Here is a 288,358-nt window from a genome sequence, read left to right as displayed (position 1 = left end):
TTGCCACCTTTGAAAAGTGTTCTGATGTTGCCTGGCCGGGGAATCGAATCCACGACCTTATGTGTGCAAGGCGGATGTGCATACCATTGCACCACGGTGGCACCCGAATACTAATACTAAGATCTTCTATGGGTCTTCTATGGACGGAAGAACTTCATTGGGATTCTGTAGACCGAAGATCTTATTTAGGTCTTTTGTGGAAAGAATACATTCATTAGGTCATCTGTGGACAGAACACTTTCTTCAGCTCTTCTATGGGCAAATGACCTTCTTTAGGTTTTTTTATGAACAGAAGAACTTCATAAAGTCTTCTATAAACGGATAACCTCTTAAGGTCTTCTATGAACAGAATACCCTAATTAGGAAATTCATTAGATCTTCTGTCGACTGAAGACCTTTATAGATTTTTGTGTGGACTGAAGGCCTTCTTTAGGTCTTCTGTGGACGCACGACAACTTTCTTAAGGTCTTTTATGACGGAAGAATTTTTTAGGTCTTCTAATGTAACGTGACAGATTGATCACGTACATAAAACCAACAACAGCGACGCAACTCTACCACAACAACAGTACAAACGATCGACGGAGAGCAGCAAGGCCCCACAGCCAGGGTTGTGTCACAAGCTGTCAATCCATACACACTGTTGGGTTCGCTGCATTTCTGTTGGATATGTGTGTGCAATTTCAGGCAAGTGGCATCATAACATCTGCAGAGTAATTCTCAATTGCTCTGTGCGATTGTACACATTAATATTCCAGTTTCGTTGGGGAAAGACAGTCTTCCTACTGCAGAGAGCCAGCCATACGGGTTTGAGTACAGTTGTGTGTTCGTGGTCCACCAATCGACAAGGGAGTGTAGAGAGGTTGGGAAGTATTTTTGAGAGCTACCCCTTTGCGCGGTGGCTAATACATTCACTCCACCTTCGGGTGTTGTTCCACTCCACCTCCGGGTTTTGTTCCACTAAGAACTAACACTAACTAACGACGACCCGAACAACCGAGCCGAGTGCTGAATCACCGAATGGCCGAACCCCTACAACACGAGCGCCGAGGACCCGACCTACCATACGAACACCGAGTGGCCGAACATCTGCAACATGAATCACAAAGTGGCCAAACACATACGAACCTCGAGTAGCCGAGCATCTACAACACGAATCACCGAATACCTGATCATCATCAAATCATTTACTACGAATCCCGAAGCTGGTCGTACTTCCGTCAATTACTGAACACCGAGTCATCCAGCTCCAGGGCATCTGCGAATCGCCGCATCCGAACCTAATACCGAGTCGTTGGGCCCTACCACTCCGCCAGCCACATACCTCGCACAAAGCTTCCAACCACAAATACTGAATCCAAATTACTGACCCCCCCCCAGTAAATTACCCGATCTACCAGTTGCTATCTAAACCCTTCTTATCGTATTTAAACATCAGTAGATTATAAATTAGTTTTACATCAATAAATATCCGATTTAACCCGCAGGAAAGGGAGAATACTCGTCTTATTATTCCGTAAGTTTTAGTGGGCTCTTAATTCAACCCCAGCCTACAACAAAATCACGTTACACCATGGATAGAAAAACTTTTTTAGGTCTTCTTCATATGTCTTATAATGACGTATGACCTTCTTTAGGTCTTCTGTGGACCGGATTGGCTTTACGTCTTCCTTGGATAGAAGCCCCTCTATGGGTATTCTATGAACAGAATGACTTCTTAAGGTTTTCTGTGGACAAAGGTCCATCTTTAGGTCTTCTATGGGCATGAGACCTTCTTTACGTCTTCTATAGACCCAAAACCTTCTTTAGGTCTTCTGTGGACAGACGGCATTCATTAGAAAGCTTATTTTTAGGTCTTTTATGGACAGAATATCTTGTTTAGTTCTTCTGTGGATAGAAGACCTCCTTGTGTGGACCGGAGACCTTCTTTAGGTCTTCTGTGGACAGAAGAACTTCGGTAGGTCTTCTGTTGACACAAGAAATTGTGGACAGAAGATCTTCTTTAGGCCTTCTATGGACAGAAGACCTTGTTTAGCTCTTTTATGGACAGGTGACCTTCTTGAGGTCTTCTATTGACAGAAAAAAATCTTTAGGTCTTCTATGATCAGAAGAACTTCTTTAGGTCGTCTATGGACAGAAGACCGTATTTAAGTATTCTACAGAAATCAGACCTTGTTTAGGTCTTTTATGGACAGATGAACTTCTTTAGGTCTTTTATGTGTAGGTGACTTCTGGAGTTTTTTTTTTAACAGAAGAGAGTCTTTTAATCTCCTTTGGATTCAAAACGTGTCTCCTTCTGAACTTACCTTTAACTTAAGAACATTTTTTACCTCTGCCAACCTGAGGTGTTAATTGGTTGGAGTGATTCCGCAGGATTTTATCAATAACCAGATTATTTGTCGTAGAACTTCTTAAAAAGTGAAAAAACTTTTTCAAATTTTTATTAAATTACGGCAACGAATTCCATTCCAACTCCTGTGACAAACAATAAAATTATGACCCCCTCCGGTGGACTATCATTTCAAGGCCAGTCGTAAAAAAGATTTGCATTAAAGATACCCACGTCCCACGTGAGTAAATAAAAGATTCCCTTGCGGCAGGCAAATGGGTTGACTTCCTTTTCACAGTCAATTGTCTATGGCCATTGCCAATTTGTAGTTGCACATAACCACCGCCACCACCACCACCCGCACCACAATAGTGTCCATGGGTACTTTGTAATCATTTGAGCGACAAGCGACGAGCAACCAGCGATAAGTAGATTAGAAGTAAAAAACATTATCTGTTTCGATTTTTTTATAGTTCCGGTAGATGATATTCTCGGCAGCAACAGAATGGTCATGATTTCTTTTTGGATAGTTAGGGGGGAAATAATCATATCATGGATTTGTGTGTGTTATCCAAGACATGTGTGTGTGTTTTTTATTGATGGACAAGACAATAAATGAATGGACATCATCATCCTTATTTTTTGTGCCATATCTATCTCTTTGGACTCTTTTTGGCATTTCTTTTCTTTTGTCCAGCCAAAGGCTATTGCTTCCGTATTTCTTCCGTAATGTATCTCATGGGTCATTTGTTGAAAGCTTGATTTGGTTTTTTATTACGGCCAGAGTTCCTTTTTTGGACGTTGAACGGAATGCGTTCATAAAACTTACGGCATTTAACATAATTTCCGTAATGACCAAATTCACTTCATAAAAAATGGTAACGGACAAAATGTTGCGTATTGGATTGGTTTGGTTGGTAGGGCGGGGGTGGCGAATTTGCCATGCTATTGATTTGGTTCGTTTTGGTTTTTCTTGTGCTCTGTGTCTGATTGTGTTTTCCTATCTGGTTATGGCTGCATATGTTTATGAGCCTGCTTTGTATTCGGCCATCCGTCCATCTTTCATCATCCCTTTTTGGCCGGTCGGCTGGCCATTGTGGAGCACTAGTTTTAGTGTCCTGGCATTTAAAAGTGAACTCTTATCATAATAAATTAAATCGAACTTCATTGTCTGCAGATAATTTAATGGTCGCCTCAAAAGATGGCCATAAATATTGTCGGCTATTGTTTTTTTTGTAATTCATTATCTTTGGGCTATTTCGAAGTGAAATTTGCAGTTATGTGTCCGTGTGAGATATTGAGGACGAATTCAAATACTAATAGATTGGTAAAAATTAGTAGATTCTTGCAGTTCTGGAGCAGAGATTTAGTTGTCGAGTTCTTGTCATACTGTAGAAGCGCTATTCGATAATACGACAATTTGACAGAACGAAGTAGGCAACTGCTAGCACTTTTGGATAAGAATCTGACTCTGAGACGGAGCCATGACAGCTCTAACGTCAATAACATCGACTACTTATCCCAAGAAATGGACGGGACTGTTATTCAGTCGCCATCAGATGAGCTTTAGTTGTCGAAAAGTAAAGGCGTGACTTCTGAGCTCATTAGTCCTGGATGTGGTCGAGACAGGAAGGCCAGCGGGCAATACATCCAACAGCCATCCCACAGCGTCCACCGCACGGTAGGAGCAAAAAAAGCAGTTGTAGGAGGACATTGAATTTCCTTATGAAGTTTGTACGCAGGGAAATCTCGTCATTATCGGAAAAAGAAGGAAAAAGAAAGAAAAAGAAGGGAAATTGATAAGGCTGAACCACCCTCAATTACCCAAGAAGTCCAGCAGTATTGAAGGACTCTCTCCCTCTTTCGATGTCTTCCTTGGGTGAGAGACCAAAGATAGAAGTATCACTCACTCACACCAATCCTAACTGCCGCCGTATGTTGGAAGAACGTATGTCTAAATAGAAGACCTCTGTAGGAGCCTTCTATAGAATAGAAGACCTCCGTTGGAGGCTTCTATGGAATAGAAGACCTCCGTTGGAGGCTTCTATAGAATAGAAGACCTCCGTTGGAGGCTTCTATAGAATAGAAGACCTCCGTTGGAGGCTTCTATAGAATAGAAGACCTCCGTTGGAGGCTTCTATAGAATAGAAGACCTCCGTTGGAGGCTTCTATAGAATAGAAGACCTCCGTTGGAGGCTTCTATAGAATAGAAGACCTCCGTTGGAGGCTTCTATAGAATAGAAGACCTCCGTTGGAGGCTTCTATAGAATAGAAGACCTCCGTAGGAGGCTTCTATAGAATAGAAGACCTCCGTAGGAGGCTTCTATAGAATAGAAGACCTCCGTAGGAGGCTTCTATAGAATAGAAGACCTCCGTAGGAGGCTTCTATAGAATAGAAGACCTCCGTAGGAGGCTTCTATAGAATAGAAGACCTCCGTAGGAGGCTTCTATAGAATAGAAGACCTCCGTAGGAGGCTTCTATAGAATAGAAGACCTCCGTAGGAGGCTTCTATAGAATAGAAGACCTCCGTAGGAGGCTTCTATAGAATAGAAGACCTCCGTAGGAGGCTTCTATAGAATAGAAGACCTCCGTAGGAGGCTTCTATAGAATAGAAGACCTCCGTAGGAGGCTTCTATAGAATAGAAGACCTCCGTAGGAGGCTTCTATAGAATAGAAGACCTCCGTAGGAGGCTTCTATAGAATAGAAGACCTCCGTAGGAGGCTTCTATAGAATAGAAGACCTCCGTAGGAGGCTTCTATAGAATAGAAGACCTCCGTAGGAGGCTTCTATAGAATAGAAGACCTCCGTAGGAGGCTTCTATAGAATAGAAGACCTCCGTAGGAGGCTTCTATAGAATAGAAGACCTCCGTAGGAGGCTTCTATAGAATAGAAGACCTCCGTAGGAGGCTTCTATAGAATAGAAGACCTCCGTAGGAGGCTTCTATAGAATAGAAGACCTCCGTAGGAGGCTTCTATAGAATAGAAGACCTCCGTAGGAGGCTTCTATAGAATAGAAGACCTCCGTAGGAGGCTTCTATAGAATAGAAGACCTCCGTAGGAATGTGGTATCGAAGTATATCTCACACGCTCCACCACCACCTACTTCGTCAAAGGGTGTTACATCAAGGAACCACCTCCTTCTACGAAGAAATCATCGAAGAGTCAGGAAATCGAACGCTCTACTTACTCCATCTGCGCAGCAGAGCAAGTTAAGAGGGCTAGATCAACTCTAACAACATTATCCAGGACTCGGGAAATCAAATCCTCTACTTCTTCCGTCTGCGCAACAGATCGAGCTGTCGATTCGGCTGAGTTAAAACTGAGGAAAATTCAGCAAAAGAAGCTCCCCAGGAAGCAAAGGTGGAGATCTCACACCCTCCACCACTTCTTTCGGTTAAGAGGACTAGATCAAATGAGAACCCGCATCATTCCTCGAAGAAACAATCTAGGAGTCAGGAAGTTGAACCCTTCAATTTCTGCGTCTGCGCAGCATAGCGAACAGTCGTCTCGGCTGAGTCCAGTTTTAAAGGAAGCCAACTATTAGTCGATCTGACTCAAACCGAAGGAGATCTCACACCCTCCATTACTTACATCGGCTAGATCAAGTGAGAAACCACATCCTTCCTCGAATAAACCATTTAGGAGCAGGAAGTTGAACCCTCTAATTCCACCGTCTGCACAGCAGAGCGAACAGTCGATTTGGATGACTCTACAAGTGAGGAAACAGGGAGAATCCAACTTGGTATCTACCAGTATCTACCACATCATTCCTCGAAGAAACCATTTATGAGTAAGGAAGTGCGCAGCAGAACAATACTGAGGAGAACCCAGCAAAAGAACTAACGGTTAGTCGATCAGATTTAAAGGTGGTTTCTACAGGTAAGACTGTGCAACTGAAGGAGATCTTACAACCACCAACCTACTTCGGCTAAGAGGGCTAGATTAACTGAGGAACCACACACTTCTAAGAGTCGGGAAGTGGGCCCCTCTACTACTAAAAATCGAAACTGAAGAAAAACACCATAGCCAATACCAGATCTCCGAATACTCGCACGAATTCGCTGGAATTCCACTCGCGAGTGAAACTCTTTCCGAATTCGAGCAAGTTGAGGGGCATAACTTGCCCCGTACACACCGCCAAACAAAAACTTACCCCACCCCCAAATAAACCAGCCCCACTCCCACCAAAACAATCGGACCCACAAAAAAACTACCACCTCCCTCAAAATTTTCACTCGCGAGTAAATCGGAGCTCTGGCCAATACAGCCGAAAATGCTGGTTGTGTTAGCACAATGTGCCTTCCAAAGCTTTGAAAATCAGTAGAAAGGACATTAAATCGACCTCAACACGAACATAGACCCCTGACAGTCTCTGTGTGGCAGTCATTGACAGAGCTGCCCCTAAGAGGCAAATCTGAGAAAATCGTTGGCGGCTATTCGAAGAACATCTGAGAACATCAGTTCGGGAGCGCCACTCTTTAGAATGGTATTTAGGTGATTTGCTGTAAAAACATGGAATCATTGGCTGTCTTTGGGAAAGTTGTTAGCTCGATTCTCAGCAAGCAAAATCCCAATCTCCTTAAAGAAATGCGGAACACAAGCCTTATCGTCATGGGAGGTGATGCCAATGCTCATCATTTCCACTGGGGCAGCAGCGACATGTGAATCTTTATTTCCGAATAGGAACAGAGGGAGGAAGTCATTGACATCATCCTTATTAACAAAGAATGGTTAATCGATCATTGGCGACTGCAGAATATTCAACGAGTGCTCCTTCTTCTTCTTGGGTGAAGTAGGGGATGAACGATATCAAGGAACGGTCCTGACCCGCTTTAAAATGGCAAAGTCCAGGATTTATCTTGGTCCCTCTTTCATCTCAAGTGGACACTGACCTCCCCGTGATGTCACCTGGGGTAGCTGCCTTTAACACCCCTTAAAGGTAGTGAGCTAAAATGTGCCGCGCGTTCACCCACAAGAACGTTAAAAGCTTGGGTTTTGGGCACAGGGTTAGTAACCCTCCCCTAGAAAAAGAAGCCTACTATGAAAAAATCAAAAGAAAAGAAAAACAAATCCCTCTAAAGTAGACGAAAAAAAAAATCTGCACCTGGAATGTTCGCACACTTTATAGAGAAGGTGCAGTTTACGCACTGGCAGATGTACTTGAAAAGTACAAGGCCGACATTACTGCCATACAGGAAATACGATGGAATGGAAAAGGCGTCACAACAACACCTAAAGGTGACGCACTATATTATAGCTGGCATGACATAAAGCATGAGTTTGGTTGCGGATTTGTAGTTGGTCGGAGGTTAAAACACCTGGTCTCCAGCTTCACCCCAGTGAATGAAAGACTCGCTGCAATTCGATTAAAAGCAAAATTCTTCAACATCTGCTTTATTTGCGCTCATGCTCCCACTGAAGACAAGGACGAACTGACCAAAGATATATTTTACGAGCTCTTAGAAGAAACTTATGACCGTTGCCCTGCCCATGACATTAAAATTATTCTATGCGATTTTAATGCCAAATTGGAAAGGAAAATATCTTTGGCCCAACAGTCGGAAAATTTAGTCTCCACAGTGAAACATCTGACAATGGTAAGAGGCTGATAGACTTCGCAGAGGCAAAACCAAATTTCAACATCTCGGCATCCATAAGGGCACCTGGCTGTCTCCAGATCAGAAAACAAGAAATCAAATTGATCACGTTGTGATAGATGGACGACATTCATCGAGCGTGTTGGATGTGCGTTCGTTCCGAGGAGCAAACATAGACTCGGACCACTACCTTGTTGCAGCAAAGGTACGCACCCGGTTAAACGTAGCAAACAAAGTACTAACAGACACAACACGAAAGTTAGACATCGGTAAGATGCAATCACAACAGATAGCCACAGCATATTCCATTCAACTAGCCCAATTGCTTAATCAAAGCGCTCCTCATCCTCATCAGCGCAATGGCAAAGTATTGCCCACTCCATGCAAACAGCCGCAAATCCATACTTGCATACCAGAGACCTCCACCAAGGAATCCATGTATGATCAGGAGTGTGGTGCTGCTACCGACGAGAAAAATGCGGCATATAGGGCAACTTTACAATCAGTAGCAACTCGTAGCTATGGAAAGAACATTTTGCAAAACTGTTGGTATCCAATAGCAGCGAAGAGGACGAAGATACCACAGACCCAATCCCAGAAGATAGTACTGAATGTATACTGCCCAGCCAAGATGAGGTAAAGACAACAACAAATCGGCTGAAGAATAATAAGGCAGCAGGGTCCGATGGCTTACCAGCCGAGCTGTTCGAAACCGGACACGCTGATAAGGTGCATTCATCAACTAGTTAGCACCATCTGCGAAGGACAACTACCCGACGATTGAAACCTGAGTATCCTGTGTCCCATCCACAAGAAAGGGGCATAAATCTACTCCCTATTGCCTACAAGATCGTGTCAGGGATATTGTGCGAACGACTAAAGCCTATGGTCAACGAGATAATTGGACCATGCCAATGCGGCTTTAGACCTGGCAAGTCCACAATTGACCAGATATTTACCCTGCGACTAATCCTGCAGAAGACCCAATAGATGCAGATCGACACCTACCACCTTTTGTCGATTATAAAGCAGCCTTCGACAGCCCGCTACGTTCAAAGGTATTCCAAGCCATGTCTGAATTTGGTATCCCCGCAAAGCTCATTCGGCTTTGTAAAATGACTCTAACTGACATAAGATCTTCAGTTAACATAGGAAAGAACCTCTCCTAAGAGTTTTGTATCAAAAGAGGTTTCAGGCAAGGAGACAGCCTTTCGTGTGATCTCTTCAACGTCCTGCTAGAAAAAGTTATACGAGAGGCAAACGTCAAAAGAAGTGGCACAATCTACACCAACAGCCACATGTTACTTGCTTATGCTCTACGAAACACTGATACTACCCGTGCTGATGTATGGCTCCGAAGCCTGGGTAATTGCGCAAGCAGACATGGCAATGCTTGGTGTGTTTGAGAGAAAAATTCTTTGAAAGATCTACGGACCAATCTGCGTTGACGGTGAATATCGACGTCGCATGAACCACGAGCTGTATCTGCTATACAACGACATCAATATTGTTAAACGTATCGAGATGCAGCGATTGCGTTGGCTAGGCCATATCATAAGAATGGGCGAAGATTAACCCGCTAAAAAGGCGTATAAATACGAACCGCTTGGCGGTGCATGCAGAGTTGGCAGGCCAAGGAATAGATGGCGGAAACAAGTTGATGATGAGATGAAAAGTCGCGGTATTCCAGAGTGCGAAGCAACAAATAGAGAGGAATGGAGATCTTTTCTTAGTTCGGCCTATGGAACAAATGTTCTGTAATGGGCCAGCTAAGTAAGTAAATTAGCTTCTTCTTATTGGAAGTTGCTATTGCAAGTCTCAACTGCCACATAGGAATCCCCAGAATACTAACACTGTCATAGAGCGATGAAATCCATCTCTTCAGCCAAGAAAATCGAAAACGCAGTAATAGCCCAGTCAAAATAGATATTGAAATAGCAAAAATTCCCACATAGCTGAATTTTGGTGGTACAAGATCAAACTTGTAGATATTTTTCTGTTTACAATATTTACTTTAGTCACTTTTTGATTAGATCAACCGTTTTCAAAAAATAGATCCGAAAACCTAAAAACCCTTAAAATTTGACCTTTGACCGAATAATTTGTTTTGCACACATGGGATCGATGGGGGCTTTTAGGACGTTGCTTCTGAACCCTAGCTCTCCACCAAAATTCAGCTCTGTGGGAATTTTTGCTATTTCCCCCTTATACGCATGTCTATTTTGACTGGGCTATAAATCATGCGACAAGAATTCTGCTGGACAGCTATGAGGTCTCATGCCCAGTCACATATCTCCGAACAAGAGATGTCAATCATTATGTTGGACAAAGGACCTAATATAACGAGGACTAGCAGGAGACTATATAAGGGCAACCACAAACTAATCTTTCTATTGATTGGGATGAATAAAAGGAGGCATTCAATAAATACAACAGCGAAATCAAGAAGGCCAAGAGGAAATCATCGTTAAAAATCTATAGATCCTTTCTGAAGGAAAGGGTGCTTCTATAGACCCTTTCTAAAAGAAAGGGTGCTATAGACTCTTTCTGACCACTTTTTTCAATCCAACTTTATTTTAAAACCATTTATGCAAATCTTTTCATTCATCTTGATGGTTTACATACATACATTTGTATACATACACACATACATACATATACATACATGTCATATGTATGTGTGACTTATAAAAACTTACTGAAATTCAAAACATCCTCTTTGGATTCTGGGCAAAGATTTTTCAAATTATGTTTTTAAACAAAACCAAAATATGAATAAAAATAATCAGGGAGAAAACTTCTTCTCTTTCAAATTGTTTGCGGATGTTATGTTTGTTTTTGTTTTGTTCTTTTGGTTTTATTTCTTGTTCTAAGAAATATTGTAAATATAAACAATGCTATTCGAAAAAAAATGTTGGCTTTGTGACCAAACACTCATCTAAGCTTACACTGATCATAATGTTTTGGTCCCCTTTTGTAAATCAATTTGAATTGAGGTTATGTCGAAACTTATAGGAATGAGGAAAGAGACAATGAGTAGTAGAGTAGAATGGAATAAGGTGTGGAAAATTCTAAATCTAAAAACTAACGTCGCAAAATCGGATATTTTTATAGACTAGAAATGAGCGCGTGTGACAACAACAACCAAAGTGTTTAGTACCTAGTGTCACGATCGTGACAAGCGCCCTTCTCTATTATAGGCCAAGAATATGAACTTTATAACAAATGTTCTTTATAACGTAATAATTTTTCATCACCAGTACCCACTTTACCGTGAAGTTGGACTGTTTATATTTTCGCGACCCACTCCAATATTTGTCCCCAGTTCTCGCTTAAGCATATTAAACAAATGGAAGTGGAAAACATAAAAAATAAACAATTGACTGTTTTGAGTGCGATATTCAAAACATTAAAGTGATGGCTAACTGGCTGACCCCCACGCTGTACAACATTGTAGCCAAAAGTAAACTTTTGCTCACTCTCAGCAACTGTGGATCAATTCGATTGCCACGGAGTCCAATCTGTAAATACAGTGGCGGTGTTTTTGTATGTGTTACATGATACTTCGATTGCAATAATCTGATGGTGGACACTAAAAAAATGTCGCCTGCCTGCCTTCCTGTAGTGCACAACCTTCTTATAAACACTAACAAAACAAAGCGTGTTTTAATGATGTTGTCCACCACACATCACGCCTGGACCACCCAGAGTAGATTCCTTATTTGATTGATTGTTTATGAATCTGTGTTTAGTTTCGATTTTAATTTTGATTTCAAAAGACCAGTAGTTATTGAGTTGTGTTTACAAACTTTAGAGGGAGCGAGAGTGGGAGAGGGAGGGAGGTTTGTAATCACAACTCTTTAAGGGTTCTTGGAATAACAATGAATTTTCAATAAGTTCGAAGACATTTTTGTAGAGAATGTAAATCAAAAGTCAACCAATACGTTGTCTTCTAGAAGACAACTCCAATGCTTTCAAAAGCACCCTTTCTTTCAGAAAGAGTCAATAGAAGCACTCTGAAAGAAAGGGTCTATAGAAGCACCCTTTCTGAAAGAAAGGTTACTGAAGCACACTTTCTGAAAGAAAGGGTCTATAGAAGCATCCTTTCTGAAAGAAAGGGTCTATTGAAGCACCCTTTCTGAAAGAAAGGGTCTTTTGTAGCACAGTTTCTGAAAGTAAGGGTCTATTGAAGCACCCTTTCTGAAAGAAAGGGTCTATTGAAGCACACTTTCTCAAAGAAAGGGTCTATAGAAGCACACTTTCTGAAAGAAAGGGTCTATTGAAACACCCTTTCTGAAAGTAAGGGTCTATTGAAACACCCTTTCTGAAAGAAAGGGTCTATTGAAGCACACTTTCTGAAAGTAAGGGTCTATTGAAGCACCCTTTCTGAAAGAAAGGGGTATTGAAGCACAGTTTCTGAAAGAAAGGGTCTTTTGAAGCACCCTTTCTGAAAGGAAGAGTCCATAGAAGCACCCTTTCTTAAAGAAAGGGTCTATAAGAACACCCTTTCTGAAAGAAAGTGTCTATAGAAGCAACCTTTCTGAAAGTAAGGGTCCATAGAAGCACCCTTTCTGAAAGGAAAGGTCTATTGAAGCACACTTTCTCAAAGAAAGGGTCTATAGAAGCACACTTTCTGAAAGAAAGGGTCTATTGAAACACCCTTTCTGAAAGTAAGGGTCTATTGAAACACCCTTTCTGAAAGAAAGGGTCTTTTGTAGCACAGTTTCTGAAAGTAAGGGTCTATTGAAGCACCCTTTCTGAAAGAAAGGGTCTTTTGTAGCACAGTTTCTGAAAGTAAGGGTCTATTGAAACACCCTTTCTGAAAGAAAGGGTCTATTGAAGCACACCTTCTGAAAGAAAGGGTCTATTGAAGCACACTTTCTGAAAGTAAGGGTCTATTGAAGCACCCTTTCTGAAAGAAAGGGGTATTGAAGCACAGTTTCTGAAAGAAAGGGTCTTTTGAAGCACCCTTTCTGAAAGGAAGAGTCCATAGAAGCACCCTTTCTTAAAGAAAGGGTCTATAAGAACACCCTTTCTGAAAGAAAGTGTCTATAGAAGCAACCTTTCTGAAAGTAAGGGTCCATAGAAGCACCCTTTCTGAAAGGAAAGGTCTATAGAACGACCCTTTCTGCAAGCAAGGGTCTATAGAAGCACCTTTTCTGAATGAAGTCTCTAAAGTAGCACCCTTTCTGAAAGTAATTATCAATTGAAGCACCCTTCTGAAAGAAGGGGCCTATTGAAGAACCTTACTGAAAGAATGGGTGTATTGAACCACCCTTTCTGAAAGGAAGGGTCTATTGAAGCACTCTTTCTGAAGGAAAGCGACTATTGAAGCACCCTTCTGAAAGAAGGGGTCTATTGAAGAAGTTTACTGAAAGAATGGGTGTATTGAACTACCCTTTCTGAAACTAAGGGTCTATAGAATCACCCTTTCTAAAAGGAAGGGTTTATTGAAGCACCCTTTCTGAAATGAAGGGTCTATAGAATCACCCTTTCTGAGAGGAAGGGTCCATAGAAGCACCATTTCTGAAAGTAAGGGGTCTACAGAAGCATCCTTTCTGAAAGTAAGGGTCTGTAGAAGCATCCTTTCTGAAAGTAAGGGTCTACAGAAGCACACTTTCTGAAAGGAAGGGTCCATAGAAGCGCCATTTCTGAAAGTAGGGGTCTATAGAAGCACCCTTTCTGAAATTAAGGGTCTATAGAAGCACCCTTTCTGAAATTAAGGGTCTATAGAAGCACCCTTTCTGAAAGTAAGGGTCTACAGAAGCACACTTTCTAAAAGGAAGGGTCCATAGAAGCGCCATTTCCGAAAGTAGGGGTCTATAGAAGCACCCTTTCTGAAATGAAGGGTCTATAGAGGCACCCTTTCTGAGAGGAAGGGTCTATATAGAGGCACCCTTTCTGAGAGGAAGGGTCTATATAGGCACCCTTTCTGAGAGGAAGGGTCTATAGAGGCACCCTTTCTGAGAGGAAGGGTCTTTTAAAGCACCCTTTCTGAAATTAAGGGTCTATAGAAGCACCCTTTCTGAAATTAAGGGTCTATAGAAGCACCCTTTCTGAAATTAAGGGTCTATAGAAGCACCATTTCTGAAATTAAGGGTCTATAGAAGCACCCTTTCTGAAAGGAATGGTCTATAGATGCACCCTTTCTGAAAGTAAGGGTCTATAGAAGCACCCTTTCTGAAAGGAAGGGTCTATTGAAGCACCCATTCTGAAAGTATGGGTCTATAGAAGCACCCTTTCTGAAAGTAAGGGTCTAAAGAAGCACCCTCTCTGAAAGTAAGGGTCTATAGAAGAACCCTTTCTGAAAGTAAGGGTCTATAGAAGCACCCTTTCTGAAAGTAAGGGTCTATAGAAGCACCCTTTCTGAAAGTAAGGGTCTATAGAAGCACCCTTTCTGAAAGTAAGGGTCTATAGAAGCACCCTTTCTGAAAGTAAGGGTCTATAGAAGCACCCTTTCTGAAAGTAAGGGTCTATAGAAGCACCCTTTCTGAAAGTAAGGGTCTATAGAAGCACCCTTTCTGAAAGTAAGGGTCTATAGAAGCACCCTTTCTGAAAGTAAGGGTCTATAGAAGCACCCTTTCTGAAAGTAAGGGTCTATAGAAGCACCCTTTCTGAAAGTAAGGGTCTATAGAAGCACCCTTTCTGAAAGTAAGGGTCTATAGAAGCACCCTTTCTGAAAGTAAGGGTCTATAGAAGCACCCTTTCTGAAAGTAAGGGTCTATAGAAGCACCCTTTCTGAAAGTAAGGGTCTATAGAAGCACCCTTTCTGAAAGTAAGGGTCAATAGAAGCACCCTTTCTGAAAGTAAGGGTCTATAGAAGCACCCTTTCTGAAAGTAAGGGTCTATAGAAGCACCCTTTCTGAAAGTAAGGGTCTATAGAAGCACCCTTTCTGAAAGTAAGGGTCTATAGAAGCACCCTTTCTGAAAGTAAGGGTCTATAGAAGCACCCTTTCTGAAAGTAAGGGTCTATAGAAGCACCCTTTCTGAAAGTAAGGGTCTATAGAAGCACCCTTTCTGAAAGTAAGGGTCTATAGAAGCACCCTTTCTGAAAGTAAGGGTCTATAGAAGAACCCCTTTCTGAAAGTAAGGGTCTATAGAAGCACCCTTTCTGAAAGTAAGGGTCTATAGAAGCACCCTTTCTGAAAGTAAGGGTCTATAGAAGAACCCCTTTCTGAAAGTAAGGGTCTATAGAAGCACCCTTTCTGAAAGTAAGGGTCTATAGAAGCACCCTTTCTGAAAGTAAGGGTCTATAGAAGCACCCTTTCTGAAAGTAAGGGTCTATTGAAGCACCCTTTCTGTAAGAAAGAGTCTATAGAAGCACCCTTTCTGAAAGTAAGGGTCTATAGAAGCACCCTTTCTGAAAGTAAGGGTCTATAGAAGCACCGTTTCTGAAAGTAAGGGTCTATAGAAGCACCCTTTGAGAAAGATGGGACCTATTGAAGCACCCTTTCTGAAAGGAAGGGTCTGTAGAAGCACCCATTCTGAAAGAAATGGTCTATTGAAGCGCCCTTTCTGAAAGCAAGGGTCTATAGAAAGTTTCTTAAAGGTGACCACTACTGCTTCTTATTGAAGACCAAATTAATTTCTTATAGTAGACCTACTGGGCTTCTTTTAGAGGACAAATTTTACTACTTGTAGAAGGCCATTAGGCCTTCTTATATATAATATGACCAAAAGGGCTTCTTAAGAAGACCAAAAGGATTTCTTAGAGAAGTTTAATTGGACTTCTTATAGAGGACCAAAAGGGCTTCTTAAAGAAGACCAATAGACCCTCTTATAGAAGACCAATAATAATTTCTTTACAATACCAATTGAGCTTCTTTTAAAATACCACATTTTCCTGCGTTTTAATAAAATCACATCGGGTCAAGTTTTTTTACAAAATATCTTTATAAGTAACAAATGTATAAAAGCTAATTTTTAAGCTGATCTGATAGCTGGAACAAATCGCGATTTTTCCTTCACTTCTTCTGGCGATGTCCTGCACCAAATTTTACCTTGCGCATAGATTCACTTGATGTCACCGATTGACGTGATCCCCGCTTAGAACGTCTACCCTTCCGACCAAGCTTCAAAATTGCCTTTGTCAGACCATGAAAATGTGGAGTCAGGACAATGCACAGGAACAGCAGCATATAGAAAATGGTAAACAATCCGCAGAAGAGACAACGTTTTTGGGTGAAGAAGACATTCCAGAAAAATATGGTAATAACAATCAGACCAATGTGGGCATGAATTCCTGAATGACATGCCTGTTCATCAGGACTGCGACCACGCCGGAACACCACCAAATGTAAAGCAATCAGGCATTGTAGGGTTAGTGGTATCCAAATGGCCATGTTGTAGAATGACATCAACTGAAACGCATTCCGCAATAGAAAAACCACCAAAACTCCAATGTGAATAAATGAATGCAGGATAATTGTTAACCACCAGACGCCAAAGAGACGATAGAGTAGCACCGCATTTGTTATCAAATAGAACAAGACAAGATTAAGTTCTGGTGTAAACCAGAAGTCGCCCACCATCAAACCCAGCGAGGCCAAGAATGTGATCCACAATAGGGCGTAGAGAGTTCTTTTGCCCATGTTGCGTTATTTATTATCCGTTAATCCGTCGACAAAGAAATTGAGGTAAATATCGATTTTCAAATAAAATGTCAATAAGTAAATTGAACAAAAAATTCAAGGAGTTTTGGATAATTTCAAAAAATTTAAACACTCTGTTATGGTACGTTTAGATTAAGCTAGATTTACCGCCTGTTTTTGTTACTTATTTTTGTTCGTTCGTCTAAATTCGTAATAATTTAGGCATCCATAGTTCAGCCCACAAATGACATAAAGACTTACTTTTACGTAGATGAGTTCCATATATAGTTTAGAATTCCTCATTTAAAAATCAGCGCTCAACATTTGCGCTTAGGCGTGTAAATCGATCTACAAAATTTGACAATTCGTGTGAGAATAATAATTTTTTTACAAAAACAGGGGGTTAGTAAATCCAAGGGATGTCACAGGGCCATCTTCCCCTCCAAATATAACCCATTTTTCCTTCTCAAACAACAATCATCCTAGAGAATCCCTAAAAAATAATACATTTTTTTAATTTTCATATTTTTTTATTTATACATTTGCGGAAAATTGTCATCAATTTTTGGCTTAAAAACTAATTGCCTGCACACACAAATTGTGCAGCATCTCTTTTTCATTCGTTTTTATTTTTATCTTATATTAAATACAATTCTTCTCTCTATATACATTTTACAATTAATTTTTCAGTTATTAAACATTTCACCTTAAATTTAAAATTACTTTGTTTTTATTATTAATTTAATTATATAACAATAGGATTATTTTGTTTATTTTTATTCATTTAATAAAGAGCTTTATTATTTATTAAAGAGCTATAATTATTATTGACGATTGTAGTTTGCTTTTAAAGACTTACGTGGCTAAGCTCATACGCAGTTTATCCTTGTTTGGAGGTTTCCTTTTTTTAGTTTTTTTCTTATTGTTTTTTCTTAAGAGTTTCAACATTTTTATTATTAAATTTACAAAGTATTTTTTTATTTTAAATAAAGATAATTAACGAATAATATAAACATTTCATGTTAAGTGAAAAAAAATAGTCAAAACATAACCTTAAAAAAAGTAATAATAATTATAATTGGTATTTTGTTCGTTATATAAATAAATTTTAAGTTGAACTTAACACAACCATACATACATACATGTGTGTGTCTGAGAATATGTATTATTTTTTTACTGTGGCTTATGTATAATATGTTTAATTACAAATTTTGGCAAATGAGTTCAAAATAAGCACTATCTAGGTGGAAAATAATTTCCGGATGTTTAATAGTAAAATTTATGCCGTAAATTTTTATAGTTTTCTACAAAAACAAAGCCTCCAATCACTGTTTTATCCAAACTCGAGATTGAAAGAAATTATCAACATAAATTACACTCCGAAAAGAGCTCTTTTTTGCATACGAATAAACCAACGCGCAACGCGTCGCTCAACGGACCGTATGTATTTGGCCCATTAGAGCGCGCTCTATTCTCTCAGGGAACACCTGTAGTGGGATTCTCTAACTCATTTTTTGAGTTACCGACACATATCGTTAAAATTAAAATGCTTTTCTTTTCGGTAATTAACACGTTTTCCGGTAAATTAGCGACAAATAGAAAGTAGCCGTAAAGTTCTACCGATATTAAGAGTGCTGTCAACTTTAATTTGAGCTTTTCATTCATAATTTTGCGTTTTAATTTTACCGATATTTGTCGGTATTTCGAAAAATGAGTTATGGGCCAAATATGTACGGTCCGTTGTGCGACGTGTTGAAAACAACAACCAAAAATGTGAAAATGAGCTTGTTCTTGTAGTTTTCATGAGGTTGTTGTAACGCAACGCTCAACGCACCGTATGTGCAGCGGCCTTTTAGGGAATCACACTACAGGAATAATAGAAAAAATCATAAACTGTATGTAAAATGTCAATCTTGTTGTACATATGAATTTACATGTGAATATATAAGATACATAACATACTTATTCCATATTTACATTAGGCAATTTTCAATGCGGCAATTGTCAGTTTGTCGGTGAGATGAGGTGTTGAGAGGCAAAGGGTTACCACATGCCTCACCTCTCCTTCAAACTGACAATTGCCGCAAGGAAAATTGCCCAATGTAAATATGGACTTTAAAAAGGAGATGGTCTGATGGCAACTTAACCCTGCGTTTACAAATGACTGGACAGTTGACTTCATGTATTGATTGTCAAAAACCCACAACTTGCCTGTGTGACGTAGGCGTCCAGACAACTGCGATCATCGATTCCTTTTTGTTTTCCCTTCACATATGTATTTGGTTTTTGTTCATGTTCTTTTGTTTTTTAACACATTTCAATTATTATCTCACACATTTTTACAAAAAATTTCAAAAATTTGTTAACCCTACTGTCTGTGAGAAACTGATGGGAGACAGCCGACAAATGTATGTATGTGTTAGTAAACCTCAGCTGTATTTGAAGACAAATTGTATGGTGTAACTAGGCGTTTACCCCAGATAGTTTGTCTTCAAATACAACTCTGATTTACTAACACATACATACATTTGTCGTTTGTCTCCCAGCTGTCCATCATTTTTTCACAGACAGTCGGGTAAACAAATTGTTGACATTTTTGTGTAAAAGAAGTGAGATAATAGCTGTTTTTTTACGTGATAATTTGTAATAATTATTACAAATGTTCGAATTTTGACAGTTGTATAAAGGAAAAGTTGCTGGAAAAATTGTTTCAGCAACATTTAGTAAGTAAAAAGACACACCAAATAATTCAAATGTACTGAAAACAAAAGAATATGTACAAAAACAAAATATGTGAACGGAAAACGAAATGGAATCGATGATTTTCATTCATAATTTTACAACTGTTTTTGAAGTTGTCTGGAAGCCTACGTCACACAGGCAAGTTTTGGGTTTTTGACAATCAATACATGAACTCAACTGTCCTGTCATTTGTAAACGCAGGGTAAACGCCTAGTAAGGGAAATCTGAATTAAAAGGTTTGTTCATTTACTTTTTAATGGTATAATTGGTGAAAGAGTGAACCATGATGCAATTAATAAGGTGAACCAGAAACTACAACAAGACTATTTTGCTTGAAAGTCAAAATGTTTTTTCACCTTTTTATATTATTCAATCATAATAACAATGAATTAAACATGGTTATGCCATGTTCATACCAGCATTTGAATAACGTCGTTCGTTCTCATAATTACATACACGAATTAACCCGTTCATACGACATGGTACATCATTCATAGCAACAAGATTCATATTTTCATAGTTTTTGTTTACAGATTTTAAAGAAAGTTTCAGCCAAAAGACGAGTAAAGTTAATTGATATGAACTGAAAAAATATTTATCCTTCTTTCAGTTATCTATTTAATATTAAATTATATTAGTTTCATTCATGTTTTCTATTTTTTCTCACAATTTTCGTGTTTTCAGTATATTTTCAAAATTTTCTATTTTAAAAATTAACGAGAGAGAGACCTGCCAAAATATCTTTTTGGTATACAGACTTTCCGGCAGGCATTTGATTTTTGTTTCTTAATTTGTACGCGAATTTGAAACGATATACAAGAAATGTAAATGCAATGAAAGAGAAGACAAAATTTGCTATGATTTGAATGTATACTAGTCGTTAAACCGTTTACTTTTCATTCATATTTTGCAGTTTTTCTAAAAATGTTTGGGTTTTTAATAAATTTTTAAATTTTGTATTTTTCCTGTCATAATTAATTTATTTCGATAAATTCTCTCATTTGTTAGAGATGGGACACATTTTATCGTCGTTCTGAGAGTAATTTAAATTGAACAATGTACACAAATCATTGTTCGTTCTCAATATTTTGTATGGGAAATGAAGTAATTACATCGTAATTTGGTGTCGAACAACGAATAGAGAGCGAAACATCGTCAGTCTGAACAAGACATTACTAGCATGTCACATTTATCAAGGTAGATGGATCTGCCCAGTTGATCGAATGTAAAATGTTAAAATAGATTGGCCACTCGCCATCAAAAACCCAAAACAAATACTCAAACGTCAAAACAAAAACCATATGCCTGTTCTAGAACCTGCAAGAATCTATAACTTTTTACTACCATTGGTATGGTAGTTTATGTTATCGAAAAAATAGTAAAAATTAGTCGATTTTTGCAGGTCTTGGTATAGGAACTCCGAGCAAAAAAAAAAAATAATATCAGTGGAAACAGTGTGAAATATATTTTAAGACGGGAAGACGATAACCAGGATACGAGCGTAAACGCAATGTTGGGAGCTACAAAGACAGTCACCAAAGCACTTAACCCAATAAACAATTTTTGCCTAGCGCTCTGATGTTAGAATTTTTTTTCGAAGTATTCTTAAGCTGTTCTAGAAAATTTACCGGATTTTCTAAATTTGCCTTTGGAAGTGTTTAGCTCTTCTGATAGATTTCTCTGAGTATAATCTGCACATGTTCTAGTTCTTATGGCCGAAAATCTGAATAAAATCTAAACATACTCTATCTTCTTCATACTTCTGGCCGAATTTCGGGCAAATATCAGAATTTACTTTCGAATTTCCTTAAATTGTTCTAAAGTAAATCGTCAAGAAACTCCAATAAGCATTTTGAATTTCCTCCGACAAAACGTTCCGAATTCTGCGAACCGCTTCACACAAATTCGGACCTGTTTTGCATGCGATTACTGCATCAGAAATAGTAACTTGTGCAGAAAATACATCCGAAATCGGTACGATCTCGGCAAAAATTGTTTAGTGGGTAAGGACCCTTTGCTTATGTAATTTCTTATGAAATAATAAGTGGCTCGGTACGTAAGCTTCTGGCTTTCTTGCTTATGTTATTTCTGGTAAAAGACTAAAAGGCAAAGGGCAACCTAGCTCTGCCGTTGATTAATATGCCATGGTTTGCATACATGTCACAAAAAATAGGTGATTTATTTGAGATGTACAAACACAATATTGTGATTAGATCACAGTACAAAAAGTAAACAAAAATGGAAGACATCAAGGCGCACTTAACAGGTGATTGAGTGAATCATGTGGCCTGTTCCCGTACTTTATAAAGTGGTAAAAGTCGTAAAAATTGTAAAAGTCGTAAACGAATTTCATATAAATTTTGTGTAAGGGAACGCAAAATGTGTAAAAGTAGTAAAAATTGTAAAAACTTTTTTGTTCTGGAACAGAGCTATGGTGTAGATTCACTTAATCACATGTAATTCGAATAATTTCAGTTGTAATTCGAAACATTTCACTTGTAAATTGAGAAGTCCAATTGAATTTCGAATTATTTTATTTGTAATTTGAGAATTCCATTTGAAATTCGAATTATTTAATTTTTAATTCGAATTATTTCATTTGTAATTCGAATTTTTCCATTTGTAATTTAAATTTTTTTCATTTGAAATTCCAAATGAAAAACTTCGATTTACAAATAGAAAAATTCAATTTACAAATGGAAAAATTCGAATTACAAATGAAATAATTCGAATTTCAAATGGAATTCTCAAATTACAAATGAAATAATTCGAAATTCAATAGGAATTCTCAAATTACATGTGAAATGTTTCGAATTTCAAATGAAATAATCAAATTACAACTGAAATTCTTCGAATTATATGTGAAAATGGTGTAGCTGAAATATACTTGTACTTTGAATTTTACCAATAATACGTCAATGAGTTATTATTTACTTGGTTCATACCTTAATTCAAAAATTATTGACATCAAGAGGACCCGAAGTCGCCCTCTGTGTAAACTTATTGAAACCTAATTACCAATTGCACTTAAAATGTATTTTACACCTGCATTTAAAACAGGTGTTTTGGGAATTTAAGTCATTTATTTGACAGATATTCAATGAAAATTGACAACTTAATGACTCATGTTTTTGAAACTTGTTAGATGTAAATATGGCTTAATGATCTGCTCAGGCTCTGGAACAAGAAGCAGCAATTTTTAAATTTATAAAGGAACAATTTTAAAAGTATCGAAATAGTAGATTATTTTAGGTCCTGCCAAAGACCAAAAAATAAGGTCTGTACGATAACCCAAATAGACAATTGCCGTAAAGAAAATTGGATAATACATATAAACAACAAGACTTTGAAATGACACTCTCTATCTGTTCCTTGGTAAAACTAGCAAAAGTCGTAAAAGTAGAAAAAACTTCTCAGATAAATGCTCTGTTCCAGAACCTGCAAGTGTCTACTATTTTAGATATTTTTAACATTTGTTGTTTTATAAATTTGTCAAAAAATTAAAAAAATAGATTCTGGCTGGAGGTTCTGGCACAGAGCAAAAATGTGATACTTCTTGGGTTTACAATTAGCAGGCCTATCTCGCTTACCTGTTCAGTGCGCCTTGAGAACAGAGAAAATGTGTATTGATTAGGAAGCCGATTTTAATCGTTTTTGATATGTCAGACAAAATTCCTAAATGGATTTTAAAACAAATTTTCAAAATTTAAAGATCTAAAGACGACATTATGTTAGCATATTTAAATACGCTTTTGTTTCCCATTATGTATTACCCGAAAAGAGTGATAACTGTGTAATGTGGATGCATTTTTCCAAGTTCATTAGAAAAGGCACCTGCAAAAAATCGTTTGTATGTAAATATTTTATTACAAAAAACAATAGCTTATTGAACGTCACACAAAACGTGCCTCCTTTCAAAATGACATGTAAAGCGTACAATGAACTCGGTAACCCCTGTAATCATAGTGGACCCCGGTTTTTAACACTTCCCTCATCCTCCTCTTTGGCTTTCATACCCTAGTGTATGAGTGGCGTTGTTGTTTTATATTGATTGGGCATTTGATGCGATTTGTTACACGAGTAACGATTTACATTTAATATGAATTGATTTCAATTTCGCTTTCGGAAAAACATTTACATACATTGTTTGAAATCGATCAACTGTGGAACTTATCAACAAATTATGTGTGTGTTTATTGCAAATTGTTTATGCATACATTGTAATGCGAAATTATGATAAGGTGAGACATACGCTACAGCCAAACAAATTGAAGATTTTTATTAACGTTAATACTCTACATACACAATAACGCTGTGCAACACTTTAAAACAATAAACAACTCCAAATAGGCATATTCGGAAAATATATATCGAGACTAAAAATCCCCATTTCTGTTTTTGCAAGATCACATTATACACTCTTTCGCATACTTTTGACAGAAGATGTTGTCTAGACTGTGTATGGAACCAGTAATTCGGAGCGCAAGGCTGACATGCTAACCATTGTCTTGTCATGTACTTTACAAAATTTTCCAGTAGAATTTGACATTCTTGTTTCTAAAGGCCGCTGCACGTACGGCGCGTTAAGCGTTGCGTTACAACAACCACATGGGCCAAAGGAGCCAAATACATACGGTCCGTTGTGTGACGCTTTGCGTGTTGAAAACAACAACCACATGAAAAATGTGTAAGTGGTGCTAAGTTTGTTCTTGAAGTTTTCCTGTGGTTGCAGCTAATGTGTGTAGTCATTGAAGTAAATTCATGAAATTTTGCGTTTCTAGAACGAGTTCCATCCCAGCAAAATTTGAAGGAAGGGGTTCCATGCGATGACGTGATTTCATGGCATCTTTTCCATTGGTTCAAACGAAGTCGTGAAAGATCCCATCTTTTCATTAGGATTTGAACCAATGCAAAGGAAGTCGTGAAAGATCCGATATTTTCATCAGCATTTGAACCCATTCCATCTATCCAATAGAGATGAATTTTGTGTTTTTATTTATACAATTTTTTCTAAATGTATAAGATTAATACTTGGTTTACATTTACGAAATCCACTCGATTTCAACTGTCAAATCCATACGTTAAACGTCAAATGAAATACATATGAGATTTCATTTGACGTTTGAGCTATGGAATTGACAGTTGAAATCGAGTGGATTTCGTAAATGTTAACTTAGCATAATGGTCGGAGACTCTTGATGTTGTCGGAGGCTCGAAATAACAACCAACGTTGTTAAAACTCTCGTCGTAATGATAATGTCATTGCAAAGGATTGGTGGAAATGACATGCCAAAGCATTGGTGAAAATGACATGTCAAAGCATTAGTGTAAATGACATGCTTTGGATCCAAAAAAGAATAGCATCTTTTGGGATCCACGCTCATATAAAATTCATCGATGATAATGCTAAAAATATGACATGCCAGCTCACTTGCACCCATGATTGAATGGCATCGAAAATTTTGCTGCGATAGTACAGTAAAATCATGAAATTGCTGGGGAATTCGATCTAAGAACGCCTAATTTCATGAATTTTTTTTAATGAAATTCACTAAGTTCGAGTAGAATTGAATCGATGCAGTTCATTACACAGTCTGCTTTATCAAATAATTTAATTCTTGTATATTTCCTACTACCACTTAGTAATTTTCCATACCTCCAACTTTAACTTGAGAGCAAAGTTACCGTAATTAGGTCAATGATACTACAAGCTTAAAGCAAACTAGAGAAAAAACACAGAAGAAGTCTTCAACATGAAATTCAGATCAAGGTAAGAATGAAAATATTTCCGCAAACAAAGAATAGACAATCAAAAGAGAAAACAGAAATAGTGTCATCGGAACTGAGCAATGGAATAGCTATAAGCTATGTCGAGACAAAATTAACTGAAAACTTAATACAACAGACAATATTAACTGAAATTTGAATTTGGTACCAATCAGAGCAAATTGAACGGGGGTTTTTCTTTATGTTGTTGGGGAAATTACAACAAAAATAATTTTGTTATAAGGGGATTTGACACTACATATTCGAACAGCTGGTGTGACACTACTACCTGTGCATTTTTTCTTGGTACCAATAATGGTGGAATAAGAAGGTGTTACATCAAATCATGTCAAACGTCAAATTTGCTCACAACAATGCATTACTGTGAATTGCTTGTTTACATTTTGTATGTGATTTTATTCACAATACCTCATTTTGACAACTGGTATGAAGATCAGCTGTTTTTGGCGTTACATCTTATTAGTCCACAATGGTACCAATAAAACCGTAAATGTGAATAATTTTGACAAAATAGGAGGTTTGTAATCCTATTTCCAATTTATAGGCGTTTACACTAGACAATTTTTTCACTATTACATTTATACTTTTGGCAAATGCCTAGGGACTGTCATTGAATTTTTACAGGCAGTAACACGGTAGTGGTATCGAGCCCGCTGTTTGAATATGAAAAGTATTGTTGTAATTTCTCTAACAACATAAAGAAACTTGTTGACATAACATATCGTATATCGTAATTTCCACAGTTTATAGATGAGATCCAGATGAGATTTCATTTGACGTTTGAGCTATGGAATTGACAGTTGAAATCGAGTGGATTTCGTAAATGTAAACTTAGCATAAGCCCACCTGATTGTTATGTTTGTTGTCAAAACCATTATTGTGACTTAAAATACAAAGAAAATCAAATCACAATAATAAAAAATCTATTATGTTTGTTGTCAAAAGTTGTTAATGTCATGTTCACACGAGCGTTTTAATTACGTTGTTCGCCTGCCGAACGACGTACACGAATTAACCCGTTTCCACGACACCATTCGTAATTAACAGAAACATAAACAAAATTTCCTTCATTTTTGTTTCCTTGTTTTCACTAAAATTTTAACCGAAAACACATAAAATATACATTAAATGAACAGGAAAAGCAATAGACTTTCCTTCAAAACAATCTTCTATATTTAACTACACACATTTCATTAATTTGTTTCCATAAATTCTGAATAATTTTGTATTTTCAATATATTTTATGTTTCTATTTTCAAAATTAAGGGGAGAGAGACATGTCAAAACAATGTTTGTGTATAGACTTTCGGTTATTTGTTTCCTTTTTGTTTCTGATTTTTACGCGATTTTAAACTAATGGACAAGAAATGAATGTGGAATTAAGAAGGAAACACAACCATCTTCCTTCTACATCTATATAAAATGTTTAGTTCATTAATTTTCATTCATCAAATTTTTCAATTTTGAATTTAGACATGTCATAATTTTTTTTTCGATAAATTCTCTCATTTGTTAGGGATAGGACATACTTATTCATCGTTCAGAGAGTATTTCTAATCGAACAACGTAGAAAAATCGTCGTTCGGTCATAGAATTTTGTGTGGGGAAATAAGTAATTTATTCGTAGTTATGGGTCGAACAACGAATAGAAAACGAACGACGTACCGTGGAAACGGGCTATAACAGAACTCTGAATGGCCTTGGTAATTTCGTAATCAGGAACATTTTTGAAAAAAAACTAACAAAAAATTCAAAAATATTTCAAATAAAAAAGAACTGAATGTGTCCGGACGTCTACGTTACAAAAACTATTTTTAATTTTTTGAAATCAATACATGAAGTCAACTGTCTTTTCATGTGCTGCCGTGTGTAATGCCAGAGTTAATAGAGTTACAATGATCCATTGTCGGTTGCAATCTTTCAGAAAGAGGAGTTGTAATACGTATACATTTACGAAATCCACTCGATTTCAACTGTCAATTCCATTGCTTAAATATCAAATGAAATGCAATAAATTTCAGTTCAGTTTTCATTTGCGTATACGCAAAAGAATTCAGAGTTGGAATCCACTCGATATTGTAAATGTAAATGTTCTGTTAGAGCCCATTTACATCAAATGTGATTTAGCAAAGCTTGGAACGCACTTTTATGGAGATGCCAAACAGATACACTATTTGTTTTTTTTTTTTTTTTCTGAAAAATTTATAAAGAATAAAAAAACGTCAAGATTTCAGAAATAGTGGACTCTTGCAGTTTCTGGAACTGAGCATATATATAAAACACATGTACGTTTATAATTGCACCTACAATGCCTGTGTAACCCTGCGTCTACACATGACAGGACAGTTTAGTTCATGTATTGATTGTCAAAAACCAAAAACATGCTTTTGTGACGTAGGCCTCTTATGAATGAAAATCATCGATTTCTTTTTGTATTCTCTTCCTCATATTTGTTATTGTTCATGTTCCTTGTTTTCAATACATCTCAATTATTATCCCACTTAAAAAAAAAAAAACATTCAAAAATTTTTTACCTCTACTGTCTGTGAAAAAATGATGGACAGCTATGTGACAAATGTTTATGTATGTGTTAGTGAATCCGGGTTGTAGTTTAAGACAAATTATCTTGTGTAAACGCCAAGTAAATCATAGTACAAAGTTTTTATTTGCCAGTAGTGAAATTCTGTAACCCATTTTTTGACTTACCGGCAAAAATCGGTAAAATAAAAATGCTTATAATTTCGGTAATTAACGAAATTTGTTGGTTATGCTAAGTTTACATTTACGAAATCCACTAGATTTCAACTGTCAATTCCATAGCACAAACGTCAAATGATATCTCATCTGAAATCCATTGGATTTCATTTGACGTTTAACCTATGGATTTGACAATTGAAATCGAGTGGATTTCGTAAATGTAAACCAAGCATAAGTTAACATCCAAAATCAAGCTGACGCTAAAGGTAGAAACACAATAACTTTTGTTGCTAGGTTCATGCTCAATTTCAAGTTAGTGAATAAAGGCCAGGTACTACCTAATTCAAAAGCGATTTTGGATTTCTTTATTCCTTATGCCCGTAATTTCTAGCCGTAGGTAACCGGGTAGGTAGCTACCTATTAGTTATCTTTACCTACGCGTTTGGTAATTTCTACGTGCCATTTACCGAGGCGTGTAAATTTTGAAAACATGTGGTTACATTGGTGATTTTCATTCATGATTTCGTAAAAACATTGCCACATATAAGTGTTTTACAATTGTTAACACATTGGCAACGATCAACCAGGCAAAATCCTTGGTGTAAGTAACACGGCCGTTTTCGACCCGATAACGTTACCTATGGATTGAAATTATGAAATTTTGCCTACACGGGGGATATCTATGAACTCATAGACAACTATGCGTAGAAATTACGGGCATTATTCCTAGGAGTCTACACCAGACAGTTTGTCTTCAAATAGAACTCTGATTTACTAACACATACATACATTTGTCGGTTGTCTTCCAGCTGTCCATCACTTTCCACAGACAGTCGGGTTAACAAATTTTTGAAATTTTTTGTAAAACTAAGTGAGATAATAATTGAAATGTGTTGAAAACAAAAGAACTTGAACAAAAACAGAATAAATGGACGAAAAACAAAAAGAAATCGACGATTTTCATACATAATTTTACAACTGTTTTTGCAGTTGTCTGGACGCTTACGTCACACAGGCAAGTTTTGGGTTTTTGACAATCAATACATACATATATTCAACTGTCCTGTCATGTGTAAACGCAGGGTAAAAGTCTATCAAAACAGATAGTGTGTACCAAAAGAACAAAAATGTATTTTGACAGCAAGACTAGATGTCAGATTGGCTTAGCGCTTCGGCACAATCGATCCTTTGAGTGCCAGATTACGCGTTAAAAACAGCAACCACGTGACAACTTCAAAAGAAAACATGATTTACATTTAACGCGGCACTCAACGGACCGACTGTTCCGTGCCCTAATGCATTAAAGTTGTGTTCCAGAACTTAAAAGTTTTTAAAAATTTTAGCCACTTTTGAACATTATATTGTTCCAGTATTATCATTTACATGATGAAATCGTGTCCGATTGTTTGGAGTCTTTGCTAAGTGTAATTCCAAAATGTTCCTAAATATGTGGCGTTTCCAATATTATCATTTAAATTATATCTTGTGGAATCCTGCAACTTTTTTGTCACTTCTGACAAAAATCGTAAAGATTTCGACGCAAATTTTTGAGAGAAATTTTAAGAAAACGTTGGCAACAATGTTTTTTCGCTAAACGTATGTTTAGAGTGGATACTTATGCGGAGTACATGGATTAGTTTTGCATTATAATTTGTATCGATTTCGGACTGTTCAAGAACCAATATGTGGGTGAACGACTGACAAACATGAATGGTCGCATTGTCTAGCATGCAAAATTGGAGCACAAGTATGACATGTTTGTCACTACTTTGTCAGGCCTATGTTTACATAAATTTACTACGCTGTTTGATATTATATATTATAATCATCAAATAAACATGTCCCACGTTGGGCGCCAGTTTATTATATTGTGTATTATTTATGAGAATCTTGACAAGGGTCATAACGGAGGCTTATTAAAGCAAATTAATAAAAAAGAACTCATTTAACTCAGCAATTTCATTTAACAACTCTTTATAGATTCACGATTAGGAAATCCGATTTTTAAAAATCGATCACGTTATGTCTTAAACGTAAACTTGTATTTATAGTGGAAGATCAGTGTCAAAATATCCAAAAAGTCAGCGTTTGTATCCTCAGCACATAAGCGGCTGGTCCTGGTAAAATACAAAAAGGCAAAGGACAATCTAAATCGAATTTGGTTTGGCTGTTATTCATTTACCAGAAATGACTTAAGCGAGCAGGCCATGCTGCTTATGTATCGAGGCCCTTAGTAGCTCTGCGATTTAATCTGAATTTGGAAACAAGTAATTTTGAACGGGTTCTTTGCCTTAAAAATTCTTCAATTATACAATTGTTTGTTTTGAATTTCTCGTGTCAAAGTTTCTACTTCGGACAATTTTTTTTTTTTTTTGAAGTGCCACAGTCCCTAATGTACAGACCAGGGGCTGGATTCTTGTTCTATGAAAATTTGAAATGAAAAATATTTCCTTTATAATTTTTTTCATTTGACAGTTTTCTCCTTTATAAAAGTTTTCATTTCACATTTTCATAGGAACAGAATTGAGCCCCAGTAGTGCGATTCTCTAACTCATTTTTTGAGTTACCGACAAAAATCGGTAACATTAAAACGAAAAATTATGAATGAAATGTTCAAATAAAAGTTGACAACACTGTTGCTACCAGTAGAACTTTGCGACTACTTTCCATTGGTCGCAAACTTACCGATTAATATCGCTAATTACCGAAATTATAAGCATTTTAATTCTACCGATTTTTTGTCTGTAACTCCAAAAATGTGTTAGAGAATCGCACTACTGACCTTTAACTTTTCCACCTTTGCCAATATTTGCAACATATTTTAAATAAGTAAAACTTTAACAAAAACTGATTCTGTATTCAACAAATTGTATCCTCTTAAATGTTTGTTTTGGGGGAACTGATACAACTCTTCCCTACATACCTCTGAACGTATACTTATGTGTGTGTCTCTGTATCATTTTGAACCTGATGATGAGATGATGATTTTCTTGAACAGCTGGATCCTCTAATTAATTTACAACTGCTGCTGTTGGTGGTGCTGGTTGTTGTTGCAGAATATTTTGCGGCGTCTGTGATTGATGAAGCGGTCCATGAAGCGCGTTGGCGGCGGCAGCGGCATTGGATTGTTGTTGCATCATATGTTGCTGTTGATATCTGGCCGATGAAGTCCATTGATGGGCCTGATGTGAATGGGAATTTTGTGCCGAATGATGGTGCTGATGATGATCACGGACTGCAACAGCTGCTGCAGCAGCAGCGGCAGCCACAACATTAGAATGGTGCTGATGATGATGATGAGGGTGGTGAGGATGGTGACCATTGGCAGCTGCTGCTAATTGCCGTCAGAGATAGAATTCGGGAGAGCTCTGATTTTCGCTAGACAATTGTTGTTGGGAACTTGGGCCGCCACCACTCGCCCCGGGGCCACCACCTCCGGCACAATTTGCCGTCGCTGAATTTGGTGGTGAGGAACTAGGACCACTGCGTGATTGCAGACGTTGTTTCAGTTGATCGCGTTCCTGACACACTCGAGTATATTCCAATTTTAATCGATGTAGGTCTTGATTTAGCTGGCGATTTGTTTTTTCCAGCTCATGACGCTGCATCAGCCTTTTTGAGCGACAATTTTGTGCATAGCCACGATTTTTCAGAGTTCTGCGCTTTTGTTTTAGTCTCACGACTTCTTCTCGAGGACATCCGTGCAGGCGTTTGTTAAGTTCCCGTACCGACAGAGTGGTGAGAAGATCATCATCTATGCAATCATCCAAGCCCAGTTGGCTGGATGTGGAATAGTGTCCCGAAACGGTGCGCGGGGAATTTGTCGATGAGCGTGTGGAACATACCGAGGTTGGTCTATTCGTAGAGTGTTGATGCCCGTTGGAAGTGGTATTGTGTAAACCAGCAGAGGAGGAGGCGCTTGTTGGTGGACAGTTGGTTATGTTGTGATAGGGTGAAGGATGCATGTTAATGGGGGCCAAGTGTTCCAAATGCTGAAAATGATGATGGTGGTGGGGATGTTGTGCTTGCTGCAAATGCAGATGGTGGCTGTGATGATGATTGGCAGCTGCCACAGATTGCATGTATTCACGATGCCTTTCCCATTCTTCCTCCTGGCTGGGTCCTGCCAGTGGCCTCAAATCCAAAGGCTGGGGATCAGTACGCATGGAATTGGGCAGCCACATCATTTCTTGGGTCAAGCCGGCACTAGTGGGAGTGGGCCGATGATGTGTGGCATAGTGCGAAGCTGGCACTCCAGCATAGGCCTGGGCACAGGTACTTCCCGTTGGTGAACCAATAACAGGTGGTGTTTCGGGTGGTGTCGATGGTACTCCTCCAGGCACTGAGGTATTCACTAATATCGCCTGGCCCGTCATTGGTCCATGGGTATAGATTTCTGGTGGTGGTGATAGGGGCTGTAGGCGTCTCTCATCCATGTGTGGCCAATTTGTGGAAAAAGCTCTCATCTTGATCAAAGGTTCAACGGCGGTTTCCTCATCCTCAGGGCCAATGGTGGCCGGTTCAGCAGTCCAGGTTATCTTGGCCACCGCTGAGGTGGGACTGTGATCTTCGCGTTTTACACCAACCGGCGCCGAGGTACCATCCTCCAGATGCTCAAGCACAAACTCCTGCACATACTGGTCAGCGAGGTTTGGATCCTCCATTTTCATTGAAGAGAATTTTATGGTGGGTAATTCGATATCACAAAGAAAAGGTAGGTCGGTCCCCCGATCGGTTCGTAGGTCACGTTGCAGTTTCACAACTTTTTAAGCAAGAGACAACGAATTCATGCACTCGATCAAATTTTTTCAAATTTTGTTTTGAAAATTTCACTTTGGAACATTCGATTCAGATACCGTTACGTTGGGGTTTCAATTTCACTTGACTTCTTTTTTGGATTTTTAAAATTTATTGCTTAATTTTCAAAAAACAGAACAAATTAACGGAAACTCAATATTTGGTTTGGATTTCAAAATTATTTCTTTTTTCTTTTCCTTATTTTTTCAAAACTCAGCGTTTTTTCTTTTTTCTTCTTCAGTTTGTTTGTTGTTTCTGTTTTTCTTTTTTTTCAAAACCCGTCGACGTTGCCAGTTTTTATTTTAGACTATCATTATTTCTGCTGCAGCTAACCGTTTGTAAAGAGTTGACGATAACGACTAACGGGATACGGATAGGTTTTTTGCTTATTTGCAACAGTGGGGTGTCCGTCTGTCTGCCCAAGAATGGCCGAGTCAAGCACTTTTTCCAGGTATATATTGGTCAAATAGCTGAGCTTCGCGATTTGTCGATTTCGTTTTTCGCCGTCTTCTTCTTCTTTTTCGTCTTCTTCGCGCGTTGTTGTTCCTCGTCGACGTCTCGTCTTCGTTTCGTTGTTGTCGTTGGTCGTCGTTACGCGTTGCGGTATCAATTCTTACTGGAATTCTTATTTTGGCACCAGTCTCCGCTGTCTGATGCCGGTTAACATAGAACAGAGCACTCCAATCCCTTACTTTGTTGTGTGGCTGGCATTGGTTCGACCACCACCACCAATACTCTGACAAGTGGATGACATTTGAGCATGCCCGAAAAAATGTTGTATTGTTGCTTTTCCATGGCTTGACAATTTCGTTGATGGGGAGCTAGCGGAAGAAGCAACACCCCATACCGATAGATGGGTGAACGGATGGCTGGCTGGATGGTTATTTGTTCTCTTTGCGAATGCATATTTTTGTTAAGGGCTGAAAGCTCTCGCAAAATCTCGCAAGTTTGTTGGGTGACAAGAAAGAGAGAATCTGTCCAATTTGACTTTGCGACAGTGGGCTGTTCAGCAAAAAAACTAAACTGTTTTCCTTGGGTTCACGTTTTAAGAATTGAAAGGTATTCGGGAATTTAAAAGTATATGGGTCCAAGTTGTGAGAATTTATAGGTTTTTGGTGGATGTTGTGAGAATTTAGAGGTATTTAGGTCCATATTTTGAGAATTTAACGGTATTTGAGGACAATTTTTTAGATTGTAGGGGAATATAGGTCCAAGTTTGGAAAATTTAGAGTTATATAATTTTTAGAGCTTTTTTCGGATCAATTTTTATGAATGTTGGGGAATTAGGTCCATCTTTTGAGAATTTAGAGCTTTTTTGGGCCAATTGCAGGGGCATATAGGTTATTGTTTTGAGAATTTAGAGCTATTCTGGTCCACGTTTTGAGCATTTAAATTCTATATACGTCCACCGTTTGAGAGTATAGAGCTTTTTTGGGACAATTGTTGAGCCTGTGGGGATATTAATGTCCACGTTTTGATCATTTAAGGGTATATAGGTCCACATTGTGAGAATTTAGAGCTTTTTTGGTCCTATTATTGAGATTGTAGGGGCAAATAAGTCCAAATTTTGAGAATTTAGAGCTATATTGGTTCACAGTTTGAAAAGACAGAGGTATATAGGCGTACATTTTGAGAATTTTTAACTTCTTCGGGACAATTTTTGAGATTTTAATGGTATATAGGTCCAAGTTTTGAGAATATTAAAGATATTTGACCTCTGATCCAAGATTATTGACCCCTGGTTTAAGGCTAGTGGCCAATGACTATAGATTGCTGGTTAATAACTATTGACCCCTGGTCAATGACTTTCGACCTTTGATCAATGACCTCTATTGATGACTGACCTCAGTTGATGATATAATGGATGACTATTGCCATCTGAGTAAAGAATATTGACTCCTGTTCAATGAATATTAACCCCTGGCCAGTTATTACTGACTTCTAATCAATGATTATGCACCTCTGCAGAATGACTATTGACGCCTGGTCAATGACCATTGACTCCTGGTCAATGACCTCTGGTCAATTATTATTTATTGATTGAACTCTGGTAAATCAATATCAACCTCTAGTCAATTTCTATTCACCTCTGGTCAATGAATATTGAAAACTTGCCAATCAGTACTGATCTCTGGTGAATCAAAATATCGATCTCTGGTCTTTTAACATTGACCTCTGGTCTATCCATTTTGACCACTGGTCAATGACTATTAACCTCTGGTTAATGACTATTGACATCTAGTCGATCAACATTGACCTCTGATCAGTGACTACTGACCTCCTCTCAATGATTTCTGACCTCCGGTGAATGACTATTCACCTTTAGTCGATGAAAGTGGACCACTTGTCAATCAATATTGATGTCTGTTCCACCAATATTGACCCCTCGTAAATCAATTTTGACCTCCCTTCAATAACGACTGAGCTCTGATGATTATTGACAGACTGATGACTATTGATCTCTGGTCAATGACTATTGACCCCTTGTCAATGACTAGTGACAACTAGTCGATCAATATTGACCTCGGTCTAATGACTATTGACCTCTGGTCAATGTCTATTGTCTGGTCAATGTCTATTGACCTCTGGTCAATGTCTATTGACCTCTGGTCAATGTCTATTGACCCCTGGTCAATGTCTATTGACCTCTGGTCAATGTCTATTGGCCTTTGGTCAATGACTATTGACCTCTGGTCAATGTCTATTGATACCTGGTCAAACACTATTGACCCCTGGTCAATGTCTATTAACCTCTGGTCAATGTCTATTGACCCCTGGTCAATCTCTATTGGACTCTGGTCAATGTCTATTGACCTCTGGTCAATGTCTATTGACCTCTGGTCAATGTCTATTGTCTGGTCAATGTCTATTGACACCTGGTCAAACACTATTGACCCCTGGTCAATGTCTATTAACCTCTGGTCAATGTCTATTGACCGCTGGTCAATCTCTATTAGACTCTGGTCAATGTCTATTGACCTCTGGTCATGTCTATTGACCTCTCGTCAATGTCTATTGACCTCTCGTCAATGTCTATTGGACTCTGGTCAATGTCTATTGACCTCTAGTCAATGTATTTTGATCTCTGGTCAATGTCTTTTGACCTCTGGTCAATGTCTATTGGACTCTGGTCAATGTCTATTGGACTCTGGTCAATGTCTATTGACCTCTGGTCAATGCCTATTGACCTCTGGTCAATGTCTATTGACCTCTGGTCAATGTCTATTGACCTCTGGTCAATGTCTATTGACCTCTGGTCAATGTCTATTGACCTCTGGTCAATGTCTATTGTCTGGTCAATGTCTATTGACCTCTGGTCAATGTCTATTGACCTCTGGTCAATGTCTATTGACCTCTGGTCAATGTCTATTGACCTCTGGTCAATGTCTATTGACCTCTGGTCAATGTCTATTGACCTTTGGTCAATGATTATTGACCTTTGGTCAATGATTATTGACCTCTGGTCAATGATTATTGACCTCTGGTCAATGACTATTGATATATGGCCAATAACTTTTGACCTCTGCTCAATGATTATTGACTTCTGGTCAATGACTATTGAGTTCTGGTCAATGTCTATTGACCTCTGGTCAATGTCTTTTGACCTCTGGTCAATGTCTTTTGACCTCTGGTCAATGTCTTTTGACCTCTGGTCAATGTTTTTTGACCTCTGGTCAATGTCTTTTGACCTCTGGTCAATGTCTTTTGACCTCTTGTCAATGTTTATTGACCTCTGGTCAATGTCTATTGACTTCTGGTCAATGTTTATTGATTTCTGGTCAATGTCTATTGACCTCTGGTCAATGTCTATTGACCTCTGGTCAATGTCTAGTGACCTCTGGTCAATATCTATTGACCTATGGTCAATGTATATTGGACTCTGGTCAATCTCTATTGGACTCTGGTCAATGTCTATTGACCTCTGGTCAATAACTATTGACCTCTGGTCAATGTCTATTGACCTCTGGTCAATGTCTATTGACCTCTGGTCAATGTCTATTGTCTGGTCAATGTCTATTGACACCTGGTCAAACACTATTGACCCCTGGTCAATGTCTATTAACCTCTGGTCAATGTCTATTGACCGCTGGTCAATCTCTATTAGACTCTGGTCAATGTCTATTGACCTCTGGTCATGTCTATTGACCTCTCGTCAATGTCTATTGACCCCTGGTCAATGTCTATTAACCTCTGGTCAATGTCTATTGACCTCTGGTCAATATCTATTGACCTATGGTCAATGTCTATTGGACTCTGGTCAATCTCTATTGGACTCTGGTCAATGTCTATTGACCTCTGGTCAATAACTATTGACCTCTGGTCAATGTCTATTGACCTCTGGTCAATGTCTATTGACCTCTGGTCAATGTCTATTGTCTGGTCAATGTCTATTGACACCTGGTCAAACACTATTGACCCCTGGTCAATGTCTATTAACCTCTGGTCAATGTCTATTGACCGCTGGTCAATCTCTATTAGACTCTGGTCAATGTCTATTGACCTCTGGTCATGTCTATTGACCTCTCGTCAATGTCTATTGACCTCTCGTCAATGTCTATTGGACTCTGGTCAATGTCTATTGACCTCTAGTCAATGTATTTTGATCTCTGGTCAATGTCTTTTGACCTCTGGTCAATGTCTATTGGACTCTGGTCAATGTCTATTGGACTCTGGTCAATGTCTATTGACCTCTGGTCAATGCCTATTGACCTCTGGTCAATGTCTATTGACCTCTGGTCAATGTCTATTGACCTCTGGTCAATGTCTATTGACCTCTGGTCAATGTCTATTGTCTGGTCAATGTCTATTGACCTCTGGTCAATGTCTATTGACCTCTGGTCAATGTCTATTGACCTCTGGTCAATGTCTATTGACCTCTGGTCAATGTCTATTGACCTCTGGTCAATGTCTATTGACCTCTGGTCAATGTCTATTGACCTCTGGTCAATGTCTATTGACCTCTGGTCAATGTCTATTGACCTTTGGTCAATGATTATTGACCTTTGGTCAATGTCTATTGACCTTTGGTCAATGATTATTGACCTTTGGTCAATGACTATTGATATCTGGCCAATAACTTTTGACCTCTGCTCAATGATTATTGACTTCTGGTCAATGACTATTGAGTTCTGGTCAATGTCTATTGACCTCTGGTCAATGTCTTTTGACCTCTGGTCAATGTCTTTTGACCTCTGGTCAATGTCTTTTGACCTCTGGTCAATGTTTTTTGACCTCTGGTCAATGTCTTTTGACCTCTGGTCAATGTCTTTTGACCTCTTGTCAATGTCTATTGACCTTTGGTCAATGTCTATTGACCTCCGGTCAATGTCTATTGACCCCTGGTCAATATCTATTGACATCTGATCAAAGTCTATTGATCTCTGGTCAATGCCTATTGACCTCTGGTCAGTGCCTATTGACCTCTGGTCAATGTTTATTGACCTCTGGTCAATGTTTATTGACCTCTGGTCAATGTTTATTGACCTCTGGTCAATGTTTATTGACCTCTGGTCAATGTTTATTGACCTCTGGTCAATGTCTATTGACTTCTGGTCAATGTTTATTGATTTCTGGTCAATGTCTATTGACCTCTGGTCAATGTCTATTGACCTCTGGTCAATGTCTAGTGACCTCTGGTCAATATCTATTGACCTATGGTCAATGTCTATTGGACTCTGGTCAATCTCTATTGGACTCTGGTCAATGTCTATTGACCTCTGGTCAATAACTATTGACCTCTGGTCAATGTCTATTGACCTCTGGTCAATGTCTATTGACCTCTGGTCAATGTCTATTGACCTCTGGTCAATGTCTATTGACCTCTGGTCAATGTATATTGACCTCTCGTCAATGTCTATTGACCTCTGGTCAATGTCTTTTGACCTCTGGTCAATGTTTTTGACCTCTGGTCAATGTCTATAGACCTCTGGTCAATGTCTTTTGAACTCTGGTCAATGTCTATTGACATCTGGTCAATGTCTTTTGACCTCTGGTCAATATCTTTTGACCTCTGGTCAATGTCTTTTGACCTCTGGTCAATGTCTTTTGACCTCTGGTCAATGTCTATTGACCTTTGGTCAATGTCTATTGACCTCCGGTCAATGTCTATTGACCCCTGGTCAATGTCTATTGACATTTGGTCAATTTCTATTGACCTGTGGTCAATGTGTATTGATCTCTGGTCAATGTGTATTGACCTCTGGTCAATGTCTATTGACCTTTGTTCAATGTCTATTGACCTCTGGTCAATGTCTATTGGACTCTGGTCATTCTCTATTGGACTCTGGTCAATGTCTATTGACCTCTGGTCAATGTCTATTGGCCTTTGGTCAATGACTATTGACCTTATCAATGAGTATTGAATATGTCAATGACTACTAACCTCTAGTCAATTCTTATTGACCTCTGGTCAATGTTTTTTGGACTCTGGTCATTCTCTATTGGACTCTGGTCAATGTCTATAGACCTCAGGTCAATGTCTATAGACCTCAGGTCAATGTCTATTGACCTCTGGTCAATGTCTATTGACCTCTGGTCAATGTCTATTGACCTCTGGTCAATGTCTATTGACCTCTGGTCAATGTCTATTGACCTCTGGTCAATGTCTATTGACCTCTGGTCAATGTCTATTGACCTCTAGTCAATGTCTATTGACCTCTTCTCAATGCCTATTGTCTTCTGGTCTGGTGCCATTGAGCTCTGTCCAATGAATATTGTCCTCTGACCAATAACTATTGCCTTCTTTGACCTCTGGTCTCTGACTATTAACTTCCGGTCAATTACTATTTATCTCTGGCCAATGATTATTGACCTCTTGTCAAGAACTAATGACTAATGACCTCTGATCAATGACAATTGACCTTCAACCAGAAATGTCTAGAGACTCCTGATCAATGAATGACTATGTACCTCTGATGTCTCTTTGACCTCTGGTCAATGTCTTTTGACCTCTGGTCAATGTCTATTGACCTTTGGTCAATGTCTATTGACCTCTGGTCAATGTCTATTGACCTTTGTTCAATGTCTATTGACCTCTGGTCAATGTCTATTGGACTCTGGTCATTCTCTATTGGACTCTGGTCAATGTCTATTGACCTCTGGTCAATGTCTATTGGCCTTTGGTCAATGACTATTGACCTTATCAATGAGTATTGAATATGTCAATGACTACTATCCTCTAGTCAATTCTTATTGACCTCTGGTCAATGTTTTTTGGACTCTGGTCATTCTCTATTGGACTCTGGTCAATGTCTATAGACCTCGGGTCAATGACTATTGACCTCTGGTCAATGTCTATTGACCTCTGGTCAATGTCTATTGACCTCTGGTCAATCTCTATTGACCTCTGGTCAATCTCTATTGACCTCTGGTCAATCTCTATTGACCTCTGGTCAATGTCTATTGACCTCTGGTCAATCTCTATTGACCTCTGGTCAATGTCTATTGACCTCTGGTCAATGTCTATTGACCTCTGGTCAATGTCTATTGACCTCTGGTCAATGTCTATTGACCTCTGGTCAATGTCTATTGACCTCTGGTCAATGTCTATTGACCTCTGGTCAATGTCTATTGACCTCTGGTCAATGTCTATTGACCTCTGGTCAATGTCTATTGACCTCTGGTCAATATCTATTGACCTCTGGTCTATGCGAATTGATCTCTAGTCAATGCCTATTGACCTCTGGTCTTTGCCAATTGGCTATTGATCTCTGGTCTATGCCAATTGCCTATTGATCTCTAGTCAATGTCTATTGACCTCTAGTCAATGTCTATTGACCTCTTCTCAATGCCTATTGTCTTCTGGTCTGGTGCCATTGAGCTCTGTCCAATGAATATTGTCCTCTGACCAATAACTATTGCCTTCTTTGACCTCTGGTCTCTGACTATTAACTTCCGGTCAATTACTATTTATCTCTGGCCAATGATTATTGACCTCTTGTCAAGAACTAATGACTAATGACCTCTGATCAATGACAATTGACCTTCAACCAGAAATGTCTAGAGACTCCTGATCAATGAATGACTATGTACCTCTGATTAACGACTGCGACCCCTGATTAATTGTCAATGACTATTAACCTCTGGAGGAAGTTTAGACTATAATTTGAGAATTCCACGATTTTGAATATGTTAAATGTTTCCATGTCCCTTCTTTTTATTTTGAAGTAACTAACTATGGAGAAGACTCCTGTACCCGGAAGTGTTTTGTGGAAAAGGTCATGTCATAAAATAGACGTTTAGTCATTTATGGTAGATGTTTGGCTTCAATAGATCAACGATTGACCTGAACAACATTGTGGAAAGTTTAACCTCTGTGGGTTCATAGGCTTTCTTGACTTAGTTGAAAGAAGTTTGGCCTATTTGGGTTCACGTTTGACTTGACCTTTTTTGGTGGAGTTTTGTTTCTAAAAATCCAAATTTTAATCGGAGTCAGTTTTAAATTTTTAATCTGACAGTTGGAAACTTCGGATTTTGGATTAAACTAATTTGGAAAAAAATTTGGCTTCCATATAAAGGCTATAAAGATGATTTTTAGCCAATCCTGGAAGAATCGAAGACTATGTATTTGAATTTTTTCGAACCTGATTTCTTTCATGAACGGCAGAAGAATTTCAGATAAATCTTAGTAAACCTACGAATTTGGTGCAATAATTCGCTTGCCCACTGTATTTTCAATAGACGAAAAAGAGCCTTTCTCTTTTGATTCTCTAATCCCGTATATTTGAGAAACTCTACACGGCCAGGAGAACAATGAAATTCTCTACACAACACAGATTGTTCTTATGGAATTTGCGGTATTATTTGCCTTATCTACGCTGATGGTGGTTGATAACTTTACTCTCAGTTCCGCTCATACAGACTATGATTTGTCTTGTTGTTGTAATAATTGTCGAGCCGTTGCTGGCGGCGGCGGCATTCGAAACAAGAAAAAGGGGCGTCATTTATTTTGAATTACCGGCAATAAAGCGATGAAAGCAATGCAGATCTTAACTCGGTCGTTGGTTTTGTTGGGTTTTATAATTTGTAACAGCTCCGCCCATTTGTTGTTTGTTGTTGGTGTTTTATGGGGTATTTTGAATGACTTGTTGTTGTAGTTGTTGTCGTTATTAAAGGAAAGAAGTAGTCCCATTGACTTCTGTGTTGACTTCCATTTACCCTCAACTCTTGTTGGGTGAAGTGAATGATACGAAAGCAAGACGCATTGGAAAACCAACCCCTGTTTTACTTGAGGAAGGCTTAAAATCGATGAAATATTTTTTAAATGATTCTACGGTTGTATAGCAAAGGTACATAAGTTTAGCAGTCGGTGTTGTTGTGTTTAAAACGGAATGTCAAATAGATTTTTCCGATTCTTCCGTTTGTTGTATGCCTTGTGAGCCTTCATTTGGATTGGCTGTAATAGAATGTGTGCGCATAATCCGCTGGAAAGGAACCGCTTTTTTGTTTGTTTTGGGAATCTATAGAAGATGTAATGGCGTAGGTACCTAGTTTCTCCGTTTGTTGTAATTTATGTAATCGTGATAATTTACATATGTGTGAATGTGTGTATATAAAGAGTATGTGCTATTATTTACAAGAATGTCTAGTGTTGTGCACTTGTGTGTGTTTGTGTGTGGGAGCAATGAAAAATAAACTGACACCCAGGTGATGTATTACAGAATATCGGTTCAAAATAAATGTTATCAATCAAATCTTTTTCAATTGATTCGAATTTGGTTTTTTTAATCGAAACCAAGGAGTGTAATTAATAGCGATTTTTAAAGGTTTTGAATGTAATATTTTTTATATGCCTGTGGTTTTTGAACGACTATAGCCTTGGCTCACTAAAAGATTTAAAAAATTCCATAACCAAGACTATAGAAGCCTCCAACGGAGGTCTTCTATTCTATAGAAGCCTCATATACGGAGGTCTTCTATTCTATAGAAGCCTCCTATACGGAGGTCTTCTATTCTATAGAAGCCTCCTATACGGGGGTCTTCTATTCTATAAAAGCCTCCTACGGAGGTCTTCTATTCTATAGAAGCCTCTTACGGAGGTCTCCGATTCTATAGAATCCTCCTACGGAGGTCTCCGATTTTATAGAATCCTCCTACGGAGGTCTCCGATTTTATAGAATCCTCCTACGGAGGTCTTCTATTCTATAGAATCCTCCTACGGAGGTCTTCTATTCTATAGAAGCCTCCTATACGGAGGTCTTCTATTCTATAGAAGCCTCCTATACGGAGGTCTTCTATTCTATAGAAGCCTCCTATACGGAGGTCTTCTATTCTATAGAAGCCTCCTATACGGAGGTCTTCTATTCTATAGAAGCCTCCTATACGGAGGTCTTCTATTCTATAGAAGCCTCCTATACGGAGGTCTTCTATTCTATAGAAGCCTCCTATACGGAGGTCTTCTATTCTATAGAAGCCTCCTATACGGAGGTCTTCTATTCTATAGAAGCCTCCTATACGGAGGTCTTCTATTCTATAGAAGCCTCCTATACGGAGGTCTTCTATTCTATAGAAGCCTCCTATACGGAGGTCTTCTATTCTATAGAAGCCTCCTATACGGAGGTCTTCTATTCTATAGAAGCCTCCTATACGGAGGTCTTCTATTCTATAGAAGCCTCCTATACGGAGGTCTTCTATTCTATAGAAGCCTCCTATACGGAGGTCTTCTATTCTATAGAAGCCTCCTATACGGAGGTCTTCTATTCTATAGAAGACTCCTACGGAGGTTCTCTATTCTATAGAAGCCTCCTATACGGAGGTCTTCTATTCTATAGAAGCCTCCAACGGAGCTCTTCTATTCTATAGAAGCCTCCTATACGGAGGTCTTCTATTCTATAGAAGCCTCCTATACGGAGGTCTTCTATTCTATAGAAGCCTCCTATACGGAGGTCTTCTATTCTATAGAAGCCTCCTACGAGGGTCTTCTATTCTACAAAAGCCTCCTACGAGGGTCTTCTGTTCTATAGAAGCCTCCTACGAAGGTCTTTTATTCTATAGAAGCCTCCTACGGAAGCCTTTTATTCTATAGAAGCCTCCTACGGAGGTCTTCTATTCTACAGAAGCCTCCTACGGAGGTCTTTTATTCTATAGAAGCCTCCTATACGGAGGTCTTTTATTCTATAGAAGCCTCCTATACGGAGGTCTTCTATTCTTTAGAAGCCTCCTATACGGAGGTCTTCTATTCTATAGAAGCCTCCTATACGGAGGTCTTCTATTCTATAGAAGCCTCCTATACGGAGGTCTTCTATTCTATAGAAGCCTCCTATACGGAGGTCTTCTATTCTATAGAAGCCTCCTATACGGAGGTCTTCTATTCTATAGAAGCATCCTATACGGAGGTCTTATATTCTATAAAGGCCTCCTATACGGAGGTCTTCTATTCTATAGAGGCCTCCTATACGGAGGTCTTCTATTCTATAGAAGCCTCCTATACGGAGGTCTTCTATTCAATAGAAGCCTGCTATACGGAGGTCTTCTATTCTATAGAAGCCTCCTACGGAGGTCTTTTATTCTATAGAAGCCCCCTACGGAGGTCTTCTATTCTATAGAAGTCTCCAATGGAGGTATTCTATTCCATAGAAGCCTCCAATGGAGGTCTTCGATTCTATAGGAGCCTCCTATACGGAGGTCTTCTATTCTATAGAAGCCTCCTATACGGAGGTCTTCCATTCTATAGAAGCCTCCTATACGGAGGTCTTCCATTCTATAGAAACCTCCTAAGGAGGTCTTCTATTCTATAGAAACCTCCTACGGAGATCTTCTATTCTATACAAAGCTCCTACGGATTTCTTCTATTTTATGGAAGCCTCCTACGGAGGTCTTCTATTCAATAGAAGCCTCCTACGGGGGTGGAGGTCTATGGAGGTCTTCTATTATATAGATGCCTCCTATGGAGGTCTTCTATTCTATAGAAGCCTCCTACGGAGGTGTTCTATTCTATAGGATCCTCCTACGGAGGTGTTCTATTCCATTGGATCCTCCTACGGAGGTCTTCTTTTCTATAGAATAGTCTTTTCTATTCTATAGAAGCCTCCTATACGGAGGTCTTCTATTCTATAGAAGCCAACGGAGGTCTTCTATTCTATAGAAGCCTCCTACGGAGGTCTTCTATTCTATAGAAGCCTCCTAAGGAGGTCTTCTATTCTATAGAAGCCTCCTAAGGAGGTCTTCTATTCTATAGAAGCCTCCTACGAGGGTCTTCTGTTCTACAGAAGCCTCCTACGAAGGTCTTTTATTCTATAGAAGCCTCCTACGGAAGCCTTTTATTCTATAGAAGCCTCCTACGGAGGTCTTCTATTCTACAGAAGCCTCCTACGGAGGTCTCCTATTCTACAGAAGCCTCCAACGGAGGTCTTCTGTTCTAAAGAAGCCTCCTACGGAGGTCTCCTATTCTACAGAAGCCTCCTACGTAGGCCTTCTATTCTATAGAAGCCTCCTACGGAGGTCCTTTATTCTATAGAAGCCTCCAACGGAGGTCTTCTATTCTATAGAAGCCTCCTATACGGAGGTCTTCTATTCTATTGAAGTATCCTATACGGAGGTCTTCTATTCTATTGAAGTATCCTATACGGAGGTCTTCTATTCTATAGAAGCCTCCTATACGGAGGTCTTCTATTCTATAGAAGCCTCCTATACGGAGGTCTTCTATTCTATAGAAGCCTCCTATACGGAGGTCTTCTATTCTATAGAAGCCTCCTATACGGAGGTCTTCTATTCTATAGAAGCCTCCTATACGGAGGTCTTCTATTCTATAGAAGCCTCCTATACGAAAGACTTCTATTCTATAGAAGCCTCCTACGGAGGTCTTCTATTCTATAGAAGCCTCCTACGGAGGTCTTCTATTCTATAGAAGCCTCCTACGGAGGTCTTCTATTCTATAGAAGCCTCCTACTGAGGTCTTCTATTCTATAGAAGCCTCCTACGGAGGACTTCTATTCTATAGAAACCTCCTACGGAGGTCTTCTATTCTATAGAAGCCTCCTACGGAGGTCGTCTATTCTATAGAAGCCTCCAACGGAGGTCTTCTATTCTATAGAAGCCTCCAACGGAAGTCTTCTATACTATAGAAACCTCCTACGAAGATGTTCTTTTCTATAGAAGCCTCCTACGGAGGTCTTCTATACTATAGAAACCTCCTACGAAGATGTTCTTTTCTATACAAGCCTCCTACGGAGGTCTTCTATACTATAGAAACCTCCTACGAAGATGTTCTTTTCTATAGAAGCTTCCTAAGAAGGTTTTCTTTTCTGTAGAAACCTACTACGGAGGTCTTCTATTCTATATTCCATTCCCATAGCAATCTCGCTTAAGACAGGTTCTGAAGACCGGTAGCTGAAGCAGTCAATTGTGGATTTGCCAAAGTAGAGGTGTTTAACGTAACATCCTGTCAATTAATATCGTTACTTAAGGTTATAGAGTAAACATTAGCAACATCGTCTCCATCAGCAGACCGCCCAGCTTCATCACCTCTGAACGCCCCACTTTCATCAATCATGGAATAGCTAATTGGCCCAGTTTCAGAACGATTAAAACACGCTCGAATCCGTAAAGAAGCTGTTACTTTTAACGGCGTGGCAGTGACAGATCCGAAGAGGTGCGCACCTCTTTATTTAGCCGGCAATTTTGTGCAGTTTTTTCATTTGAGGAATATGAAAATATCCGCCGCTAAAACCACTGCCACACTGTTCACCACTTGGACGGTTGAAATGAGGCTCCCACTGAACATATTGATCGATGGTATCCTGATTACCACCACTAACTACAACAAAATATTGGATGTAACGTTCGATAGAACGCGCAAGCCACAGCTATTTGCGATAATATCAGAAGTAAGAATAAGGTCCTCAAGTCGGGTACTGACACAGAAATTTTATTGACATCTTACAAAGCAGTATGCCTGTCTTTGGTAAGCTAGGCGATGCCAGCGTGATATGCAAATGCGAGCGTTACGCAGTGGAATAATATTCAAACCTGCCAGAATGCCGCCTTAAGGACTGCAACAGGGTGCCTCCTCATGACACCAGTAGAACATCTTCATGAGAATACGAAGGTTTTACCGGTGCATCAGCACAACAGGATATTGTCGATGCAGTAACAGCTTGGGTGTTATCGTATTGAGCATCCCTGTCACGATTTAGTGGACAGGCTTCCTCCACCCAGGCACATGAAGGGAGAGGTTCAAAGGTACAAACGAGAACCTCTAGACCAAGGAGCCTATCAGGCAGGCTTGGATAGCATTCACACTGATACAGTCGCCCAGGCAGTACAGAGATTCCGTTTAATGTCGTACTCGGAGACCACCCTCCATCCATCGTCAGCTGCCGAAGCAAACATGAATGTTTTTAGCGCAGTTAAGATCCGGACGATATAGCCCGCTTAAATTCATAATGGACCCGAATTGATGTTACGATACCGAACACATCCATTTGGATTGGAACCACATGACACTCAGCATTTGTTTAACTGCCCAGCTAACCCCACTCATCTGTTTCCTGATTCTTTATGGACTCAGCCAGCCCAGGTTTTTGAGTCTGGATGCACAACATATATAAATTTGAACATTTTTTCCCAAACGTACATCAAGTTCAAAGATGCTCTATATCTGACAACTTCTTCGAGTTATCGTGCGCTTCAGCCAGCCAAACAGATAGGCTAAATCTATTCCAATGGTCTGAAACGGATTTCGTCGAAACCTATGTGAAGTCCAAAACTATTATCTCGATGAGTGGCATTGTTATTGTATCAAAGTGTTACCATAAAGTCTGAGGGTATAAATAGTTGTGTCTACCGAAAATATTTTCATATCTAACCTCAAACACGCTCTAAGCCCCAATCCAAATACATAACCGTCCACCATTTGAATTATTTCAACATTTATTTCTCCACGAATTTCGCTATTAGTGGCATGTTAATATTTCAGATAATGACTGATTAAAACCCCATAAATTTCCACCAGCAGACAGACATGCCGACATAAATACATATTCATGCATATCCAATAAGAGAATTTTCCAATTTCCCAGATTTTCCTAAATAACAATCAAATTAAGTTAATGCGATTTAAGGGAAAATCGAATGAAAATACAAATGAATTGGAACAAAAGAAACGTTTAACGAAAGGTTTTGATTGTGTTAGTGAGTGTGTGTGTGTGTGGTATTTTTGCCAATGTTCAATCAAATTGCCAAAGTGGTACAATAACAAGAACAACAGCAGGCAGAACAAACCAACAACCAATAAGTATACTTATTGGTTGTTGGTTTGTTAGTTATAACTAAAGCCCAGCAGTAGCAGCAGCCACAGCATTAGACATAAGAACAAAAACCTCAAAATCTGACCTCATAAGTAGTGTCGAGGGAATTTTTATTGTTATTGTAACGAAAAGCCATAACTAATGTTTTGACTACACCAAATAAAGTAGAACATCTTGATATGGTTGAGAGACATGTGTGTGCGTGAGGGATTGACGTGTGTCTTTGTGTGTGTGTGTTTCGGCCAGATATAATCTAAACAAAAACCAAAACAAAAAAAGATTTCTACACCACAATTGCCCAGCGTATCCACAATGTCTACAAGTTTGCCTTTAAAGAGCTAACCGAACTATCGAACGAAACAAATCCGAAACAAAATACCTACACTTTGAATTGTTCTCAATATTGGTGTTCCCCACCTCCCCCACACAAAAACCTATCGATGCTGTTCAATCGTCAATGCAAAAATGACAAAATTCTTAAAGTAAACTTGGAAATAAACAAAACATCCGAATGGGCAGCCGCCTATGGTGGTGGTGGTATCATCAATGGAATTGTGTAAGGGTGGAGGAGAGGATGGCCGAATGAATGCATGGACAGACAAACGGATGAATGAATGGATGGATGGATTTTTGCTCATAGAGACCACCACAAACCCATTCATACAACTTTAACGTCCTTGAATGAATTGTTGTGGGGTATGGGAGTGGGGGATATAGGGAGAAGGGCTTGAGGGGTAGACCACACTATTTGTCGTCAATTATTTAATGTTATTATTATAGGAACAATTAACAATTTGAATTTCCGGTAATTTACCATTGATTTTATGGTCCGTTCACTTCCAAGACCCTTAGCTTTTCATTGCAGTATTGTTATTGCAATTGGAAACTTTTTTAAAATTTGAATACACAATTTTATTGAAATTTGGACATCTTTTGGATTTGTGGTTTTGTTGTGATTTGTAAGCAAAATTCCAAACACAAATTTCAGTGAAATCCAACTCTCTGAAGAAAATGTTCATGGTCACCAAGAAATGGAAATGGAATGGAATGATCATTTGGGATAGGTCGCTCAAATGGAGATTGCTTTAAGAAATCGAATACAGGCTACATAAGCGAAATCCTTTTTGTTCCAAATTATTTTATTAAGGGGTTTTAAGAATTTTGTTCCGAAAAAATATAGGGATATAGGGAACTTTGCCAATGAATTTGATAGGAATATTTAGTTTTCTGCCTGATCCCGATATTCCAAATTACAGGTAATTCGGTTCAAAAATATGCCCAAAATCTTTGAATAACCAGAACCGCTAGATACACTAATATACATATGTAGGTGGTTTTGCTAAAACATGGACCTTACTTACTTAGCTCGCCCATTACAGAACATTTGTTCTATAGGCCGAACTAAGAAAAGATCTCCAATTCTCTGTATTTGTTGCTTCGCTTTCTGGAATACCCCGCTTTTTCATCTCATCATCCACATGTTTGCGCCATCTATTCCTTGGCCTGCCAATTCTGCATGCACCGCCAAGCGGTCCGTGTTTATACACCTTTTTAGCGGGGTTATCATCGCCCATTCTTATGATATGGACTAGCCAACGCAATCGCTGCATCTCGATACGTTTAAAAATATTGATGTCGTAGTGGTTCATGCGACGTCGATATTCACCGTCAACGCAGATTGGTCCGTAGATCTTTCGAAGAATTTTTCTCTCAAACACACCAAGCACTGCCATGTCTGATTGCGCAAGTACCTAGGCTTCGGAGCCATACATCAGCACGGGTAGTATCAGTGTTTTGTAGAACGTTATTTAAACTGCTTACTTAAACCAAAGTAGCATCTGTTGGCCAATACAATTTTTCTTTTTATTTCACAGCTGATGTCGTTTGTTGTGTTTACGGAGGTGCCGAGGTAGACGAAGTCTTTTACTACCTCAATATTATAGAAACCAACTTCCACAGTCGGTCCCAGCTCAATGGACGCATTGCGCGTAGACACCATCAACTTGGTCTTCTCACCGTTTACCGCCACACCCACTTTAGCAGATTCTCCTTCGACCTTCATAAAGGTATCGGTTACTTCTTTTACTGATCGGCCTATGATGTCTATATCATCAGCATAAGCAAGTAACATGTGGCTATTGGTGTAGATTGTGCCACTTCTTTTGACGTTTGCCTCTCGTATAACCTTTTCCAGCAGGATGTTAAAGAGATCACACGAAAGGCTGTCTCCTTGTCTGAAACCTCTTTTGGTACCAAACTCTTCGGAGAGGTTCTTTCCTATTTTAACTGAGGACCTCGTGTCAGTTTAAGTCATTTTGCAACGCCGGATGAGCTTTGCGGGGATACCAAATTCAGACATGGCTTGGAATACCTTTGAACGCAGCGGGTTATCGAAGGCTGCTTTATAATCGACAAAATGGTGATAGGTGTCGATCTGCATCTCTTGGGTCTTCTCCAGGATTTGCCGCAGGGTAAATATCTGGATAGTGGACTTGCCAGGTCTAAACCGCATTGGTATGGTCCAATTATCTCGTTGACCATAGGCTTTAGTCGTTCGCACAATATCCCTGACACGATCTTGTAGGCAATACGGAGTAGACTTATGCCCGTATAGTTAGAGCATACAGTCTTATCTCCCTTCTTGTGGACGGGGCACAGGATACTCAGGTTCCAATCGTCGGGTACTCGTTCTTCCTGCCAGATGGCGCTAACTAGCTGATGAATACACCTTATCAGCGTGCCGCTTCCGGTTTTGAACAGCTCGGCTGGTAAGCCATCGGCTCCTGCTGCCTTACTATTCTTCAGCCGATTTATTGCTGTATTTACCTCATCATGGCTGGGCGGTATACATTCAATACCATCTTCTGGGATTGGGACTGTGGTATCTTCGTCGTCTTCGCTGCTATTGGATACCAACAGTTTTGAAAAATGTTCTTTCCATATCCTGAGTACACTATCTGTATCAGTTACCAAATTACCTTGCTGGTCTCTACATGAGGATGTGCCTGTACCAAAGCCATCAGTTTGATGCTTGACTCTTTGGAAGAATTTTCGGACTTCATTCTGGCTCCTGTACATCTCGATTTTTTCATACTTCCGCTTTTCCATCTCTCTCTTTTTCCTCCGGAAAAGACGTTTCTCCTCTTTCCTTTTTTCCCTGTCTCTCTCTCTCATGCGCTACGCGTTGCTACGGATTGTAAAGTTGCCCTACATGCCGCATTTTTCTCTTCGGTAGCAGCACGACACTCCTGATCATACCGTGGATTCCTTGGTGGAGGCCTCTGGTATCCAAGTATGGATTTTGCGGCTGTTTGCATGGAGTGGGCAATGCTTTGCCATTGCGCTGTTATGTTATCGGGATGAGGAGTGCTTTGATTAAGCAATTGGGCTAGTTGAGTGGAATATGCTGTGGCCATCTGTTGTGATTGCAGCTTTCCGATGTCTAACTTTCGTGTTGTGTCTGTTCGTACTTTGTTTGCTACGTTTAAGCGGGTGCGTACCTTTGCTGCAACAAGGTAGTGGTCCGAATTAAATGTTTGCGCCTCGGAACGATCGTACATCCAACACGCTCGTTTAATGTCTTCCATCTATCACAACATGATCAATTTGATTTCTTGTTTTCAGATCTGGAGACAGTCAGGTGCCCTTATGAATATCGAGATGATTAAATCTGGTACTGCTAACTACCATGTTTTTTGCAGCTGCAAAGTCATACCATTGTCAGATGTTTCACTGTGGAGGCTGAATTTCCCGACTGTTGGGCCAAAGATATTCTACTTTCCAATTTTGGCATTAAAATCGCCTAGAATGATTTTAATGTTATGGGCAGGGCAACGGTCATATGTTTCTTCTACAGCGCTCGTAAAATATATCTTTGGTCTGTTCGTCCTTTTCTTCAGTGGGAGCATGAGCGCAAATAAAGCTGATGTTGAAGAATTTAGCTTTTATTCGTATTGCAGCAAGTCTTTCATTCACTGGAGTGAAGCTGGATACCAGATGTTTTAGTCTCCGACTAACTACAAATCCGCAACCAAACTCATGTTTTACGTAATGGCAGCTATAATTCAGTGCGTCACCTTTAGGTGTTGTTGTGACGCCTTTCCCAATCCATCGTATTTCGTGTATGGCAGTAATGTCGGCCTTGTACTTTTCAAGTACGTCTGCCAATGCGAAGACTGCACCTTCTCTATAAAGAGTGCGAACATTCCAGGTGCAGATTCGCAGGTCATGGTCCTTAAAACGTTTGCGGGGTTCGTCAATAAAACTAATATTTTGAAAGGAAATTTAGTGTCCACAGAGAACTTTAAAAGCTGAATTACAAAATACTCGAAATCAAAAGGTTATATAAGGTCTACACCAAAAATAGTGTCAATGGCAACAACTTTTGGCGCTGATGTTTCCTGTCCATAGAGAACTTGCAATGACACTTTACAACCAATACGGTTGGAATACGTGGCTAAAACCTTCAAAATACGTGAAATAGGCAGATACTCTTGACCCATGCCAAGTACTTTTGGTAAGTAACTTTGGAAAAAAAATTATCTGTGATCAAGTCTCTACCTGTACTTAAGGCAAGATATTTGTTCTTAAGGCAAATTTTGATTGATTGTATGCATATTTTGAAGAAATATTACGATGTGCAATGTTTGGACCAAATCGGGTATTTCCTTCAAGGTTTGTCTTGCGCAATAGCCATTTTAGTTGTTGAAGAAAGGCTGGATGTAAGGACTTGCCGTCGAAAAGATAATATCGTCGTAATAAGGGCTGCGATGAATATCTGCTGTAAAAATTCCAAGAGCTGGACCTGAAATTAACTTTTGCAAAATATTCTGAAGACGTTTAGAGCTTTCGGGCGATTATGTCAGGATGATGAACCTGCACAGGTATATAAAAACAATATATCGTTTAAATAGGTCTACAAGAAGGTTTAAACTTTAAAACTACCCTTGAAGTGAATTTAAACATCAAGTAAGCGAAAGTTTTGATTTTTGTGTGTGTGTCCGATACATTCCATTTTCAAAATTAATTTGAGTTCGAAAGGAATATTACGATGTTATCGTTCCCACCAGCCATTATGGTTGGTCACCGTAGGGTTTTAAGACCTTTCGAACCATTTTGTCAGGAAGAATGGAAATGTCCACAAAACAAATTATAAGGTGCCCAGCAAAAATTTGAAAGGCACATGAGCAGAATAATCATTACAAAGTTATGTAAACAAGCTACTTTTTGCATTATTAGTAGTTTTCAAGATTGGTGAAAATCAAAATAGTTCTGATTTCAAAATCAGTCTGAGTGAATTGTGTTTATTTTCAAATTGTCAATATACAATTTTTAAAAACAAATAATAATGTTTGTGAAGAAACAAACAAAAATTTAAAATTAATTAATTTTTGGAGGAAAATTTCAAGATTTCGAGAATTGACTGAAGGCTTTGCTACACACATGTCATGCACACACATACAAATAGGGTTCATCGGCCCGACAGCATCACTGATGGGCGAGTGGAGGCCTTATTGCCCGCTTGCGACGAAAATTCCAATTGTCACAATTCAAGTAGTCCTGAACTAGTTCTAATCAGTACTAGTACAAATATTGGCCCCTAAGTAATGCAAAGGGAACCAATTGTCACCTTTTTATCCCCAAGTAAACGAGGAGGCGCCAGTTGCGACTTAATTAACTTAACTTAAACGACAAGTTGTATAAATAATTCACATTTACATTTTCTTCATAACTTTAATATAAATGAAGCATCCAATAACAGAAGCTAGTGTTGATGGACTGAATATCTTCGTACATATTGTTCTGGTATAAAAAAGGAATACGAAGGAAATATGCAAATCGCCCTCTTCTTCTCTCTACCCGCTAGCAATTCCAATTGTCGCAATTTAAATAGTCCTATACTAGAGGTAAGTGGTACTAGTTCACAATTGACCTATAAGTAATGCGAAGGGAACCAATTGACACCTATACATATATCCCCAAGTAAACGACGAAGCGTCAGTTGTGACTATTTCCCACCACTTTTTTATAAATAAACTGGTATATGACTGTAAACCTGGAACTAGTACAATACCACCTACAGGTAATGCATAGAGTGTCAATTGGTTACCTCCTATGACATCCGCATGTTCAAGTTTACAGTTGATTGCACTGTGAGGGGTCAGAAGTGGAACTAGTTACTGTAACGCTGAGAATCGACGAGTTTCCGATGCCGATCTAGCCCATCGCCCAAGCGGGTGGCTTTTGGGTTGGTAATTATATTACATCTAAACAAATATTTGTTTGCACACAAACATACAGTCAGGGACAAAAGTTTACATACACCCCCTAAATCTCGGGTATTAGGGTTAGTAGTGATTTTTATGAAATTCCAAGTATGCAGTTTTATTTCGTCTCACTAATAAACAATATTTAATAGAACAAAAGTATATTCCATAATACAAATAACGGTAAATTTTACAAAAACCTAAAAATGATGGGGACAAAAGTTTACATACACCCCAAGGAAATATGCGTATTGCCGTGCAATTTATGGAATTAACAGCAAAATTTATACATTTATTTGTTTTGGTGAATGCCTCTGGGTGTTTGAGATATATTTTAGAGAAAAGAAAATAATTTTTGGGGGTCAAATGCCGTTATTTAAGGTCAAACTTCTTGTATAGCTTGTTAAAGCCGACCCTTGCTTAATTATTTGCGTTTTTAGGTAACGCACTTTAAAAAAACCACAAAATTAGTGTCAGATTACACATTTTGAGACCCTAGAAAGCTTTGGAGTTGTTCTTGTGCAAAATATTGCTGCTTGGACGTCGATAAATGCCCGATTTCTCAGGAAGTTAATAGATTCCGCGAAATTCTTGGTGCAAATTACATATAGAAGGCCTTGAATTGCCTTGTAATATGATCTGATACAATCCTCTGGCATCAATTGAATCAGAAATGTGAAATATTCTGTTACAAACCTGTTCCCGAAGCTTCCATAGCATCAAATGTAAGCACTACCAAAAAAGCATGAAATTTGTACTGTGAACAACGTCGTTGTCGTATTATGATCATTACCGTCACTATAGGGGCGAAAAGATTCGTATAATTGTACATTTCTGAGTTAATTGATGCCAGAGGATTGTATCAGATCATATTACAAGGCAATTCAAGGCCTTCTATATGTAATTTGCACCAAGAATTTCGCGGAATCTATTAACTTCCTGAGAAATCTGATGAAAAGCGGGCATTTATCGACGTCCAAGAAGTAATATTTTGCACAAGACCAACTCCAACGCTTTCTAGGGTCTCAAAATCTGTAATCTGACACTAATTTTGTGGTTTTTTAAAGTGCATTACCTAAAAACGCAAAGAATTAAGCAAGGTTCAGCTTTAACAAGCTATACAAGAAGTTTGACCTTAAATAACGGCATTTGACCCCCAAAAATTATTTTCTTTTCTCTAAAATATATCTCAGACACCCAGAGGCATTCGCCAAAACAATAAAATGTATACATTTTGCTGTTAATTCTATAAATTGCACGGCAATACTCATATTTCTTTGGGGTGTATGTAAACTTTTGTCCCCATCATTTTTAGTTTTTTGTAAAATGTACCGTTATTTGTATTATGGAATATACTTTTGTTCTATTAAATTGTAAATAGAGAGAGACGAAATAAAACTGCATACTTGGAATTTCAGAAAAATCACTACTAACCCTAATACCTGGGATTTAGGGGGTGTATGTAAACTTTTGTCCCTGACTGTATGTTTATTTGTTTGCAGAACCTAAACATATGTTATGTTAGCGGCTGTTGCAAACATATATATGTTTGCTGCAAAATATATTTGGGGCATATGATAGAGAGGCTTTTTTCCTTTGGGTAGAGACACAGATTATTCGTATTTTTTTTAATTTTTTATGGATCCATTTTTTCATTAGAATCGATCGATTGAAAACACCCTTCCCCCAACCAAAGCTGAGATATTACAATTCAAATCCAAACAATTAAAAAAAAATTCGTTCGGCCTGTTTATATTCTGCACCATAAAATATTCTGATACTAAATATGGAATATTATTTTCTTTCGATACTCCTCAAAAAAAAACTAAAATCGGGTAGTAACTTTATATGGGTCTATATCAAACAAGTAAAAAAGTGTCAGTCGGCTTTGCCGACAGATAGATACCCTCAGCCAATGTGAAGCGAAACTTTCACCTCCGGACAGATCGAATGTATTTAAGGTCTCTTTAGAATTTTCTGGCCCTTTTTGGACATTTGAACTTGCCGACAAAAATATGGATTAGGAATTAACTGCAATAAGACACAAATGTTGAACTTTTTTAAATATTGGGGAGAAGTACCGAAAGTTGTGGACCGGTATAGCCCATGAAACTAAGTTTGGATATAATATGACTAAGACCAAATGTTGGACCAAATCGGTTGAACAGTTCGAGAGTTATCGTGCTCTCCGACTGCCACATATGGCGACATAGGGGTTTTTTACACCTTTCGGGCTGTTTTCCCAAGAAATATGGACTTGCTCTTGAAAAAACTTTTACCGCCGTTATGGAGGTAGCGAATGCAAATAGCTTCAACAGAAATCAAAGTGATTCGAGAGCAGGTCTTAAAGTGAACTTATCCGAAATTTTGTGTGAGAGGTACCAGAAGGAGTAGACAAATAAAGTCCATATTCGAACCTGATCTATATCTGGTAGATTTATTAGGATGCGAAAGTATGGATTTCATCGGTCAATCCCTTCAAGAGTTATCGTGCGCAAAAATTTTCCGAACATTTTTGAAGTTTTGTTGGGGAGGTACCTGAAGGAGTGGACCGATATAGCCCATTTTCAAATTTAAACTATGTTTTGATAAAATATTACGAAGGCCAAATTTTGGACCGAATCGAGAGTTCCGTTGGGGGAGTTATCTTGCGCTCCAACCACTAAACAATGTGTCATAGGGGCTTTTTGCAACTTTCCGGCCATTTTCTCAGGAAGTATGGACCTGCACCTGATGAAAATTGTACCCTTGTATGGGGGAAGTGAATACAAAATCGAAGCGATTCGAGAGCAAGTCCTAAACTGAACTTATCCGAAATTTTGTGTGGGAGGTACCCGAAGCAGTGGGCCGATTAAGTCCATATTGGAACCTCATCTAATTCTGGTAGAATTTTCGCGATGTGCAAAGTATGGACCAAATCGGTTACTTCCTTCAAGAGTTATCGTGCCCACAAATTTTCCGAACATTTTGGAACTTTTGTGGGGGAGGTACCTGAAGGAGTGGACCTATGTGGCCCATCTTCGAACTTAAATCAAATCTGGACAAAATATTTCGATACCCAAAATTTGAACTGAATCGATTGATCCGTTCGAGAGTTATCGTGCGCACCAGCCAGCCAGACAGACTGGCGGACAGACAGACGGACGGACATTGCTAGATCTACTCAAAATTGTCTGAAACGGATATCGTACAAACATACTTGGGGTCTAAAACCATTATTTCGATGAGGCACATTTTTGGTCGTATCAAAGTGTAAATACCCTCTTTAGCCTAAAGGCTGAGGTTATAAACATGGACCAATATTGATAATTTTTGGTGGAGAAGTGCTGTGACCATTTGGAAGCTCAAACATTAAATTACAGATAGTTCGGTGAAAACATATAGTTGAAATTGTCAAAATATCGAAAATCGGAAAGTGGCGTTATTTAGAGCTATACAAAAGCATGGATCTATATTGAAAATTTTTGGTCAAACTACAGGTAGTTCGGTCAATAAATGTGGATAGAATCCCCAAAACACCTAATATTGGGAGGTACCTTTATATGGGGGCTTATGCCAAAAACATAGACCTGTACTGACAATTTTCAGTGAAAAGCTGTTATGACCGCTAGTTCGTTTAAAAATTGAAACTAAATTCTCAAAATGCAAAAAATTGGGAGATGCCGTTATATGGTGGCTATAACAAAACAGAGACCTATCGTGACCATTTTTGGTGGGGAACCTCAAATGTCAAATTATAGATAGTCATATGTTGTTTGGTGGAGATATTTTGTAGCCATTGCGAACATCAAATGTGACAGTATAGGTAATTCTGTCAAAAAGTGTAGCTAAAATCCTCCAAATAACGAAAATCGGGAGGTACATTTATATGGGGGCTATGCTAAAACATGGACATACATATATTGATTTTTTTTGGGAACCTCAAATGTAAAATTGCAGGTAGTTCGTTCAAAAAATGTAGCTAAAATCCCTAAAATACCGAAAATAGCTACTGTTATATGGGGGCTATACCAAAACGTTGGCCGATAAAAGATACTCGGGTGCAAAAATATAGCGCTCTATATATAGGGTCGCAAATGATTAATTCGATGTGTCACAAACAGAAAAACAAACTTAATGTACTCTCCATACTATGGTGGAGGGTATAAAAATGGAAAAATTGGGATGGATTAGCGACCATTGTGATGTCTCCATTGTTTGATCACCTATTCCAATTATTGCTTTTCTTTTGGAACACTCCTTATAGAAGCGGGGTTATTTATTCAAAGAAGAATAAAACGTTGACTTATTCCCCCCACTTATTTGTTCATTTCCACCCCTGAATATTATCTGATCATCAACAAAAGCAATAGGCTTCCTCGTCTCTGGGACCCACACCGATCAAAATTTCGTAGCGTGATTACAAGATGAAATAAAAGCAAAATAAAATTAGAAAATCTAACCTTTATAATGATGCAAAGTATTTGGCATAGTTGGCCAAACAATGGAGGATATGCAAGGTCTTTCACCTGTCGGTTTCGGATTACAGTTATATATCTATATATAATTTTTGTAGGTCCTTAATCTTCATAAGATTATTTATAGCTTCTTTATTAAACTACAATACTTCAATAGCTCGTCTATTCACTTTCCCGTACCACGAATAAAAATATTGTTCTTGTTGATACGGGTAGTATAATTTATTCCAACATGTTTTTGGTGGGATGTACATAGATACGTGTTTGGGGTTATGTGGGAAGTAACAAATGCTATCTGTGTACATACATGTAACTCGAATACAAATGTTTTATTACAGGGTATCCACAAAGGTAATCAACGATAACAAATTGATAACTTGTAAGAAGAAAGAAAGAAAGAAAGAAAGAAAGAAAGAAAGAAAGAAGAGGAAAAGTGAATCGAGAAGGGAGAAGAGAAAAAAAGGGAAGAGGGAAGTGGATAGAGCAGACAAGAATAGATGTATAAGAAATTAGTTGAGCATAAGAAGATATCCCGTTCCTACAGTATCCTAACAAGGCCACCAGTTTTATGGAAAAGAAATAATAGAGATACAATCTCATGGGCACCAAACAGCATGTACCTTTTGTTCATTAGCCTCGGACAACACCAGAAAAGGCCACAATCGGTTCAGAAACTTCCTCATCTTCGCAATCCTCAATGTTGTTTTCCTCCCACTTGCCTGTCATAGATCTTATACGACAGTGGAGAGTAATGACCCCTACAACAATTCTGATCTCTGACTTCCTACCTTAATGTAGAAAAAATTCAGTTCTACGTCCAGAAAGTATCGACCAGATTGACTTCGACTCGGTCTCTTCATACCATATCCTTAGTAGTTTCTCAAGCAGAGCGGAGGCTTGACATAATCCTCCACCTGTAGATCAGAAGTCTGAAACCCCGTCTTGCTACCTCATTTCCCTCAAATTTAATTTGGTAACGTAACTTTTGTCATCCCCCTTTATAAACCCGTACCTTATCCTGTGCTACAAATCGAATGTGACTCAATTAAAGTTGTGTGTTTTTTCTGTGTCTATGAATATGTATGCAAGGATGTATTTTGTGTGTGCGTATGTGCCTGTGTGTGTTTTTGTGTGCTTTACAATGTCTGAGTACAAATTAAATTGAACAACAATCGAATCACTGCCGTACATTATTTTCTTCGTTCGTTTTTTTTTTTTTTTGGCACAGCTTCCGGTATGCTTCATTGGTTTCATACCATCATCACGTTTATGTTCTGTATGTGTACATGTGTGCGTGTGTGTGTTATGCTCCATTTGATTTTCATTGTGGGTGGGAGGAAGTACCACCTTCATGAATGTAAATGTGGGTGGTACAGAATGACAATATATTGCCTTTAGTCTTTAAAGTTGTGGGCATTCTCAGTCAATGGATTTGATTTTTTGATGAAATTTTGGCAAAGATTTCAGATTTTAGGATACATTGCAGAAGTTATGTGTTACCCTTTCTGAAAGAAAGAGTGCTCCTGAAAGAAAGGGTGCTTCTATAGACCCTTTCTAAAAGAAAGGGTGCTTCTATAGACCCTTTCTAAAAGAAAGGGTGCTTCTATAGACCCTTTCTAAAAGAAAGGGTGCTTCTATAGACCCTTTCTAAAAGAAAGGGTGCTTCTATAGACCCTTTCTAAAAGAAAGGGTGCTTCTATAGACCCTTTCTAAAAGAAAGGGTGCTTCTATAGACCCTTTCTAAAAGAAAGGGTGCTTCTATAGACCCTTTCTAAAAGAAAGGGTGCTTCTATAGACCCTTTCTAAAAGAAAGGGTGCTTCTATAGACCCTTTCTAAAAGAAAGGGTGCTTCTATAGACCCTTTCTAAAAGAAAGGGTGCTTCTATAGACCCTTTCTAAAAGAAAGGGTGCTTCTATAGACCCTTTCTAAAAAAAAGGGTGCTTCTATAGACCCTTTCTAAAAGAAAGGGTGCTTCTATAGACCCTTTCTAAAAGAAAGGGTGCTTCTATAGACCCTTTCTAAAAGAAAGGGTGCTTCTATAGACCCTTTCTAAAAGAAAGGGTGCTTCTATAGACCCTTTCTAAAAGAAAGGGTGCTTCTATAGACCCTTTCTAAAAGAAAGGGTGCTTCTATAGACCCTTTCTAAAAGAAAGGGTGCTTCTATAGACCCTTTCTAAAAGAAAGGGTGCTTCTATAGACCCTTTCTAAAAGAAAGGGTGCTTCTATAGACCCTTTCTAAAAGAAAGGGTGCTTCTATAGACCCTTTCTAAAAGAAAGGGTGCTTCTATAGACCCTTTCTAAAAGAAAGGGTGCTTCTATAGACCCTTTCTAAAAGAAAGGGTGCTTCTATAGACCCTTTCTAAAAGAAAGGGTGCTTCTATAGACCCTTTCTAAAAGAAAGGGTGCTTCTATAGACCCTTTCTAAAAGAAAGGGTGCTTCTATAGACCCTTTCTAAAAGAAAGGGTGCTTCTATAGACCCTTTCTAAAAGAAAGGGTGCTTCTATAGACCCTTTCTAAAAGAAAGGGTGCTTCTATAGACCCTTTCTAAAAGAAAGGGTGCTTCTATAGACCCTTTCTAAAAGAAAGGGTGCTTCTATAGACCCTTTCTAAAAGAAAGGGTGCTTCTATAGACCCTTTCTAAAAGAAAGGGTGCTTCTATAGACCCTTTCTAAAAGAAAGGGTGCTTCTATAGACCCTTTCTAAAAGAAAGGGTGCTTCTATAGACCCTTTCTAAAAGAAAGGGTGCTTCTATAGACCCTTTCTAAAAGAAAGGGTGCTTCTATAGACCCTTTCTAAAAGAAAGGGTGCTTCTATAGACCCTTTCTAAAAGAAAGGGTGCTTCTATAGACCCTTTCTAAAAGAAAGGGTGCTTCTATAGACCCTTTCTAAAAGAAAGGGTGCTTCTATAGACCCTTTCTAAAAGAAAGGGTGCTTCTATAGACCCTTTCTAAAAGAAAGGGTGCTTCTATAGACCCTTTCTAAAAGAAAGGGTGCTTCTATAGACCCTTTCTAAAAGAAAGGGTGCTTCTATAGACCCTTTCTAAAAGAAAGGGTGCTTCTATAGACCCTTTCTAAAAGAAAGGGTGCTTCTATAGACCCTTTCTAAAAGAAAGGGTGCTTCTATAGACCCTTTCTAAAAGAAAGGGTGCTTCTATAGACCCTTTCTAAAAGAAAGGGTGCTTCTATAGACCCTTTCTAAAAGAAAGGGTGCTTCTATAGACCCTTTCTAAAAGAAAGGGTGCTTCTATAGACCCTTTCTAAAAGAAAGGGTGCTTCTATAGACCCTTTCTAAAAGAAAGGGTGCTTCTATAGACCCTTTCTAAAAGAAAGGGTGCTTCTATAGACCCTTTCTAAAAGAAAGGGTGCTTCTATAGACCCTTTCTAAAAGAAAGGGTGCTTCTATAGACCCTTTCTAAAAGAAAGGGTGCTTCTATAGACCCTTTCTAAAAGAAAGGGTGCTTCTATAGACCCTTTCTAAAAGAAAGGGTGCTTCTATAGACCCTTTCTAAAAGAAAGGGTGCTTCTATAGACCCTTTCTAAAAGAAAGGGTGCTTCTATAGACCCTTTCTAAAAGAAAGGGTGCTTCTATAGACCCTTTCTAAAAGAAAGGGTGCTTCTATAGACCCTTTCTAAAAGAAAGGGTGCTTGTATAGACCCTTTCTAAAAGAAAGGGTGCTTCTATAGACCCTTTCTAAAAGAAAGGGTGCTTCTATAGACCCTTTCTTAAAAGAAAGGGTGCTTCTACAGACCCTTTCTTAAAAGAAAGGGTGCTTCTACAGACCCTTTCTTAAAAGAAAGGGTGCTTCTACAGACCCTTTCTTAAAAGAAAGGGTGCTTCTATAGACCCTTTCTCAAAGAAAGGGTGCTTCTATAGACCCTTTCTCAAAGAAAGACCCTTTCTCAAAGAAAGACCCTTTCTAAAAGAAAGGGTGCTTCTATAGACCCTTTCTCAAAGAAAGGGTGCTTCTATAGACCCTTTCTCAAAGAAAGGGTGCTTCTATAGACCCTTTCTCAAAGAAAGGGTGCTTCTATAGACCCTTTCTCAAAGAAAGGGTGCTTCTATAGACCCTTTCTCAAAGAAAGGGTGCTTCTATAGACCCTTTCTCAAAGAAAGGGTGCTTCTATAGACCCTTTCTCAAAGAAAGGGTGCTTCTATAGACCCTTTCTCAAAGAAAGGGTGCTTCTATAGACCCTTTCTCAAAGAAAGGGTGCTTCTATAGACCCTTTCTCAAAGAAAGGGTGCTTCTATAGACCCTTTCTCAAAGAAAGGGTGCTTCTATAGACCCTTTCTCAAAGAAAGGGTGCTTCTATAGACCCTTTCTCAAAGAAAGGGTGCTTCTATAGACCCTTTCTCAAAGAAAGGGCGCTTCTATAGACCCTTTCTCAAAGAAAGGGTGCTTCTATAGACCCTTTCTCAAAGAAAGACCCTTTCTCAAAGAAAGGGTGCTTCTATAGACCCTTTCCGAAAGAAAGGGTGCTTCTATAGACCCTTTCCGAAAGAAAGGGTGCTTCTATAGACCCTTTCCGAAAGAAAGGGTGCTTCTATAGACCCTTTCCGAAAGAAAGGGTGCTTCTATAGACCCTTTTCCGAAAGAAAGGGTGCTTCTATAGACCCTTTCTAAAAGAAAGGGTGCTTCTATAGACCCTTTTTCAAAGAAAGGGTGCTTCTATAGACCCTTTCCGAAAAAAAGGGTGCTTCTGTAGACCCTTTCCGAAAGAAAGGGTGCTTCAATAGACCCTTTTTAAAAGAAAGGGTGCTTCAATAGACCCTTTTTAAAAGAAAGGGTGCTTCAATAGACCCTTTTTAAAAGAAAGGGTGCTTCTATAGACCCTTTCCGAAAGAAAAGGTGCTTCTATAGACCCTTTCTAAAAGAAAGGATGCTTCTATAGACCCTTTCTAAAAGAAAGGATGCTTCTATAGACCATTTCCCAAAGAAACGGTGCTTCCATAGACCCTTTCTAAAAAAGGTTGTGACATAAGATACAGTTTTTGGAGGATAGGAAACACTGGAAATGTGTCCTTTAGAATAGACTTAAACCAAAATAAAATGGAGTCCCAAATATCCACCTTGATTTTTGAAACAATCGCCTCATAAAATCCAACATCATCCCACCACCATAACAAATTAGCCAAATGAAATTGTGTCCATAAATTATAAAGTGACACTTGCGCCAATATTGAAAACAAACAAAAAATATTGAAATCAAATTTCCAGCAGTAGTATTGTTGTTTTTGTTCTTCTACTTACAAACGGTAACGTCTGGTAGCTGTAGTTTTTTAAGCTTCATTTTAGTAAAATATGTTTCCTTAGAGGAAGTTCTTCTTCTATTCCTTGAGGGGACTGACTGACCGTCCATTCTTACACACCATTGACCCGCGTTTCCGTATTGCCTGTTCGTTTTGTGTCACACATGTTTCTTGTTTTGTTTGTTTTTGGCTAGAAAATGAAAGTGACACCAACACACACATGAAGACACGCACACACTCACACATGCTGGACCATAAATATTTTTGCAATAAATTTTTTAATCTTGTCTTCGTAATCACCAAATGGCGTTTTTTATGATGTTGAAAAACATTTATGTCCAAATCCCCCCTACTCCTCCCATACCAACCATAAGCCCATAAGGCAATCAGAATCAATTTGTATTGTCAATATTTCAATAGCCGGCAGAGTTACTGCTCTCTGTTGTAGTTGTCTCTGGGCCATTTTGCGGCCCACAACATAACTTCTCAAACTGGACACTGGATGAAGTGTTATTTTCCTTATGTTTTTTTGTTTTTGTTGCCAAATCCCCTACACACATCTACCACCCATTTGAATGGCATCATCTTCTTGTTTGGGCGTGTATAAATCACTGCTTCCTTCCTCTTATTTGCACAACCATAAGGGGGCGATTACAAAGAACAAAAAACTCAAAATCAATAAAAAAATTTGTTACGCTTCGAAAAAAAAGAGAACTTTTTAGGGCTTGTGCATTTCCTCTCTGGCCAGACAATAACTTAAACTTTATTGAACTAATAAAATTTATGAGTTCATATGTTTGAAAGTGTGTGTGTACAGAGCGGATGTTTTGGACATACCAGTGTCCATTTTATTCTAATTATAGCAGAAATTTTCAAAATATTTGATGCCCATTACTTTCATTGATGAGCAATAACTTGAATAAGAGAATACTTTCTTCGAAGGACTTTAAAGATTATGCCATAGATAGACCAACGGAGCCATAACATTTTCCTCCAAAAACTGTCAGAAACCGCGGATCTTTTAAAACATATATTCTGCTAAAAACTATCAGAGCCATACAAATTTGCCACAGCCATGAATATTTTCATCCAAGGAGTATTGGAACCTTCAAAGGATTGTCAGAACCATCAACGGCAGATTTGGTTCTACTTTGTCGTTGATGGTTCTGACAATCCTTTGACGGTTCTGGTAGTACTTGGATGAAAATATTCATGGCTCTGACAAGTTTTTATGGCTCTAATACTTACTTACTTAGCTGGCCCATTACAGAACATTTGTTCCATAGACCGAACTAAGATTAGGTCTCCAATTCTCTCTGTTTATTGCTTCGCTTTATGGAATACCGCGCCTTGTCATCTCTTCAACCGCTTGTGTGCGCCATCTATTCTTTGGCCTGCCAATTCGGCGTGCACCGCCATGTGGCTCGAAGTTATACGCCTTTTTAGCGGGTTCATCGTCGCTCATTGTTATTATATGGCCTAGCCAACGCAATCGCTGCATCGCGATACGTTTAACTATATTGATGTCGTTGTATAGCAGATACAGCTCGTGGTTCATACGACGTCGATATTCAGCGTCAACGCAGATTGGTCCGTAGATCTTTCGAAGATTTTTTCTCTCAAACACACCAAGCACTGCCATGTCTGCTTGCGCAAGTACCCAGGCTTCGGAGCCAAACATCAGCACGGGTAGTATCAGTGTTTTGTAAAGCGTTATTTTTGTTTGACGAGATGTGGCTTTGTTTTTAAACTGCTTACTTAAACCAAAGTAGCATCTGTTGACCAATACAATTCTTCTTTTTATTTCACAACTGATGTCGTTTGTTGTGTTTACGGAGGTGCCGAGGTAGACGACGTCGTTTACTACCTCAAAATTATAGGAGCCAATTTCAACAGTTGGTCCGATTTCAATGGACGCATTGCGCGTCGACACCATCAACTTGGTCTCCTCGCCGTTTACCGCCAGACCCACTTTAGCAGATTCTCCTTCGACCTTCATAAAGGTATCGGTTACATCTTTTACTGATCGTCCCATGATGTCTATATCATCAGCATAAGCAAGTAACATGTGGCTATTGGTGGAGATTGTGCCACTTCTTTTGACGTTTGCCTCTCGTATAACCTTTTCCAGCAGGATGTTGAAGAGATCACACGACAGGCTGTCTTCTTGTCTGAAACCTCTTTTGGTACCAAACTCTTCGGAGAGGTTCTTTCCTATTTTAACTGAGGACCTCGTGTCAATTAAAGTCATTTCACAAAGCCGGTTGAGCTTTGCAGGGATACCAAATTCAGACATGGCTTGGAATACCTTTGAACGCAGCGGGCTGTCGAAGGCTGCTTTATAATCGACAAAAGGTGGTAGGTGTCGATCTGCATCTCTTGGGTCTTCCGCAGGGTAAATACCTGGTCAATGGTGGACTTGCCAGGTTTAAAGCCGCATTGGTATGGTCCAATTATTTCGTTGATCATGGGCTTTAGCCGTTCGCACAATATCCCTGACACAATCTTGTAGGCGATAGGGAGAAGACTTATGCCCCTTTGGTTGGAGCATAAAGTCTTATCTCCTTTCTTATGGACGGGACACAGGATGCTCAGGTTCTAATCGTCGGGTCGTGCCAGATGGTGCTAACTAGCTGATGAATACACCTTATCAGCGTGTCGCCTCCGGTTCCTGCTGCCTTATTATTCTTCAGCCGATTTATTGCTGTCTTTACCTCATCTTGGCTGGGTGGTATACATCAATACCATCTTCTGGGATTGGGACTGTTGTATCTTCGTCGTCTTCGCTGCTATTGGATGCCAACAGTTTTGAAAAATGTTCTTTCCATATCCTGAGTACACTATCTGTATCAGTTACCAAATTACCTTGCTGGTCTCTACAGGAGGATGTGCCTGCACAAAAGCCATCAGTTTGATGCTTGACTCTTTGGTAGAATTTTCGGACTTCATTCTGGCTCCTGTACATCTCGATTTTTTCACACTCCCGCTTTTCCATCTCTCTCTTTTTCCTGCGGAAAAGACGTTTCTCCTTTCTCCTTTTCTCCCTGTATCTCTCTCGTGCGCTACGCGTTGCTACGTTTTGTAAAGTAGCCCTATATGCCGCATTTTTCTCAGAATGACACTCCTGGTCATACCATGGATTCCTTGGTGGAGGTCTCTGGTATCCAAGTACTGATTTTGCGGCTGTTTGCATGAAGTGGGCAATGTTTTGCCATTGTGTTGTTATGTTATCGGGATGAGGAGTGCTTTGATTAAGCAATTGGGCTAGTTGAGTGGAATGTGATGTGGCTATCTGTTGTGATTGAAGCATACCGATGTCTAACTTTCGTGTTGTGTCTGTTCGTACTTTGTTTGATACGTTTATGCGGGTGCGTAGCTTTGCTGCAACAAGGTAGTGGTCTGAATCAATGTTTGCGCCTCGGAACGATCGTACACCCAACACGCTCGATGAATGTCTTCCATCTATCACAACATGATCAATTTGATTTCTTGTTTTCTGATCTGGAGACAGCCAGGTGCCCTTATGAATATCGAGATGATTAAATCTGGTACTGCTAACTACCATGTTTTTTGCAGCTGCAAAGTCTATCAGCCTCATACCATTGTCAGATGTTTCACTGTGGAGACTGAATTTCCCGACTGTTGGGCCAAAGATATTCTCCTTTCCAATTTTGGCATTAAAATCGCCTAGAATAATTTTAATGTCATGGGCAGGGCAACGGTCATAAGTTTCTTCTAAGCGCTCGTAAAATCTTTCTTTGGTCTGTGCGCCCTTGTCTTCAGTGGGAGCATGAGCGCAAATAAAGCTGATCTTGAGGGTTATTAACCCGACGACCAAACCCATGTTCTTAACGTTGTTATGGGAGAACGCGCGGCACATGTTAGCTCACTACCTTTAACGGGTGTTAAAGGCAGTTCCCCAGGTGACACCATGGGGAGGTCAGTGTCCACTTGAGATGAAAGAGGGACCAAGATAAATCCTGGGCTTTACCATGTTAAAGCTGGCCGAGACTGTTACTTGGTATCTTCCATCCCCTACGTCACCCATACCATTTTTTACCTGAAAATATTTGTCTGGTAGCCTGTGGTAGAAGAGAAAGGCATTTCGGATCTCTCTTTTTCTCACTCTCTTAAAAATTGCTTCCCGTTTTACCACTTTTTGGGGTTAAGGAACGCGTTGCAGGTTAAAAATGGTAAAAATGGTAACCTCAGGTAAGTAAAGGAACACAACTCGTGTCGCCTATCTAGCAGAAAGTTCTCTCAACTACTGAGGATCTGAGAGAAACGGCAGCTCTCTAAAGCAGTGATTGGTAAAATTTCTAAACCCTAGCCAATCAGCTTTTTCATGGTTCAGAAAAGTGGCTATGAAGTCGGACAAGGGACATGACGGGTCGCCTCGCAATTCTGGTCTAATCTTGCCTAGACGGAATGCTAAAGCTCACGACGAGCATTGAAGTGCAATAGCATGTAACGCAGGGCATAACTATTCATCGGCGGTGTGTACCCATTAAGCAACTCTACCTCGGTAGTTCCAACTGTACTGGCACTGGAATCAAGCTCAAGCGAGATAGGTTTATACTGGACAGACTGGTGTATAAGGAAGTCCTCCTTCTCCGCTTTTTGTACGTTGGTGAACTTTATTTCCTAGATTGCGGCGACAATGATGTTTCCCCGACTCAAAAAGTTTCCCCGACTTTGTTGCGGAGATCGTTGCAATTGTACTACAAGAACGATACATTCCCCGGGCACTGAACAACAACATGTGATGAATGATGCTGTTATAGTTGTTGGTGCGGAGAATGGGGGTTGTCTCGTTTCCCGACAACGAATTTGGGGACACGCTGGAAGAAATTCTGGAGCAGCAAGGATCATCATAACTTCTATCTCAGTAGTCCTGAAGGCATCCAACGCCAGAACAGCCTCGGATGTGCGAAAGATGTACCAAACTAAATCCTGAGCTTTGCTATATTGAAGCCAATGAAGGGTAGTCCTTTATCCACGTTTCTTTGTAACGTTCCACACTTTTGTTATCACCTCCTCTTCAGTCAACTTCCTAGTCATCTATTGCAAACCATATTCAATCAAACATCCTAACAATCTGACAGTTTATTTCGGTAATGTTTTTTATTTCGTTTCCCAAAAAAACACGAAATATTTATGAGCTGTTGGCATCTGCAACACAATCTTAACTGCAGCAGTTACGCACCCAATTTCCTAATAATTTTCTTTACGAGACTTCAAACAATAACAACAATAATAATAATAAAAAACATCATCTCTCTCATCTTTCGTTTGGAGATTAGTGTTGGCGACACCTACTAAATCATACTACAACTGGACAAAAAACAACGACAACAACAAAACCATAACCTCAAACGACTGGACAAAACTGCTTTGCATATGAATCCAATAAAATCAATATGTTGTCCATATCCTATTACTGACCATAACATAGACCACAAAGACAGAGACCATTTGGCCATAACAACAAATTTCGTACGGTTATTCGGATTGTTTTTTTATTAAAAATACGGTAGAAGAACCACCAAATATCCACAAGCCACAGAAATGAACATTTGGCCAGTAAATAGTATTACTTTGCCCTTTACAATTCTGCTGCTGCCTTTTGTGTGGGGGTTGTTCTCCTTTTGGCCTTGAGGGTTGATTTCATTTCATCCTGTTGTCTGTCATTCATTTCCAAAAGAGAAGCAACCAAATGATATTGTCACAATTATTGCGCATTTTTGACCCGTCAAATGTCATTTGAATGTTACACCGGGAACAGCACAGGGGTTTAAGGCCTCCTTTAAACCTTTAAAGGACTGGATGTCGCCTGCCCTTCGGGTAATTTAAAGTGATGCGACGACAGGACTTTGATGCCCGCCCACACAAGTGTTAGTTTACAGATAAAGTTAATTTAACGGTAATTGACAAATAAACACTTTTCAGTTGTTGGCTATTAAAAACAACAACAACAAACGCATTACAATAATGAGCTTACTTTTTGGTATACTTAGTGTGAAAAGGAGGAGGGGGTGGTTAAATTAAATTATTATAAAATTTTAGCCTTGAAACAGTAACTTGTTGAGTGTATGAATAAATTAAAAAAATCATAAACGTTTAAATCCCATTTTTGTCATAATCGATTTCTTAAATAAGCCACACAGAAGCGATTGGATTTAAAAAAAAAATATTTTTTTTAAGGCTTGTACCTTTCAAAAATGTTTTTTCAAGTAGTTTATTTTTCAAACATTTTTTTCAAGACGTAGATTTTTTTAATATATTTTTTCAAAGTGTCGATTTTTTTTAATATTTTTTTATTTTTAAAGTAAGCTCGCTTAATCACATATTTGTTGTTTTCAAATTTTAAAAACAACAAGTTTTTAAAGTGGGTGTAGTTAAAATTGATTTACTTTAGGGAAGGGCAGAGAATACTAGTTTCGTCCAACGCCACTTGGACTCATCAGTTCTCTTAGTTCTTTGCATTGAAGCAAAGAACTCTTCCCCAATTTTATGACGACTAGAGCTCAAGAATAAATGTTACTGACGAATTCGTTTAAATGCGAATCCAACAGAAACATTCAAAAACTCTCGTAGCCGCATATGCAAACCAAAGTAACTACTCCCACTGTTATGCGTCTCCACAATGCAGAGAATCATCATAACTATGTTGATAGTTTGCTTCAATGCAAAGAACTAAGAGAACTGATGAGTCCAAGTGGCGTTGGACGAAACTAGTATTCTCTGCCCTTCCCTAAAGTAAATCAATTTTAACTACACCCACTTTAAAAACTTGTTGTTTTTAAAATTTGAAAACAACAAATATGTGATTAAGCGAGCTTACTTTAAAAATAAAAAGTAAACACACATCACAACAAAACTGCCAAAAGTGAATCCAAAATATTTTTTCACGGTAGGATTTTTCAAAACTTTTTTTTCGAGACGTGGATTTTTTTAAAATATTTATTCAAAGGCGTGGATTTTTTTTAAATATTTTTAAAAGGCATGGATTTTTTAAATGTATTTAAAAGGAATGGGTTTTTTAAATATTTTTAAAAGGCGTGGATTTTTTAAAGGTGTGAATTTTTTTAAATATTTTTAAAAGGTGTGGATTTTTTTTTAAATATTTTTAAAAGTTGTGGATTTTTTAAATATTTTTAAAATGCGTGGATTTTTTAAATATTTTTAAAATGCGTCCATTTTTTAAATATTTTTAAAATGCGTCCATTTTTTTAATATTTTCAAAATGCGTGGATTTTTTTTAATATTTTTAAAAGGTGTGGATTTCTGTTAAATATTATCTCCAATTTTAAAATATTTGAAAAAGGCGTGGATTCTTTAAACACTTGTTTCAAGGCGTATATTTTTTTTAATATTTTTCCAAGAAGTGATTATTTTTTAAATATTTTTAAAATGCGTGGATTTTTTTAAATATTTTTTAAAAGGCGTGGATTTTTGTTAATTATTATTTTCAATGCGTCCATTTTTTTAAAATATTTTTTAAAGGCGTGCATTTTTGTTAGATATTATTTCCAATGCAACCATTTTTTAATATTTTTCCAATGCGTCCATGTTTTAATATTTTTCCAAGGCGTGGTTTTTTATAAATATTTTCCCCAGGCGTGAATTTCACTTTTATCGATTTTCCCCAGGCGTGAATTTCACTTTTATCGATTTTCCCCAGGCGTGAATTTCACTTTTATCGATTTTCCCCAGGCGTGAATTTCACCTTTAAAGATTTTTCCATGGCGTGGATTTTTTTTAAATATTTTTTAAAAAATATTTTTTCTAAGCTTGGATTTTTTAAAATATATTCTTTTTAAAGCTGGGTTTTTAAAAACTTACTTTTTCAAGACGTGGATTTCTTCAGAAAATTTTTTAAGCCATGAATTGTTTTATCTAAATTTTTTCAAAGCTTGGATTTTTAAAAAAATAATTGTTTCAAAGACATTTAACGAACATTTTTCCAATGCGAGAATTATTTAAAAAATATTTTTCAACGCGTGGATTTTCCAAAAAATATTTATTCAAGACGTGGATTGTTTTCAAAAAACTATTTATAAAAGACATGGTTTTTTCAAAAAAAAAAATTAACGCCTGGGTTTTGTAAAAAATATTAATTCAAAACGTAGATTTTTTCAAAAAATATTTATTCAAGGCGTAGATTTTTTCAAAAAAAAATTTTAACTCGTTAATTTTTTAAATAATATTTTTTAAAGTGTGGATTTTTCAAAAAATATTATTTGAAGACATGATTTTTTCCAAAAAATATATTTTCGAAGCGTAAATTTTTTTAAAAAATATTTTTTAAGGCATGGATTTTTTTCGAAGAATATTTCTTCATGGTGTGAACTTTCCAAGGCATGGATTTTTTAATATTTTTCTAAGGCGTGGATTTTTTAAATATATTTCCAAGGCGTGGATTTTTTAAATATATTTCCAAGGCGTGGATTTTTTAAATATATTTCCAAGGCGTGGATTTTTTAAATATATTTCCAAGGCGTGGATTTTTTAAATATTTTTCCAAGGCGGGGATTTTTTTAAATATTTGTTCCAAGGCGACTATTTTTTTAAATATTTGTTCCAAGGCGACTATTTTTTCAAACATTTTTCCAAGGCGTGGATTTTTTTAAATATTTGTTCCAAGGCGACTATTTTTTTAAATATTTTTTCCAAGACGTGAGTTTGCTTAAATATTTTTAAAGGCGTGGATTTTTTATCTTTTTAAAAGGTGAGGATTTTTTTAAATATTTTTAAAAGGTGTGGATTTTTTTTTTAAATATTTTGTCTTTTTTGTCAAATATTTTTTCCAATGCATCGTTTTTCCATAGCGTGGATTTTATTAAAATATTTTTTCCAAGGCTTTTTAAACATTTGTCCATGGCGCGGATTATTTTAAAATATTTTTTAAAAGGCATGAATTTTCTTTAAATATTTTTTCCAATGCGTGAAGTTTTTTAAAGTTTGGATTTTTAGAAAATATTTTTTCAAAGCTGGATTTTTTTAAATTTTTTTTCTAAGCTTTAATTTTTTAAAAAATATTTTATTAAGCGTGATTATTAAAAAACTTACTTTTTCAAGGCGTGGATTTCTTTTTTTAACAATATTTTTTCAAAGCGTGGATTTACAAAAAAAAAAAAAATTAGTTTCAAAGACATTTAACAAATATTTTTTCAATGCGTGGATTATTTAAAAAATATGTTTCAACGCGTGAATTTTTCAAAAAATATTTATTCAAGACGTGGACTGTTTTCAAAAAATATTTTTTCAAGATATGAATCTTTTCAAAAAAAAAATTTAAAAATATTTATTCAAGACGTAGATTTTTTCAAACAATATTTAATCAAGGGGTAGATTTAAAAAAAAATATTTATTTAAGACGTAGATTTTTTCAAAAAATATTCTTTTAACGCGTGGATTTTTTAAAAAAATATTTTAAGGTCTGAATTTTTTCAAAAAATATTTTTTCAAGGCATAATTTTTTGTTTCAAAAAAATATTTTTCAATTCTTAAATTTTTTACAAAATATTTCTTAAACCTTGGATTTAAATAAGTGAATTTTTTCAAAAAATATTTTTTCATGGCGTGGATTTTTAAAGAATAAATTTTCAGATATATTTGGATTTTAAAGAAATTCTAAAGTCGTTGATTTAAAAAAATATATTTTTTAAAGACGTGGATTAAAAAAAAAATATTTTTTCACGACGTGGATTTTTTAAGAATATATTTACAAAAATTGTTTAAAGACGTGGATTTAAAAAAATATTTTTAAAGACGTGGATTTAAAAAGATGGTTTTTCATGGCATGAATTTTTTCAGAAAATATTTTTGAATTTTATTTCTAAATATTTTTCCATGGCGGGTATTTTTTGAAATATTTTTACAAGGCGTGAATTTTTTTTTATAATATTTGAAAAAAAAATTAAAGCTTTGATTTTTTTATTTTTTTTAATTATTGGTTTAAACAAATATTTTTCGAATCTGGGATTTGTTTAAAAAATAATTTTTTTAATGCGGTGTTATTTAAAGACTTACTTTTTCAAGGCGTGGATTTCTTCAGAAATATTTTTAAGTCGTACATTTTTTTAAAAATATTTTTTTAAGGCGTGTATTTTAAAAAAAAATATTTGTTAAACTATTCAATGTGTGAATTATTTAAAAAAAATTCAACGCGTGGATTTTTTTAAAAAATATTAATTCAAGACGTGGATTGTTTTCAAAAAATATTTATTAAAGACATGGATTTTTTCAAAAAAAAAAAAATTAACGCCTGGTTTTTTAAAAAATATTCATTCAAGACGTAGATTTGTTCAAAAAATATTTTTTTAACGCGTGGATTTTTTAAAAAATATCTTTTAAAGTGTGGATTTTTTTAAAAAATATTTTTTCAAGACATGATTTTTTTCAATAAATAATTTTTCAATGCGTGAATTTTTTTAAAAATATTTTTTAAGGCTTGGGTTTTTTAAAAAAATATTTTTTCATGACGTGGATTTTTAAAGAATATATTTTCAAATATATTTTATATTCAAATATATTTGGATTAAAAAAAATCTAAGACGTGGATTTTAAAAAAGTAATTTTTAAAGACGTGTATCAAAAAAGTATTCTAAAAGAATATATTTTCAAACAAAAATTTTAAAAAGTGGATTTAAAAAATATTTTTAAAGACGTGGACTTAAAAAGGAGATTTTTCAAGGCATGATTTTTAAAAAAAAAATATTTTTTCAAGGCTTGAATTTTTTAAAAAATATTTTTTAAGGCTTGGATTTTTTCAAAAAATATTTTTTCATGGCGTGGATTTTTAAAGAATATATTTTCAAATATATTTCATTTTCAAATATATTTAAATTTAAAAAAATTCTAAAGACGTGGATTTAAAAAAAAAATATTCATTAAAGACGTGCATTTAAAAAAAGTATTTTTTCACGACGTGGATTTTTAAAGCATATATTTTCAAAAGAAAATTTTCTAAAGACGTGGATTAAAAAAATATTTTTAAAGACGTGCATTTAAAAAAAGTTTTTTTTCAAGACGTGAATTTTTAAAGAATATATTTTAAAAAATATTTTTTAAAGACTTGTATTTAGAAAAAAACCAATCGTGGATTATATATAAAATGTCAGGCCGTGGGTTTTTAAAACATAGATTTTTAAATCATGGATTTCTAAAAAATGTTTTCGTTTAACAGTGGATTTCCAAACATTATTTTTTTTAATCGTGGATTTTTAAAAAAACACATTTTTTAAACCTTGGATTTCTAAAAAAAATATTGTTTTAAATCGTGAATTTCTAAAAAAAAACTTTTTTTAAATCGTTGATTTCTAAAAAAAATGCTTTCTTTTCAATCGTGGATGTCTAAAAAACATTTCTGTTAATTGTGGATTTCTAACAAAATTTACATATTTTAACATCGTGGATTGCTAAAAAAAGAATCTTTTTAAAAAATATTTTTGTTAATTGTGGATTTCTAAAAAATGTATTTTAAAATCGTGGATTTCTAAAAAAAAATAATATTTTTAAATCGTGCTGTTCTTAAAAATATTTTTTAAAATCCTGATTTTTAAAAAATATATTTTTATACCCTACACCACTATGTGGGGGGGGTATTATAAGTTGGTTTTGGCCAAAAAGTTTGTAACGCATCGAAATAATGGTCATAGACCCATACTTATATATACCAAAATGAATGTCTCGACGAGCTGAGTCGATCTGGCTATGTGTGTCCGTCCGTCCGTCTGTCCATCTAAACTTGTAATCACGCTACAGGTCGCAATTTTGATCGGATCGTCACGAAATTTTCGATGTTGATGGGGGTCCCGGAGGGGAAGAAGCCTATTGATTTTGGTGATGGTCGGATAATATTTAGGAGTCGGAATGGGCAAAAAACTTATGTAGATAAAAAGACAACGTTTTTTTCCAAAGCGAATATCTCAGCTTCTATACGGGGTATGCCAAAAGCAAAACCTGACAATAAAAGTAGAAAATATCGCCTTTCTAATGATGTAAAGTAGGTTCTCGTAGGTGATCAAACAACGAAGATATCACAATAGTCGCAAATAAAACACAACTTTTCCTTTTTGCAACTTTAATTATAATGACGAACATCACAGCTTTGGTTGGGGACTTTCCAAAAACAAAGCCTAGCTGTGAAAGTAGAAGATCCCATCTTTACAATGATGTAAACTAGGTCGTCGTAGGTGACCATATAACGGAGATATCGCAATAGTAGGTAATACATCCCATTTTTCCATTTTTTTGGAAATCACGCTACAGGTCTCAATTTTGATCGGATCGTCACGAAATTTTGAGGGTTAATGGGGATCATACAGATGAAGAAGCCTATTGATTTTGGTGATGGTCGGATAATATTTAGGGGTCGTAATGGGCAAAAAACTTATTTGGAGAAAAAGACAAAGTTTTTTTCCAAAGCGAATATCTCAGCTTCAATATGGGGTATACCAAAAGCAGAACCTGGCCATGAAAGTAGAAAATATCGCCTTTCTGATGATGTTTTGTAATCACGCTACAGGTCGCAATTTTAATCGGATCGTCACGAAATTTTGGGGGCTAATGGGGATCCTACAGGGAAAGAAGCCTATTGATTTTGGTGATGGTCGGATAATATTCAGAGGTCGGAATGGGCAAAAAACTTATTTGGAGAAAAAGTCAACGTTTTATTTCAAAGCGAATATCTCTGCTTCTAAAAGGGGTATATCAAAAGCAAAACCTGCTAATGAAAGTAGAAAATATCACCTTTGCAACGATGTTACGTATTGTCGTAGGTGGTCAAACAACGAAGATATCGAAAAAGCCGCTAATAGAACACAATCACAACTTTGGTTCGGAACCTTCCAAAAGCAAAGTCTGACAAAGAAAGTAAAAAATCCCATCATTACAATGATGTAAAGCAGGTTGACGTAGGTATCCAAATAACGGAGATATCGCAATAGTCGGTAATACATCCCATTTTTACACTTTTTTGGAAATCACGCTACAGGTCGCAATTTTAATTGGAAAAAACCTTTTGATTTTTGATAATGGTCGGATATTATTCAGGGGTCGGAATGTGAAAAAAAATTTGGAAAAAAGTCCAACGTTTTATTTCAAAGTTAATATCTCCCTTCTGTAGGAGGTATATCGAAAGCAAAACCTGCAAGGAAAGTAGAAAATATCAACTTTACAACGATGTGAAGTAGGTTGTCATAGGTGGTCAAACAACAGAGATATCGCAATAGTCGGTAATGCATCCCTTTTTCCATTTTTGTGCAATCACACTACGAAATTTTGATCGGATCCTCACGAAATTTTGGGGGTTGATGGGGGTCTAACAGAGAAAAAAGCCTATTGATGGTTGGCATACATCCCACTTTTCCATTTTTTATTTGGGTTGTACTGTCGATGCACTTAAATGCGTTTCAACAAAATTGACCTGTGTTAATGAAGACATTCAGAGCAAAGGCGCTAAGCTATCCCAATTTTAATATTTTGAATTTTATTAGTCAAAAGCTTATGAACAGGGGTAGTGGTAGCCTTGGCTCACTTGTTTAAATCTTGGATTTCTAAAAAATATTTTTTAAATCGTGGATTCCTAAAAACTTTTTCAAGCCATGGAATTAAAATAAAATTTTTCAAGCAGTGATTTTTAAAAAAATATTTTTCAGGGCGTGATATAAAAAAATACATTTTTACAAAGCTTGGTTTAAAAAATATTTTTTTGGAAGCGTGGATAATAAGAAAATAAAGAAAAATAAGAAATTTTAAGATTTGGAAAAACTGTATTTTTAACTCTCGGTTTTTTTAATCCTTGAATTATGAAAAATATCTTTTCAAGAACTTTAAAACATTCATTACAAACTTCTTGGGTATGGTAAAATACCACATCTCCCGAAACTTTAGAATGACTTTAAAATTAATAAAAACCATTTTGCATGAATGGCATGAAATAATTGTGCCTTAATTGTGATTTGTATACCTTCATATCACCTCTTACCCCTCCCCAACACACTACACCTGACAATCACTGTGACCCCACTGCCCCTTCTGACACACATCAACAACAACAACCTCACTGGGGAATGAGGACAAATGTGGCAAAAATGTCCTCTCATAAATCGTGGTTTATCACAAACAAATTGTTATAAATCACAACCAATGCGACAAGGAAGAAGGATAATAATGACAACAGCAACAACAATAATAATAACACCAACAACAAGTAGAGAGAGAGACCACAGAAAAATCGATTTTTCATTCTGTCTTGAGTTCATCATGGCATAATCACCATCATCATCATCATCCACAACCACATTCGTAGCATCATCGTCAACAACCCAAAGAGGGGCCACAAGGGTCATGTCGGCATGACATGAGTTTGACATCGACTATGACAAAAATGTTCTGTAAATACTCAAAAAAAAAAAACAGAAAAGGAAAAAGCTAGTGTGATTTGTGACATCACTAAAACATGATGTGAACAAGTTGTAGTGACTGACAGACTGACGCATCCTTGCACATTCTCATCGGATGTGGTAATGGGAGTGGGTTTGTGCAATATCCTGGGATATACCACACACTAGAATTGCTTTATTGTTTTTGTGTGTCTGTTTTTTTTTCTTTCTTGCCACTTCCCCGAGTAATCCTCGTTTTATGCGGTACCACTCCTGCTGGTTTTTTGTTTTTTTTTTTTTTTTTTTTGAGCCGAGTGATGAATGACTTGACTGAAGAGCAAAGACAACACAATATTACAATATTGTGTGTTAAACATCTTGTCTAGTTCAACAAGAGTCGTTCGTTCTTTCTTTTACATCTTTTGAGGCATTTGGAATATATTATTTTATTCACATTTGTCTTTCTTTTGACGCTCATAGCCCACCCACACTTGGACTTTGTAATGCGACAGATTTTTTAAATAATTTCAGAAGGAGTGGTAAACAACATCAAAAGGTGGATATAAAACAAGGGGATGTTTTCGAATAGATGTATTCGAAATTGCTACCAGAAATCTGAAAATTCAAGGATCTTTTGGGAAAGGACTATCCCAACTTACTAGAAGTGGATATTGAAGATCATAGTTTTCGAACGGCAGTCACAGACTTCAAGAATCATTTGATCTTACCAACTATGACAGCTGAAATATCCAAACATCACAAGATCGATTTTGAGAAACGTCCTTAACGTTATTATGACCAATTATAGACCTTCCATGTTGTTCTTGCGAAATATAACAGCTGAAATATTCGACCATGATTGAGTTTAATTTATTCCATCTAACCCCCATCTACCGATTCTCATCATAACTTACCTCTAACACATACATGTACGCGTAATGCTTGCTGCTGCCCCTGTGTGTATCGCTGATTACAGGATGCGGGAATCACCAAATGAGCATTTGATTGATTTGCAATTGATTTAAATCACAATAATCCACAACAATTGAAATCAGTTGACAAGAAACAATGAAGGATATGGCTTGGCTGGAGATTGGAGATTTAAGTAGAGATGGATGGATTGATGAATGAGTGGTTGGTTGGTTGACAAATTGTCATTGTAAGGGTATAGAATGTGCGACATACTTTGAGTAAATATTTATCCTTAAATGAATTCATGTAGTTCTGTTGTCAACAACATCAATGACACAATATAATCCGAATCGATTTGATTTTGTTTCGTGATACGCTTTGTTGGATGGGTAAATAAGGATTTGAATATAATCGCTGTTTTGCCACCATACACATACCACGCTGTCATCCTCACCAGGCAAAGAATTTCCATAATCATCATAGTTATTAACAATATTTGTTAAACAGAGGAAGCTAAATGAGGTCTGAGGGGTGTTTTGCTGAGCTATTTGTTTTTTTTTTGTGCCAGACATTATTTGTTTAAAAATAAAAAACGTTTTTCAAAAAATATTTCTTGCAAAAATTCTGGTCTTCAAAAAAATTTTTAAAATCCTCGACTTAAATTTTTTTTATCAACGCCTTGAAAAATATTTTTCTAAAAATCCACGCCTTGAAAAAATATTTTTCTAAAAATCCCCGTTCCTTGAAAAAATATTTTTTTAAAAATCCACGCCTTGAAAAAATATTTTTCTAAAAATCCAGGCCTTGAAAAAATATTTTTCTAAAAATCCAGGCCTTGAAAAAATATTTTTCTAAAAATCCACGCTTCATTGAAAAAATATTTTTCTAAAAATCCACGCTTCATTGAAAAAATATTTTTCTAAAAATCCACGCCTTGAAAAAATATTTTTCTAAAAATACCCGCCTTGAAAAAATATTTTTCCAAAAAACCACGCCTTGAAAAAATATTTTTCTAAAAATCCACGCCTTGAAAAAATATTTTTCTAAAAATCCACGCCTTGAAAAAATCTAGAACTTGAAAAATATTTTTCTAAGAATCCACGCCTTGAAAAAAATCTACGACTTCAAAAATATTTTTCTAAAAATCCACGACTTGAAAAAATATTTTTCTAAAAATCCACGGCTTGAAAAAATATTTTTCAAAAAATACACGGCTTGAAGAAATATTTTTCTAAAAATCCACGGCTTGAAAAAATATTTTTCTAAAAATATTTTTTCTAAAAATCCACGGCTTGAAAAAATATTTTTCTAAAAATCCACGGCTTGAAAAAATATTTTTCTAAAAATCCACGACTTGAAAAAATATTTTTCTAAAAATCCACGCTTCTTTGAAAAAATATTTTTCTAAAAATCCACGCCAAAAAAAATATTTTTCTAAAAATCCACGCCTTGAAAAAATATTTTTCTAAAAATCCACGCCTTCAAAAAATATTTTTCTAAAAATCCACGCCTTCAAAAAATATTTTTCTAAAAATCCACGCCTTGAAAAAATATTTTTCTAAAAATCCACGCCTTGAAAAAATATTTTTCTAAAAATCCACGCCTTGAAAAAATATTTTTCTAAAAATCCACGCCTTGAAAAAATATTTTTCTAAAAATCCACGCTTCTTTGAAAAAATATTTTTCTAAAAATCCACGCTTCTTTGAAAAAATATTTTTCTAAAAATCCACGCTTTTTTGAAAAAATATTTTTCTAAAAATCCACGCTTCTTTGAAAAAATATTTTTCTAAAAATTCACGGCTTGAAAAAATATTTTTCTAAAAATCCACGCCCTAAAAAAATATTTCTCTAAAAATCCAGGCCCTGAAAAAATATTTTTCTAAAAATCCACGCCTTGAAAAAAAATTTTCTAAAAATCCACGCCGTAAAAAAAAAAATTTTCTAAAAATCCACGCCTTGAAACAATATTTTTCTAAAAATCCACGCCTTGAAAAAATATTTTTCTTAAAATCCACGCCTTGAAAAAATATTTTTCTAAAAATCCACGCCTTGAAAAAATATTTTTCTAAAAATCCACGCATTGAAAAAATATTTTTCTAAAAATCCACGGCTTGAAAAAATATTTTTCTAAAAATCCACGCTTCTTTGAAAAAATATTTTTCTAAAAATCCGCGCTTCCTTGAAAAAATATTTTTCTAAAAATCCGCGCTTCCTTGAAAAAATATTTTTCTAAAAATCCACGCCTTGAAAAAATATTTTTCTAAAAATCCACGCCTTGAAAAAATATTTTTCTAAAAATCCCCGTTCCTTAAAAACATGTTTTTCTAAAAATCCACGCCTTGAAAAAATATTTTTCCAAAAATCCACGCCTTGAAAAAATATTTTTCTAAAAATCCACGCTTCTTTGAAAAATATTTTTCTGAGAATCCACGCCTCGATAAAATATTTTTCTAAAAATCCACGCCTTGAGAAAATATTTTTCTAAAAATCCACGCCTTGAGCAAAAAAATTTTCTAGAAATCCACGCCTTGAACAAATATTTTTCTAAAAATTCACGCATTGAAAAAATATTTTTCTAAAAAAAATATTTTGGTAAAATCCCCGTTCCTTGAAAAAATATTTTTCTAAAAATCCACGCATTGAAAAAATATTTTTCTAAAAAAAATATTTTGGTAAAATCCCCGTTCCTTGAAAAAATATTTTTTTATAAATCCATGCATTGAAATTTTTAAAAAAATTTGCCTTGTTTTTTTAATTCACTTTTTGATATTGAAAAACTTAATGATTAATAAATAAACTTCCTCTTAAAAATTATACTTTCTTTATTCCCCACGAGTTCTCTGCTTAGCTGTAGTATTTGCTCATTTTAACTTTTCAAAGTGCTTGGCGTTTTTCATTAGCCGGATAGATAAACGTTTTCCACTTTTAATTGGCCTTAAGCAAATATTGAAATATTACCTTTAACCCTTTTTTGCTAACCTCGGCAGGATAGATAATCCTTCCTTCCTCTCGTGTAGTTTTCTCCCTCTCACTCTCTCTCTCTCAAACCGCTACACTAAACTGCACTGTGTACTTACCACATAATTGTGTTTACCTCTCTCTTGGTTTGTGTCTATTTGAGGTAAAGAGTGGTTCATTTTGCAACTGTAAAAAGGGGATTATTTGAACTTTTCTGTCTGTCAAAATAAATATTTGTGTTAAGTGAAAAATGCTAATTTAACCTTTCAATAGCGTGGTTGATGATTTGACTGGGGTTTTGTGTGTGTTTGTAAATAATATCTAACCTAACTTATCGGTTTTTAATTTAATTATGAGGATGATAAGGGATGGAGTGGGATATATTTTACTCTAGGAAGGAACGGACATAACACATTCACATCTTCAAAGAAAGAAGATTAGATGAGCTCTGTGGGAAATTAATACTAAAATATGAAAATTTCGACTTTAAAGAAGAGATTCTGTCCGGAGAATATTATATATAATATTATATATAATACTCCCGCTAGTCTCCATACAGTAGATTTTCATTTACTAGAAAATCTGCACACTACCTTTTATTTAATTCGCTCACATCCAATTAAACAAATGGATATTCACAACAATTTATGTGGCTATCCGAATATGTATCTTTATCTAAAAACATATTTTTGTATCTCTCTGTATGTATGTAAGTATGTCCACATAAATGACCATCAATTAAATTCATAAATAATGGTCATCGATTAATTGTCCAAAAGGCGTAGAATTTCCAAACAAAAACAACTTCTTTAATTTACTAAAAACCATCCTAACCATCCATTGATTCGTTACCCTCATGGAGCAGAAAAACAAACTGTCGCCAAGAATCGAAGACAAAAGTTCCACAAACAAACTTATTTATCAATTGGCCAAAATAGACAGGACATACACACTGACTTTCTTACCCCAATCGCCTTAAATAGTTTTCTTTTGCTACGCAAAGATTTGTCCTCTTTCTCCCTTCAATCGGTAATATTTTTGTTATCCTGCTAATCTATGGACATAAATCAATGGAAAGAAAATAATGGTTGGCCTATGAATTTTGGGGTCATTCCATGGGCGAAAAAAAGTATGGACAGTGATCTGCATTAACTAGGGAGTCAGTATTTACATTACAGTGTGGATTAAAAAATATCTTTTCAAAAGGTGGAAATAAAAGAAATGTTTTTTAAAGCAAAGATTTTTTAGAAAAATATTTTTGAAGGCGTGGATTTTTGGAAAAATATTTTTCCAAGGCGTGGATTTTTAGAAAAATATTTTTTCAAGACGTGGATTTTTAGAAAAATATTTTTTCAAGGCGTGGATTTTTAGAAAAATATTTTTTCAAGGCATGGATTTTTAGAAAAATATTTTTTAAGGCGTGGATTTTTAGAAAAATATTTTTTTAAGGCGTGGATTTTTAGAAAAATATTTTTTCAAGGCGTGGATTTTTGGAAAAATATTTTTCCAAGGCGTGGATTTTTAGAAAAATATTTATTCAAGGCGTGGATTTTTAGAAAAATAGTTTTTCAAGGCGTGGATTTTTAGAAAAATATTTTTTCAAGGCGTGGATTTTTAGAAAAATATTTTTTCAAAGAAGCGTGGATTTTTTGAAAAATATTTTTTCAAGGCGTGGATTTTTAGGAAAATATTTTTTCAAGGCTTGGATTTTTAGAAAAATATTTTTTCAAGGCGTGGATTTTTAGAAAAATAATTTTTCAAGGCCTGGATTTTTAGAAAAATATTTTTCAAGGCCTGGATTTTTAGAAAAATATTTTTCAAGGCGTGGATTTTTAGAAAAATATTTTTCAAGGCGTGGATTTTTAGAAAAATATTTTTTTAAGGCGTGGATTTTTAGAAAAATATTTTTCCAAGGCGTGGATTTTTAGAAAAATATTTTTTCAAGGCGTGGATTTTTAGAAAAATATTTTTTCAAGGCGTGGATTTTTAGAAAAATATTTTTTCAAGGCGTGGATTTTTAGAAAAGTATTTTTGTCAAAGAAGCGTAGATTTTTAGAAAAATATTTTTTCAAAGAAGCGTAGATTTTTAGAAAAATATTTTTTCAAAGAAGCGTGGATTTTTAGAAAAATATTTTTTCAATATTAAAATATTTTTAGTTTTTCAAGGCGTGGATTTTTAGAAAAATATTTTTTCAAGGCGTGGATTTTTAGAAAAATAGTTTTTCAAGGCGTGGATTTTTAGAAAAATATATTTTCAAGGCGTGGATTTTTAGAAAAATATTTTTTCAAAGAAGCGTGGATTTTTAGAAAAATATTTTTTCAAGGCGTGGATTTTTAGAAAAGTATTTTTGTCAAAGAAGCGTAGATTTTTAGAAAAATATTTTTTCAAAGAAGCGTGGATTTTTAGAAAAATATTTTTTCAAGGCGTGGATTTTTAGAAAAATATTTTTTCAAGGCGTGGATTTTTAGAAAAATATTTTTCTAAGGCGTGGATTTTTAGAAAAATATTTTTTCAAGGCGTGGATTTTTAGAAAAATATTTTTTCAAGGCGTGGATTTTTAGAAAAATATTTTTTCAAAGAAGCGTGGATTTTTAGAAAAATATTTTTTCAAGGCGTGGATTTTTAGAAAAGTATTTTTGTCAAAGAAGCGTAGATTTTTAGAAAAATATTTTTTCAAAGAAGCGTGGATTTTTAGAAAAATATTTTTTCAAGGCGTGGATTTTTAGAAAAATATTTTTTCAAGGCGTGGATTTTTAGAAAAATATTTTTCTAAGGCGTGGATTTTTAGAAAAATATTTTTTCAAGGCGTGGATTTTTAGAAAAATATTTTTTCAAGGCGTGGATTTTTAGAAAAATATTTTTCCAAGGCGTGGATTTTTAGAAAAATAGTTTTTCAAGGCGTGGATTTTTAGAAAAATATTTTTTCAAGGCGTGGATTTTTAGAAAAATATTTTTCCAAGGCGAGGATTTTTAGAAAAATATTTTTTCAAGGCGTGGATTTTTAGAAAAATAGTTTTTCAAGGCGTGGATTTTTAGAAAAATATTTTTTCAAGGCGTGGATTTTTAGAAAAATATTTTTTCAAGGCGTGGATTTTTAGAAAAGTATTTTTGTCAAAGAAGCGTAGATTTTTAGAAAAATATTTTTTCAAAGAAGCGTGGATTTTTAGAAAAATATTTTTTCAAGGCGTGGATTTTTAGAAAAATATTTTTTCAAGGCGTGGATTTTTAGAAAAATATTTTTCTAAGGCGTGGATTTTTAGAAAAATATTTTTTCAAGGCGTGGATTTTTAGAAAAATATTTTTTCAAGGCGTGGATTTTTAGAAAAATATTTTTTCAAAGAAGCGTGGATTTTTAGAAAAATATTTTTTCAAGGCGTGGATTTTTAGAAAAGTATTTTTGTCAAAGAAGCGTAGATTTTTAGAAAAATATTTTTTCAAAGAAGCGTGGATTTTTAGAAAAATATTTTTTCAAGGCGTGGATTTTTAGAAAAATATTTTTTCAAGGCGTGGATTTTTAGAAAAATATTTTTCTAAGGCGTGGATTTTTAGAAAAATATTTTTTCAAGGCGTGGATTTTTAGAAAAATATTTTTTCAAGGCGTGGATTTTTAGAAAAATATTTTTCCAAGGCGTGGATTTTTAGAAAAATAGTTTTTCAAGGCGTGGATTTTTAGAAAAATATTTTTTCAAGGCGTGGATTTTTAGAAAAATATTTTTCCAAGGCGAGGATTTTTAGAAAAATATTTTTTCAAGGCGTGGATTTTTAGAAAAATAGTTTTTCAAGGCGTGGATTTTTAGAAAAATATTTTTTCAAGGCGTGGATTTTTAGAAAAATATTTTTTCAAGGCGTGGATTTTTAGAAAAGTATTTTTGTCAAAGAAGCGTAGATTTTTAGAAAAATATTTTTTCAAAGAAGCGTGGATTTTTAGAAAAATATTTTTTCAAGGCGTGGATTTTTAGAAAAATATTTTTTCAAGGCGTGGATTTTTAGAAAAATATTTTTTCAAGGCGTGGATTTTTAGAAAAATATTTTTTTAAGGCGTGGATTTTTAGAAAAATATTTTTTCAAGGCGTGGATTTTTGGAAAAATATTTTTCCAAGGCGTGGATTTTTAGAAAAATAGTTTTTCAAGGCGTGGATTTTTAGAAAAATATTTTTTCAAGGCGTGGATTTTTAGAAAAATATTTTTTCAAAGAAGCGTGGATTTTTAGAAAAATATTTTTTCAAGGCGTGGATTTTTAGAAAAGTATTTTTGTCAAAGAAGCGTAGATTTTTAGAAAAATATTTTTTCAAAGAAGCGTGGATTTTTAGAAAAATATTTTTTCAAGGCGTGGATTTTTAGAAAAATATTTTTTCAAGGCGTGGATTTTTAGAAAAATACTTTTCTAAGGCGTGGATTTTTAGAAAAATATTTTTTCAAGGCGTGGATTTTTAGAAAAATATTTTTTCAAGGCGTGGATTTTTAGAAAAATATTTTTCCAAGGCGTGGATTTTTAGAAAAATAGTTTTTCAAGGCGTGGATTTTTAGAAAAATATTTTTTCAAGGCGTGGATTTTTAGAAAAATAGTTTTTCAAGGCGTGGATTTTTAGAAAAATATTTTTTCAAGGCGTGGATTTTTAGAAAAATATTTTTTCAAAGAAGCGTGGATTTTTAGAAAAATATTTTTTCAAGGCGTGGATTTTTAGAAAAATATTTTTTCAAGGCGTGGATTTTTAGAAAAATATTTTTCTAAGGCGTGGATTTTTAGAAAAATATTTTTTCAAGGCGTGGATTTTTAGAAAAATATTTTTTCAAAGAAGCGTGGATTTTTAGAAAAATATTTTTTCAAGGCGTGGATTTTTAGAAAAATATTTTTTCAAGGCGTGGATTTTTAGAAAAATATTTTTCTAAGGCGTGGATTTTTAGAAAAATATTTTTTCAAGGCGTGGATTTTTAGAAAAATATTTTTTCAAGGCGTGGATTTTTAGAAAAATATTTTTCCAAGGCGTGGATTTTTAGAAAAATAGTTTTTCAAGGCGTGGATTTTTAGAAAAATATTTTTTCAAGGCGTGGATTTTTAGAAAAATATTTTTCCAAGGCGTGGATTTTTAGAAAAATAGTTTTTCAAGGCGTGGATTTTTAGAAAAATATTTTTTCAAGGCGTGGATTTTTAGAAAAGTATTTTTGTCAAAGAAGCGTAGATTTTTAGAAAAATATTTTTTCAAAGAAGCGTGGATTTTTAGAAAAATATTTTTTCAAGGCGTGGATTTTTAGAAAAATATTTTTTCAAGGCGTGGATTTTTAGAAAAATATTTTTTCAAAGAAGCGTGGATTTTTAGAAAAATATTTTTTCAAGGCGTGGATTTTTAGAAAAATATTTTTTCAAAGAAGCGTGGATTTTTAGAAAAATATTTTTTCAAAGAAGCGTGGATTTTTAGAAAAATATTTTTTCAAAGAAGCGTGGATTTTTAGAAAAATATTTTTTCAAAGAAGCGTGGATTTTTAGAAAAATATTTTTTCAAAGAAGCGTGGATTTTTAGAAAAATATTTTTTCAAAGAAGCGTGGATTTTTAGAAAAATATTTTTTCAAAGAAGCGTGGATTTTTAGAAAAATATTTTTTCAAAGAAGCGTGGATTTTTAGAAAAATATTTTTTCAAAGAAGCGTGGATTTTTAGAAAAATATTTTTTCAAAGAAGCGTGGATTTTTAGAAAAATATTTTTTCAAAGAAGCGTGGATTTTTAGAAAAATATTTTTTCAAAGAAGCGTGGATTTTTAGAAAAATATTTTTTTAAAGAAGCGTGGATTTTTAGAAAAATATTTTTTCAAAGAAGCGTGGATTTTTAGAAAAATATTTTTTCAAAGAAGCGTGGATTTTTAGAAAAATATTTTTTCAAAGAAGCGTGGATTTTTAGAAAAATATTTTTTCAAAGAAGCGTGGATTTTTAGAAAAATATTTTTTCAAAGAAGCGTGGATTTTTAGAAAAATATTTTTTCAAAGAAGCGTGGATTTTTAGAAAAATATTTTTTTAAAGAAGCGTGGATTTTTAGAAAAATATTTTTTCAAAGAAGCGTGGATTTTTAGAAAAATATTTTTTCAAAGAAGCGTGGATTTTTGGAAAAATATTTTTTCAAAGAAGCGTGGATTTTTGGAAAAATATTTTTTCAAAGAAGCGGGGATTTTTAGAAAAATATTTTTTTCAAGGCGTGGATTTTTAGAAAAATATTTTTTTCAAGGCGTGGATTTTTAGAAAAATATTTTTTTCAAGGCGTGGATTTTTAGAAAAATATTTTTTTCAAGGCGTGGATTTTTAGAAAAATATTTTTTCTAGGCGTGGATATTTAAAAAAATATTTTTTCAAGGCGTGGATTTTTAGAATAATATTTTTTCAAAGAAGCGTGGATTTTTAGAATAATATTTTTTCAAAGAAGCGTGGATTTTTAGAAAAATATTTTTTCAAAGAAGCGTGGATTTTTAGAATAATATTTTTTCAAAGAAGCGTGGATTTTTAGAAAAATATTTTTTCAAAGAAGCGTGGATTTTTAGAATAATATTTTTTCAAGGCGTGGATTTTTAGAAAAATATTTTTTCAAGGCGTGGATTCTTAGAAAAATATTTTTTCAAGGCGTGGATTTTTAGAAAAATATTTTTTCAAGGCGTGAATTTTTTCAAAAATATTTTTTTAAGGAGTGAATTTTTTCAAAAATATTTTTTCAAGGAGTGAATTTTTTCAAAAATATTTTTTCAAGGCATGGATTTTTAGAAAATTATTTTTAGAGGCGTCAATTTTTTCGAAAATATTTTTACTTACTTACTTAGCTGGCCCATTACAGAACATTTGTTCTATAGGCCGAACTAAGAAGAGATCTCCATTCCTCTCTATTTGTTGCTTCGCACTCTGGAATACCGCGCCTTTTCATCTCATCATCCACTTGTTTGCGCCATCTATTCTTTGGCCTGCCAATTCTGCGTGCACCGCCAAGTGGTCCGTATTTATACGCCTTTTTAGCGGGTTCATCATCGCTCATTCTTATGATATGGCCTAGCCAACGCAATCGCTGCATCTCGATACGTTTAACAATATTGATGTCGTTGTATAGCAGATACAGCTCGTGGTTCATGCGACGTCGATATTCACCGTCAACGTAGATTGGTCCGTAGATCTTTCGAAGAATTTTTCTCTCAAAAACACAAAGTGTTTTGTAGAGCGTTATTTTTGTTTGACGAGATGTGGCTTTGTTTTTAAAGTGCTTACTTAAACCAAAGTAGCATCTGTTGGCCAATACAATTCTCCTTTTTATTTCACAACTGTTGTCGTTTGTTGTGTTTTCGGAGGTGCCGAGGTATACGAAGTCTTTTACTACCTCAATGTTATAGGAACCAACTTCCACAGTCGATCCGAGCTCAATGGACGCATTGCGCGTCGACACCATCAACTTGGTCTTCTCACCGTTTACCGCCAGACCCACTTTAGCAGGTTCTCCTTCGACCTTTATAAAGGTATCAGTTACTTCTTTTACTGATCGGCCCATGATGTCTATATCATCAGCATAAGCAAGTCAGTTAAAGTCATTTTACAAAGCCGGATGAGCTTTGCGGGGATACCAAATTCAGACATGGCGAAGGTTGCTTTATAATCGACAAAAAGGTGGTAGGTGTCGATCTGCATCTCTTGGGTCTTCTCCAGGATTTGCCGCAGGGTAAATATCTGGTCAATGGTGGACTTGCCAGGTCTAAAGCCGCATTGGTATGGTCCAATTATCTCGTTGACCATAGGCTTTAGTCGTTCACACAATATCCCTGACACGATCTTGTAGGCGATAGGGAGTAGACTTATGCCCCTATAGTTAGAGCATACAGTCTTATCTCCCTTCTTGTGGACGGGGCACAGGATACTCAGGTTCCAATCGTCGGGTACTCGTTCTTCCTGCCAGATGGTGCTAACTAGCTGATGAATACACCTTATCAGCGTGTCGCCTCCGGTTTTGAACAGCTCGGCTGGTAAGCCATCGGCTCCTGCTGCCTTATTATTTTTCAGCCGATTTATTGCTGTCTTTACCTCATCTTGGCTGGGCGGTATACATTCAATACCATCTTCTGGGATTGGAACTGTGGTATCTTCGTCTTCTCTCCTATTGGATACCAACAGATTTGAAAAATGTTCTTTCCATATCCTGAGTACACTATCTGTATCAGTTACCAAATTACCTTGCTGGTCTCTACAGGAGGATGTGCCTGTACCAAAGCCATCAGTTTGATGTTTGACTCTTTGGTGGAATTTTCGCACTTCATTCTGGCTCCTGTACATCTCGATTTTTTCACACTCCCGCTTTTCCATCTCTCTCTTTTTGCTGCGGAAAAGACGTTTCTCCTCTCTCCTTTTCTTTGATATCTCTCTCGTGCGCTACGCGTTGCTACGGATTATAAAGTAGCCCTATATGCCGCATTTTTCTCTTCGGTGGCAGCACGACACTCCTGATCATACCATGGATTCCTTGGTGGAGGTCTCTGGTATCCAAGTACTAATTTTGCGGCTGTTTGCATGGAGTGGGCAATGCTTTGCCATTGCGCTGATATGTTATCGGGATGAGGAGTGCTTTGATTAAGCAATTGGGCTAGTTGAGTGGAATATGCTGTGGCTATCTGTTGTGTTTGCAGCTTACCGATGTCTAAAATATTTTTTAATGCGTGAATTTTATCATACGTATTTTTTCAGGGAGTGAATTTTTTCAAAAATATTTTTTCAAGGCATGGATTTTTAGAAAATTATTTTTCAGAGGCGTCAATTTTTTCGAAAATATTTTTTAATTCGTGACTTTTATCATAAGTATTTTTTTCAAGGAGTGAATTTTTTGAAAAATATTTTTTCAAGCCGTGAATTTTATGTCAAAAATATTTTTTCAAGACGTGGATTTTTAGAAAAATATTTACTCTGAATTTTTTCAAAATCGTCCTTCCATTAACCTTACCCGAACGATACCACTGTGTGCAGGTCAATCGTTTGTAACCTTTAAAGAATTGCTATATTTTCTCCATCATCCTTCGCGTTGTCTAAATAGTCACATGTCTCCATCCACGTCATCCGTTAATAAATAAAATATCTCTACATTTTCAACGTATTTATCCGTTTGTGTAAACATCTTTACGATAAATTGGAAGAAACTTCACTGCATTCTTTGTGACTGCTGTAAATCAAGGTGTGAAAAAGTCAAATGGCCTGACTTGTGCCACACATCGAACACACACCACATTCGCAGCAGTTCTGTGGCCTTCACAAAGAGGAGTTAACTCCGAACTTTGAAGTGAAATGAGTTCGAATGTGTTTTGATATATTAGAGTCATTTATCAAAGTTATCGCTACAGCAATTGCTGCAACAATGATCACTGGACAAATCAACACCAGAATAATGGTTTTTCATTTGTCGTCACTGTCGTCGTTGCTATTTCCCCTGTTGCTTCTCCGCAGCATTGCCCTTTGAGTGTGTGGAGCTGTTGAGTAATGGAAGTTGCCATTTACGAAATGAGTTTTTAAGCATGCGAAGGACTGCTGTGTGATGTCTTCATTTGGAAGGGAATGTTTGTAGACTATTTAAGACAATACAATGTTCAGCAAAACGAAGGAGGTTAGCAGAATAAACACAAATAATTCTGAATGCGGACGAATTCTAGTTCTTTAGAAGACCTGTCGGTCTTTTGAAGAAAGGAAAACTGTTCCTTTTGGATACATACATGATTTTTTATTGTTTAGGATCTTTTACCTGTATTGTAAATAAGTTGTTTACCTTCATTTGTCCCCTTCTGCGTATAATTAGCGTCATAACGTATACGCATGGACGAACAGAAATTTTGTTTTATAGATTTCTTTAAGTTAGAGATGGATTTTATACCGAAAAGTTTGAAAATGACACAACAAAACCATTTATTTACAACTGATAAAAATCTGAAGGATAGTACCACTTCCCACGTGTATCTAAGGAATCTTCTTAAGGCATCATAGCCCTGCTTATGGCATGGGCATCAAGAAACAACCCTACAGACATTAGTCCCTATTTACATTAGGCTATTTTTCTTGCGGCAATTGTCAGTTTGTAGGTGAGAGAGGGTGTTGAGAGGCAAAGGGTTACCATATACTCCACCTCTCTCTCCACCAAACTGACAATTGCCGCAAGGATAATTGCCCAATATAAATATGGACTTACAACAAAATTACAAATTCAAATTTTATAATCAAAAATTTCCAAATTTTGAAAATGGGTAAAGAATTTCTAACAATTTCCTTCTAAACCAATTAACCATTCTCTTCTTCACACCATTCAGATGGCAAAACTTTACACCCTTGCAATCTTGAGAATATCTCAAATTCCACAACGGAACCAAAAGAAGAAGACGAAATGTCTCTACTTCCATGTCAAAAGAAATTTAAATTACGCCCCCAAGATGAAATTAGTCTCGACAGTATTTTCTCCTCGTTGCTGACAAAAGTACAACCATCTTCGGAGGAGTTCCGTAACCTCCAATGGAATCTAAATGCCAAAGATTTTCACAATGAAAAACAGTCGATGCTGTTCGAAGAAAAATTCTACATTTCTCAACTGCGTGATGGTGATTGTAAGCTAAATGAAGAAGTGAAAATATTTATGGAACGTGAATTGGAAGAGGTGGGAGAATTGCACTTTCGGGTTGAAGAAAGCTATGACGGCTATGTTGTCTATGGCAAGAGTCACATGGCCAAAGATAAGGGGAAATATTGCTCGGGACATTGGACGAGAGGCAAATATGATGATAAATTCAAGTTGATATGCGAAAAACGCAGTGAATACGATTATGTGGATAATGCAAGAATAGTAAGTTCGGGGGAAGGGAGGATTTGAGGGTATTTCTGTTGAAGGCAGGGCATGTATTTCACAGAAATGCTGTAATGGATATCAGAAAAAGATTTCAAGGAGTTGAAGAGCTATAGTTGTGGATTTTTAAACATTTTGGAATCTTTGTTGGTCTCTTTAAGCGTGCATTTCATCAGATTTTATTCGGGCCCTCGTTGCGTATACATACGGTCACAAAGTATACGCATAGACGTTTGCAGAACATTCCTTAAGAAAATATAATTACTTGAGGATATTTTAAGGAGGTAGCGTTTACTGAGAAAGATGATTTGTAAGGATTATGAGGAAATTATTTAAACCAATTGATTTCTAAAGATTTTATTCGGGATGTACACACACTATTTTTAGGAGAGTTTGCTTCTATAAGAGTGCACTTCTACAGATTATGTTCAGGTCTTCATAGCGTATACAAACTGTCACAACGTGTACGTATGACCTTGCACCAAATATTGTATAAAAAGTATTCAAAGATATTTGTACTTAATAAAATGTTTGGATTTCATAAGAAAATACTCTTCTATAAGAAGTCCACTTTTATTCCAAAAGAAGACAACTCTGTCTTTTAAAAAAATATGTAAAATATAAATCGAAGCTATATCCAGATCTTAACCGATTTCGATATAATTTGGCACATTTATTTCTAGACCGAATTCAGTCACACATTCCAAATTTCATCGAAATCGGAAATAAATAGCGTGTTTGGTACAGAAAATGCGTGAAATCGGCCGAAAATATATATGGGAGCTATATCCAAATATGAACCGATTTCAATATAATTTGACATACTTATTTCTAGACCGAATTCAGTCAAACATTCCAAATTTCATCAAAATCGGACGTATATAGCTTGGTTGGTGCGGCAAATACGTGAAATAGGGCGAAAATATATATGGGAGCTATGTATATCCAAATCTGAACCGATTTTCACCAAAAGCAATAGCGTTCTTCCTATGGCTAAAAAAGTTGTAGTCCCCAATTTTCAGCTGAATCGGACAAAAAATGCGACCTGTATGTTGCGAACAAAAATACATGGACAGACGGACGGACACGCATAAATCGACTCAGAAAGTGATTACATGTATATCCCCAAAAGGAACTGTGGGTCTATTTCGTTTCCTTTTGTATGTTACATACAAATGCACAAAGACATAATACCCCTTACCACTGTGTGGTGTAGGGTATAACAACTTTGAAAATTATTTTTAAAAAGTCCAAACTTTGAAGAAATATTTTTTTTCGTCTGCACAATATTTTTGAAAATTTATTTTTTTTAATACACGTTTTTTAAACGTTTTCAAAACATTTAAAAAAATATTATTTTTTTAAATTTACACACCTTGAAAAATATTGAAAAAATGCATTTTTAAAATTATAAACGTTTGGAAAAAAAATATTTTAAAATCTCGAAAAATAATTTTTTTAAATATAAACGTCCTGAAAAATTATTAAAAAATCCACGCCATGACAAATTTTCATAAAAAATCATGATTTGGAAAAAAATTAATAATTCACATCTCGAAAAAATGTTTTTAAAAAAATTCAAGTTTCGAAAAATATTTAAAAGAATTCCGTCTTAAAAAACTACAATCAAACAAATTCACATGAAAAAACATTTTTGAACAAATTCATGTCATGGAAAAGGGTATTAAAAATCAAATATTAAAATAAAAATTAAAAAGCCAAGTTTTGACAAATATATTTAAAAATCCACGTGTTTAATATTTTTAAAAAAATTCACTGAAAATGTATAAAAAAGTAAAAATTCTAAAAAAAAATAACTTCTCCAAAATTGTTTTTTAATATTCACGTCTCGAAAAATGATTCTAAAAATCCACGCCTCCCAAAATGATCTTAAAATATTCACGTCTCGAAAAACGATTTAAAAATATTTACGTCTCAAAATATGATTTTGAAAAATCCATGTCTTGAATTTTTTTTAAATCGACGTCTTGAATTTTTATATTAAATTCACATCTTGAATTTAAATATTAAATTCCACGTCCTGAAAAAAAAATTAAAAATCCACGTCTTAAAAAATATTTTTAAAAATGCAACGTCTTAAAAAATATTTTAAAAAAATCCACGTCTTAAATAATATTTTTACAGAATTAAAAAAAAAATTAGAAAAACGCGTCTTGAAAAATATTTTTAAAAAATCAACGCCATGAAAAAAATTAAAAAAATCCACGTCTAAAAAATATTTTTAAAAAATCTACGCCATGAAAAAAATTAAAAAAATCCACGTCTAACAAATATTTTTAAAAAATCTACGCCATGAAAAAAATTAAAAATCCACGTCTAAAAAATATTTTTAAAAAATCTACGCCATGAAAAAAGCTTTAAAAAATCCACGTCTTAAAAAGTAATTTTAAAAAATCTACGCCATGAAAAAAATTTAAAAAACCCACGTCTTGAGAAATATTTTTAAAAAATCAAAAATAAATATTTTTAAAAAATCCACGTCTTGAGAAATATTTTTAAAAAATCAAAAATAAATATTAAAAAAAAATCCAGGTCTTGAGAAATATTTTTAAAAAAATCAAAAATAAATATTTAAAAAAAATCCACGCCTTGAGAAATATTTTTAAAAAATCAAAAATAAATATATTAAAAAAATACACGTCTTGAGAAATATTTTTAAAAACTCAAAAATAAATATTTTTAAAAAATCCACGTCTTGAGAAATATTTTTAAAAAATCAAAAATAAATATTTTTAAAAAATCCACATCTTGAGAAATTTTTTTAAAAATCAAAAATAAATATTGAGAAATATTTTTAGAAAATCAAAAATAAATATTTTAAAAAAATCCAAGTCTTGAGAAATTTTTTTAAAAATCAAAAATAAATATTTTTAAAAAATCAAAAATAAATAATTTTAAAAAATCAAAAATAAATAATTTAAAAAAATCAAAAATAAATAATTTAAAAAAATCAAAAATAAATAATTTTAAAAAATCCACGTCTTGAAAAAATATTTTTAAAAAATCCACGTCTTGAAAAAATATTTTTAAAAAATCCACGTCTTGAAAAAATATTTTTAAAAAATCCACGTCTTGAAAAAATATTTTTAAAAAATCCACGTCTTGAAAAAATATTTTTAAAAAATCCACGTCTTGAAAAAATATTTTTAAAAAATCCACGTCTTGAAAAAATATTTTTAAAAAATCCACGTCTTGAAAAAATATTTTTAAAAAATCCACGTCTTGAAAAAATATTTTTAAAAAATCCACGTCTTGAAAAAATATTTTTAAAAAATCCACGTCTTGACAAAATATTTTCAAAAAATCCACGTATTGAAAAAATTATTTTAAAAAATCCAAGTCTTGAAAAAAAATTTTTTAAAAAATCCAAGTCTTGAAAAAATATTTTTAAAAAATCCACGTCTTAAAAAAATATTTTTAAAAAATCCACGTCTTGAAGAAATATTTTTAAAAAATCTACGTCTTGAAAAAATATTTTTAAAAAATCCACGTCTTAAAAAATATTTTTAAAAAATCCACGTATTAAAAAATATTTTTAAAACAATCCACGTCTTAAAAAATATTTTTAAAAAAATCCACGTCTTAAAAAATATTTTTATTTTTTTTTTAATCCACCTTTGAATTTTTTCTTCAGATTTTTGTGCCCATATCCGTATGTATATAAGACCACATCTTTTTTCTTCCATTTCCAGGAACGAACCCTCGATGCCCGCATAATTGATGACAAATTAATTGCAAAGCGTGAAACGAAAATTAATAATGAAGTCCAACGTTTTAAGGCTGTCATGAATGTCAAAGGTCGGGATGATGTATTCGTCTTGGATGGTGGAGTAATGCTCCTCATGCGCTATTTGATAATCAATAATTTTCGCGGAGATTTCAACTACTTTACCATGAATTTATTTGGTAAGTACAGAACCTATGGCAGCAGGGATACTTGTATGGCTATTGAAGGCAAATTTCTCAGCAGATTATTTTTCGGATGGGTAATAAAGTAGTACGGACTAGGGCGTTCTATATCAACTCATATTCCGCATGATCCTACAATTTTTCCATGTCTTCCCTTTTGTAGGTAAAGTCCTGCGCTGTAAGTTATCGGTCCACGAAGAACGCAAAAACATACGAATGTTCCACCGCTCCTTTGCCAATGTTATTCAAGTCACTAACACCCAATATTTCAATGACTATCCTCAGGAAGTGGCCGAGACCTTTTTCACTGCCAACGGGAAAATTATTCTTCACTTTTGGCATGGCTTTCGTTATGTTCTCCACGAAACAAAAGGTTTCATTAAGAAAGAAGAACGAATTGTACCAAAACTGGAACTAATGTGGCGTAGCCAAAATGAGCTGCTTGAACAATATCGCCTCAAAAAGCAACTAACCTATGAAAATGCAATGGCTTACTTTGGAGACCATCCTGAATTATCGGATTTTCTAATGGATTTTGTTCTGAATGTTATTCAATATAAACCGGATAATGTGTTGGAATTTGCAGTGCGTTTCTTTCAAAAGTTTCGCAAACCATCGCCGGTGACATAGAAACTGTGGTTGTGATCCCCTAGTTGCTTGATGGTGTTCCAAGCAACCATGGCAATGCTTGGCAACCCCTCTATTTTGGCATTTCTTCTTTGTTTGTGTTGTCAAAATAAAAATTAATTTTTTTTCGAAAGAATTTTGTTTTATATTTTTGTAGAGCAGCATTTGCGATTTTGAAATTGTTTAGTTTGTTTTGCAGCGTTCTCAGGATTTGAGTGCAGCGCGTAATGGCTTCGTGTGAAGATTGTGGTCAGGGGGTAAGAGAAAAACATTTATAATTTCCGAGATTAAATTGGCAAATAAACAATTTTGTTGTTTAATTAAAGGAACCCATGCCACCAGCTGAGGGCCAGGGTATTGGAATGCAACAAAGAGACGTACCAAGGGAAGGACATTTTGCGGTAAGTACAGATTTTCACTTGGAAGATTCAAAGGGATCTTTTTAGGAGACCATAAAAGTTTTCTGAAAGAAGATTTCAAAGGGCTTCTCATAGAAGGTCTTAAAGGGCTTCCTATAGAGGGTCATAAAGGGCTTCTTATAGAAGACCTTAAAGGGCTTCCACCACAACGTGGATTTTTTAAAAAATATTTTTTCAAGAACCCACCAAAACGTGGATTTTTTAAAAAAATATTTTTTCAAGAACCCACCAAAACGTAAATTTTTTCAAAAAATATTTTTTCCAGAACCCACCAAAACGTGGATTTTTAAAAAATATTTTTTTCAAGAAGCCACCAAAACGTGGATTTTATTAAAAATTATTTTTTTAAGAAGCCACCAAAACATGGAACCCACCAAATCGTGACTTTTTTAAGAAATATTTTTTCCAGAAGCCACCAAAACGTGGATTTTTTAAAAATTATTTTTTTAAGAAGCCACCAAAACGTGGATTTTTTAAAAATTATTTTTTTAAGAAGCCACCAAAACGTGGATTTTTTCAAAAATTATTTTTTTAAGAAGCCACAAAACGTGGATTTTTTTAAAATTATTTTTTTAAGAAGCCACCAAAACGTGGATTTTTTAAAAATTATTGTTTTAAGAAGCCATCAAAACGTGGATTTTTTAAAAATTATTTTTAAGAAGCCACCAAAACGTGGATTTTTTAAAAATTATTTTTAAGAAGCCACCAAAACGTGGATTTTTTAAAAAATATTTTTTCAAGAACCCATCAAAACGTGAATTTTTTCAAAAAATATTTTTTCCAGAACCCACCAAAACGTGGATTTTTAAAAAATATTTTTTTCAAGAAGCCACCAAAAACGTTGATTTTTTAAAAATTATTTTTTTAAGAAGCCACGAAAACTTGGATTTTTTTTTAAAAAAATATTTTTTAAGAAGACACCAAAACTTGGATTTTTTTAAAAATTATTTTTTTTAAGAAACCACCAAATCGTGGATATTTTAAAAATTATTTTTTTAAGAAGCCACCAAAATTTGGATTTTTTAAGAAATATTTTTAAAGAACCCACCAAAAGGTGGATTTTTTAAGAAATATTTTTAAAGAACTCACCAAAAAGTGGATTTGTTAAAAAAATATTTTTTAAGAAGCCTCCAAATCGTGACTTTTTTAAGAAATATTTTTTTAAGAAGCCACCAAAACGTGGATTTTTTAAAAATTATTTTTTTAAGAAGCCACCAAATCGTGGATTTTTTAAAATTTATTTTTTTAAGAAGCCACCAAAACGTGGATTTTTTAAAAATTATTTTTTTAAGAAGCCACCAAAACGTGGATTTTTTAAAAATTATTTTTTTAAGAAGCCACCAAAACGTGGATTTTTTAAAAATTATTTTTTTAAGAAGCCACCAAAACGTGGATTTTTTAAAAATTATTTTTTTAAGAAGCCACCAAAACGTGGATTTTTTAAAAATTATTTTTTTAAGAAGCCACCAAAACGTGGATTTTTTAAAAATTATTTTTTTAAGAAGCCACCAAAACGTGGATTTTTTAAAAATTATTTTTTTAAGAAGCCACCAAAACGTGGATTTTTTAAAAATTATTTTTTTAAGAAGCCACCAAAACGTGGATTTTTTAAAAATTATTTTTTTAAGAAGCCACCAAAACGTGGATTTTTTAAAAATTATTTTTTTAAGAAGCCACCAAAACGTGGATTTTTTAAAAATTATTTTTTTAAGAAGCCACCAAAACGTGGATTTTTTAAAAATTATTTTTTTAAGAAGCCACCAAAACGTGGATTTTTTAAAAATTATTTTTTTAAGAAGCCACCAAAACGTGGATTTTTTAAAAATTATTTTTTTAAGAAGCCACCAAAACGTGGATTTTTTAAAAATTATTTTTTTAAGAAGCCACAAAACGTGGATTTTTTAAAAATTATTTTTTTAAGAAGCCACCAAAACGTGGATTTTTTAAAAATTATTGTTTTAAGAAGCCATCAAAACGTGGATTTTTTAAAAATTATTTTTAAGAAGCCACCAAAACGTGGATTTTTTAAAAATTATTTTTTTAAGAAGCCACCAAAACGTGGATTTTTTAAAAATTATTGTTTTAAGAAGCCATCAAAACGTGGATTTTTTAAAAATTATTTTTAAGAAGCCACCAAAACGTGGATTTTTTAAAAATTATTTTTTTAAGAAGCCACCAAAACGTGGATTTTTTAAAAATTATTGTTTTAAGAAGCCACCAAAACGTGGATTTTTTAAAAATTATTTTTTTAAGAAGCCACCAAAACGTGGATTTTTTAAAAATTATTTTTTTAAGAAGCCACCAAAACGTGGATTTTTTAAAAATTATTTTTTTAAGAAGCCACCAAAACGTGGATTTTTTAAAAATTATTTTTTTAAGAAGCCACCAAAACGTGGATTTTTTAAAAATTATTTTTTTAAGAAGCCACCAAAACGTGGATTTTTTTTTAAAAAATTTTTTTTTAAGAAGCCACCAAAACTTGGATTTTTTAAAAATTATTTTTTTTAAGAAACCACCGAAATTTGGATTTTTTAAGAAATATTTTTAAAGAAACCACCAAAAGGTGGATTTTTTAAAAAATATTTTTTAAGAACCCACCAAAACGTGGATTTTTTAAGAAATATTTTTTAAGAACCCACCAAAACGTGGATTTTTTAAAAAATATTTTTTAAGAACCCACCAAAACGTGGATTTTTTAAAAAATATTTTTTAAGAACCCACCAAAACGTGGATTTTTTAAAAAATATTTTTTAAAAACCCACCAAAACGTGGATTTTTTAAAAAATATTTTTTAAGAACCCACCAAAACGTGGATTTTTTAAAAAATATTTTTTAAGAACCCACCAAAACTTGGATTTTTTTAAAAAATATTTTTTCAAAATTCCACCAAAACGTGGATTTTTTTAAAAAATATTTTTTCAAAATTCCACCAAAACGTGGATTTTTTTAAAAAATATTTTTTCAAAATTCCACCAAAACGTGGATTTTTTTAAAAAATATTTTTTCAAAAACCCACCTGAAGGACTCTCATAGAACATCTTCTATCTCCTGATAGAATAGCATAGACCTTAAAGGACTTATGATAAAAGCACTTAAAGGACTTCCACTTGGTTTCCTGATAGATTTGCAAAGGCTTTCTATGATCTCTTTTTCTTTTCTTTAGATGTCCATTGATCCTCAGGCGGACGAATTTAACAATCCACCGTGCTACTTGCCACAACCCGAAGATACCATGCCCATTAAAGACAGCCTACAAACGATGGGTCCCATTGGTCCTTGGGCAACGGGAAAAGTTGATTGGAGTCCCATGGCAGGTCTTACGGGAACTCGACCTGTGGTTGATCGTTACTCCATTACACGATTCAGCCCTAACGAATGGAGAGCCAAGAATTTGGAAACTGTCAAGCACACCAATCAAATTTTCGATAGGACTCTTAAGTAAACCATAACGCCCAACCCTTTAAAGAAAATAACTAATAACCCGTTTCCACCCTCTATCTCAGGAATCAATATAGCTGTCAAACATCTTTGAATCGCATAACTGCCATGGTGGAAAAAACCCAACAAGAAACAACTGAAATGGTGCGCCAGCGTGCCCGCTTGATTGACAAATGGAAGACCACCTTGGGAGCTGCCATTAAGGCTATGGCCGATGAAATAAGCACACTGGAGGAAGAAAGAGTGCGCCTCAAGAAATCTCTTGTGGTTTTGAGTCTTCCCGAATCCATTGCCAAGGAGTGCATAGATAAACGTTGTGGTCGTCCAGATACGGAATTGGTTCGTGATGCCCCTGAAGAGGAATTGGTCAAGGAGTTGGCTTTAATTGCCGAAATAAGACGTTTGCTACAGAAGACCCTGGAAGATTTTGAACAGCAGCAAGTGGAGAATCGTACTGCACGCCAACGCCTGGAATACGATTGGAGCGATAAAAAGGAAGCCTATGAAATTGATTCGGTCAATGCCCACTTGCATAATAAGTCAACGACTATCATGTTTCGACCGGGGGCCATAAGGCAGCCACCAGAGTGAGTTTAAAAACCTCAGCCCTTCTTTATTTTCCATCCACTTACCTATGGATCTTCCTTCGATAATTCTCAATTTAATGTTCCTTTTGTACACTTCCAGACAGGCCTCTGAACAGTACTGGGAACATTTCAGCAAGGAAACCCTGGAAGAATGTGAGACATGTCGTCAGAAGTCAGTCAAGCTTCGGCAAACTTTGAATGCAACATTGCTCAATGCGGCTCGGGATCTAAGAACCCAAGCTGATGTGGTGGAAAAGGCATTTGTGTCCAGGATCAATTGTACCCAGGAGAATTTACGGCGTTTCGAAATTGATCTCAGGGATGTAAGTACAAACTTGATGTTGTAGTTAGCCTAAGCCCTGAGAGCTTAATGACAGCGCTCTCAGTGAAATGACAGGTTTTAGAAGTAACAATTTTGTTGGCTCATTTGCACAATGGTGGCGCCCAATGCGGTAGCTAGTAAACTCCGATAATCCCCGCCTTCACGGGGTTCGTGTTTATTTCAAAAATGCTGCAACCTGCAGTGGCTGTGTCCATAAAGAATCAGGAGAATTTTCCAGGACTTCTCATAGAAGACCTAAAAGGGCTTCTTATAGAAGACCTTCAAGGGCTTCTTATAGAAGACCTTCAAGGGCTTCTTATAGAAGACCTTCAAGGGCTTCTTATTGAAGACCTTAAAGGGCTTCTTATAGAAGACCTTAAAGGGCTTCTTATAAAAGACCTTAAAGGGCTTCTTATAGAAGACCTTAAAGGGCTTCTTATAGAAGACCTTAAAGGGCTTCTTATAGAAGACCGTAAAGGGCTTCCTCTTGAAGACCTTAAAGGGCTTCTTATAGAAGACCGTAAAGGGCTTCCTATTGAAGACCTTAAAGGGCTTCCTATAGAAGACCTTAAAGGCCTTCTTATAGAATACGTTAAAAGGCTACTTATAGAAGACCTAAAAGGGCTTCTTATAAAAGACCTAAAAGTGCTTCTTATGGAAGACCTTAAAGGGCTTCTTATAGAAGACCTTAAAGGGCTTCTTATAGAAGACCTTAAAGGGCTTCTTATAGAAGACCTTCGTATAGAAGACATTAAAGGTCTTCTTATAGAAGACCTTAAAGGGCTTCTTATAGAAGACCTTAAAGGGCTTCTTATAGAAGACGTTAAATGGCTACTTATAGAAGACCTAAAAGGGCTTCTTATAAAAGACCTAAAAGTGCTTCTTATGGAAGACCTTAAAGGGCTTCTTATAGAAGACCTTAAAGGGCTTCTTATAGAAGACCTTAAAGGGCTTCTTATAGAAGACCGTAAAGGGCTTCCTATTGAAGACCTTAAAGGGCTTCTTATAGAAAACCTTAAAGGGCTTCTTACAGAAGACCTTAAAGGGCTTCTTATAGAAGATCTTAAAGGCCTTCTTATAGAAGACCTTAAAGGGCTTCTTATAGAAGACCTCAAAGGTCTTCTTATAGACGGCCTTAAATGTCTTCTTGTAGACGACCTTAAAAGACTTCTTATAGAACACTTTAAAGGGCTTCTTATAAAAGACCTTAAATGTTTTCTTATAGAAGACCTAAAAGGGCTTCTAATAGAACCCCTTAAAGAGTTTCTTATAGAAGACCTAAAAGGGCTTCTAATAGAACCCCTTAAAGAGTTTCTTATAGAAGACCTTAAAGGACTTCTTATAGAAGACCTTAAAGGGCTTCTTATAGAAGATCTTAAAGGGCTTCCTATAGAAGACCTTAAGGGGCTTCCTATAGAAGACCTTAAAGGGCTTCTTATAGAAGACCATAAAGCGCTTCTTATGGAAGACCTTAAAGGGCTTCTTATAGTAGAAAAATGTCAGCGCTTTTGATGAAATGACGAGGTTCCTACCTCAATTTCACAAAGGTGGCGCCCAGTGCGGTAGTTAGCAAAGGTTGATAATCCCTGCCTTCGGTTTCTGATTATTGAAGATAGTTCGGCTTTCAGAGTTGACGAAGATGTTGTAGCAACGCAAATATGTTCGCTCGTATATACAAATTCTGCAGCCGAGGTGGCCGTGTCCATACATAATCAGAAAACCCTTCCGCAAGACCTTAAAGAAATTCCCATAGAATATCTAAAAGGGCTTCTTAGGGAAGACCTCAAAGGACTTCCCATAGGAGACCTTAAATAGCTTCCCATAGAAGATCTTAAAGGCCTTCTTAAGGAGACCTGAAACGATTCTTATCGAAGACCTAAAAGGATTCTTATAGAAGACCTCAAAGGACTTCTTATAGGGGCTAGTTATAGAAGACCTTAAAGGGCTTCTTATAGAAAACCTTAAAGGGCTTCTTATAGAAGACCTTAAAGGCCTTTTTGCATTAGGAGGCTTTTAGCGCTTTTGGTGAAATGATGTGGTTTTTGCCTCATTTGCTCAATGGTGGCGCCCAATATTCAGGCGGCTGCATCGTCCGGATCTTAACGGGGCTAAAACCTCTAGTGTTTACCTTAGTCTTCGAGTAAATAAAAACCCCTTTCCTGACATGCCTGGGTGGAAGAAGCCTGTCCACTAGATTGTGGCTGGGATGGTCACGGCGGCAACACCCAAGCCGATACCGTGTCGACAACATCTTGTTTGGCTGATGCTGCTGTAAGATCGTCACCCTGAGGAAAGATGGTCCACTGGTGTCAAGAAAAGGCAACCTGTTGCAGTCCTCAGGTCGGTATCTTGGCAGGTTTGGATATTATTTCACTGCATAGTGCTATCAGAACAGATCGGCCTATTGCTTTAAGGTTTCTTTTTCAAGCCAACCAAAGTGTTGTGGGTCAGCGACTTGAGAACCTTGTTTCTACTTCTGATCTTGTCGCAAATAGCTGTGCTGGTGAACATTACACCCAATATATTTGGGGTCATGGGGTGTGGCATTTCAGAAAGGTAGAGGTTAAGATATCACCCCGCCTCAGGAAACTCTTTGTTGCACTCTGCGGGTCTTAGGGCCATTATTATATGTGTTCTTTTACTATCTGATGGATTTGAAACCGCAAAATAAACCAATTTGGAGGCATTAAAAATTTAATTTTTACATTGAAAGTTAACGCCAAGAAGTTCCTCCTTGAAATTCAATGACCACTTTTAACCTTAGGTTAACCGGAACGCTATAAATCTTTTCGGTAAATCCAAACTATAACAAAAGAAGACTTATAATAATGGGGGTTAGACTTCTTATTCTGAATTCCACTAACGACTGGCGCCCAACAATTACACAACGTCTCAAACACGGCTGGAGGAAGTTTTTTATTTCTGAATTGCACAAACGACTGGCGTCCACCCTTTTAAACAGTCTGTGTACGACTACGTCCCTAATTGAGGTGGTCAAGAACAGCCATGACTGTTCGGTCCCACGGCCTACTCTGGTTCAGACCTCGACTGATATGTGAGGATATGACGTGTAATGCTGTTACTGGTACTGGTACTAGGCATTTTGCGGAATCCATGCAGATGTTGGGCAACTGGGAAATTTCTAATCACCGTGGGGAGGAGTAGTGCCTCCAGAAGCTTCACAGTTGGCGACAGTAGGGAAATCGGCCTATACGATTCGCTTCAGTAGTAGGCTTCAATAGTAGGACCACCATGCGAAATTTACAGGCGTCTGGTATGATATGGTGGCTTAAGCATTACCATTGGGATTTTTCCAACGCTTTGGATGATTTCGTGTTTCGGATGACATCGTTCGTCGTAAATTGTGGTGGGTGTCTCGGTTGAGACGGCTCTTATACGGCGTAGCACACTCCTCTTCGCTCTACCACTATCGCTATGGTTTAAAATAACACTCGCACTCTTCGGACTCTTCACCCGTTGAAAGTAAAAACCGTTCTGTCATCCTTCATTCCAGATTCGACAGTAATTTAACCTTTGGGCACAACCTATTTAATCCTGTAAAAATTATGCATTGCTTCAGGTGGTCTAGCCAATTTTACCGCTTACTAGCCTCTTGACTTCAAGAGTAAGTTCTCTAACTATTGGATCTTCAGGGTTCGTACGACGAAGTTCATCATTCTAATATGTTTTTCCGTCGCCTCTGCTGGGAAATTAGGTATAATTTCGGGTAGGGAGTGACTGCAGCTGTGATAATGTCTCTGAAGCGGTGACTGGTAAATTCTCTGAACCCCTTGCAAATCAGTCAGAGGTTATGAAGTCGTCTCCGTGAACAAACTAACCGACTTCATAACCTCTGACTGATTTGAAAGGGGTTCAGAGAATTTATCAATCACCGCTTCAGAGACATCACAGCTGCAGTCGCTCCCTACGCGAATTTAGACCTAAAAAAACGGAAAAACATATAAGATTGGTGAACTTCGTCGTACGAACCCTGAAGATCCAAGAGTTAGAGAACTTACTCTTGAAGTCAAGAGGCTAGTAGGCGAGCGTAAGCGGTAAAATTGACTAGACCACCTGAAGCAATGTATAATTTTTACAGGATTAAATAGGCCAAATGTTAAATTACTGTCGAATCTGGAATCGAAGGATGACAGAACGGCTGTTACTTTCAACGGCGTGAAGAGTCCGAAGAGTGCGAGTGTTATTTTAACCGATAGTGGTAGAACGAAGAGGAGTGTGCTACGCCGTATAAGAGCCGTCTCAACCGAGGAGGTACCACCACAATTTACGACGATCGTCATCCAAAACACGAAATCATCCAAAGCGTTGGGCCCACACAAAATCCCAATGGTAATGGTCTGAGCCAAGGGAAAAAGACGGGTTGCCACGACACGTCATTTATCGTACTGAGTACTACAATGATGATGTCTAGAGGATATTCAAGGTTAGAACGACGAAGTTCATCACACTCATGTGATAGTCCTGTCGCCTCTGCTGGGAAATTCAGCCTAATTTCGGATATTCCAGGTTTCGTACTACGACGCTCATCACGCTCATGTGTTAGTCCTGTCGTCTCTGCCTGGAAATAGGGCCTAATTTCAAACAGCAGGTATGTAGCGAGGGATTTCCGCTATGATGATGTCCCGGAAAATTCTACCAGCTACTCTAGGATCTGAGGGAATGTGCAGCTCTCTGAAGCGGTGATTGGTAAATTCTCTGAACTCTTGCAAATCAGTCAGAGGATATGAGGTAGGGTAGTCTGTTACGGAGACGATGATGGGAAGATGATCTGAGTCATGGGTAATGACGGTGTGCCAAGACGCATCATTTATCGTACCGAGTGCTGCAATGATTATGTTTATAGGGTATTCAGGGTTTGTACAACGAAGTTCTTCACACTCATTTGATACCGCCGTCGCCTTTGCTGGGAAATTCAGTTTATTTGCGGGTATTCCACACCAGCAGGTATATAGCGAGCGGCTGCAGTTGTTCCGGAAAATTCTCTCAGCTACCCGAGAATCTGAGCCCTTGTCAATCAATCAGAGGTTATGAAGTCGAATGGTGTCTTAACGGAGGCGATGGTTGTAAGATGGTCTGAGCTACTACTTACTTACTTAGCTGGCCCATTACAGAACATTTGTCCCATAGACCGAACTAAGAAAAGATCTCCAATTCTCTCTGTTTCGTGCTTCGCTTCTTTTCTTTGGCCTGCCAATTCTGCGTGCACCGCCATGTGGCTCGAATTTATAGGTCTTTTTGGCGGGTTCATCATCGCTCACTCTTATTATATGGCCTAGCCAACGTAATCGCTGCATCTCGATACGTTTAACTATAGGAACCAACTTCCACAGTCGGTCCGAGCTCAATGGATGCATTGCGCGTCGACACCATCAGCTTTGTCTTCTCGCCGTTTACCGCCAGACCCACTTTAGCAGATTCTCCTTCGACCTTCATAAAAGTATCGGTTACTTCTTTTACTAAACGTCCCATGATGTCTATATCATCAGCATAAGCAAGTAACATGTGACTATTGGTGTAGATTGTGTCACTTCTTTTGACGTTTGCCTCTCGTATAACCTTTTCTAGCAGGATGTTGAAAAGATCACACACACACAAGAGATGCCACCTTGCCTGAAACCTCTTTTGGTACAAAACTCTTCGGAGCGGTTCTTTCCTATTTTAAATGAAGATCTTGTGTTAGTTAGAGTCATTTTACACAGCCGAAAGAGCTTTGCGGGGATACCAAATTCAGACTTTGCTTGGAATACCTTTGAACGTAGCGGGCTGTCGAAGGCTGCTTTATAATCCCCAAAAAGTGGTAGGTGTCGATCTGCATCTCTTGGGTCTTTTCCAGGATTTGCCGCAGGGTAACTATCTGGTCAATGGTAGACTTGCTAGGTCTAAAGCCGTATTGGAATGGTCCAGGTCTAAAGCCGCATTGGTATGGTGCAATTATTTCGTTGACCATGGGCTTTGGTCGTTCGCACAATATGCATGACACTATCTTGTAAGCGATAGGGAGAAGACTTATGCCCCTATATAGATGGAGCATAAAGTCTTATCTCCTTTCTTATGGACGGGACACAGGATGCTCAAGTTCCAATCGTCGGTACGCGTTCTTCCTGCCAGATGGAGCTAACTAGCTGATGCATACACCTTATCAGCGTGCCGCCTACGGTTTTAAACAGCTCGGCTGGTAGGCCATCAGCTCCTGCTGCCTTATTATTCTTCAGCCGATTTATTTCTGTCTTTACCTCATCTTGTCTGGGCGGTATATATTCAAAACCATTTTCTGGTATTGGATCTGTGGTATCTTCGTCGTCTTCGCTGCTATTGGATACCAACAGTTTTGAAAAATGTTCTTTCCATATCCTGAGCACCCTATCTGTATCAGTTACCAAATTGCCTTGCTGGTCTCTACAGGAGGATGTTCCTGTACCAAAGCCATCAGTTTGATGCTTGACTCTTTGGTGGAATTTTCGGACTTCATTCTGGCTCCTGTACATCTCGATTTTTTCACACTCCCGCTTTTCCATTTCTCTCTTTTTCTTGCGGAAAAGACGTTTCTCTTCTCTCCTTTTCTCCCGATATCTCTCTCGTGCGCTACGCGTTGCTACTGATTGTAAAGTAGCTCTATATGCCGCATTTTTCTCTTCGGTAGCAGCATGACACTCCTGGTCATACCATGGATTCCTTGGTATCCAAGTATGGATTTTGGGGCTGTTTGCATGGAGTGGGCAATGCTTTGCCATTGCGCTGAAATGTTATCGGGATGAGGAGTGCTTTGATTAAGCAATTGGGCCAGTTGAGTGGAATATGCTGTGGCTAACTTTCGTGTTGTGTCTGTTCGTACTTTGTTTGCTACGTTTAAGCGGGTGCGTACCTTAGCTGCAACAAGGTAATGGTCCAAATCAATCTTTGCGCCTCGGAATGATCGTACATCCAACACGCTTGATGCATGTCTTCCATCTATCACAACGTGATCAATTTGATTTCTTGTTCTTTGATCTGGAGACAGCCAGGTGCCCTTATGGATATCCAGATGCTTAAATCTGGTACTGCTAACTGCCATGTTTTTTGCAGCTGCAAAGTCTATCAGCCTCATACCATTGTCAGAAGTTTCACTGTTGGGCCAAAGATATTCTCCTTTCCTATTTTGGCATTAGAATCGCCTAGAATGATTTTAATGTCATTGGCAGGGCAACGGTCATATGTTTCTTCTAAGCGCTCGTAAAATATATCTTTGGCCTGTTCGTCCTTGTCTTCAGTGGGAGCATGAGCGCAAATAAAGCTGATGTTGAAGAATTTTGCTTTTAATCGAATTGCAGCGAGTCTTTCATTCACTGGGGTGAAGCTGGAGACAAGATGTTTTAACCTCCGACCTACAAAACCGCAACCAAACTCATGCTTTGTGTCATGGCAGCTATAATACAGTGCGTCACCTTTAGGTGTTGTTGTGACGCCTTTTCCGTTCCATCGTATTTCCTGTATGGCAGTAATGTCAGCCTTGTACTGCCAATGCGTAAACTGCACCTTCTCTATAAAGAGTGCGAACATTCCAGGTGCAGATTCGCAGATCATGGTCCTTAAAACGTTTGCGGGGTTCGTCAACTTTAGAGGGGTTTGTTTTTCTTTTCTTTCGTTTTTTCATAGTAGGATGTTTTTTCTAGCGGAGGGTTACTAACCCGACGCCCAAACCCAAGTTTTTAACGTTCTTATGGGTGAACGCGCGGCACATGTTATCTCACTATCTTTAACGGGTGTTGAAGGCAGCTACCCAGGTGACACCACGGGGAGGTCAGTGTCCACTTGAGATGAAAGAGGGACCAAGATAAATCCTGGGCTTTCCCATGTTAAAGCCGGTCAGGACAGTTCCTTGGTATTTTCCATCCCCTACGTCACCCTAAGGGAAATCAATATTTGCCAAGACACGTCATTTATCGTACAGTTTGCTACAATGATGATGCCTATCGAGCTGTGTCAATCCCCTCTTGTCATCATAGAAGCATCATCGTTCGTCGTGCAATTTGGTCCACCAGCGCATTGTCTAAGACCGAATGTCAAAGTTCATGATGAGCGTTAAAGTCCACTAGCACCAGAAGATTATTACCCTCCAAAAGCGAACTAATTCAGGCATATAACGCAGGGCACAACGAAGAAAACGAAGTTGGACAGCCTGCTGATGAAAGGCAGATGATGTAATTTTTCAGATCAGTTGACATGCTAGTTATGCCAGGTATCCCTACAAAGGTTTCAATGCAGTGGTCCTCATTTACTATAAAAACTAGGCTCGGAGCTGTCTATATCCGAGATGACCCGAGCCGCTCGCTACATACCTGCTGGTCGAATACCCGAAATAAGACCAAATTTCCCAGCAGAGGCGACGGGACTAGCAAATGAACGTGATGAGCTTCGTCGTACGAACCCCGAAGACCCAAGTGTTAGAGAACTTACTCTTGAAGTCAACAGGCTAGAAGGCAAACATAAGCGGAAAAAGTGGCTAGACCATCTGAAGCAATGCAACATTGGTGCAGGAATAAGTAAATTGTGGGCAACGGTTAAATCACTCTCGAGTACGGAAATGAAGGATGACAGAACGACTGTTACTTTCAACGGGGTGACAGTAACTTACCCAAAGAGGTGCGCGTGTTATTTTAACCGGCAGTTCATAGAGCACCCCGAGAGTGATAAGGCGAAGAGAAGTGTGCTACGCCGTATAAGAAAAGCTCTTCCAGCCGAGGAGGTACCACCACAATTTACGATGAGCGATGTTGCAGATGCCATCCGAAACGCTAAATCATCCAAAGCGTTGGGCCCGCACCGAATATCGATGGTAATGCTTAAGCAGCTGGATGAACCTGGAGTTAAGTATTTAACAAGTGTTCTCAACCTATCGTTAGCCACCCATGTTGTACCAGATGCCTGGAAAGTTGGCAGGATGGTCCCGCTACTGAAGCCTGGCAAGGATGCCAGCAGGGGTGAATCGTACAGGCCGATTTCACTCCTGTCGCCAGTAGAAAAGAGGCGTAACTCCTCCCCACGATGAGAAGGTGTTTACCAGTTGCCCAACATCAACATGGATTTCGGAAAATGCATAGTACTACAACAGCATTAGACGCCATATCCACACATATTAGTAGAGGACTGAACCAGAAAAGGCCGAGCGACCGAACAGTCATGGTGGCTCTTGACCTATCGAAGGCCTTCAATACCGTCAACCATGCCAAGCTGTTCGAGGATATAGAGTAAACTAATCTCCAGCCATGTTTGAAACGTTGGGTAATCAACTATTTGTGTGGACGCCAGTCGTTTGTAGAATTCAGAAACAAGAAGTCCAAAACCCGTAAAGTGAAACAGGGAGTTCCCCAAGGAGGGGTGATATCTCCGAAACTGTTTAACCTCTACCTTTCTGAAATTCCACACCCTCCAGACGACATAGAGATCGTGATGTATGCGGATGATTGTACGATCTTGGCGTCGGGTCCTTTCGTCGATGACATATGTAATAGGTTAAATGTCTACATAGCTGACCTAGTGCAGTTCTTCCATCTGAGGAATATGAAAATATCCGCTAAATACACAGCTACGCTGTTCACCACATGGACAGCTGAGATGAGGCTCCAACTGAACATATTGGTCGATGGTGCACTGATTCCGACCACTAACTACCCTAAAATAAATTCGATAGCATGTCCAAGTCGTCCGCGCATGCCACAGCTATTTGCAATAAGATCAGAAGCACTTGGGGTGCTGATAAAGAAACCTTGTTGACAACCTACAATGCAATAGGCCGGTCTGTGGTAAGCTATGCGGCGCCAGCGTGGCCCGCAAAGTTTGGCGCATCGCAGTGGAAGAAGATTCAAACCTGCCAGAATGCCGCCCTGAGGACTGCAACAGTGTGCCTCCTCATGACACCAGTGGATCATCTTCATGAGGAGGCGAAGGTTTTACCGGTGCGTCAGCACAATAAGATGTTGTCGATGCAGTACCTGCTTGGGTGTTACTGCAGTGAGCATCCCTGTCACAATTTAATGGACAGGCTCCCCCCCCACCCAGGCACGTCAGGAGAGACCTTCATGATCTATAGAGAGAGGTCCAAAGGTATAAAAGAGAACCGCTAAATCATCGAGCCTATCAGGCAGGCTTGAATCGCATTCACACCAACATGGTTGCGCAAGCAGTACGAAGATACAGTGTGAATGCCGTACTTGGAGACCATCCCCCATCCATCGCAGCAGAAGAACGCCGGCTGCCAAGGCAAACACGAGTGGTTTTAGCTCAATTAAGATCCGGACGTTGCAGCCGCCTCAATTCGTATTGGGCCAGAATTGACGCCACGATACCCAACATATGCCCAGCATGTGGATTGGGACCACACGATACTCTGGATTTTGTTCAACTGCCCAGCTAACCCCACTCACCTTTCTCCTCATTATTTATGGACGCAACCAGTCCAGGTTGCAGAATTCTTGAGTCTAGATACAGAGGAACTTGATAACTGAAATAATACACGAACGAACATATATGCGTTGCTACAACAACAACACAGTGGCGCCCCAGATTTCTGAAGCTTGATCAGCAGTTCCTTTTCCTTAGGAATGGCTAACTTAAAACTTGCTGCCCGCTAACATAAAGTATTACTTTAAAATTTGCAGTCGCCCTCTTAGGTTAAAACTGCTGTATCAGTATCTAGAATATAACACAGTATATAGAATGGAATCACCTAAAATCCCACAGTGCACAACGGTATTTACCTCACAACTGTGAACTAATATGAGACATGATAAATTTGGGCTTCCTTCAGATTAAAATGATTATTTGGAAGTAATGTCACCGTAATAAATGCTGAGTTGTTAGATAGTGTCATTTCAACCACCATGGCGCCCATTGCGGTGGTTGATAAATATTCTAATGCTAGGCCAGTCGGAGAAAGGTTTCTATATAAAGCCTCTCGCTTTGCTTTCATTTATGAAATCTTCTAAAAAGACTATCTGACTACTTATTTTAAAAAGTCCCCTTCTGCTTTTCTTTCTCTCTCTCTTTGCAGTGCCTTCAAAAGCTGGCCGACACTGAGACACGTATTGAAAATCTCCATCGAGCAGTACGAAGTTTCGATGCCGCCATGAAGGTGGCACAAACCCGTATGGATAATCGTAGCTTCCGTCCAAATGTTGAGAATTGTCGTGATGCAGCTCAACAGCATCTCATCGATGAAGTTGCTTCCATACAAAGTGGCGTGACTGCTATGCTACAGGAGTTGGATGAAGCGGAACAGGTTAAAACTAAGCTAATGCAAACGCGCAGTACTTTAGAACGAGAAATTATGTTGAAGCGGCGTACCCTATGGATTGATCAGGAACGTTGTATGCTGCTGAGATCACATTATCCTTCCGCAAATGCCTTGAGCGGTTATGCTAGTATATAAATGGAGAAATTATGGTGCTCTAGAATCGGAAAAGGGATCTTCAATAAAAACGATATGATTTTATTTATTTGTTCTGTTGCCTTATTTCCTAAAAACTTAGATTAGTTCTATGGTTTACATCACATATCCTTGCTTCCCCAACTGCTGCTGCACTTCTTTGTCATCTTTAATGGCCTCAATCCAGGCGGTGGCTGAGAAGTCATCCAAAGTTCCACCATATCTGGAAGAGAAAGGAAAAAAATTTCAGAATATAAATGTAAATATGGAGAGGATAAAACAGGGACAACGATTGTAATTTGCTTCTTTAACCACATTCAAGCATAACCTCAAAATATATTTAATTTTTATAGGTTAGGTTTTGGGTGCAATCTCAATACGGACTCACAATATATCGTTCATTGTGAAACCTGCACATTCGATAATGATGCGAACTTATGTGGTGGTTTGTGTCTCTACTACTATTTAGCATTTGTCTGAACAAATGAAACTTCTGCTTAAAACATAACCTCAAAAAACCTCTCACCTCTTCGGCAAACAATCTGGATCAATGTGTTTATGCAGCGATGCCATATTCGAACCATGTATAAATAAATGTTCCCGCATTTCGGCATCTAAAAATGGATGAAAGATCTTCAGAGCAGCATTAAAAATGAAATTCTGATTAACAATGTGAAGGGAGTCAACTCTGGTGGGCATAGATGTCTGCAAAAGAAACCAAAAATCTTTTTTCATTTAAATTCCTCTAAAATCTCCATCCCCTTTTCCCCGCCCAACTTACCACCATCAATGCTATCATCTTCGATGCCACGCTTGGACTTAAATGTAAAATATGGTTGAAGGAAATTCCCTGCAAATCAAAAATACCAATTCCACCCACAACCTGATTAATGGGTTCCATGCTGCCCATTTCCAGGAGGCAAATTGTGGCACGAAATATATCATCGGTGGTGATTTCGCTAGGTTTCCACAAACCAAAACGATAAATCATTATACGGCGGCCACATCGATCTCTGTACGGTGTCACATCCACGATGTCTTTCGACGCTATATAGGTGAGTTCAAATGGACGCACCTTTTCAAAATACGATTTATTCTGGTCTCGGAATTTGTAATAATTACAAATCTGAAATAATGAATCAGCAGCATCAGTTAGAGTGTGAAAATGAGACATTGACAACATTCCCTACTTACCAACTTATAGCTAAGAGGTATATCCCAATATCGAGCCCTCAAGAATCTCATCAAATACTCATCATCTGTGCGATGTGGCTGGCAGCCATTATGTTTGTGAATATAATTACGAAATTCTTCAATTTTTTGAGCCCGGGTCTCTTCACTTTCACCCTGTTCAATGGCGATCTTTTTAATGTCATCCGGCAAATCAGGACACAAATTCAGGCGATATTCAAATGGAGGCATATTTACTTAATGAAAATCGAAAAGATTTGGTTCACTATGGTTCACTGAAAAAATATTAAAAAAAAATCTATCTGTCTTGAAAAAACATTTTTAAAGAAAATCAGGTCTTGAAGAAAAAAATCGACGTTTAAAAATTATTTTTAGAAAAACCCAATTTTGAAAAAAAAAAATTTCAAAAATTTAAAATATGTATATAAAAAAGATGCTCATTCTTGAAAAATATTTATTTAAAACAATCCAAGTCTTTAATAAATATTTCAAAACATCCACTTCCACATCAAACAAAATTTAAAAACATGTTTAAAAAATCCATATTTACAGAAAATATTTTTCAAAAATCGAGGTCTTGAAAAAATGTTTTTTAAGAAATCCACGTCTTGAAAAAATATTTTTTTAAAAATTCACGTGTTGAAAAAATATTTTTTTTTGAGAAATCCACGTCTGGAAGCTTATATTTTACAATAACTCTGGTCTAAAGCAACATTTAAAAAGTCAACGTCTTGGAAAATATTCTCAAAATTAATCAACGTCTTGAAAAATATTTTTAAAATAAATCTACGTTTTGAACAGTATTTTTTAAAATAAGTCCACGTCTTGAACATTTTTTTTAAAATTTTTTTATGATTTTAGGTGACCTTTGGACTTAGTCTTCTTTCTTAAATTAGTTTGGCTTGAGGTCAGTGCAATAAAAACAACTTTTAATTTTTATACCCTCAGCCTTTAGGCTAAAGAGGGTATTTACACTTTGATACGACCAAAAATGTGCCTCATCGAAATAATGGTTTTAGACCCCAAGTATGTTTGTACGATATCCGTTTCAGACAATTTTGAGTAGATCTAGCAATGTCCGTCCGTCTGTCTGTCTGTCCGTCTGTCTGTCTGGCTGGCTGGTGCGCACGATAACTCTCGAACGGATCAATCGATTCGGTTAAAATTTTGGGTATCGAAATATTTTGTCCAGATTTGATTTAAGTTCGAAGATGGGCCATATAGGTCCACTCCTTCAGGTACCTCCCCCACAAATGTTCAAAAATTGTCGCAAAACTTGTGCGCACGATAACTCTTGTAGGGAATAACCGATTTGGTCCATACTTTGCATATCGTGTAATTACTACCAAACTTAGATGAGGTTCCAATATGGACTCAATCGGTCCACTCCTTCGGGTACCTCCCACACCAAATTTCGGAAAAGTTCAGTTTAGGACCAGGTCTCGAATCGCTTTGATTTTTGTTTACGCAAGTTGTATTCGCTGTCCTCTATCCGACGCTGTAAGTTTCATTAGGGGCAAGTCCATACTTTCTGAGAAAATAGCCTGAAAGTTACAAAAAACCCTATGACACCGTGTGTAGTGGTTGGAGAGCAAGAAAACTCTCGAACGGATCTGCCGATTCGGTCCAAAATTTGGCTTTCGTAATATTATGTCCAAACTTAGTTCAAGTTTAAAGATGGATTATATCGGTCCACTCCTTCCGGTACCTCCCCCACAAAAGTTCGAAAATGTTCGGAAAATTTGTGCGTACGATAACTCTTGAAGGGAGTAACCGATTTGGTCCATACTTTGCACATTATGAAATTTCTACCAGAATTAGATGAAGTTCCAATATGGACTCAATCGGTAAACTCCTTCGAGTACCTCCCACACAAAATTTCGGAAAAGTTCAGTTTAGGACCTGCTCTCGAATCGCCTCGGTTTTTGTTGTAACATCTTGTATTCACTGTCCCCTATACGACGGTACAAGTTTCCTCAGGGGCAAGTCCATACTTCCTGAAAAAATAGCCTGAAAGTTGAAAAACAAACCCTATGACACCATGTTTATGGGTGGAAGCGCAAGATAATTCTCGAACGGATATGCCGATTCCGGCCAAAATTTGGCCTTCGTAATATTGTTTCCAAACTTACTTTAAGTTTGTAGATAAGCCTTATCGGTCCACTCCTTCAGGTACCTACCCCACAAAAGTTCAAAAATATTCGGAAAAATTGTGCGCACGATAACTCTTGATGGGAGTGACCGATTTGGTCCATACTTTACACATTATCATAATATCTACCAGATATAGATCAGGTTCGAATATGGACTATATTTGTCCACTCCATCCCGTACCTCCCACACAAAATTTTGGATAAGTTCACTTTAAGACCTGCTATTGAATCACTTTGATTTTTGTTGAAGCAATTTACATTCGATGCCTCAATTACGATGGTTAAAGTTGTTTCAGGGGCAAGTCCATACTTCTTGAGAAAACAGCCCGAAGGGTGTAAAAACCCCCTATGGCACCCCCATGGTCTATGTCGGTCCATTCGTTTAAGTACCTTTTCCGCAAAATTTTTGAACTTTAATCCTAATCAACATGTTTGTCGGTTCATACGACCAAAATTTTGAAACCCCCTAACTACATAAGTTTTTTGTGAAACAAAGTGTTTCAATTTGCACAGGCTGAGGGTATATCTCTGTCGGCAAAGCCGACTGATACTTTTTTACTTGTTTTTTTTTAAATTCCACTTCTTAAAAATATTTTTTTAAAAAAATCAACATGTTAAAAATATTTTTTAAAAACTCACGTCTTGAAAAAAAAATTTTAAAATCCACGTCATAAAAAATTATGCAAAAAATATTTTTAAAAAATCCACGATAAAATGTTTTAAAAAACCCCATCTAGAATAAATATTTTTAAAAACTCCTCGCCTTAAAAAACATTTTTTAAAAAATCCGCGTCTTGAAAAATGTTTTTAAAAATCCATGAAAACATATTTTTTTTTAAAAAAAAAATCTGTGACTTGGAAAAATATTTTTTGAAAAAAAATCTGTGTCTTGAAAAAATCTTTTTCTTAAATTCCACGTCTTGAAAAAATATTTTATTTAAAATTCCACGTCTTGAAAAAATATTTTATTTAAAAAATCCGCGTCTTGAAAAAAATATATTTCAAAATTCACGTCCTAAATTTTCCACGTCTTGAAAAAATATTTTATTTAAAAAATCCGCGTCCTGAAAAAAATATTTTTAAAAAGTCCACGTCCTGAATTTTCCACGTCTTGAAAAAATATTTTATTTAAAAAATCCGCGTCCTGAAAAAAATATTTTTAAAAAAAATCCACGTCCTGAATTTTCCGCGTCTTGAAAAAATATTTTATTTAAAAAATCCGCGTCGTGAAAAAAATATTTTTAAAAAATCCACGTCCTGAATTTTCCACGTCTTGAAATAAATATTTAAAAAGTCCACGCCTTGAAGAAATTTTTTTAAAAAATCCGGGTCTTGAAAAAATGTTTTTAAAAAATCCACGTCCTGAATTTTCCACGTCTTGAAATAAATATTTAAAAAATCCACGCCTTGAAGAAATTTTTTTAACAAATCCGGGTCTTGAAAAAATGTTTTTAGGAAATCCACGTCCTGAAAAAATATTTTTTTAAAATAAAAAAATTGGAGTACTAAATTTTTTTTAAAAATCCTCGTCTTTAGAATAAACTTTTAAAACAACCGCGCCTTAAAAAAATATTTTAAAAAAATCCTAATCTTGAAAAAATGTTTTTAAAATATTAGTCTTGAAAAATTTTCGATTGTTTGAGTGGAGTATTCCCCCATTGGCTCAACTTCATTTATTACCCTCTATTACAGAGAGTAATGTTTTTCAAAACGAACTGACAGTGTTGCAAAATTTTACTGATCGCTACCAATATCATGATTTCATCCCGGCGAAGGGAATTATCAATTGGCTTCTCAATTTGAAATCATGATATTGGTAGCGATCAGTAAAATTTTGCAACACTGTCAGTTCGTTTTGAAAAACATTACTCTCTGTAATAGAGGGTAATAAATGAAGTTGAGCCAATTGGGGAATACTCCACTCAAACAATCGAAAATGAGATTGAATCTTCAACAATAAACAAAACAAACAAAAAACAGCCGAGGCACAGAAAGTCTTGAAAAATGTTAAAAAATTATTGAAATTTAAACTAAATCCACGTATTAAAAAAAAATTTTAAAAAAATCCACGTTTTAAAAGAATATTTTTTTAAAAAAATCAAGTCCTTAAAAATTATTCGTTAAAAAGTCGAAGTCTAAAAAATATTATTCAAAATATCCAGGTCTTTAAAAAAAAAATTGTAAAAATCCGCGCTTTAAAAAAATATTTTAAAAATCCATGTCATTAAGAAATGTGTTTACAAAGAAAACACACGTCTGGAAAAATATTTAAAAAAAAAATCGCCTTAAAAATATTTTAAAAAAATTCACGCCTTGAAGAAGTATTTAAAAAAATCAAAATCAAATATTTTTAAAAATCTACGTTTTGAAAAATATGTTTAAAAATATCTACTTCTTGAAAAAAATGTTTAAAAAATAAAAATATATGTTTAAAAATCTACGTTTTGAAAAAAATATATTTAAAAATCTACGTTTTGAAAAAAATATATTTAAAAATCTACGTTTTGAAAAAAATATATTTAAAAATCTACGTTTTGAAAAAAATATATTTAAAAATCTACGTTTTGAAAAAAATATATTTAAAAATCTACGTTTTGAAAAAAATATATTTAAAAATCTACGTTTTGAAAAATATGTTTAAAAATATCTACGTCTTGAAAAAAATGTTTAAAAAATAAAAATATATGTTTAAAAATCTACGTTTTGAAAAAAATATATTTAAAAATCTACGTTTTGAAAAATATGTTTAAAAATATCTACGTCTTGAAAAAATGTTTAAAAAAATAAACGTCTTAAAAAATGTTTAGATATTTTTTTGAAATTTGTTTTCAAAAATCTACGTCTTAAAAAGAAAATTTCCAGAATCTACGTCTTAAAAAATGTTTCAAAAATATAAGTCTTAAAATTTTTTTCTAAAAATATCCAAGTCTTGAACAAATATTTTTTTTAAAAAATCCACGTCTTGAGAAAATATTTAAAAAAATCCACGTCTTGAGAAAATATTTAAAAAAATCCACGTCTTGAGAAAATATTTAAAAAAATCCACGTCTTGAGAAAATATTTATAAAAAACCACGTCTTGAGAAAATATTTAAAAAAAATCCACGTCTTGAGAAAATATTTAAAAAAATCCACGTCTTGAGAAAATATTTAAAAAAATCCACGTCTTGAGAAAATATTTAAAAAAATCCACGTCTTGAGAAAATATTTAAAAAAATCCACGTGTTGAGAAAATATTTATAAAAAACCACGTCTTGAGAAAATATTTAAAAAAAATCCACGTCTTGAGAAAATATTTAAAAAAATCCACGTCTTGAGAAAATATTTAAAAAAATCCACATCTTGAGAAAATATTTTAAAAAATCCACGTCTTGAGAAAATATTTAAAAAAATCCACGTCTTGAGAAAATATTTTAAAAAATCCACGTCTTGAGAAAATATTTTAAAAAATCCACGTCTTGAGAAAATATTTTAAAAAATCCACGTATTGAGAAAATATTTTAAAAAATCCACGTCTTCGAAAAATATTTTTAAAAAATCAAGGTCTTTGAAAAATATTTTTAAAAAAATTACGTGTTGGTAAAATTTAAAAAAAAATCCATATTTTAAAAAAATACTTTTTTTAAAAAATTCGCGTCTTGAAAAAAATGATTAAAAATCCACGTCTTGAAAAAATATTTTAAAAATACGCGTTAAAAATGTTTTAAATAATGCATGTAAATAAAATTGTTTTATAAATTCTTAAAATGCTTGGAAAAATATTTTTAAAAAAATCACATCTTGAAGAATTATTTACATTTATGATTTAAAATATTTGAAACGAAACAAAAAAGTATAGAATTGTTTTACATATGTATCCATTTTTTCAAAAAAAATATTAAAAAACCCCCGTTTAAAATAACTAAAAAACACCAATGACCTGTTTCACTAAGACGATTTGAATTCGTTCGAAATACTACCAAACTTCTGTTTTATGAAAAATATTTCATACATTTTTGTTTTCAATCAAACAAATATTTATTACAATAACAGGAGTTTGGTCATAATTCGAACGAATTTGGGTTCGAATCGTCTTAGAGAAACTGGGCACAAGTCTTCAAATTGTTTTTTAAAAAAATTCACGCTTGGAAATAATTTTTTAATCCACGTCTTTAACTGATAAATAGGATCTTTGGTTTTGCTTGACGATTGCACTACATTAGAATTCAGTCTATAGCGTTTTGAAGACTAGTCCCTAACCAAACTCTCATCTGCTTGAAAGGAAACATATGAATTCATCCATTACATGATAAGGATGAACCCACAAAGTGCATTTACATCAATGTGCCCAAATTTTGATTGTGTCGAAAAAAAATTAAATTTAAAATTGTTTCCTGTATTGCATTGAAGATAAGGACTGAGGAATGACATTATACCAGTTCTTGTCAGGTTTGCACAATTATTTATAATAAAACTAGCAAAATGCCCGCTACTTCGTATGCGGAAAAGAAATAATATTCAAATAAACATTTAATATGGTGAACACTGAACATTTTTATGTACCTTTAGCTATTTAAATTGATATTTAATTTCTTTCAAGTACTGTTCGAGCATGTTTTGTTCGAATTTAAAAAAAAAAATACCTCTACACTTCAACAGCCACCTAAATTTTAAATTTCAGTCCGAATTTTGAAATTTGTGATATCAAAATGTAGAAAACCGATCGATTCCCCGGTCAGGCAACATCAAATTTTCGACGGTTACAAAATACCCCTCAGTAATGTTGGCGACATTTACTGAGTATTTCAGTCATGTAAAACTTCTCTACAAATGGTGTCGTAAGGCACGCCGTTCGGACTCGGCGATAATCAGTACGTCTCATATCATTGATCTAATATGAATCGGGGTGCACTCATTGATATGAGAGAAGTCTCCCTCGTCCCGTCTGGGATGTTTGTGAAACAATTATTACATTATTTAGAAACCGAATTCGTGTTAATGTAGAAACAATAAAACATTATTCAGTACAATTTTTAGAATCCAGAACCTTAGCTCATTAGCTTGTCACAGTTTTAGCTCAACTTGTTCACCCAATGTCAATAGTATTACATGTGGAAACCTTTCATACATTTAAAGGTAAATTTTAATAAACATTCTAATCCAATCTCAACAGTGATCCTCGCAACAAATTTCAATGATCGATTCACCTAATACCAGTGCTTCAATATTTAGTATTACTCAATACTCCTAGTACATTTATTGTACGACCATTTCTAAAAATGAACCTGTCAAATAGACAATAACCTTTTCCTTAGCCCAATACCAAATTGATTGCAATTTTGTACTTTTCACACACTAATTATATTATTCCAGCTTCATTGCTACACCAACGTCAAATTTAATACCAACCGGAATTTAGTATTTTTCGTATACATAAGTACGTACACATAATATCGAATTTCACAATTTCAGCTCTACTAATTTACACAATAACAGTTTGAACCAAATTCTGTTCCATTTTGTAATTTTGTATGTATATCCACAACGACATCCATACCCTACACATCAAGAGGGATTATAATACCAAATTTCCGAATTCCATCTCTATTCATAATACCATTAATACTTTTCGTATGAAAGTACGAATTTCAATAACTATCTCCAACAGTAATTCCAAATTTCAGGATACTACCCTATCCGTCCACCTAAAACTAAATTGTACGAAATTAAGTACCATTTAGTACTTTTCGTAACCATAAGTACCAACTTCCAAAACTATCTCAGTCCTACACTCCAACAGTAATCTAAAATTCAGGATTCCAGCTCTCTCCGTTCACCCAAGTATTAATTGTACCAATTTAGTACCACTTAGTACATTCCGTGCCCATAAGTACGAATTTCCAAAACTTCCTTAACCCTACACTCCAACAATAACCTTAACTCGAAATTCCAGGATTCCCGCTCTATCCGTTCACCCAAATATAGATTGTACTAAATTAAGTGTCATTTAGTACATTCCATACCCATAAGTACGAATTTCCAAAACTACCTCAATCCTACACTCCATAAGTAATCATAATTCCAAATTTCAGGATTCCAGCTCTATCGGTCCACGTAAATTTCAATTGTACCAAATTTAGTACCTTCCGTACACATAAGTACGAATTTCTAAGACTAACTCAATCCTACAGTCCAACAGTAATCTTAATTCCAAATTTCAGGATTCCAGCTCTATTCGTTCACCCAAATCTAAAGTATACCAAAGTTAGTACCATTTAGTACTTTCCGTACCCATAAGTACGAATTTCCAAAACTACCTCAATCTTACACCCCATAAGTAACTTTAATTATATATTTCAGGATTCCAGCTCTATCTGTTCACCCAAATCCAAATTGTACCAAATTTAGTACATTCAGTACCTTCCGTACCCATAAGTATGAATTTCCAAAACTACCTCAATCCTTCACTCCATCAGTAACCTCAATTCCAGATTTCAGGATTCCAGCTCTATCCATGCACCCAAATCCAAATGGAGTACCATTAAGTACTTTCGTACAAATTTCCACAACTTGTTCAATCCTACAGCCCAATAGAAATCTTTATTCAATATTTCAAGATTCCAGCTCTGTCCGTTTACCTAAATTTAAATTGTACCAAATTTAGTATTTTCCGTACCCATAGGTACGAATTTCCAAGATTAACTCAATCCTACAGTTCAACAGTAATCTTGATTCCAAGTTACAGGATTCCACCTATATCCATTCACCCAAATCCAAATTGTACCAAATTCACGACCGTTTAGTACTTTTCCTATCCTATCTCTAATCCTATACTCTAACAGTAATAATAATTCAAAATTTCAGGATTCCACCTCTATCCATTCATCCAAATCCAAATTGTACCAAATTTAGTACTTTTCGTACACATAAGTACGAATTTCCAAAAATAACCCTCATATCTCAATCCTACTCTTCAATAGTAGTCTTAATTTTAAAATTCAAGTTTCCAGTTTTATCCGTTCACTCAAATCCAAATTGTACTATATTTAGTACACTTTACTACTTTTCGTACATATGAGAACGAATTTCCTTTCATGAACACCACCTCCCATCCTTTATTTCCATACCAAATTTTAAGATTCTAGCTATAGCCGTTCAAAATATACAACTGGTACTAAATTTTATAACTTTTAGTACTTTTCGTACACTTCTAGGTCGAAATTCCAAAAACCCTATGGTACATCTTTCTAACTCTCCACCAATGACCCTCATCCCAAATTTCAGAATTCTAGCTTTTCCCGTTTGCCTAATACAAAGGGTACCATATTTAGTACCATTTAGTACTTTTCGTACCCTTCCAGTTCGAATTTCCAAAAACCGAGCCTTATCTCACGCCTACATACTAACACCAACCTACACTCAAAATTTCAAGCTTCTAGCTTCATCCGTTTCGTCTGGGCGTTGATTCCTAGTCGGCCCCCCACACAAATTTGACCATTTTTAGTACATTTTAGTGCTTTTCGCACCCTTGTAGGACGAATTTCCAAAAACCCAGCCTTATCGAGCACCTTCGCCCAAGACTAATCCTCACCCAAAATTTGGGAATTCTAGCTTCAGCCGTTTCGTCTGGGCGTTGATTCCTAGTCGGCCCCCCACACAAATTTGACCATTTTTAGTACATTTTAGTGCTTTTCGAACCCTTGTAGGACGAATTTCCAAAAACCCAGCCTTATCGAGCACCTTCGCCCCAAGACTAATCCTCACCCAAAATTTGGGAATTCTAGCTTCAGCCGTTTCGTCTGGGCGTTGATTCCTAGTCGGCCCCCCACACAAATTTGACAATTTTTAGTACATTTTAGTGCTTTTCGCACCCTTGTAGGACGAATTTCCAAAAACCCAGCCTTATCGAGCACCTTCGCCCCAAGACTAATCCTCACCCAAAATTTGGGAATTCTAGCTTCAGCCGTTTCGTCTGGGCGTTGATTCCTAGTCGGCCCCCCACACAAATTTGACAATTTTTAGTACATTTTAGTGCTTTTCGCACCCTTGTAGGACGAATTTCCAAAAACCCAGCCTTATCGAGCACCTTCGCCCCAAGACTAATCCTCACCCAAAATTTGGGAATTCTAGCTTCAGCCGTTTCGTCTGGGCGTTGATTCCTAGTCGGCCCCCCCACAAATTTGACCATTTTTAGTACATTTTAGTGCTTTTCGCACCCTTGTAGGACGAATTTCCAAAAACCCAGCCTTATCGAGCACGTTCGCCCCAAGACTAATCCTCACCCAAAATTTGGGAATTCTAGCTTCAGCCGTTTCGTCTGGGCGTTGATTCCTAGTCGGCCCCCCACACAAATTTGACCATTTTTAGTACATTTTAGTGCTTTTCGCACCCTTGTAGGACGAATTTCCAAAAACCCAGCCTTATCGAGCACGTTCGCCCCAAGACTAATCCTCACCCAAAATTTGGGAATTCTAGCTTCAGCCGTTTCGTCTGGGCGTTGATTCCTAGTCGGCCCCCCACACAAATTTGACCATTTTTAGTACATTTTAGTGATTTTCGCACCCTTGTAGGACGAATTTCCAAAAACCCAGCCTTATCGAGCACCTTCGCCCCAAGACTAATCCTCACCCAAAATTTGGGAATTCTAGCTTCAGCCGTTTCGTCTGGGCGTTGATTCTTAGTCGGCCCCCCACACAAATGGTACCATTTTTAGTACATTTTAGTACTTTTCGTACCCTTATAGGACGAATTTCCAAAAACCCAGCCTTATCGAGCAGCTTTGCCCCAAGACTAATCCTCACACAAAATTTGGGGATTCTAGCTTCAGCCGTTGCGTCTGGGCGTTGTAGATCACATAATCACTTTACTCTTTTATATATATAGACTAGCAAAATGCCCGCTACTTCGTAAGCGAAAAAGGAATAATATACAAATAAGCAATATTTAGTATGGCGAACACTGAAAAATTTGATGAACTAATACCTATTTGAATTGATATTTAATTTCTTTCAAGTACTGCTCGTATACGTTTTTTTCGAATTTCAAAAAAAGACCTCTACACTTCAACAGCGGCCTACATTTTAAATTGAAGTCCATGTTTTATTAGAACGTTATGGGTATTTTGCAAATTTTATCCATATTTTCCAACCGAATTTTGGAATTTGTGATATCAAAATGTATAAAACCATTATTCAGAAGATGTTACCCTCCCAGCAAAATTTGACGGAAGGGGTTCTTTTCGATGACGTGATTTCATGTCATCTTTTGCATTGGTTCAAAGGAAGTCGTGAAAGATCCGATCTTTTCATTAGGATTTGAACCAATGCAAAGGAAGTCGTGAAAGATCCGATCTTTTCATCAGCATTTGTACCCATTCCATCGATCCAATAGAGATGATGTTTGTGTTTTTATTTACACACCTGTTTATTTTCATATTGGTATGTTCCAGTACTGCAAAAATCTACTAATTTTTACTATTTTTTTCGATAATATAAAGGAAAATTGTTATCGTAGTAAAAATAAGTAGATTCTTGCCGTTTCTGGAACAGACCAAAGTTGTTAGAACTGTCGTCGTGATGTTGTCTTACATTTCCTGCATATCAAACAACTAAAACTTCTAAACAATTGGTATTATATGAAGTCCCAACCATCGAGCTAAAAATAGAATCGGACTGCACACATTGCTATTTTAAAAGTTCCCTTGTCTGTTCTAAATCTGACATAGAATGAAATCAATCAAATCTCGCTTCTTGGAATTTGAAAAAAAGTCCGAAACGAAAAGGAACAAGAATCTGAAAATAAAGAAGAAACTACTTTTGGAAAGAAACAATTAAAAATAAAATAATAAGGCATAAATGGTATTTTCCATAAAAAGTCTCTCCACCCCGTTCGTTACATTTTGTTCTTAGAGATCCCTAAAGCAAGTCGGGTTGTAGATCCCTACATATTTCCGTCACTAAACAAAAGAGTATAAATTACCAAAATGTTGTTATAAAATAACAAAATTATAAAATAAAAGTAATTTACTAAAAAAAAAATACTTAAAGGAGTGCATTTGGAGTCCATGTCGAAATCTGAACTGGTGATGGGAAGATAATTGAAAAAACCTTTTGTAAGATGAAAGAATATCAGTTGCGGAGAACGGAGGAAGTAATCTTTTGCGTTGCAGCGGTGGTGATTACATTGCAATTTTGGATGTAAACTTTCGAAAAACTAAACTGATAAATTAATTGTAGCTATTTCATGAATTCGTTTGAATTAATAAAGAGTTTTGTTTTTTCATGAAAACCATATTTCAATACAGCATTTCCATTTTCCAAACAAGACATGAAAATTTCATGCCAAGGGGTTGGTGAAAATGACATGCCAAAGCATTGGTTAAAACGACATGTCAAAGCATGGGTGAAAATGACGTGTCAAAGCATTGGTGAAAATGACATGTCAAATCATTAGTGGAAATGACATGCCAAAGCATTGGTGGAAATGACATGCTTAGGATCCAGAAAAGAACGTCATCTTTTGGGGTCCACGCTCATATAAAATTCATCGATGAAGATGCTAAAAAGATGACATGCTAGATCACTTGCACCCATGATTGAATGTCATCTTTGGCATCGAACATTTTGCTGGGCCTATATAACAGTTAACTTTTGAGACATTTTATTTTCGGCCTTTTTTCTCAGGATGTAAAAACCTTCTTGTAAAACATTAGCCGCATAGATCTACCTTTTCAAGTGAACTAACAATAACGTTTAGAATAGACAACAAAGATAAAAACAATTTTGTTGAAAAGGTACGTTTGACTTTTTGATTTCAGTACATTATTTAGAAACCAAATTCGTGTTAACCTAGAAACAATAGTACATTATTCAGTACAATTTTTAAAATCCAGGACCTTAGCTCAAATGTTACAGTTTTAGCTCTATTTGTTTACCCAATGTCAATGGTATTACATGAACAAACCTTTCATACATTTAAAGGCGGATTTAAATAAACATTCTGATCCAATCTCAACAGTTATCCTCATAACAAATTTCATTTATCGATTCACCCAGTACCAGTGATTCAATATTTAGTATTATCTAATACTTCTAGTACACTTATTGTACGACCACATCTAACAATGAACCTGACAAATCAATAATATATCAGAATTTCACATCTATACCAAATTTATTGCAATTTTGTACTTTTCACGCACTAATGATATAATTCCATCTTCATTGCTACACTCAACGTCAAATTTAATAGCATTTAGTACATTTCGTATTTCTCAATAAATCATCTAGCCCTCAGCCTAATTTTAGAAACACCAACACAATCCCTCATACAACAATTCGGAAATTGTACCATATTTAGTTCCATTTAGTACTTTCCGTACCCATCAGTTCGAATTTCCAAGACTAAGTTAATCCTACAGTCCAACAGTAATCTTAATTCCAAATTTCGGGATCCCAGCTCTATTCGTTCCTCCAAATCCAAATTGTACCAAATTTAGTACTTTTCGTACCCATGAGTACGAATTTCCAAGACTAACTCAATCCTACACTCCAAAAGTAATTAAATTCCAAATTTCAGGATTCCAGCTCTATCCGTTCACCCAAATGCAAATTGTACCAAATTTAGTACATTTAGTACTTTCCGTACCCATAAGTACCAATTTCCAAAACTTCCTCAATCCTACACTCCAATAGTAACCTTAATTCGAAATTTCAGGATTCCAACTCTATCCGTTCAACTAAATTTAAATTGTACCAAATTTAGTACCATTTAGTACTTTCCGTACCCATAAGTAAGAATTTCCAAGACTAAGTCAATCGTACAGTCCAACAGTAACCTTAATTCCAAATTTCAGGATCTCAGCTCTATTCGTTCCCCCAAATCCAAATTGTACCAAATGTAGTACTTTTCGTACCCATAAGTATGAATTTCAAAAAACTTCCTCAATCCTACACTCCAACAGTAACCTTAATTCGAAATTTCAGGATTCCAACTCTATCCGTTCACCCAAATATAAATTGCACCAAATTTAGTACATTTAGTACTTTCCGTACCCATAAGTATGAATTTCCAAAACTACCTCAATCCTACACTCCATCAGTAACCTTAATTCGAAATTTCAGGATTCCAACTCTATCCGTTCAACTAAATTTAAATTGTACCAAATTTAGTGCCATTGTGTATTTCCGTACCCATTAGTACGAATTTCCAAGACTAACTCAATCCTACACTCCAAAAGTAATTAAATTCCAAATTTCAGGATTCCAGCTCTATCCGTTCACCCAAATCCAATTTGTAACAAATTTAGTACCGTTTACTACTTTTCGTACCCATAAGTAAGAATTTCCAAATCTACCTCAATCCTTCACTCCATCAGTAATATTAATTCCAAATTTCAGGTTTCCATGTCTATCTAAATCCAAATTGTACCAAATTTGGTACCATTTAGTACTCTTCGTACACATAAGTATGAATTTCCAAAAGTACACCCATGTCTCAATCGTACGCTTCAACGGTAATCTACATTTCAAATTTCAGGTTTTCAGCTCTATCCGTTCACCCAAATCCAAATTGTACCAAATTTAGTACAATTTAGTACTACTCGTACACATAAGTACGAACTTCCAAAATAATTTCCTTATATCAACACCACTTCTCAACCTTGATTTCCATACCAAATATGAACATTGTAGCTATATCCGCTCAAAATATACAATTGGTACCAAATTTAGTAACTTTTCGTACACTTATAAGTCGAATTTCCAAAAACCCTTTGGTACATCTTTCTAAATCTCCATCAGTTACCCTCATTCCAAATTTTAGAATTCTAGCTCTTCCGTTTGCCTAATACAAAGGGTACCATATTTAGTACCTTTTAGTACTTTTCGTACCCTTCTAGGTCGAATTTCCAAAAACCCAGCCTTATCTCACCCCTACACACCGACAGCAACCCACAGTCAAAATTTCAGGTTTCTAGCTTCAGCGGTTTCGTCTGGGCGATGATATGTCAGTCACTCAGTCACTCACTAAGCTCTTTTATATATATAGATTATAACAATACAGAAGAACTAATCAAAAATGCAAAAGCAACAGCAACAGTCAGTCATAGATACTGGACATTTGATGTGTCACAACACTTTCTCTGTTAGGGTAACGATTACACCTCGTTTGCACTTAAGCAGATTTAATAAACCCACTGAGTTTTAAATGTCAACTCCATAGCGCAAACGTCACATACATCCTCATAAAGAAGGTCGACCCGGCAAAATGTTCTAATACAAACGACGTTTTAAACTAGAGTTTTTTGGTCATGATACTGAATCTATCTCGATGTGTTTGACAGACGTTAAAAAATCGAGATAATGCAATTTATCATTAGTAGGGGAATTCTGTAACTCATTTTTTGACTTACCGACGAAAATCGGTAAAAGTAAAATGCTTATATTTTCGGTAATTAACGAAAATTCTCGGTAAGTTAACAATCAAAATAAAGCGGTCGCTAAGTCTTAACGATAATAATAGTGTTGTTAATTTTTATTAATACTTTTTATTCATAATTTTGCGTAACTCAAAACATGTGTTACAGAATTCCACTAGAGATACGGGTATTTTCTAAACGCGCTTTTAATCTCGTTTCAAAATTTAACAGTGTCGAAATTAAAACTTGGTTTAGACTATACACTCATACGATAATTAAGTGAATTATCTCGATTTATTTGACATATATTGTATAAAAAGGACAACTTAAATCCACTGGATTTGCGAAATCAATCATAGTCTAAATGTACCATTTACCAATTGCACCCTGTTGAAACGCAATTAAGCGGAAATTTCTGCAGGTTGGATTTGCGATTTATCTATACCTCTGAAAACCTGTTCAGTTCAATGCATTAATTATCGCTTATTTTGGGCTATTTAGCTGCATGTGTTACCGATGCATACGTTAACTCAATCTTCAAATTTAAAAATTAAAAATACAATGAACTTTGTTTAGACAGATCATTAAAAATCTACGAATGTTTTGATTTGCTCATCTGTGTTCGCTTAAAACCAGTTTTTTTGGCAATTGAGATTTCACAGTTCTATAACTTAAGCGATTTTTACATCTAACATGTTTTATGAAACGTGCGTCATTTAAGCTGTCAATGCCGTAGAATATCTGTCAAATAAATTACATAAATTCCCAAAACACCTGTTTTTAAGTGACTTTTACATCTAACATGTTTTATAAAACACGCGTAATTTAAGTTGTGAATTCCATGGAATATCTGTCAATTAAATGACGTAAATTCCAGAAACAGCTATTTTAAATGCAAGTGTAAAATACGTTTTAAGTGCAAGTGTAAAATGTAAAATATAATTTTGGTGGTTGTGTGGAATTCGAACCTTTTCCTTTTTCCTTTCCTTTTTCACTTGCAAAAAAGTCGGTCATTAAGCTCAACTCCAACGAGAAAATTAATAAAATGAGTTCAATACCAATAAGTTGTGCGTAAAGACAAATTGGCACCTCTTATAGTAGCTTTGTTCCTTTACTTTTCTAATAGTAAAAGCAGCAAAAGGGAGAAGTTCTCTCTTCTCTCAGAAATCTGCGAAAATTGCTCTCACGTAACAAGTTTTGCACAAAAGTAAAGAAACGGAAAAATAGTAGATCTGGCAGCAATGTCAAAAAACATAGTCCCAATTTACATTAGGCGAGTTTACTTGCGGCAATTGTCAGTTTGTAGGTGAGAGAGGGTGCTGAGAGGCAAAGGGTTACCATATGCCTCACCTCTCTCTCCTACAAAATGACAATTGCCGCAAGTAAACTCGCCCAATGTAAATTGGGACAAACATGGCTGCTTAAAAAAATAACAAACAAAATAAATTTCACTGCTTTTTATTATTTTTTTTTTTATTTCACTGGTTTAAATTTTAATTATTTTATTGTATTTCTTTTTATTTTGCTTTGACAAAGCGCGTAGTTTTGTTTTTTCCTTTTGCCTTAATTGTCAAATCAGCAGTTTGACAGATTTTCCACTTTTTACACAACGAAATTTGTCGAGCAGAAAGTAGTAAAAGAGAAAGCCATTTTGGCTCTCTCCTCTCTAAAAATTGCTTCCAGTTTTACTACTTTTTGGGGTTAAGGAACGCTTTCCGAGTTAAAAATGGTAAAACTTGAAGAAACGTTAACGTAAAGGAACAAAGCTAGTATGACACAAATGTGGGAATCGTTCGATACTGCGTTTTGGTCATACTTCAATTATAGGTCTATCTGAATATCCTAACATTTTTAACAATTTGTGCAAATTGTTGCTGGAAGTCGCCTATTAACACAAAAAGTATGTTCCATTACTTTTGAAAATTGTAAAACCGGCAAAGTTGTGAAAGTTGTAAATTGCTTCCATATGAATTGTATTGTGTCTGAAGTGAGGGCCAAACCTATAGCACGCAACAGTCAGAGCTATAGGTTTGGCCCTAAAGGAATGCTTTTCGAGTAAAAAGTGGTAAAACTTGAACGTAAAGGAACAGAGCTAGAGTTTGCAAATTCTTGCTGGGCAAATTTCTTCTTGCAACCAAATGCAACTCTTCTTCCTGAAAACAATCAATCATCTCTTTTTAATTATTTGGCTATTATGTTTGTGCAGATTGAAAAAAAAAAAACAAGTAAAAAGTATCAGTCAGCTTTGCCGACAGAGATATACCCTCAGCCTGTGCATATTGAAAAATTTTTTTCCCAAAAACGAATGTAATTAGGGGGTTTTAAAAATTTTGGATGTATGAACCGACAGAAATATTGATTAGGATTAAAGATTAAAAATTTTGCGGAGGAGATACTTAAAGGAATGGAACGACATTGACCATTATGGAAGTGGATCTCCAGCCACTACATATGGTGCCACAGAGGGTTTTTGCACCCTTCGGGCTGTTTGATCAAGAAGTATGGACTTGCCCCTGAAAAAATTTACCATTTTTTACGGATGGAGTGGAGAAATATAGTCCATATTTCAACCTGATCTATATCTGGTAGATATATTAGCATGTGTGAAGTATGGACCAATTCGGCCACTCCCTTCAAGAGTTACCGTACGAACAATTTTTCCGAACATTTTTGAACTTTTGTGGGGGAGGTACCTAACGGAGTGTACTGATATGACGTATCTTCGAACTTTAACTATGTTTGAACAAAATACTACCAAAGCCAAATTTTGGACCGAATCGGCAGATCCGTTCGAAAGTTATCTTGCGCTTCAACCACCTCACACGGTGTCATAGGGTTTTTTTTGTAACTTTCAGGCTTTTTTTCTCAGGAATTATGGACTTGCCACTGATGAAACTTGTACCGTCGTATGGGGGGCAGTGAATACAAGTTGCTGAAACAAAAATCAATTCGAGAGCAGGTCCTAAACTGAACTTATCCCAAATTTTGTGTGGGAGGTACCCGAAGGAGTGAACCAATTGAGTCCATATTGGAATCTCATCTAAGTCTGGTAGACATTTCACGATTTGCAAAGTATGGACCAAATCGGTTACTCCCTTCAAGAGTTATCGTACGTACAAAATTTCCGAACATTTTGGAACTTTTGTGGGAGAGGTACCGGAAGGAGTGGACCGATATAGCTCATCTTCGAACTTAAACTAAGTTTGGGCAAAATATTACGAAAGCCAAAATTTGAACCGAATCGGTTCATCTTTTCGAGTGTTATCGTGCGCACCAGCCAGCCAGACAGACGGACGGACAGACAGACGGACATTGCTAAATCGACTCCAAATTGTCTGAAACACATTTCGTCCAAACATACTTGGGGTCTAAAACCATTATTTCGATGAGGCATATTTTGCCCGTATGAAAGTGTATATACCCTCGTTAGCATAAATGCTGAGGGTATAATTATTCTGGAAATCGCAAGCCTAGTTTTTTTGGGAACAAAGTTGCCAAATGGAAAATTCCTTTTTTAATTATTATTATTTTTTTTATATTAAAGTATATTAAGTTTGTCATTCCGTTTGTAACACATCGAACTAATCATTTGCGACCCTATAAAGTATATATATTTTATGATCAGGATAAAATTCTTAGACGATTTAGCCATGTCCGTCTGTCCGTCTGTTGTAATCACTCTAGCGCCCGAAATAATTGAGATAGAGTGCTGAAATTTTGCACTCGAGAGTCTTTTTGCCATAGCCAGGTCAAGTTCGAAGATGGGCTATATCGGTCCACTCTTTGGTATAGCCCCCATATAACGGTACCTCCGGATTTGAGGTATTTTGACGTTCTTCTCCACATTTGCAGACCGAATTAGCTATAACTTGGCACTTAGGGTTCCTAGGGTATTTTGAGAATTTTAGCCAGAATTTGTAACCGAACTATCTGCAATTTGACATTTGAGGTTCTCAGTGGTCATGAAACATCTCCACCAAACATCGTCAACATAGGTCCATGTTTTGGTATGGTCCCCTTATAACCGTACCTCCCGATTTTCGGTATTTTGAGCATTTTAGTTACAATTTTTAACCGAACTAGCTGTAATTTGACATTTGAGGTTCTTAGTGGTCATGAAACATCTCCACGAAACATCGTCAACATTGGTCCATGTTTTGGTATAGCCCCCATATAACGGAACCTCCCGATTTTCGGTATTTTGAGAATTTTAGCTACAGTTTTTAACCGAAATAGCTGTAATTTGACATTTGAATTTCTCAGTGGTCATGAAACATCTCCACGAAACATCGTCAACATTGGTCCATATTTTGGTATAGCCCCCATATAACTGTACCTCCCGATTTTCGGTATTTTGAGAATTTTAGCTACAGTTTTTAACCGAAATAGCTGTAATTTGACATTTGAAGATCTCAGTGGTCATAAAACATCTCCATCGGAACATCGTCAACATAGGTCCATGTTTTGGTATAACCCCCATATAACGGTATCTCCCGATTTTCGGTATTTTGAGAATTTTAGCTGCAATTTTTAACCGAACTAGCGGTAATGATCGGTATTTTGAGAATTTTAGCTACAATTTTGTCTATTCAAAAATAATCGTCAATATAGGTCCATGTTTTGGTATATCCCCCCATATAACTGTATCTCCCGATTTTCGGAAATTTTCAGTGGTCACGAAATTTCTTCACTAAAATTCGTCATCATGGGTCCATTTTTGAGGGTCTACATTGTTTTGATGAAAGTACTCTCAATTTGACTCTTGAAGTTCCCTGCAGCTATAAAACTTTTCCGCCAAAAAATTTAAAGATAGGTTGACCCTTTGATATAGCCCGTAGGTGGTACCTTTCACCTAGCTGAACATATTTTTATACCCTCAGTATTTATGCTAACGAGGGTATATACACTTTCATACGGGCAAAATGTGCCTCATCGAAATAATGGTTTAAGACCCCAAGTATGTTTGGACGGAATGTGTTTCAGACAATTTGGAGCCGATTGAGCAATGTCCGTCCGTCTGTCTGTCTGTCTGTCGGTCTGTCTGGCTGGCTGGAGCGCACGATAACTCTCGAACGGATGAACCGATCTGGTTCAAATTTTGGCTTTCGTAATATTTTGCCCAAACTTAGTTCAAGTTCGTAGATGAGCTATATCGGTTCACTCCTTCCGGTACCTCCCCCACAAAAGTTCAAAAATGTTCGGAAAATTTGTGCGCACGATAACTCTTGTAGGGAAAACCCGATTTGGTCCATACTTTGCACATCGTGTAATTTCTACCAAACTTAGATGATGTTCCAATACGGACTCAATCGGTCCACTCCTTCGGGTACCTCCCACACAAAATTTCGGATAAGTTCAGTTTAGGACCTGGTCCCGAATCGCTTTGATTTTTGTTTACGCAAGTTTTATTCGCTGTCCTCTATACGATGCTGTAAGTTTCATTAGAGGCAAGTCCATACTTCTTGAGAAAATAGCCTGAAAGTTACAAAAAACCCTATGACACCGTGTGTAGTGGTTGGAGCGCAAGATAACTCTCGAACGGATCTTCCGATTCGGTCCAATATTTGGCTTTCGTAATATTTTGTCCAAACTTAGTTCAAGTTCAAAGATGGATTATATCGGTCCACTCATTCCGGTACCTCCCCCACAAAAGTTCGAAAATGTTCGGAAAATTTGTGCGCACGATTACTCTTGAAGGAAGTAGCCGATTGATCCATACTTTGCACATCGTAAAATTTCTACCAGTCTTAGATGAGGTTCCAATATGGACTCAATCGATCCACTCCTTCGCGTACTTCCCACACAAAATTTCGGATAAGTTGAGATTAGGACCTGCTCTCGAATCGCTTTGATTTTTGTTGCAACAACTTTTATTCACTGCCCTCCATACGACGGTACAAGTTTCATCAGGGGCAAGTCCATACTTCCTGAGAAAATAGCCTCAAAGATGCAAAAAGCCCCTATAACACCATGTGTAGTGGATGGAACGCAAGATAACTATCGAACGGATCCGCCGATTCGGTCCAAAATTTGGCCTTCGTAATATTTTGTCCAAACATAATTTAAATAAGCCATATCGGTCCATTCCTTCAGGTACCTCTCCCACAAAAGTTCAAAAATGTTCGGAAAAGTTGTTGAAGGGAGTGACCGATGTAATCCATACTTTGCACATAATAATATATATACCTGATATAGATCAGATTCGAATATGGACTATATTTGTCTACTCCTTCTGGTACCTCTCACACACAATTTTGGATAAGTTCACTTTAAGACCTGCTCTCTAATCACTTTAATTTTTGTTGTAGCGATTTGCATTCACTACCTCCAGTACGACGGTAAAAGTTTTTTTCAGAGGCAAGTCCATACTTCTTAGGAAAACAGCCCGAAAGGTGTAAAAAAATCCCTATGTCACCATATGTAGCTTTCGGAGAGCACGATAACTCTCGAACTGTTCAACCGATTTGGTCCAACATTTGGTCTTCGTCATATTATATCCAACCTTAGTTTCATGGGCAATACCTGTCCACAACTTCCGGTACTTCTTCTTTAAAAAATGTCACTAAAATGCTAGGACGATATCACCTGAATGAGGCAAACAATTTGGTCCAAACTTTGGATCTCCTAATATTTTGTCAAAATTTAGTTTAACTTCTAAAATGGCCCACATCGGTCCTCTCTAAGGGTACCTCCCCCACAAAAGTTCAACATTAGTGCAGTTAATTCTAAATCCACATTTTTGTCGGCAAGTTCAAATGTCCAAAAAGGGCCACAAAATTCTGAAGAGACCTTAAATACATTCGATCTGTCCGTAGGTGAAAGTTTCACTTCACATTGGCTGAGGGTATATATCTGTCGGCAAAGCCGACTGACACTTTTTTACTTGTTGTTTTGGTAATCGACTGTTATGCTTGGTTTACATTTACGAAATCCACTCGATTTCAACTGTCAATTCATTTGCGTATACGTCAAATGAAAACTCATCCGAAATCCATTGGATTTCATTTGACGTTTAAGCAATGGAATTGAAATCGAGTGGATTTCGTAAATGTAAACCAAGCTTTATCTTGCTAAATTTTACTAAATGCTGTCTGTCTGTTTGCTTTTTACAGAAAGCACTTGTTGGACAATTCATGCTGGAGAAGTAACCAGACAGACTTAATATTGAATTGTTTATACGTATTTATTTAGATTAAACAGTTCAACCACCTTCCAGATTGGGTTCCTGTTTTAAAAATACCCACTCTTTAAATAACAAAGATAATCATGTTTATGTTATTGTATTTTTGGTCACGGAAAGTTTTCAGTTATCATTAAAAATACTAAAGAATCTATTTATACAGACCCCATCGCTCTGTTTCTTTACGTCCAAGAATCTTCAAGTTTTACAAGTTTTTACAAGAAAAGCTTTAGCAAATTTTACTACTTTTGCCGCTTGTAAAAAGTAATGGAACAGACAGACCATAGACGTATTAAACAAATTGGACATTTTGAAAACTAATTTTCCTATTTTGAAATACGTTTATAAGTATTTTTTTATTCAAAAACCAACACACCACACATTAACAAATACCTTGACTTGAAATTAATTTTTATTAATTATGTATACAAATTTGTATAAATTTTTAACGCGTTTTGTTGTTTTCTTTAAATCGCCAAATTGAATTTTAAATTTTGATCTATCGAAAAGAACAAACAACGAAACACTCTCGAACTTAGCTTAAACAAAGATTCAATCAAACTGATTGCAATTTTTCAGCATTCGAATTATATTCGAAAATATTTACTTGCCAGGCAAGCCAGCAGTACAGAATCTGGTGGGTAACACACCTTTGCAGTGAGAGTATATAAGAGAAAACAGATAATAAGAACGATCACTAACTGCATTCAGTCTCATAAGCAATCCCACAATTGAGTGTAGCTCAGATGACGACGGAACAAAGCAGAGAGTCTGGTTCTTTTTTGTGACCGTCAAAAATCAGAGAGAATAACAATACCTGCCAGTCAGTCGTCATACATCCATATGTATGGCTGCACGTCGATGATCCAGTAGTACCTGCTAGGCTTTGGGGAACAAGCATGGACGTCATGGATAAAATATTTTGAAAAGTTCACGTTTTGAAAAAAATATTTTAAAAATGTTCACGTCTTGAAAATTTTTTTCAAAAAAAACCCAAGTCTTGAAAAACTATTTTTAAAAAATCCACATCTTGAAAATTTTTTTCAAAAAAAACCCAAGTCTTGAAAAACTATTTTTAAAAAATCCACATCTTGAAAAAGTATTTTTAAAAAATCCACATCTTGAAAAAGTATTTTTAAAAAATCCACGTCTTGAAAAAATATTTTTAAAAAATCAACATCTTGAAAAAGTATTTTTAAAAAATCCACATCTTGAAAAAGTATTTTTAAAAAATCCACGTCTTGAAAAAATATTTTTAAAAAATCCACGTCTTAAAAAATATTTTTAAAAAATCCACGTCTTGAAAAAAAAATTTTTAAAAATCCACGTCTTAAAAAAATATTTTTAAAAAATCCACGTCTTTAAAAAATATTTTTAAAAAATCCACTGCTTAAAAAATATTTTTAAAAAATCCACGTCTTAAAAAAAAATTTAAAAATCCACGTCTTGAAAAAATATTTTTAAAAAATCCACGTCTTGAGAAAATATTTTTAAAAAATCCACGTCTTGAAAAATATTTTTAAAAAATCCACGTCTTGAAAAATATTTTTAAAAAATCCACGTCTTGAAAAAATATTTTTAAAAAATCCACGACTTGAAAAAATATTTTTAAAAAATCCACGTCTTGAAAAATATTTTTAAAAAATCTACGTCTTGAAAAATATTTTTAAAAAATCCACGTTTTGAAAAAATATTTTTTAAAAAGCCACGTCTTGAAAAAATATTTTTAAAAAATCCACGTTTTGAAAAAATATTTTTAAAAAAGCCACGTCTTGAAAAAATATTTTTAAAAAATCCACGTCTTGAAAAATATTTTTAAAAAATCCACGCCTTGAAAAACTATTTTTAAAAAATCCACGCCTTGAAAAACTATTTTTAAAAAATCCACGCCTTGAAAAACTATTTTTAAAAAATCCACGCCTTGAAAAACTATTTTTAAAAAATCCACGCCTTGAAAAACTATTTTTAAAAAATCCACGCCTTGAAAAACTATTTTTAAAAAATCCACGCCTTGAAAAACTATTTTTAAAAAATCCACGCCTTGAAAAACTATTTTTAAAAAATCCACGCCTTGAAAAACTATTTTTAAAAAATCCACGCCTTGAAAAACTATTTTTAAAAAATCCACGCCTTGAAAAAATATTTTTAAAAAATCCACGCCTTGAAAAAATATTTTTAAAAAATCCACGTCTTGAAAAAATATTTTTAAAAAATCCACGTCTTGAAAAAATATTTTTAAAAAATCCACGTCTTGAAAAAATATTTTTAAAAAATCTACGTCTTGAAAAAATATTTTTAAAAAATCCACGTCTTGAAAAAATATTTTTAAAAAATCCACGTCTTGAAAAAATATTTTTAAAAAATCCACGTCTTGAAAAAATATTTTTAAAAAATCCACGTCTTGAAAAAATATTTTTAAAAAATCCACGTCTTGACAAAATATTTTTAAAAAATCCACGTTTTGAAAAAATATTTTTAAGAAATCCACGTCTTGGAAAAATATTTTTAAAAAATCCAGGTCTTGAAAAAATATTTTTAAAAAATCCACGTCTTGAAAAAATATTTTTAAAAAATCCACGTCTTGAAAAAATATTTTTAAGAAATCCACGTCTTGGAAAAATATTTTTAAAAAATCCAGGTCTTGAAAAAATATTTTTAAAAAATCCAAGTCTTGAAAAAATATTTTTAAAAAATCCACGTCTTGAAAAAATATTTTTAAAAAAACCACGTCTTGAAAAAATATTTTTAAAAAATCCACGTCTTGAAAAAATATTTTTAAAAAATCCACGTCTTGAAAAAATATTTTTAAAAAATTCACGTCTTGAAAAAATATTTTTAAAAAATCCACGTCTTGAAAAAATATTTTTAAAAAATCCACGTCTTGAAAAAATATTTTTAAAATATCCACGACATGAAAAATATTTTTAAAATATCCACATCTTGAGAAAATATTTTAAAAAATATTTTGAAAAAATATTTTTAAAAAATCCACGTCTTGAAAAAATATTTTTAAGAAATCCACGTCTTGAAAAAATATTTTTAAAAAATCCACGTCTTGAAAAAATATTTTTAAGAAATCCACGTCTTGAAAAAATATTTTTAAAAAATCCACGTCTTGAAAAAATATTTTTAAGAAATCCACGTCTTGAAAAAATATTTTTAAGAAATCCACGTCTTGAAAAAATATTTTTAAGAAATCCACGTCTTGAAAAAATATTTTTAAGAAATCCACGTCTTGAAAAAATATTTTTAAAAAATCCACGTCTTGAAAAAATATTTTTAAAAAATCCACGTCTTGAAAAAATATTTTTAAAAAATCCACGTCTTGAAAAAATATTTTTAAAAAATCCACGTCTTGAAAAAATATTTTTAAAAAATCCACGTCTTGAAAAAATATTTTTAAAAAATCCACGTCTTGGAAAAATATTTTTAAAAAATCCAGGTCTTGAAAAAATATTTTTAAAAAATCCACGTCTTGAAAAAATATTTTTAAAAAATTCACGTCTTGAAAAAATATTTTTAAAAAATCCACGCCTTGAAAAACTATTTTTAAAAAATCCACGCCTTGAAAAACTATTTTTAAAAAATCCACGCCTTGAAAAACTATTTTTAAAAAATCCACGCCTTGAAAAACTATTTTTAAAAAATTCACGCCTTGAAAAACTATTTTTAAAAAATCCACGCCTTGAAAAACTATTTTTAAAAAATCCACGCCTTGAAAAACTATTTTTAAAAATATTTGAATTTTTTTTTTTAAAAAATCCACGTCTTGAAAAAATATTTTAAAAAAGTTTGTCTTAAAAAAATCCTTTTAAAAAATCCACGCCTTGAAAAACTATTTTTAAAAAATCCACGCCTTGAAAAACTATTTTTAAAAAATCCACGCCTTGAAAAACTATTTTTAAAAAATCCACGCCTTGAAAAACTATTTTTAAAAAATCCACGCCTTGAAAAACTATTTTTAAAAAATCCACGCCTTGAAAAACTATTTTTAAAAAATCCACGCCTTGAAAAACTATTTTTAAAAAATCCACGCCTTGAAAAACTATTTTTAAAAAATCCACGCCTTGAAAAACTATTTTTAAAAAATCCACGCCTTGAAAAACTATTTTTAAAAAATCCACGCCTTGAAAAACTATTTTTAAAAAATCCACGCCTTGAAAAACTATTTTTAAAAAATCCACGCCTTGAAAAACTATTTTTAAAAAATCCACGCCTTGAAAAACTATTTTTAAAAAATCCACGCCTTGAAAAACTATTTTTAAAAAATCCACGCCTTGAAAAACTATTTTTAAAAAATCCACGCCTTGAAAAACTATTTTTAAAAAATCCACGCCTTGAAAAACTATTTTTAAAAAATCCACGCCTTGAAAAACTATTTTTAAAAAATCCACGCCTTGAAAAACTATTTTTAAAAAATCCACGCCTTGAAAAACTATTTTTAAAAAATCCACGCCTTGAAAAACTATTTTTAAAAAATCCACGCCTTGAAAAACTATTTTTAAAAAATCCACGCCTTGAAAAACTATTTTTAAAAAATCCACGCCTTGAAAAACTATTTTTAAAAAATCCACGCCTTGAAAAACTATTTTTAAAAAATCCACGCCTTGAAAAACTATTTTTAAAAAATCCACGCCTTGAAAAACTATTTTTAAAAAATCCACGCCTTGAAAAACTATTTTTAAAAAATCCACGCCTTGAAAAACTATTTTTAAAAAATCCACGCCTTGAAAAACTATTTTTAAAAAATCCACGCCTTGAAAAACTATTTTTAAAAAATCCACGCCTTGAAAAACTATTTTTAAAAAATCCACGCCTTGAAAAACTATTTTTAAAAAATCCACGCCTTGAAAAACTATTTTTAAAAAATCCACGCCTTGAAAAACTATTTTTAAAAAATCCACGCCTTGAAAAACTATTTTTAAAAAATCCACGCCTTGAAAAACTATTTTTAAAAAATCCACGCCTTGAAAAACTATTTTTAAAAAATCCACCCCTTGAAAAACTATTTTTAAAAAATCCACGCCTTGAAAAACTATTTTTAAAAAATCCACGCCTTGAAAAACTATTTTTAAAAAATCCACGCCTTGAAAAACTATTTTTAAAAAATCCACGCCTTGAAAAACTATTTTTAAAAAATCCACGCCTTGAAAAACTATTTTTAAAAAATCCACGCCTTGAAAAACTATTTTTAAAAAATCCACGCCTTGAAAAACTATTTTTAAAAAATCCACATCTTGAAAAAGTATTTTTAAAAAATCCACGTCTTGAAAAAATATTTTTAAAAAATCCACGCCTTGAAAAACTATTTTTAAAAAATCCACGCCTTGAAAAACTATTTTTAAAAAATCCACGCCTTGAAAAACTATTTTTAAAAAATCCACGCCTTGAAAAACTATTTTTAAAAAATCCACGCCTTGAAAAACTATTTTTAAAAAATCCACGCCTTGAAAAACTATTTTTAAAAAATCCACATCTTGAAAAAGTATTTTTAAAAAATCCACGTCTTGAAAAAATATTTTTAAAAAATCCACGTCTTGAAAAAAAAATTTTTAAAAATCCACGTCTTAAAAAAATATTTTTAAAAAATCCACGTCTTGAAAAATATTTTTAAAAAATCCACGTCTTGAAAAAATATTTTTAAAAAATCCACGTCTTGAAAAAATATTTTTAAAAAATCCACGTCTTGAAAAATATTTTTAAAAAATCCACGTCTTGAAAAATATTTTTAAAAAATCCACGTCTTGAAAAATATTTTTAAAAAATCCACGCCTTGAAAAAATATTTTTAAAAAATCCACGTCTTGAAAAACTATTTTTAAAAAATCCACGCCTTGAAAAACTATTTTTAAAAAATCCACGCCTTGAAAAACTATTTTTAAAAATCCACGCCTTGAAAAACTATTTTTAAAAAATCCACGCCTTGAAAAACTATTTTTAAAAAATCCACGCCTTGAAAAACTATTTTTAAAAAATCCACGCCTTGAAAAACTATTTTTAAAAAATCCACGCCTTGAAAAACTATTTTTAAAAAATCCACGCCTTGAAAAACTATTTTTAAAAAATCCACGCCTTGAAAAACTATTTTTAAAAAATCCACGCCTTGAAAAACTATTTTTAAAAAATCCACGCCTTGAAAAACTATTTTTAAAAAATCCACGCCTTGAAAAACTATTTTTAAAAAATCCACGCCTTGAAAAACTATTTTTAAAAAATCCACGCCTTGAAAAACTATTTTTAAAAAATCCACGCCTTGAAAAACTATTTTTAAAAAATCCACGCCTTGAAAAACTATTTTTAAAAAATCCACGCCTTGAAAAACTATTTTTAAAAAATCCACGCCTTGAAAAACTATTTTTAAAAAATCCACGCCTTGAAAAACTATTTTTAAAAAATCCACGCCTTGAAAAACTATTTTTAAAAAATCCACGCCTTGAAAAACTATTTTTAAAAAATCCACGCCTTGAAAAACTATTTTTAAAAAATCCACGCCTTGAAAAACTATTTTTAAAAAATCCACGCCTTGAAAAACTATTTTTAAAAAATCCACGCCTTGAAAAACTATTTTTAAAAAATCCACGCCTTGAAAAACTATTTTTAAAAAATCCACGCCTTGAAAAACTATTTTTAAAAAATCCACGCCTTGAAAAACTATTTTTAAAAAATCCACGCCTTGAAAAACTATTTTTAAAAAATCCACGCCTTGAAAAACTATTTTTAAAAAATCCACGCCTTGAAAAATATTTTTAAAAAATCCACGTTTTGAAAAAATATTTTTAAAAAATCCACGTCTTGAAAAAATATTTTTAAAAAATCCACGTCTTGAAAAAATATTTTTAAAAAATCCACGTCTTGAAAAAATATTTTTAAAAAATCCACGTCTTGAAAAAATATTTTTAAAAAATCCACGTCTTGAAAAAATATTTTTAAAAAATCCACGCCTTGAAAAAATACTTTTAAAAAATCCACGCCTTGAAAAAATACTTTTAAAAAATCCACGTCTTGAAAAAATACTTTTAAAAAATCCACGTCTTGAAAAAATATTTTTAAAAAATCCACGTGTTGTTGAAAAAATATTTTTAAAAAATCCACGTGTTGTTGAAAAAATATTTTTAAAAAATACACGTGTTGTTGAAAAAATATTTTTAAAAAATCCACGCCTTGAAAAACTATTTTTAAAAAATCCACGCCTTGAAAAACTATTTTTAAAAAATCCACGCCTTGAAAAACTATTTTTAAAAAATCCACGCCTTGAAAAACTATTTTTAAAAAATCCACGCCTTGAAAAACTATTTTTAAAAAATCCACGCCTTGAAAAACTATTTTTAAAAAAACCACGCCTTGAAAAACTATTTTTAAAAAATCCACGCCTTGAAAAACTATTTTTAAAAAAACCACGCCTTGAAAAACTATTTTTAAAAAATCCACGCCTTGAAAAACTATTTTTAAAAAATCCACGCCTTGAAAAACTATTTTTAAAAAATCCACGCCTTGAAAAACTATTTTTAAAAAATCCACGCCTTGAAAAACTATTTTTAAAAAATCCACGCCTTGAAAAACTATTTTTAAAAAATCCACGCCTTGAAAAACTATTTTTAAAAAATCCACGCCTTGAAAAACTATTTTTAAAAAATCCACGCCTTGAAAAACTATTTTTAAAAAATCCACGCCTTGAAAAACTATTTTTAAAAAATCCACGCCTTGAAAAACTATTTTTAAAAAATCCACGCCTTGAAAAACTATTTTTAAAAAATCCACGCCTTGAAAAACTATTTTTAAAAAATCCACGCCTTGAAAAACTATTTTTAAAAAATCCACGCCTTGAAAAACTATTTTTAAAAAATCCACGCCTTGAAAAACTATTTTTAAAAAATCCACGCCTTGAAAAACTATTTTTAAAAAATCCACGCCTTGAAAAACTATTTTTAAAAAATCCACGCCTTGAAAAACTATTTTTAAAAAATCCACGCCTTGAAAAACTATTTTTAAAAAATCCACGCCTTGAAAAACTATTTTTAAAAAATCCACGCCTTGAGAAACTATTTTTAAAAAATCCACGCCTTGAAAAACTATTTTTAAAAAATCCACGCCTTGAGAAACTATTTTTAAAAAATCCACGCCTTGAAAAACTATTTTTAAAAAATCCACGCCTTGAAAAACTATTTTTAAAAAATCCACGCCTTGAGAAACTATTTTTAAAAAATCCACGCCTTGAAAAACTATTTTTAAAAAATCCACGCCTTGAAAAACTATTTTTAAAAAATCCACGCCTTGAAAAACTATTTTTAAAAAATCCACGCCTTGAAAAACTATTTTTAAAAAATCCACGCCTTGAAAAACTATTTTTAAAAAATCCACGCCTTGAAAAACTATTTTTAAAAAATCCACGCCTTGAAAAACTATTTTTAAAAAATCCACGCCTTGAAAAACTATTTTTAAAAAATCCACGCCTTGAAAAACTATTTTTAAAAAATCCACGCCTTGAAAAACTATTTTTAAAAAATCCACGCCTTGAAAAACTATTTTTAAAAAATCCACGCCTTGAAAAACTATTTTTAAAAAATCCACGCCTTGAAAAACTATTTTTAAAAAATCCACACCTTGAAAAACTATTTTTAAAAAATCCACGCCTTGAAAAACTATTTTTAAAAAATCCACGCCTTGAAAAACTATTTTTAAAAAATCCACGCCTTGAAAAACTATTTTTAAAAAATCCACGCCTTGAAGAACTATTTTTAAAAAATCCACGCCTTGAAAAAACTATTTTTAAAAAATCTTTAATAAAAAAATATAATTTTATTTTTTTTTCTGTTGGCTTATTCCCTAAAAACTTCAGTTCTATGGTTTACATCACATATCCTTGCTTCCCCAACTGTTGCTGCACTTCTTTGTCATCTTTAATGGCCTCAATCCAGGCTGTGGATGAGAAGTCATCCAGGGTTCCACCGTATCTGGAAGAAAAAAGGAAAAAATTATTTCAGAATATAAAAATAAATAGGAAGAGGATACAAAACAAATGAAGATTGTAGTTTTCTTCTTTCATAACATCAATATGTCTTTAATTTTTATAGGTTATGTTTCCATTATGAAACCACCACATTTGATAATGATGAGATATGATTTCTCTACTTAAAACATAACCTCAAAAGACCCCTCACCTCTTTGGCAAACATTCCGCATTAATATGTTTATGCAGAGACGTCATATCAGAGCCATGAACATATAAATGTTCCCGCATTTTGGCATCCATAAATGGCTGGAAGATCTTCAGGGCGGCATTAAAGACAAAATTCTGATTAACAACATGAATGGAGGCAACCCTGGTCGGCATAGATGTCTGCAAGAGAAACCCAAATTAATTTTCTCTTAAAATTCTCTAAAATCTCCACCTCCGTCCCTCCCGCTCAACTTACCACCATCAATGCTATCATTTTCGATGCCACACTTGGACTTAAATGTAAAATATGGTTCAATGAAATTCCCTGCAAATCAAAAATACCAATTCCACCCACAACCTGAGTAATGGGTTCCATGCTGCCCATTTCCAGGAGGCAAACTGAGGCACGAAATATATCATCGGTGGTTACTTCACTGGGTTTCCACAAACCAAAACGAAAAATCATTATGCGGCGACCACATTGATCTCTGTATGGCGTGACATGCACTATGTCTTTGCCCGCTATATAGGTGAGATCTAATGGACGCACCTTTTCAAAATACGATTTATTCTGGTCGCGGAATTTGTAATAATTACAAATCTGAAATAATGAATTAGGCATCAGTTAGGGTGTGAAAAAGTGTCATTGACAACATTATTTACGTACCAATTTATAGCTACGCGGTATATCCCAATATCGAGCCCTCAAAAATCTCATCAGATACTCATCATCTGTGCGATGTGGCTGACAGTCATTATGTTCGAGAATATAATTACGAAATTCTTCTATTTTTTGTGTCCGGGTCTCTTCACATTCGCCCTGTTCGATGGCAATCTTTTTTATGTCATCCGGCAACTCAGGGCCCAAATCCAGGCGATATTCAAATGAAGGCATCGTTGCTGTAATGAAAAAAGATTAAATAAGTAAAAAAGCCACGTCTTGAAAAAATATTTTTAAAAAAATCTTAAAAAAAATATTTTTAAAAATCTTAAAAAAAATTTTTAAAAAATGGACATCTTGAAAATCTTTTTAAAAAATAAACGTCTTGAGAAATATTTTTTAAAAAATTCACATCTTGAAAAATCCAAACCTTAAAAATATTTTTAGAAAATCCAAGTCTTGAAAAAAATATTTTTTAAAAAATCCAAATCTTAAAAAAAATATATTTAAAAAAATACAAGTCTTGAAAAAATAATTTTGAGAAAGTCTTAAATTAAATTAAAAAAATTAAATAAATAAAAAATCCACGTTTTGAAAAAATATTTTTAAATAATCTTGAAAAAAAGTATTTTTAAAAAATCGACGTCTTGAAAATCTTTTTAAAAAATAAACGTTTTGAGAAATTTTTTAAAAAAATTCATATCTTGAAAAATCCAAGCCTTAAAAATATTTTTAGAAAATTCAAGTCTTGGAGAAGGATTTTTAAAAAGTCCAAATCCTAAAAAAATATTTTTAAAAAAATACATGTCTTGAAAAAATATTTTTTGAGAAAGTCTTAAATTAAATTAAATAAATAAAAAATCCACGTCTTGAAAAAATATTTTTAAAAAATCTTGAAAAAAAGTATTTTTAAAAAATCGACGTCTTGAAAATCTTTTTAAAAAATAAACGTCTTGAGAAATATTTTAAAAAATTCACATCTTGAAAAATCCAAGCCTTAAAAATATTTTTAGAAAATCCAAGCTTAAAGAAACATTTTTAAAAACTCCAAATCTTAAAAAAATATTTTAAAAAAAAATCCAAGTGTTGAAAAATATATTTTTGAGAAAGCCTTAAATTCATGTCTTTACTTTTTTAAAATATTTTTGAGAAAGTCTTAAATTAAATTAAAAAATTTAAATAAAAAAAATCCACGTCTTGAAAAAATATTTTTAAAAATCTTCAAAAAAAAATATTTTTAAAAAAATCGACGTCTTGAAAAACTTTTTAAAAAATAAACGTCTTGAGAAATACTTAAAAAAATCACATCTTGAAAATTCCAAGCCTTAAAAATATTTTTAAAAAATCCAAATCTAAAAAAATATTTAAAAAAAATCCAAGTCTTGAAAAATATATTTTTGAGAAAGCTTAAATTCACGTCTTTACTTTTTTAAAATCCACGTCTTCAAATGTATTTAAAAATCCACTTTTTTAAAATTTCTTTTTTAAAAATCCACGTCTTTATTTTTTTTAAAATCCACTTTTTAAGTTTCTTTTTTAAAAATCCACGTCTTTATTTTTTTTAAAAATCCACGTCCTTAACCTTTTTTTTAAATCCACGTCTTTAAATTTTTTTAATCCACGTATTACAATTGATTTTTTTAAAAAATCCACGCCTATAAAAAATATTTAAAAAAGAAACAAGTCCACGTATATCTTTGAAAAATATTAAAAAAAATTTTTGGAAAAATATTAAAAAACACACGTCTTGAAAAAATATTAACGAAAAACGAACTGAAAAAATATTTTTAAAAAATATTTTTAAAATAATATTTTCAATATCGTCGTCCTGAAGAAATATTTAAAAAAAATACACATAAGAAAAACATTTTAAAAAATCACACTTTCAAAAAATATTTCTTAAAAAATCCATATTAGTAAAAATATTATTTAATTTTTTAATCAACTTTTAAAAAATATTTTTTAAAATATCTACTTTTGAAAAAATATATTTATTTTTTGTACAAAACTGTGCTTGAAAAATATGTTTTTATTTAAAAAAAAATACATCTTCAAAAAATTAGAAGAACTAAAAAACATTTAAGTTATAAAAAAATTAAAAATGATGTCTTGAAATCTAAAAACGTCTTAAAAAATCCAAGTCTTGATTTTTTTTTCAAAATATATATATTTTTTTAATAAAAAATTTTTTAAGAGTTCTTCAAGACGTGGATTTTTTAATAATATTTTTTCAAAACGTGGATTTTTCATGACGAGATTTTTTTAAGAGTTCTTCAAGACGTGGATTTTTTAATAATATTTTTTCAAAACGTGGATTTTTTAAAAATTATTATTTGAAGACCTGGATTTTTTAAAATTATTTCTCCAAGAAGTGGGATTTTTAGATGTGGATGTTTTAGAAATATTTTTCAAAACGTGAATTTTTGTTAAATATTTTTTCAAGACGTTGTTTTTTAGAAATATTTTTTAAAACGTGGATTTTTGTTAAATAACTTTTCAAGACGTAATTTTTAGAAATACTTTTAACAACGTGGGTTTTTTTAAAAATATTTTTCCAAGACGTGGATTTAAAAACAAAAGTTATAAAAAAATTGAAAATGCTGTCTTGAAATCAAAAACCCTCTTAAAAAATCCAATTCTTGATTTTTTTTCAAAGTATATCTTTTTTAATAAAAAATATATTTTTTAAAATGTTGATTTTTTAAATATTTTTTTCATGACGAGATTTGTTTAAGAGTTCTTCTTCAAGACGTGGATTTTTTAATACCATTCTTTCAAGACGTGGATTTTTTTAAACGATATTATTTGGAGACCTCGATTTTTTAAAATTATTTTTTCAAGGTTTTTTTAGAAATATTTTTCAAAACATGGATTTTTTAAAAAATATTTTTTGAAAACCTGGATTTTTTAAAACTTATTTTTTCAAGTAGTGGGTTTTTTAGAAATGTTTTTTCAAGACGTGGATTTTTAAGAAATATTTTTTCAAGACGTGGATGTTTTAGAAATATTTTTCAAAACGTGGATTTTTTAAAAAATATTTTCTCAAGACGTGTATTAAAAAAAAACATTTAAGTTATAAAAAAAATTAAAAATGATGTCTTGAAACCGAAAAACGTCTTCAAAAATCCGAGTCTTCATTTTTTTCAAAATATATCTTTTTTAGCCAATGTGAATTGAAACCTTCATCTACGGACAGATAGAATGTATTTAGCGTCTTTGTGGCCCTTTTTCAACATTTGAAAATGCCGACAAAAATGTGGATTGGGAATTAACACAAATGTTGAACTTTGGTTGGAAAGGTACCCTTAGGGAGGGCCGATATGGGCAATTTTAGAAGATAAACTAAATTTTGACAAAATATTAGGAGATCCAAAGTTTGGACCAAATTGGTTGCACCATTCAAGTGATATCGTCCTAGCATTTTAGTGAAATTTTTTAAATATTGGGGAGAAGTACCGGCAGTTGGGGACCGGTATTGCCCCATGAAACTAAGTTTGGATATAATATGACGAAGACCAAATGTTGCACCAAATCGGTGGAACAGTTCGAGAGCCACATATGGTGACATAGGGCTTTTTACACTTTTCGGGATGTTTTCCCAAGAAATATGGACCTGCTCCTGAAAAAACTTTTACCGTCGTAATGGAGGTAGCGAATGCAAATCGCTTCAACAAAAATCAAAGTGATTCTAGAGCAGGTCTTAAAGTGAACTTATCCGAAATTTTGTGTTGGAGGTACCCAAAGGAATGCACAAATATAGTCCATATTCGAACCTGATCTATATCTGGTAGATATATTAGGATGTGCAGAGTATGGATTACATCAGTCACTCCCTTTAAGAGTTATCGTGCGCATATTTTTCCGAAAATTTTTGAACTTTTGTGGGGGAGGTACCTGAAGGAGTGGACCGATATGGCTTATCTTCAAACTTAAACTATGTTTGGACAAAATATTACTAAGGCCATATTTTGGACCGAATCGGCAGATCCGTTCGAGAGTTATCTTGCGCTTCAACCACCTCACATGGTGTCATAGGGGTTTTTGCAACTTTCATGCTATTTTCTCAGGAAGTATGGACTTGCCTCTGATGAAACTTGTACCGTCGTATGGAGGGCAGTGAATACATGTTTCTAAAACAAAAATCAAAGCGATTCGAGAGTTGGCCCTAAACTGAACTTTTCCGAAATTTTGTGTGGGACGTACCTGAAGGAGTGGACCTATTAAGACCATTCTGGAACCTCATATTCCTCTGGCAGAAAGTTTACGCTATACAAAGTATGGACCAAATCGGTGACTCCCTTCAAGAGTTATCGTGCGCACAAACTTTTCGAACATTTTCGAACTTTTGTGGGGGAGGTACCGGAAGGTGTGGACCGATGTAGCTCATCTTCAAACTTAAACTAAGTCCTTCGAGAGAGGAAATCCGCCTATGAAAAACCCTGGATGACAGGGGAAATTCGGAATAAAGGCAAGGAGGTCCGCAGACTTTATAATAGGGCCAAACGTAAAAAAGCAGCTGTATTCTGGGACAACTATCAGGCAAAATTAAAGGAATACAACAAAATAACAAGAAACACCAAACGAAACTCCTGGAAGCTTTTCTGCGAACAGGTGGATAGTGTAAATGACGTTTCAAAGATTAAAAAGTTTCTATCTAAAACCCATACACAGACCGAGCAATTGGTCGATGGAAATGGAAAAAGGATTGAAACAACAGAAGAAACTCTAGGCCTTCTGATGAAAACGCACTTCCCGCAGAATACCATGGTTAACACTGAGGCATCGACGGAATGTATTAACTCATCGGAAGAAGCACCAAAGATCGACAGCTTAATGGTCCAACAAGCCATTTTAAGCTTTTCACCATATAAAGCAGCTGGACCAGACCAGATCTTCCCGGCTTTATTACAGAGGGAAGTGGACTTTATTGCGTCCAAACTGGTCGGGATCTTCAATGCATGCTTAAAACTTGCATACACTCCTATAGCCTGGCAGGAGGCAAGGGTAGTCTTTATACCCAAACCTGGCAAGGCAAGTTATGCAACACCAAAATCTTATCGACCGATAAGTTTAACTTCATTCTTACTCAAAACAATGGAACGGACAGTCGACACCATGATAAAGAGTAAGATCCCCAACGATATGCTTAAATTCAAACAACATGCATACGTTAAAGGCAGATCAGTGGAAACCGCATTGCATGAGGTAGTACACCACATAGAAAGAACCTTCGAAATGAAAATGTACACACTTGCTGTATGCATCGACATCGAAGGCGCTTTCAATAACGTAAGCACCGAGACACTTATCCACTCCTTAGACGAGTTTCAGGTAGACAGGGCCTTAAGGAACTGGATAAACCACATGCTAAGGAATAGATGGATAAGCTGCGGGCTATACGACGTGAAAATAAGAGACAAAGTTGGACAAGGAACGCCACAGGGAGGGATACTTTCACCTCTGTTGTGGGTTACCACCATAAACAGTCTCTTGAGGACCCTAACCGAAGAAGGATTTGACCCAGTCTGCTACGCAGACGACGTTATAATACTTCTGAGGGGAAAGAATCCGAATCAACTCTGTCGTAGAGCAGAAACGGCTCTAAAAATTGCTTTTAACTGGGCCAGGCCGAGAGGTCTGAACGTCAACCCAGAAAAAACAGAATTATGTCTATTCACTAGGAAAACGAAAATGGGGCACTACGAGGAACCAGTTTTTCTAGGTAAGACAATAAATATCTCTTGTACAGTTAAATATCTAGGAGTAATTCTGGATAGGAAACTTAAATGGAAAGACCATATACAAGAAAGGGCCAACAAGGCCCAAATATGTTGGTCAACCTGCAGAAGGGCGATAGGCTCAAAATGGGGGTTCAATCCTAGGATGATACACTGGCTATACAGAAGCGTAATTAGACCAATTCTAACCTACGCGTCTGTGGTATGGTGGACAGCCATGGACAAAAAAAATGCAATGTGGAAATATTGCAAAAGGTCCAAAGAACATGCTGCCTAAGCATTAGCGGAGCAATGAGGACCACACCGACTAGGGCACTAGAAACAATTTTGTTTGTACACCCAATAGAGATTCAGGTAAGGTATGAGGCAGCCATCGCAGCTGTAAGGCTAAAGTCGATGAGCGAGTGGATCGAAAAGAGCCACCAAACATACCACCAAAACATATTAAAGGTCACAACGGGTGAATCTATAAATCAGGTAGTATCGGACCGTATACCTGAAACTAGTGAAGTAGCCTTGTGTGAAGTGTCAATACCTGACAGAGACATGTGGATCGAGGGAGCTCTAGCACAGATTCCCGCTGGAAGCTGTGGGTTTACGGATGGGGCTGTGCTAGGGGGGAGAACCGGACTGGGTCTTTATATAATGGAACCGGAAACGGAAATCTCCCTCCGTCTGCCGGATCATAACACGATCCTGCAGGCAGAACTCCGGGCGATAACAGAGTGTCTGCTTTGGTTTGATACACACACAAGGCCTACCACTGTAAATATCCTTACGGATAGCAAAGCAGCCATTAGAGCTATATCAACCAAGACAGTGAAATCTAGAACTGTCTTGGAATGTATTAAATCTATAAATAATTACTCCCAACACGGTAAGGTAAACATTATATGGGTACCAGGGCATACCGGGATTAGGGGTAATGAAATAGCAAACTCCTTGGCAAAACAAGCCAAGGAGCAACCAACGGTAAGTCTAGAAAACGCTAAGCCGTTTAAAGCTACGCGACTAGAACTAAAGACATGGGCAAAAAATGCACATGTATCCCTCTGGAGTAGTGGAGAGAAGGGAAAAAACACAAAAATCCTATGGGGAAACCCAGACGAGGACAAAACAAAAGAATTACTTTTACTAAGTAAAAAAGATATTAGTAGACTGACAGGAATCCTTACAGGTCACCTAGGTCTAAAAGCGCACCTGCACAAAATAGGTTGTGCAGAAAACAGTGAATGCAGAGCATGCGGAGAGGACGACGAAACGTTGGAACATTACCTCTGTCATTGTCAAGCCTTCACAAATCTGAGAACCCAGTTACTAGGGAATGACATTATACCAGGACTCGACCAAATTAGGACAATCGAGTTCAAAAAGATCAGAGACTATGTAAATAGGACAGAGATCCTAGACTAAGTCAAAAAAAAAAGGATAATCCTTCCATAACCCAAAATTAGAGCGCACAACAGGCCTACTTATGGCTTAAGTGTATGTCCACATGGGCATGTGGTGATCTAGTATCACCCCTCTTATCAACCTAACCTAACCTAACCTAAGTTTGGGCAAAACATTACGAAAGCCAAAATTTGAACCGAATTGGTTCATCCGTTCGAGAGTTATCGTGCGCTCCAGCCAGCAGGACAGGCAGACAGACGGACGGACATGGTTAGATCGACCCCAAATTGTCTGAAACACATTTCGTCCAAACATACTTGGGGTCTAAAACCATTATTTCGATGAAACACATTTTGCCCGTATGAAAGTGTATATACCCTCGTTAGCATAAATGCTGAGGGTATAATTATGATTGTTGTCTTGCTCAATATTGCTTATACGTTCGAAGTGTTGTTTCCATAGATGGATTTGATCCTCCGGATTGGTGATTATTTCGCCGTTGAGGTCTTTTAGCCCTCGACTAGCTCGTAAGTTGTTGTTGCATAGTCCGCCTATTACCTGGTGAACTTTCCTGGCATCGTTCGCTCCTGCTGCTGCCTCTGCTTCTATGGTTATGTTTTGAAGATATTTTCTTTTATCGGTTCTGGCTGCTTTTTTTACTGCCTTTGCTTTCATTTTGTATTCCTGGTTGGTACTGGCGTCTCCGAGTAGTTTTTCCTTTAAGGTATTCCTTTCCTATATTAATTTCCAGGTGTTGTCAGATATTCAGATCTTTCTTGCTTCTTTTTGTCTGTATCCTATTTCCTTTTCCGCAATTGTTTTCAGCCCGTTCACTGTTTCCTCCCATGGTTTCATGGTAGAACAAGAAAAGGTAGCAGCAATACCCAGCTGACTGAACTGGGTTGTAGTGTTAGTGTCAAATTTCATATGACATTTTATACATTTATTTCTATTTCGATGTACATTAGGGACATATATTTTTTGAGAAAAAAATATATCATTCGGAAAAAACCATTTCCCAGAAAGACTTCTTCATTTCAATGATATGTAACCTCCTCCAAGTTCGAACGATAAGCCGCGTAGTAAATCACCGCTTGTTGAGGCGATACAACGTTTGTTAATATGTGAGGTATTTTGTTAAAATTTAAAAAAATAAAGCCCTAATAAACATGTGCTTCTTTGATTTCTAAAACAAAACATTGAAACAGCTTCTCATTTTTCTATGAATTTCCAGCGACCCAAAACTTTTCTGCAATTCTACTTTCTGCGAGAATTAATGCATTTAGTGGATGATGTGGAAACATAAAAATTGAAAATGTAACGAATTTTCATTCATGTTTTCCAAAATATTCAACCAAATGTGAAAAATTATTAGTTTTTTAAATTCCAATAATTTATAGACATTTCCTTGTTTTGTTTACAAATACAACTGGCAGTAACGTTACAAACAAAAACAAATGCCTTTGTGGTTGTTGTTGTATTTGTTGTAGTATTAACTTTACCTTAAGCTGGGTACACATTGTCAGTTTTGAATGTCGATATTTCGCAATTATCGATAACTGTCAAACCGTCCAGCAACCACAAAACATTTTGTGGTTGCATGATGAATGACAAAAATTAACAGCCACACTAGCAAGCAACAACAAAGCTGTCATACAAAATTGACAATGTGTACCCAGCTTTATATTTGTTCTACCATGCCATGGTTTGTTGTTGGTGGGTTGATATGTTTCCAAGAGTTCACTGACCATCTCTCTCTTCTGAATATTGTTGTTGAGTACCTTCACATCGAGTTGCCTCTCTATCTTTTCGATTTTCCTTTATAATTTCGACAAAACTTTTTTTTACTAGTGCCAAATAAAAGTTCGTGGTCTGTGTCCATATCTGCTCATCGCTTTGTGCGCACGTCCTGTAACGAGCCTCTCCATTATTGATGCACACGCCTGTACGTTGTCGTAACAACAGAGAGTAACGAATTCTAATGAGAGCCGTGTCAGCCATTGTTTAACAAAGGCACATTACTCTCCCATCAATTCTCTCTCATTTATTTTGGACATCAATGCTCTCCATTTACGACTGATGCATAAATGATCGATTTGATTACGGGTTTGATTATTTGGGGATGTCCACGTGTATTTGTGTATGTTTTTGTGGGGAAATATAGACCCACCTATTATGAGGTCGAAGGTTTGGCAGAGATCTATTAGACGATCACCGTTGTTGTTCTTTAAGCCTAGGCCGTGTTTTCCTATTACGTGCGTAATGCCCTTATTTTCGGTTCCGATTTTTGCATTAAAGTCTCCGATGAGCACAATAATGTCGCGGTTAGGGATGTTTCGCAGTGTTGCGATCAGTTGCTTGGAGAATTCGTCTTTTATTGAGGATTCAGCATCCTTTGTCGGAGCGTAACATTGTATGATGGAGACACTTTTTTTGATGTTGCTTCGGAATCTTGCAGTGATTATGCGATCTGATATGGCACGCCATGGCACGACCCCGCTTTCGCCTCTAGACTCCTTACCGCAGTATATAACCAGATTCCCTTCTTCAGTTATTAGTTCGCTACTTCCGTTCTATCGCATTTCACTGATACCTGTGATATCCAGTTTGAACTTAGTAATTTGAGCTTCTAATTGTGCCAGCCTTGATGGTTCCCGAAGCGTCCTTACATTCCATTGAGCGATTCTTATCCGTTTCCGTGTGCTTAAGGTCGTCTCGTTATTTTGGTGTTGTTTTCTGTATTATTTGAAGTTTCGGGTAAGAGAGTGATTGGCCCTCTGTACTCTATGACGATGTTGGGGCTGCCAACTTGCAGGTGTCGTCCCACCTGTTCTAGCGAGCACGTTTGTATAGCGAATCGCTTGATCCAAACAGACATCCGCTTTCCACTGTACAGAAGCCGTAGATGTGGGTCCCACAACGCCAACTGTTTTTCAAACGCAACCATTCCAGATTTCTAAGCCTTTGCTTGCCATTTGTACTAAGAGACCAGCTGCCGTCCCTTAGGCTAGGTTTTGGTCACCCTCGGGTATTTTATTTCCCCGATGTCCGCCATAGAGAACTATGATGAACGTTCCCCAATTCGCCAATGGGAGGGTCCCGATGGAAGATCTAGCAAACCCCACACGGGACCTAAACTCTTACTCTTACGTGCAAAATTTCGTGACTATTGAGCTATAATTGCGACCACTAGAGTGTTAATTACTACACTACAAACAAAAAACTGGATATATTAGGCTGTAGCTCTGTTATCTGATCATGTACATCAACGTAATCGACATCAGTGCAAAGGTCAAGAGATCGTCTTCCAAATATAACTCACGAGGGAAGAATGTGTCTTTAAGGAACAAATATATAAGCTGTATATTAAAATTTTTCACAATTTTTCACACAAAATTTCTGGCCCATTTAACCCTCTAAATATAATCTGATCGGCATCTCTAATTGCAAGCTACTTCTTTGTCATATACACTTAACATATTTTAATATCGGACTATTGTTGCGACCTACAGAGCCTATACAAAATTGGATAAATTTGGTCCATTTCACCCGCTAAATATTTCACGATCATCTCCAACAAAAATAGGGATCTATTCTGGTCTGAACCCGACCTCCATGAAAAATTTCGTGACGATCGATCCATAATTGGGGCCTGGAGTTTGATTACAATTTATAATGGACAGACGGACGGACGGACACACATCTCAAAATCGCTTTATCTCGTCGAGATATGAAGATTGGTATACCACATTGGGGGTCTCTGACGAACATTTCGCGGTGTTACATGAATTTTTACCAAAACAAACTTATAATACCCTTTCCACATAGTTGTGTAGGGTATAAAAATGTATTAAAAAACATGTATTAAAAATGTTTTTAAAAAATCCACGTCCTAAAAAAGGTTTTAAAAAAATCCAAGTATTAAAAAATGTTTTTAAAAAATCCAGGTATTAAAAAATGTTTCTAAATATTAAAAAAACACACGTCTTAAAAAATGTTTTTAAGAAAATCAAGGTATTAAAAAAAGATTCTAAATGTTTATAAAAACCCACGTATTAAAAATGTTTGTTTTTAAATCCATGTCTTAATTTTTTTTTTCAAAAAATCCACGTCTTAAATTTTTTTTTTTTCAAAAAATCCATGTCTTAAATTTTTTTTTTTTCAAAAAATCCACGTCTTAAATTTTTTTTCAAAAAATCCACGTCTTGAAAAAATATTTTTATAACAATCCACATCCTTAAAAAATATTTTTATAAAATCTAATCTTGAAAAATATTTTTAAAAAATTTAAGTCTTGAAAAATTATCCTCATCTTGAGAAAATATTTAAAAAAATCCACGTCTTGAAAAATATTTTTTAAAAATCCAAGTTCTGAAAAAATATTTGTTGGGATGCACAATTGGAGATGAGGACACAAGAACACTTTCACACTGGTGGTTTATTCACAACTGATGATCATTCTACAATGTGTGCAGGTACTTATATGTATACATCTTACAACATATTCAGGTATGTAAATATTTGCATTGGTACATTTCCAATACTCCTCCTCAATGAAAATATTTACATTTCCTTTTTACCTTTACAGTTGACATACAACTTACATTGACATACAATGTTGCTGTAGCCTTCTCATCCTTAGTTTTCCATGCGACACACTATAAATTATCTTACATTCTAGTATATACATATTTACATAATTAATTTTATATTATCAACTATTTACATCTCAATTTAAATTATATTTCTATCGCAGTTTATCAAACATTTTCTGGACTAACCATTTTCATCAAAATGCTTCACACTCTTGTTCGTAACATGTTCGCATTTTCTGTGACCTATCTGCATTCACATTGGATTTCCTCTTATTGCTGGTTTCCCTCGGGCTGTACAAAAACAAATTTCCTTGTTTTCTGGCGAACATAACAGTTTTTCCTCTTTCTAAAATTCTTGCGCCTCTGTTCTCAAACCTTACTGTTGCCTTTTCTGCGATCTTGCCCACAGACACAAGATTGCACTGCATCTCAGGTACATACAGCACGTCGTTCAGCATGATGTCACAATCTGCCAGCCACACACTGCCTTTGCCTCTAGCAACGATTTTCTTTTCGGCAACCAAATCGATCTTTTCTGTGTGCTCTGCAAATTCCTTGAACAAGCTTCTGTCACAACACATATGACTTGATGCTCCGCTGTCGACACACCACACGCTGGATTTCAACACGCTCTTCTTGTTCGACGATTGCAGCACTGCATATGAATTTGTGTGTGTTTTTTCGCTGGACTTTCCCTTTTCTCTGCACTTTGCGGCAACATGTCCTCGGCGACCGCAATTGTAACACTTCACATTTCTCTTGTTGTTACCTGAGCGCCTGTTGCCATTCTTGTTGTATACACGCTTGCTTGATTCTCTGTTGTTTTTACCTTTGGCACCTCGCTCTCTACATTGTGCGGCGTAATGTCCTGAACGCCCACAATTGAAGCATTTGAAGTTGCAATTATTTTTCTGCTTACTGGTACCTGCGCCGTTATTTCTACCCTCGTTGCTTCTTCTCCTGTGTGCCATAAAAATCTGAACGTCGTCATCTCCTTGTGCGCTGTTGACTTTTCGACGATCACATTCCTCACCCAATTTGATCTTGAGGGTACTTAACTTTGGCAGCTCGTCCCTCGCTTCTAGCGCAACAACTAGATTGTTGTACGATTTTGGCAGGCTGGCTAGCAACATGATGACATACAGCTCCTCCTGTAGATCTATTCCAGTCTCTGCCAACTTTTCCACTATAGTCACAAACTTGCAAATGTACTCCTGTACATCTTCATTTTCTGCCATGCGCATCTGGATCAGTTTCTTGAAGAGGGTCACTTTTCTTACCGGTCCCTTTGGTCTGTGCACATCTCTCAGAGCTTCCCACGTCTCCTTCGCTGTTGTGCAGTTCTTGATGTGAGCAATCTGCACCGGTGTTGCACTCAAGATGATGGTTGCTGTAGCCTTTTCGTCTTTGCGCTTCCATGCTGCAACCTCGTTGGTATTCTTTTCATCTGGTACAGGCTTTTCCATCTCTCCATTAACCACCGACCACAAGTCTTGATGTACCAGGACACTTCTCACTTGTAGACTCCATGAGTCGTAGTTGGTATCATCCAATTTCGCAATGTTGTAGAGCGAATTCATTTTCCTTGCTTTTCACTTTCACAGCTGCGCACTTTAGTTTCTCACAATTACTGCTGGCCGCTATTTCCTTATAGTGTCTCTATTTTTCACTTTATGCACACACACTTTTATTTCTGCCTGGGCCCATAACCTGTTGGGATGTACACGAGGAAAACACACGGACACTTTTGTACACTTCGTTGGTTTATTCACAACTGATGATCATTCTACAATGTGTGCAGGTACTTATATGTATACATCTTACAACATATTCAGGTATGTAAATATTTGCATTGGTACATTTCCAATAATATTTAAAAAAATCCACGTTTTGAAATATAATATTTAAAAAATCCACGTCTTGAAAAAAAAACAAACTTTTTTAATTAAACGTCTTGAAAAATATTTACAGTTAGTCAACTAACTTATTGCAAACGATGAATTTTTAAAAATTTAGATGTTTAATTAGGAATTACTACGAGAAATTCTTTCAATAATGTTGGGTTTTTTGTACTTATCTGTTAATTTACCTGTTAATGACAACATTAAGGCTAAGGCCTACATAAGGTCGGCCATTCAGAGTTCTGTTAACAACTTTTGACAACAAACATAATAGATTGTTCATTATTGTGATTTTATTTCCTTTGTATTTTATTTGACAGCAAAATAAATAGTCAGGGCCAACTAGTTTGGGCTGAGTGTCCGACTGTATAGACTGTGATTAAGGCAATACATTCAGAAATCGGTCGAAAATAACAAAAACAATGGGCAAAAAGGATAGGTACCTGGTTTCTGTAGTGTCAACTAAATAATTGCAAAATTAATGAATGTGCAATAATATCGTGGGATTTTCCTGGCGAATTTTTGCAATTAAGGATTTTTACGACTTTTATGGTATGCGGACATGTAGATCCATAATTTTTGATCAAAAATTAATTATTGTGTGTGTAACATAGACAGTATATTCAGAAAAAGAGAAAGTCAGGTAAACGGATTTCGGAAAATATGCTACGTTTGGCCTATTCCAATTATAAAAGTGGTAAATCCGACAGAGAAATCCTTAAAATCACCTCTCATAAGTTGAGAACTGTATACAACATTATATACCGCACCAAGAAAGAAGGCAGGCTCAAACTGAAGACGTTACATGGCAGGCCCAAAATAGTAATGAAATTGACGAAGGATCCCAGAGCAACACCATAAAACTGTGTTTTTTATTTAAAACATATTTTGGAGTGTGTGTGTCACATGGAAAAGTCAGAAAAGTGCTATATAATAACAAGCCTTCATCACGAGTGACTAGGTAGAAACCATTGCAGAGTATATAGAAACTATTCAGACTTGTTACAGACAACTTTTCACCTCATCTTTAGTATGGGGTTGACGTTATATTTTCTGATGAGACTAAAATTATGTTGTACTATCACGATGGACCTCAAAAAGTGTTGCGAAAACCCCTTAAAGTCGTGGAAAACAAGAATGTAGTACATACCATAAATTTCGGAAAACTGTCAGTTATTGTATGGGGTTGTATACCAAGCAGTGACGTTGGTAACATACAGATTTTGGAGGAAACAATGACAGATGTAGTTTATTTAGATGTTTTAAAAAGTGATTTAACCAACAGCGTTAAGAAATTTGGGCCCGTTGGCCGTAAAACTTCAAACAACATACAATAGAAGTACTACCAAGACAACGACCCAAGGCATAAATCTAATTTATGTAGGACTTGGTTGTTATACAACTGTAACAAAGTCATTGATAAAAAGTCGGGAATAGGTCCCCTAATAGCAGGGCGGACTAAATAAAATGCATTAAAGAAGAATGGCAAAAAATACCATTGGAATATGACATTATCAAATTCAGATACGTTTACAAGCTGTTTTTGATGTCCAAGGTGGGCATACGAACTATTAGAACCAACTTTTCGAAAAATACCGTGAAAGTCTGAAAAGTTGTGAATTTTGCAATTCTTTAGTTGACAGTTCAAATGATGAGTTGTTCTCCTTTTTGTAATTTTAAGAAAATTTTTAGTGAAATTTAGCTACTTTTTTTATTTTATTTTATTAATAAACATGTGTGAGAATTATACTGTTAACAAAAATATAAATAATTATATTAATTTATACCAATAAAATGATGTTTTATTTAAAATTTTGTAATAATTTTGATTTTGCAATAATTAAGTTGTCTAACTGTATGTATAAAAAATTATTTTTTTTTTTAATTTGATTAAAATTACTTGATCTGTCAATAAACAAAAGCAACAAGTTGCATTAGAGACTTTATCACCATATCCACCTCTACTCAGAACCATTGCTATGGGAATCAAATGCACTTACACTGGCGTTTTTCGAATTTTTATGATTTATGCAACGAGTTATGTTAACAAAACAACAACAATATGAGGGTCGCTTCGGCAATGCCAATGTTTTACATTCGTCACCAGTATGCGGCACATTTGGAACCTGATGACCTTTTCATAGCAAACAAAACGTCATCAACTTTACATTGCTAAAAAAATTACTACAAAAATTCTAACTTCTCGTAAAAAATAATAGTATTGACTAGTCATAAAAATTAAAAAAAAAAATATTTCATAGATGATTAATAGCTGTAAAGATGTGACAGGTGATGGTGTACAGATCAATGATCGTTTTAGCACAGAGTGTGTGTGGATGTTGTCTAACAATAATTAAACAAATTATTTACAAAGTTTGCATAGGTATTTGTCAGTTTATTAACAATTTCTCTGATAGACAGATTATCCATGTGTTCTGACAGATACATATCTGCCACTTATTTCATGTGAAATGAACAGATTAATAGTAATTTGTTGGGTTTAAAGTTAAGAAGCGATATGTGAAACTAAGTTCAGATGAGTCTTTGGCTCTGAGATCTAAAGATTTTTAAGTAATAAAATCTAGAAAAAAATCTTTAGAATAGGAGTGAAAGGAAATTATAGTACGTTTACAGATAACCGGATTTAATAAACCCACTGGTTTCCAAATGTCAATTCTATTATGAAGTCTACTATATGTATCCAGGTGGTCCATGACAATAACGGGGCTTGGATAAATGGTTTTTATGAGTCCAGGGATATGAGAACAATACCTTTTACGCTATTGACACGATATTAAAGACCCAAGTGTAATGGGGCTAATACCTAAGGTGTATATGACATATGGACAGGGATCTGAATCTATCGCACATATTTATGAATAACATGTTGCTAAATTTTACTCCTATGTATAAAGGATCACTAATTATACTCTCTAGATTTCAAATCCATTACGTACTTACAGAAAAAAATATAGAAAGTAAAATAGTGGTCAATTTTACATCAAAATTACAGGAAAGCGGTATTCAGGTCCAATGGATAAATTGAGTACTCTACAAGCTGGCGGAAAAATCTGAAATGTTTACCACAGGTAGATCTTTACGTCCTGATTACAAAAATATAAAGTTTGTGGGGGGGAAGTCCATACTTCCAGAGATATGGGCCCCTGAAGTTCCAAAAATTCCCTTGTTAAAGTAAGAAAAAAATTTAAATTAAAAAAAAATGTGGTGCCCTAAATTGGCTCGTGTCCATAGGAGAATGTATTAAATCCCCGGCCGAAGGCCGGCAACATAGAAAAAACTTACAATTTAAAAAAAATTTTCCGATTTTTTCCGTCAGCTGGTGGAGTATTAAATTTGTTCCCAATGGAGAATTATCACCGTATTTCACCATAGCACTTGTGGGTTTATTTTTTGGACACTCGAATGTGGTGAACAAATATCAAATGCCCAATAAAAGGCATTCCAAGTTAAACAATACAAAAAAAATCTTACGTTTTGCTAGCGTGTCAACTTTCTTTTGACTTGTAAAATTGGGGATTATTTTGTTAAATCCCCATTTATTCTATAATGAAACTTTTGAAAGTCCTAATATTTATTGGATTTTAATTCAGCACTAAATACCTAAAAAAAAATCCATTTAAATATTATATGTAGCACATCCTTATATCAGTGAAATAATGGCATTTAAAGTAAAAAGTTAGGTGTTAACATTTGACTCTGACTGTATATTATTTGCGTAAAACAAAAACATTAAGAACTTTATTACACTAACATAAATTATAAAAATTCTCCATTAAATTTAATCGTGACTGAGTTTATTTCCTCTGCTCCGCATTTTATGCCACCGCAAATGATTTTGCTTCATCATCCAGAGGGTTTTATACCTATTGTCCTCCCACTCCAGTTTAGATTTTGAAATGATCTCCAACTCCACTCCAAACATTATTTCCGTCTCGTGAATTGCCGCAATGGGTTTTATACCTATTGTCCTCCCACTCCAGTTTAGATTTTGAAATGATCTCCAACTCCACTCCAAACATTATTTCCGTCTCGTGAATTGCCGCAATGTTCGCAACATTAGTTTGTATTTCTTTAATTTTTAATTAGAATAGCTTTGTTCCTTTACGTTAAAGTTTCTTCAAGTTTTACCATGTTTACCATTTTTTAACTCGGAAAGCGTTCCTTAACGTCAAAAGTAGTAAAAATGAAAGCAATTTTTAAGAGAGTGAGAGAGGAGAGAGTGCCAAAGTGGCTTCCTCGTTTACTACTTTCTGCACGACAAATTTTGTTGTGGAAAATCTGTCAAACTGCTGATTTGACATTTATTTGACAATTAAGGCAAAAGGAAAAAAGAAAACTACGCTCTTTGTCAAAGCAAAATAAAAATAAATAAATAAATGGTCTGTTCCCGAACTAAAAGAATCTACTAACTTTTACTATTTTCTCCGATAACATAAAGGAAAAAATTCCATCGTAAAAAAAATAATAGCTTCTTGCAGGTTCTGGAACAGAGCATAAATAATGAAAATTTAGGGCCTGTTTCACTATGTCGAAAGAAAATGATTGCGAACGAAAAAACCTAAACTTCGGTTTTCATGGCAATATTGACACTGTTTCGCTTTCAAACAACTATAAAATTTTAAAAACATACACGAGTTTAGTAGTCTTTGTCCCGGTCCACACTAGCGTGAATTTCATCAAAAAATTTCATGAAATTAGGTGTTCTTAAATCGAATTCCCCACTACAGCAATTTTATGATTTTACTCTACTATGGTGGTCGATCTAGAGACGAATAATTTCATGCAATTTTTTCAATGAAATCACTCTAGTGTGGACCAGGACTTTCTTTCGTTTTCATTTTCGTTCGACATAGTGAAACAGGCCGTTAAACCAGTGAATAAAAAAATAAAAAACACTGAAATTTATTTCGTTTCTTTACTTTTGTGCAAAACTTGTTACGTGAGAGCAATTTTTCACAGTTTTCTGAGAGAAGAGAGAACTTTTCTCTTTTGCTACTTTTACTATTAAAAAAGTAAAGAAACAAAGCTTATTTTAGGCGCTCTTATTTGTCTTATCTTTTGTAGGGATCAACAAATTGGTTTGCTTGTATGGATCTTTAAGCGAGTGCTTGTAAAATGTATCGAACGGAGCGCATTTTTCATAACTCCGTGTGGACTGCATCGAAGGATGTAGTGAAATCATAACTCTGCATTGCACTGCCTCCAAACTTTTTTACTGGGCAGTTTAGCTTTCGACACAGACTCTAACTCCATTCCATTAACAAATTTCGTCTCGTGAATTACCGCAAAAATGTTCGCAATTTTAGTTTGTATTTTTTTATTTTATAACAAATTCTTCGAAATGTATACACTGCAAACGGCGTTTGCATTAGCGCTTTTTATCGGGTTACCCTTCTTTATGAGGATTTATTTGACGTTTGCGCTATTGAATTGACATTTGAAACCCAATGAGTTTACCAAATTCAGTTGAATGCAAACGGTGTATAAAGCATAGTACACACGGCCCAACAAAACTGACAGTCAACGTACTTTTACGGCAATTTTCTGGCAAATAAAAACTTTTTGTTAGCTAAAAATGATTGAAATACAACATTTAAGGTATAATTTAGTGATTAGGAAAGTATTTATTCAGCTAGACTTTGATATTAACGAAATAGACCTCGATGACTGTCAGTTTTGTTGGACCGTGTGTACTATGCTTAGTCCCAATTTACATTAGGCGAGTTTACTTGCGGCAATTGTCAGTTTGTAGGTGAGAGAGGGTGCTGAGAGGCAAAGGGTTACCATATGCCTCACCTCTCTCTCCTACAAAATGACAATTGCCGCAAGTAAACTCGCCCAATGTAAATTGGGACTAAATACCCCGGGATATTATTCCCCATTCAATTTGAAGTATAATGCTTGGTTTACATTTACGAAATCCACTCGATTTCAACTGTCAATTCCTTTTCGTATACGTCAAATGAAAACTCATCTGAAATCTATTGGATTTCATTTGACGTTTAAGCAATGGAATTGACAGTTGAAATCGAGTGGATTTCGTAAATGTAAACATAGCATAACTTCCCATGCACTCATTCATTATATTTGGTCTGTTCCTTTACTTTTGAAAATGATAAAACCGGCAAAAGTAGTAAAAGTTGTAAACTGCTCACATATGAATTGTATGGTGTCAGAAGTAAAGGAATGCTTTTCGAGTAAAAAGTGGCAAAACTTGAAGATTCTTGCACATAAAGGAACAGAGCAATTGTTACGAATGTAACTGATAGGTTTAAGTTAATTTAGTTTAATTTCCGTTAATTTAAAAATTAGAATTGTAACGTAAAGTGTTTATTACGCAGTTACTTTATTTAAGCAACAACAACTACCATGTAGAATTCTCTTCATCATTCTAGTTCTTACTTTACCTTTTATTAATGTGATTTAGTTTGTTTTGCCATAATCATGTAATTATCGTTTAGGCGGCCGTCACCATCTGTTTTTCACATGTATGTTGTCACTTTGGGTATACTAATATACAGAACATCTGATGTAATACATGTGAAAAAGCAGATGGTCTGATGGCGGCTTTAGTGCGAATGTGCGTCTGTGTGTTCGTTGCACAGATTCGAGGTGATACCAGATGTTCTGGATGACTCTTGAACAGGGAGATTTTGGGGATAAATACAGGTGGAAGCCGCAACGGCGAGTTAATTGTGTTTTAAGCGTTGAACTGAACAGGTCGGTTAAAGAATAGCTGCGTGCTAACTAGATACAAGCTGTGTGCTTAGTAATTACAGTCGGTTCCGAATAAGTGTAATAAAGCATTGTAGAAACGTAATCTGAAACCAACCCTGTTTTATTTGGTACAAATCGTATCGGGGAATAAAACAACGTCTACACGGAGATTAGTTAAATCTAATTCCGTAACAATATGATAAGAATAAACGCTGCTCATAATTACAAAGTGCACTATTTTATTTACTTATTTCATACAAACTAACGCAAAAAGCTGTATACAACCAAATAATTACATTACTCGTACTTTTACATCAATAATCCCCATATTCCGACTGTGTCGAACAAATTACTTGATATTCGTAATTTGTTTTCTGTATTGGATTGAAGATAAGGACTGAACAATGTCATTATGCCAACTCTTATCAGGTTTACACAATTATTTTAAAAAGTATGTTATTGTTGTGTTTTTTTCGACCTTTTTGATATCAATAAAATAATAAATGTTGTTTGAGCTTGAGGTCTTAATGTTGTTTATTTATTCATAATTTCCAATATTTCGCAATTTTCTTGAATTGCATCCTCAGGGAAAATCTACAATACAAAGTGTGTACTTATTAATATCACAGCATTTTAATATAAATTATTATATTATTAAACAAACACAAAATAAACACAATTTAGCTTACAAGTAAAATCAAATAAAGTGTCAAGTTAAATTAAAACTATGATAGGCTTCACCATCATCGTCGCTTGTAAATATTGCACTGATTTGATTTACTTCTTGCACGTTCTCTTATGTGTTAAATGTCTATAGCAGTAGTGAATAAACTTTAAGAGCGACACAGACAATGCTGCATACTGCTATAGACATTTAACACATAAGAGAACGTGCAAGAAGTAAATCAAATCAGTGCAATATTTACAAGCGACGATGATGGTGAAGCCTATCATAGTTTTAATTTAACTTGACACTTTTGGCCTGTTCCCGTACTTTATAAAGTGGTAAAAATCGTAAAAGTTGTAAAAGTCGTAAACGATTTTCATATAAATTTTGTGTACGGGAACGCAAAATGTGTAAAAGTGGTAAAAATTGTAAAAACTTTTTAGTTCTGGAACAGAGCTTTTATTTGATTTTACTTGTAAGCTAATTTGTGTTTATTTTGTGTTTGTTTAATAATATAATAATTTATATTAAAATGCTGTGATATTAATAAGTACACACTTTGTGTTGTAGATTTTCCCTGAGGATGCAATTCAAGAAAATTGCGAAATATTGGAAATTATGAATAAATAAACAACATTAAGACCTCAAGCTCAAACAACATTTATTATTTTATTTTAAAAAGTTAGAACGCATCAGAATTAAACAACAATGAAAACAACAGTCACAGTTACTGGATATTTGATGTGTCACAATACTTTCTCTGTTGGAGTACGTTTGAACTATACATAGTTGTTTTGTTGTGATAATGAATCTATACCGACCCGATTTGTTTGACCGATGTTAAAAAAAATTTAAATAATGCACAATATCAAACCTTATAGTACGTTTAGACTATGCTGGATTTAGCAAATCCAGTGGATTTATGTTGTCATTTTCATACAATATATGTCAAATAAATCGAAAAAATGCATTTAATCGTCGTATAAGTGTATAGTCTAAAATGCGTTTAAGCCATTGCACCCTGTCCACGCGCAATGGACCTATGAAAACCTATTCAGTTAAATTAATTAATTGTTTTATGGCACGACACTTCTGCTATTTAGCTGCATATTTTATGGACGCATAATTTAACTCAAGCTTCAAATCATAAATTAAAAATACATTGGTATTCAATGCTTATAAATCAGGCGTTTATTCATCTGCGCCATGGTGGAATAAGAAGGTCCCAGCAAAAAAAAAATGGAAGTGGTGCAAGTTGGAGTGAGGATTTCATTACATGCATGGATGCGCTTCCAGTGGACTAATGAAAAAGGCAATCCTTTTCCTCACATTTGGATTACATCCAACAAGCACTTTTATGTATAAACGATAAAAAATTCAATTTTCATTCAACAAATGAAATTAAAGTAATACGGCGTTTATATTATAGTTTTTTGCAGGGTTAACCTTCTTTATGAGGATTTGTTTGAAGTATATACAATGGAAATGACATTTGAAACCCAGACCCACTGGGTTAACCTTGTTATATATAAACGGCCTATAAGAATAAAATTAAAATGTCTTATTAATGGCCTGTTCCCGTACTTTACAAAGTGGTAAAAGTCGTAAACGATTTTCATACAAATTTTGTGTACGGGAACGCAAAACTCGTAAAAGTGGTAAAAATTGTAAAAATGGAGTGCTTCCTAGCTGCGTGCTGCGGAAGCAAAATGGAGTGCTTCCTAACTGCGTGCTGCGGAAGCAAAATGGAGTGCTTCCTTTCTGCGCGCTCCCTTGTAAAATTCACTGAGGAATTCAAAGAAAAAGAAGCACTTCGTGACACTTGCACCAGTGATTTAACTGCTTCCGTGGATGCAAACTTTTTGCTGGGGTGTTACATCAAATCATACCAAACATCAAAATTGTTCACAATAACGCATTGCTGGTTTACCTTTTGTATGTGATTTTATTCACAATAATGCATTTTGGCAACAAGTTTGATAACATGGTGGAATAAGAAGGTGTTACATCAAATCATGTCAAACGTCAAATTTGCTCACAATAATGCATTACTGTGAATTGCTTGTTTACATTTTAAATGTGATTTTATTCACAATAACGCATTTTGACAACTGGTATGAAGATCAGCTGTTTTTAGCGTTACACCTTAGCTGTGTTCCTTTACTTACCTGAGGTTACCATTTTAACCATTTGTTACCATTTTTAACCTGCAAAGCGTTCCTTAACCCCGAAAAGTGTCAAAACTGGAAGCAATTTTTAAGAGAGTGAGAGGGGAGAGAGAGCGAAAATGGCGTTCTCTTCTACCACAGGCTACCAGCAAAATTTCTGCAGGTAGAAAATGGCAGAACTGATTTTTCGACTTTTATTTGACGATTATTTCACAAAATGGACGAAAAACCGAAGAAAAAGTCGAACACTGACAACACTAAATTAAAAACTGCAAAATAAAAGACGAAAATTGATTTTTTTTATGTTTTTTTCTGACATTGCTGCCGGATCTACCATTCTTCCGTTCCTTTACTTTTCTGGTAAAAATGTTCATGAGAGAGCAATTTTGAACAATTTTGACACTTTTCTCTTTTACCACTCTTACCATTAAAAAAGTAAAGGAACAAAGCTCTTATTATTCCACCATGTGTGATAATCAGCTGTTTTTCCCGTTTTCCAGTTCCTGTTTTGGCAATTATAGTACATTTACATTCACGAAATCGAGTGGATTTCAACTGTCAATTCCTTTGACAGTTGAAATTCATTTGATTTCATTTGACGTTTAAGCAATGGAATTGACAGTTGAAATCGAGTGGATTTCGTAAATTTAAACCAAGCATTAGAATTTCAATGTTCTATAACATATTTCGCGTGGTTTATGGTGCTACCGTCCTCATTTAGACCTGTTTTTTAATGTACTTCATCGGGATAAGTATAATACTTGTCTAGGTCCAGAAATTACTTAAGAAAGAAGACCGATAGTTTTAAACTTCTCCAAACTAGACTAAAGGGGTGAGTACGTAAGCGGCCTTGCTTGCTTCTGATAAAAGAATAAAAAAGAAAAGGGCAACCCAGTTCGAAATTTGGTCGGCCTTCTTTATTCTTTTATTTTTATTATGTCAGAAATGAAGCAGGAAAGCAAGGCAATCAGGCAAGGCAGCTTATGTACGCAGGCCTTAAAGGCTTCGTCGCATAAGAGATGCGGCAACTCTACGCCGCTGAATGTGTGCTGAAACACGATTTTCGTATGCCTTTGACTTTTGACTTAAATCCGGAAGAACATGCAACTTAATGAATTAAGCCAGAAATCCTCTTATGTGACGAGGCCTTAATAGTACGTTCGCATATAAGCGGATTTAACAAACCCACTGGGTTTCAAATGTCAACTCCATTGCCTACACGTCAAATAAATCCTCATAAAGTTAACCCCGTTTGCACTTAACAGGATTTTATAAACCCGATGGGTTTCAAATGTCTATTGCATAGAAGGTTACCCCGACAAAAAGCTCTAATGCAAATGCTGTTTTAAACAAGAATGCCATGCTGCTTATGTACCGAGGCCTTAACACATTTCCCATTGGCTCTTCATTAAACATACGCTATTCTAATCAAAAATTATCGCAAAATCATTTCAAAATTGGGTCATTCGGTTAGTGAAGCAAAGAAACAGCTGTATCTTCATATTTCATTTGGCTGTCAAATGTCAAAATATGTATGTACATACATACATATGTATGTATGTCGATGGTCAGACTAGCACGATTTCAACATGGCGACGTCAAGTTTATAGGCGAGGGGTATGAAGTAGTGAAACCCATGTACATGGTTTTCTGTGTTTGTTATGTTGCCTCTTCTTGTTTTTCGTTGCAAGATTATTTCTTCCAGTTTCTTTCATTTTTATTTTTTCAAGCAAACATTAACAACAAAACAAACATAAAAAGATTTAATAAAAACATTTAATTAATGAAATAGTGAAAATTTAGCTATTAATATTAATTTAATTATTAATGTTAATTATTTTATGTTGTTTTTTGGTTTATTTATGTCTTTTTTTGTTTTTATTGGTATGAGAAACACAACAAACGCGAATGGTAAAATAAAGAGGACACGCAAAAATCTTAAATTTCACGTTAACGTGTGTGGACACTAACGAAACTTGAAAAGAAACTTTACCGAAATTGGTTTCAAGAAACCTTGCTAGTCTGACCATCGACTATGTTAATTAATTAAACATCCAAGAAAGGCTCATTAAAAACGTTGACATCATTCATCTGAATTGAGTAAAGACCAGATTCAATTTGAGATTCATTTTGTTTACAGTTAAGTATGTTCTAAATATGTAAGAGCGACTTTTTAGCCAAAAAATTAATAGCAATAATTAAACTAATTGGGTAACAAAAGAAATATTGATGCAAATTATTATAAACAAAGTAGGTATTTAAATATAATAACAAACACCAGTATGATTGTGCGTGAAGACAAATTGACACCTGTTATGGTATGACACTCAGGTGGGAATCCCTCGATACTGTGTTGTGGTCACACTGCAATGTTGAAATGTTTTTACGCATATATTTAGATTGGAGATTTCACCCACCATCCAGATTGGGTTCCTGTTTTAAATATATCTATTCTTTAAATAACAAAGATAAGCATGTTTATGTTGGTGTTTTCTTGGTGAGGGAATACTCGCAAAGCATGCTTTGAAGGTAGATATTAAATTATAATCGTATTAGCATTCTTCAGACCCTAGATGTGTTGCAGAACTAACAAGATCTATTTAACAGGTCACGTAAGTAGAACAACAACAACTCTATTTTGGCCGAAAATTCTTCAATATGTCAAAATGTTTGTTTACGTTTTCATACAATTTACTCACAATAACAAAATATTTGACAGATTGACACCAATCAGCTGGCCGTTTTACGCCACCTTATAATTTCATCATGAGAACTAAAAACGTTGTACACTGTAATTTTTTCGTACTCTTTTTCACAAATATGAATGTGAAAAGTATTTTTGACAGTTCTTTCTTTTACAACTTTTACAATTAAAAAAATAATGGAACGGATCTAATATATCAAGGCGTCAAGAACGTGTAAACAGGCTAATTCGGGTTAACATTCTTTATGAGAATTTATTTGACATGTACCTAAAGAAATTGACATTTGAAACTCATGGGGTTAATAAACCCCGATTATATGTAAACGTACTGGATTTTGTATGTCAATTCCATTACGTAAACGTCAAATAAGACTATGTTTACATTTACGAAATCAACTCGATTTCATATGTCAATTCCTTTGTGTATACGTCAAATAAAAACTCATCTGAAATTGATTGGATTTCATTTGTCGTTTGAACAATGGAATTGACAGTTGAAATCGAGTGGATTTCGTAAATGTAAACATAGTGTAAGTCCCCTTAAATAAGGTTAACCGACAAAAAGCTCTAATGTAAACATGGCGCAAGAATACGTTTAGACTGATATGGCTCTACCCTAATTCAGTTGACTTATTTTTTCATAAAATTTATGCCAAATGAAATCGAAATAAAAATATGGGAATGAAAAAACATTAGAAACTACTTATCCGGACACTAGGCGCATTAAACCAATTCCGTATTTTGATAATAACATGATTATCGTTATCACATTTTTGTTTCATATCACTAAATCGTGTTATTTGTACATAACTGTATAAAAACATCTTTCTCTCCATAAAATTTTAAAATATTTTTATCAAGTACTTTTTGTATTGCGAACCAACACATCACATAATAACAAATACCTTATATGTATATTGACTGGACAAATATTTGTATTATCGTTAATTTTGTATACAAATTTTTATTTATGCTTAACACTTTTGTTGTTTTCTGAAAAATCACAAAATTGATTTGTAAATAACGTTCGTTTGAAAAGAACAACTAAACAACCACTCTAGAACTTAGCTTCAACAAAGCTTCAAGTAAACTGATTGCAATTTTCCAGCATTCGAATTATATTCGAAAATATTTAATTGGCAGGCGGCAAGTATAGAATCTGGTGGGTAACAGCAGTGCAGTGAGAGTATAGAACATAAAACAACTGATAAGAACGATCACTAACTACATGAACATTCTCGTAAGCAATCCCACTATTGTGTGTAGCTCAGGCGACGACAGAACAATGGAGAGAGAGCCTGGTCGGAGTGTTTTACAGAGCAGCTGAAAGAACAAAACAATGCCTGTCAGTCAGTCATATATACATATGTATGTACATATGTATTGCTGCACTTCGATGATGCTGTGAATCTAGCTCTAGCTTTGAGCTGGGCTTTGAGACACTTGCATTGGACGTCGTGGATAGCCAGCGAATACGGTGCAATGCTTAGAACATTTATTAATTAACAGAGATGGGAGTTTTCAATTCAAGGAAGAGATCTTTGGTCTTATTTTCATAGAAGCCCGTCATGTGATCTTCTATGGATAGAAGATTCCCTAAGGTATTCAATAGCAGAAGACTCCCCTCTTGGCTTCTATATGCAAAAATACCGCATGTGGCCTTCTTTCAATAGTGGACCTCATGTGTTATAGAATACCTCTTGTTGTCTTCTACAGCAATGATTCCACAGTTTATACAGTTGGCCATTCAGCCCAAACTAGTTAGCCCTGACTATTTAGTTTGCTGTCAAATACATAAAATACAAAGGAAATCAAATCACAATAATGAACAATCTATTATGTTTGTTGTCAAATGTTGTTAACAGAACTCTGAATGGCCAACTGTATAAACTGTGAATGATTCCATTGATGCCTCAAACTATTACACAAAATTCCCTATGCTCGTATTCTTTAAAAAGACACTTGAGCCGTAAACACATCCAACGTTTCAGTAAAATTGGGCGCCATTTCTGATACAAAAATAACGAAAATCGATCTATATTGCACTTGCTCTTTTAATATGATGCACGACATTACCGAAACGTTGGGTGTGTTTACGGCTTTAGTTGTGTGATATCTTTTAAATATCAGACCCTGTATATTGAAATAAAAAAAATTTAGTGGCCTCCTGCTATCTTCATTGAATAAAAGACCCCTTGTCGACTTCTATGGAACACTTTAAAATTTTTATAAATCTCTCTACAATTAAATTTTTCATCTCAAAGAAACATAAATATTCATGTCCTATCCATAGAACGAAAAGTGTGATACCTTTTACAAACTTTTGTTGCATTAGCATTGTTCATTTACTTTTTTAATAGTAAAAGTAGCAAAAGAGAGAAGTTCTGTCATCTCTCAGAAAACTGTGAAAATTGCTCTCAAGTAACAAGTTTTGCCCAAAAGTAAAGAAACGGAAAAAATAGTAGATCTGGCAGCAACGTCAAAAAAAACACAAACATGGCTGCTTAAAAAATTTAAATTGTCAAATAAATGTGAAATCAGCAGTTTGACAGATTTTCCACTTTTTAGTCCATATTTACATTAGGCAATTTTCCTTGCGGCAATGGTCGGTGAGAGAGGGTGTTGAGAGGCAAAGCGTTACCATATGCCTCACCTCTCTCTCCTACAAACTGAAAATTGCCGCAAGGAAAATTGCCTAATGTATATAGTAGTAAAAGAGAAAGCCATTTTGGATCTCTCTTCTCTCTCACTCTCTTAAAAATTGCTCCCATTTTTTCTACTTTTTTGGGTTAAGGAACGCTTTCCAAAATAAAAATGGTAAAACGTGAAGAAACTTCAACGTAAAGGAACAAAGCTATTATGTACTGCTCAAGATTTTCCTCAAAAAATGTCCTTAGAAATTACTGTATGGTGTTCCACTCTGAATCTTTCAAAACGATAGAAACGAAAGAATAAAAAAGAAAAGGTCAAGCCAGTTCGAAATTTGCTCGGCCTTCTTTATTCTTTTATTTTTATTATGTCAGAAATGAAGCAGGAAGGCAGAGCAACCAGACGAAGCAGCTTATGTATCCAGGCCTTTAGCCGATTACAAGAAGTTACTGAACTTGTACAAATTTGTACAAATTGTTGAGTAAACGAACACACCTATTATTAGCGGCAGCATAAACTTGACGTAAACCTGTTCCACTTTTAATGAATTGGGCAAAATGCTGATAGCTAGTAAAGTTTCCCAAAGGAAAGGCTGTGTATTTGAAAAATATATCCTGGGCACGTAAGCATCCTGAAGCTCTGAGTACATAAGCTACCTTGCCTGCTTACCTTGCTTGCTTCTGATAAAAGAATAAAAAAGAAAAGGGCAACCCAGTTCGAAATTTGCTCGGCCTCCTCTATTCTTTTACTTTTGTTATGTCAGAAATGAAGCAGGAAAGCAAGACAACCAGGCGAGGCAGCTTATGTACCCAGGCCTTCATAGCCTAACTTTCTTACCTTGCTTCATTTCTAACATAAGGTCTGTACGATAACCCAAACATTTGTACAAATTTTTACTGAATGCTGTTCGATAACAAAATTATCCAGCAAAAGAGAGCGAGTTGTGAGAGATTTTTGGAGAGTTTTGTGATTGAGAACTTGCACATTTTTTGCTGAGAAAATTTGTCCCGTAAACAATTTGTAAGTTCGGCCAGCTGACTTTTAATCAGATTTGAAATGTAAACAACTTGAAATGTTAACATTTTTGACCAAGAAAATTTCACAATTTCAATTTTTTGTATTTTAAATCGTTGTGGATAGGATTACTTCTTTGAATAATATCCCACTTAGATATGACTTCATTAGCCGGATTTAGCACATTATCAGGTTTTATTTGCTAAATCCATCCAAAATCTAACAGATTTCCCATAAAAAAATAATCCTCCTATTGAGTGGATTTGTTTAAAATCTGGCATAAATCCTCGTATACAACTCTGTTTTTTGCAACATATAGAAAATACAAAAAGTTGCAAGCTGGCAGAAGAAACAAGGTAGATGCATCGGTAAATTGCTACACTAAAAATAATTTAAAATGTAAAAATTTGTAAACAAGGCGGAAAAATTAAATTTGTTTTGATGTACAATGTTGATTTTAATCAACCAAGACTAATATTTACGATGTCTAAACTATAAAATAATTCGTTTATTTATTTTAGATGGGCAAACTGCGATAAAATAATTCTTTATTTGCTCTTTAGTTAGCATTAGTAGCATAATGTGCTAACATTTTCAGTATTAAACAATAAATTTGTAATTTGTCGTATGTTTTTTGAGACGAATTCAATTTACAAAAAATTCTTTTGACGTTTCAAATTCGATCAGATTGGCTGATGCATCTACCTTGGTAATTGTGCTATGAACAAAAATCAGCTGACTGCCATTTTAATCCTCCAAAATGTATATCTAAATGCAATGAGATTTGTACTGGATTTATTAAATCCAGTCGAGGATTTATGGCTAGTCTAAATGAGCTATCACACCTTCTTATTCATTCCACCATGGTACAGACCTATAATAAAAATAAAATAAAACAAAGGTCGAGCCATTTTCGAACTAGGTTCCCTTTTTTCTTTATACTTTTATTTTTATTATGTCAGAAATGAAGCAAGGCAAGTCCCAGTGCAGACTAGTGTGAATTTCATTAAAAAATTTGATGAAAGTAGGCGTTCTTAAATCGAATTCCCCACTACAGCAATTTTATGATTTTACTCTACTATATAGGTCGATCTAGAGACGCATAATTTCATGCAATTTTTTCAATGAAATCTCTCTAGTGTGGACCGGGGCCAAGAAAGCCAGGCGACGAGGCTGTGTATGTACCCACGCCTTTACTCTATCATTGATTTTTATTTGCATTCCATCGAACGCCAGTACACAACGGCTTTCTTTTTCAGGCATTTCATTAAATAATTTCTGTAAAGTAACAGCTGTTTCTTCATCAAACACTACAGGGCACTACGGGTATTGCGCTTTTATAAAGTCTGCTGGGTGTATTTTATAATTTTTTTTATAAATACCCTGTGCTTTTATATAGATGAATTACCCATTGAGGTGTTATAGAGAACGAAGACCCCCTTTGGTCTTCTATGGAACGAAGACCCTAGTGGTCTCCTATCGATCAAAGAAAACTTGTGGTATTTTAAAGACAAAAGATTCTGTACGTTCTGCCTGTTTGATTTTTATATAAATAGAAGACATTCTGTAGAAGTTTTATAGGGAGAGATAGAAGACACTCTGTTATCTCTAATAGTCCCGGTACACACTAGGTTGTTTTCATTGAAAAAATTGCTTGAAATTATGAGTCTCTAGATCGAGTTCAAATCTAAGAACACATAATTTCATGAATTTTTTTCAATGAAATCGCTCTATTGTGGACCTGGAGATAGGTAGAACAAAGATAAGATAGGAAAAGTCAATTGTTAAAAATTAACTGTAGGTGGAGTTAACCTCTGTTGTTACGATATCATAACAACATTCTGTTAAACGAAAACTGTTACTCATTGGAATATTGGCAAGAAAAGCATTTAAACTCAAGTTTGACGGCATTCACTTTTGATTTTTTTTAATAAACAATAAAAAAAGTAAAGAGATAAATTTCAGCCACAAAACACGACGTTTATGTTTTCTGTCGCGAGCAATGGGAATCAAAAACGATTGGCATTGCTGTTATCAATTACAGTAAGTTGTTTTGCCATCTGTAACCAAAATGTGGAACTATTATCATATGTTTTTGGAAAATGCATTTGTTCTAGTCTTTACACCTATACGTTTTTGGGTAGAATAGATAGAAGACGATTAAACGCATTTGACACATGCATTTTAAACAGGGTTTTTGGGAATTTACGTTATTTATTTGATGGACATTCTATGGGGTTGACAACTTAAATTATGCATGTTTTATAAAACATGTTATACTATGTTTACATTTACGAAATCCACTCGATTTAAACTGCCATCGATTTCAGATGAGTTTTCATTTGACGTATACACAAAGGAATTGACAGATAAAATCGAGTGGATTTCGTAAATGTAAACCAAGCATTAGTTTATCTAGTTGATTCTGCACCCTTCCATTAATAAAACTCGGTTCCTTTTTGAATAATAAAACAAGTAAACAAGTATCAGTCGGCTTTGCCGACAGATATATACCCTCAGCCTGTGCATTTGAAACACTTTTTTCACAAAAAACTTATGTAGGGGGTTTCAAAATTTTGGTCGCGTGAACCGACAAAAATGTTGATTAGGATTAAAGTTCAAAAATTTTGCGGAAAAGGTACTTAATAGAATGGACCGACATAGACCATGGTGGTGCCATAGGGGGGTTTTACACCCTTCAGGCTGTATTCTCACGAAGTATGGACTTGCCCCTGAAACAACTTTTACCATCGTAATTGAGGCAGCGAATGTAAGTTGCTTCAACAAAAATCAAAGTGATTCAATAGCAGGTCTTAAAGTGAACTTATCCAAAATTTTGTGTGGGCGGTACCGGATGGAGTGGACAAATATAGTCCATATTCAAACCTGATCTATATCTGGCAGATATTATGAGAATGTGTAAAGTATGGACCAAATCGGTCACTCCCATCAAGAGTTATCGTGTGCACAATTTGTCCGAATATTTTTGAACTTTTGTGGGGAAGGTACCTGAAGGTGTGGACCGATATGGCTTATCTACGAACTTAAACTAAGTTTGGAAACAATATTACGAAGACCAAATTTTGGCCGTAATCGGCACATCCGTTCGAGAATTATTTTGCGCTTCCACCCATAAACATGGTGTCATATGGTTTGTTTTTCAACTTTCAGGCTATTTTTTCAGGAAGTATGGACTTGCCCCTGAGGAAACTTGTACCTTCGTATAGGGGACAGTGAATACAAGATGTTACAGCAAAAACCAAGGCGATTCGAGAGCAGGTCCTAAACTGAACTTTTCCGAAATTTTGTGTGGGAGGTCCTCGAAGGAGTTTACCGATTGAGTCCATATTGGAACCTCATCTAAGTCTAGAAGAAATTTCATAATGTACAAAGTATAGACCAAATCGGTTACTCCCTTCAAGATTATCGTACGCACAAATTTTCCGAACATTTTCGAACTTTTGTGGGGGAGGTACCGGAAGGAGTGGACCGATATAATCCATCTTTGAACTTGAACTAAGTTTGGACAAAATATTATGAAAGCCAAATTTTGGACCGAATCGGCAGATCCGTTCGAGAGTTATCTTGCGCTCCAACCACAGCACACGGTGTCATAGGTTTTTGTGTAACTTTCAGGCTATTTTCTCTGGAAGTATGGACTTGCCCCTAATGAAACTTACAGCGTCGTATAGAGGACAGCGAATACAACTTGCGTAAACAAAAATCAAAGCGATTCGAGACCAGGTCCTAAACTGAACTTTTTCGAAATTTTGTGTGGGAGGTACCCGAAGGAGTGGACCGATTGAGTCCATATTGGAACCTTATATAGGTTTGGTAGAAATTACACGATGTGCAAAGTATGGACCAAATCGGTTATTCCCTACAAGAGTTATCGTGCACACAAGTTTTGCGACAATTTTTGAAGATTTGTGGGGGAGGTACCTGAAGGAGTGGACCTATATGGCCCATCTTCGAACTTAAATCGAATCTGGACAAAATATTACGATACCCAAAATTTGAACCGAATCGATTGATCCGTTCGAGAGTTATCGTGCGCACCAGCCAGCCAGACAGACAGACGGACGGACATCGCTAGATCTACTCAAAACTGTCTGCAACGGATATCGTACAAACATACTTGAGGTCTAAAACCATTATTTCGATGAGGCACATTTTTGGTCGTATCAAAGTGTAAATACCCTCTTTAGCCTAAAGGCTGAGGGTATAATAAATAGCCTGTATTCTTCTATTATTGACTTCACTTCTACCCAACCCTGCATTTTATGACTTTCATAAAAAACGCACTTTGACTTAATGACTCATGTCAAAGAAAAAACAGCAACAAAGAATGCATTTTTTTCTGGCTGAACTCCCTCATGTCAGACCCTTTACAACGACCGCTTTTAATTAACCGGTCTCTAGTAGTGACTGGTCTTGTAACATCGTCAATGTTCATTCCAATCGCCTTAAAATTCTGTTAACAACAGAAAGGAAAAGTATGCAAACGTAATTAGCATGAAAGATGATTTACCGTAAAAAAAACTTGTTTCCTTAAATGGCGAACAAGTAGTTACATATGTATATAATTATTTATGAATGTAAATGATATGAATATCGACAGGTGTGTGAATAATTGTTTAATAATATTAATTAATTTATATTATTATTCAACATATTTACATGAAACTTTGAAGCGAGATAAGAGATGAAAGATCAATAAAGATGTAATAAATTCCGCATTTATAGTGTCTTTGCATATAACCGGATTTAATAAATCCGCTAGACTTCAACTGTCAATTCCATTGCGTAAACGTTAAATGAATCTTCATAAAGAAGGTTAGCTCGGCAAACGGCTCTAATTCAAACTGGATTTGAGATGAGTAAACGAACATACCCATATTCTACTGGTGATGGCAACATCTAAACTTGTCAGAATCTTAAAAAGGAGGAAATTAGGAATATTGTCATCCATCCATCCATAATGATTACACGTTTCATTCATACCCATATTAAGTCAACTTTTTATTTTTATTACGATGCTGGTCGTTATGGCTAAACTAAAGACTCTTGATTTTATGACAACAACGGTATTCCACCTCTTGTATTCAACGTTTAACTTTAGTTGTTTCTTTTATTCCACAAAAACCGGTCTTTGATTATGTTGATCATTGGCTTTTTCCACACTTCCATACCTGTTGTCCAAGGTCAGGGATTCGTTTTGTGCTTGTAGTAATGTCGTGACTGGGGGGACATGGAGTTCATTAACCACACATTCAATGTTATTGTTTGTGTTGAGGGCTCGTCATTACAGTTAAACTTTTTTAGAACTTTTAAATCAATACTCATTCACAAAGGAATACAGCAGATGATTAAATGAGATAGGAACCAGGAAATGAATAAGTCGTTGTTGTTACAGCCTAATCCGGTTCTGGCTCTGTCTCCAGGTCTAGTAATGTGTTTGCTTCAAATGGAATGAACCACAAAGTTACTGGATTTATTTGAGTAGGTTTGTCAGGACAGTTGAAAAGTTGCATAGTGGGGGCCTGTACCGCAGATGTTTTTCACGGTGTCATCAATTCTTGCCCTATGTCGATGTTTAGACGTTCAAAGTAATGGGACAGAAAATTGAGTTTATGGGCGAGGGGGTAGAGAGGAATAAGAGGGGGTACACACACCCCTGTATTCGCAAATTCTGTTTTGTTTCTTTATTCTTTTTGCATTTTCTTTCATTTTATTTTCTCCGCCGGCAAATAAACATGAACGCATACATTTGAATTAAAAACTTTTGTGATGAAAAATAAGTTTAATAAAAACTTATATGTAAAAATTAATAGTAAACATATACATGTGTATTTATTTAATTTTTAATGAACTTTAATTTAATTTCAATAAGTCCCGGGTCACACTAGAATAATTTCACTGAAATTTTAACATGAAATTATGAGTCTCTAGATTGAGTTCCATAGTAGAGTAAAATCATGAAATTGCTGTAATGGGGAATTCGGCCTAAGAACACCTAATTTCATGAAATTTTTTAATGAAATTTACTCTAGTGTGGACCGGGACTAAGCAATATCGCCTTAGTATTGCCTTTGAATGATCCCAGCAAAAAATTTTGGAAGTTGTGCATGTGGAGTTTTGATTTCACAACATCCTTCGATGCAGTCCACACGGAGTTATGAAAAATGCACTCCGTTGGATACAATTTATAAGCAGTTGGTTTAGAGATCCCTACAAAAAACAAACAAAAAAAGTTGGTTGATCCCTACCCACCGCTGGCGAAATCATTTATTCTAGAAATAAGAGAGAATGTATAAATTTATAAGAATTTCTTATAAAATAAAGAAATAAAAACATAAGTTGCGAACATTTTTGCGGTAATTCACGAGACGGAAATTTTTAATGGAGTGGAGTGCAGTTGGAGTCCATGTCGAAAGCTGAACTAGTGATGGGAAGTCAACATAAAAAACCTTTAGGATGATGAAGCAAAATCAGATGCGCTTGGATTAATTGGAGAACGGAGAAAGTAAACTCAAATGTGATTGAATTTAATGGAAACATTTTTAAATTTGTGTTTATATAATAAAGTTCTTTGTATTCATGTTTTACAAAAATAATAAATGCATTTTATTTATTTATACTGACTAAAAATGCAATCCGAAGAGTGCCTTCAAATTCAATCCAAAATACTACATCAAATGCTGTGATTTGGATCGAAAATGGAGTGCATCCTAGCTGTGTGCTGTGGAAGCAAAATGGTGTACATCCTAGCTGCGCGCTCCCTTGTAAAATTCATAAGTGAATTCATAGAAAAAGATGTACTCCAACGGCAAATGTACTGTACATTTGTAGTGATTAAACTGAATCCGCGGATGAAACTTTTTGCTGGGATCAAACAAGAAAATGAGTGTGAAGAAGAATCAGAAAATTGACACAAACAGTTTTTTGCGTGTCTAAACTGCAAGTAAAATTTAAAAGAAATTGAATTGAAGAAAATTTGTCTTTCCAGTTTGAACGTATAAACACGGACTATAGGAATTTAGACGGCGTTGTTGAGCCAAAACTACTCTTGTTTGTCGTGGCAGTTGACGTTCTTCAGATGCGATAGATGGATAATATACTCATGCACATGACAGTTGTTTGCAGATGACATATCTGCGACAGCTTATGTCCGTGGCCCACACTGACATCGCAAAGTTTTCAACAGACCGATCTATCGTGTTATTTGTGGTCAACAAGGTTTCTTTGTATTTAAACTTTAAATTGTATCCGCGGATGCAAACTTTTTGCTGGGTATCACTACAGGTGTACAGTACAAGTGCCGTTGGAGTACATCTTTTCCTATGAATTCACTTATGAATTTTACAAGAGAGCGCGCAGCTAGGATGCACTCCATTTTGCTTCCACAGCACACAGCTAGGATACACTCCGTTTTCGATCTAATACTATGTTTACATTTACGAAATCCACTCGATTTCAACTGTCAATTCCATTACTCAAACGTCAAATGAAATCCAATCGATTTCAGATGAGTTTTCATTTGACGTATACACAAAGGAATTGACAGATGAAATCGAGTGGATTTCGTAAATGTAAACATAGTATAATAGCTCATTTAGACTAGCCATAAATCCTCGACCGGATTTAATAAATCCAGTACAAATCTCATTGCATTTAGATATACATTTTGGAGGATTTAAGTGGCAGTCAGCTGATTTTTGTTCATAGCACAATTACCAAGGTAGATGCATCAGCATATCTGATCGAATTTGAAACGTCAAAATTTTTTTTTGTAAATTGAATTCGTTTCATAAAACATACGTCAAATTTATTGTTTAATACTGGAAATGTTAGCATACTATGCTACTAATGCTAACTAAAGAGCAAATAAAGAATTATTTTATCGCAGTTTGCCCATCTAAAATAAATAAACGAATTATTTTATCGTTTACACATCGTAAATAGCATGGTTTAATAAGAAAGGTTAGCCAAAGCTTTATGTCAATTTAATTTTTTTCATTCGAGTATGCCTAAAACATCAAAACAATATAAACAAACTGTGTATGTGTGTGTGGTGTTTGAATAATATGCCAAACAATTTTAAAAACAATCGAATTCAATGATTTTTAAAATCGTTTTTAGACCATTTGTATGGAAGAAATTGGTGAGATTTGCATGGAAACAATCAGTTTATCATATTCACAACTCGATTATGTGGAGAAAACTTAACGCGTCATTCATTTTTCGCGGTTTTTATAAAATGCTCAAAAAATGCATTGTAAACAAACCCACTTGTTGCTTTTATTTTGAAGTTTTAGGAATTCAAGAAAAACAAGGGTTCTATAGATTTTTTTCATTTAAATCTACCTCTTTACTTATACCATGGTAAATAGTAGTCTTGGTTGATTAAAATCAACTTTGTACATCAAAACAAATTTAATTGTTCCGCCTTGTTTTCAAATTTTTACTTTTTAAATTATTTTTAGTGTGCCAGCTTGTAACCTTTTGTATTTTCTAGCAACATGTTGCAAAAAACAGAGTTTTATACGAGGATTTATGCCAGAGGATTTACAGCTCATTTAGACTAGCCATAAATCCTCGACTGTATTTAATAAATCCAGTACAAATCTCATTGCATTTAGATATACATTTTGGAGGATTTAAATGGCAGTCAGCTGATTTTTGTTCATAGCATAATTACCAAGGTAGATGCATCAGTCCATCTGATCGAATTTGAAACGTCAAAAGAATTTTTTGTAAATTGTATTCGTCTCAAAAAACATACGTCAAATTGCAAATTTATTGTTTAATACCGAAAATGTTAGCTAATTATGCTACTAATGCTAACTAAAGAGCAAATAAAGAATTATTTTATCGCAGTTTGCCCATCTAAAATAAATAAACGAATTATTTTATCGTTTAGACATCGTAAATATTATGCTTGCTTTACATTACGAAATCCACTCGATTTCAAGTGTCAATTCCTTTGCGTATACGTAAAATGAAAACTCGTCTGAAATCGACTGGAATTCATTTGACTTTTAAGCAAAGGAATTGACAGTTGAAATCGAGTGGATTTCGTAAATGTAAACTAATGCTTGGTTTACATTCGGCGTCGTTTCGTGATTTCGAAGGCGTTTCGTGATTTCGCGCGGAATCAAGCAAAATTTATCATGATTTCGCATACAAAAATGAAATCATCTCATTTCGTGATTTCAGCGAAATCAACATCGAAATCACAGTACACATGATATACAACCCCGTTTTTGCCTAAAAAAGTACCAAAAGTTGAAACACTTTTCACGTATCACAATAAACAAGGTAGATGGTCAATTCCTGCAACAAAAAATTTTAGTATCAAAATTTGTAAACAATGTGAAAAAAATATTAAACGACTCTGCTACAATGCTATTTTTCATTGTGTTACCGTACTTTTTTAATGGCAATGTTAGAAAAAAGAGCGAATTTGTCAAAAACTGCTTCCCCATACAAATTTCTTAAAAAATACGGGAACGGAAAAATGGCGGAAATTGCAAAAACTCCAGCATAAATGTCAACATCAACGTATCAGCTATCATATTAGATGCCAATGAAAATGCTTGCTGCTAGTTTCTACTAGGCCAAAATTGTATGGCAGAAAACAGAAGAGGGTGTTATTCGGCGCTATTTTTGTTTAAAGAGAAGTGCAAGTCTTGCTAGATTTCGGAGTACGGGAACGCATTTTTGGCACTAAACGGGAAAACTACTGCAAGTACTAATATTGTGCAGGTTCTGAGCACAGTTTTTATCTATCAAAATTTATTATTATGATGTCTAAACGATAAAATCATTTTTTTTATTTTTTCATTTGTTAGTACTATACACAATTAATACGATGTATAGATAATTTTACGATAATTTTCCAAATAAAGTTGTAAAGTTCTATATTGTCGTATATTTTTGATGATTAATTCAATTTACAACAACTTGTTTTGAAAATTCATGTTCGATCAGCTGCGCATATGCATCTACCTTGATCATTGTGATATGTTTGAAATCAACAAAAAATAAGTGTAAACACCGGGGTGTATTTCAGGATTTCGTGAAATCCAGTGGATTTTAGAGCGCAAATGTAAAATTGGCATTACTATTAGTCTTTGTTGATTAAAATCAACTTTGTACATCAAAAAATTTTTTAGTTTTCCGCCTTGTTTACAAATTTTTACATTTTAAATTATTTTTAGTGTAGCAATTCACGGATGCATCTACCTTGTTTCTTGTGCCAGCTTGCAACTTTTTGTATTTTCTAGCAACATGTTGCAAAAAACAGAGTTGTATACGAGGATTTATGCCAGATTTAAAACAAATCCGCCCAATACGAGGATTTATTTTTGTGTGGGAAATCTGGTAGATTTTGGCTGGATTTTGCAAATAAAGCCTGATAATGTGTTAAATCCGGCTATTGAGGTCATATCTAAATGGTCTATTATTTTTATATGGGAAATCTGTAGATTTTGGCTGGATTTAGCAAATAAAACCTGATAATGTGCTAAATCCGGCTAATGAAGTCATATCTAAATGGCATATAATGTTCTATTTACACTTGCAGTTAAAACAGGTGTTTTGGGAGTTTACGTCATTTATTTGACAGATACTGTATGGAATTGACAACGTAAATGATGCATGTTTTATAAAACATGTCAAGTGTAAAATGCGTTTAACACCTTCTTATTCCACCATGGTCCAACTCATGGTGGAATAAGAAGGTGTTACATGAAATCATACCAAACGTCAAATTTGCTCACAATAATGCTTTGTTTACATTTTTATGTGATTTTATTCACAATAATGCATGTTGACAACTGGTATGAAGATCAGCTGTTTTTGCCGCTGTACCTTTATTATTAGCTTTGTTCCTATACTTTTTTAATGGTAAAAGAACATTTCTACCAGAAAAGTAAAGGAACGGAAAAATGGTAGATCTGGTAGCAATGCCAAGAAGAAGCATAAAAATCAATTTTCGTCTTTTATTTCACAGTTTTTATATTTGTTTTGTCAGCGTTCGACTTTTTCTTCTGTTCTTCGTCCATTTTTTCTTCATTGTGAAATAATCGTCAAACAAAAGTCGAAAAATCGATCTACCATTTTTTACTTGCAGAAATTTTGCTGGTAGCCTGTGGTAGAAGAGAAAGGCATAAGTGCTCTCTCTCCTCTCTCACTCTCTTAAAAATTGCTGCCAGTTTTACCACTTTTTGGGGTTAAGGAACGCTTTGCAGGTTAGAACTGGTAACAAATGGTAACCTCAGGTGAGTAAAGGAACACAGCTATTGTGCTATGGTCCAACTGTATCCCAGCAAAAAGTTTGCATCCACGGATGCAGTTGAATCACTACAAGTGTACGGTACAGAGAGCGCGCAGCTAGGATGCACTCCATTTTGCTTCCACAGCACACAGCTAGGATGCACTCCATTTTCGATCCAAATCACCGCTTAAGATGCAGTGCTTTGGACTGAATTTATATTCATTCTTCGGATTGCATTTTTAATTAGTCTAAAGATGCAAGCCATTGCGAAATATCCCAAAAAAAAAAATAAAATGCATTTATTATTTGTGTAAAACAAGAACTCAAAGAACTTTATTATATTTATTATATAAACTCAAATTAAAAAAGCTTGCATTAAATTCAATCACATTTGAGTTTACTTCCTCCGTTCTCAATTTAATCCAAGCGCATCTGATTTTGCTTCATCATCCAAAAGGTTTTTTATGTTGCCTTCCCATCACTATTTCAACTTTCGACATGGACTCCAACTCCGCTCCATTAAAAATTTCCGTCTCGTGAATTGCCGCAAAAATGTTCGCTACTTAAGTTTTTATTTCTTTATTTTATAACAAATTCTCCTTAATGTATACACTCTTGTTTGTCTTTTGGAGAAATGTGTAAGATCAACCAACTGGTTTTTTCTCTAGGGATCTCTACAGCAACTGCTTATGTATCGAACGGAGTGCATTTTTCATAACTCTGTTGGACTACATCCAAGATCTATTTAACAGGTCACGTAAGTAGCACAACAACAACTCTATTTTGGCCGAAAAATTCTTCAATATGTCAAAATGTTTGTTTACGTTTTCATACAATTTATTCACAATAAAAAAATATTTGACAGATTGAAACCAATCAGCTGGCCGTTTTACGCCACCTTATAATTTCATCATGGACTACATCGAAGGATGTAGTGATTTCATAACTCCAATTGCACAACTTCTAAAAATTTTTGCTGGGTCTTGGCAACTCTGCCAAATTTAACGGTCACTTTGCTCCACACTGCATTCGTAAACACAGATTCATTTGGTAATTTCATTTTGGACTCAATCTTTATCCTCTATTCTTACTTTTTGGAACGTTTTTATAATTATAGGTCTCCCACCACATTCGTAAATATTTTGATTGCAAAAGAGTGGGGGGGGGGGGGGTGGTGATAACGAAAGAACAACAAAGTGAATTGGAGGAATTTTTATTTGGTGACATCTTTTCGTATTGTTTATTAAGTTCTGCAAGACGAATGAAAGATACTATCTGAAAGATGATAATCTCAACTCGCAATAAAATAGTGTGCGTTTGGTTGTATGTGTATATTGTGTGTTGTGGATGCATAATCATTCATGCTAATCAGACGAAATTAATTCAACTTGGCCTGAGTGATTTTGTTGGTATCAATAGTGGAGCGTGGAAACAAAAAATTGACAAATCTACGTGTGAAACCAAATTCTGTTAAAAATTTTGAGTAGAAAAAAGAGGTAGAGAAAAATATAAACAGGGCCATAACTGCCATACTTTATGCCCAATCACGTAAAACACTCAGCACGGGATTAAATATCGATTGATGTAAAACAGCTAATAATAAAATAGAAAATGAAAAACCAAAAATCAAAATGATACATTGACGCGTCCCTCTATCCTTGTCCTCCTTGATTTTGCGACGACAGATTTTAATTTGATTTTGAGCAGCCTTATTGCTGGGTTCCAAATTCTGAATTTTCCAGAAGTCAGCCAAGGCTTCATAATAGTTAGCCACGGCTATATAATATTGACCACGACGGTAGAGTGCTTTTATGTTGTTGGGTTCCAATCTGAGGATTTCATTACACTAGAAGGGGAAAAAAACGATATGGAACAAACAACTTCGGAAACAGTAATTTTAAATAGTCTACTTACTGCTTGTTTAGCGTCATAATCTTCATTTAACATTGTATGACACAAAGCTTGATTATTGTAAGCAGCTGCCTTCAGTTCATTACTTTCTTCATCACCTATAAAAAATGAATATAACAATTGGTATGTTCCAGTACTGCAAATTTTTACTATCTTTTTCGATAACATAAAGGAAAAAATGTTATCGCAGTAAAAAATAGTAGCATCTTGCAGGTTCTGGAACAGAGCAAATTTGAAAATAATTTTGTAAAAAAAAATGTCGCAATGAAAGTTACAAATTTTGCAGTGATCGATACCACAACTAGGCAAGTTGAGTAAACACCACTAATAAGACCTACGGCCAAAGTGAGTCCGATCACTTTGTTAGGCCATTTTTTATCATCAAATACTTACTATTATTAAGCAAAATATCCTCACATTTCTCGAACATCTTCAAAGCCAATGCATAGTTCTCCTTCTTAAAGTACTCAGTACCCTTTTCTTTGTAAATCTTCGAATGTTCAATACGCCCTTCTTCGGGTTTAATTTTAAACCTAGACGTGAAAAATGGAGTTAGATTTCATACCCTCCTAAAACATTAAACCCACCTTGATTCCTCTTCAAAGGCAATTTCAACGCCTTCAATGAAGCCAACGTCGCTGCCTTCACCCAAATTAAATTCAACATCACGTTCCTCAACTACTTTGCCATCGTATTTGCCAGTAATGTGGGCTGGAATATTAAATTAATTTTATTAATTAAAAAAAAAATTAAAATTGAATAAAGAGAATACATCGTAAAATTAGTTTCAAAATTTATACATATCTAAATAAAAATGTAAGCAGAAATATGGTCTGTTCCAGAACTGCAAGAATCTACTAATTTTTACTATTTTTCTTCGATAACATAAAGGAAAAAATGTTATCGTAGTATAAAATAGGAGCTTCTTGCAATAGTTTTATTTTATTTATTTGCTTTGCAACAAGGCATATTTATATAAGGTAAAAGTGACAATCAGCTGTATTCTTACTTTGTTTGTAAATTTAGGCCATGTTTATATTGTAGACTTTTGCAGGGTTAACCTTCTTAATGAGGATTTATTTGACGTATACGGAAAGGAATTGACATTTGAAACCCAGTGGGTTTATACATAAACGTACTATTACCCAGCAAAATAAATTGGAAGTAGTGCAATGTAGACTAGTTCTTTCACGGCATGTTTTTATGCAGTTCAAACGGAGTCGTGAAAAAGGCACTCCATTCCTCACATTTTAACCGCATTTGGATGCAATCCAAAGAATCACATCCATTTGTCACATTTTAACAACATCCCAAGGCAGTTCAACGGAGTCGTGAAGAAGGCACTCCAATTCCTCACAATTTAACAGCATTCGGATGCAGTGCAAACGGAGTCGTGAAAAAGGCACTCCGTTCACTACATTTTATTAGCAGTTGTTAGAGATCCCTACATGTACATAAATCAGTTTGTACATCTCTACAGGCAGCGGAATACATTTACAAAAAGAGATAATCGTGCTAACATTTCCAAACATTTGTTAATACAAACTAAATAATATTTAATTTGTGAACATTTTTCCGGTAACTCACGAGAAGAAAATTTCCCAGTGGAGTGCTGTTGGAGTACATGTCGAAATCTTAACTGGTGATAGGAAGACAATATCAAACCCATTTAGCGGATGAAGCAAAAGCACTTAAGCTTGGATTAAATGAAAAGCGGGTGAAACACACATGTTTGCAATTACATAAATTCAATAGAGAATTTTCATAATTTGTGTTTATTTAATAAAGTTATTAATATTTTTGTTTTACACAAATAATAAATGCATTTTATTTTGTTATTCAAAACACGTGCTCCGAACTGCCTCCTATTCTACTCCAAAGGGTCAGTTAAAATGCAATACCAAAGGGTCAGTTAAAATGCAGTGCCAAAGGTTCAGTTAAAATGTAATGCCAAAGGGTCAGTTAAAATGCGATGCAATGGAGTGCCTCTTTCCGTGGTCACTCCCTTGTAAAAATCATGAGTGAAAATGCATAATTTGATGCACTTCCAAATCACTTGTATACATATCATTTAACTGCCTCTTTGGAGGCAAACTTTTCGCTGGGTAGTTTTCAAAATGTAATAGGGTTACTCATGAAATTTGAAACTTTGAATTTTTTTACAATAAAATACTGTTTTTCATCCTAAACGTGTAATAAAAATTACTTACGAGAGTTCTGAATGCGTTATATTTACATTTTGATTCAAATTTGTTCTACTTGTGAGGATTTCCAAAATATATGTATTTGTCTTCCTGAAAAAAAAATTGGAACGACCCTATTATTCAATATTTTCTTTGACAATTAATTTTTTTTTATTTTTTTTTATTTTATTTATTTGCTTTGCAATTGAAGCCAATTTTGAGGCCAATTTATATAATTACAAAGAATCCACCTAAATATCATAGCTACTCTAAAAACAATTTCATATATATAATTCATCTTAAATCTAGAAATTGGAGATCTAATTATTTTGGTTACAATTATATTCTTTAATTTTTTTAAATTCTTCATTACGTCATAGCTACTCCAATTTTAAAGCAACAGATTAATAATAAGTATATCGTATAAGTTATTAGTTAAATTATGAAATGATCATTAAGAGATGTATGATGTGGTATGCAAATGATAATAAGTTTTCGCGCAGTGATAAATACTGGTTAAAGCTAGAAAAAATTCTTCATTACATCATAGCTACTCCAATGTTAAAGCAACTTGTAAATTGAATACAAATTAATAATACAATATAAAAAATTTAATCATGGTAGAATAAGAAAAGGTAGCAGCAATACACAGCTGACTGAACTGGGTTGTAACGTTAGTGTCAAATTTCATATGACATTTTATACATTTATTTTTATTTCGATGTACATTAGGGACATATATTTTTTGAGAAAAAAAATATATCATTCGGAAAAAACCATTTCCCAGAAAGACTTCTTCATATCAATGATATGTAACCTCCTCCAAGTTCGAACGATAAGCCGCGCAGTAAATCACCGCTTGTAGAGGCGATACAACGTTTGTTAATATGTGAGGTATTTTGTTAAAATTTAAAAAAAAATAAAGCCCTAAGAAACATGTGCTTCTTTGATTTCTAAAACAAAACATTGAAACAGCTTTTCCTTTTTCTATGAATTTCCAGCGACCCCAAACTTTTCTGCAAGAATTCTACTTTCTGCGAGAATTTATGCATTTAGTGGAATGGTGTGGAAACATACAAATTGAAAATGTAACGAATTTTCATTCATGTTTTCCAAAATATTCAACCAAATGTGAAAAAAAAATTATTAGTTTTTTAAATTCCAATAAATTATAGACATTTCCTTGTTTTGTTTACAAATACAACTGGCAGTAACGTTACAAACAAAAACAAATTCCTTTGTGGTTGTTGTTCGAGTTGTCCCAGATAGCATTTAGAAGACTGTTTTTTCAAAAATCACATTGAGGAGTCTTTTTAGAGTCCTTTTGGTGATCAAAAATTGATTAAGTCGCTTGTGTGATCAGAAAGGGACTCGAAAGTGACTCCCTGTAATGATTAAAAAGAGTTCAATTTAAAATACAACAACAAATGTGTAGCAATCACAAATAAATCATTGAGGTGTTTAAAATGTGACAATTTTTTGTTATTTATTGTCACATTTTGATCATCTGGAAGATTGAAAAATGCTTAATCAAAAAAGGGTCATACAGGTGTTTGAAAAGTGATTATAATTATGTATACTCTGATCATATTTTGAACAGTTAGGTGATTAAAAACTGATTGCTTTGTTTTATTTTTATTTGGTTGTAAATAAAAAAATAAAATTCTCATATACACTTTCTACAAAATTTTGATATAAATGTAACGTATAATATTAAAGGTACAGACAAACACAACACAACAGGTTTTGCCAAGTGAAATGAAGAAGCAGTATACTAACCACCAATCAACATAAAGGATAATTAAAAGACATAACAAAGCAGAAAAGACTATAAAACAAAGGAAAGAAACAAAGAAGAATAAAAAGAAAATTTTTTTAATTTATTTCGTCTAACAAAAAGACTCATAAATGACTCCCTAAAGACTCATAAATGATTATAAACATGACTCTAAAAAGACTCGAAAAAGGGTCCGAAATTAATCAACAAAACACCAATAAATGATTGAAATACGACTCGAAAAAGACTCATTTGTGATTTGTGTAGAAGAGTCGCCTGAGGTTATGTTTTCCTACCGACAAAGGAGTCATTTATGATCAGAAAATGAGCTCATATTCTAGCTTTTTAATCGTGCAGTCGGATCAAAAAAGACTCGAATTTGATTAAAATTTTCAAAAAATGCTGACTGGGGTATTTGTTGTAGTATTAACTTTACCTTATATGTATTTGTTCTACCATGAAATTTAATTTTGATAATAATTAACAGATATATGATGTGGTATGTATGTAAATGACAATCAATTTTCGCGCAGGGAAAAAAGTTGTTAAAGCTAGAAATTGGAGATCTAATTACTTTGATTACGGTTTGCTCTTCCGTTTTTTTTTAGAAAGTTCTTCATTACATCGTAGCTACTCCAATTTCATTTCATTTTCAATAACAACAATAGCTCTGTTCCAGAACTAAAAAGTTTTTACAATTTTTACCACTTTTACACATTTTGCGTTCCCGTACACAAAATTTACATGAAAATTTACGACTTTTACAACTTTTACCACTTTATAAAGTACGGGAACAGGCCAAATGTTGTTTTTGTAAATTTGTTAGTTGTTGTAATTCATGCATATATCTTAAAATTTGCCTTGCTTTGCAATTGAAGCCAAAATAAATAAATCCAAGCTAATAGCCTGTTTATATTAAAGCCTTTTGTATGGTTAAACTTCTTTATGAGGATTTATTTGACATGTATGCAATGGAATTGACATTTGAAACCTAGTTGGTTTGTTAAATCCCCTTATATATAAACGTACTATTATACCCCGGTTAAACTTAACCGGATTAACCCTCAAAAAAAAATCCTCTCGAAGTGGCCTTCGGCCGCAGCTTTACGACTTTCTCCTATGGCCAGGAGCCAATCTAGGCACGGGAACAAAATATGTATCTTTTAAATTGAAAATTTTTCTCTAAGTAGCCAGCCTTTAACAAGAGAATTTTGGGAATTTTCGGAACTTCAGACGACCATATCTCGAGAACTATACAATTCCCAGAACAAAACAAAAAATATAAATAAAAAAAAAAATATTTTTTTAATTCTAAGAACTATTGCGGAAATGATCTCCAAGAAGTGTGGTTCATTTCTTCACAAGGGTGGTCACTTAATAGTGACCGCCGCGACTATTTTCATCGCCCTGGAAGACACGCCTTAGCCACTACGCCATCGTTTTCATACCTTTGCACAGGAAGCCATCATTGGGACCACGTCTTGAAATGGTAAAGCGGCAAATTCTACCATCTTTAGTTGGTCTAATGTCAGCAAACATCCAACGAAGCAAAAGTTCAAACCTCACAAAGTATTTCTATTTTTTGTTTGCAATATTCAATTTGTTTTTTGCTCTTTGAAGTACTCACAATTAGGGATAGTTAAGTCGACTTTCGATTTATCGACTTTTTGCAGTCAACTGAAATCATCGCCAGACCGAGAATCGCATTTTTAAATGAACAGACCAATATTTATAATTGAGGCACCCTGTAACCACCTTATCAAATCCCAGCAACAATTTTTGGAAGTTGTACATGTGCAGTTATGATTTCATATGTTGTCCATTTCTGTCTGTTGTCCATTCAAGGCTCTTCTGTTGTCTTCCGTTGTCTATAAAAGACCTCATGTGGTCCTCTGTCGTCTATAAGAGGCTTTAAAATGTCTTTTGTCATTAATAGAAGACCTGTAACAGCCACACTGGCTGTGGTATAAAAATGCTCCAGCACATTTTTGTTTCAATATAATTTCCTTTGTTAAATCATTTTTAATATTCTTTCACTTTTCGGTCTCAAATTTGTTTGCCTTCAGCCAAATAAAGAAATGTAAACAAAGGGATTCCGCAGTGGATTTTTGACCTTTGTGATTTATCTGGGCGTAGCTACACCACAGTATATGATATGATGCATATTGTACAGATGGCGTTAATTATTACGAAAACACCTTCAACATTGACGGAATAAAATGACAATAATATACGGTTTACATATAGCCGGATCTTATACATTCACTAGATTTCAAATGCCGATTCCAGATCGCAAACGTCAAATAAATACTCATGAGGAAGTTTAACGCGGCAAAAAACTCTAAAGCCCTCGGCACATACGGCGAGTTGAGCGTTGCGTAACAACAACCACATGAAAACTGCAAGAACAAACTTGGCATCACTTACACATTTTTCATGTGGTTGTTGTTTTCAACGCGCAACGTGTCACAAAACGGACCGTATGTGCCGAGGGCTTAACGCAAGTGCCGTTTAAATCTTGTTGACAGAAATGCTTGATATAAAATGGTTAATAATGCGTAATTGGATTTAGTAAATCTTTAGAGTTTCAAATGCCAATTTCATTGCATAAAGTTAAGGCCTCTTGAGAAAAGGTTTAACTCGATAACGAGCTAAAATTTACTATGTGTTTACATTACCATAATTATATAACCATAATTATATGATTTTTTTAATTTTAAAAATCAAAACAAGTAAATTTGGAATTTTAAGTCATAATTGCCACATTATTAATTGACTACAGATGTTCTTCGTGCAATTTTATGTTCACTTTAGGCTTTAAGATGACCAACAAGTAAATATGGTCGATAAATCCTAAGAATAACAATAGAATCCAGTAATATTAAGGACAAAACTATTTTTTTTAATGTAAATAACGTGGGCTAATCTTCTGAAAAGATATAAAACACAATATTAACTTTTAACATTTTTTTTTGAATCGATATAGAATATAACCTAAAAAGTGCTACCAAGTTCACTAATCAAGACTCAACTGTTAGCGACAGCTGACACCGATAAAACCGATATCACAATATCACTATAATTACACCGAAAAGATCTCTCATCACTAGAAACCAACATGTGAGTTTCAACCTCAATCAAAGTCACCTTGAAATTTCTCGATTCATTTTAAAGTTGGTACTAGTGACGATTAAGTTACATTGAATAGCCATAAAATTAGAAACCATAATTTATAAGGTGAAAATTATAAGTCCTAAAAATAGTGATTGTTATAAAAAAATTAACTTTTTTTCTTTTAGTATCACTTAATTAGTAAATAATTTGAATTAAGAAGATTTGTATTGATTAATGTTGTGCATATTATTGCTCTGGTAAGCATATTTTAAACAAAAATAGTGAAATTGTGATTCATAATTTATATCATTGAATCATATTATTATTTCACCCATATAGAATATTGTGGAAAAATAAAATATTGGCCATTTGACGATTTGATCACCGCGGTAATCGCCAAATGCCGGCAAAGACATGTTGATGATGATATCACATATTCAGAGCCCCACCTTAGAGCAGAGACATGCATAGAAATTGGACCATATGAAGAATTTTTGGTTATGGAAGAAAAGTCCAAAATTGAACAACTTAATGAGTGAGTACTGTCAAGTAAGATAAGCAACAAGTGTCCTCTATTAAGATCTGGAATAGTTAAAAGTGCCACAAAATTTAATTGCCATTACCTCCATCTATACATCAAATTATCAACAAAAAAAAAAATTAATAAGCCCCATCTTCATTTGAGCCACATCACTACACGTGGTTTATTTCACCTCTACTTTCAAAAGGATCTAATTCGTTTAGAATGTATAGCATAAGTTAAGGCATGAAGTAGTTTCTTTTGCTATGGAAACATTAGGGTGTGTCATAAAAACCATAAAAATAGCTGAAAAGAAAAAAATCTGAAAATTTCATAAAAATCAGTATAATTACAACAACATTTCGTAAAATTAACCTAAAAGAACCCACGTGTGAAATTTCTGAAGATTTTTAAAACCTAAAATTAAGAACATAAAAAATAGAGATATATAAAAAGAAAATTTAAATAAGAAATAAGTAATGAAATATTAAAAAAAATATTATACAAACCTTGTACTTACAACAATTTTTAAAAATACATAAAAAAATATAGAAATATTCAAAACCATAAAAAAAATGTGCATGCCATTATAACCTATATAAAAAATAGAAAAATTATATACATATATTTTTTTTTACAAAATTTAGAAATTGTTGTAACTAATAAATATATGTACCCTATGATTATATAAGTCCCAATTGATTATTGCCACATAAATTACAAAAATTATATTTATATGAAATACCTGAAAAGTAAATATAATAGTCTTGTTTTCTCGTAAAAATGTTATAAAAGAAAGCAAAAGCATAACAAAATTATGTTAATAATCAAAATAAATTAATTTTTTTGTTAATATTACAAAATGTTTTGAAATCTAACTTCATAATGGGTTGAATATTTGCTTGGTATGTGGTAAGTCGATTTTGGGGTATTTTCAAACAAAGATGATGGCGTGAAAATACCAAGGATGACTGAAAGATGTCATATGGGGAGGGCAAAAAGCCATCGAGGTTAAACACCAAAAACCTCAGAAAGATGGAAATCTACTCAGCATCCATTTTAATTTGAACTGTGAAAGGGGATATGAAATCAAATACATCCGTTTCCTTATCTTTGTTTATTAACTTTTAAATTTAAAAATTTCTGTTACAAAAATAACCCTGATGGTACATAAATTTATATGTGCAGTGGAAGCGGAAAGAACCACACCCATTCCGGCGAGCTAAGCCGTAGCCCAACACCACTGTACCACCTCCGCTTAAAAGAAACTGTCACATATATGGCGCCCAACTTTCGAGCTTCATTTAAATCTTTGATCTTTTAATAGCCTAAACTCTACATTAAACTATTATCAGTGTATAGGTATCCCGGATGGCACATATAATGCCACGACGCGCTGTACAGATACCCTGAAATAGTGAAATGGCGAGTTATCAATTTAGGAAAATGTTTATCACGATCATTGAAATATCATAATCTGTGGCTATAGAGCTTGATGTTTATTCGTACTTCAATGAACGTGTTACTCATAGACCTAAAAAGGTACAAATTCATAAAATTTTGTTTCCAAATTGTATTTTGATTTATTACATAAAACCCCAAAAAAAACTGGTAAAGAAAACAAAAATAAAACTCAAATTAAAGTAGATGCATTATTTAAATGTTTATTAAAAATATAACCATGATTAAGTATACGTTACAATTTGCATCCTAAATTTTTACTTTTCTAAGAAATATTAGAAAATGTTAATATTTTAGAGAACATTAATAATTGTACTGCAGATTTCCATCAAACTTTTAAAAAAAATATATAAACCGCAATCCAGCAAATAAAATTCAACCCAGAAATCCATTTCATTATAAACAATAATAATTCAAATATTACAAACTTTTTGTTATGCAATATTTTTTATAAAATACATTTATTTATACCAATTAAAAATATATAAATATTTAAAATACCAAATTAAAGAAAACATAAAAAAAATCTTAAAAATAATAGAAACAACAAGAAGAAAATCGAGAAAATAATCCCAAAAAGTGGTAAAATCTGAAAAGATAAAGATAAAAAAATTGTAAAAATTAGTAGAAGTTTATATAAAATAGTTAAAAACAAAAGTAAAAACATATATATAGCAATTGCTCTATTATTTAGCAATTACATAATTACATAAAACTATTTATAATTAAATTTCAAAAAACTCAATATTATCAATAATCTTTACATCAACAAATTTATAAAAACATACATATATAAAAATTTAACTTAATATATATTCCATTTCTAATTATAAGAAAATTCTACACATACATACATAGTTTTTGCAATCTTATATTGGTCATACAAACTCTTTTCACCTATTTTTCACCTCCAATTTTCCAAAATGGCTAGTAGAAATCAAAACCAATTACCGAATAGGTCTTCTAGTAGGATTGCTAATAGAAATAATCCTGGTGCAACTTCCCAAAACCAACCTATCGCTAGCACTTCTAATGCAGCACTTCAATACAATAACTCTATTGGTAATCAATCTTTGCCCAACATGAATAATTCAAATATTTCTGCACAAGGTACAAACCAAACTGTTGTTCAAGCAGGAATTCCACCATTGATGTCATTAAATGTCCAACCACCAACAGGTCCTCAAACGGCATCTTCACCAGAGACAGCTACAAATATGGCTAGCCCAGAATTTAGTAGCTTAGCTGCTCAAGAGGTAAGAAGTCAGTTTGAGAGAGATTCTAGACAACAACCAGCATTACAAGCCATAAATCTGGAAGCCCCTATTCATAGCAATGACGGTCCAAGTCTACGGGAATATATAACTGCCTCTGTTAGAATAGCTCAAACCCAAGCCATACAAACAATGGAAGACAGGTTAACAGCTATGATACCTCAAGCGGTCAGAAGTTCTATAGACTCTCTTAGACACTTGTCTTTTCATTCTCAGGACCCAAACAGAACCGAACCAGAACCAATATCGAATTTTCAATATATCCCAAGAAACAATTTCCAACAACAGCAACAACAAACTAACAATAATAATCAAAACCGTTACTCTCAAAATGTTAGTCAGAACTTTGCAATTGGATATAAACCAATAACCCCACTTCAGATGCAAAAATGGGGATTGAAGTTTGACGGTACTTCAAAGAACATAAGTGTTGAGGAATTTGTCTTCAGGGCTGAATCCTTAAGGATGGATTACAATTGCCCATTGGATGTTTTCATCAAAGGATTCCATCATTTGCTGACAGGAAGAGCCTATGATTGGATATGGCAATTTCGTCAGCAAAATCCTTGGTGCGAATGGGAATACTTAAAATACAGTTTCATTAAGAAATTTAGGAATTACGAATCTGATTTTGAAATCCAGAGAAAGATTATAGATCGTCGACAGCTTCCTTCTGAAACTGCCGACATCTATATATCTGAAATAATCAAACTAAAAAATCAAATGAGGGTTCCCATCCCTGAGATTGAAATAGTTCGCATTATAAAGGATAATCTGAAAGAAGGCCTTGTACAATTGATTTATCCAAGGAATATAGACTCTGTTGATACTCTTATAGAGGAATGCAGAAGAGCGGAAGCGAATATTGCTAAACGCATGCTCTATAGGCAACAGCAAAGCAATTTTAGGAGAGTGCATGAGGTAGAATTTGATTATGAGTCCTGCGAACCTAATCCAGACGTTGAAGCTATTCATGCATCAACACCAGCAAGGCAAATGACATGCTGGAATTGCAAGAAAGCAGGCCACTCATACATTGAATGCGAAGTCGAACAACGCAATATTTTTTGTTATAAATGTGGGTTCGATGGAGTAACATCACCCAAATGCCCTAGATGCGTGGGAAACCGCTTCAAGAGCATGGGAAATGCTGGGAACCCATGTTCGCTGAAGGAGACATCCCAGTAAACATTTCCATCCCAGACACACAAACTACACATAACGACCAAACTTTCAACAAACAACCAACTAATATAAACATAGCCAAGACAATATGTCCTACAACCACAACAAAAATAAAAACTATTATTCCATATGAACAAAGATTGAAATCCTATAATGAAAAAAGAGCGGAAATATTTAAAGACTTTGTACCGGAAATCAGCAAAAAGGTTGCAAAGGCAAGAAAAGGGTATATGAAGAGAAAGGCAGAAAGAAAGACCATAGCATCAGCGTACCTAGAAATCGACGATGATATAAGGCCTTATATGAAGGTAAAACTTAACAATGTAGAATTCACTGGCCTAATGGACAGTGGAGCATCTATAAGTTGTTTAGGTAGCAATTGCATAGAAAATGCCGAGAAAATTAATGCTCAAATTTTGAATTTCAAATCTTGTTTGAGAACAGCAGACGGAAAACAACAACAAATTGTAGGCAAAATCGTAGTCAATGTCCAATGTGGAAGTAAAGTCAATAAACTGACATTATATTTAGTACCTAATCTGAAACAAAATCTTATATTAGGGTATGATTTTTGGCAGAAATTCAATATTAAAATCTCATTTGAACCAGACATTATAGGCAAAGAAATACTAGAAATTGAAGAAGACAGAAAAATGCATAATTTATCTCACGAGCAATCTGTAAAGTTAGAGAACGCTAAGCTCTCATTTCGTTGCTACACGAAGTACGGTCTAGGGAAAACCCATCTGGAAGAGCACCTGATAGATATCGGTAGTGCAGCTCCGAAAAAGATGAGGTACTACCCAGTTAGTCCAGCGGTACAAAAACTTATGTACGATGAACTAGACCGTATGCTCGAGCTCGATGTAATCGAGGTAGCACGAAATGCAGAGTGGAATAACAGAGTTACCCTAGTCATGAAACCAAATAAAAACAGGTTATGTTTGGATGCAAGGGAACTCAATAAGGTGACGCGTAAAGACGCATATCCTTTGCCCAATATTGAAGGGTTGTTAGCTAGACTCGGAGATACCCATTATATATCAGCAATAGATCTAAAAGATGCATTTTGGCAGATTCCTCTGGAGGAATCGAGCCGTCCTTTGACAGCATTCACGGTCCAAGGTAGACCCCACTACCAGTTTAAGGTTATGCCTTTTGGACTATGTAATGCTGCTCAAAGGATGTGCCGCCTGATGGATAAAGTTATTCCTCCAGAGTTGAAGGACCGTGTTTTTGTGTATCTCGACGATCTATTGGTGGTATCCCAGAGCTTCGATGTACACATTGAAATGCTCAAAGTTGTAGGAGATAAGCTAACAAATGCTGGTTTAACAATAAATATGGACAAATCCAAATTTTGTTATAGAGAATTACGATATCTTGGATATATCGTGGGAGCAGGCAAGCTAAAGCCTGATCCTGGAAAAATTGAGGCCATTGTAAATATAAAAATACCCAAAACTCAAAAGGACGTTCGAAAATTTCTAGGTACTGTAGGGTGGTATCGTAGATTTATTCACGATTTTTCCACTCTAACTTCCGCCCTTACAGATACCTTGAAAAAATCACCGAAGTTCGTAATGACTCCAGAGGCAATTGAATCTTTTGAAAAGTTAAAGATATGTCTGGTCTCAAGTCCCGTGTTATCGAGCCCTGATTTCTCAAGACCCTTCTTTGTGCAGTGTGACGCTTCGAACGTCGGAGTTGGCGCTGTTCTCTTTCAAAAGGATGATGACGATGGTGAACACCCCATCGAATACTTCTCCAAGAAATTGAACAGTGCCCAACGCAACTATTCTACCACAGAGAAAGAGTGTCTGGCAGTCATTCTGGCCATTGAGAGATTCAGGCAATATATAGAGTTGATGGACTTTACAGTCATCACTGACCATTCAAGCCTACAGTGGCTGATGAGACAAAAAGATTTGAATGGACGATTAGCCCGATGGAGTTTGAAACTACAAGGGTACAGATTTGCTATCGAGCATCGTAAGGGTACAAAAAATGTAGTACCGGACATGCTATCACGTTTAGACATGGATGAAATTGATATTGACACAACACCCCTCATTGACTTTGATTCAGAAGAGTTCAAAAATCCAAATTACCTCAGCCTTATAGACACCATTGAACAAAATAAAGATCGACTACCTGATTTAAAGGTACAAGAAGGTGTTGTCTATAAACGGGTTAGGTTCAATACCATAGACATTGAAAACGAAGAGGCTTGTTGGAAGATATGGATTCCAAGTAATCTGACCAACGATATCATCAAAAGGTCACACGAGATCAACACATGCCATGGTGGTATAGCCAAGACAATATACAATATACGACAATATTTCTACTGGCCTTCTATGGTCACAGAAATAAGAGACTTTATAAGCAATTGTGATACGTGCAAGGAAATAAAACATCCTAAGCAAATCCTCAGACCACCAATGGGAAATGAAGTAATCACAATTCGGCCATTCCAAAAAGTTTACATTGACTTTTTAGGGCCGTATCCTCGGTCAAAGTCAGGCAAAAGTTTTATATTTATAGTTTTAGACCATAAAACCAAATTTGTTTTGCTCAAATCGATGACGAAAGCAACAGTCTCTCAAGTTAATAAATTCCTAGTTGAAGAAGTGTTTTACAAATTCGGAGTCCCCGAATATATCCACTCAGATAATGGTAAACAATTTACCTCTGAGGCCTTTAAAGAGCTACTGAAAATGTTTGGCGTACAGCACATTCGTTCCGCAATACATGCACCCCAATCGAATGCAAGTGAGAGAGTAAATCAAACTATCCTTAGCAGCATTCGTAGCTATTTACAAACTGATCAGGCTAGGTGGGATGAAAAACTCCCAAAGATTGAATGTGCATTGCGTTCTACGATCCATGCTTCTACAGGTACAACACCATACTTCGCTTTAACAGGATACCAAATGATTACTCATGCAGATGCATACAAAATTTTGAAGAAATTAAATTCCTTAGAAGATGGTGAAACAGTATTACTGCCTAAATCGGATCAAATGCAAATATTGCATAATAAGATCAACAAAAAGTTACATGAAGCATACGAACGAAATTCTAGGTCATATAATAAAAGATGTAGAGTTATTACCTACAAACCAGGCCAAGAAGTGTTCCGCAGGAATTTTGTGCAAAGCAATTTCGCAAAGGGGATCAACTCTAAATTATGCAAACAATGGATTAAGTGTAGAATAAGAAAAGCCCTAGGTAACAGTTTATATCAAATCGAAAACCTTAAAGGTGAACTAATAGGAACTATCCACGCTCAACATCTTAAACAGTAGTAAAAGTGTCTATATATATTCTAATAATACTCTTAATAACTACTCTTATCACCAAATTTGATAAAAATAACTGCTACGTTGTTTTGAAGTGATGATATTTTATTGCAGTAAAATCCACAAAATTGATGACAATGTTAGTTTATTGCATTTTATCCAATTACCCGGGAATCATCTGAAAAAGAAATGGAAAAATTAGTTATCAAGAAAATAAAATCGTTGTTGTACCTGTAAATGAAAAAAAAAAAACAATTAGTATCAATGTCAAATATTCATTAATAGATGTACTTATCTTTACAATTGATGTCCTTAATGACTATATTATATGGACTGCAATCCATTGTCACTAGTCCTAACAACGACATACTGGCACATTGCCCAAACATGACAAAGCATCTACAAGGCAAAATTGTGAAATGTACCCAGTTAAAATTTCTCCATGTTTCTAGTAGTGTTTGCCACAAACAAATAAAAAAACACTATGGCCGTTTGCATATGCACATCATAGAGTGTAAACATTCCAATCTGCCCGTTTCAGTAATTCTACCTGCAAAACAAAAATACATTTGAACTAAGTAAAGGTTTGAATTATATACAATTGCTCAAATCAGGTCACATATGGTGCTTAACGTACCGTATAATAATTTTTGTAAACATTTCAAAGCAATATGCACTGGTAGAGAAAATACCACATTTCCATCCAGAACTCACATTCATGTCACTTTAACATTTGTTGGATTCGTGCCGGTCTCGTTTAATTGAACAATCCAGTTCATTGTCTTATTCAATGGACTCATGTAGTTTGTATGACAAAACTGCGTATACTTAATGTTACACTCTGATTTGACATTACCCATACGTTTTGAGCGAGGACGTCAAACGGGATTGCCCTGGCATGTACGTTCAGTAATACACAAAGTTATCAATCAGCATCACTTTGGTGTTAACGATTACATATTTTATTGCTTTCCGCACAAGATTCTTCATCACAATTAATCAGGCAAACATATTTCATCTTTCGACACCTTTGACAATGAATACCCAATGGGAAAACACATTGCAATCTTCATTCATAAACACAACAGACTGTTGACACAATTGCAAAATCACTCCTGTCGTTATATCTAAAAAATAACAAAAATGATATAAAATAAAAATTAATACAGCAATTAATGCACATATCTTCAATATACTCACCATCGATGTTGCTTGCAAAGTAAAAAAATGAACAATATATTTCTTTGTTTCATGTTGACTTACTACCATCTATCATTTTCATAAATAAACAGCTATGCCTGCACACAATTATCAACACCATACAAAAACAATCTTTTCGGTACCCTCTTTGTAACGTACCTGAAAACGAAACCAAGGGTTATTAGTATCATAAAAACATACAAACAATTTTTGGAAAGATACTTTCCTGGTGTAATAATACTTTTGTCCATGATGACTGCATTCGTTTTCATCTACCTAAACCTCTTATTTCCATAAGCATACACTCATAAATATTGGACTGCACCAAAATATTGTTTTGTTAAGCTATTTGTGTGTTATAAACACACATTTTATCCATGTCCTAAAAGAAAAAGAGAGATTGTTAACAATACCTTCTAGACAAGATCACCAATGTTTACCTTTTTGTTCCTTTTTCCATATAGTAAATATTCCCAACTCTTTTAGCTACACAGATTGCGCTAAAAGAGCTGGCTTTGTAACAGCCACACTGGCTGTGGTATAAAAATGCTCCAGCACATTTTTGTTTCAATATAATTTCCTTTGTTAAATCATTTTTAATATTCTTTCACTTTTCGGTCTCAAATTTGTTTGCCTTCAGCCAAATAAAGAAATGTAAACAAAGGGATTCCGCAGTGGATTTTTGACCTTTGTGATTTATCTGGGCGTAGCTACACCACAGTATATGATATGATGCATATTGTACAGATGGCGTTAATTATTACGAAAACACCTTCAACATTGACGGAATAAAATGACAATAATATACGGTTTACATATAGCCGGATCTTATACATTCACTAGATTTCAAATGCCGATTCCAGATCGCAAACGTCAAATAAATACTCATGAGGAAGTTTAACGCGGCAAAAAACTCTAACGCAAGTGCCGTTTAAATCTTGTTGACAGAAATGCTTGATATAAAATGGTTAATAATGCGTAATTGGATTTAGTAAATCTTTAGAGTTTCAAATGCCAATTTCATTGCATAAAGTTAAGGCCTCTTGAGAAAAGGTTTAACTCGATAACGAGCTAAAATTTACTATGTGTTTACATTACCATAATTATATAACCATAATTATATGATTTTTTTAATTTTAAAAATCAAAACAAGTAAATTTGGAATTTTAAGTCATAATTGCCACATTATTAATTGACTACAGATGTTCTTCGTGCAATTTTATGTTCACTTTAGGCTTTAAGATGACCAACAAGTAAATATGGTCGATAAATCCTAAGAATAACAATAGAATCCAGTAATATTAAGGACAAAACTATTTTTTTTAATGTAAATAACGTGGGCTAATCTTCTGAAAAGATATAAAACACAATATTAACTTTTAACATTTTTTTTTGAATCGATATAGAATATAACCTAAAAAGTGCTACCAAGTTCACTAATCAAGACTCAACTGTTAGCGACAGCTGACACCGATAAAACCGATATCACAATATCACTATAATTACACCGAAAAGATCTCTCATCACTAGAAACCAACATGTGAGTTTCAACCTCAATCAAAGTCACCTTGAAATTTCTCGATTCATTTTAAAGTTGGTACTAGTGACGATTAAGTTACATTGAATAGCCATAAAATTAGAAACCATAATTTATAAGGTGAAAATTATAAGTCCTAAAAATAGTGATTGTTATAAAAAAATTAACTTTTTTTCTTTTAGTATCACTTAATTAGTAAATAATTTGAATTAAGAAGATTTGTATTGATTAATGTTGTGCATATTATTGCTCTGGTAAGCATATTTTAAACAAAAATAGTGAAATTGTGATTCATAATTTATATCATTGAATCATATTATTATTTCACCCATATAGAATATTGTGGAAAAATAAAATATTGGCCATTTGACGATTTGATCACCGCGGTAATCGCCAAATGCCGGCAAAGACATGTTGATGATGATATCACATATTCAGAGCCCCACCTTAGAGCAGAGACATGCATAGAAATTGGACCATATGAAGAATTTTTGGTTATGGAAGAAAAGTCCAAAATTGAACAACTTAATGAGTGAGTACTGTCAAGTAAGATAAGCAACAAGTGTCCTCTATTAAGATCTGGAATAGTTAAAAGTGCCACAAAATTTAATTGCCATTACCTCCATCTATACATCAAATTATCAACAAAAAAAAATTAATAAGCCCCATCTTCATTTGAGCCACATCACTACACGTGGTTTATTTCACCTCTACTTTCAAAAGGATCTAATTCGTTTAGAATGTATAGCATAAGTTAAGGCATGAAGTAGTTTCTTTTGCTATGGAAACATTAGGGTGTGTCATAAAAACCATAAAAATAGCTGAAAAGAAAAAAATCTGAAAATTTCATAAAAATCAGTATAATTACAACAACATTTCGTAAAATTAACCTAAAAGAACCCACGTGTGAAATTTCTGAAGATTTTTAAAACCTAAAATTAAGAACATAAAAAATAGAGATATATAAAAAGAAAATTTAAATAAGAAATAAGTAATGAAATATTAAAAAAAATATTATACAAACCTTGTACTTACAACAATTTTTAAAAATACATAAAAAAATATAGAAATATTCAAAACCATAAAAAAATGTGCATGCCATTATAACCTATATAAAAAATAGAAAAATTATATACATATATTTTTTTTTACAAAATTTAGAAATTGTTGTAACTAATAAATATATGTACCCTATGATTATATAAGTCCCAATTGATTATTGCCACATAAATTACAAAAATTATATTTATATGAAATACCTGAAAAGTAAATATAATAGTCTTGTTTTCTCGTAAAAATGTTATAAAAGAAAGCAAAAGCATAACAAAATTATGTTAATAATCAAAATAAATTAATTTTTTTGTTAATATTACAAAATGTTTTGAAATCTAACTTCATAATGGGTTGAATATTTGCTTGGTATGTGGTAAGTCGATTTTGGGGTATTTTCAAACAAAGATGATGGCGTGAAAATACCAAGGATGACTGAAAGATGTCATATGGGGAGGGCAAAAAGCCATCGAGGTTAAACACCAAAAACCTCAAAAAGATGGAAATCTACTCAGCATCCATTTTAATTTGAACTGTGAAAGGGGATATGAAATCAAATACATCCGTTTCCTTATCTTTGTTTATTAACTTTTAAATTTAAAAATTTCTGTTACAAAAATAACCCTGATGGTACATAAATTTATATGTGCAGTGGAAGCGGAAAGAACCACACCCATTCCGGCGAGCTAAGCCGTAGCCCAACACCACTGTACCACCTCCGCTTAAAAGAAACTGTCACAGACCTCAAAAAGTCTTCTGTCATCCACAGAAGACCACTATCCATAAGATTTTGGGAGTCGCATTCGGCAGTACGTTTTCGTTTTTTTTCTGCGAAAAGCTGAGATGTATGAACAAGGTCTTAATTCTCGGTAGCACTTGGAGAGCAGATAAAAAATACTTATTGAACACATATAACCGACCTATCGCGTGGTAAGCTATACGTCGCCAGTGTGGTCCCTGAATATAAGTGCAACGCGAAAAACATTCAAACATGTTAGAACGCTGCCCTAAGAACTGCAACAGAGTGCATTTTCATATCATCAGTGGACCATCTGCACGAGGAGTTGAGGATTCTTCAAGTACGGCAACACAGTGGCAAGCTCTCGTAGCACTACTTGCTCTAGTGATACCGTGCGAGGCATTCTAATCACCATATGTTGTATAGGACACCCCCTCACCCAGGCATGTCAGGAGAGATCTTCATGATCTATAGAGAGAGGTTAAACGTTACAAGAGAGAACCCCTAGATCAGCAAGCCTACCAAGAAGGTTTGAAAAAGCATTCACATGAGAAATCCAGCAACAATTTTTGGAAGTTGTGCATGTGCAGTTACACGGAATTATGAAAAATGCACTCTATTGGATACGATTTATAAGCAGTTGCTTTGGAAATCCCTACAAAAATACAGTTGGTTGATCCCTATCCGTCGTTGGCGAAATCATTTTTCCAAAAATAAAATTAGTGTATAAATTTTTAAGAATTTGTTATAAAAAAAGAAGAAATAAAAACTTAAGTTGCGAACTTTTTGCTGTAACTCACGATACGGACATTTTTAATGGAGTGGAGTTGAAGTCCATGTCGAAAACTGAACTAGTGATCGGAAGGCAACATAAAAAAACCCTTCGGATGATGAAGCAAAATCAGATCCGCTTGGATTAAATGGAGAACGAAGGAAGTAAGCTCAAATGTGGTTGAATTTAATGGACAATTTTTTTAATTTGTGTTTATATAATAAAGTTTTTTGTATTCTTGTTTCACAAATAATACATTTTTAAATTTAAAAAAAATTTTAAAATTGTATTTCTTCTGAGATATTTCGCTATGGCTGGCATTTTTATTGCATCTTTAGACTGATTCCTATGAAGTGCATCATAACTCCGTGTGGACTGCATCGAAGGATGTATTGAAATCATAACACCACATGTACAATTTCCAAAAAAATTTGCTGGGATTGTCTACAACATTATTGTTGAATCGCCCTGTAATCTCCCTCTCTATTTCTCGTTGGTCTTGGCAACTCTGCCAAATTTAACAGTCAAATTGCCGTCAGCTGATTGCGCATAATAGTCGGTCACCTTGCTCCACACTGCATTCGTAAACACAGATTCATTTGGTAATTTCAGTTTGGACTCAATCTTTATCCTCTATCCTCTTTTCTCACTTTTTGGAACGTTTTTATAATTATAGGTCTCCCACCACATTCGTAAATATTTTGATTGCAAAAGAGTTTAGTGGGGGTGGTGATAACGAAAGAACAACAAAGTGAATTGGAGGAATTTTTATTTGATGACATCTTTCAATGGGAGATACTATCTGACACATACTATCTGACTCGCAATAAAATAGTGTGCGTTTTGTTGTATGTGTATTTTGTGTGCGGTGGATGCATAATCATTCATGCTAATCAAACGAAATTAATTCAAACTGACCTGAGGTGATTTTGTTAGTATCAATAGTGGAGCGTGGAGCAGAGGAAGAGTCATTGACATATTGACATGGAATATTTATTTGTGAATAATTAAGCCGAGCATTTGAAAGACAATATTAAAACAAATTAATAAGTTATTAACTACATTTTGGGTGAAAGCTGAACAACAGCATCATTTAAATAGAAGAAAGGGAATCTACAAGTGATTATCAAATAAATATTACGTTATGTTTACGTTGTGAATCTTTTTTGCATTTGTCTCCCCTTCAAAAAATGCTACTGCGGTGGGGACAGACAACTGACTGTTGAATATTAGCTTTAATGTCCACACGACGTTAATTTACCAAAAAATAAAACAATCAGTTTGGATTTGACTGTCTGTATGTGTGCTATTCAGCTGCTGTCTTTTGGTGTTTTACGTTTTCGCTGTTGCTTCTTGTGGCCTTCATCATTTTACTTTAATCGGTCGTTAGTCAGCCAGTCGAACGTTAACAAAACAACATAATATACGGGTTTTGCTGGTGGTGTCAAACAAAAGTGAAATTTATACATATTTATTTGTGGATAACAAATAAACAGACTGCAAGAAATGCTCCCGAAATACCAATTCCACCAAATTTTTAAAAAATGTTAACAAATTGATCAAATTTTCGCGAATATTTAATTGAAAGAAAAACAACCAAAAAACAAGTGCTACCATAAAAAGAAGGCTAAAACAAGTTAACGAAAGAAAAGCCAAAAAGAAATATCAACACAAAGTCATCGACATGGAATGCAGCATGCAGGAAATTGCGATGACTGGTAGTGGTGATGATGATAATAAAGCAAAAAAGGCAAAAATTTCATCTGATGATGATGAAAGTCTGGATGATTACGGCGCCTCCCTGTGGTGGTCCATCCCAGAGCCAGTCCTCATAAATATCTTATGTTTATTGGAACCTCAAGATATACTCAATGCCTCTGTTACATGTCGTCGTTGGTATGAAGTGGCCAATGATAATATTCTGTGGAAACACAAATTTCAACAACATTTTCGCACAGATCCCTCCATACCATTGAAACCAGGTAAGTCCAAGATTTGTATATGTATATCAAAGAGCCCTATGAAGAATATTTTCTTATCTTACAGGTGCTGCCTCGTGGAAAGATGAATATGCCCGCCTAACATCACGCATACCATTTGTCCAGGCGGAACGTTTAAATGGCCATACCCATCAAGTTCTTCATGTTAGCTTTTCCCATAATGGAGAAATGTTTGCAACCTGTTCCAAGGATGGTTATGTTATTGTAAGTATTACCTTGTTGTTGTTGTAGCAGCGTAAAAACCTACATAGAACCGTAGGTTTGATGCTGGGTTGGCAGCCGCTGGCCGAAACACTATGGTTTCGGGTCAATCCGGTACGAAAGAACCCGCTGCCGTGGCATTGTACCTTGTTGTTGTTGAGTGTGTATGTGTGTTGGATATCTTCACAACATTCCATTATCAACAATTGCTAATCTAATTAATATTTTTGTTTGTCTTTTGTTTTTGTTGTTTTACAAAAGAAAAACATTCAAGAAATGCATTCCCAACAGTTCAAGCACTCTTGCATTTAATGTTGGCCTATTGAATGGGGTTGCGATAATGAACGTTCTAAGGGAACGTTTTTGAGATAATATAGAAGTGCACAAGCCAAATCTAAGAAACGCCATCAACAAAATGTTATCACCATAACAAAGGCAATTCAAGCATTATGGGACCCTACGTTATGATAGGAACACAAGACAAAACGTTGGTTCCATAAGCGGAACATAGATTAGATTGCCAAATCGATTGATGTTTTACACTGCTAGTCCAATCTGGAATACCATGATGTGAGATATCATCTCCCTGTTAATCTTCCTCACGAAGAAGCTGCCTCTTTCTCTGTGAATCATCATGTGGTTAGTGTTCACGTAATTTTCTGGTACAAGGGGACGAACGGACTTCAATTGTGGTATTCCTTAGGACAAGGACACAGAGCAGACTATCATCAAGTCATGTTTGCAACGTTATATATGTGGACGCAAGTTGTACGTGGTATTCAGGAATAAGACGCACCGAAAAGTGAAACAGGGAGTTTTCCAAGGTTAAGTGATATCTTCACAACTGTTTAACTTCTAATTTTCCTGTATTCCATCCTGACGACATTGATATCATTACATATGCGGAATAAGTGTACGATCTAGGCGTCGGATAACTTTAATAATGTAATTTGTGAAAGGCTAAACTCCTATCGAGAAGTATTCCTTCGTCTATAGAAGGCCTATAGAAGTCTTCCATCGTCGATGAAAGCCCTAACGAGATCTTCTGTCATCCATAGAAGGCCTCAATAGGTTCCTTATCGTCCTTGGGAGTCCTTTAGAAGTCGTTTTTGTCCATAAAAGATCTCCAGAAGTCATACTGCGTCTATAGAAGACCTCAAGAGGTCTTCTGTCATCCACTGAACACCTCAAGAGTTTTTTTGTCGTCCATAGAAGATCTCAAGAGGTCTTCTGCCATTAATAGAAAACCCCAAGAGGTCTTCTATCGTCACTAGAAGATCTCAAGAGGTCTTTTTTCGTCTATAGAACCCCTCCAAAGATCTTCTGTCGTCTATAGAAGGCTTAGAAATTCTTCTGTCATTAATAGGAGACCCCAAGAGGTCTTCTGTTGTCCATTGAAGACCTTCTGTTGTCCATAGAAGGCTCTTCTGTTGTCTTCCGTTGTCTATAAAAACCTCAAGTGGTCTTCTGTCGTCTATAAGAGGCTTTAAAATGTCTTCAGTCATTAATAGAAGACCTCAAAAGACCTCTATAGAAGGCTTAGAAAGGTCTTCTGTCATTAATAGGAGACCCCAAGAGGTCTTCTGTTGTCCATTCAAGACCTCAAGAGGTCTTCTGTTGTCCATAGAAGGCTCTTCTGTTGTCTTCCGTTGTCTATAAAAACCTCAAGTGGTCTTCTGTCGTCTATAAGAGGCTTTAAAATGTCTTCAGTCATTAATAGAAGACCTCAAAAGACCTCTATAGAAGGCTTAGAAAGGTCTTCTGTCATTAATATGAGACGCCAAGAGGTCTTCTGTTGTCCATAGAAGGCTCTTCTGTTGTCTTCCGTTGTCTATAAAAGACCTCAAGTGGTCTTCTGTCGTCTATAAGAGGCTTTAAAATGTCTTCTGTCATTAATTGAAGACCTCAAAAGACCTCTATAGAAGGCTTAGAAAGGTCTTCTGTCATTAATAGGAGACTCCAAGAGGTCTTCTGTTGTCCATTGAAGACCTCAAGAGGTAGTCTGTTGTCCATAGAAGGCTCTTCTGTTGTCTTCCGTTGTCTATAAAAGACCTCAAGTGGTCTTCTGTCGTCTATAAGAGGCTTTAAAATGTCTTCTGTCATTAATAGAAGACCTCAAAAAGTCTTCTGTCATCAACAGAAGACCACGATCCCTAAGATTTTGGGAGTCGCATTCGGCAGTAGGTTTTCGTTTTTTCTGCGAAAAGCTGAGATGTATGAACAAGGTCCCCAAGTCAGTAGCCTGCAACACTTGGGGCACTTGGAGAGCAGATCAAGAATCCTTATTGACCACATATAACCGACCTATCGCGTGGCAAGCTACGCGTCGCCAGTGTGTTCCCTGAATATAAGTGCAACGCGAAAAACATTCAAACCTGTGAGAGCGCTGCCCTGAGAACTGCAACAGAGTGTCTTCTCAAGTCATCAGTGGACCATCTGCACGAGGTGTGAGGATTTTTCAAGTACGGCAACACAGTGACAAGCTGTCGTCGCACTACTTGCTCTAGTGTTACCGTGCGAGTCATTCTATTCACCATATGGTGTTAGGACACCCCCTCACCCAGGCATGTCAGGAGAGATCTTCATGATCTTGAGAGAAAGAGGTCCAACGTTACAAGAGAGAACCCCTGATCAGCAAGGCTACCAAGAAGGTCTGAAAAAACATTCTCGTGAGAAACCTCAATTCTCTGAAACTTTGAAAGCCTAGCCATAATAGGTTCTCTTTGATAGCCAAAATATGAAACCTCTTAAATTAATTTTCCGGACCCATCGGTGGTCTCTCCGGTTACATATTGAGACATTCAAAAAGAACAAACAGGAGGACGAGCACGTCTGGAGTTATGAATAATCTCAGTGGCAAAAATACCGATACCATACCTTGGAACCGATAAGGATTTAATCTTTTTCACCAAGAACCACAGTGAGGGTACTTTTATTGATAGAAGACCCATTCACGAGGTCCTCAGATGAAATCTACTTTTAAGAGACCTTCCATAGGTAGAAGACCCATAAATAGAAAAATTCTTCTATAGATAGAATTCTCATTCAGGGGGTTTTCTATAGATGGAATAACCTTTCAAGCCTTACTATAGATGGAACCCCCTACAAAGGGTCTAATAAAGACAAAAAAAAAAAACCTTTTCAAGATGTTCTCTATAGACAGTTTCTCATTAAAATCTAAAATAACCCAAAACACCACGTTGGGCGCCACATCTTAACAACCTATCAACGAACCTAGCAATTCGCTCTTCTTACCTTTTACATTGCATAGCCATACTAAAATTGAAGATTTCTAAAATTTCCTCATTTTTTTCAGATTTGGAACTCAAGCCATCCCTGCACCGAACGCTATGCCCACAACATGAAACATTTTAGTTGGAGATATACCCAATACTCACAATTTAATCAAAGCGATACCTTGCTTTTGGTCTCAGGAGTACATTTTGGGGCACCGCACAGTACATCGGGTGAAATAGTGGTCTTTACAGTGGGCGAAAACGGTAAGAAGATGAGTTTGATATTTACCTGAAATTTTACGAATTTTGTTTTCTCTCGCACAGGTTCCCACATGCGCTGTCGTGTACGCAACCGTCCCTATGACATTTTTGGTACATGGTTTAGTGATCAGTATTTAATATCCGGTGATTTGCATTGGTTGGCCCACTTGGTTAGCACTTCGGTACTGTGGTTAAATAAGGCCAATCAGGAAGTGGATTCCGAACATGTTCCCGTTATGAATCAATTGTATAAATTTTACAATCGTAATGCTAGCTCCGTAAGGGCCATTATGATCGCCAAATGTCCATGGTTGGATGAAACAAATGATCCATTGGCAGAACAGAGCCCAGAAAAAGAAGAGGTGAGTTTAGAAAAAAACGAACCAAAGTTTTTTCAAATGTGTATCTTTTTTTTCAGACTGATGATGTTGATATGGCCCAATGTCCATCATCGTCATCATCTGACACAGTAGGCAATCCCTTATCCCACTTGGCCTCGGTGCGTCATTCTGTTGATCCCTTCGACAATGATGATTTGGACGATTCTATGCCCTCCACCTCAACACGTCGTCGCCGTACCCACACCACCGATGATATTTCAATTTATTTTGCCGATGAATATCGTCGCCTTTTTAATGGCGAGGCTGATGCCATAGCCGACTCTAGTGATGAAGAAAAGGTGCCAGAGGAAATTGTTGAGGAGCATGATGATATGGAAAATTCAATGCCAAAATATTTAATTTTCTCAACGGGAACAAAAACCTATACACCACATCAAATTGGTATTAAACGTATACGCCACGTTACCTTTCCCAAGAAACTGGATCTTGGTCCATCACTTAAGGAGAGGGTGGCTGCTAAAAAGGAAAAGGTTTGTTAAAACAGTAGACCATCCAAAAATAATTTTTTTTTCAATTATCTTCGTTTCTTATTCCAGAATCAAGTGCGTGAACCTGATCCTGATTGGAACAACTACGATTCGGTTGCTGATAGATTTGACAAAGTCGATAAAGTGATTGATGTACATGGTCATATTATTGGTATGGCATTAAGTCCGGATCACAGGTTGGTCATTTGCAGCCTCCTTCTGCTTCAACTAAATAAAAAAATTAATTTCTTTGTTGCACTCTTCTTCCAGATACCTTTATGTAAATACCCGCCCCTGGCCGGAAAATTATGTCATATCAAATCCATTGGAACCCCCACCCATAGCCCAAGAAATTGATGTACATGTTATTGATCTCATGACCCTCAAACGTGTTGGTAATATGCTGCGAGCCCATAAAGCCTATACGCCCAGCAATGAATGTTTCTTTATATTTTTGGATGTGTGCGATGATTATGTGGCAAGGTGAGATATATATTTGAAATTGTTTAATATTGTTCTAAATAGGAGATATTTCTGGACTTTTATACGGAAATCAATTAGAAGATATTTTTCTAAGAACACTTTTTGGGTTTCTTTAAGAAGACTTTTTGGCTCCTTTAAGAATCTTCTTTGAAGACTTGAAATGAAATAAATTGATCAAGCTCGAGGTCATTTCGAACAATTGTATGGAAGCATCCTTTCTTTCAGAAAGGGTCTATAGAAGCACCCTTTCTTTCAGAAGGGGTATGTAGAAGCACCCTTTCTTTCAGAAGGGGTATGTAGAAGCACCCTTTCTTTCAGAAGGGGTATTTAGAAGCACCCTTTTTTTCAGAAGGGGTATGTAGAAGCACCCTTTCTTTCAGAAAGGGTATGTAGAAGCACCTGTTCTTTCAGAAGGGGTATGTAGAAGCACCCTTTCTTTCAGAAGGGGTATGTAGAAGCACCCTTTCTTTCAGAAGGGGTATGTAGAAGGACCTGTTCTTTCAGAAGGGGTATGTAGAAGCACCCTTTCTTTCTGAAGGGGTATGTAGAAGCACCCTTTCTTTCAGAAGGGGTATGTAGAAGCACCCTTTCTTTCAGAAGGGGTATGTAGAAGCACCCTTTCTTTCAGAAGGGGTATGTAGAAGCACCCTTTCTTTCAGAAGGGGTATGTAGAAGCACCCTTTCTTTCAGAAGGGGTATGTAGAAGCACCCTTTCTTTCAGAAGGGGTATGTAGAAGCACCCTTTCTTTCAGAAGGGGTATGTAGAAGCACCCTTTCTTTCAGAAGGGGTATGTAGAAGCACCCTTTCTTTCAGAAGGGGTATGTAGAAGCACCCTTTCTTTCAGAAAGTGTCGAAAGAAGCACCCTTTCTTTCAGAAAGTGTCGAAAGAAGCACCCTTTCTTTCAGAAAGTGTCCAAAGAAGCACCCTTTCTTTCAGAAAGTGTCCAAAGAAGCACCCTTTCTTTCAGAAAGTGTCCAAAGAAGCACCCTTTCTTTCGGAAAGTGTCCAAAGAAGCACCCTTTCTTTCAGAAAGTGTCGAAAGAAGCACCCTTTCTTTCAGAAAGTGTCCAAAGAAGCACCCTTTCTTTCAGAAAGTGTCCAAAGAAGCACCCTTTCTTTCAGAAAGTGTCCAAAGAAGCACCCTTTCTTTCGGAAAGTGTCCAAAGAAGCACCCTTTCTTTCAGAAAGTGTCGAAAGAAGCACCCTTTCTTTCAGAAAGTGTCCAAAGAAGCACCCTTTCTTTCAGAAAGTGTCCAAAGAAGCACCCTTTCTTTCAGAAAGTGTCCAAAGAAGCACCCTTTCTTTCGGAAAGTGTCCAAAGAAGCCCCCTTTCTTTCAGAAAGTGTCCAAAGAAGCACCCTTTCTTTCAGCAAGTGTCCAAAGAAGCACCCTTTCTTTCAGAAAGTGTCCAAAGAAGCACCCTTTCTTTCAGAAAGTGTCCAAAGAAGCACCCTTTCTTCCAGAAAGTGTCCAAAGAAGCACCCTTTCTTTCAGAAAGTTTCCAAAAAAGCACCCTTTCTATCAGAAAGTGTCCAAAGAAGCTCCCTTTCTTTCAGAAAGTGTCCAAAGAAGCACCCTTTCTTTCAAAAAGTGTCCAAAGAAGCACCCTTTCTTTCAGAAAGTGTCCAAAGAAGCACCCTTTCTTTCAGAAAGTGTCCAAAGAAGCACCCTTTCTTTCAGAAAGTGTCCAAAGAAGCACCATTTCTTTCAGAAAGTGTTCAAAGAAGCACCCTTTTTTTCACAAAGTGTCCAAAGAAGCACCCTTTCTATCAGAAAGTGTCCAAAGAAGCACCCTTTCTTTCAAAAAGTGTCCAAAGAAGCACCCTCTCAGAAAGTGTCAAAAGAACCAACCTTTCTTTCAGAAAGTGTCCAAAGAAGCACCCTTTCTTTCAGAAAGTGTCCAAAGAAGCACCCTTTCTTTCAGAAAGTGTCCAAAGAAGCACCCTTTCTTTCAGAAAGTGTCCAAAGAAGCACCCTTTCTTTCAGAAAGTGTCCAAAGAAGCACCCTTTCTTCCAGAAAGTGTCCAAAGAAGCACCCTTTCTTTCAGAAAGTGTCCAAAGAAGCACCCTTTCTTTCAGAAAGTGTCCAAAGAAGCACCCTTTCTTTCAGAAAGTGTCCAAAGAAGCACCCTTTCTTTCAGAAAGAGTCCAAAGAAGTACCCTTTCTTTCAGAAAGTGTCCAAAGAAGCACCCTTTCTTTCAGAAAGTGTCCAAAGAAGCACCCTTTCTTTCAGAAAGTGTCCAAAGAAGCACCCTTTCTTTCAGAAAGTGTCCAAAGAAGCACCCTTTCTTTCAGAAAGTGTCCAAAGAAGCACCCTTTCTTTCAGAAAGTGTCCAAAGAAGCACCCTTTCTTTCAGAAAGTGTCCAAAGAAGCACCCTTTCTTTCAGAAAGTGTCCAAAGAAGCACCTCTTTCTTTCAGAAAGTGTCCAAAGAAGCACCCTTTCTTTCAGAATGTGCCCAAAGAAGTCCCCTTTCTTTCAGAAAGTGTCCAAAGAAGCACCCTTTCTTTCAGAAAGTGTCCAAAGAAGCACCCCTTCTTTAAGAAAGTGTCCAAAGAAGCACCCTTTCTTTCAGAAAGTGTCCAAAGAAGCACCCTTTCTTTCAGAAAGTGTCCAAAGAAGCACCCTTTCTTCCAGAAAGTGTCCAAAGAAGCACCCTTTCTTTCAGAAAGTGTCCAAAGAAGCACCCTTTCTTTCAGAAAGTGTCCAAAGAAGCACCCTTTCTTTCAGAAAGTGTCCAAAGAAGCACCCTTTCTTTCAGAAAGAGTCCAAAGAAGTACCCTTTCTTTCAGAAAGTGTCCAAAGAAGCACCCTTTCTTTCAGAAAGTGTCCAAAGAAGCACCCTTTCTTTCAGAAAGTGTCCAAAGAAGCACCCTTTCTTTCAGAAAGTGTCCAAAGAAGCACCCTTTCTTTCAGAAAGTGTCCAAAGAAGCACCCTTTCTTTCAGAAAGTGTCCAAAGAAGCACCCTTTCTTTCAGAAAGTGTCCAAAGAAGCACCCTTTCTTTCAGAAAGTGTCCAAAGAAGCACCTCTTTCTTTCAGAAAGTGTCCAAAGAAGCACCCTTTCTTTCAGAATGTGCCCAAAGAAGTCCCCTTTCTTTCAGAAAGTGTCCAAAGAAGCACCCTTTCTTTCAGAAAGTGTCCAAAGAAGCACCCCTTCTTTAAGAAAGTGTCCAAAGAAGCACCCTTTCTTTCAGAAAGTGTCCAAAGAAGCACCCTTTCTTTCAGAAAGTGTCCAAAGAGCACCCTTTCTTTCAGAAAGTGTCCAAAGAAGCACCCTTTCTTTCAGAAAGTGTCCAAAGAAGCACCCTTTCTTTCAGAAAGTGTCCAAAGAAGCACCCTTTCTTTCAGAAAGTGTCCAAAGAAGCACCCTTTCTTTCAGAAAGTGTCCAAAGAAGTCCCCTTTCTTTCAGAAAGTGTCCAAAGAAGCACCCTTTCTTTCAGAAAGTGTCCAAAGAGAAGCACCCTTTATTTCAGAAAGTGTCCAAAGAAGCACCTCTTCTTTCAGAAAGTGTTCAAAGAAGCACCCTTTCTTTCAGAAAGTGTCCAAAGAAGCACCCTTTCTTTCAGAAAGTGTCCAAAGAAGCACCCTTTCTTTCAGAAAGTGTCCAAAGAAGCACCCTTTCTTTCAGAAAGTGTCCAAAGAAGCACCCTTTCTTTCAGAAAGAGTCCAAAGAAGTACCCTTTCTTTCAGAAAGTGTCCAAAGAAGCACCCTTTCTTTCAGAAAGTGTCCAAAGAAGCACCCTTTCTTTCAGAAAGTGTCCAAAGAAGCACCCTTTCTTTCAGAAAGTGTCCAAAGAAGCACCCTTTCTTTCAGAAAGTGTCCAAAGAAGCACCCTTTCTTTCAGAAAGTGTCCAAAGAAGCACCCTTTCTTTCAGAAAGTGTCCAAAGAAGCACCCTTTCTTTCAGAAAGTGTCCAAAGAAGCACCTCTTTCTTTCAGAAAGTGTCCAAAGAAGCACCCTTTCTTTCAGAATGTGCCCAAAGAAGTCCCCTTTCTTTCAGAAAGTGTCCAAAGAAGCACCCTTTCTTTCAGAAAGTGTCCAAAGAAGCACCCCTTCTTTAAGAAAGTGTCCAAAGAAGCACCCTTTCTTTCAGAAAGTGTCCAAAGAAGCACCCTTTCTTTCAGAAAGTGTCCAAAGAAGCACCCTTTCTTTCAGAAAGTGTCCAAAGAAGCACCCTTTCTTTCAGAAAGTGTCCAAAGAAGCACCCTTTCTTTCAGAAAGTGTCCAAAGAAGCACCCTTTCTTTCAGAAAGTGTCCAAAGAAGCACCCTTTCTTTCAGAAAGTGTCCAAAGAAGCACCCTTTCTTTCAGAAAGTGTCCAAAGAAGTCCCCTTTCTTTCAGAAAGTGTCCAAAGAAGCACCCTTTCTTTCAGAAAGTGTCCAAAGAAGCACCCTTTCTTTCAGAAAGTGTCCAAAGAGAAGCACCCTTTATTTCAGAAAGTGTCGAAAGAAGCACCCTTTATTTCAGAAAGTGTCGAAAGAAGCACCCTTTCTTTCAGAAAGTGTCCAAAGAAGCACCTCTTCTTTCAGAAAGTGTTCAAAGAAGCACCCTTTCTTTCAGAAAGTGTCCAAAGAAGCACCTCTTCTTTCAGAAAGTGTTCAAAGAAGCACCCTTTCTTTCAGAAAGTGTCCAAAGAAGTCCCCTTTCTTTCAGAAAGTGTCCAAAGAAGCACCCTTTCTTTCAGAAAGTGTCCAAAGAAGCACCCTTTCTTTCAGAAAGTGTCCAAAGAAGCACCCATTCTTTCAGAAAGGGTCCAAAGAAGCATTCTTTCTTTCAGAAATTGTCCAAAGAAGCACCCATTCTTTCAGAAAGGGCCCAAAGAAGCACCCTTTCTTTCAGAAAGTGTCCAAAGAAGCACCCTTTCTTTCAGAAAGTGTCCAAAGAAGCACTATTTCTTTCAGAAAATGTGCAAATAAGCACCCTTTCTTTCAGAAAGTGTCCAAAGAAGCACCCTTTCTTTCAGAAAGTGTCCAAAGAAGCACCCTTTCTTTCAGAAAGAGTCCAAAGAAGTACCCTTTCTTTCAGAAAGTGTCCAAAGAAGCACCCTTTCTTTCAGAAAGTGTCCAAAGAAGCACCCTTTCTTTCAGAAAGTGTCCAAAGAAGCACCCTTTCTTTCAGAAAGTGTCCAAAGAAGCACCCTTTCTTTCAGAAAGTGTCCAAAGAAGCACCCTTTCTTTCAGAAAGTGTCCAAAGAAGCACCCCTTCTTTAAGAAAGTGTCCAAAGAAGCACCCTTTCTTTCAGAAAGTGTCCAAAGAAGCACCCTTTCTTTCAGAAAGTGTCCAAAGAAGCACCCTTTCTTTCAGAAAGTGTCCAAAGAAGCACCCTTTCTTTCAGAAAGTGTCCAAAGAAGCACCCTTTCTTTCAGAAAGTGTCCAAAGAAGCACCCTTTCTTTCAGAAAGTGTCCAAAGAAGCACCCTTTCTTTCAGAAAGTGTCCAAAGAAGTCCCCTTTCTTTCAGAAAGTGTCCAAAGAAGCACCCTTTCTTTCAGAAAGTGTCCAAAGAGAAGCACCCTTTATTTCAGAAAGTGTCCAAAGAAGCACCTCTTCTTTCAGAAAGTGTTCAAAGAAGCACCCTTTCTTTCAGAAAGTGTCCAAAGAAGCACCCTTTCTTTCAGAAAGTGTCCAAAGAAGCACCCTTTCTTTCAGAAAGTGTCCAAAGAAGCACCCTTTCTTTCAGAAAGTGTCCAAAGAAGCACCCTTTCTTTCAGAAAGTGTCCAAAGAAGCACCCTTTCTTTCAGAAAGAGTCCAAAGAAGTACCCTTTCTTTCAGAAAGTGTCCAAAGAAGCACCCTTTCTTTCAGAAAGTGTCCAAAGAAGCACCCTTTCTTTCAGAAAGTGTCCAAAGAAGCACCCTTTCTTTCAGAAAGTGTCCAAAGAAGCACCCTTTCTTTCAGAAAGTGTCCAAAGAAGCACCCTTTCTTTCAGAAAGTGTCCAAAGAAGCACCCTTTCTTTCAGAAAGTGTCCAAAGAAGCACCTCTTTCTTTCAGAAAGTGTCCAAAGAAGCACCCTTTCTTTCAGAATGTGCCCAAAGAAGTCCCCTTTCTTTCAGAAAGTGTCCAAAGAAGCACCCTTTCTTTCAGAAAGTGTCCAAAGAAGCACCCCTTCTTTAAGAAAGTGTCCAAAGAAGCACCCTTTCTTTCAGAAAGTGTCCAAAGAAGCACCCTTTCTTTCAGAAAGTGTCCAAAGAAGCACCCTTTCTTTCAGAAAGTGTCCAAAGAAGCACCCTTTCTTTCAGAAAGTGTCCAAAGAAGCACCCTTTCTTTCAGAAAGTGTCCATAGAAGCACCCTTTCTTTCAGAAAGTGTCCAAAGAAGCACCCTTTCTTTCAGAAAGTGTCCAAAGAAGCACCCTTTCTTTCAGAAAGTGTCCAAAGAAGTCCCCTTTCTTTCAGAAAGTGTCCAAAGAAGCACCCTTTCTTTCAGAAAGTGTCCAAAGAAGCACCCTTTCTTTCAGAAAGTGTCCAAAGAGAAGCACCCTTTATTTCAGAAAGTGTCGAAAGAAGCACCCTTTATTTCAGAAAGTGTCGAAAGAAGCACCCTTTCTTTCAGAAAGTGTCCAAAGAAGCACCTCTTCTTTCAGAAAGTGTTCAAAGAAGCACCCTTTCTTTCAGAAAGTGTCCAAAGAAGCACCCTTTCTTTCAGAAAGTGTCCAAAGAAGCACCCCTTCTTTAAGAAAGTGTCCAAAGAAGCACCCTTTCTTTCAGAAAGTGTCCAAAGAAGCACCCTTTCTTTCAGAAAGTGTCCAAAGAAGCACCCTTTCTTTCAGAAAGTGTCCAAAGAAGCACCCTTTCTTTCAGAAAGTGTCGAAAGAAGCACCCTTTCTATCAGAAAGTGTCCAAAGAAGCACCCTTTCTTTCAGAAAGTGTCCAAAGAAGCACCCATTCTTTCAGAAAGGGTCCAAAGAAGCATTCTTTCTTTCAGAAATTGTCTAAAGAAGCACCCATTCTTTCAGAAAGGGCCCAAAGAAGCACCCTTTCTTTCAGAAAGTGTCCAAAGAAGCACCCTTTCTTTCAGAAAGTGTCCAAAGAAGCACTATTTCTTTCAGAAAATGTGCAAATAAGCACCCTTTCTTTCAGAAAGTGTCCAAAGAAGCACCCTTTCTTTCAGAAAGTGTCCAAAGAAGCACCCTTTCTTTCAGAAAGTGTCCAAATAAGCACCCTTTCTTTCAGAAAGTGTCCAAAGAAGCACCCTTTTCTTTCAGAAAGTGTCCAAAGAACACCCTTTCTTTCAAAAAGTGTCCAAAGAAGCGCCCTTTCTTTCAGAAAGTTTCCAAAGAAGCACCCTTTCTTTCAGAAAGTGTCCAAAGAAGCACCCTTTCTTTCAGAAAGTGTCCAAAGAAGCACCCTTTCTTTCAGAAAGTGTCCAAAAAAGCACCCTTTCTATCAGAAAGTGTCCAAAGAAGCACCCTTTCTTTCAGAAAGTGTCCAAAGAAGCACCCTTTCTTTCAAAAAGTGTCCAAAGAAGCACCCTTTCTTTCAAAAAGTGTCCAAAGAAGCACCCTCTCAGAAAGTGTCCAAAGAAGCACCCTTTCTTTCAGAAAGTGTCCAAAGAAGCACCCTTTCTTTCAAAAAGTGTCCAAAGAAGCACCCATTCTTTCAGAAAGTGTCCCAAGAAGCACCCTTTCTTTCAGAAAGTGTCCAAAGAAGCACCCTTTCTTTCAGAAAGTGTCCAAAGAAGCACCCTTTCTTTCAGAAAGTGTCCCAAGAAGCACCCTTTCTTTCAGAAAGTGTCCAAAGAAGCACCCTTTCTTTCAGAAAGTGTCCAAAGAAGCACCATTTCTTTCAAAAAGTGTCCAAAGAAGCACCCTTTCTTTCAAAAAGTGTCCAAAGAAGCACCCATTCTTTCAGAAAGTTTCCAAAGAAGCTCCCCTTCCTTCAGAAAGTGTCCAAAGAAGCACCCTTTCTTTCAGAAAGTGTCCAAAGGAGCTCCCCTTCCTTCAGAATGTGTGCAAAGAAGCACCCTTTCTTTCAGAAAGTGTCCAAAGAAGCACCCTTTCTTTCAAAAAGTGTCCAAAGAAGCACCCTTTCTTTCAGAAAGTGTCCAAAGAAGCACCCTTTCTTTCAGAAAGTGTCCACAGAAGCACCCTTTCTTTCAGAAAGTGTCCAAAGGAGCTCCCCTTCCTTCAGAATGTGTCCAAAAAAACACCCTTTCCTTCCAAAGAAGCACCCTTTCTTTCAGAAAGTGGCCAAAGAAGCACCCTTTCTTTCAGAAAGTGTCCAAAGAAGCACCCTTTCGTTTAGAAAGAGTCTATAAAACAGCTTTTTCTTCTTTTAATTCCAGTGGCGCCGAAGATATGCATGCATATCTGTGGGATCGTTATTATGGAATCTCATTGGCCAAATATAAACACACCGATGTGGTAAATAGTGTGGCCTTTAATCCAAAAGACTCTCAAATGTTGGTCACAACCAGTGATGACTATTCAATTAAGGTGAGTAGGACTTTCACCCCTCCCTCCTACACAATTTTAAAAATAATTTTGTTCTCTGATAAAAATTTCAGATATGGCGTTCACGTGCGGCAGCTAAAAAACTCAATATCGATATGTCGGATAATAATGAAGCTTTCGATTTAAAACTCAACACAAATATGACATAGATATAGTAAAGAGAAACAAATAATGCAATAATGTTTACAAATAATAAGATATTTAAAAACCAACAACATTTCTTAAAGCTGAAGATGGCTAACAGAGAAAGCAACTGGGAGAGAAAACGTATCAGCGGCAGCAGTATCATCCGAAAGAATTAGCTGACTTAAATTGTACAAAAGCATCTGTAGTTTTAAATTTTTGAAAAGCTATCATCAGAATAGGACAAACTAGAAATGAAGTCTTTGGTATGGTTTACCAATTTACGGACTAAATTTAAATGGACTAAAATTACTCCATTGGAACTACCTAACTTTTAAGATTGGCATATCTACTTCTTATTTGTAACTCTTAGGTATAACAAAGCAATATGGGAACATTTATTTTTTTACAAAAATTCCCTTATGTCATGTTCACACGAGCGTTTCAATTACGTTGTTCGCCTGTCGAACGACGTACACGAATTAACCCGTTTCCACGACACCATTCGTAATTAACAGAAACATAAACAACATTTCCTTCATTTTTGTTTCCTTGATTTCACGAAAATTTGAACCGAAAACACATAAAATATGCATTAAATGAATAGGAAAAGCAATAGACTTTCCTTCAAATGTATCTTCTATATTTAACTACAAACATATCACTCATTTTTCCATAAATTCTGAATAATTTTGTATTTTCAATATATTTTTATATGTTTCTATTTTCAAAATTAAAGAGAGAGAGAGAGAGAGAGACATGTCAAAATAATGTTTGTGTATACAGACTTTCAGTTATTTGTTTCCTTTTTGTTTCAGATTTTTTACGCGATTTTGAACTAATGGACAAGAAGTGTGTGTGGAATTAAGAAGGAAACACAACCATCTTCCTTCTGCATCTATATAAAATGTTTAGTTCATTAATTTTCATTCATCTTCTTTCTTTTTTCTAAAAATGTTTGTGTTTTCAACAAATTTTTCAATTTTGAATTTAGACATGTCATAATTATTTTTTTCGATAAATTCTCTCATTTGTTAGGGATGGGACAAACTTATTCGTCGTTCAGAGAGTATTTCTAATCGAACAACGTAGAAAAATCGTCGTTCGTTCATAGAATTTTGTGTGGGGAAATAAGTAATTTATTCGTAGTTATGGGTCGAACAACGAATAGAGAACGAACGACGTACCGTGGAAACGGGCTATTAGAATATTTTTAACCTAACCTCAAAATTTGTCGAATATTTTGTTTTAATTAAAAAAATATTAAAAATTGTCCTATATATTTTTTCTTTTTTGTTTTCTTGACAAACCACAAAATTGTTGTTCATAAATATTTTTAGTGTGTTTTGTTTATATTCATTTATTTTTTAATATTTGTATCTTTTAAATTGTTTATTTTATTATTATTTTTCATTGTTATTATTTTATGTAAATTTTAAAAATTTATATTTCAAATAAAATATATAAATAGACTATTTGTTTATAAATAAATTGAACTCTTGCTATTTTTATTTATTTGTCTACATACAATATGATCAGAAAATGGCAAAGTTAATGAATGCTTCTCCTTCCTCCAAAAGTTGATGTCGGGTTGATTTGATAACTATTGTAATTTTTAACATCTTAAACTAATACTCGTATGTATGTGCTGCATGTGTGTTTGTATTTTTGAAGATCAAATTTAGTCACCAGTTTCATGACTGTGGTCATGATCACATGGTTCGTCGCCATCGTGATTATCTCCATCATGGTGATTATCTCCATCATGATGTTTGCGATTTCGTCGCTTTTTCTCCGGATGACCAAAACAATTTTCGCAATCTTCATCATCTTCGGACGAACTTTCACCAAAGGCAACGGGTTTCTTATAGATGCAACAACCTAAGAAGGAAACGTAATTGAAATCATTGAATTACATTTGAATACTGTGAGACAAACATTTGTAATCCCACGGCGGTGGGTTCTTTCGTACCGGATTGACCCGAAACCATAGTGTTTCGGCCAGCGGCTGCCAACCCAGCATCAAACCTATGCTTCTACGTGCTACAACAACAACAACATTTGAAATACTTACATTTGGATTTCTTTTTACCCATATGTTCGTTGTCAACGGTTCCCTCTTGCCATCCAACTTTTTTATTAGATTTTGGTTTATTGAGGCGCAAACGTAGAACTGGTGGGGACTAAAAATATGAAAGATTTTTTTTTTTTTGTCAATAAATTGCTAATCACCGATTCCATTTTATAACACAATAGACTTAACGAACTATCTTCTTCCTATAGCAACACATCGGACATTATTATAGAAGACAATCGGGTCTCTAAGAGGCCATACTGTCATCAAAAATTCCAATAGGTCTTAAAATAAAAAATCCTCGAGACTTCTTAGAACCATCGGTTCTCCTGTTAGTACTTCTGCTCTTCTAATAGATTATCATTTTTTTAAACCGCGAAAAAGAGAATTTTTTAAAGAAACAAAAGAAGATGCGTAACTTTAGCTTCTACTGATACTACTGTATCATCCCACTATATAAGTACATTTGTTTGTATGTATCTTCCAGATCTTATCTCAGAATGAGTCACAATGCAAACAAGTGTGGCAAATTAAAATAATACGAAATTAATTATCTTAGAAAAATATTGATAAAAACACTTCTTGATATTTTTGTTCGGCTTGAGGTCATCAAAATATATAAAATAAAATAGATTGATAAAACCCTAAATAGTGTAAAGAAGGTCACGTCATATACGGAGTCTGCAAATTCTGCGAGATGAGTACGACGTCACTGTTTGTCCCTTTCCTATGATTGTTTAAGTTTGGAGTATTCCCAATGGAGGAGTAATGTTTACAGAGTAATGTTTACAATATGAATCGAGGTACTCGCAACTATATTAAAGAAGACTCCCTTGCTTTTTGGGATTATTACTGCTAAAACCTTTATTGCGAGACCCGTAACGCAAATTTTTCGGGAATAAGTTCCTTAGTAGGTAAACATGGAATACAGAAGTCCTATAGGTATATAAATAAGCGTAACCTATTTATTAAAAAAGGACATTTATATGTATGCAAACGAATATGTCTCAACAAATGATTTGACACTAAAGAAGAATCAAAATAGAAACAATCTTATAAATGTTCGTTGTTAGTGTACTTCGTTTAACTTACATTTCCATCGACTTCGGTCCTCTCCTCCTCCTCCTTGGGCAGAACTTCGGTTTGTGTCACCACAAAATCTGCTGGAACCACAGAAGTAGCCATTACTACTATTTGTGTGTTACAGAACTACTTTGTTTATTTAGATGAAAGAATTTTTCAAAATTTTTCTTTTTCAGGAACAATCTCAACATTAAAGATCAAAACAGCTGTTAATAAAATAACAATAACAACAAAAATCATTTGTTTGGCATGAAGTGTAGGGGCCACACATTAAATTCATAATGAAAGGTTAGTCGAAAACGTAATGCGACGAGTAAAGGCCTAGGTACATAAGCTGCCTCGCCTGCTTGCTTCTGATAAAATAATAAAAAAGAAAAGGTAAACCTCGGCCTTCTTTATTCCTTTATTTTTATTATGTCAGAAATGAAGCAGGAAAGCAAGACAAGCAGGCGAGGCAGCTTATGTACCCAGGCCTTTAACGCCCATTTACGTTAGAGATGCGGCAACTCTATGCGGCTGAATGTGTGCTGAGTCAGGGATGCCAACTGTTCCGAGGCAAAAATCGCTACAGCCACATACGCACCCTAGGTCTGTAGCGATTTTTACCTTATGACAGTTGACTTTCCAGCTTAAACAGTTGTTTTTGTACTTAAAAAATCACCACAAAGTCCAATTTACATATGCACATTAAATGATTTCGTTTTACGAAATCCTAGAAACAAATGAAGTGTATTTACATCTGTTTTTTTGTGTCATTTGCTTACGCACACAATCGCACATACACACGGATACAATAACACATACACACGCACACAATAATTTTAATTCCGAAAAATAATGTCCAATTTACATTAGCAACTTTTTCGTCATTTAGAGCTGTTTCGTCATTTCCTTGCTAAAACAGGCAACATTTGCGTCATTTACCATACAAAAATAAATGACGATAGCTACGTCATTTATTCTAAACAACGCACGAAAACACCATACTTTTATACACAACCCTGCTTTTTCGTCATAAACTACCAAAAAATGCAACTGTTTTATGATGTCTTTGTTTGTTTGTGTGTGTTGTAGAAAAACAAAAATACTCAAACGATGAAAAAAGTGAAAATAAATGTTTAAAAAACTTGCAAAAATTATGTTTTTTTGTTTTTGGAATTAATTTAAGTTATTTGATACACATTTGTGTTGTGAAATTCCTATTTTTCTGAATACCCAGCAAACACAATGTCGGACGTCCGACGCGTCTGCTCAAAGTCGGAAGTTTTTTCCGACGCGTCTGACCGACTTCGGTCCGAACTCTGTCCGACTAGTCTGACGAACTTTTCCCGTCCTCTCTCTCCCTCTCTGAAGGGAATTTTTCTATTTTCTCTTGTGCTGCTTTGGCAAAATTAAGTGTAAATAACCAGAGAGAAAAGAAAGTGTAATTGTTGATGCAGTACAAACGAAAAATTGAGTGCTTGGGTTTTAATTTCTGTATCGGGGAACAAATTTGGTTTACTTTTGTTATGCGTGTTGATGCATAATAGTGTTTAAATGTTATTCATAGTGATCGGTTGCATAGATATTTCTTTATTTTTATTATGGTAATGAAAGTAAAGATTTTCTTCGTCAAACTTCAACACTATTCCGTGGAAAGTCATATGTTTTATATTTGTATATGACCAAATTTAAGTTTCTGAACACTTTTATGTGTATCAAAATTTTTTGCATATGAAGACATGTATTTTTCATATATTAATAATTTACATATTTCACAGATCGTGTTGACGAATTTGTTGTTCCCACAGTTTGTTTTTCCACCAAATTTAACACAGCATAAGATGATATTAAAACCTTTAATATGTTTATAGTAGATAAACTTTTATAGGATTTGGATATTTCATGAATTAACTGTGTATTTTCAACATCTTTTAATAATAAAAACAAATTCTGTTCGAATATTGGTAAATAAATCAGAAGTTCATACGATATTTCATCTGACTTCGGACCAAATTCGGTCCGAAAGTCGACAAACACTTTCGAATTTCAAAAGATTTTACTTCCGAATTCGGACCGATATCTGTCCGATAGTCGGTAAATAAATCAGAAATTTATACGACAGTTCATCAGAGTTCGGACCGAATTCGGTCCGAAAGTCGGCTAAAACATCCGATTTTCATCCGAATTTCGGTCAGAGAACACGTCAACCACGCCATATGACTTTCGGACAGAGTTCGGACCGAATTCGGATCCGAACTCGGACGTTTCATCCGACTTTCGGACCGAATTCGGTCCGAACTCTGATGTTTCTTCCGATTTTGGTTTGCTGGGTAAATACATATGTATATTGTGTGCGTGTGTTTGTGTTATTGTATAAGTGTGTATGTGCGATTGTGTGCGTAAGCAAATGACACAAAAAAACAGATGTAAATACACTTCATTTGATTCTAGGATTTCGTAAAACGAAATCATTTAATATGCATATGTAAATTGGACTTAAGAATTTCACAGCTCTAATGTTTACCAACAAACTTGACTTACAGCCAGTTTCTGTACGTCGAAAGAAGAATGTGTGCGAAAGAAACACGTCCAAACTCTTATGTGTTTTTCAAATTTGTTTTTGTTCTGAAGCAAAAGCAAAGGTAAAACTATTTCGAAAACTAAAGTTCGGGAGTATTTCATTCGCACACATTCTTCATTCGACATACAGAAACTGGCTGTTAATTCGAAATTAAAAAAATATAAATTTTGCAAGTTTTTTAACCATTTAACACTTTTGTCATCGTTTGAGTATTTTTGTTTTTCTACAACACACACAAACAAACAAAGGACATCATAAAACAGTTGCATTATTTGGTAGTTTATGACGAAAAAGCAGGGTTGCGTATAATAGTATGGTGTTTTCGTGCGTTGTTTAGAATAAATGACGCAGCTATCGTCATTTAATTTTGTATGGTAAATGACGCAAAATGTTGCCTGTTTTAGCAAATAAATGACGAAACAGCTCTAAATGACGAAAAAGTTGCTAATGTAAATTGGACACAAGTAGCGGGAAAACCACCAACTTGGCACCCCTGATTTTCGTATGCTTTGACTTTTGACATAAAGCCGGAAGAACATGCAACTTATAGGTACTTTACGATATGTTATTTTACATATGTATTGTCACTTTGCATATACCTTTTGTATATAAAAAGTGACAACCCATATGTAAAAAACATATCGTGTAAAGTATTCATTAATGAATTAAGCCAGAAATCCTCTTATGTGACGAGGCCTTTAGTCTTCTTTTTGAGGATTTATTTGAAACATAAAGATGGAATTGACATTTAAACCCCAGTGGGTTTGTTAAATCCGGTTATATATAAACGTACTATAAAGGAAGTAGATAATAACCCGTTTCCACGCACGTCGTTCGTTCTCTATTCGTTGTCCCACCCATAACTACGAATAAATTACTTCCCAGCAAAATAAATTGGAAGTAGTGCAATGTGGACTAGTTCTGTCACGGCATGTTTTGATGCAGTTCAACTGGAGTCGTGAAAAATGCACTCCAGTCCTCACATTTTAACCGCATTTGGATGCAATCCAAAGAATCACATCCCCTTGTCACATTTTAACATCATCCGGATGCAGTTCAACGGAGTCGTGAAAAAGGCACTCCAATTCCTCACAATTTAACCCAGATATGCCCATTGCTTGATCGTGATCATTTTAAAAGTATTTTTATATTATTTTAGAAGCAAATGTGAAATAATAACAGTATGTTTATATGTTTTTTAAAATTTTTTTGAAAAAAGTGGTTTTTGAGGCCACTTTTGGACACAGGGTTTTATCATATAACTGGGAGTTATGGGACACAAAACATTTGACATATAGTCCAAAGACACCTTTTCGGCATCTAGTTAACGTTTTTTCGTAGTAGGCTCCACATCGTGTATGTTTTCGTTATAAAATTACCCAATAATTAATCGGTCATAACGCAAATCATTGTAAAAACTAAGCGATCGGTGGCAACTTCGATGAACTAGACCTCAAAACTCAAAAATAGTAGCTCAAAATAATGGAATCACATAATATCCCAAGAGCTACAGATGTGTACTGAGTATATCACCAAAATAAACGGTACTTTGATAAACATAACATATCAAATTAGCAAGAATTTTGTGTGTCCTATATATAGGACGCTGGGCATATCTGGGTTAACAGCATCCGGATGCAGTCCAAACGGAGTCGTGAAAAAGGCACTCCGTTCGCTACATTTTATTAGCAGTTGTTAGAGATCCCTACATGTACATAAATCGGATTGTACATCTCTACAGGCAGCGGCATACATTTTCCAAAAAGAGATAAGTGTGTTAACATTTCCAAACATTTGTTAATACAAACTAAATAATTGCTCTGTTCCTTTACGTGCCTGAGGTTACCATTTCTTACCATTTTTAACCTGCAAAGCGTTCCTTTACTTTAAAAAGCATACAATTTATATGAGAGCAGTTTACCATTTTTGCCACTGTTACCATTTTTAAAAGTAAAGGAACAGACCAAATATTTAATTTGTGAACATTTTTCCGGCAACTCACGAGAAGAAAATTTCTGAATGGAGTACTGTTGGAGTACGTGTCGAAATCTTAACTGGTGATGGGAAGACAACCCATTTAGCAAATAAAGCAAAAACAGTTCAGCTTGGAACAAATGTAAGCGGAGGAAACACGCATGTTTGCGATTGAATTCAATGGAGAATTTTCATAATTCGTGTTAATGTAATAAAGTTCTTAATATTTTTGTTTTACACAAATAAATGCATTTTATTTGTTCTGGCATATTTTGTAATGGCTTGCACAATTTCCGCAGAATGCCTGTATCAAAACACGTGCTTTGGACTGCCTCCTATTCTACCCCAAAGGGTTAGTTAAAATGCAGTGCCAGAGCGTCAGTTAAAATGCAGTGCCAAAGGGTCAGTTAAAATGCAATGCAATGGAGTGCCTCTTTCAGTAGTCACGCTCTTGTAAAAATCATGAGTGAAAATGCATAATTTGATGCACTTCCATATCACTTGTACATATCATTTAACTGCCTCTTTGGAGGCAAACTTTTTGCTGGGTTATTTTCCCACGAAAAATTCTCTGAACGACGAATAAGTATGTCCCATCCCTAACAAATGAGAGAATTTATCGAAAAAATTAATTATGACATGTCTAAATTCAAAATTGAAAAATTTGTTGAAAACACAAAAAATTTTAGAAAAAAAGGAAAAAGATGAATGAAAATTAATGAACTAAACATTTTATATAGGTGCAAACTGAAGATGGTTGTGTTTCCTTCTTAATTCCACACACATTTCTTGTCCATTAGCCCAAAATCGCGTAAAAAAATCAGAAACAAAAAGGAAACAAATAACTGAATGTCCGTATACACAAACATTGTTTTGACATGTCTCTCTCTCTCTTTAATTTTGAAAATAGAAACATATAAAAGAATATTGAAAATACAAAATAAATTATTCAGAATTTATGAAAAAAATGAATGAAATGTGAGTAGTTAAATATAGAAGACACATTTGAAGGAAAGGCTATTGCTTTTCTTATTCATTTAATGTATATTTTATGTGTTTTGACTTCAAATTTTCGTGAAAACAAGAAAACAAAAATGAAGGACATTTTGTTTATGTTTATGTTTCTGTTAATTACGAATGGTGTGGTGGAAACGGGTTAATTCGACAGGCGAACAACGTAATTGAAACGCTCGTGTGAACATGACATTACTGAACAAGTTTATTATCGAAGAGCAAATTTGTACAAACTTTTGAGTTATCGTACAGAACTTATATTATAGCCTTTTGCAGGGTTTACCTTCTTTTTGAGGATTTATTTGAAACATATACCCTAGACAGACGGCAGAGTTAATTTGCATTAAAAATTCCTTAGTCTTATGCGAGACTATGCAAGTACTTGCAAGTTCTTCCTAGTACTTGCAACTACTTCTTATTTCTCCTTTACTGAACAAGTTTGTTATCGAACAGCATTTTGTAAAAGTACTAGCTCGAATTTTGCTCGCCCGTACTTATCAGAAATAACTTATGGGTACCTTACACCGTATGTTTTTTACATATGAGTTGTCACTTTGCATATACATTTTGTATGGGAGAAGTGACAACTCATATGTAAAAAACATACAGTGTAAAGTACCCATTAAACAACAACATGGCATTCTTACTTAAGTCATATCTGGTAAAAGACTAAAGGTCTGCGTACATAAGCTGCCTCGCCTGGTTGCCTTGCGTTCCTACTTCATTTCTGACATAATAAAAATAAAAGAATAAAGAAGGCCGAGCAAATTTCGAACTGGGTCGCCCTTTTCTTTTTTATTCTTTTATCAGAAGTAAGCAAGGTAAGGCCGCCATCAGACCATCTGCTTTTTCACATGTATGTTGTCACTTTGGCTATACTAATATTACAGAACAGCTGATGTCATACATGTGAAAAAGCAGATGGTCTGATGGCGGCCTAATGGGTACTTTACACGATATGTATTGTTACGAATGTAACTGATAGGTTTAAGTTAGTTTAGTTTAATTTCCGTTAATTTAAAAATTTGAATTGTAACGTAAAGTTTTATTACGCAGTTACTTTATTTAAGCAACAACAACAACTACCATGTAGAAATCTCTTCATTATTCTAGTTATTTACCTTTAATTTATGTGCTTCTGTTTTGTTTTGCCACAATCATGTAATTATTGTTTAGTTTGTTAAGGCCTGCGTACATAAGCTGCTCTACCTGATTGCCTTGCTTTCCTGCTTCATTTTTGACATAATAAAAATAAAAGAATAAAGAAGGCCGAGGAAATATCGAACTGGGTTGCCCTTTCCTTTTTTATTCTTTTATCAGAAGTAAGCAAGGTAAGCAGGCAAGGCAGCTTATGTACGCAGGCCTTTACTTCGTTATTTCTTGCATCTGTTTGTTGTTGTAGTTACGTCATTACTGTGCTTGTCGTCCAATTGTATTCCCGCCCATGTACGTATGTGAGTATAGTTGTTCGCTTAGTGCGAATGTGCATCTGTGTGTTCGTTGCACAGATTCGAGATGTTGCCAGATTTTGTGGATACTTGTAGAACAGGGAGACTTTGGGGTATAAATACAGGGGAAATGGCAATGACGTTTTAGTTGTGAATTTTATACCGAAGTGTAAACATCGACTAGTAAAGAAGTAAAGTAAAGCTATAACAGTCAGTTCCGAATAAGTGTAATAAAGTAAATAAAGCATTGTAGAAACGTAATCTAAAACGAACCCTGTTTTATTTGGTACGAATCGTATCGGGGAATAAAACAACGTCTACACGGAGATTAGTTAAACCTAATTCCGTAACAGTATTTTACATATGGGTTAAAACTTTGCGTATACATTTTGTATATAAAAAGGCAAGGCAGACAAGGCACCCCTTTAAGGCCTGGGTACATACGCAGCCTGGTCGCCTGGCTAAAAGGCCTAGCCAATTTCAAACTAGGTTTCTTTATTTTTATTATGTCAGAAATAAAGCAAGGCAAGAAAGCCAGACGACGAGGTCTTTATGAACCTAGGATTTCCCTCTTCTCGTGACATCCAACGGCAAGCGGTATTCTAGGAAATAAAACACAAATTTTAGTCCCCTTTAAATCCACTTTATTTGTGTAAATACATATAAGCATTTATAAATTGTTTAAACAATTTTATTGAAAGCTCTTAATAGGATTGTGCACAAAAAACTACAGCGAAAAATTGTAGGTGTAATCTCAAAATAATTTTAATATTTTTTTAGTTAATTTTTGGATCTTGAAAATTGCAAGTTTTCTAAAAAGATAAATTGGAAATTTTTAAAATTACCATTGACTTTATAAATTCGATAAATTGAATAAATTTAGTTTTTTCTGGTTTTATTTGCCAGGTCAGTGGGTGCGTTTCTCGCTTCAGACATTTCTGAGAAAATAATAGTTAATAAGTCACACGTACAAAGTTTTCGGTAAAGTAAATAGAATTTTGTGGAAATAGGCGGTATCCGCTCTCTCCCAAAAACTCAATTTACTTTACCGAAAATTTTGTTCGTGTGTCTATTGTAATAGGACAGCCCGAAACCCATATCTATAGGGTTACGCTTGCCCTTCATTATTTTGCCAGAGGTGTCGAGAGTGTGATGATGTTCATGATTTGATACGCCCCAAATGACTTTATAAATTACTACTAGTTTCTTTACTTTTTCGTATATGTGTATTTGTTATATTTATGTATATATGATTATAAGATTATATGGCACTATTAACTGTGTTTTTTACCTCTAAACTATATATAACTTATAAAATATGTTTAAATTTAAGTGTACAAATAAAACAATGTAACATATCACATACAGGGAGAATACATGGCGCTAAATATGTATTCAAGATGTTATATTATATATGATATGTCACATTCGATATTTGCAATAATTGTATTTAATTTAACATTACTTTTTGTACTTATTATCTATGTTGAAGAATTACCACACATTCAGAGTATTTGTTTTATTTTATAAGAATATTTATATTGATAATTATATTACTATTATTAATTGCTCTCACCATAATCGAACTTATAGCATTTAGCAGTATATGTATATGACTATTTAAATTGATTTACTTATTTGATTAGAATTGCGTGTATATTTATGCATAATATATTTAAGAATTTAGCGAGTTAATAATTTGTAAGTCAATGGAAACATTTTTATATACAAAGGGTGCAGAAAATTTTATGAAAATGTTTGTTTATAGACAAACTTTGGGAATCGTCTAGGAAATGGGTGCATTAAAATAGATTTAAAGATACGTATTTGTAGAAAAGATGAGTGATATTAGTTTCATCCATTTGCATTCTTTGTTCCACATTCCTATGCAATAAATTCCATCATCGAAGGTCAGGAAACCTGAAACAAAAATGGTTTTAGTTTGTATTTTCACAAGAAATAAGTTATTGAAATCCACGATTTGGAGGTAAGACCACTGTCTCCCTAAACTTTTATAGGAACGAATTTGTTCGAGTCAACTGCCGGATTTCTTTTTGTAACATTTCTTTCAAACAGTCTACAAACGGGGTTTAAATGTTTCCCATTTTTCGCAGGAATTCTGCAAGGAGAGATAGCATATCTATCCCTTATTATCCGATGCTCCAAATTGCGGAATTTCGATGGTAATCCTTATGTATCTCGATGAACAGGATGTAATTTCCTCAATATCTCTTGGATTTTCAGCGACTTCACAATTATAAAATTTTAACATGCGACTTTTGACTTCTTGTACTTTAAGTACTACTTTCTTAAATACAATACTTATTGTTTTAAGAATCAAATTACTTTAAAGAACACATTTATACCTTCAACAAACCACAACACATTATCACTCGACATGATTTTGCTGCCCTGCTACTACTTCAATCACTTCCATGCGGACTCTGGCTGGCAGTATGTCCAAAACATACTGCCGATAAAAATGTCGTACAACGATGCGAAACGCTGTAAACAACGTGCGAACCAACTGAACAACGGAATAGTACTGTTGTCATAAAATCACAAACTTGTTAGTTCAAATCTCTTGCAAAAGCTTTCGTCCTCAACGTTGACGTCGTCGTTATTGTCGACCAAGGAAGCGTCGACAATCGGACAAATAACAATATTGCATCAGAAACAATAACAGCAACAACATGCGCCAGTAATACTTGTTTAGCTATGAGAAGAAGTGGAGAAGGAGGAGGGACAGACTGAGAAGCAAAAGAAACATGTCCATTTGATTGTAACAACACAAAACGAAAACAATGTTATCCTCCAGTTTTATATTGTTTATCACAGAATGGGGTTATTTTACAAAGTGACTTAAATAGGAAAATATCTAACTATAGAATTGAACATCAGAAAATTCCTTAAACCCCATTTCTAGTCTTCCTATAGTTCGGATTTCTACGACAGGGAAAATTTCGGATATAAAATGTGTGGCCGTCTACGATAACCTCTTCAGGCAGCCTAGTCTTCTATAAGAAGGGACTCTGGCTTCCTATAAGATAGAAATAAGAAAATTATATTAAATTTAATATAATCCCTTCTGCTGGTTTTTTTGTTAGAAAAGCTTCTGGTCTTCTACCTTTAGGACTTTTGGAAAATTTTGTAGAATTGTTTTTAATGGTGTCAGGTAGATTTCAGTCAACGCACCAATGTGCTATTAATCTATCTTTACACATAACAGCTGTCGGCCATAAATAGAAAAAGAAAAGAAAATATCTATGTTCCTAATAACCCGCAACGCACACACTGCGTAGAGTGCATATAACTTTAGGCACATCGTGCATTAGTAAATAAGTGCATGTGTATTGTTTAGTGATTAGAGATTTAAGATCTAGTTGCATGATACAATGATACAAGGTAGTCTTACGCTCACAGCTCACAGGGTTGTTTTAGCTTTGACGTCCCTTCATAGTCAAAACGATTTTGACAAACTTTGTGTATGTGTTTTGTAAACAAACATACAAATGTCAGTTAAATTTTTATTTTAAAACTGAAACGAGAATTACAAGACAATTTTTTAAATTTTAAATAAAAAATATGTGTTTTAGCAAGATGCACCTTTTCCATGCATTGTAGGAGCATTGTAACTATAAATGTGTAACGGAAATATCGCCAAAATAGGTAATGTGTTGTATTTCAGATGGACTTGTTTTGAACACGCACATAATATCCGTTGTTGGACACATGCTGAAGAATGTATGTATTGTATTTAACAACGGTTATATGCAGCATAAAAACCTATGTAGAGGCATAGGTTTTGATGCTGGGTTGGCAGCCGCTGGCCGAAACACTATGGTTTCGGGTCAATCCCGTACGAAAGAACCCGCTGCCGTGGGATTGACGGTTATATGTATGATGATATATCATATCATATGTATGATAAGCGTAACGATCGCCGAATCCTGTCGCTGTAAAAATATCTCTTTTTTGAATAAAGGGATAATTGCATTAGAATATTCAGTAATGTGTACATGTAATTACTACTAATTACTACTAATTACTACTCTGTCTCAATTCTTGCTCGTTTTGGTTGGCTGTGATGTCGTTCCTGCCTTTGCTAATGCCTCCAATTGGATTGTTTCCTTTACCATTTTTTACCTCATTTCTTCTAAAAACATCTTATTTATTTATTAAATTAAACAATAATCGTATTTCAGTCCAATATTGTACAGGTGTATAGAACTGCTAAATCTAAATCCAAAAAATCGTTATTGCATTTTAGTAATGATAGAGATAACAACCGCCTTGAAGGAGATGAATAAGAAATTGTTTTTTCCCCAATTTTTTTAATTTTGTCCACTTCTTCAGATTTTTAGTATCACCATAAAAATAGGCCTGTAAATGGGAATGACATTTTACAGTTTTTATTTATGTAAAGAAAAACATTCATAGATGTTTAACTAGACAATACAACACATGCCGTAAAAGATGTACGGCCGCACAATGTTATGGTTTTGTACATATTTTTATACTGGGCCGGCAGCGGCATTCTTCTTGGTTGGCAGCATCTTTTGTGGCAACAATTCAATGTTCAGTCAAGTCAAAATCTTGCTTCGTCTTTTCCAACTTTTGTACTTTATCAGTAACGACCAAATGGAATTCAGAGAGGCATATCATTGATGGCCTAGATTGGTAGAGACTAAAGCCTAGCGAAGTTGGTTTTCATTGACCTTGCGGCGCCAAAGGCGGAAGAAATTAGTAGGGTAACATTCGACCACCACGACACATGTAACCAGAAGCTCCCTGACCCGATGAGTACCACAGAAACGTGATGATTCTGTGGTGACCTGTAACAAGCAGCACACTTTCATTATATTAATGTAAACCTATTCATCAATTCCAAATACTTACCGGTTTGTCCGGCTTGTTACAGCGCATCAATTGGTTGTTGTTGTAGCAGCATAGGTCAACACCTAGGTTTGATACTAGGTTGGCATCCGCTGGCCGAAACGCTTTGTCGTGGGTTTGCGCATCAATTGGTGACTTGGATACCGTGGCAAGGAAATTATCTATTCTTTGATTTGCTCTTCCGTTGGCTAGTCATTTTTCTTTAATTTTTTCAATATTTTATTCTGCACCCGCAGAAACGTCTTCAAGTAAACCAATAACACGCCAGAAAGGAAAACTTTACACACATTCTCCCGAAATAATAAATTATTCTTTCCAGTAAAAATTGTAAACAAACAATATTTTGTTATTGTTGTCATTGACATACAATAACAACAACTTTCATATTTTTTCGAATACATGGTTGTATTTGGCAGCTCAAGGACGGTTTTTTCAAATGAGATTACCTTCTTATTCTGCCATGATCTAGTTGTAACAAAGTAGTAAAATAAAATTGAGTTTCTTTCGAACCGTAGAACAGACAACATCAGCCCGCGTGTTTTCTTTTCTTGGGTTTTTCCTTAGTTTTTCTTTGGCTGAATTTTTAGTGATGAGGTTGAGGAGTCGGTCTCATCAACTTTCTCAAAAATACATTCTGCACTTCAATAGGAATGTTTTGTGTTCCTCTAGACATATGCTTCTGATGTTTTATAAGAAGTTGTTTTAGTATTCTATGAGAAGACGACGCGGCCTCCTATGAGGAGACCTTCTTGGAAACTTTCTAAGACTACCTTTCGTCCCCCAATAATGAGCATTTTGATGACTTAGTTCACTTTCATTCTCATCGAATGATTTCAACATTTCTGTTAGCTTTTCATGAATGTGTGTATAAATATGTTTTAGCTGTTTTGTTCGAAGTTTTATAAACCTACTTACATCCATACGGACACATGTATGTATGTATGTTTATGCATTCATCCAAGCGAATGATTTACAAGAGTTGTGTTTTGTACATTACAGACAGAGAGTTTGGCTGGCTGACTGGCGCTTTTATTCTCCTGTTCTTATTATTCCATTGTTTGTTGTTGCTTTGCTTTGTGTTTGCGCTCTGCTTTCTTCCTTTTGAATATGAAATTTACGGTTGCTTTTGTTTGCTACCAACAATAAACCATCCTGCAAGGTGCATCACATCATCATCCATACCATCCATCCACAAACAAAGTGTACTGCCATCTATTCATCCGTACAACAATAAAACCAACAACAACTACATATTGTTGTAAAATAGAAAATCCTCAGACAAAAAGACGCTTTGTGTTCTATTTGCGTTTTATGTCAATGAAGCTGTTTTTTGATGATGTGGATTTCGAGAAGAAATCTTTTGAAAGTTGCAAGGAATGTAAAGATCCGAAAAGCCCAAGATCCAATATAGGGATAATGCATAAAGTTTTTAATATGTACCTGATTAGTTGAAAGGTGGCGAAGGACCGTGCAATCTTAGCTTTACCTTATTTAAAGGAGACTCGTCCAATCCAAATGCTTTGGATGTTATTACACCTCTAGAGACCCTATGCACCTCAAGGAATTAAACGGAAAAGAAGATTATTACACCTCTGATAGACCTGATTACTTTCCTTAAAATGCTAGGTTATATTCCCCACAATACTGGAAAAGTTTGAAACACATATTTTTTTCGAGAAATTGCAAGAATCCACTATTTTTACAATAGCCTGTTTATATGTGGTCTGTTTCGAAACTACAAGAATCTACTACCATTACCATTTGTTTATAACACGAAGGAAAAATTGTTATCGTAGTAAAATTTTGTAGATTTTTGCAGGTTCCTCTATAAATTTTGAGTTCGGGAACACATACGAAGCAAAACAAAGCATGTATTTTTTTACTTTTAAACGTATTGCCTCATACAAAGTGTCTAGTCTTTATAAAAAACACTAAATTAGCATTGGGGAAGTAATAATAGCATGCAATAAACAGGCTTTTGAACAATAAACTAGAACCGGAGTTGACTACAAAGCAATAATAGAGCACATTTTGGATATTTAATGAATTGCATTGCAGTTTGAGTATGAGCCATAACTACAAGTTGTCTTTTATTGCTGTTGTTGCCGTAACAGCATATAATATGTTTGTAAGTTCACTTTTCTGCTCAATCTGGTTCTGGGTCTATCTCCAGTTCTACGAATGTGGATGCTTCGATGGATTGTAACCACAAAGCTACTGGAGTTAGTTGAGTAGGTTTGTCATGACAATTGAGAAGGTGCAGTGTACCGTGCGGGAGGTGTTTTGCACGGTGCCGTCAATCCGTGCCATATAGAAATTTAGACGGATGCATCCGTATCCCGATGGTAGTTAAGCCAAAACTTCTCTGGTTTGTCGATGGATTTCTCTTTCTAGATCATAAAGATTCCTGCCGGCCTGAGTGTGGTTAACAAGATTTCTTAATATGCGCCCCAAGTGCTGCCCGCTACGGACTTGAAGACTTTTTTCCTGTGGCATTCGCCGACGACATGAACATGCTGTCGAATGTGACCCCTAGAATCTTGGGGTAGTGAGTGGGTGGAATTCTGCTACCATCGACCATGACATTCAACTAAGTGCTCACCTCTGCAGTCCATGCGGTGAACAGTGTCGCCATAGAACAAAGTGATAGCATTAATCAAATAGTATTGCAAAGTACCTGACACCATATCAATGCCATCTAGATGGTGTGGATTACGGCTGAGGTAGAGGTTAAACAGTTCCGGAGACATCACCCCATCAAGAGGAAATCCCTGTTTCACTTTACGGAACTTGGACTTCTTGTTCCTGAATTCCACGTACGACTGGCGTCCGCACATATAGTCTGTTATAAAACTTGGCAGTGTGTAGTCTTCTCAACGTCCTCAAAAAGCGTATAGTGCCTGACAGTATCAAAGGCTTTTGATAAGTAAAGCCCCACTATTACCGTTCTATCACACATCTTGCTCTGGTTGAGTCCTTGAATAATATGTGTGGGGATCGCGTGTGGCGCTATTGTCGTGCTGTACTGCTTACGGAACCCATGCAGATGATCGGCAACTATTTCTGACGTTAGAGAGATGTAAAGTCTCAAGAGTCTTTGCTTTGGACGATAGAAGCGTAGTATGATTCATATTTACTAGCATGCTTGCCTGGTTTCAGAAGCTGGACTACTCTTTCTATTTGCTAGACTTCAGATTGCTTTTAAATGTCTATCTACTTTTTCGGCCTAATGGCTCGTTCAATGGACACCGGTAATTTCTTTGACAAAACTGCGTATACTTAATTTCACACGTTGGTTTTTATTATGTTACTCATTCGTCTTTGAACGAGGACAGTGATCCGGATCCTTCATTTGAACGAGATTGCCCAACTCTACTCATTTTGCATTTCTCCACTAATATTAAAATTTTGGTTACTGCCGAAAGTGTATTATTTTATGTTATTATTTTTATTTACATTTATTATTCGCATTATATTAAATTTACACTATTCTATTGGCTTAAGACCCTCGCTGTCATAGCCTCTTTTCCTCATAATTAGCTTGTAATTATTATTAGTATATAGTTATAAATATAGTTGTATAGTTATAAGCTAATTTACAAATAAATAAATACTCTACTCTGTTTTGCAAAGTCCCGGTCTAAACTAGAGTGATTTCATTGAAAAAAAAAAAATCATGAAATTATGCGTCTCTAGATCGACCTTTATAGCAGAGTAAAATCATAAAATTGCTGTAGTGGGGAATTCGATTTAAGAACACCTAATTTCATGAATTTTTTTAATGAAATTCAAGCTAATGTGAACGGGACAAATCTAAATTCTCTCCACAATTAATTATTAATTTCATTTAAATTGGTTGGAATAGTATTGTCGACCGCCGCATCAAATCTTGCTTAAATAATTAATTTCGTCCGCCGCAGCGTAAATTTCTTCCAGCATATCTCTTAAAGCTGTTCTACACGGTATGTTTTTTACATATTTCTGCATACCAACTGTCACTTTTTACAAATCTGAATTTTGTACACATGGTGTGAACCATACAGAAATTTCAATGCATGAAGGTGTTATGTGCATACATATGTATATTTTTCGAATAGAACGCGCTCTATTCTCGTATGTACAACCAAAGGTAAACAGCTGTTTTGTTTGTACGCGGAATAAATAAAGAAAACAACGGAAAACGAATGAAAAATAAAATTTTGCAGTGCAGAAGGAATCACATATGGGCGAAAAACAGTGACAGTTGCTATGCATGAATATGTAAAAAACATACCGTGTAGAAACCCCATTAAAGAGGAGGGGTTGTGGAATGGGCCTTGGACTGCAGTGCCAATGAAGATTTTTCCATTTTGTAAGCAGACCAGTTAAAAGGAAACAGTACTGGTATTTGCCGACATCATCTTTAACCGATAACGCGTCAAAACTGAGGATGCATTTTCGTGCATTTTCTTCTCCGTTGGGTAAACATTCTCTTCCACATATTTAATAGACGGGGTTTAGTGAATATTTAACGATGGAAAATTTCATGCCATATGACATTTACATATAGTGTGAACTACCCCTTAGGGGTAAATGTGATATGACATGAAATTTTCCATCATTATATAGTCGATAATATGTGCAATATTGGGAATTTTCCTTACGCCATTTACTTTCTGCGTCCACACCAGCAAAAATTTAATAAAATTACGTCTCCACATTGCCTGCGTGGGTAGATATGGGATGTTTTTATTTCGTGTCATATGACATTTACATTTAGTGTGAACTACCCCTTAGTGCGAATGTGCGTCTGTGTGTTCGTTGCACAGATTCGAGGTGTTGCCAGACGTGTTCTAGAGGATTCTTGTACGAGGGAATTTTGGGATATAAATACAGGTGGAACCAGCAACGACGTGTTAGTTGTGTTTTAAGCGTTGAACTGAACAGATCGGTTAAAGAATAGCTGCGTGCTAACTAGAGACAAGCTGTGTACTTAGTAATTAAAATCGGTTCCGAATAAGTGTAGTAAAGTAAATAAAGCATTGTAGAAACGTAATCTAAAACGAACCCTGTTTTATTTGGTACAAATCGTACTGGGCAATAAAACAACGTCTACACGGAGATAAGTTAAACCTAATTCCGTAACAATATCCTGGAATAAAACCACGAAAATCTATGAGATTTATTTACCTCCTAGAAGTACACACATATATACACACTTGACGCTTTAGAAGTTTAAGCTCTGTTCCAGAACTAAAAAGTTTTTACAATATTTACCACTTTTACACATTTCGCGTTCCCGTACACAAAATATATATGAAAATCGTTTAGGTTTAGGCCATTAATGCACACTTGTGTTACGCATTTTTTGGATACATGCAGATACTTATGTTAGGCGCATTTCTTCAAAAAGTTGACCTTTGTTCCTCTCTTACGCGTTTTATGCCTTAATTTGCGAAGAAATAACATTTTTAATTTAAAAATACATTAATAAATATCAAAATATAATATTTGACAATTTGCCTTTCCATCGATATTCGTCGGTATGTGCTAACGATTTCGACAATCGTTAACATAAAGTTACAGAATAACACATTCGTTTACTCAACCGAATATTTTTGTCAACTACCGATGTCGGTTGGTTATTGAAAAAAGTTACAGAATCGCACTACAGGAACCCTTACTATAGGGACTATAATTAAACAACAACAACAAAAAAACGGGGAAAGCAGAACCACCTGAGCATAAACAATATAGTTTCAGCGCTACATGTTCTGAATTTGTATTTGCATGTTTTGTTACTGTCATAATTTCAGTTACATTGTCGTTTATCCATCCATGTTGATCTGTAAATAACACAGAGAGCACGCAAAATCAAATTTTTCAAAGAAATATGTATGTATTTGCCATAAAAATAATTCTATCTAGGTAGCCGCATCGGCAATTGTCGGCAACATAAGATGTCAAAATTTGACATCAATTCAATGCAATTGACACATTATGTTACCAACAGCTGGCATGATAATGCTACCTGTATTATTGTACCATGATATGTATCTATGCGTTTACACAAGACAGTTTGTCTTCAAATACAACTCTTATTTACTAACACATACATAAATTTTTCGGCTGTCTCCCAGCTGTCCATCATTTTTTCACAGACAGTAGGGTTAACAAATTTTTGACATTTGTTGTAAAAATCATGGTTTAATAAGAAAGGTTAGCCAAAGCTTTATGTCAATTTAAATTTTTTCATTCGAGTATGCCTAAAACTTCAAAACAATGTAAACAAACTGTGTATGTGTGTGTGGTGTTCGAATAATATGCCAAACAATTTTAAAAACAATCGAATTCAATGATTTTTAAAATTGTTTTTAGACTATTTGTATGGAAGAAATTGGTGAGATTTGCATTGAAACAATCAGTTTATCATATTCACAACTCGATTTGTGGAGAAAACTTAACTCTTCATTCATTTTTCGCGTTTTTTATAAAATGCTCAAAAAATGCATTGTAAACAAACCCACTTGTCGCTTTTATTTTGAAGTTTTAGGAATTCAAGAAAAACAAGGGTTCTATAGATTTTTTTCATTTAAATCTACCTCTTTACTTATACCATGGTAAAAATGTTTGAGATAATAATTGAAATGTGTTGAAAACAAAAGAACATGAACAAAAACAAAATATGTGAACGGAAAACAAAAGCAAATCGATGATTTTCATTCATAAATTCACAACTGTTTCCGCCGTTGTCGGGACGCCTACGTCACACAGGCAAGTTTTGGGATTTTGACAATCAATACATGAAGTCAACTGTCCTGTCATTTGTAAACGCAGGGTATGTATCATGGCACAATAATACAGGGCAATGGAAAGAACAGCTGATTACCACACTAGTCAAAATGCATTATTGTGAATAAAATCACTACAAAAGGTAAACAAGCAATTCACAGCAATGCGTTATTGTGAACAATTTTGACGTTTGGTATGATTTGATGTAACACCTTATTCCACCATGATATGTATATAAAGTAGAAAAATGTTTTTACGTTTGTTTGTTCGAAGTTTATGGACTCAAAAACCGCTGAATCGAACTTCCTGAAAATTTCAGAGTGTAATACTACATGGCCTGAAAGTAACATAGGTTATAAAAATGTCTGAAATCCTTTAAATATCCTTATTTCCCAGAACTGTCACTGTATGTGTAGTAGAAAATGGAAAATGACAACAAAGTTTAGAATTGTTATAACTTTTGCTAGTTTTTGCTATATCTCTTAGGTTTTCTTTCATATTTTTTGTTTATTTTCGTCTAATTTCATAAATGGTCTTCTCCAGAACCTGAAAGAAGTTACTAATTTTTACTACGATAACATTTTCTCCTTTATTTTATCGGAAAAAATAGTAAAAATTAGTAGATTCTTGCAGTTCTGGAACAGACCAAATACCTCTATGTTGGTGTAAAAATAGGTCTGTTCGATAACACAAAAGTTTGTACAAATTTATACAAACTTTTACAAAATGCTGTAAGTACTTTCAAGAATTTGCAAGTACTTTTTACTTTCGAAGATATCAAACAGACCTAATGCAATCAAAAAATTTTGAGAGGTGTATATGTAAACATTTCCCAGAACTGTCACTGACAACATAAGCTCTGTTCCAGAACTAAAAAGTTTTTAAAATTTTTACCACTTTTACACATTCTGCGTTCCCGTACCAAAAATTTATTGCTCTGTTCCAGAACCTGCAAGAAGCTACTAATTTTTACTACGATAACATTTTTCCCTTTATGTTATCGGAAAAAATAGTAAAAATTAGTAGATTCTTGCAGTTCTGGAACAGACCATATATGAAAATCGTTTACGACTTTTACAACTTTTACGATTTTTACCACTTTATAAAGTACGGGAACAGGCCAATAATTTATGAATCTTTATAACTTTTGCTAGTTTTTGCTATAGCATATTATAGATATATTATTTGTATATTTTTGTCTAATTTCATTAATTGTCTGTTCCAGAAACTGCAAAAAGCTACTATTTTTACTACGATAACATTTTTCCCTTTATGTTATCGAAAAAATAGTAAAAATTAGTAGATGCTTGCAGTTCTGGAGAAGACCAAAAGTCTGCCTACTATGTCATGTTGTATAAGGTACCCTTATATACTCTTCTTCTTCTCTCACATAATACGAATTGATAACACACTGTTCGCAGTGTTCTTTTGTTTGGGTTCTCCACAGCATTGCGGCAATTTGGTACTCGTCGTTACTACGCCAAAGAGCAACCGTGTCATTCTATCAAGACGATGGCAGGAGCACTTGTGCGAGTAAATATTTTACAAAAATCGCAAATCGGTAAGAAATTAAATAGAATTTTAATTAAATTAATTTATTAATTTTATTTATTTAATAATATTTTTATTCTGAGCGCACCTTACTTCACACAAGGGGTTTATCCAATTTTCCACTTTGGACAATTTGAAATTATGTAATTTTTTTTTCACTCTCAGAACAACAACAACTGCTACAAAGACGACGTTTTGAAAAACAGCAAAACATTTTCCGTCTTATTATTATTCCAATTAAGAGTGCTGTATATAGTATTTAATTACCCCGACGCTATTATTTATATAATGTTGTGAAATTCTTTGTGTAATTACAGCATGCGCCGTTCCGGCAGCATTGCAACGCCGTTTCCAGGGCACTCAAGCCCCACCACCCGGTACTCCTCCACCACAAACTAAGACCAAGTTTGGTGGTTTGGCCGATCAAGATCGCATTTTCACAAATTTATATGGTCGCCATGATTGGAGGTTGAAGGGTGCCCTCAAGCGTGGTGATTGGTACAAGACCAAGGAAATTGTACTGAAGGGTGCTGACTGGATTATTAATGAGATCAAAACCTCGGGACTTCGTGGTCGTGGTGGCGCTGGTTTCCCCAGTGGCATGAAATGGTCTTTCATGAACAAACCCTCTGATGGTCGCCCCAAGTATTTGGTTGTAAATGCCGATGAAGGTAAGTAGATTGGCTTTTGAATGCAGATATCCATAAAGTGAGGTTATTTCATGTATCTTCTTTCTTGGTTTTAGGTGAACCTGGTACTTGCAAAGATCGTGAAATTATGCGTCACGATCCCCACAAGTTGGTGGAAGGTTGTTTAATTGCCGGTCGTGCCATGGGTGCCCAGGCTGCTTACATCTACATTCGTGGTGAATTCTACAATGAAGCTTCCAACATGCAATTGGCCATTGCTGAAGCCTATCAGGCTGGTTTGATTGGCAAAAATGCCTGCGGTACTGGCTATGATTTTGATGTCTTCATGCATCGTGGTGCTGGCGCTTACATTTGCGGTGAAGAAACAGCCCTTATTGAATCCCTCGAGGGTAAACAAGGCAAACCCCGTCTAAAGCCTCCATTCCCTGCCGATGTTGGTGTCTTCGGTTGTCCCACAACAGTTACCAATGTCGAAACAGTGGCTGTAGCACCTACAATTTGTCGCCGTGGTGGTGCATGGTTTGCCAGTTTCGGTCGTACTCGTAATTCTGGCACTAAACTTTTCAACATTTCCGGTCATGTTAATCGACCATGCACTGTTGAAGAAGAAATGTCCATACCGCTGAAGGAACTCATTGAACGTCATTGTGGTGGTGTTATTGGTGGTTGGGATAATTTGTTGGGTGTCATTCCCGGTGGTTCTTCCACACCAATCATTCCCAAAGACGTGTGTACCGATGTGATTATGGACTTTGACGGTTTAATTGCGGCACAAACTTCGTTGGGCACAGCCGCTGTTATTGTTATGAACAAGCAAACAGATGTTATTAAGGCTATTGCCCGCCTTATTTCATTCTACAAGCATGAAAGTTGTGGTCAATGTACACCATGTCGTGAGGGTATTGGCTGGATGAAGAAAATTATGGATAGGTGAGTGGGAGCGAAACACTTTTGAAATGCTATAAATTTGGTATGAAGAAAATGTGCAGTTGGTCTTCTAGCAGAAGAGTAGTCGGTTTTGCAGCAGAAGAGCAGTTGGTCTTCCAGCAGAAGAGCATTTGGTCTTCTTATGGAAGAGCAGTTGGTTTTCTAATAGAAGAGAATTTGGTCTTATATAGGAGGAGCAGTTAGTCTTCTTTTAGAAGAGCACTTGATCTTCTTATAGAAGAACACTTGGTCTTCTTATAGGGAAGCATTTGGTCTTCTTACAGAAGAGCACTTGGCCTTCTTAAAGAAGAGCACTTGGCCTTCTTGTAGAAGACCATTTTATGTTCTTATAGATGAACATATGACCTTCTAATAGAAGAGCAGTTGGTCTCCTTATAGAAGAACAGAAAATCTTATCAGATTAGTCATCCAGTTATCTAAAAGAAGATAAAGTGGAAAATGGGAAGAGGTTCTGTTCCAAAATAGGCGGTAAAATATCTTTTGGAAGACAAACTATTACTTTGGTGGAAGAAGTGAAGAACAGCAGATATTCCTACTGAAGACCAACTGACCTTCCTATTTAAAGGCAGTTTTCCATCATCTTTGATGGCCCATAAAAGTCTCTTTAATATTCACGTCTTGTGGCTTGAAAATTCCCTTTAACATCCACGTAATGGGGTTTATGTAAGGATCCTAAAAAATCTCTTTAAAAAATACACTTCGTGTCCTCTTTGGCGGCTTCTAAAAATCTAAAAAATCCACATTTTGTAACCTATTTAGCTTCACAGAAACCCAAATTTCCAAAGCATAAATATTTTAATTTGTTTTTCTTCTCTTCCTTCTTTTCAGATTTGTAACCGGTAATGCTGACCCATCTGAAATCGATATGCTGTGGGAAATCTCCAAACAAATTGAAGGACACACCATTTGTGCTCTGGGTGATGGTGCTGCATGGCCCGTCCAAGGTTTGATTCGCCATTTCAGACCAGAAATCGAGGCTAGAATGAAGCAATATGCCGGAGCCAGAGCTTCTAATTAAAATCGATAAAGGAGAACGAGCGATAACATGTTTTAGCAACTTTTTTGTTTTTGTAAATTCGTTAAGAGCGAGTGATACTAAATAGTAATTTAATTGAAATGTCCCTTCCACAGGGAAAATGAAGCAGAAGAAAATGTGAAATAGAAAAGAAAGAAGAAAAGGAAAACAAATAAAAACCACTTTACAACTGGTTCAAGCCAGGTTGTTATGACCAAAAAATAATGTGAAAACAAATTTGTGTTTTTTTCTTTCAGTGTCCAATTTCTTTTTATTAATCCAATTTCAAAGTATTTATGTGTTGTATAACTGCATTAATTTCCTCTTGTGGCACAGCTTTGTGTTTTGGTGGGAATGTACAAATCTTCAAGGGTCCATCGACTTGGCCGTTGGTATTGTATTCAACACATTTGGCAGGAACAAATTGATGTCTAAACAAGAAAGTAGATTTTATTTTAATATTTTTGTATAAAGTATTTTCATTTTTTATTACCTTCCAGCTTCAACGCTGAACAATGTGGCGAACAAGGCCAAAAATATAAGAGCAAGTCCCAAGAGTTTCATATTTATTTTTTTCAAAGTGAAGCTGCTTGTTTGGTGTGCTACCTTCTGTGGTGGAATCACTACTGAAAGTTTATTAGAACATTCTCAAACTCTTGACCAAAACGTATTCTGGTGATATGAATAATTAATTTATGCAAATTTATATTAATATATTTATGCTAAGAATCCAAAAAGAAATTTATACAACTTTTACACTGTAAAAAATTTAAACCCCAACAAACTATAAAAACAATTCCTGGAAGGTTTCATTACTGAGACTGAATTGAATTGAAGGAATCCTATCAAAGAATATTTCCCAGGATATGGAAAAAGAAACCCCTTAGCTTTCTAGAACGGCCTGGGAATAAAATTTAATGGAAAATGTACAAATTGGATTTATATAAGATAGCTCTACAATTTTTTATGTTATGATTTCTTGTGGAGTCGATTGGCATTTTAGTCTAAAGACCCTTATTGAAAGGAAATCCTTCAAACAGGAATCTTTTATTATTTGAAACTTCCATCAGTTTTTTTCAGTGTACCGAATTCCAGTGGTATTAAATTGAAATTTAACTCCCATCATCGTTTTAATAATTAAATTGAATATTAAATATCAGTGAGCATACATAGATTAGAATTATTCTACTCTCCCAAATGCTACCGTCCATAAATTCTTTATTTTATATTTGGTTATTTGCATTTTTTTAATGTGTCAAGAATTTATTTCAAAAGTGCCGATAAAGTAATTCAGTAATTAGTTCTAATAAATCGGAGGAACGTGTTTGAATATTGTTAAGAAATTGGGGCGGCTTGATTGTTATAGTGGACATTTTTAAAATATCTTTTTAAGCAAACAAATATGAAAAATGGATATTTAAAAACATCTTAATAGTTCAAATGGTGTAGATGCTAAAATAAAGATCTATGGGAGATATTGCCGCCGTCCGTTAAAGTGCTCAAATTTTATATTGATGTACTGATGATATCTTTTAGACTTCACGATTTCAATTGTTCTGAGACTTACATCGAAATTCGATGAAGAACCTTTTCGTAATTGCCTCCATCTCCTTAAAATGAAGCCTTATGGTGGGAAATATTGACCCCATTCAAAAGTAACCTTAAATGATTTTTTTTTGTTCAACTACTCAAATTTAATATATATGTACAGTGAGTCAATTAAGTATTTTGCCTATTTAGAAAATTGAAAAAATATAAATAAATTCGTTTAAAATCATCAAATTAGTGGTCAGAAAGTCGAATAATTGTATGTAATATGTTTGTGGATATTTTAGTATCCAATATCTGCAAGAACCGCTGCGAAAGGCTTAATGGTCTTCAAGATATTGGCAAAAATCTATAACAACACAAAATATTTTACCTCAAAAAAGTATTTTGCCTTTTACATATTTTTTGAGAAAAAGACATTTTTGTTACACGCTAAAGATTTTTATAGTAACCGTTGGAGATTATCACATTATACAACTGTTTCGCCACCAGTTCCACCACCTTGCGACATATTTTCGCGGTTATTTTCTCCAATTTTCCTACATTAATTTCTTTGACAATATGTTTTATTAATTTTGGTCATTACCGACATTAATCTCTAAGAAAATCAGTGAAAAATTATTCGCCGCTACATTCAAATCCTAACAAAAGCGTAAAAAATAAATAAAAAGCTAAGATGCATCGCAAATAGTGAAAGAAATTACAGTTTGGAACTATGAAAATCAAGAACAGAGGCAAAAAATTATTTAAAAAATCGCGAAGATCATTCCTGACCGCTTCCAAAAATTAATCGTGTCTTCAATATCAATCTGGGAACCAATGTCTTGGATGAAGTGTCCACAAGGTTCCAAAATCCAGAGATATTGATGGTTATGTAGCAAATAAAACATTAGAAAATAATTGGAAAATATAGGGAAACAACCATCCCTTGCCAAGACCTCTGAAGTTATAAAATTGGATTTTAAAAATGGTGCGGTTTAGTGGCGAAGGTATTTAAATATATTTGCATCGGATGACCCTCACATGTTGCGGGAAAATATCAATAAAGATTGATCTATTTTGTCTTATTTATTAAAAAATAATATGGTTTTTTCTTGCCATAATACAATATATCTGGATTTTGGAACCTTGTGGACACTTCATCCAAGACATTGGTTCCCAGATTGATATTGAAGACACGATTAATTTTTGGAAGCGGTCAGGAATGATCTTCGCGATTTTTTAAATAATTTTTTGCCTCTGTTCTTGATTTTCATAGTTCCAAACTGTAATTTCTTTCACTATTTGCGATGCATCTTAGCTTTTTATTTATTTTTTACGCTTTTGTTAGGATTTGAATGTAGCGGCGAATAATTTTTCACTGATTTTCTTAGAGATTAATGTCGGTAATGACCAAAATTAATAAAACATATTGTCAAAGAAATTAATAGGTGTGTTCGTTTACTCAACAATTTGTACAAATTTGTACAAGTCCAGTAACTTCTTGTAATCGACTAAGGTCTTTTACATTGTATTGTAGAGTAAACGAACAACATCCAGTAACAATTTGTACAAATTTTGAGTAAACGAACACACATATTGTAGGAAAATTGGAGAAAATAACCGCGAAAATATGTCGCAAGGTGGTGGAACTGGTGGCGAAACAGTTGTATAATGTGATAATCTCCAACGGTTACTATAAAAATCTTTAGCGTGTAACAAAAATGTCTTTTTCTCAAAAAATATGTAAAAGGCAAAATACTTTTTTGAGGTAAAATATTTTGTGTTGTTATAGATTTTTGCCAATATCTTGAAGACCATTAAGCCTTTCGCGGCGGTTCTTGCAGATGTTGGATACTAAAATATCCACAAACATACTACATACAATTATTCGACTTTCTGACCACTAATTTGATGATTTTAAACGAATTTATTTATATTTTTTCAATTTTCTAAAGAGGCAAAATACTTAATTGACTCACTGTATGTATATCTGTTAGACTTTCAGATTCCTATTGTTCGTTGACTTACATTGAAATTCGATGAGGAAATTTTTTGTCATTGAGACCCTAAAAAGAAGTCCTATTGGAGTTATTGGTCGCCATTCGAAACTAACCAAAAATGCATTTTTTATTTAACTACGTAATCGCAATAAATGAATAAATAAATAAAAAATTGATGTTTTTAATGATATCCGTTGGACTTTCAGATTTCTTTTGTTCAGTGACTTACATTGAAATTCTGTGAAGAAAATTATTCTCGTAGAGACCGTCTCTCTAAATTGAAGTCCTCTGGGTCATATAGGTCCCATTCAAAAGTAACCTAAAATAATTTTTTTTAAGTACTTAAATTTAAAAATGATGTTTTTAATGATATCTATTAAATTTTCAGAGTTTTATTGTTCGGTACTTACCTTCAAATTCGATGAAGAACATTTTCGTTATTGAGACTTTCTTCCTAAAATGAAGTCTGGTGGGAGATATTGGCAACCATTCAAAAGTACCCGAACTACTTTTTTCTTAAAGTAAAGTAATCAAATTTTATATAGATGTTTTTAATGACACCTTTTAGACTTTCAGTTTTCGTTTGTTCAGTGGCTAACAATGAAATGCGATGACGAACATTTCCGTCATTGACACCTTTACTCTATAATTGTGTCTTTAGGGAGATATTGGCCGCAATTCAAAATCAACCTAAAATAATTTGTATACCCTCAGCCTCCTCAAGAACTTATTTGGACCCCAAGTATGTTTTGTCGATTTGTTTGATTTTGCTAGCTGGTGCGCACGATAACTCCCGAACGATCAACCAAACCCACTAATAATTCAAAAATTTTCTTTAAAAATAAGCTCACGATAACTGAAAGGGAGAAACCTATTTGGTCCGAACTTTGCATATGGTAATATTTCTTCCAGACATAAATCATTTTCAAATATGTTTGATGATGGTCAACTCCGTCAGGATAACATTTGTAATATTTTCGTAAAATATAGTTTAAGGGCACGTCTACAATAGTTTTCATTTTTTGCAACAGCATGTCCTCGCGACTCCAATTTTCTTAGTGACAAATCCTTATTTCCGTGATAATGACACAAAAACTCACAATTTAGCAGCCTTTTTCTATAGAAAAGTCAATTCAGCAAACTTTTTTCTTTAGAAAAATCAATTCATTTTTTATAGAAAAGGTCAATTTTGCAAACTTTTTCTGAACAAAAAGTAAATTCAGCAAAGTTTTTCTATAGAAAAAAACTGTTTCTATATAGAAAGTGAATTTAGCAAACATTATCTAGAAAAAGTCAATTCAGCAAACTTTTTCTAAAGAAAAAGTCAATTTATCAAACTTTTTCTGAAGAAAAAGTCAATTTAGCAAAGTTTTTCTATAGAAAAAACTATCCAGCAAACATTTTCTATAGAAAAGGTGAATTTAGCAAACTTTTTTCTAGAAAAAGTCAATGTAGAAAAAGTAAATTCAGCTAACTTTTTTAATAAAAATTCCAATTCAGCCAACTTTGCTATAGAAAAAGTTAATTCAGCTAACTTTCTTTATAGAAAAAATTAAATTCAGCGAACTTTCTCTATAAAAAGTCAATTCAGCAAACTTTCTCTATAGAATAAATCAATTCGGCAAACTTTTTCTGTAGAAAAAGTCATTTCAGCAAACTGTTTCTATAGAAAAAGTGAATTTAGAAAAAATTTTTTATTGAAAAATTCAATTCAGCAAACTTTTTCTATAGAAAAAGTCAATTCAGAAAACTTTTTTATAGAAAAAGTCAATTCAGCAAACTTCTTCTGTAGAAAGTGATAATTCAGCAAGCTTTTTCCTTTTAAACGTGAATTCAGCAAACTTTTTCTAAAGAAAAAGTCAATTCAGAAAAGGTTTTTCTATAGAAAAAACGAATCAGCAAACTTTTTCCTATAAAAAAGTTAATCTAGCAAAACTTTCTGTAAAAAAGGCCAATTCAGCCAAGTTTTTTTATTGAAAAGTAAATTCAGCAAGCTGTTTCTATATAAAATGTGAATTCAGCAAACGTTTTCTACAGAAAAAGGCAATTCAGCAAACTTTTTCTATAGCAAAAAGGCAATTCGGCAAACTTTTTCTATATGAAAAGGCTATGCAGCGAACTTTTTCTATAGAAAATGTCAATTCAGCAAACTTGTTTTGTAGAAAAAGTAAATTTAAGGAAATTTTTCTATAGAAACAGTCAATTCAGCAAACCTTTTTTATAGAAAAGGTCAATTCAGCAAACTTTTTCTGAAGAAAAAACAATTCAGCAAAGTTTTTCTATAGAAAAGTCAATTCAGCAAGCTTTTTCTATATAAAGAGTGAATTCAGCAAACCTTTTCTATAGTAAAAATCAAGCGAAAAGACATTTAGCAAACTTTTTCTATAGAAAAAGGCAATTCAGCAAACTTTTTCTATAGCAAAAAGGCAATTCGGCAAAGTTTTTCTATATGAAAGGGCAATTCAGCGAACTTTTTCTATAGAAAATATCAATTCAGCAAAGTTTTTCTATAGAAAAGTCAATTCAGCAAGCTTTTTCTATATAAAGAGTGAATTCAGCAAACTTTTTCTATAGTAAAAATCAAGAGAAAAGACATTTAGCAAACTTTTTCTATAGAAAAAGGCAATTCAGCAAACTTTTTCTATAGCAATTCAAGCGAACTTTTTCTATAGAAAATATCAATTCAGCAAACTTGGTTTGTAGAAAAAGTAAATTTAAGGAAATTTTTCTATAGAAACAGTCAATTCAGCAAACCTTTTTTATAGAAAAGGTCAATTCAGCAAACTTTTTCTGAAGAAAAAAACAATTCAACAAAGTTTTTCTGTAGAAAAAGTCAATTCAGCAAACATTTCTATAGAAAAAGTAAATTCAGCCAAGCTATCCTATAGAAAAGTCAATTCAGCAAGCTTTTTCTATATAAAAGTGAATTCAGCAAACTTTTTCTGTAGAAAAAGTCAATTCAGCAAAAATTTCTATATGAAGATTGAATTCAGCAAACTTTTTCTATAGTAAAAGTCAATTCAGCCAAGTTTTTCTATAGAAAAGACATTTAGCAAACTTTTTCTATAGAAAGAGGAAATTCGTCAAATTTTTTCTATAGCAAAAAGGCAATTCGGCAAACTTTTTCTATAGAAAATGTCAATTCAGTAAACTTGTTCTGTAGAAAATGTAAATTCAAGGAAATTTTTCTATAGAAACAGTCAATTCAGCAAACATTTCTATAGAAAAAGTAAATTCAGTCAAGTTTTTCTATAAAAAAGTCAATTCAGCAAGCTTTTTCTATATAAAGAGTGAATTCAGCAAACCTTTTCTATAGTAAAAATCAAGCGAAAAGACATTTAGCAAACTTTTTCTATAGAAAAAGGCAATTCAGCAAACTTTTTCTATAGCAAAAAGGCAATTCGGAAAAGTTTTTCTATATGAAAGGGCAATTCAGCGAACTTTTTCTATAGAAAATATCAATTCAGCAAAGTTTTTTCTATAGAAAAGTCAATTCAGCAAGCTTTTTCCATATAAAGAGTGAATTCAGCAAACTTTTTCTATAGTAAAAATCAAGAGAAAAGACATTTAGCAAACTTTTTCTATAGAAAAAGGCAATTCAGCAAACTTTTTCTATAGCAATTCAAGCGAACTTTTTCTATAGAAAATATCAATTCAGCAAACTTGTTTTGTAGAAAAAGTAAATTTAAGGAAATTTTTCTATAGAAACAGTCAATTCAGCAAACCTTTTTTATAGAAAAGGTCAATTCAGCAAACTTTTTCTGAAGAAAAAAACAATTCAACAAAGTTTTTCTGTAGAAAAAGTCAATTCAGCAAACATTTCTATAGAAAAAGTAAATTCAGCCAAGCTATCCTATAGAAAAGTCAATTCAGCAAGCTTTTTCTATATAAAAGTGAATTCAGCAAACTTTTTCTGTAGAAAAAGTCAATTCAGCAAAAATTTCTATATGAAGATTGAATTCAGCAAACTTTTTCTATAGTAAAAGTCAATTCAGCCAAGTTTTTCTATAGAAAAGACATTTAGCAAACTTTTTCTATAGAAAGAGGAAATTCGTCAAATTTTTTCTATAGCAAAAAGGCAATTCGGCAAACTTTTTCTATAGAAAATGTCAATTCAGTAAACTTGTTCTGTAGAAAATGTAAATTCAAGGAAATTTTTCTATAGAAACAGTCAATTCAGCAAACATTTCTATAGAAAAAGTAAATTCAGTCAAGTTTTTCTATAAAAAAGTCAATTCAGCAAGCTTTTTCTATATAAAGAGTGAATTCAGCAAACCTTTTCTATAGTAAAAATCAAGCGAAAAGACATTTAGCAAACTTTTTCTATAGAAAAAGGCAATTCAGCAAACTTTTTCTATAGCAAAAAGGCAATTCGGAAAAGTTTTTCTATATGAAAGGGCAATTCAGCGAACTTTTTCTATAGAAAATATCAATTCAGCAAAGTTTTTCTATAGAAAAGTCAATTCAGCAAGCTTTTTCTATATAAAGAGTGAATTCAGCAAACTTTTTCTATAGTAAAAATCAAGAGAAAAGACATTTAGCAAACTTTTTCTATAGAAAAAGGCAATTCAGCAAACTTTTTCTATAGCAATTCAAGCGAACTTTTTCTATAGAAAATATCAATTCAGCAAACTTGTTTTGTAGAAAAAGTAAATTTAAGGAAATTTTTCTATAGAAACAGTCAATTCAGCAAACCTTTTTTATAGAAAAGGTCAATTCAGCAAACTTTTTCTGAAGAAAAAACAATTCAACAAAGTTTTTCTGTAGAAAAAGTCAATTCAGCAAACATTTCTATAGAAAAAGTAAATTCAGCCAAGCTATCCTATAGAAAAGTCAATTCAGCAAGCTTTTTCTATATAAAAGTGAATTCAGCAAACTTTTTCTGTAGAAAAAGTCAATTCAGCAAAAATTTCTATATGAAGATTGAATTCAGCAAACTTTTTCTATAGTAAAAGTCAATTCAGCCAAGTTTTTCTATAGAAAAGACATTTAGCAAACTTTTTCTATAGAAAGAGGAAATTCGTAAAATTTTTTCTATAGCAAAAAGGCAATTCGGCAAACTTTTTCTATAGAAAATGTCAATTCAGTAAACTTGTTCTGTAGAAAATGTAAATTCAAGGAAATTTTTCTATAGAAACAGTCAATTCAGCAAACATTTCTATAGAAAAAGTAAATTCAGTCAAGTTTTTCTATAAAAAAGTCAATTCAGCAAGCTTTTTCTATATAAAGAGTGAATTCAGCAAACTTTTTATATAGTAAACGTCAATTCAGCCAAGTTTTTCTATAGAAAAAGGCAATTCAGCAAACTTTTTCTATAGCACAAAGGCAATTCAGCGAACTTCTTCTATAGGAAATGTCAATTCAGCAAACTTGTTCTGTAGAAAAAGTAAATTCAAGGAACTTTTTCTATAGAAAAAGTCAATTCAGGGATCTTTTTCTATTGAAAAAGGCAATACAGCAAATTTTTTTTTTACAAAAAAATGCAATTTATTAAACTTTTCCATAGAAAAAGCGAACTCAGCAAACGTTTTCTATAGCAAAAAGGCAATTCAGCAAACTTTTTCTATTGAAAAAGACAATTTAGCAAACTTTTAAAGGCTGTTTGGGTATGGTTTTTTAAAATTTTACCGAAAATATTCCTTGTTGTCCTGCTAACACCGATATAACATCAATAATTACTCAGCAACGTCTCCCAGTGAATTTTACTGTCTCAAGCAGGAAAAATTGCAGAAAGTTATCGAACATCATTTTGTAAGAACTTGCAAGAAAGACAGCTGTTTCCGAAAATGTAGAAAAATTGCTTTTATTTCTTTTGATATTTTAAAGTCCCAATTTACATTAGGCGAGTTTACTTGCGGCAATTGTCAGTTTGATGGAAAGAGAGGTGAGGTATATGGTAACCCTTTGCCTCTCAACACCCTCTCTCACCCACAAACTGACAATTGCCGCAAGTAAACTCGCCTAATGTAAATTGGGACTAACCAAATGAAACAAAAACATAAATTTTAAAATTATATTTTATGGTCTGTTCCTTTACTTTTAAAAATGGTAACAGTGGCAGAAAATGGTAAAAGTGGTAAACTATCATATAAATTGTATGCTATTAAAAGTAAGGGAACACTTTACAGGTGAAAAATGGTAAGAAATGGTAACCTCAGGCACGTAAAGGAACAGAGCATTACTTATGAATTTTTTTTCAAAAATGTTAACATTTCAAATTTTTAGAGGACAAATTTTCCCAGCAAAATTTTGTAATTTCTCAGTCACACAACTGTCAAAAATGTCGAACAGTAGACAGTAAAAATTTGGACCAATTTTTACAAATTTTTGAGTTATCGTACAGACCTAATGTTTTTTTGGAGTATGTCAATGCTTCCTGACATAATGGACCAAAGGCTTTATACCCTAGACAGACGACAACGTTAATTTGCATTAAGATGGACATTTAATATTAACCAGACAGACGACAGTTTCTGCACTTTCGAACCAGCTGTTTGCTGGAAAAACCTGTTTTGTTGTTGTAATATGCTCTCTCTCTTTTACAGCATTGCCATATTGAATGTGAATGTGGATAATGCACGAATTAATTTGAATTAAGGCAGTTAATGCAAATTAACGCTGCAGTCTATCTAGGGTGTTAAAATCCTACAGTGACCAATAAAAATGTTTTCCAACCTTTGGCGCAATTCAAAGACTTTATTAAATAAAACAAAATTAATTACTGTTTTTTTTTTGTTAGAATTTCTTTTTATTAGAATATTATTTTTATGTGTATATCTTTAATGATATACAATATATTTTTTGTTGTTATCATTTAATACCAATTTAGAACAAACACAATTATTTTGTAGACAATGATTGCAGTTACTAAAGTTTTGAAAAAAAAGTTGTTACAAGACGTTGTAGAAAATAGAATTTAGAGAGAGATCGTAAAATGAAAGAGAACTATACTCAAGACTAACATATAAGTTTATACATAAATATAATTTTAAAATTATTTTTTGTTTTATTCTAACACAATGAAATCATTACATTTGTAGTGTTTTGTTAATATTCTTGCTACAACAACAACAGTAATAATAATTTGCTACACAAAAACTTAAACAAAAAACTCTAAACTTAAATTAACAAAAAAACCCTTATATAATAATATTTAATAATTTCGTTTTATTTTATTTCGGTTCCATTTAAAATTTGATTGCGAGAGTTTTTTGTTTTAAAACACCTTTCTAATTGTTAATTGTACTTAGTAGATTTTTTGAGGTTAGGTTATACACCTAATCTAGTAGATTTTTTTTTAAATATATGTATATATACTTTTGTTTTAAGTTAATATCGTCTAGTTATTGTTAATTTTTTTCTTTTTCTTTTGGTTTTTGTTTTGTTCTCTATGTAAGGAAACCTTATATTGAGTTTTTTTATTGCTTGTTTTAGTCCTTGTTAAGTGAGAAGAGTGGCTATGTTATGGCATTAAAGGTAAATAAAAATCCAGGATTAGTTTCTCGGTATATATAAAAAATATAAAAAGGTGGGGTAGTTGTAATAGAAAAATACAAAAGAACTTGTAGCAAATGGCCTAACACACATAATAAAGTTAGTTTATTGCTCTATTTTAATTTGTTTTATTTTAGGTTATGTCTAAGACGCTTTTGGAAAGAATCGAGTATGGGACAGAGAACATATTTCATATATATAAATTGTTAATTATTGGCCACCTTAATATATTACATAATAATGATTTCAGCAAATATTTTAGGATCTATGTGATATTGTTTCTTTGTGTACAAGTCTAATGTCAAAAGAGATTTAACATGTCGTCCCAATGTTTGGAATATTATTCCATGAATTCCACGTAAAAGATGTCCATAAAGATTAAGGATTCTCTAAGGCATTTTTTGGTTACCGACAAAAATCTTACTTACTTACAAAAATCGCAAAATTATGAATGAAAAGTACAAATGAAAGTTGACAACACACTTGCTATCGGTAGAACCATGGTGGAATAAGAAGGTGTTATGCTAAGTTTACATTTACGAAATCCACTCGATTTCAACTGCCAATTCCATAGCTCAAACGTCAAATGAAATCTCATCTTGATTTCATTTGACGTTAAACCTATGGATTTGACAGTTGAAATCGAGTGGATTTCGTAAATGTAAAACAATCATTAAACTTTGTTTTCATATACGAAATCCACTCGATTTCAACTGTCAATTCCTTTGCATATACGTCAAATGATAACTCGTCTGAAATCGATTGGATTTCATTTGACGTTTGAGCAATGGAATTGACAGTTGAAATCGAGCGGATTTGGTAAATGTAAACCAAGCATTACATCAAATCATACCAAACGTCAAATTTGGTCACAATAATGTGTTATTGTGAATTGCTTGTTTATATTTTGTGTGTGTTTTTATTCACAATAATGAATTTTGACAACTAGTCTGACGTACTGGGTGACGTAGGGGATGGAAGATACCAAGGAACGGTTCTGACCGGTTTTAACATGGCAAAGCCCAGGATTTATCTTGGTCCCTCTTTCATCTCAAGTGGACACTGACCTCCCCGTGGTGTCACCTGGGGAACTGACTTTAACACCCGTTAAAGGTAGTGAGCTAACATGTGCCGCGCGTTCGCCCGTAAGAACGTTAAAAACTTGGGTTTTGGCGTCGGGTTAGTAATCCTCCCCTAGAAAAAACAGCCTACTATGAAAAAACGAAAGAAAAGAAAAACAAACCCCTCTAAAGTTGGAGAACCCTGCAAACGTTTTAAGGACCATGATCTGCACCTGGAATGTTCGCACTCTTTATAGAGAAGGTGCAGTCTTCGCATTGGCGGACGTACTTGAAAAGTACAAGGCCGATATTACTGCCATTCAGGAAAAAGGATGGATTGGGAAAGGCGTCACAACAACACCTAAAGGTGACGCACTGTATTATAGCTGTCACGACGTAAAGCATGATTTTGGTTGCGGATTCGTAGTTAGTCGGAGACTAAAACATCTGGTATCCAGCTTCACCACAGTGAATGAAAGACTTGCTGCAATTCGAATAAAAGCTAAATTCTTAAACATCAGCTTTATTTGCGCTCATGCTCCCACTGAAGAAAAGGACGAACAGACCAAAGATATATTTTACGAGCACTTAGAAGAAACATATGACCGTTGCCCTGCCCATGACATTAAAATCATTCTAGGCGATTTTAATGCCAAAATTGGAAAGGAGAATATATTGGCCCAACAGTCGGGAAATTCAGTCTCCACAGTGAAACATCTGACAATGATATGAGGCTGATAGACTTTGCAGCTGCAAAAAACATGGTAGTTAGCAGTACCAGATTTAATCATCTCGATATTCATAAGGGCACCTGGCTGTCTCCAGATCTTCATCGAGCGTGTTTGATGTACGATTGCTTCGAGGTGCAAACATAGATTCGGACCACTACCTTGTTGCTGCAAAGGTACGTACACATCTAAACGTTGCAAATAAAGCACGAACAGATACAACGCGGAAGTTGGACATCGGTAAGCTGCAATCACAACAGATAGCCATAGCATATTCCACTCAACTGGCCCAATTGCTTAATCAAAGCACTCCTCATCCCGATAACATATCAGCGCAATGGCAAAGCATTGCCCACTCCATGCAAACAGCCGCAAAATCCATACTTGGATACCAGAGACCTCCACCAGGGAATCCATGGTATGATCAGGAGTGTCGTGCTGCCACCGAAGAGAAAAATGCGGCATATAGGGCTACTTTACAATCCGTAGCAACGAGTAGCGCACGAGAGAGATACAGGGAGAAAAGGAGAGAGGAGAAACGTCTTTTCCGCAGGAAAAAGAGAGATGGAAAAGCGGGAGTGCGAAAAAATCGAGATGTACAGGAGCCAGAATGAAGTCCGAAAATTCTTCCAAAGAGTGAAACATCAAACAGATGGCTTTGGTACAGGCACATCCTCCTGTAGAGACCAGCAAGGTAATCTGGTAACAGATACAGATAGCGTGCTCAGGATATGGAAGGAACATTTCTCCAATCTGCTGGTATCCAATAGTAGCGAAGACGATGATACCACAGATCCAATCCCAGAAGATGGTATAGAATGTATACCGGCCGGCCAAGATGAGGTAAAAACAGCAATCAACCGGCTGAAGAATAATAAAGCAGCAGGAGCCAATAGCTTACCAGCCGAGCTGTTTAAAACCGGAGGCGACGCGCTGATAAGGTGTATGCATCAGCTAGTTAGCACCATCTGGCAGGAAGAACGCGTACCCGACGATTGGAACCTGAGTATCCTGTGCCCCGTCCACAAGAAGGGAGATAAGACTGTATGCTCTAACTATAGGGCCATAAGTCTAATCCCTATTGCCTACAAGATCGTGTCAGGGATATTGTGCCAACGACTAAAGCCTATGGTCAACGAGATAATTGGACCATACCAATGCGGCTTTAGACCTGGCAAGTCCACCATTGACCAGATATTTACCCTGCGGCAAATCCTGGAAAAGACCCAAGAGATGCAGATCGACACCTACCACCTTTTTGTCGATTATAAAGCAGCCTTCGACAGCCCGCTACGTTCACAGGTATTCCAAGCCATGTCTGAATTTGGTATCCCCGCAAAGCTTATCCGGCTTTGTAAAATGACTTTAACTGACACGAGGTCCTCAGTTAAAATAGGAAAGAACCTCTCCGAAGAGTTTGGTACCAAAAGAGGTTTCAGACAAGGAGACAGCCTCTCGTGTGATCTCTTCAACATCCTGCTGGAAAAGGTTATACGAGAGGCAAACGTCAAAAGAAGTAGCACAATCTACACCAATAGTCACATGTTACTTGCTTATGCTGATGATATAGACATAATGGGCCGATCAGTAAAAGAAGTAACTGATACCTTTATAAAGTTCGAAGGAGAATCTGCTAAAGTGGGTCTGGCGGTAAACGGTGAGAAGACCAAGTTGATGGTGTCGACGCGCAATGCGTCCATTGAGCTCGGACCGACTGTGGAAGTTGGTTCCTATAATATTGAGGTAGTAAAAGACTTCGTCTACCTCGGCACCTCCGTAAACACAACAAACGACATCAGTTGTGAAATAAAAAGAAGAATTGTATTGGCCAACAGATGCTACTTTGGTTTAAGTAAGCACTTCAAAAACAAAGCCACATCTCGTCAAACAAAAATAACGCTCTACAAAACACTGATACTACCCGTGCTGATGTATGGTTCCGAAGCCTGGGTACTTGCGCAAGCAGATAAGGCAGTGCTTGACGTGTTTGAGAGAAAAATTCTTCGAAAGATCTACGGACCAATCTGCGTTGACGGTGAATATCGACGTCGCATGAACCACGAGCTGTATCTGCTATACAACGACATCAATATAGTTAAACGTATCGAGATGCAGCGATTGCGTTGGCTAGGCCATATCATAAGAATGAGCGATGATGAACCCGCTAAAAAGGCGTATAAATACGGACCGCTTGGCGGTGCACGCAGAATTGGCAGGCCAAGGAATAGATGGCGCAAACAAGTGGATGATGAGATGAAAAGGCGCGGTATTCCAGAGTGCGAAGCAACAAATAGAGAGGAATGGAGATCTTTTCTTAGTTCGGCCTATGGAACAAACGTTCTGTAATGGACCAGCTAAATAAGTAAGTAAGTATATGGATGAATTACAACAACTAACAAATTTAAAAAAACAACATTGTTGTTATTGCAAATTAATTGTCAATGATAAATATTGACTAATAGGGTCGTTCCAAAATTTTTTTCAGGAAAAACATAAATACATTTTGAAAATCATCTAAAATAGAACAAATTTGAATCAAAATGTAAATACAACGCATTCAGAACTCTCGTATGTAATTTTTATTGCACGTTTATGCTGAAAATAAGTATTTTATGGTAGCAATTTTCGAAGTTTCAAATTTCATGAGTAGAGCCCATGATGAAATAATAAGGTGACGTAAAACGGCCAGCTGATTGGTTTCAATCTGTCAAATTTTCTGTTGTTGTGAATAAATTGTATGAAAACGTAAACAAACATTTTGACATATTGAAGAATTTTTGGCCAAAACAGAGTTGTATTTGTGCAACTTACGTGACCTGTTAAATAGATCTTGGTAGACCCTATTACATTTTGAAAACCAAATTTACAAAAAAAAAGTAAAAATACGACAATCAGCTGTATTTTTATTTTTTTTACCTTCTATAAATGTGCCTTGGTTACATCAAATCATACGAAACGTCAAATTTGGTCACAATAATGTTTTACTGTGAATTGCTTGTATACATTTTGTATGTGATTTTATTCACAATAATGCATTTTGACAACTAGTGTGATAATCAGCTGTTTTTCCCGTTGTACCTGTATTATTGTGCCATTGGTAGAACTTAGCGACAACTTTATTTTGGTTGCTAACTTACCGACAAACTTCGTTAATTAACGAAATTATAAGCATTTTAATTTTAACGGTTGTTGTCGATAACCAAAAAATTCGTTAGGGAATTCCACTACAGATCTTATTATCATTATAATGTTTAGTTCTACTTTGATTAATAGTGCGATAACATTTATGGAATCGAGTGGATTTTAAATGTCAATAAAACCCAACGGAATTAAACGCATTTTACACTTAACATGTTTTATAAAACATGCATCATTTAAGTTGGCATTTCCATGCATTATCTTTCAAATAAATGACGTAAACTCCCAAAACACCTGTTTTAAGTGCAAGTATAAAATGCGTCTAAAACGCAATTACTGAAGTTACTGAATAATTTGTCGTAGATATTATTCTGAGAATTTAATGAAATAAGTTGTTGTCTCCACGTCCACTATTTTATCCAAATGTTATATCGCTTTTAATTACACCCATGTTTTCATATTTTTTATTTCTTTTTTTATATTTACATTTAACAGTATTAGTTGTTTGTTTTTAGTGAATTAAACATTTTCATTTATAAATATTTTCTTTTAAAATGCGTTCAATAAAACGGCATCTATGAGTTGTTTATATGAAATGATTAAATATTTACTATTTAGTTTGGTATTTTATTCTTGCTGTTGTCGTTAATGGATCAGAAAATTATGTTTGTTTTATGTTTGATTTTGTTGTTCTTCGTTTTTTTTTGTTTTGTTAAAGCGTAATTATTGCTTATCTTACTTTTGTATTGAAAAGGACGTGAATTAAGAAGGTTGAAGGCTGATGAAGAAGCAGTAAAAAAGCCTACTTAATTCAGCCTACTTAACTCCCCGTGAGTTTTGTCTCTCTATCGTTGCAATTTAAAGGAGAGAGTGAGACAACTAACGGGAGTTGACATTCATGATCAGGCTGAATGTTTATTTACACAATTACTATTTTACATTCCTTTAAAGCATAATGTAGGGAAATTTAAAAATAAATGAATCAGAATAATGGTAATGTAGCCATACGCTTTTAAGACTAAACGTTTTATGTAAACGTAGCTTTATAAAATTTATTTAGATATCGCCAGCATAAAATTAAAGTTTAATGTCAAGTGTCAAAAAACGCTACAGTGGGTAACACTGTTAGGACAACTTGTACTAATAGCCTGTTTATATTATAGCTTTTTGCCTGATTAACCTTCTTTACGAGCATTTATTTGACGTATACGTAATGTATACGTAAAAATACATTTGATACCCAGTGGGTTTATTAAATCCGGTTTATCAATAAAAATTGAAAAACTAATGTTAAATCCAATACTTTAAATTAGGTAAAATTAGATAGAAGTTGCGGTGAACTTATCCACTAGCCTTCAACCTTTCAAAACTCTTCAAAATGTGGGTTTTCTTTCTATATTTTGGGATGAAAAGTGAACAGCTTGAGGGCTGTGTAGCGACATATCAAATTACTCCATAAACTAATAAAATAACAGTCTGATTAGTCATATGATCGAAGAAATTAGTCATCGTGAAAAAAATATCTATGAATTTAACTCAAATTTAGGTTAAATAGAAGCTTTTGTAATGCTTAGTTTACATTTACGAAATCCACTCGATTTCAACTGTCAATTCCTTTGCGTATACGTCAAATGAAAACTCATCTGAAATCGATTGGAGTTCATTTGACATTTAATCAATGGAATTGATAGTTGAAATCGAGTGGATTTCGTAAATGTAAACTTACTATAAGTCCATATTTACATTAGGCAATTTTCCTTGCGGCAATTGTCAGTTTGTCGATGAGAAAGGGTGTTGAGAAGCAGAGGGTTACCATATGCCTCACCTCTCTCACCTTCAAACTGACAATTGCCGCAAGGAGAATTGCCTAATATAAATATGGACTAAGCTAGGTTATAACCTTGTGGTGTTCACTGATAATAAGGAAATATAATATTTAGCGCTACAAAAGCTTCGTTTTGAAAATAAAAATCATATCGGATTAGTTATGTAATGAGTATTTGTCTAAGTATATTGAATGTAAGAATAAGGCGTTTTTTAACATTTGTATGATTTTTTTAAGTTTTTACAATATATTTATATATATGCAAGTATATGGTTTTTGTTTTAAATATGAATGCGATTTCTTTTGTAGTATGCAATTACATTTTCAGTATGTATAGAATAAGGCTATTCAAGTATAATTATAATAATTTTGTGCATGTTTTTTTGCAAATATTAGGATTTTATTTATTTATTCATTTGTTAACTCAATAGTATAAATGTTTTTTTTTATATTTTGCTTATGTGTTTCAACGTTTTCAGACAAAGTAGACATTTTCGCGTTAATAATACATAATATAAGTCTTACCCGATACTAATTGGTATTACTATAGTAAATGTTTTTCAATTTTTTTTTGTCGAATTATTTTTTCTTTACATATTTTTACATACATATACACATAACAATTTAAATACAATATGATTTTTTTGTTTGTTTTGTAATAATGTATAACACGCACACGTTTAGTAACAGTTTTCTTGACAGATGTATGTATGTAAATAATTTATGTATACTTATATGTGAAATTTTGTTTGTAAATATATGTATGATGCTAAGAAGAAAACATTTAAATATTCTATAAGTTTTTGCATTTTAAATGCCATATTTTTGTTTATAAGAATCACAATAGTTAAAGTATAAATAATAATAATTAGATAGATAAAAGGTATATAGGGGGTTATTCCGAACGAAAATTCCCAGTGAGTTTTGTCTTTCCGCCGTTTCAAGCTAAGGGAAAAAAAACTCACGGAAAAAAATCGTTCAGAATAACCCCAATAGATCAGGGGGAAATATGGCTAAAGCTAGGTTTATATTTACGAAATCCACTGGATTTCAACTGTCAATTCCAATGCTTAAAAGTGATTTCGTAAATGTACTATAACGGTAAGTTTACATTTACGAAATCCACTCGATTTTAACTGTCAATTCCATTGCTTAAACGTCAAATGAAATCCAATTGATTTCAGATGAGTTTTCATTTGACGTATACGCAAAGGAATTGACAGTTGAAATCGAGTGGATTTCGTAAATGTAAAGCAAACATAAGATTAATGAATTTTGATTACATTTGAAAGAAGGTGCATATAGACAGTAGATAGATGTAAAAGAGACAAAATGCTTATTTATTTTCGTTAAAGGGACTGCTGCCCATAGGACCAACAATAACTAAAGGTAAGCTCACATTAAGCAAATATTTTATCCAAATTTGTTTTCCCATAAATGCCCAAATAAGTGTAAATTTCATACAGAGTTGACTTTGTGTTCGCTAATTCAGAACGCACATTGGTCAATTGCTTGACGGCATATTCAATTCCTGATTAATACTTGGTGGTCATATTGTGACAAAGAATTATTTGACACTTTTTAAGTCACATAAATGTACTTTGTCAATCATATTCCGCCTATACCTAATATTCATCGCGATGTACTATAATAATTTACCATTCTACCTCAAAAGCACTCTTGGGGCGTCCGTATTACCCAAATACGTTATGACCGAAATTCCGTTTAAACTAAAAACTTTTTACAATTTTTACGACTTTTACACATTTTACCCGAAAACCCGTTCCCGTACACAAAAAAGTTGTAAAATGTTGGTTTCTCTTTAAACAAAATGCGCCGAATGACGCTCTCATTAAAAACTTTTTACTCGACAAATTTGACCGTGTAAAAAATAGTAACATGGTTGCCGGCATCTGATTGGCTGGTACGCTGACTTCGACATTTGTTCCAGCTTTTTTGACGTTTTTTCCATTTTTGCGTTCCCGAACTTTTTGAAAAAACTTTTGTGTGAAAACGATTTTTCTCCCTTTTACGAGTTTTACTATTAAAAAGTACGGGAACAAAGCTATATTAAACCTTTTTTTATTCGTAGACACAAATAATTTTCTTTTACAATAAACTGATCTTCACGATTTGTTTGGCTTTTGTTTTAAAATAGAAAACACAAAATACATATATACAAAACATATTATACGTTCTGTCAGAGTTGAATTTGTTCAACTTGAAATAAAAAACGCTCGACGTATTTCGGCAGTTCGGTAGTATTCATAACAGCTATACCTAATTTAAGTCGTGACGTACAAAAAATATTCACCTACCTACTACAACAACGCTCTCTGAGCGTCCGTATTATATGCTGTTTATATTAGAGCTTTTTGCAGGGTTAACCTTCTTTATAAGGATTTGTTTGAAATATAAGCAATGGAATTGACATTTAAAACCCAGTCGGTTTGTTAAATCCGGTTATATATAAACGGGGTATTACTCAAATACGTTTAATCCGAAATCCCATTTAAAACACAAAAACCGGGACTGAAACTTTATTAAATGTTTTCATTCGTAAAACAAACATTTTTCACATTTCACACATACATACATACATACAATAACATATCGTACGTTCTGTCAAAGTTGAAAATGTTCAACTTACAAAATGTATACGCTCGACGTATTTCGGTAGTCCTCATAAGTCCGTGTTTAGACACACAAATTTCTCCGGAAAGTAAAATCAATTTTTAGGCAATAGGGGGTAGGAAAGAGTATTGAGGAGCTCCTTCCTCTCCGCTCTCTCCCAAAAAACTCAATTTACTTTCCCGAGAAATTTGTGTGTCTAAACACAGACTAAGAATACATGTGTTCTACTTTTTTTACCACACACGCCCTGGGAATACGGTCGTATTTAGGCATAGCAGTAAGAATACATGTGTCAATTTTTTTCACCACAAACACTTTGGGAATACGGACGTATTTAGGCATTGGCCTTCAATTGAAGTCTTCACATTACTTTTTGTGTTGCTTTAAAAACAAAGGATATTTACATATCACATGTTTTCGCAAGTGTAGAAAATCTAAAAAAAACGAAATCTTTATAAACCTATCGACATTTCATGTTTGTATTGTTCAGCCTTGAGTGTAAGAATCATACGCTTGGTTTACATTACGAAATCCACTCGATTTCAACTGTCAATTCCTTTGCGTATACGTCAAATGAAAACACATCTGAAATCCATTGGATTTCGTTTGACGTTTAATCAATGGAATTGACAGTTGAAATCGAGTGGATTTCGTAAATGTAAACCAAGCAATAGAGGAAAAATAAAAACAGTTTGTTTAGCATCCTAAAAAACGCTTTAATGGGCAACACTTTTAGTACAATTTGTCATAACGGCCAATCAATTATCATCATTTGTCATAAACAGTTTGCGCGCGCTTATTTATGCATCGCATTCGTTTTCCATTAAGAAAATAGTTAAATAGTTAATAGTTAAATCGGTATCGTTGCAAAGTTTAGAATGAAAACAAAGCTAAATGCAGTATAGAACCGTACTATGTTGTGAACATAAAAAATCTCCGTTTTGTTCTCTCGCATTGTCTGTGGAGTGATCAAATGTTAATGTTATAAATATTTATAAAAAGAGCATGGCTACAAGTTAATAAGAGTAATAGAATACGTGAAAATTACAAAGAAATAATTGTTATTACAATTAAAATGTCATCATTATGAGTAATTCAACGTGTGTTGGTCGATCGATTGCGAGAATTTTTCCGGTGTTACGCGAAGATTAATCGTGTGTCAGTAAATGAGAGTCTTGATAATGTTATAACATTAAAAGATATAAAACCAAGTAAATAATAAAATGCATTCGAACTTCTCTATAACGTAGCAATTGGGGACCGACGATTTATTACGTTATAGAGAAAATTCATTATAGAGAAACCAGGTCAGATTGGCACAAGTGCCATTTTAAAGCAATGAAATGAATCTATGCCTACTTGTCATTGGAAATTTAACGTGTTTTGAATCAGTTTTTATTCTAAGAGCGTTGATAAACGAGTTTTGCTTCTCCTTTTTACAGCGTGTTTTTGTAAAAAGTTTTTGCCCATTCGTTCGTCGATTTCATGAACGAAGACACAATTTGGTTTTCATAGCGGTTGACGTTTGTATTCGTGTGACAAACAAATGAAAGCTTTTTATTTTCGTAATTTTTTTGGTTTTCGTAACAAAATCAGACGAACGAATACGTCAAAAATAAACGAATGGAAAAGACCCATCGTTTTGAATGAAAATTAAATAATTTGAGTAATAAATGGCACAAAACACACGAAAACTGGAAGGGAATGCAATTTTATTTATTTCCATAGAAGCACACGCGTATATGTACATCCGTTTCTTCATATTATCACAATTATTTTTGTACAAATTTGTTTTTTTCTTATTTTTTGTTTTTCATCTGTTTATCGGGGTTGCCATCAAGTAACACATTTTACGTGCAGATGCCTATGCAAAATTCACAAAATAAGTATCATGGAAACCCTGAAATATAAAAGCTTTTACGAAATAGACGAAAGCTTTCAGATAAAAACGAATGGTTCGTAAAATTTTACAAGAACCAAATTTTGAACGTATTCGTTTTAGTACGAACTAAAGTGCTGCAAGTGCCGTCTTAAATGAACTGACATTTTTCAAGACTAAGACATTATTGATTCATTCAAGTCATTCGCACAAACTAAGCCGAATGATTCAAATCACAGTTATGAATTAGTTCAAGTGAGTCATTGTGTGATGGCTTGTATACGCTTGACCAAATCGATCACAAGCTTGATTGACTGTAAGTGACAATGTGCCATTTTCAAGCTTGTGGTCACTTGTACGAATATTGTGATCATTGTGGTCGCTTGTGCGTTTATTTTGATCATTGTGGTATCTTGTGCGTTTCATTTTGATCATTGTGGTCGCTTGAGCGGTATATTGTGGTCGCTTGAGCGAATGTTGTGATCATTTGTGTGTGTGTTCTACAATAGAAAGGTTGTGTTTAAGTAGTGAAAATATGGAAAATTTTGAAAATATAAAAGTAAAAATAAGTAGTGGAGAATATACCACAGTTAAAAAAAACTGGAAGAACTCAAGTCTATAATATTTTTATGTATGTTAAAAATGAAAACGGTGAAATTTTGAAAGATATCGTGATTTGTAACACGTGTAAAAACATATATATATAAAAACAATTTGCGATACACTTCGAATTTGCTGAGGCATCCTTGCTATAAAAAATATAAAAACGATAAAGATTCAAATAATATTAAAGTGCAACCAGATAATGAACTGAAGAAAATGTGTTTACAACCAGCGTTCGAAAACTTACATTAAGGTACCGTACAATAACGTTTTGTAGCGTACCTAGCATGAAAAGTTACACTACGATAAGGTACCGTACATGTACACAAACTTTAAAAAAAATTTTAGCGTTTGTGTACATGTACCCAACGATAATCGTAGCGTACATGTTTGGTACGCAACCACCATTGTAAAGTAACAACCACGTACCCAACCGAAATGGTTGGGTACGTACGTTATAAATGTTGCGTGTACATTAAAAAACCACGTAGCGTACATCATTATGTACCCTAAAAAACAAATAGAGGTTGCGTACACCTGAGGGATGTTTATGAAGAGGTTGCGTACACCTGAGTGATGTTTATAAAGAAATACTAAATATGAATGGCATGAGGAAAAATACAACCATAAAAATAAGAGTGAATATCGTATAAATAAAATACAAAAGTATCTATATATATATATACATTTTTAACCAGTAAATATGAAAACATTTATTTATTTTATAAAAAATTAACGAATATATAAAATATTAACATGTGAAAACATATGTAACAGATTATATATAATACTAAAGAAAATAGAATTTAACAGAAGAAAGCTCAACTTTCATAATTGAAATCCCCATTGACTTTTACTATTAATATATGTTCAAGATTTGTTGCTGACATGCGGTTGCGCTGATCAGATAATATGTATTTTATAGCAGAAAATAATCGTTCCACGCTTACTTGGGTTGACGGTATTGCCTGTACAATATTAGCAATCTCACTGATGATGGTTTTCTGAGAGTACCAGAATGCTATTATATTTTCATTTAGTGGTAATCTTGATTGCCGCTCATAAATGGCAAAATCAGCTTCTAAATTGTGTAAATTAGATGAACTCAGAATTTCTGTGGTAGGATCTATCATTTGCAGATAATCGGAAAAAGATTTGGCTGCATGTGGTCTGCTCGGTGATGAAGTTTCCTCTAATATTGAGTGGCTTGTATTGTGTACTGTTGAGTTCATGCGTATATATAACGACAGTATGTAGTTCTTCGCCCTTTGTTTTTGTTCGCAGGTTAAGCATACTTTGATTCGTGGATCCAAGAACACAGCTGCGTTAAACAGTTCATTTTCTAAAAGTTTATCCTTTCTTATCTTCAAGGACTCCTTGAGAAGGGTTTTCATATTGCTATCCGGTAAAGCGTCAATTTGAAATGTTATATCCATAACAATAATGTATAGTTCACTATAGCACAAATGTTCGCTTTGTAACTTAACGGTAGCATTGTAAATAGGTTTATATAGTCCCAAGAATTCAGTTGCGAAAGACCATTCTTCAGATTCATGAAATAAATCAGTATAATCCTTGCTTAGTGTATTTATAAATTCATTCACTACCAGGATTCTTTCAATCATTTTATATGTTGAAAATTCCAACGTGTTACACAATCAATGATAGGTTTTTTGTAGAGTTCACTTCTAAGAAAATTTAAAATCGTTTTACTTCTAAGTTTTTTTTTTTACCACGAATCGTATCTAATCGACATTGTCTTTTATTGCCGACTGTTTCAGAACATCGTTTACACACAGTTGGAGAGTGTGAGTACCACAACGAATGCTAGTAATTGTGTTCGATGCGATGTTAAAATGAATTGATTCAATTGTGTCAATAGCTATTCGGCAATCGATATAATCTTCATCTTCTTCATCTTCAATTGCATTTCAGAGTTCAGGATTCGTACAGTTTTGAGCATATTTGATCCGTTCCTTTTGAACATCCAATATACATAACCGTTTTCTCCTTTATAACCAACTTTTTAATAACGATTTTACCATGTTTAATGTATTGAACATTAATACCTAGCATACTTAAGTCCACTCTTGTCGCGACATCCATCTTAAGCATAGTACACACCGGCCAACAAAACTGACAGTCATCGAGGTCTATTTTGTTAATATCAAAGTCTAGCTGAATAATTACTTTCCTAGTCACTAAATTATACCTTAAATGTTGTATTTCAATCATTTTTAGCTAACAAAAAGTTTTTATTTGCCAGAAAATTGCCGTAAAAGTACGTTGACTGTCAGTTTTGTTGGACCGTGTGTACTATGCTTTAAGGGAAAATCATATCTCTTTAAGATCGTTTGAGATTTCCGTTTTAATATATTTTGAGAAAGCGATAATTCGTCCCATTACGTTATGTTCATTTACCGTTATCCCGAGTACACTTAAAACAGGTTCTATAAGAACTTTGAAGGCTTTTTTTCGGCCATATGTAAAGGACGTCCATTTTTTGTAAAAAGTTCCACCAATGCTGTTTCAATATTTTTTGGATTCACACTTTTTTAATAATACTTTGATGACACTTTTTTTCTATTACGTTTTCCCGCTATTGATCAATATAGTTCGCATACAACTCGAGATGCACATTTTTCAAATTTTGTTCTAAATTTGCGGAATGACAATTAAAAACATTGTTGACGCAATTTTGTAAATTACACACTGTTTGATTTGATTCGTTTGTACTGAACATATCACGAAGAACAATATTTTTTGGTCTTGGCATTCTTATAATTATTTTAACTTAACGTTTAAAAATGAACAGATAGCATTTGCGGGGGTTCTTTGCATATATAGTTTGCAAAAACGAATTTTCTTAAAAATTTAAATTACCTGCAACTATTCCAAAGGGTTTTCGCGAAATTTTCCGTAAATTATACAATAAGACTACGATTGTAACAAACTCAAAAACTAGATCATTCATGTGGTACCTGAATGGTAAAAACCAATATTGTGGTTTACAATTTTTTAACTCATAATTTTTATGATGTCAAAAAGAAGGGATAGGTACTTTATGGTTGTGGTGTGCGAGGAATAATATTTCCACCTAATTCTGATTTTCTAATTTATCAAAACAAAAAACTCCGATAATTCTACCTGTAAACAAACTTTAAAAATATAGCAGACCCAAAGAATGGATGTTGCCTTCACTGCTAGGTACCAGTCCTTGGGTACCTCAACGCCAATTCATAATTTGGAAAAAACACAAAAAAGCAAAAAGTAATTCTTAATGTGGTGTTGTAACATTTCTTTTTGTAAAATGATGTTTATACTGAAAACAACTTACTTAAAACTGTTCTTCGATGCTTTTTTGACATTGCTAAAATATTAAAAATGAACCACCTGTTTTCACAATACAAATGATACGATTTTTAATAATAAAAAACTCCTCCATAACCTACAGCCCTATAGCAACCCTTTTGAAAACTGTCAAGATTTTAGATATTCGATGAGAGCGTTTTGTTTAGGCATTACTAACTTCTTGCATATGTATTTATGACATTTAATTAATGGCATTTATAGTCCTAATTGATTGAAGATACATATTCATTTATATTACTTGTATTCCATTTGTATATATTCCACAAAAATTAAACTTAATATTTTTAATACCTTATTAACCAAAAAAATTTAAGTGTACCCTAGCAACACTTTCTTTCTAAGGGTACATTATGATGTACTCTACGTGGTTTTTTAATGTACGCGCTGATGTACGCAACCTTTTCGGTTGGGTACGTGGTTGTTACATTACGATGGAGGTTGCGTACCAAACATGTGTGTTTGACGAACTTTTCGAATCTCGTTGGGTACACTTACATAAACACTAAAATAGATTTTTAATGTTTGTGTACGTGTACGTAAACTTTATAATTTTTTTTAGTGTTTGTGTACATGTACGGTACCTTATGATAAGGTACTGTTTGTTTCCGAACACTGTTTACAACTGGTCGTGCAATGGGTAGTTGGTAACTGTAGACCGTTCAACATTGTAAACGATGACGGCTTACACAATCTAGTAGAATTTATACTACAGACTGGTCATTCGTACGGTAAAAATATCGATTTTATGAAGTTATTACCGCATTCTACTACCGTTTCTCGTAATATTGTCATTTTGTACCAAACCCAACATGTTATATTAAAGGAGGAATTGGTATCAATAAAAGATAATGGGATTTGCTATAACATGTGATTTGTGGAAGAACGATTTTTTGAAAAGAACATATATTGGCGCTACCGCTCATTATATTAAGGATGGATCGCTGTCACATAAAGTTTTGGCTATGAGAGGAATGGATAATCTTAAAAATACTGGTAAATATTTTATTTAACATTTTTCTTTGTTTTTATTGATATTTTTTAATTATGTCTTATTACTTATAATTAATTTTATCAATTTAGGACATAACATCAGAATTAAAATGGAGAACATTTTTAAAGACTTTGGATGCGAGCTGAACCATTTGGTGCGCGTCGTAACCGACAGAGGCTCAAACATGAAGACGGCTTTTTCAAATGAGCAGCACATTTTTTTGCATAAACCGCCTTCTTAACAACGTCATTAAAAAAGCAATTGCTGATGTGGAGGAGGTCAAAACAATGTCAAGTGAATGCGCAAAAGTGGTCAAATACTTTAAGAAAGCAGGTATAAACAGCAGCCTTCATTCAACTCTAAAAAGCTACACTCCAACACGATGGAATACCATTTACTTTCTGTTGGAATCAATTAAACAGAATTGGACAGATATAACACGAATGCTTGAGGAGAAGGACGAATAAAGAAGAATATCTCACCTCAACCTGGGAACCATAAACGACATCGTTGAGATTCTTAAACCATTTGAGGAGTCCTCACGACTATGGGAAGCTGAGAATTATCCCACATTGCATCATGTCATTCCTTAAAATCACAAATTGAAAAGTATATGCAGACAAACAAGCTACTCGGAAATCACCCGGAAATTTAAAGAAAGGCTACTGCATTATCTAGAAACCTTGGTTGCCTCAAATATATTTGATGTGCATAGGGTGGCACTCTTCTTGTTTCCACCAGCGAATAAACTTCATCATTTTGAGCAGAAGGATGTGGAACATATTCACGGGGAATGTATAAAAATGGCAAGGCATTATGAAAATTCTTCAAGTGATAGTTCATCAAATGATGTAGAAGATACAAATATTGAAGAAGATGCATTTTCCTTTTTTGTTCAAAGTTCAGCATTGCTAGGACAACGTGAGGGGTTGAGTAACGAAATAACCAGATACATTGCAAAAACCGTTTTGTATTATAAAGATTTCAATTTACTGAATTGGTGGGAGTTACATAAAAGTGAGTTCCCACTTCTTTATAAATTGAGTGTTTAAAGAAGGACAAAACAACGAAAATTATTTAAGATGTTACTTGACTCTCCATTCAGCTATTATTTCCAGCAAAGCATCTAGGTCCATCAACTTGGGCAAGCGTGGTATTGATGTTAAGCCTTCAACTCTAGCTAAAGAATGAGAGCGATTTTATTGCAATTTTGATTTACTTAAGTACTTAGGATGAGACGCGAATAGTATTAGTTGTACAAAATGGTATTAATATCAAAGATGTAATTAATTGTACTATTTACAAAATATGTACATGGTTGCATTTTTAGCTGTTAAATTCAAATATTTAAGCATATGTTTCGTAATATTCATTGAATTAGTGAAAACGTATACGTAAAGTAGTAAAATAAAATATGTACATAAGATAAATTCTAATAATAAAAGTTGATCCGCTTCATGTTTTTATATTTGCCACACCTGCAAGTTCTGCAGCGTCAGAAAGAATATTCTCTAGAGCACGTAATTTATTATCCGATAGAAGGTCAGTACTTGGTAAAAACACATCAAACGTTAACAATATTATGTTTTTAAATAGCAATTTAAATTTAAAAAGTATTATTTCAAATACTCTAAATATTGATTACTAATTTTACTTTTTAAATATTTCTTTATTTTATTATATATTTATTTTATTTATTATTTATCTTATTTAATTTTTTTTTTTTAATTTTTATAACTTAGTTATTCTTAGTTGTTTTAAATTTTTATGATTTTAATTACTTGAATAGTTTTTTGTTGGTCTAATTTTAATACAAACAAATATTTCAAATTTAATAATCTACCATTTTTATACCCTATACCACAATGTGGAAAAGGGTATTATAAGTTTGTTTTGGTAAAAATTCATGTAACACCGCGAAATATTCGTCGTAGACCCCCAATGTGGTATACCAATCTTCATATCTCGACGAGATAAAGCGATTTTGAGATGTGTGTCCGTCCGTCCGTCCGTCTGTCCATTATAAATTGTAAACACGCCCCAGGCCGCAATTATGGACCGATCGTCACGAAATTTTGTATGGAGGTCGGGTTCAGATCAGAATAGATCCCTATTCTTATTGGTGATGATCGTGAAATATTTAGCGGGTGAAATGGACCAAAAACATAATATTTTTCCAATTTTCTAGCGGCTCTGTAGGTCTGAATAATAGTCCGATCAACGCGTAATTTTATATGAGGTAAGAGTATATCACAAAGGAGAAGCTTGCAATTTGAGATGGCGATCGAATAATATTTAGAGGGTTAAATGGACCAAAACTTTTGTGTGAAAATTGTGAAAATTTTTAATATACAGCTTATATCTTAATTCCTGGAAGTGACATTCCGGACAAGTGAGATATACTTGAAAGTGGAACGCTTGACCTTTAAATTGATGCCAATTATGTTGGTGTGCATGATCAGATAACAGAGTTACAGCCCAATATATTCCGTTATTTGTTTGTAGTGTAATAATAAACTCGCTAGAAGTCGCAATTATACATCAATAGTTACGAAATTTTGCACCAGGTAAGAGTATAGGTCGAAAAAAGCCTACAATTTTGAATGATGATCTGATATTCTTAACGGGTGAAATGGACCATTACTTTTGTATGAAAAATATAACAATTTTATTTTTGGTCGATATTTTAATTCCTTGAGGACATATATATTTCGCAAAGTAGCCTACATATGGAAAAAAACTACTGACCTTTCCTCTGATGTAAATTGCAATAAAGTGTTTGCTAGATAACGGGCCTACTATCTAATATATAATGGGTTCTGTGTAGAGAACCACTTTTTTATCGCATGCTACATATTGTCTCTCCAAAAGTTTATGTAACACCATGAAATATTCGTCCTAGACCCCTTATTTGGTATGCCAAAATTCATATCTCGACGAGATAACGAGATTTAGCGATGTGTGTCCGTCCATTAAAAATTGTAAACAAGCTTAAGGCCGCAATTATGGACCGATTGTAACGAATTTTTTAAGGATGTTGGGTTCGGGCCAGAATAGAAATGATTAGTTTTGGGTGATGATCGTGAAATGTTCAGGGGATGAAATGGACCAAAAACAAAATTTTAACCAATTTTGTAGCGGCTCTGTAGGTCAAAATAATAACCCGCAAAATTTTAAACAAAGTTTGAGTTTATGTTGAAGAAGAAGCGTACAAACCAACGTGAAGATCAGATAATACTTAGAGGGTTAAATGGACTGAAACTTTTGTGTGAAATTGGTAAAAAGTTCAATAACGTAGCGGTTAAACGACGGAAGTAGTAGTACTACATAAGTGGGTTTCATTACATTTTAGTTTGTGTGGAGTAAATTTCCCTTTCCTGCTACAAAAATGTCTTTGTCATGCTAGAGAACTTTTTGGTTTTGGTCATAAGTATTATACATTACATCTCTGATATTTGATAATTAAATTTTCACAATCATTGGAAAGAAGTTCCGTGAAGAGCGATTGTCCAGAGATAGTGGTATAGGGTATCCCATGGTCGGCTCCGTCCGACTATAGACTTTTCTTACTTGTTTTTCTCTAGGTTTCTGGGTTTTCAGGAAGGGTTTCTGCCGTTTATACAATAAAAAATAATTAAAAAACCTAACAGTGTTTTATTTATATAATAATCAAATATTCTGGAATGCCGGTAATTTGTATTAAAAATTACAGACATTTTTGTGAAGATGTCAATGGATGTATGAGCTTACCACTAAGAGCAGAGATACATAGAGTAAGCCACACATCACATTACACGTGGAAAGTAGGTAACATCATTTCATTCATTTATTGCAGTATTGGCGATGTTTATTTCGACCAACATAATCATTTTGTTTTGCCAAAATAGTTTTAACGTTTACTCGACTATCGAGTTTCTTTTAAATCATTGAGATTTTATGATGTAATGTTATGAGAGGACATTCCTAAGGTAATAAACCACCTGAAAGTAAAAATCCCAATTTTCCAAAAAAAAAAAAATCGTTTATTGTATCATAATGTCATAAAATTTATGGGAATTTCATTAAGGTTTTTCTTATTCATGTAATCTAATTCACACACGACATTTCATCACTCCAACAGGTAGAACTTTTTGAATTGTTCAAACATTTGTCGTTTATCGTGGTGGTTGGTTTGGCTTGGATGGTCTTGAAAATCTCGTTGTGTGGCTTGATTGACTCGAACATTTTGTTGTGTGAGTTGATTGACTTGAACATTTCGTTGTGTGGCTTGATTGACTAGAACATTTCGTTGAGTCGGCATAGCTTGATTGGTCTTGAAAATTTCGTTGAGTTGATTTACTTGACTCGTTTGTAGCGTTGACATACAACGACTTATCTTGTTTTTTGGTCCAAGGCTTGAATGGAGAAACAAGTGGCTTGTGCAGATGTTTAGTACGAACGGTTCGTGTGACAGGCAAGCATTTTTACAAAAACACCCAGTTAGTGTGAACATGGCACAATAATACAGGTACAACGGCAAAAACAGCTGATTTGAGACTAGTTGTCAAAATGCATTATTTTGAATAAAATCACATACAAAATGTAAACAACCAATTCACAGTAATGTATTATTGTAACCAAATTTGACGTTTGGTATGATTTGATGTAACACCTTCTTATTCCGCCATGAGTGTGAACTTCAATAAAAAAACGGCTTCGTTATAGAGAAGTATTCGTTATAGGGAAATTCGCTGTATATAGTTTAAAATATGTGAAAATTGATGAGAAAAAGTTGTGTTTTCAATTTTTATTCGTTATAGGAAAGTTCTTTATAGAGAAGTTCGACTGCAATACATTTTGTGCATTGTTGACGTCAATCAATTACGAGGAGATTTGGTGCGTTTTTAAAGAATAATCGTGTTTATGTGAACAAGTGCCGTGAACGGCTCCTTCGTTTTGATCTCTAGTCTTGTAGGGGAAGTTGCCAGATAATTTAAGAACGAAGATAAATGATATGTTCCTTTACTTTTGAAAATGGTAAAACCGGCAAAAGTAGCAAAAGTTGTAAACTGCTCCCATATGAATTGTATGGTGTCTGAAGTAAAGGAACGCTTTTCGAGTAAAATGTGGTAAAACTTTAAGATTCTTGAACGTAAAGGAACAGAGCTAAAGAGGGTAATGGCATGGCACTGACTCCATCGCACAGTGTTGCCGATTCCTTTTTAAACGTGGACAAAAATAGAAGGAGTTGACCTAAGTGGATGATTTTTTTACAAAGGCATAGGTATATTGGTTCAGATTTGGAGATAGCCCTCATATATATTTATATCTTTCCACGATTTTGCTGTAACTCCGTCAATTTTAATTGAATTGCCTTCAAATTTAATATGCGATGTTTTCTTACGCACCTGATTTTGACAAGAATCGGTTCAGATTTGGATATTAAACCGTTCTACGGTGGATAAGGTCAGGCCGTCGCAAATTAAATGTTTCCGTTGAAATCACTCTATTTGTTGTTGTAACAAAGTTTATTATTATGTTCGTTCTGCTGTTCAATCTGGCTCTATCTCCAGTTCCAGAAAAATGGCTGCTTCGATAGGATGTAGCCACAGATCCACTGGAGTTAGATGAGTAGGTTTGGCGGGACAGCTGAAAAGGGGCTTTGTGTCGTGCGGGCCTATGCCGCATACTGGGCAGATGTCTTGCACGGCGCGATCGATTGCCGCCCAATAAGAATTTAGGCGACTGCAATGTCTTGAGCGTAGTGGAGCCAAAACTACTCTGGTTTGTCGTGGCAGCTGACGCTCCTCAGCTGCGATAGATTGGGGATGTACTCCGACAACTTTATTCACACTATATTTGCTTATGGCCTTAGCAACTGCGTCCGTGTGAATACTATTTAAATCTGCTTGTTGATCTAGGGGATCTCTCCTATATTGTTGGACCTCCCTCTCTAGAGCATGAATATCCTTCCTGATCTACCTGAATATGTCGGGCCTACCCACAAGATGGTGATTGGGATGGCTCACACGGTAACATCTAAACAAGTACTGCAACGAAAGCATCTGATTTTGTTGCTTTACTGGAAAAATCTTTGCCTCCTCATGTAGATGGTCCACTGAAGACTTGAGGAGGTTTGAATCTTTCGTATCACATAATCTCGGGGACCAAACTGGAGTCGCATAGCTTACCTCAGACCGACCTATCGCATTAAATGTGGTCAACAAGGTTTCTTTATCTGCACCCCAAGTGCTGCCAGCTAGGGACTTGAAGACCTTGTTCCTGCTTTTCAGTTTGTCACAGATAGCTGTGGCAGTTTTTGGTCGGTATTCTGCTACCGTCGACCATGCCATTCAACTCTCGTCCAAACTGCGCTGTCCATGTGGTGAACAGAGTGGCTGTAGATTTTGTGGCGGAAATCTGCATATTACTCGAGTGGAAAAATGTGGTAAGATCGGTTAAATAGGTGTTCAGTCTCTCACAGATGTCATCAGGGAAAGTACCTGACGCTAGGATCGTACAATCATGCGCATACGTTACGATCTCAATGCCGTCTGGAGGGGGCGGAATACAGGAGAGGTAGAGGTTAAAAAGTTCCGGAGATATCACCCCACCTTGGGGAACTCCCTGCTTCACTCTACGGGGTTTGGACTTCTTGTTCCTGAATTCCACGTACGACTGGCGTCCACACATATAATTGACTACAGTGTGGAGTGCCTGACTGTATCAAAAGCTTTTGATAAGTCAAGGGCCACCATCACTGTTCTATCACACGGCGGTCTCTGGTTATGGCGTGCAGCGCTGTTGTCGTGCTGTGCTGCTTACGGAATCCATGCTGATGATCGGCAACTTGATAGCTACCTCTGATACTGCGAAGGACTAAGGCCTTTGCTACGGACGCCAAAAGCGAAATCGGCCTGTACGATTTACTTTTACTGGCATCCTTGCCGGGCTTCCGTAGTGGGACCACCCTGCCCATTTTTCAGATTTCAGTGGCTAGCGACAAGTTGAGAACTTTAGTGAGATACTTCTTCTTCTAGCTGCTTCAGCATTACCATGGGGATTCCATCAGGGCCCAAATCTTTGAATGATTTAGCGTTCCTGATGGCATTGGCAACATCATCCATTGTAAATTGTGGTGGTTCATCCTCGGCAGGAAGAGATCTGATGCGACGTAATACTCTTCTCTTCGCCCTGTCACTCCCGGGGTGCTCGACAAACTGTCGATTGAAATTACTTGCGCACCTCTTCGAGTCAATCAACGTAATGACGCCAAACGTGACTGAGGTCCTATCTTCCTTCCTTCCAGGGTTCGAGAGTGACATAACCGTTGCCCACAATTTACCTATACCTGCTCCAATGTTGCAGCTCTTGATGATTTAACCATTTGTTCCGCTTATGCTCGCCGACCAACCTGTTAACTTCCAGTGTCAGCTCCCTGACTCTGGGGTCATTGGGGTTGGCACGACGAAGCTCGTCATGCTCATTTGCTAATCCCGTCGCCTCTGCTGGAATGTTTGGCCTTACTTCGGGTATTCGACCAGCAGGGATATGGCGAGCGGCTGCAGTAGTGATGATGTCTCGGAACGTCCTTTCCGCTACCCGAACATCAGAAGGATTGGGTAGTTCTCTGAAGCGGTGCTTGGTGAACTCTCTGAAACTCGGCCAATCAGCTTTCTTATGATTGACGAATGTGCGGCGTTCAGAGGTGATGAAATCGGGTGGTCTGCTAATGGAGTCAATTATGGGGAGATGGTCTGAACCAAGGGAAATTACGGGTTGCCAGGTAACGTCATTTGTCAGACCAGCTGACACGATGGTTATGTCTGGCGAACTGTGACACTCTCCTCAAAATTCTGGTAGGTGCGTCCTCATTGACCGTACAAAACGTAGAGCTATCAATCTGCTCAGCCAGCGCTGTACCCCTCTGGGGCACATGGAGTAGTTCGATTTGAAATTTAATTCTAAACGGCCCTTGGGCTTAAAATTGCATTCTATGAAACAAATAGAAAAGTGACCAGTAGTGGAATTCTGTAACTCATTTTTTGATTTACCTGAAGTCGTCGCAAAGTGCTACGGACAACAACAGTGTTGTCGACTTTTATTGATACTTTTCATTGATGATTTTGCATTTTAATTTTACCGATTTTTGTCGGTAACTCAAAAAATGAGTTACAGAATTTCACTACAGGGTTGTATTTCCGGTAAAATACGATTCTGAAGGTATGCGGAAAACAAGGATAGACATTCTTAACTTTTCATTTCTACAAGCTGACCGACCAAAAGAATGCGTAACTACAGAAAATTAAGAGAAGTCTGACGATGAATTAAAATTTTCGTTATGGCCTTGTGTGAGCAGGTTGATATAATTGAGGAGATAATCACTCGTACATCCAAATATCTCAGAGTTCGCAAAATATTGGCATGGATCGATACAATAGAACATCAAAAAAGAAATGCTGAGGCCTTAAAGGCCTCGACACATAAGAAGCATGGCATTCTTGCAGAAGTCATATCTGGTAAGCATGACATTCTTGCTGAAGTCATATCTGGTAAATGACTAAAGACCAAGTTCGACCTAATTGAAATGTGATTCTGAAATCTTTTTTTTCGAACTTGGTCTTTATTCTTTTGTCAGATATGACTTTAGCAAGAATGCCATGCTTCTTATCTGTCGAGGCCTTAAGTGCCTACATATTTAAGGTTGAAGATAAGAATGGGAAATTAAAATACAAATCAAATAGTATAAAATTGAGGTGTGAAGCCAAGACAAAATGTACTCCTTTAAAGAAAAAGGAAGTCTTTGTTAAAAAAAAAAAAACCTTGCAAAGTAACATCAGTTTGATAATTGCAAATACAGGAGGTATGTATGTAAATTAAAATAATTTCATGTAATGACGATGTTTTTATATTACTATAACATTATTTTAGTTAATTTATTATAGTTAATAGTTATAACTACTTATATAGTAATAATTTAGTTTAGTTTAATTCTTAGTTAGCAAGTTAGTTTGTATTGTATATATGTACATTTCAAGACACTTTTACTGAACCATTTGTATTTTTGTTTTGTATTGGAAAGGATAGAAACAAATACAGATGAAGAAGGAAAATGGAAAAGAAAGACAACTTTCAGTGGTATTAAGATTGTATATGGCACAATTATGTGTAAAGCTGGTGCCAAGTTAGACTAGTTTTGGTTTCAGGAGACTTTCGTTTCAGCAAGATATAGAACTGAAAAAATCTGCAGTTGGAAGGTCATAAAGTTTACACCACATTTTTACATTCAAATTGTGGCATGGAGATCGT

At 35.1% G+C, this 288,358-nt stretch overlaps 10 protein-coding genes and 4 long non-coding RNA genes across 14 annotated transcripts; 7 read left to right on the top strand and 7 right to left on the bottom strand.

The window, feature by feature from the left end:
• Positions 1 to 31,077: 31,077 nt before the first annotated feature.
• On the bottom strand, positions 31,078 to 33,268 carry tj (Maf family bZIP transcription factor traffic jam). Its single transcript, XM_073965097.1, has one exon. The coding sequence runs from the start codon at positions 32,412 to 32,414 to the stop codon at positions 31,089 to 31,091; it is 1,326 nt and encodes a 441-aa protein (XP_073821198.1). The 5' UTR covers positions 32,415 to 33,268; the 3' UTR covers positions 31,078 to 31,088.
• Positions 33,269 to 92,172: 58,904 nt separating this feature from the next.
• On the top strand, positions 92,173 to 97,537 carry LOC141393679 (uncharacterized). The gene is made up of 4 exons (XM_073967025.1): positions 92,173 to 92,254; positions 92,318 to 92,844; positions 96,558 to 96,771; positions 96,938 to 97,537. The coding sequence occupies exons 1-4, from the start codon at positions 92,251 to 92,253 to the stop codon at positions 97,402 to 97,404; spliced, it is 1,212 nt and encodes a 403-aa protein (XP_073823126.1). The 5' UTR covers positions 92,173 to 92,250; the 3' UTR covers positions 97,405 to 97,537.
• Tektin-A (Tektin A) lies at positions 97,520 to 113,659 on the top strand. The gene is made up of 6 exons (XM_073967024.1): positions 97,520 to 97,658; positions 97,728 to 97,802; positions 100,984 to 101,258; positions 101,324 to 101,845; positions 101,946 to 102,168; positions 113,215 to 113,659. The coding sequence occupies exons 1-6, from the start codon at positions 97,629 to 97,631 to the stop codon at positions 113,590 to 113,592; spliced, it is 1,503 nt and encodes a 500-aa protein (XP_073823125.1). The 5' UTR covers positions 97,520 to 97,628; the 3' UTR covers positions 113,593 to 113,659.
• On the bottom strand, positions 113,632 to 138,052 carry LOC141393680 (alpha-tocopherol transfer protein-like). The gene is made up of 5 exons (XM_073967026.1): positions 137,902 to 138,052; positions 114,784 to 115,055; positions 114,371 to 114,715; positions 114,116 to 114,294; positions 113,632 to 113,812 (listed from the first exon to the last, which is right to left on the bottom strand). Exons 2-5 carry the CDS (start codon positions 115,009 to 115,011, stop codon positions 113,707 to 113,709), a joined length of 858 nt encoding a protein of 285 aa, XP_073823127.1. The 5' UTR covers positions 115,012 to 115,055; positions 137,902 to 138,052; the 3' UTR covers positions 113,632 to 113,706.
• Positions 138,053 to 146,283: 8,231 nt separating this feature from the next.
• On the bottom strand, positions 146,284 to 174,490 carry LOC141392141 (alpha-tocopherol transfer protein-like). Its single transcript, XM_073965096.1, has 5 exons — positions 174,134 to 174,490; positions 147,332 to 147,564; positions 146,921 to 147,265; positions 146,666 to 146,844; positions 146,284 to 146,458 (listed from the first exon to the last, which is right to left on the bottom strand). Exons 2-5 carry the CDS (start codon positions 147,557 to 147,559, stop codon positions 146,353 to 146,355), a joined length of 858 nt encoding a protein of 285 aa, XP_073821197.1. The 5' UTR covers positions 147,560 to 147,564; positions 174,134 to 174,490; the 3' UTR covers positions 146,284 to 146,352.
• Positions 174,491 to 188,470: 13,980 nt separating this feature from the next.
• LOC141393675 (FK506-binding protein 59-like) lies at positions 188,471 to 195,699 on the bottom strand. The gene is made up of 5 exons (XM_073967023.1): positions 195,492 to 195,699; positions 190,671 to 190,794; positions 190,477 to 190,616; positions 190,087 to 190,181; positions 188,471 to 190,018 (listed from the first exon to the last, which is right to left on the bottom strand). Exons 1-5 carry the CDS (start codon positions 195,580 to 195,582, stop codon positions 189,707 to 189,709), a joined length of 762 nt encoding a protein of 253 aa, XP_073823124.1. The 5' UTR covers positions 195,583 to 195,699; the 3' UTR covers positions 188,471 to 189,706.
• LOC141393676 (uncharacterized) lies at positions 189,332 to 190,910 on the top strand. Its single transcript, XR_012410161.1, has 2 exons — positions 189,332 to 190,210; positions 190,309 to 190,910. It is a non-coding gene; the product is annotated as an uncharacterized lncRNA (long non-coding RNA).
• Positions 195,700 to 197,190: 1,491 nt separating the features above from the next.
• Positions 197,191 to 199,309, top strand: LOC141393674 (uncharacterized). Its single transcript, XR_012410160.1, has 3 exons — positions 197,191 to 197,280; positions 197,343 to 197,414; positions 197,497 to 199,309. It is a non-coding gene; the product is annotated as an uncharacterized lncRNA (long non-coding RNA).
• An 8,360-nt stretch (positions 199,310 to 207,669) lies between these two features.
• Positions 207,670 to 209,016, top strand: LOC141393673 (uncharacterized). The gene is made up of 3 exons (XR_012410159.1): positions 207,670 to 207,759; positions 207,822 to 207,893; positions 207,976 to 209,016. It is a non-coding gene; the product is annotated as an uncharacterized lncRNA (long non-coding RNA).
• A 1,872-nt stretch (positions 209,017 to 210,888) lies between these two features.
• Positions 210,889 to 226,599, top strand: Fbw5 (F-box and WD repeat domain containing 5). The gene is made up of 10 exons (XM_073967021.1): positions 210,889 to 211,048; positions 211,146 to 212,182; positions 212,247 to 212,404; positions 215,718 to 215,901; positions 215,962 to 216,260; positions 216,317 to 216,769; positions 216,836 to 216,963; positions 217,037 to 217,249; positions 225,537 to 225,687; positions 225,759 to 226,599. Exons 2-10 carry the CDS (start codon positions 211,885 to 211,887, stop codon positions 225,852 to 225,854), a joined length of 1,980 nt encoding a protein of 659 aa, XP_073823122.1. The 5' UTR covers positions 210,889 to 211,048; positions 211,146 to 211,884; the 3' UTR covers positions 225,855 to 226,599.
• Positions 226,600 to 227,303: 704 nt separating this feature from the next.
• LOC141393672 (E3 ubiquitin-protein ligase PPP1R11) lies at positions 227,304 to 229,216 on the bottom strand. Its single transcript, XM_073967022.1, has 3 exons — positions 228,995 to 229,216; positions 227,903 to 228,011; positions 227,304 to 227,709 (listed from the first exon to the last, which is right to left on the bottom strand). Exons 1-3 carry the CDS (start codon positions 229,085 to 229,087, stop codon positions 227,510 to 227,512), a joined length of 402 nt encoding a protein of 133 aa, XP_073823123.1. The 5' UTR covers positions 229,088 to 229,216; the 3' UTR covers positions 227,304 to 227,509.
• A 7,395-nt stretch (positions 229,217 to 236,611) lies between these two features.
• Positions 236,612 to 238,634, bottom strand: LOC141393670 (uncharacterized). Its single transcript, XR_012410158.1, has 2 exons — positions 238,351 to 238,634; positions 236,612 to 237,904 (listed from the first exon to the last, which is right to left on the bottom strand). It is a non-coding gene; the product is annotated as an uncharacterized lncRNA (long non-coding RNA).
• Positions 238,635 to 249,057: 10,423 nt separating this feature from the next.
• On the top strand, positions 249,058 to 254,445 carry ND-51 (NADH dehydrogenase (ubiquinone) 51 kDa subunit). Its single transcript, XM_073967018.1, has 4 exons — positions 249,058 to 249,212; positions 249,520 to 249,873; positions 249,948 to 250,782; positions 251,629 to 254,445. The coding sequence occupies exons 1-4, from the start codon at positions 249,164 to 249,166 to the stop codon at positions 251,816 to 251,818; spliced, it is 1,428 nt and encodes a 475-aa protein (XP_073823119.1). The 5' UTR covers positions 249,058 to 249,163; the 3' UTR covers positions 251,819 to 254,445.
• On the bottom strand, positions 251,847 to 252,429 carry LOC141393669 (uncharacterized). The gene is made up of 2 exons (XM_073967019.1): positions 252,309 to 252,429; positions 251,847 to 252,246 (listed from the first exon to the last, which is right to left on the bottom strand). Exons 1-2 carry the CDS (start codon positions 252,377 to 252,379, stop codon positions 252,090 to 252,092), a joined length of 228 nt encoding a protein of 75 aa, XP_073823120.1. The 5' UTR covers positions 252,380 to 252,429; the 3' UTR covers positions 251,847 to 252,089.
• Positions 254,446 to 288,358: the final 33,913 nt, after the last annotated feature.

This window comes from Musca autumnalis, unplaced genomic scaffold (genome assembly GCF_047663935.1).
Source record: "Musca autumnalis isolate F117 unplaced genomic scaffold, ASM4766393v1 scaffold_2, whole genome shotgun sequence".
Lineage (NCBI taxonomy): Eukaryota > Metazoa > Arthropoda > Insecta > Diptera > Muscidae > Musca > Musca autumnalis.
Note: the sequence above shows the minus strand (reverse complement) of the source record. Positions and strands in the feature narration are given on the sequence as shown.

Bases quoted from the DNA above. Each gene is read 5' to 3' on its own strand.
- LOC141393672 (XM_073967022.1), bottom strand. From the start codon at position 229,087: ATGGCTACTTCTGTGGTTCCAGCAGATTTTGTGGTGACACAAACCGAA. The intron at 228,012-228,994 runs GTAAGTTAAACG...TCATATTTTTAG, and splicing joins GGACCGAAGTCGATGGAAAT to TCCCCACCAGTTCTACGTTT. The intron at 227,710-227,902 runs GTAAGTATTTCA...TTTCCTTCTTAG, and splicing joins GGGTAAAAAGAAATCCAAAT to GTTGTTGCATCTATAAGAAA.
- LOC141393680 (XM_073967026.1), bottom strand. From the start codon at position 115,011: ATGCCTCCATTTGAATATCGCCTGAATTTGTGTCCTGATTTGCCGGAT. The intron at 114,716-114,783 runs GTAAGTAGGGAA...TCATTATTTCAG, and splicing joins TACCTCTTAGCTATAAGTTG to ATTTGTAATTATTACAAATT. The intron at 113,813-114,115 runs GTGAGAGGTTTT...TTTCTCTTCCAG, and splicing joins CCAGATTGTTTGCCGAAGAG to ATATGGTGGAACTTTGGATG.
- Fbw5 (XM_073967021.1), top strand. From the start codon at position 211,885: ATGGAATGCAGCATGCAGGAAATTGCGATGACTGGTAGTGGTGATGAT. The intron at 212,183-212,246 runs GTAAGTCCAAGA...CTTATCTTACAG, and splicing joins CTCCATACCATTGAAACCAG to GTGCTGCCTCGTGGAAAGAT. The intron at 215,902-215,961 runs GTAAGAAGATGA...TCTCTCGCACAG, and splicing joins CTTTACAGTGGGCGAAAACG to GTTCCCACATGCGCTGTCGT.
- LOC141393669 (XM_073967019.1), bottom strand. From the start codon at position 252,379: ATGAAACTCTTGGGACTTGCTCTTATATTTTTGGCCTTGTTCGCCACA. The intron at 252,247-252,308 runs GTAATAAAAAAT...TTTCTTGTTTAG, and splicing joins TTCAGCGTTGAAGCTGGAAG to ACATCAATTTGTTCCTGCCA.
- LOC141392141 (XM_073965096.1), bottom strand. From the start codon at position 147,559: ATGCCTTCATTTGAATATCGCCTGGATTTGGGCCCTGAGTTGCCGGAT. The intron at 147,266-147,331 runs GTACGTAAATAA...TCATTATTTCAG, and splicing joins TACCGCGTAGCTATAAATTG to ATTTGTAATTATTACAAATT. The intron at 146,459-146,665 runs GTGAGGGGTCTT...TTTTTCTTCCAG, and splicing joins GCGGAATGTTTGCCAAAGAG to ATACGGTGGAACCCTGGATG.
- ND-51 (XM_073967018.1), top strand. From the start codon at position 249,164: ATGGCAGGAGCACTTGTGCGAGTAAATATTTTACAAAAATCGCAAATC. The intron at 249,213-249,519 runs GTAAGAAATTAA...GTGTAATTACAG, and splicing joins TTTACAAAAATCGCAAATCG to CATGCGCCGTTCCGGCAGCA. The intron at 250,783-251,628 runs GTGAGTGGGAGC...CCTTCTTTTCAG, and splicing joins ATGAAGAAAATTATGGATAG to ATTTGTAACCGGTAATGCTG.
- LOC141393675 (XM_073967023.1), bottom strand. From the start codon at position 195,582: ATGTTTGCTGACATTAGACCAACTAAAGATGGTAGAATTTGCCGCTTT. The intron at 190,617-190,670 runs GTGGGTTTAATG...TTTCACGTCTAG, and splicing joins GCCTTTGAAGAGGAATCAAG to GTTTAAAATTAAACCCGAAG. The intron at 190,019-190,086 runs GTAAGTAGACTA...TTCCCCTTCTAG, and splicing joins ATTATGACGCTAAACAAGCA to TGTAATGAAATCCTCAGATT.
- LOC141393679 (XM_073967025.1), top strand. The intron at 92,845-96,557 runs GTAAGTTCGGGG...TTCCATTTCCAG, and splicing joins ATGTGGATAATGCAAGAATA to GAACGAACCCTCGATGCCCG. The intron at 96,772-96,937 runs GTAAGTACAGAA...TCCCTTTTGTAG, and splicing joins CTTTACCATGAATTTATTTG to GTAAAGTCCTGCGCTGTAAG.
- Tektin-A (XM_073967024.1), top strand. From the start codon at position 97,629: ATGGCTTCGTGTGAAGATTGTGGTCAGGGG. The intron at 97,659-97,727 runs GTAAGAGAAAAA...GTTTAATTAAAG, and splicing joins GTGAAGATTGTGGTCAGGGG to GAACCCATGCCACCAGCTGA. The intron at 101,259-101,323 runs GTAAACCATAAC...CCTCTATCTCAG, and splicing joins ATTTTCGATAGGACTCTTAA to GAATCAATATAGCTGTCAAA.
- tj (XM_073965097.1), bottom strand. From the start codon at position 32,414: ATGAAAATGGAGGATCCAAACCTCGCTGACCAGTATGTGCAGGAGTTT.